Source organism: Bacillus rossius, chromosome 1 (assembly GCF_032445375.1).
Source record: "Bacillus rossius redtenbacheri isolate Brsri chromosome 1, Brsri_v3, whole genome shotgun sequence".
Taxonomy (NCBI): domain Eukaryota; kingdom Metazoa; phylum Arthropoda; class Insecta; order Phasmatodea; family Bacillidae; genus Bacillus; species Bacillus rossius.
Genome location: NC_086330.1, coordinates 323,314,361 through 323,528,355, shown reverse-complemented (window position 1 = coordinate 323,528,355; position 213,995 = coordinate 323,314,361). Strand labels below are relative to the sequence as shown.

Here is a 213,995-nt window from a genome sequence, read left to right as displayed (position 1 = left end):
AAACGTTAGAGAGTATACATAGTGCGGGCCAGAAGTCTTGCGAGCTGCCTGCGCGGGGGTAAAGAGCGTGAGAGATTGGGGTGATAGGGGAAGTAGGGGAAGGGAGGTGTATGGTTGGGGAACGGCAGTCTCCCTTCGCGTGTTATGCCCGTTCCACAGATTAGACCGTTAGTGCGTAAAGGCAATGGAGATGAGTCTAAGTGTAAGAAAAGCATTAGAATTATTCACAGTAAAGATTCCATGGCAATTGTAAATTACATAGGAGAATTCAAGTACATTATGGTTCAAAAAAGGCTTTATTTTAGGATGATTATTAGCACAAAGGTCTGGCATTACTTCAGAAGAGAAATTAATTCTACTAACTAACTAAATATCAGTAGTAAACTTTTTTGAACAAAAAAAAACGCTGTTCTCATATTGCTAAAATTGTAACACCTAATCAGTTTGAGAAAGTTAATCCTGGCGTATTTATCGTTTTAAAATTAAGATAAACTTTAATGTACTAAGCATGCAACACGGGATGCGGTTCCGAAAGTTTACATAGAAGCAACATGTAAAACCACGATGAAGAACCGTAAGTAAATGTGACACAAAGACGATGGCCAAAATCTGGGTGAAATAATGCATGCGATGAAATAATGCGCAGTTTTATGTAGTGAACTCATTGAAACTCGCGGATCAAAACAGAAAAGTTTTCAATATGGACAGATTTTTCTCTCTCTTCATTTTGCTGAAGCAGCAGCGTGACTGTGGGGAAGAATGTTTGTGGAAAAGTTGATGTGTGTGACCGGGCAGTATGTTCCTCCCGGGGGACTCGTGTTCGCGCGGCCGAGTGTGAGCACTGCACGGTGTGTGGGGAGTAGTTTAGGTAGGGGGGTGGGGGGTAGTGGAGGCTGGCCCCGTGTGCTCGGCCGACCAGCGCGCCGCCACGCTCCGGCGCCCGCTAGCGCCACAGCCCGCCGCCGACCTCGGGCCTCGCGGTGCCTCCAGGTCAGCCGCAGTCGAGCTTCCCTGCGCCATCAACAACCTCCTCGAGCACAGCCAGTCCAGGCGCTCAGAAGCTGTCGGTTTGAGCTGAACTGGAGCCTTCCCCACGAGTTGCTGCTGAGTTTGTTTAGTAGCATGTAAGGAACTCGCTTGAAAGTATTTTAAAAATTCCATCATGAAGTGAGTTGTTGAATAAGCATGATGATAACAGATCAGTCAGTAATTAGAATCTGAACGCTATTATATCCACAAATGTTTATTCTACCCGTGGGAAGAGTTTGGGGGGGGGGGGATGAGTTGTTGATATTGTGACATGGTAAAGATGGCACACATCCTCTTCCCAACTTCTTACCTCCAAGTGTAGGATTTAGAATCGTGAGGAGGTCTGTTGAATGAGAAGTCATTTGGGAGGCTTTGTAGTATAAATGTTTCTACCTGGATGCTGCCAACAACTAGGTATAAAGGCTTATATTTTCGAGGATTTTATCCTGTGAAGGTTTATCAGTTTGACGATCGTGTATGCTAAGAACTTATAAACTATAAAAAATACTTAAAATTTTATTTAAATAAATTTTCGAGCTATCGTGCTTTATTAATTAATTTTGTGTCTCAGACAATTTTCGTTTAAAATATCAAACTTAGAATGTGTTTATAAACAATTTAAAAACATAAAACGGAATCAGCTAAGGAAATAAGCAAACTAAAAAAAACTTTTTAAAATAACGATAATGTCTTTCAGACATTTTTGAGGTTATAATTATATCCGTCCGCCTGTCGAAAGTTAAAGCTTAGCAAGGTTTTGACGGACGGACGGACGGACGGACGGACGGACGGACGGACGGATGGAATTTTGCAGGACACCTGATTGTCTACAGATCACGTGATCATTGTGAGTCAGGCTTACGGATGCGGGCGGGTCTGCACATTCCAGCGATGTTTCTTGTACTGCGCAACTTGCAGTAACCATCCTCCACTGCATACATATAGCGTCGCCGGCAGGAGACCTGCTTTGTAGACGACACACGGCCCTTGAGTAGTGAATAGTGTTCCCTCTCGCTTCCTGTTCTGTCGTGACCAATGTGCAGTTTATAAAAACCAATTAATGTTGCCCACTTTAATGTGCATAATAATTTTGTTTACTAATAATTATATTACACTAGCTGCAGTACCCGGCTTTGCCCGGGCTGAACACCGGGTGATATATTGTCCGCGAGTTACAGCAAAATGGATAGAGATATGTCCAGTGTGTTGGACATTAAGAAATGATACATAATTACTGTTTGTGTATCTGTGACCTATGGTTTTCTGTTTACCCATGGCGATCGGTTGAAAGGTTTAGAAGTTGATGCGCTACAGCGCCATCTAGCGGCACGTTACAAAAAAAATGGATAGCATAAAAACCTTCTTCATGATAAAAACACTTCGATGTGCCAAATTTCATGGCGATCGGTCAAACGGTGTAAGAGTTTATCGACGTCATACATGCCAACATCCAATTATATATATTCTTATATTTCGAAATTTTAGGGATTTCACTTTTGCGGAAAGTGGATGTTCAGGACCTCGAATGGTTCGGAACACTCCATCTCGAAATAAATGATATTTAAATTCCTGAAATTTTCGATATTTTGGGGCTTTGTCCCCAGAGGGGGAGGGGTTATTTTGAGTACCCTGAATGGCAGGGAAACACTAAAAATCGAAAGAGAATGATTTTCTAAATTTTCTAAATTTTGGGGCTTTGACCCCTGTGAAGGGGAGGGGGGTGATTTTGAGGACCCCGAATGGCTCGCAAACACTCCAAATCGAAAGAGAATAGGTTTTCGAAATTTTGGGAAATATTTTTATAATTGGGTCTTTGACTCCTTGTGGGGGGAGGGTAGTTTGAGGACCCCGAATGGCTCGGAAACACTCCAAATAGTAAAAAAAGTATACTTAAATTTAAGAAATTTTTCGAAATTTTGGGGTTTTGCATTCTCCCCCCCCCTCCCACAGAATTGGGTGGGAAGTCGACTTTGGGTAAAAGTTCCACCATGCCCCGGACACTTTAGTTCGTAATGACTTAATTTTAATACAATTTCCTCCAATTATTCAAAATTTGTGGCTTTCACTTTTGTGGAAGGGGGGGGGGGGGGGGCGAAGGTTCAAGACCTCGAATGTTTCGAAGCACTCCATCTCGAAAGAATAGATATTTGAAATTCCTAAAATTATCGAAATTATGGGGCGTTTTCCTAGGGGGGGGGAGGGGTTCGAGGACCCTGAATGACTCGAAAACACTTAAAATCGAAAGAGAAAGATTTAAAAAAAAATTTAAACTTTCGAAATTTTGGGGCTTTAACCACCTTGGGGGGGGGGGGGGGAGGGGGTGATGTTGAGGACCACGAATGGCTCGGAAACACTCCAAATCGAAAGAGATATAAAGGAATATAAGAATGTAGGCATTTACTGTACTCCTATCTACCATAGTAACAATATTGACAAATAGAAAAACTTATTACCTACCTATGAATAATTTTCTAATTAAATTAATAAATAACTCTATGTTTAAGAACTTACGTACATACATAATATTAAACTTCAAACTATACAAATATAAAAAATTAGTAGGCCCTACCAACCTATGAATAAATTTCGAAGAAATTTATAAGTTTACGAATTTATATACCTAAATAATATTAAACTTCAAACTATCCACACAATAAAAACCTAAGAATGTTAGTGTAACTAATTTTTTTTATTTGTCATAATACCTAAAATACGTATGTTTACAAAATGAAACAAAGTATAAATAATGACCAATTTGACAAAAAAAAATTGTACAACTCGAATGACATTGAAAACATACACGTGAAATTTAAAAGAATTATGATTGCCCTAGGTGGGGAGAAAAAATATATATAGAAGAAATTAAATAACGCGCATGAGAAGTTATACTTCTTTGGCATCATTAAAAATTAGTTTTTAATTGCATGCAAAAATATTGTGTGGAGTCCCTCCGCGCGGAAGAAGTGAAACTTCGTAATGTGGAAATGAAAATAGGAAGGGGTAGAAATAGATTTTTAGTGAAATCATATTGTATCAAATCAAACTAAAAAAATTGGTTGTCTGTAAAGTCGGTTTACGGACGATAGTTTAACGTGACAACGTCATAACAAAACATTGATGAAATGATTGATACAGAAGAAAAGGAAATATCATATTCGGCCTGAGACTGAGCCGTAAAAGGTTTTTGCAACCAAACCATTTAGGCATTAAAAATATTATATTCTTTGAGGAAGAATTTTTTTTAAAATTTTTAATCTTTTGCATGATAAAATCTACCTCTGCATACTTTTATGAATAAAAGTGAATAATTTTTATTGAATTATCACTATTTTGTATGGATACAAATAAGTGAAATGAAATGTGCAATTGAATTAGTAAATTTACTTTTATTTTCATTCATTAATTCAAATATATTTATTACTTTTGAAATGTTGCGAGCGCCATATTTATTTTTACAAGTACAAAAAAAAAATTCGCAGCTACCGGTTATCATACCGACAACCGTATTTCGAGAGTTAGTTACGCTAACCACACGCCAACGAGGCCATACTAATGTAATGTAGTTTCAAATATTATATATATATTTATAAAAACTTTGTTCACGGTAGGGGTATAATATTAACACGATTTTATAACAAATGCGCATCCCAAATACACCTAACTTATTTATAATGTGTTACAATATTTTTTAAAACATTGTGCAAAAGATCCCGGGTGTAATTTGAATTATTATGTGTAACTGTAAAACACCATTGTTGGTTCAAAACGTATTTGAATTTTCAACATTACTTTTAAATAACCGTACCGATTGTGCTGAAAATCGGTGGACGATCGTTAAATTACATAATATTAATAATTCAAACGACGAAAATATGATTGAAAAGTCAAATCGATGTTTGTTCCAATCGAGTGGAAGAGAGATGCCACGCATGCGTACAATGAGCAAACAGAACACATCCTTAGTGGGACACTTTTTCGTGCGTGCAGCCGGCGTTCATAGATTTATTAGACGTTGTCACGTCAAAAATAAAGGAAATAAATTTGTAACGATTCATAGATTGATCTTCAGAGAGAGAGAGAGAGAGAGAGACCTATTGAATGTCTATAAAACTTACTTTTTATGAGAGCAGATTTTCATGAAATAAATCATGAAATCATTCAACGATAAAAGCTGTTTATTTAATTAAGCGGACGGGTTCGCCCGAAGGAGAAAATTGACGCGGCAAGACCTCGTGGACATAGAGAAATGACACACACTCACTATTTATGTGTTTATGAAACATGATTTTTTTTTTGCAATTTAAATTGTAATATACAAAAACGGTATTGAAAATTGAAACAAATATGGCGACACTACAAACTGTCAAGATCTTTATTTTTTCTTCCTCTCTACTTAGTTCCTTACAATAGCAAAACGTAACGTAATGGCTTGAAAGCTATTGCTCGGCAGACATAGAGGAATGACACTAACAGTTTATATATCTATGACACACATTACATAAAATTGAGGCACTAGCTGCAATAAGGGCCTTTGTGACTGAAGGCCCTTTTTTCGGAGAACGCATTTTCTGAATCTCCCTGTTGTTTTTAGTATACTCACCAAGTTCTGTTCATTTCCAACCTCTTTGGAAGATTTTACAGCTGTTTTAATAGTTCAATGTCAAAGGCCCTTCTTGCAGAGAACATCTGGCTACTCTTCACTTGTGACTTTTGTGAAGAGTGTGCAGTGAAATTAGAGAATAACCCAAATGATGAATGTCGAAGACCTTATGAAGCTCACCGAAAAAAGGCTGAGAGATTCTATGAGCTGAAAAAAGAGTACATTGAAAAGGCTAAATCAACAGATTCTTCATGCTTGGTAATTGAGTTTGATTACTCTCAGAATCTTCCACTACCCAAGTTAACAGTAACAAAGCAATTCTATAAAAGACTTGTGGCTGTATGTTTTTAATGCCCATGTACACAACAACAATTCCTCTTTTTTCTATACTATGTTGGAATCAACAGCAAAAAAGGGTCCAAACTCTGTTGCATCTTTCATTTTTGACTGCATCAGAAAGAAAGCCAATGAAATGACCAACTTGAAAGAGATCATTTTTCTTTCTGATGCAGCAGGCGGTCAGAACAAGAATAAAACAATGATGATGTTCTCTTCTTGGGCTGCCAAAACTTTTGGTGTTGACATCACTCATGTCTACCCAGTAAGAGGTCATTCTTTTGGTCAGTGCGACCGGAACTTTGGTGTGTTGAAGTCATCATTGAAGAAAAAAGAAGTAATAGAGGTGCCTGATGTGTATTATTCCAAAATAGTTGAATGCCGCAATGAACCATCACCATTTGAACTCAAAATCAATATCGATATTCTCGACTGGGAAGACGCTTTAAGATCTCATTTTCTTAAGAGCCCACAATCATTAAGAAACAAATTTACGCTACAAAAATTTTCTAAACTAAAATACAAAAGGGATGGAACCATGGTGGCATATCCAGCATACGGAAATCTTGTATGTACACCGTACAGATTTATGAAGACACACCCTGAAGAAATCCAGCTGACAACAGCCAAAAGAGTTCCACTGAAAGCAGCTAATGTGAAGGATTTGCAAGACTTATTCATTTATTTGAAGGAGGACAGTAAAGTTTTTTATGAAAAGTTTCTAGCAGATGCGGTATTACAAGATGATAGCAATGAAACAGATAGTTTGAACGGAGATGTAAATGAAGAACTTGATTTGGCTAATGAATAAGAATGTTGCAATGATTTTTATTGATTTTTTCGTTTTTTATTTTTGCCTAATAAACAAATATTGTATTGGTTTCTAAAATTATTTTTGTTCTATTCATAGGCCTACTTATCATGATATTTCAAGTTTCTGAAGTTTTATTGCATCAAATAACCGATGTAAAAATGAAAGCCTTTAATGCAGAGAACTGAAAATTGGTCTTTTTCTTGTTCTCTAACAAAAGGGCCTTTGACATGGTTCTCTTCTTTATTTGTTCTAGATCAGAGTAATTGACTGTCTGGCTTTCAAATGTCAGATCTCCATAGTAAAAGTTATAACTAATCAAACACATAGGGTTGAATAGTTTTAATCTTCACTACAGCTTTCCACTACATGTATGAAAACTTTGACAGCCGATATCTCAAAACACAATTTTTGAATGTAGGCCCTTATTGCAGCTACCGCCTCAATTAAGATATATATATTTTTTAACCCGTTTAAAATTTATTTTTTTAGACAAAATATAGACTATGTCCATCCCCAGGATATAATCTATCTCCTTGCCAAATTTCATTACGATCCGTTCAGCCGTTCAGTCGGGAAAAGGTAACAAACAAACAAACAGACAGACAGACAGAGTTACTTTCGCATTTATAATATTAGTAAGGATTTTACGCTCTTCATGACAGTCAAAATACTTTTTACGTTATTGATTAATATATGATTGTCAGATAGGTAAGTAACCATCTTCGAACCACATATTGAGACGTAATGCTACTGATTTCGATGGCCATGTTGCGATAATCGTGATAGGCGTCATCGAGTGATGAACTTTGAAAATGTCAGCTTCATGCTTGAATTGAGCCCATGTGGCGTGCATACTTAATGTCAGTGATTACTACGGGAAATAGGATGCGAGCCATGACGAACAAAATGGAAAATACAAACACGTTGGACTTAAAGCCCAGATGATGAGATTATTGACCAGAAGGTTTAACTATCATCCCCAGACTTCGCCGCGGGTCTAATGCTGCGACGTGATTGGGGCGTACGTGGCGTGGTGATTCTGCGGTGGATTTCCACTGCCTTCAATAAAGAAAATTCTCCACAAGTGAAAAATCCTCTGGTCACCAACAAGAACAGGATATCTACATTATGGAAAGTCAGGGTAATTCAGGGAAATGTCAGGGAAGCTGGGATTGGTCAGGTAATTTACTTGTAAACCTGGAAACGTAATGGAAATTCCTAAGTAGTAGAGGCGGAAATGCCATGCTCCAGTCTGCCATCACCCAGTCTGTGAAAGCATTTTTTTTAGAATTTTTTTTTTTAGTGCATAATTGTACACACTTTAAAATGGCGTGTGCAAGGTTTTGTTGAATATAAAAAGAAATAAAATCAGCAGAGAAAGAGAAATAGGCCAGCTCTGAGAATGATGGAGTCTGGATTTTTTTTTCTTTCGGAAAATTGCAAAATATATAAATTATTATTTTTAAAATGAGTCCGAGAAATATGAAATTTTAGTCAAGGAAAATCAGGCATAAGTCATGGAAATTTTAGTAAAGAGTTGTGTAGACACCCTGCAGAAGCTTTATCCACTTTTTAAAAGTGTTTTCTTGATGTGTAAACATCTTAGCTCTCGTTATACGGATTTGGTGGGAGTAATTTCGTGAATGGAACGGAAGTCGATTAACGGAAAAGTTTCACAAAAATGGCGTACCCTCATGAATCAACATAAACCATTATAAAGTCACTTTCGTAAAATTAAGGTACATACCAAAGATACTGGTTTTCCAAATGAAATTATGATAGCGAAACTTCTCCGGAATATATTTGGTAAATTAAAATAGTCGTAGTAAAAAGTAATCCCCAGTTCTAAAATACCTAAGAAATTTAGCATTTCATTGATTATAATACATGTTCTCTTGTTAGTATGTAAGTGGGCTTGGAGCACAGCGTCAGAGTGGGCGCTTGTTAACATCAAGGGACGTGGTTCGAATCACATCACTGAAATGTTTTTCTTTTTTAATAGCATTATAATTTTATATGATATAATAATGATTTAGCTCAATAAGGCTAAGGTTTGTTTGCAGTTATTATTTACATACTGATTTCAGTCGTTTAGGCAAAAGCAAACATACAAACATATACTTAGTGTTATAATGTATGTTTTGAAAAGATTCAGGTTAATATTTAAGTAATTTCGTATAAGTATAGCTTCTAAAGTGTGCGGAAACGCTAATGTAATTTAACAATATGGGCAGTATTTTAATAAAATTCCTTGTCGAAATGTTTATTTGTAAAATGAACAACATGAAAACACATGAATTTGCTCTTAACCGATGTTAGATGTTTACTGAGAGATTCGCTCACATTTATTTAATTACTAACCAACCAGCAAGTGTAATTTTCATTGTGACAATTTTAGTGATTGTGTCAAGGTTCCAGACTTATTTCGAAAAATACTAATTTCTACCCATGCCTTACCCGAGACTCGAACCAAGAAACTTCCGCAGCGAAAGCTGGCTTAAATCCAATTTGCGCTACAATGGTCGGCAGCCATTAGTTTGGACTTGTAATCAGACATGTTGTCTGCAGTTTTGTTGATAAAGTTTAGCGGAGACTTGAGGAGACGAACTCCGAATTATAATTGAATTATAACGCCAGAGATAAAAAAAAACGATTTAACTTTAATAAAAATAAAATAGTATCATCATTTTGGTTATAAATGTAGGCCTACAGTTAAATTTGTGCCAGTATACCGTTATTTTGTGACTTTGTACCATTAGTTTGTGTTAGTGTACAATGAAGTACCATAAATGTGTGCTAGCGTGCCACTAATGCGTGTCGCCGCAGCAGTATCTGAGTGTTGCGAACTCGACGACCTGGCGGCCGCCGCGCCGCGGTGTCGGGGCAGCTCGGGGCAGCTCGGGGCAGCTCGGGGCAGCTCGGCAGCGGGCAGGCCGCGCTCCGCCAGATCTAATTAGCGAGCTCCCACCGACTCGGCGCTGCCGCTGGGAACCGCGGCGCGGGAGGCCATTATCCCGGGGGCGGCCGGGCGAACGACCGCGCCCGGGGAGTAGCGCACTGCCGCTGCGCCTCTCCCTTAGCTTCCGAAACCCTGCTCTCGATGGCCTTGGGGTTCCGTGCGCGAATTATCGAGCACCTGGCTATTTTATATGCTTTGTCATAATTTGCATCAACAAACACAAAAGTTATCCATGTACCTCGTAGGCATAAGACACAATGTGACATAAACCATATTTTTAATAACAGCAATTTTAAATAGTACCTCACTATTGACTCAAATATATATTCTACTATATACATATCGTATCATAGTGTTGTTATGCCATTAGAAAGAACGTTAAACGGTGCTCAAGTTTATTTCGCCCACTAGTGGACATTGTATTTTATGCATCCGAGGTACAGATAGGCCCTATATATCAGTGGCCAGGGCGTTAGTTCATGGAAATACTTTTCTTCATTTACTGCCAACTTGACCCAGCTGTGCTCGCTTTGAATTTTTATGCAGTTATGGGCAGTGACTTGTTTTATATGTTGGTTTTTGAAGTGTTCAGATGAGCTCGAATGGACTACATATGCATAATTTTTTTTTTTTTTAAGTGAAACTTCTTTACAGCCGGTAGTGTAAGTACTAGAGGCAATGTCTCATCGTAGTGTAACGATAAGAAAAACGCTCAGTAGTGGGTGAACAAGATTGGGTAGAGGTGATGGAAATAATGAGCGCCCCACTCCTCACTTTTTAGCTAGCGTTACTGAAGCGACGCTGCACTACTGCATTTACTTTATTGTTTAAGTGAATTATTTTTTTAAATTTTTTAACGCTTAAAAGGCTTATTGTATTGTAAGGTTTCACTTATATTTTCCGCTGTGGTTACGCACACATTTTTTTCCTAATCAAAAAGGTGTTAAAATACAGGTTGTATCTCAAATACAGTCAAAACTCTGGATACAAATGCAGGAGATGTTAAAGATCACAACAGGTCCGGAAATGCTTCTGTTTATCGCCAGAGTCGTTTCAGTAGGTATTGAGATACAATGTATCCCTTTTATGGGTGATGTCATACCGACGAGGAACACAACCAAACATACTTAAAGGCGCATACACACATGCGCGCCGCGTCTGCAATGCAACACACCACGAACAGGACTCGCACTGCTTGGACGGAGCCTCGAACACGCGCAGAGCCGCGAGCTGTTGGTTTTCACGACGAGCACAAAAAGGTGTTGTGTGTTGTGTGTCGTGCACACGATCACCAGCATTTGCCTGCGGGCTGATACGAAACCACGCTGAGACATGCGGTATTTTCTCCACGCACTACCGCAACATGTACCGCATTTGGTGAGTTACGAGCCAACATGCGGAATGATTATTTATGATCCATGAGACTTGTGAGCCTCGGCACACATAAATTATGTCGAAAAGCCAGCAACCACCGAACAGTTAATGTCGTTGTTAAATAAGCTGTTTTGTTAGTAAAACATCAATATTTTGTTTCACCAATAACTTGATTTTTTTTTGTATTTTATTTTTTTGTTTCAAGGATTTTAATTTTCGCTTATTTGTTTTATAATCATTCGAACTAAAAACGCAGTGCAAAATGTTTTGCCATCAATGTTGCCAAACGTGTGAGTTGTCAGAGAAAACATAAAACAATATATTAACAAAATAAATACAACCTCCATGAATACACTAACAGTTACTAACCTCAATTATTATTTTTCTCGTTACACTTCAGTTTTAATAGGTTTGGCACGCTAACACATTCTACCATGTTAAAAGAAAAAGTGCCATAAAATTTCCATCCTATTTCATACTTATTACAGTTAAATAACATCGCTAACATTTAATTCGCCTCATACCACCAACTGATACAAACGTGAGATACATCTTAGCACCGGTGAAATATATGCCATCCTAAATGTGTGTTCATACTCGAAGTTTAACGTATATATCATCAGAATGTCACCCATAGTTGGAGTCCAACAAAATATATTGTGTTCGAAATCGCGTAGCTTCTGCGGTAATCTCTACAGCCTTCGTTTTTTTTTTCCGTGCCGTACAACGCAAATTGTGTGTTCATAATCAACCCGCTGGAGGCATTTCGGAATGGCTTAGAAAACTGAAACCATGATTTCTGGAACGGGTGGAACCACTACGCCAGTTCAGCTCCGTCAAGTCCATCGAGATCTGTACGTACATCGCATCTGAACAAGAAAAGTATTTATCAATTATTTATTAATCTGAACACAAAGTCGCTGAGCTCATTTCTTAAAGCAATCTTTTTTTTAAATTCTAATGTTTCAGAAGTTTATAGATATTTTTTCCACTAAGCTCATCTTTAACTCTTTACCACTTAAGTTTATTTTTTACGCGTTTCTCCATTTCCAGGTGGACACCCGGAACACCAGTTCTATTGGAACATCCTTGTGCGTATATTGATTGCAGCGCTGATTTCAGCCTGTACAATACGAGGACCTCTTGTGCCGATGGTGCCAATGAGCTCCCACTACTGGTGACCCTGGCACTTGCGTTAGGCCTTCATTGAGGCTAGCAGCGACGTTTTCAAGGAGTTGTTGCTCTTACTCCACTGCTGTCGTCGTTGTGGTGTCCAGAATATCTGTGTTGTCACATCGCTGGGTTCGTCTGTGCGTATCCGTGTTGTCGTGTTGTCCGCATTATCTGTTTACTATCATCGTTGCGATCGTCTAAATGTCGCTGTGTTAACAACGTCGTTATCTTTTTTCACTGTCCTTGTTGATACTGTCTCTTCGTTGTCAGCCAACTGCGTGTCCGTCTGTGCTGTAATATTTTCCGACTAATTCCTTGTACGGAATTTTATATGATATTTTTAACTTTTAACATCAGTGGATTTTGGCTTGTTTTCTGTGTGTTTGCATAGTCATCTTTTTTTGTCCGTCATATAAAGTATAACCAGAAATGGAGTATGTCAAAAAAAATCTTAAATCGATCTAGATCGAAACCGGATTTTTCCTAGTAGGAAAAGTAACTGACGTTGTCGAGAGCCGGTGGGTTTTCTCAGTGTACTCCCGTTTCTCCCATCAGTGCATTCCGTCAGTGCTCCATTCTCATCTTACCACCCCAATGTCTACAAGACAATAAACCATAATTCATTCATTACTTATCCCCTTCCCTGGAGCTTCGTTCGCAACGCCCAAGAGTCTGACTTTCCAAGAGTCGCTATTGTGGTTTATAGAAATTTAAAAAGTGTCAGTCTTTTCGAAGTAAAACTGTGATTTCCAATCGGATGTAATGCTACTTTCCCCACCACGACGTCCGCCCAACATGCCAGATATAACTATCCTGCAAGCTCAAGACTTGGAAAGTCTGTAATGCCGTTTTTGAGTACAGCCCCCTTAAGACAACGGGAAACAAGATTGTAGCGATCTGTGAATCACTTTGTTAATTTCTCATAAATCGGGTTATGTTAGAGGTTGGTTTCGAACCCGTGACCCTTGCTACACGAACGTGACGCTTCAGAGATCACTGCGTGTATAGCAGATGGTCGTATAGCAAAATTCGCAGAAACTGTAATTTGAGTTCTATCACGCGAGGACTCCACACCCACTTTTTTTGTGGTATACTAATGTCTTAAGAGCATAATGCATTTTAATCACAAAATCGTGTTGTGTTAGTAATCTGTATAATATTATTGCTAAAATTAATTAATATAAAGTGATAGAAATAACTGTGAATTAACTTGAAGCAGTTGAGTATCTACAGTCTTTTATTCGATTACAACGAATAATGTACCGTTTCAAAGTACCTATAGACCGTATAATAATAGAAATGATAACAGTCCAAAATTCATTTTGTTCAGGAATAAATTTTATAGTCATATATTAATGTTTTTTTAGTGTATTTTGGTAATAATTTGTATCATACTATTTAAGAACTAAGGTTACGCACGTAATTCGAACTCGTCCCAGGGAAATGAGAAGGGGTCGAAGTTCCCTCTTATTCTAAAGTGTCCATTGGCTAGATTGTATTGTAGCTCCATGGAAGCCCCCCTACAATTAGGGAGGAGGGTAAACTCCCAAAAAGTGAGAAATGGAATTTGAATAAATTGCACAGCCGTTATGGATTGTGGTCTGTGCTTCATTGTGGCGTGTGTCTTCTATGACATAGCAGATACTGCAGTGGTAACAGAAGTGGCTGATTGGTTTTCAAAAGAGTAACGGATCAGTTCCGTTGCGGGAGCGGTTACGACCAGGGCCGGCGTGACGGTTGGGCCCGTGACCCTGCAAGGGTGTGAAGTGAAGGGTTGGCCCCTCCCAGGTCGGGGGTAGGTCGTACCCACGTGTCGCGTCAGCCAAAAGTGTATGCAACACCGCCCCAAGCAGTACTCAACAGCTACACTTTTACAGTGGTTTTTTGTTTCAAACACAGAAAATACGCTGAATGAATTCAATTGCGATTTAACGTCTCCTCGACTTCGATGTCATTAGAGAAGACGACGACGATGATGATAGGTTGAACGGCCTGGAGCCTGCTCTGAACCCCCAGCCATAGTTATGTGGTGGCTGGCTCGTACTTGGTGTGATGATAGTGCAGAGGTTCGCCATTGCCTTCCGCAGCACGGGGATGAATGAAAGGAAAGCAGGAAGGAAATTTTTCCACAAGTTAAAAATCACCGTTTTGGTCAGGAGTCTAACCCAGAACTTTTGCCTTACCAGTAAGAATCTCTGACGACTTGTTTATCATAATGTGGCTTTGACTTGCCCATAATTTTCATTACCAACGAGCCAAACAAAAACCCTTTTAATGATTTCTTTTGAGCTATTAAATTGACTTAAGGGCGCCGTCTGCCCGGGCACACATACGGAGGAAAGAACCGAACTTCAGGAAAACAACGTGATTTCAAAACTGCATAAGGTATCCGAGTGGTGTCTGTTTACGAAAAGCATTAAAGAATTCGCTGAGGTTCGGAAAGTACTTTATATTTCGGATTAAGATTTAAACTGAATTTTGGGAAGAGTTAAAATGGCTAAAAGGCGAGTTTTTAGAAAAACATTTAGGCGTAAAACAACCGGTACAGAGTCTTGAAAACACTTCAGGGACTTACACTACACCTTTATCATAATTTCTGCGCCATATAATGTTACGGTCACCACTCGATTTCACAGTTTTCTATGGACGTCCAGAAGACTGCGCGCCAGTTCAAAGCCTTGCGCTTAGAGGCGATACCGCGCTAGAAATTCCAGTGAGCGTCGCTGTTATCATCCCGCCTCACTTACACACATACACCCCGACTAGACGGGCCCCTTCATGCTAGCGATGTTTTTTTTTGCCGTATTGTGTAAACGGCAGCCGAGGCACAGGGCGATAGCGCGGTGTTGCGCGCAGGCGGGCCCGCCGGCCCGGTCAGGTCGCGACTTGCCAGCGCCGCGCGCGGCCCGCGACACACATCTGCCGGCAGAGGGGGGCGTTCCCCCCCCCCCCCTCCAGCTCCCTCGCAGCCTCCGCCCGCCGCGGATCTGTGACGCGCCGCGGCAATCTGCGGGCCCCGTGGCGCAACTCGGCCGACACCTCGCCAGTTCCGGCACGTGACGTCAGCCCGTGACCAGCTCTCACACGCCGTGTTCGTCGCTTCATTGTTACTGAAGGCGTTTTACGGTATTTATCACGAGAGTTCATTTTTTTTTTCATTTTATGTTTCCTCTCCAATTTAACTACAGATAGTTTATATATACCGCTTCATCTAATCGCTGTAAGAAGTCACGCAAGTGTTCATGCGTGAATACAGCATAATAATTTTATTAAAAATCAGGTGTTAAAATTTACAGAAAAGTCCTGTAATTAATAGATGGCAATTATTGAAAATAAAATTAAATATATAACCAACTTGACGAGTAAGACCGCGCCGTAAGGCACTCGTTCCCAGCAAAACTACATAATGTGTATACCCATCAACGAATCAAAATGTGCGTGCTCTCAAAACTGCCCATTCGCTCGAACGATTTGGAACACCACACGAGTAACATCAGAAATACTTATGTGAAATACCATTTCAAGAATACTTCAAATTCAACGCAGAAGAATCACGTGTAAATTTACAAATTTTTATTTTTGATTATTCCTACATTGACTATAGTAGGAACTATAATTCCGTTGGCCCTGCTACCCATCTCCACTTCTTTTTTTTTTTTTATTTTAACACGTAAGATATTGCAGTGTGTATTCATTTGAGGTAAGCAAAATATTTTTTTGTAATTTGTTATTTTTTTATTAAATGCTATGTATAATCATTTACTCGCGTGGTTAAGTGTAAGAAAAGCCAGGTACTGTCACTTCGGCCCAAAGAAAACTTTCAAATTATTGACTAGTTATATAATCTTTATTTTTGATATTTTCACTTAAAATATAAAACAGTTAAAAACCACTGGAAATCTGCATAATTTCACTGGAGACTTGTTACAACATAGTCATACCGTATAAATTTTTTATCGTGGTTCGACTAACAAGCGTGATCCTAGTTCACGATGTGAATATATGTGTGCGCTTGCGTGTTACGGCATGTCACAAGTGACATGTGGCGAGAACATGTGTAGTGAATGCATTCCAGTTTTTTCTGCAATTATTTTGTTATTGAATTCTGACTGCCATTACTGTCAAAAACTGCAAGAAACTTACAGTTGGTCTTTCTTACACTGACAACGTATTACAAGTACCAGTTTCATATTTTAATGTCTTCTTGGAGGAAAGAAAACACTTGATAGAAACCGAAAACCGCCATTTTGGTTTCAACAATTTTTATGCCATAACAGTTTTTTTTATCATTTAATATACTATAAAAATTGATCTTCGCTAAAGCATAGATCAAAAATGAAAAATTTATAAAAACATAACATTGTATATAATTACTGACAATATTATTACAATTTTAGTTTCTCTCATTGACTTCCCAGAATAAGCTAATTATAGTAGTCAGTCGGTGTTAACTTCAGGCATTCCATTAAATTAATATTATGCTTCAATCACGCCAAACGTTTAATATAAAAACTATAAAAAAATGTCATGACTAAAAACGGTTGAATCCAAGATAGTGTAATTTGGTTCACTTCTCTCACTAAAGGGCCCGCCTAGTCAGGGGTGTATTGTGTTAGTGAGGCGGGATGATAAGTGCGACGCTCGCTGGTGCTTCTAGCACGGTAATGCATCTACGGGCAAGGCTCTGAGCGGCAACCACAACATATATGGTGGATAAATTAAGATAAAGGTATAATTCAAGTCGTTTAGAGCTTAAGAAAATTTGTACCGGATATTTCACGCTTAAAAATTATTTTTTTAAAAAAATTGGTTGTCTGTAAAGTCGGTTTACGGACGATAGTTTAACGTGACGTCATAGCAAAACATTGATTAAATGTTTGCATACTTTTATGAATAAAATTAACTTCTTCCAGTCTGTGTTATTATGTTAAGGATAAGACGATGATAGGAAAAGTAGAAAACGCATGGGAGTGTTTCAAGTTTAATGTGCCTCGAAAAAGTCAAATCGATGGTTGTTCCAATCGAGTGGAAGAGAGATAGATGCGGCGCAAGCTTACAATGAGCGTAACGGGACACAGCATAACGGGATAATGTGCGTAACGGGACACTTTTTCGTGCGTGCAGTCGGCGTTCATCGATTTATTAGACGTTGTCACGTCAAAAAACATTTCTAAAAATACAGTTGAAAATGAAATACGGAAACAGGACTTCTAATCCCGCTCTCAGCGTATTCTTGAATGTTTTTCGTAAACAGACTCCACTCGTATGTCTCGAGCACTTTATAAAGCACGTGGTTTCTTCTGAAGCTCTGCACACCGTCTAGTGTGCCCAGGTAGGCTGAGTCCTTTAAAGATTATCATCTATAACGCACAATAGAACCACCGTTGTCTCGCAAGCGAGTAGTTACGCAGTCGTTCCTGCCCCGTCAACTCCGTGGTACGTGAATTTATTCATCGAGACCCTTCCTTCACCTCTTCGCGCGCACACTATATCCCTGCTCTTTTCGGCAGACTGTCCTCTCTCTCTCTCTCTCTCTCTCTCTCTGTCTCTCTCTCTCTCTCTCTCTGAATGTCTGTGTCTTTCCCCCGCGGTTCCATTCACATCTGCTGCTCGCACACCCGGCCGTCGCGATCTTGCTCGTACTTGCTGGATGGGTTCCATCCCCCTTCTTCAACCAGTTTTCTTTATTTAAAGGAAGGAGTGTGTGTGCGTCACTGTTCCCCTCCTCAGCCTTCACTCGACTCCTCGGGCGCCGTGATCGCTGAGGCGTTAGGCTCACGTAGCGAGATTCGAGGCTCATATCTCAACACCCCGACATGAGCACCGAATCATCAGCAAATCTTGGATGTCCCGACGCTTTAAGGGCCCCGCCTACCTGTACACGCATTCGGTGTGTACAGCTTAAGAAAAAACAACGCGATTTTAAAACTGCTCAACATATACGAGTGGTGTCTGTTCACGAAAAGCTTTTACGCTGAGGGCGGATTAATAGTTACGTTGCCGTATTAGTTAGATTTCAAAGAAATACTACATATTGTAGCCGTTACCATGATGTGACTTTCAGAAAATTTTTATATAATTTTTCGTTTAATTGTCCATAGACCCCAAAACCACCGTAAACTTAAAGTTATATATAAGGTATATACACACACACATACATTTCTATGGACACGATAAATGCCGTAATTTTCCATAAATCACTTCCAAACTGATACATAAAATCTAGTAATGAAAAATCTCATCGAGGTGTTTAATGGGCAATATCCGACCAAAGGGGTAGAAATAGGGAAATTTTTTTTTTTTAACAGAATAATCGTTGTAACGTCCACAATATGACGAATATCATATCCGTTTGAACTCGTAGGAGTACCTATACTAAAAACTTTTGTCTCAACAAATTTTTTATACGACCAACCATTAATCAAGCGGTTGGAAAAACAAGGGTTGAGAACAGATTGTTTGTAAGTCTTATCATTTTTATCTAAAACTATTTTTGATAGAATCCACCATTGCTGGAAAGGTTAGAAAAAGAGAAATAGAATTAATGAATCATAACTCCCTTAATACACACACTACCAAATCCGTTCAACTTGTTTTTAAACCTTATAAATATTATCTAAAACTTTTGTCTGAAACAGTTTTTTGATAATATGAGCGATTGTTGCAGGGGGGTGAAAAAATAGTGGTAGAATTTTAAAAAATTCATAATTTCCGTATCCCGTAAGCTATTAAATCCGTTTTGGTTTATTGTAAGACCTTAAATTATGATCTACAACTTTCATCTGAAATAATTATTTTACGACCAATCATTACTGCAAGGGGTGGAATAAATGGGGGTTAAATGACAAAAATATTTTCAATACTCCCTAAGTAGGAACACCTTCGAATCCGTTTGTTTGTGAATATTATAATTTTTATCTAAAAATTTTGTCTGAAACAGTTTTTGATACAACCAACGACTGCTGCAAGGGGCTGGAAAAAAAGGGGTAAAATAAAAAAAAAATCATACTTCCCTTAGTAAGCACCCGTCGAATCCGTTCTGTTTGTAAATTGTATAATTTTTTTCTTTTTTAACTTTTATCTGAAACAATTTTGGATAAGCAGGGCCATTGTTGCAGGTGTTGAAAAAATGGGTAGAATTTAAAAAAATCATAATGTCTGTACTATGTTCACTATTAAATCCGTTCTTATTTATTGTAAAACCTTAAATATTATCACAACTTTCGTCTTAAATATTTTTTATGTGATCTAACATTTCTGCAAGGGGTGAAATAAACAAGGATTGAATGACAAAAAAGTCTTAACTCCCTTAGTAGGCACACTATAAAACTCCGTTCAAATGTTCTGTAAACCTTATAAATATTATTTAAAACTTTTTTCAGAAACGATATTTGACAATACAAATAATTATTGCAAGGGGTTGAAATAATAAAACAAATAATACTTCCCTACCAAGTACAATATCGAATCCATTCTTATTTTTGTTTAACTTTTTAAATTTTGATTAAAGTAAATTTTTATGTAACAAACCATTACTACAAGGGGTGAAATTAACAAGGGTTAAAACACATAATATTAGTACTTTTAATAGATATTCCATCAAATCCGTTACTATTTTCTTGTAAAAATTAGAAACTTTATCTTAATCCTTCGGCTGAAACAATTTTTGATTGAAAGAACTATTACTGTAAAAAGATGGGGCTGAAAATTAAATTAATTTTAAAACTTTCTCAGTATCAAATTCGTTCAAATTTATTTTAAACCAAACCTAGTATTATCTTAAACCTTGGTCCAAATAAAAATTTTGTACTACGGCAACGTATTAGTGCAAGGGATTAAAAATAGTGTTAAAGGTAAAAAAACTTGCGTAACTACCATAGAAGACATAATATAAAATTAATTATAAACTATTCAATGCTGAATGCTGTGATTTAATAACATTCGAAATATTTTCGCTACATTGGATATTGGAGAACATATTGGATATTAGATACATTAAGTTATTAAAATTTTACATGAGTTTACAGAAGTTTTTAAAACATTTCCAGAAAAAATAGGTTCTCGGAAATCTACCTACACCTGTAGGCTGTGCCGAAAGGAATTGTTTTCATTTTAAAACTGTATTTTTAGAATTGTGAAAATGGATAAAATGCCTATTTCCAGAATAGGCATGAAACACCTTGCCGAGATTCTTGGAAGCACTCAAGGGCCTTACATTACACCTTTATATACATTTCTCCACCATGTCATGTTATGGTTACCGCTCATTTCTCATATATGCCCTATGGACGACGAGAAGATTGCGCGCCAGTCCACAGCCTTGCGCTTAGAGGCGATACCGTTCTAGAAGCACCAGCGTGTGTAGCATTAATCTTCCCGCCTCACTAATACAAATACAACCCTGACTTGGGGGGTCTCTTCGGGTGGCCGCCAAACGGTGTGCAGAGCTCCTTTTGTTAACGCACTATTTACGACCTGCTCAAGATTTATTGAAACTGATTACGAATAGCATTTAAGATCCATTGCAGTTGTATTTACAAGTTTAGTTCCATGTTTTCGTTTATAACGTGTACTTTTAGGACATTGAAAAAGGTTAAAAACGGATGTTTTAACGGTTGTTTCAAGGTATGAACAATTATACAGCCAGTAGTTTAAATATTGGGTTGTGCAAAGAGCCTAATATTCCACCATAAAATTATAGGGGCGCCACTTAAAGTCCCATAGAGGCGCGTCACCGCCGCGAAGACTGCACGCCAGCTCGGTGCCTGGCGCGTAGAGTCGCAAGGGCCAGTGTCGTCGCCCTTAGTCACTGCGGCCTTAGAGCCATATCAAATCAAAAACCATTCCCGGCCGTGTCAGCGATGACGTCAGGCGCCATCGGTCCCGGCGGGTCTCGTTATCCCATCTGCCGCCGCGATCCGGGCTCGCTATTATCCACTTGCCGGGCCGCGGCTAGCCGCTACTGCCGCCCGACGTCACGGGAAACCTGATTTACCGCCGCTGTCGCCTCGCCAAATGGTTAATACGCCTCGCCCGCCCACCGCCGGGAGCTGGGTAGCCGTGAGTGACGGAGAACATGACACACGCTCTGACACGACCGTCCTTGTCGGGACCCTGTCACACACGTGACACCACCGTACATTATAGAACAAGTAACCCTCATAGCTATGTACTCATAAAAAATAGGTAGGTTTATAGCTCTAAGTGCAGTTCTTTCCTTTTTATAAGCAGTCAGAATGTTGTCCATATTCCTCTTAAGACTCGGTTTCGCACGCCATGAGGACTTTTCATTTTTATTTTATCGTCGGTGCTATTATTTAAATGCTATTTTGTAAATTTTAACTCAATACCGCTTTTGCATTTGTTGGTGGGAGTAATTTCGTGAATGCGACGAAGTCAAGGAAAGGAAATGTGTAACAACCACGGTGCTGACAACTCTAGCGGATGGCGTGAATCTAAGTTCACTAATACAAAAATAAACTTTATAGTATTAACTGTTTATTGAATTTTAACAAGATGATAGTATTTTAATAAAATTCCTTCTTGAAAATTAGGTCTAAATCCGGGGTTTAGTATTTTTTCATGTCTTTTTCGTTTTTGTCGGAGAAGTTTCATTATATAGTTTAAAATTTCGCTGTGAAAATATAATTATTTGATAGTCGACGTAGCTGCGATGTGAGACACGGTAAACATCGAAGGTCGAGGAGATCATCGCAGGAAGATGCTACGTGAGTACGAACACATTTTTAGTTACTCTCTGACTATATTGATGACGTTCCAACGGTATATATCATAACCTCTGAGTATGAACACACATTTTTAGATTGTATTAATCGCACAGGAGCTACGTTATATCCCACGTGTGTTTCAGTTGGTGGTATGAAGCGAATTAAAAGTTAGTGACGTTATTTATATTTAATAAGTATTAAACAGTGTGCAGTTTTTAGACACAATTTTTTTACATAGTTAAAACTGAAGGTAAACTTTAAAGATATTTGACGTTAGTAACTGTTACTGTGGAATTTTTTACACGCTTTATATTAGCTTCACCTGTATGTTTGTATGTTTGTTTGTATGTTTGTATGTTTGTAACCGACTCCTTTGGGTGCGATTTTGACCCACTTTAAACGGTCAGATTTCATTCAAACTTAGTAGATTTATCGAGGACCGATGACAATACACTAATTTGATAAGATTATTCCATTATTCAATTTGCAAAATAAGATTTTTGTCAATTTATATAATTTCACAATATTTAGTAGGCTTTGTTTATATCGCGCCAAAGACAAACTGAAAGCAAAGAGTTCGCACATTGTAAATAAAACCATTTCGCTCATGTGCGAACTCTTTTCTTTCAGTATGTCTTTGGCAGGATATAAACAAAACCTACTTAATATTGTGACATTTAATTAAATGAAAAGTGAGAGTGAGTTATGATTATTGTGAACAATATACTTTCTTGAAGAGAATATTATCTATATTTGTAAAAATATGAAGAAAAAAAACCTGAAATAAGGGCTTTAAATGTTGTTTCTTTCGTTAAATAGAGAAACACAATTACGTATTTGTTTCATTTTACCAATTAACCAAGAGTGAAACATTATTATAAAAAACATTTTCTGCAAATATTTCACGAAACATGGGAAAATTGAGGTTTGATTTTGCTGTGAAACCAACAGCAGATGGGAAATCAAACACCATAGCATAACCTCAACAGCTACGCCTGATGGGCAGATTTTTGAATTCCACTCGAACACCAACCTGCAAATCTACACCAAGCAGTTACAAATACTATTCCAAACTATGCCAAGGTCAGTAAATCATTCAATAAAAGACATCAAACACGGTAAATATGGATAAGTTTGACAGATGATGTATCAAAAACATATTTGGATAGAGAGCAAAACTTACAGTTTAAGGATTTTTACCTGGACGAAATTGAGGAAAAAACAAAAATTGCTGAATCTATACCTAGTGGATCAAATAAAAAATTGGAAAAACTGTTAGAAAAATTTCTTGAAGAAAAAAAACTATATCTGAAACTCAAAATTTAGGGAAAATTTGCATAAGATTTCATGATTGAGAAATTCACGGGCATAAACTCAAATGCTTACAGAGAATGTGAACGTTTCCTAATCAAAGAAGATAAAATGAAAATAGAAATTTTAAAATATTTCTTAGAATATTCCAGTGTAGTTTGGTATAACTGCATGCAAATGAAACTTACAGTGAAATCGGACTGGAACAAATGGGAGAAAATGTTTTGTGAGACATTTGCAAACAAAGGATGGTCACCCATCATATATGCTGAATTAGAATAAACATCAATGACTTCCCGAATATATTGATTTTCAAAGCAGGATATTGAAATTATTGAGTAGGTACTATAGTTCTTCAACACGCTATATTGGATATATATTTTAGAAGCAGCCAATATCTACTCAAATTCACTTTAATAGCAAAATCATGTAATAAACAAAAAATTTAGCCACATCTAGAGACACTTCTGAGATAAAACAATATTTATCGATTTTATTTTAACTGCAGTCAATATCTATTCAAAACCTACTTTAATAGTAAATTAATGTAATAACTATCAAGTTATTTTACATTGTTATAAAATTTCTTTCATACGTCGATAAAGAAGTATCACTTTAAATTATAAATAAACCAAACTAAAAAGTAGAAAATAAATAATAGTTTTAAAAAAACTAAAAAACATGCTTTTATAGAAAATTGAACTTAAAAAAATTTAATAAATTTGAATTAAAAATAATGTAAAATAAAAAAAGTATTTTATTTAAAGAAAGCGTGGGGTGTTTTTTAAGATATTATCAAAAATTTTCAAAATGATAATTCTTCTACCTACTCATAGGCCTATCTGTCAATAAAATAATTATTATTATTGTTACCATGCACCCCACGCTTTTTTTAAAATAAAATACATTTTTTTATTTTACACTTTTTAATTCAAATTTATTAAAATTTATTTTCAATTTTTTAGATCAATTTTCTATAAAAGCGTGTTTTTTAGTTTTTTAAACTATTATTTTTTATTTAATATATTGTTTCATAGTAGCTATGGCAAACCACTTATTAGCAACACTGAAAACTTAAAACTTTGTACTGCATCTTTAATTTAAATAAATATTAAACAAATCAGCGAAAACTTCAAATGCTTGAAACAATAAAAGTAAATATTAAAAATGCATTCTAACGTATCATTAAAAAAAATAGTAATGTTCTACCGAAAACTAGTTTATTCAACAACCACATTGAGTATTCAGATATTAGTATTTGATATCATTGATTTCTACCGTGGATCAGAAGTCTTTTACTAAATGGAACCAGTGTTGCGATTGTTGTACACAGACGGTTCTGTATGTACCAACATCAAAATGTCGTTCCCATTCGAAACCCATGTATAATTATTTTTTAATAATGTGACTTGAAACACTGTAATGTCACTTTCTAAATCTGAATAATTTGTCTCGTAAAACTTTATAGTGTTGAGAAACCAATTTTAATGTTTTTAAATAAATTTGAAAATCAATTAATATTACGCCGTCTATTTGGAGTTCTTGGTTATTCAAATTGCATTCGTCAAACTTCGTCGGGATTTGCACATGTCTGTCTGCTGCATTAAAAATTATAAATAGGATGCATAAATTCAAATGTGAAGTTATCGGGAGACCTTGGTAAATTTATGTTCAAATGCAAGCATTAATGTTGATTTTTGTTCGCCTATATATGTTTGAATGTTTGTAGTTAATCAGAAATTGTACATACATATTTGATGTATTGACAGTCACCACTTTAAGATAATCCAATTTGTGTGTATTAAATTTGATGGACATATGTGTAAATAATTATCACGTCTTTAGGTGCCAAAGATGGTTATCGTGAATCAACTAGGTTAACTTGATATTCTTAGTTTATCATCAACGAACACAAACTTTAGTTTCTAATCGAGCTTAATGAAAATCCTTACTATCAATACCCAAAAGTACAAATAACAATATTTTTTTTAACGTTTAAATTTACTACTCACCTAGATCTTAAGCCCAGAGGAACTAACGTAGACCATGATGTCGTTCGAGAAAAAAAACTTAATTCCTGTGCTTTTATGCTGTGTGGATGGTAGTGTCAGAATCGTTTGTAGCCGATTTCAGAGTAAAATAAGTTATTGTGTTTAACGTGGGAGTGAAATCTCGGGATAGTTACATGCTCCTTGTCGTGGCTCACAAGTGTCACGGATTATAACTAAACACACACGCCGTGTTGATTGGTAATCATCTGTAGCGGTACGTGTTTGGGCGGCGCGTGCAGTATACCGCGAGTGTTGGTATCAGTCCGCCGCTCTCCGAGCAGTGAAGCCCACCCCATCCACGGCACATTTTACTGTCGCCCGCCTATAAAACGGTATCCGGATATTTCTCCTTCCGGAAAAATTTGACATTTTAAGTGATAAAAAATACATATATGTATATATAACTATAGGCTATATTGCCAATAATGAAGGGAGTGATAGATTTCATGGGTTCATTGAATAGCAAGGTAGACTGCACCGTCATATGTATTCTCGAGGAGATGTCGGGGGACCATTGGCTGAAGATTCTGTGCTAGTCTTGACCGGGTCGCCCGTGATTCGCCACATCTTTGCTTGCGGACTTTTTATTGGTGTAGTATTCAGCGTGCACTGTGCGCCAATAGCAGATAGGTCCGAATTGAAGCGTGTTGCAAAACGAATCCGGGAATTATCCTGGTCTCTGCCAATGTCACTTCCATATTATTTACGATGAGTTTTGAGGCGAAAATTTCGCGAATTTATGTAGCGATAGCATAAACTTCACACACACACAGAGAGAGAATGCGAGAGAGAGAGAGAGAGCTGTACAATTTAATTACGTCTGCAATTGTAGTACGAGTTGTCTCTGCAAGATTGTAGCATGTTGCCGATGGCAACCAAGTTTAAAAATTAATATCAAATCACATGCAGCACTTGGGGCCCAACTAGTCATGGGTGTATTTGGTTAGTGAGGCGGGTTGATAAGTGCGATACTGACTGGTGTTTCTGGCGTGGTATCGCCTCTAAGCTCAAGTTTTCTCCCAGTGCATAGGACAACTATGAGATTTGAGAAGTAACCATGATATTTTATGACGGGAAAATATAGATAAAGGTGTAGTTTAAGTCTCTTGAGTGCTTTCAAGAATTTATACCGAGTGTTTAATGCTTGAAAATTAATCAGTGATAACATTTGTTATAGCTATTTTCATTCTTCTAAAAATACAGTTTAAAAACGAAGTACGTAATCAAAACTACTCGTCCGCCTTAGCCTATTCTTAAATGCTTTCTGTAAGCAGACCCCACTCGGATATCTTGAGCAGTTTTTAAATGGCGTGTGGTTTCGAAGCTTTCCACACCGTATGTGTGTCCGGTTAAGCGGGGGCCTTGCACACTCGTTACGATCAAACGAGAGTGCTATAGAGTTAAAAGTAATGTAAATGTTTTAGGCCTTGATAAGTAGGATAGGTATTAGCATGGCGATTCTTTTTTACTTTGATACATTATATAATTTTAAACATTTTTTAGTCATACGCCATTGATTTTTTTTCACTGTATGTCACAGAGAATCCCCAAGGACGAACAAAGAGATTAATACACAACCACGCAGAAAACAAGCCAAAATCAGGCGATATTGAAAGTTAAGTGCATAGGCTAGACAGTACAAATAATTACGTGGAATTTATTAGAAAAATATCACAGCATAAACGAGCACAGTGTTCTAACAACTACGAGATAGTTTCAACAAGAACTGTAAATGCAGACAAAAACTACCGTGTACAACACAGTGAAAAACAGACGAACCCAACGATGATACTAAACAGATAATCTGTCCAGATGTCCGAACCAGAATTTTTTGCAAGTGGAAAACGTGTAGGATGGTACCATGGACCATCGTGTTTTCTCTGGATTTTCCCATCCATTCCGTCAACGATGCTCTCCATCTCGTCAGCCCTCGTTGTCTCTAATGACCCAGATGCCGACCAGACGTTCAAACCTTATTCATTTTCATTCATTCGCTTACTAGACTTAACGTAACCATTCCGGAAGCAGGTCATCAAAATGGGCTGCTCCTCGCGCTCTTGGTCGACCTCCGGGCTGGCGCCACCCGCCTTCAGACGCCTTTCATTCGCGCGTTAGCATGTGCGAACGCTATTAGCGTTATTGTGTTAGTATTTCCAATGCAGTCAAGCCAGTCACTGCTGCTTCTAAATTACCTTCTTTTTTCATCTTAGCTCTCGGTATACGGCATTTGGTTGGAGTAATTTCGTGAATGGAACGGAAATGTGTAACCATGGTGCTGCCACCTGTGGCGGATAGCGTGAATTAAAATCTAGGGAAACTTTAAATAATTAACTTATTAATTTTAACAATATGGGCAGTATTATAATAAAATTCATCGTTGAAAATCAGGTCCAAAGCCGGTGTTTAGTATTTTTTCAAGACGTTTTCGCAAGTAACGGAGTCGTTTTATTATATAGCCTACATAGTTCAACCTTTCGCTCTGAAAATCGAATGATTCCATAGTCGACGTGGCTGCTCCGGCAGCGAATTTCAGCGGTGGATGCGGAAACTACTTGTGATTCGCGTCCTTAAATGTTGTTGAAAACACCATTTTCGTATATTTATCACGATCGGCATTATTTTAAAGTAAGTATTATACGTTAAATTTTGTGTCCGAGTTTTGTATAATAATTGTTTCTGCAACATGAGAACACATGATTTTCTCGTTACTGAGGTTAGATGTAACACATCTCTGACGAGAACTGAAAGACCCGCTCATATTTTTTTTTTTTTGTTTTTGATTTCATAGACGGTAATTTATATAGATTGCCACTATTTTACCTCCTAAATAAAACATTCAACTTCAAATGGACTTAGTTTGACGCGACTTACTTCTCATTACAAGTCCATAACAAAAAGCAGAATGATACTGTTACAGTGATCTTGGAGGTAGTGACATTGTTGGCAACCCTGCGTGTGTGCGTCGGGTCGCAGAGCTGTGACTAAAATTAACCATACACAATGAATGAATGGTACATATTAGGAAACTCTCAAACGCTGCGTATGTTTCGTTAACTACCAGTGTTCCAGTTTACAAAACGCAGCGTTTTCAGATATGCTCCGTGAATAAAAAGTCTCATTTGACCAGATGTATTTTGGAAACGCGAACGCGTGAATGAAAGGGTTCTTTGCTGTACCTTCCCCAAGTCACGGAGCGAGGTGACAGAGATCCTGCGCTCGGGTCGCTGATTTAGGTTGTTCCATGGCCTTCAGAAATCATTACAGACATACTCGGTCTGTGTCCTCGTGTGCTTGCGTCTAAAGCTGGAGTCACAATGTCACGACGAACACGACACGACAAACCCGACAAACCGTCGTACAGCGTTCCAGCACGGCAGCGTAGTGTCACCACGACAACATTAACCCGACGATTTCTGATTTGGTTGTCGGTCAATCGTTCCAAGCCAAATACTTCCATAAAATGCAGTCTAGATTGCACTAAAAACAGTGTCTAAGCGAAAAAGAAAATGCTGTCTCAGCCCATGCTTTTAATTTTTTGACCCAATGTCATACACAATACCATGAGCTTGAAATTTATTTATTAAAAGTTCTTCGCTGAACTCGTCCATTCTTGAATTCAATCTTCACCAATCTACAATTTGAACGTTGACCATAAACACGATATCCGTTTATATAAACAGATGAACACGCATAACACAAAATTTCATTTTTCAGCTTAACTATTTACCAAGTAGGTATATATTATTGAATTTTTATTCTGTAAGGTTTCCGTTTCCGATTTGCTTTCAGTCGGGCAGTACGACACGACTAAATTAGAAACATAATCTATTCCATACGGGCCGTCGGGGCGCATATTTTGTTGTGTTGACGTCATGGTGACCTTGTGTTTTATTGGCTGCTGAGCGTGTCGTGGTTTGTCGTGGCGTTGTTACTCCAGCTTAATGCCTCTCTATGCGTCATATAAAGTCACAATACAATTTTTTTTTTAAGTGTTCGTCATGCTACTGCTCAAGAAAAATATTATGTTCCTTTCTTAGGCGTGTTTTCTCGACAACACTTCCTCTTAAACTTGTTTTATCCGTTGAAGAATGTATTTAATAAATTGCGGGATTAACATAAAGCAGTAGTTAAGGAAAGGAAGTGTAAACGTTTTCCTCATTCAAACTTTATTTAAAGAACCGATCTTGTAGCTGTTTTAGCGACTTATCTAATAACAGTTTCGCTTCGCTGATTAAGTATAGCGGATCTCAGTGTCGGTATTTTCTCTGTAGTGCGTTTAAATTTCACAGCCAGCGATGAGGCATGGAGGTACTGAATGGCATGATCAACTCTCACTGAGAGCCACAGTGTGTGCCTTGTCTTCCACGCAGGCGATCCGGGCTCGATTTCTAGCGCCGTCGAACTCGGGGTTATCGTAAGTAGTAAACGTGGCGGACGTTGCCGTAATTCTTTTGGATTTCTCAGTGTATTCCCGTTTCCCCACCATGCTACATTCTCGTCTCATCACCGTTCATCGTCTCCAATGACCCCGATGTCTGCTAGCCATCAAGCCTTATTTAATCCATTGTTAATTCTATGTCGAGTAGACGTTAGACTAATTCACTCCTTCCTTTGATTGTGGCCAGCTGTCAAAGGCGACGTCAAAGAATCACTGGAACAAAATTAAAAATAGTGCAATAAACAGCTTTATGCTGTAGCATACACAGATAATCAGGCTTCTGATGTTACATTGTATTGTATTATATGAGTCAGTGGGTTGATTGGAATTTGATCAGTCATGGTAGACGATACAAAAGCTTTCTTTGTAAAAAACCTCTCTCAAAACCTCCAATCGTGAAATATGATGAAGTGCAATACACTCTAAAGTAAGAAACTTAAAACTAACGCGAATAAAATAAATGTTGAAGTTGCTCCATTCGAATCTTTTTGGAGAGTTTTATCATTTCTCCAGTAACATTCCACTTACTTGTTTTAGTTTATACAATTTCACATTATAGTGTACATTTGGCAATCACATATTTAACTGTACATTTTTATACGAAAAAACGTTTATATTTTGTTAAAGTGTATTGTCCAAAATAACCAGACGTCGTAATGAGAGACTGATTACCAACAATCAATTTCTCAGGTTGGAAACTTCTTTCCCTCAGCAGTATCTCTCAGTTAAGAAGTGAGCTGACTGTGTCTCACACTTATTACTCCTTGCCAATCCCTCCTTTATACATCGTGAAGTCTTTTTTTTTTTTTTACCGATAAATGTCACCCGTAACTTCTTCCATAATACTTAGTTAAGTGTTTTTATTACAAGCTTTTATTTAACTTGCCTTGTTTGTATGAGTCAAATATTGCAAGCTATATTAGAACCCGTTCCTCCTAACCGATTTTGCTGAAAATTTGCATACACTTTTATTTCTGGTGACAATGCAATATGCAATTCCCAATATTGAAATATTTTCAAAATGGCGACGCCACAAAATGGAAGCCTGCTTGTTAGGCAACCAGTGATGCAGTCCATTAAAGGCTTGTCAGGCTTTAACGTTACGTCAACGTAAGTTTGGTGCTATATGTTTTTGAGCTCAGATAAGTCCTCTGAACTCTATTCTTAAATTTCAGCTCGCTAGCACAATTTTCAACTTTGTGTTTATAATTGATTACATAAGACACTTAGACACTCTGTTATGGTGTTATCTTAGACAAGATATACCAGAACAACATATGTCTGATGAACATTTCTATAAAGCCAGAAGTGCAATGAATGTCGGACAGAACGAAGTATTTACATTTATAACGCGAAATATTTTAGAACAAATAAACGGCAGTGATGAACGTCTAAAAATTTTCATAACGGGGAACGCTGGGACAGGAAAAACATTTTTGTTTAACTTGTTAAATAATCAATTTAATCGGTGCTATAGCAAGCCGGCCGTCAAGGTTTTTGCCTTAACAGGAGAAGCAGCGCGTTTAGTAGGAGGATCAACTTTGCATTCGACACTCAAACTTCCTGTCCAAAAAGATGGAAGAATATTACAAATGCCCATTCTTACAGAAAATTACCTACGTGTTATGCGGCAACAATGGCGAGAGATCGAATTTTTATTCTTAGAGCGAAATATCTATGGTGCCGTACGAAAAGTTATGTATGGTTGACTCGCGCCTTAAAAAACTACAAAATAGAGATCAAATATTTGGTGGAATAAACGTCTGCGTCTTTGGGGACTTATTGCAATTGCCACCCGTGCGGGGAAGTCAAGTGTTTCACCAGCCGGAGCGGCTACTGCCAACAACACATCTTTGGTGTCTTTTGTTTTTCTTTAATAGAATTGCCAGAGAATATGTGCCAGCAGGGAAAAACATAATGTATAGACGTGCTAAATGCACTGAGAATTGGTGAGCTTCGATCTGAGAACTTTTCAATTCTTATCGGAAAAGCAAGTAAAGATTTTACCGGTGATTTTGCAATTGAAAATGCTTTAAGAATTTATACAATAAATGCTTAAGTGCAAGCGCATAATCAAACTGTTCGGGAATACTTCCGAGCACGTGGAAAAACCATATTCAAAATTACTGCCCAGGATAATTTGATAGATTCGACACGGAAATCAGATACCGCAAACATGGATAACATCATACCAACAGATATTAATAAAACAGGAGCACTTCCCAAACAACTCGAAATACGTGAAGGCGCCAGGGTCATGTTGCTGTCTAATATAGACATAATGAAGGGGTTAGTGAACGGTGCTATTGGATACGTAACCAAAATAATCTGGCATTGCTTTCGGCGAACACAGCATTACTATACAGACATACAATCAGTCCAGGTATACTTTGGTAACGACGGAATTCACATTATTAAACCAAAATCTGTTCAATTCCAGGCCAAATACAGTTACGGCACGGCCGAGCGAATAATGTTGCATATGGTACTTTGTCGGGCTTCCACTGTGCATAAGATGAAAAGAAGCCCAGTGGAACACGCCGTGGTATATTTAGGCCCTAAACTTTTCGCCGCTGATCAAGCTTATGTTGCCCTTAGCCGAGTTAAATCTTTAGAAGACCTCCTAATTTAAGAATTAGTGTGTCGAAATTAACAGGCAAAACACCTTGCAATATTGATGCATTATTAGAAATGCACAGATTAAGACAAAACTAAAAAGTTAAAAATAATTATATACTTAAAAATATGTTTAATATAAACTTTTATTTAAATGCTCTAAAAAGAAGAAAATAAACCCTGAAGTAAATCAAACCCATCATTTTATTACATTTTACAATTTTTATGATATAAAATAAAAGCTTTTCGCGAGAATATATCTTAGCGCAATACAATATCTTTATACAAAATTGGTATTCATGTTGTGGCATGAAGATATTGTACTAAGATATTTTATGAATATATTGTACGAAAATATTGTATGAATATCTATGAAGATGTTGTATTAAGATATTGAATAAAGATATGGTATAAATATATTGATATTGTATAAAGATAAAGCTATTATTTTTGTAACTTCTACTTTTGGTATAAAGATATTGTGAGTTTATCTACTTGTCAATAGAAGATAAGCAATTAATAAATTCTATATATTATAAGGGATTTATTTTGGGCAATCGCCTTTCTTTTCATTATTTGTGCCAATATGTATTCTCGCGACAAGCTTTTATTTTATATCATATATAATTGTAAAATTTTAAAAAAATGATGGGTTTTATTTATTTCAAAGTTTATTTTCTTCTTTTTAGAGCATTTAAATAAAAGCTTGTATTAAAAAAATTACTATTAATTTATTTGCATTACCATCCTTGGCATTATCTGGTACGACCTATAATCTAACAGTATTTACTTTGTATACAATTATGTTTGTTCGATACTATTGATGACATAGCATCGCTCAATGCCGTGTTCGCATTTTAGCACTCTTGCATACTTGTGCACTCGAATATTTGTGCACTCGCATACTTGGACACTCGCATACTTCCACACTCGCATACTTCCACACTCGCATACTTCCACACTCGAATACTTGCACATATTCTTATACACTTGCACATCTGTACACATGTACTGTGCATCTTCTCGAACGCTCGTATAAAACATATTTGTTTACCTTTCAAATTTAATATCCCTTCATCTGCGAAGTTTTACTTCTAACGCGTTTGGTGGTCATGCATCCATTTTCATTTTATGTAGGTTTGAATAAAATAACTCTGTATTCAGTCTATCGACGCAATTTATACGTCTAATGAATGCATAGCAGGTCGTTGATCTCAGAAGCTGAGTTTCGTGCTTTAGTAAGTCCTACACTTACCAGCAGCTAATCTTCATATCCTTTGCGCTCAGAAATAGCTCCGTTCCTTCTGCCTGTTGGTTCATATTTTTGTGTTTACTGGCTTTTCCTTTCATAAAGGTACAAGTTTTACCAGTCAAGTACTTTTTTTTTTTTGTTCTCTCCTGATAGTTAAGAGTATTCGTCACATCTCTTCCATATTTTCACTTTTCCTTCTTCCCTTTACCGAAGCGAGCTGGCGCTGCGTTGCAACGTTAGACTCTCGTTTGGGAGGGTCTGGGTTCTCATCCTGAGCCATTCAACCTGGTTTCTTGTTTCTGTGATTCTTTACTAATATCGCGTAATTATTTCTCGACAAAGTTTCTCAACAAAGAATGACCAAGTTAAGACCTTTTACATTTCGTCTCTTAGTATTTGTGTTCCACGGCCAAAAACCTGGTAGCCATTACATTACGGCTGTTTTGAAAAATTCGTTCATACTGACAGTATATCGGTAATATTCAAATTATTTTCATTTCATGTCTAATTTTACTTTGAGGTTAATGGATTATTTCGCTTAGTCCCCTCATTCACATAAGATCGTTTCGAAATTCACGCATAATGGAAGAGATTGTAATGCAGGGTGGTATTCCAAGAAGTTTGGGTAAGGTAGATAATAAGCACTGCCTTGTTGGGATACAACCGTATTCTAACTTGCGAGACGTATTCCAGAACGTGTCCAATTCCCAATAAGGAAACAGGTCGGCAACCGTTTTAATAAACGGTGCTTTCCGCGAGGCTAGAAACTGATTTTAAAGCATTCTAGCGGATGTTTCTCAACCATCGATACAATTGTTACGGAAATATACTAGAGATACAGCACCATCGCACAAAAATATAACCGCCTTTCTAATTTTTTAAAGTAATTTTTAAGTTGCGATTATTACTTGTTATGCTATTAAAGTATAAAAAAAGTATTCCAGGATAGTTTCCCTATCAAAAAGTGTCATTTTGCACACCAACACGCTTGGTACGTTCCCCGATGATCGATGATCACAGAAATGACTATAAGTATACGATAAGTATACGAGTTAAGTGCGCCATATGCTATTTGGATGAAATCAACAAAAAAGTAAACACTGCGCATGCGCGGAATTTGGGCAACATGTCGGCAACGAATAAGACACCAAAATCCGTTCCCTAAAAATAAGGAAATGGCCGTGTTCTATCTGCACTAGTAATACGGTTAGGGTACATGTGTAGCATATTCAAAACCTAAACCCTTTTTTTTTGTGTCTTGGGGTACTGGCCTCGTTGTGCAGTTTGTCTTAGTGCCCGTCTAGTCAGGGGTGTATTTGTGTTAGTGAGGCGGGATGGTAATTACAACGCTCACTGGTGCTTCTAACGCGGTATCTACTCTAAGCGCAGTCTTCTAGTCGTGAATAGGAAAACTATGAGATTTGAGTGATTGTCATACAGTTAGATGGCGGAGAAATGAAGATAAAGATGTGATGAAAGTCCCTTGAGTGATTTCAAGAGTATCTACTGGTGTTTACTGCCTAAAAATCACGATTTTTAGCTTTTTTCATTCTTATAAAAATACACTTTATAAATTCAATCCGGAAACAAAACGCCTTCAGCATATTCTTAAATGCTATCACTACTAAAATATTTCGGTAAGTTTTCAAATTACGTGGTTTTTCCTGAAGCTCTGCACATAGTATGTGGTGCAATTGGTTAAAATAATCCTCGTGGTCTGCCTGCGTGAACAAGGAGTGGCAAAGTAATGCAACTGCAGATTTCCGGCGCGATTACCTATTCGCATCCGCCATTTTGACGACTGCTTGAAAAATGTAAGAAATTGGATCTTTGGCCAGAAAAACTCAAATTTGTTGCCAAGAACCCTATACAGTTGACGACACACGTCTGTAGAAACTACTGGGATCATAGAATGCCGCATTCATCGTGTCCTGTGTATCTAGAAGTTGCAGCCGCCTTACAAATTTCAAAGAGAATAATCCAGACCGATGAATGAAGTTCTTTAAGTGTGCTGCGCCAGAAGCAAACCATTATGCATATTTTGTCAAAAAAAATTCCGTTGGCCAAACCATATTTTAACATATGGAGGAAATAAATAATTTCAAGAATTTTTGATTTAGGGTCTTCTGAGATCCAAGTTTGGTGTCTGGAAATTAAGAAATCGGGGAGTGAACATTTAATGGTGTATTTTGGCTTTTTTAATGTAAAATTTTTTGGACCTTTCTTCTTTTATGGAACTTTGACAGTTGCCAATGATGCTTTTCCAACTCTCGTTCAACGTAGTGCCCCAAGACATTTTGCTGTCGGTGTAGAGACATTATAGGTCCCAGAGTTCTGCGAGTGATTGATTGGTCGACATTATTCCAACATCCCATCGGTGAATTTTTACCTGTGGAGCCAAATGAAGACTCTCATTGGTGAAAATAATATAGTCTCTTCATTTGATGGTTTTAAGAATATTGTAAAAGTTTTCGTACGAATTTGACAGAATCTTAATCATCGGTGGTTTTGACATGCCATGGAAGACATCAATACAGTTGTAAGTATGTGTGTAGTTCTCGGGTGTGCGTATCTCGGGTTATATAATGTCAGGAGCAGAAGCTGTATCTAATAAACGGTTTATTATTTCTCGAGAATGTAGAGGACTATTGAGTCTAACCCTGTCGTTAAGTGTACCGAAGGTTTTTATTGTGTCTCGCCATAAGTATGGGCGGTTTAATTCTGCGAAAATATTTAATTCCAAATAATTTTTAAAAGAACCGTACTTTTCTCTCTTTCGCGTGTTTAACAGTTTAGATTGTTTTATGCGAATCGCTGGGATATGTACGTCAACCACATTATGATTGACCCAATCAAGTACGGAAAAATTTACTCTCGCCGATTTTACTCTGTTAAAAATTTTCACCTCAAATTTACGAAGATCACCGATTACAAAATATCCAAGCTCTTCTTGAATTTATTCACTTATTTATTTCTAATGTTTATTGTTGGCGAGGTTAGGTCGATACGCCTTTTCTTACAACTAACTGCATTAAAAGATTCTTTACATTAACTTTAAATATTGTAAAGAAAACAATAAATCATAACAAATACTTTTGATAAAGTGGGTAAGATAATAAAAAGCAAACTTGAATGCTAACTAAATGTTCAATGATAAAAATATAAACAGAAAACTAATTCATAAGTAATTATAAGCCAAGAACAAACATACAAACAAATGCAATTAATGGTTAAAAGTCAATTATTGCCATTATAAGATAAGATGAGAATGTATTTCACTAGTACCAGTCACTTACACATTCACAGATAGATTCATACAGCGAGATTATCATGATGAGTAGATGTTCCAGTGATGCTACTTTAGCCTGTGCTGAAAGATAGCTAGGTATTATTAGATTGCCTTGTCGCATGGTCTTTGTAAATATTATGGATACTCAGTTTTCATTATTTAAACAAGAACAGCTCAAATGAATTATCTTGGAGTGTAAATATATCTTTGAAAATTTGTATTATCTTAAAAACATCTATCTTTCTTCCACATGCATGTTTACCCTGTTGTCAACGGAACACAGAACTCGGAAGTCTAAGTCCAGCGTAGTTTATACTAAGATCCAGTTATCCGAAACTATTCGTTTATTTTAGGGGCATTCTGGTAGGAACCATTTCTCAGAGATCTTTGGAAGTTTATTTTCCAAAAAATTGGAGCTATTCTTCCTGAAGAAATAAAACTTAACAATAATTTTCAAGCAGAAAATATATATTTCTCAATTTTTGGCGGGATAATTTAACTGATGAAATCCCTCCAATATTTAATTAATACAATATTTTTTTAATAATTATTTTCAATTATATGTATTTTTGAATCAATGAAATACTTCTTGTAGCGTAAAACGTATTTGCTGTTATTATTTTTTGTCTTTTTCTTTTTTGCATTTTTATCATCTTTAATATATATATATTTCTTAATTTCCAATAATATGGATGATACTTAAAATACCGTACGTAGCATTAAGAGACAATTAGCACTCGCGCACAAGCTTGCTTTTGTGGAAAACTTAGTTTGATTGTGTAAATGTGTGAAAAAAAAAAAAAAGGAAAAAATAAATAACAGTAATAAAGTCCGTAAAGTTAGTGTGATTTCTATAAGTGTAGCAAATGAAACCGGGGTTAAAGTTTATTCGAGCTCGAGATCATTAAAGAGAAATGGCAGTTGCGCGATGAGATGTGTGTTGGAATGGGTCGGGAGGCGACTGGGAGCCGACTGTTCACCGAGAAGCGGCGAGGTGCCGTCGCCCTTATCTCCGCGCGCCGAGGGAGCCGGCATTGTCGTCGCGCACCTGCGTCCCGCCGCGTCAAAGGGTCGCCGTTGTGGGGCGCGGCACGTGGATGGCGGTGCTTATCGACCCCCCCACCGCCCCCCAAGCCGGCCGTGTTTGCTCGGGGACCCGCCGCGGGCGCCAGGCGTCCAGCTTCCGGTCTGCGACCACCCCCACTTCCGCCTCCCTGCCTACACCACCTCTACCTGCGAGGTTGATAAGGTCCACTTCCCGCAACCCTCCGAGCACACCTTCGCTTTATGGCCCCGAGTCGCAGACGTCCTGCAAATACGTGTTTCCTCCTCGCGTCAAGCCTTCACGCACTGTTTGGGTCAGTACAGACTTTACCAAATATACACAGAGTGGTTTATTAAAGACAGCAAAATTTTCAGGCATTAATAAAAGGTTTTAATGAAACCACAAAATAACTTTGTTGTGACCAGAAATATTTGTTTGATTTTATATTTTCAAACAAAAATATTTTTTAGCTATACAAAACATTTTTTTCTTCATTTCTAGAATATCGACTCTAATAATGCTTGTTTCAGATTTGGTTCTCCCAGACAGAAACCAGACGGCAGAGTAATATTTCCTGCTTGTTCCTGTTAAACGTTATTAATTAGGTATCGTTAATTTCATTTATTTAAATACCGTTGAAAACACCCGTCGTCCCTAAAAAAAAACAATTTAAATTTCAAGTGAGGATATATAAATCACTATGTGAACTTTAAGGTTGAGTGTTATTAGTAATGTGTTACCACTTTTTTGCAGTTAAATATTTTTCATCAAAGCCAAGTAGCTAGGTACATAATCTTTTAAGAAGTTTGATGTTATAAAATGTGTTTATATTTCTCGTGCTATGAACGCACCGCAATTTAGAGTTATATCTGGGAAGTTCCATGGTTACAAGCTTCATTACTGTTAAATGCGCGGCGCCCAGATTGTCGTATCAGACAGTCGCGCGCAGTTAGAGATGAAGGCGAAGTAACTTGGGGACTGTGGAGTACTAATGGGTGTAGGTGTGTTGGTGAGGCGGGGTGAAAAGAGCGACGCTCGCTTGTGCTTCTAGCGCGGTGTCGCCTCTATGCGCAACGCTCCGAACTAGCGCGCATTATTCTCGTCGTGCATAGAGAAACTAAGTATAATATTTAATATTTACATTATATGACGGAGAAATGAAAATAAAGGTATATGCAAATCCCTTGATTGCTTTCAAGAATATCTACCGTGTTTTTCATGCCTAAAAACTGCTCTGAAAACATGAATTTAGGCCCGTTTCACTCTTTTAAAAATACATTTTAAAAACAAAATACAGAAACAGAACTACTAATCAGCCTCAGCCTATTTTTTATGCTTTTCGCAAATAGACCCTAAACCGGTAGCGGGAGCTCTGCACACGATATGTGCCCAGGACGGCTAATGTGTACTTGCAGGGACCAGTGTTCAGTTCTTACTAGGGCTTCTCGACGTCGGCATCTGACACAGGCCGATGTAAGATCGACATTTCGGCGTCGACAGTATCGGTGACGGCTTATAATCAGTTCACTCGACCTCGACATTTCGGTCTCGACGTGTTTAAAGTTTTTGTACTTTTTTTGCAAGGAAAATTCTTGGAAACACTGTTGCCAACGATATAACTTGTAAAAAAATACAAGACTGAGCTTTGTAAAATTACGAATGGTACAAAACTCTGCCTTGTAGTTTTACAAATGAAATCCTATGCAACTGGGTTTCCAAGGGCACACCTTGTAAAAGTACCAAAAACATTTCTACTGTACAACGCATGAAACTGATACAAACTATGGCTAATAATGGTATGTATAAGGATCGTAAGTGTCGTGTATTTTCTCGCGAAAAGATTTCGAGACCAGGTGTGTTTTAAAACAATTTAGCATCGCCTGTGTTTCTCCCAGACACGTGTCCACTGCCGGCACACGAATGACAGTACATTTGTGCGGAAGCAAACGTGTCCTGAAAGTCGTGGCCAAATGTGGCTTTTCTTGAAAAAAGCCGCAAATCACAAGGAAGAAACTGCTGGCTTGGGCATACATTTTGCAGTATAATGATCGTCATATATATATATATATATATATATATATATATATATATATATCTTTTTCAGACAGCAACAAGGATGAGTGACCAAAATTTCTAAAAGGGTGCGCCACCGTTGGGTGACCAGAATTACTCTATGGAGTATATTTCCTAAAATGCCAAAATCTCTGATGTAAAATGTGTTCTAGTTGGGCGCCTATAAGACTCTATAAAGTACTAGTGTTGTGATTGTGTATGTAGCACAACTACTAAACTCTACAGAATATTAAATAAAATATGTCTTGTTACGTTGGTAGTGAAATATATATATATGAACGATCATTATACTGCAAAATGTATATATATATATATATATATATATATATATATATATATATAAAATATTCACGATAGATCTCGGCCCCAATGGATTGTTCTGCTGCTGATAATGAAGCTTGGTTATCACTGAGTTGTTAAACGATTACAAAACTGTTATTGTATTTCTCCCTGGTAATTATCCTCGAGAGAGAACGGTGCCACCGACAAACAAGGACATAGCGGGCGTATAGGAGGATTGTTGTGTTTGGTGAGCTGGAGAATTGCGTGCACTAAAAACAAAACAACAAAAAAAACTAAATAGCTGTTAGCAGGCGCCCGCGGTGTGGGTCGCGAAATACACGGTCAGCTGTTGCTCAACCTTGGGCGAGGAGTTGCTCAACCTTCGGCAAGGTGTTGCTCAACCTTGACCGAGGTGACGTCGCGCGTCATCGTCGCGTCGTCGTGAATAGCGCCTGGCGAGGCACCGTCTCTCGGCGCCGGGTTGTGGGAGTCGTAATAGGCGCGAGTGAAAGACGTTAGCTAGGGCCACGTATTCTTTGTGGAAAGATTTCAAGATTAGCTGTGGTTAAAACACTGTAGCATCGTCTCCGTTCCGTGACTGGCGGATTTCCTCTTCTCAGACACACAAGTCAACTGTGCCCCCCCCCCCCCCCCCCCAACCACGAATCACACCAAAAAAAAAATTGTGCGATAGTAAACGCGTCGTGAATGGCATGGTCGAATAAGGCAATGACTTCTCTTGCAAAAAGCCGCCAATTAAAACGAAGAAACTCACTGGCGCGAGCGTACATTTTTTGCAGTCTATTGACCTGCCCCAACCCTAAATAAAGGTACCTAGAGCCACGAATATTTCGTGGATACAGTTCAATCCAAGATAGACTCAACTGGAATGTATATATAGTCAAGTCTTTTTAAAGTGCTTATCGGTCGATAATCGATTATAGGGTCACGTCCTTTGGCGTGTTACAAGTGATTACCACTTCTTCACCTTGTTTATAACTGGTTCAGATCAAGGGCTTGTCAAGAGCACTGTGGGCCAATCATCTACGTTAAGCGTATTAATATGTTCTTCAAGTCTACTTTGCTACTCAATGAACCCACGAAATAATTGTGGCTCTGTGGCTGCCTATTCGCGCTAAGGAAGCCAGGCCCATGTCTTCGAAATGAAATGGATTAGGCTTAACGGCACGTGGACATCGGGGTCATTAGAGGCCACGAGAGGTGACTAGATGCGAATAGAGCATTGACGAATTGAATGGGTGGTACAAACGGCAGTGTCCCGAGAAAACCCACCTTCGTATTGCAACGTTCCGCCACGTTTCCAACTTGCGAAATATTCCGATTCGCCAGTAATCGAACCCGGATCGCCTTCTTTCAAGCGAGTAATCAGACTTTGTGTTGAGTGTCATTTATAGTTCTTACGCACGAAATATGACAAATAAACAATTTTTGACGACTTTTGAGGAAAGTAAAAAATAATCACCGATGTAAGTGTATTTTACCCCCGCATGTGTTGGTGTATTTTTACTCTTGTGCTCGAGTAAAATTACATAAAAAAAATCACACTACAACTGCTAGGGTTTGGTAATATATCATAGCTAGAGACCCGTGAATTTCGCGGATTCAATGACCTCCAGGATAGACTCCAATATCCTCTACACACTCGGGCAAATGCCAACTGTTCATTGGCTGTTGATTTGTGAGTCGTCTCGACTGGGTGGCCTGTGATTCGACATTTCTATGAGTGAGGGTCTCTAATTGGCCCTCAGTCCTCCAGATTAACAGAGAACCAATGACAGAAGCAGCACTAAGGTATCTATAATTATTTGAATTTTAGCATAACACGAAATGAATCCGCGAAATTCACGGCTCTCTAATCATAGCTGTTGGCAAGTTGTTACTCCGTGGAATGTACATTTAGATATATTTACACGTGTAAAATTATCACAGATGCCACTTAATATTACTGCATCATTAAGTGAATTTACACTACCAGTGAACATGTTTATTTGTACTACTTCTGATTTAATCTAGCTTATAACTTAATGAACAATGAATACTGTAGAGTGATATTTAATTTTATGTTGATCAACTAAACACTTCTTAGAGTCTGAGTAGGCTAGCAGAGTACCGAACCCACGACCTTATAGGATTACAGTCTAGCATCTTAACCTCTCGACAATCATAAACACTAATAGATCATGAAAAATCGGATTACCAATTCCTTAATTTAATGGATTTATTGTCATAATTAATTGTAAAATACTTTTTATTTCTGCAGTTTCTTAGTAATTTATTTATTCCGGCAAATATTATGGATTTTTTTACTTTTTGTGTATATTTAACTACAGTGTACTGAAATAAAAAGGAATATTAAATAATGTAACACTTTTAGTTTGATTATTTTCACATATACATCAAAATGTGCAATTTAACACGTTAGTTATTCAAATAAAACATTTGTATAAAATTACACAAACTGTACTTTTTTTTTAAAAAATTACTTGACAAAAATGCAAAATTAATAAACCTTTGTGTATGAAATTTTACGAGTATTTTTTTTTTTTTACTTTACAGTTTAACAGAGAGGTAATTTATTGATACATATTAATAACACTGTGTAACAAACAAGCAGTTTTATGTTGCAGCTGATATAATTTATGACAGTTTTCGTACATTTATGCTGTCAAAGGCTTAGATTCTTTTACCGTGGTGTTTAAGTATCAACTTAGCTCGTATTGGGACGTTTTTAAAATAAAATAAACTTAGAATGTCAAAGTCAGACATTTAATATTCACGATAAATATTTATTATGACCTGAAGACTTCTTAATCCAACTTAAAATCTGGATGTTCGTACCGCTTTAACTTAAACTCTAAACCTTGACCTTCGCCGACCCGCCATCTTGTGTTATTGCGATTTCATGTCTTTGTTTTTATGGAAAAATTACAGGACTATATTTATGGATGTACCATTATATAATAATTTGCGTTTTGTGTTCGGTAGCAAATGTGGTACTTTCAAAATCTCGGGAAAATATGTTAAAAATTAACATTTTTGCCGTACTTATTGCATCGTCATGTTACTCACTGAAAGTTTTCATTTCCTGGGTGTTCACATCTTGGTAACACATACAAAATATATGATTTAATCTCAATATTTTATGATTTTTTATAAATATTGAAAATTAAAAATAAACGAAAACTAAACATATTGATGAAGCGAGCCTTAACTTAACCGGCCTGAAAGCAAACTGCGCACTTCCGTAACATACCGCCGCCGAGACTATGTGTCATAAAAAAATTGTAACGACACAATAAAAAGTTTTTGGTGACCACATGCCAAAACATATATATATATATTTTTTTTTTTTGAAAATTACAAAAATAAAATGCTGTAAATTCTACAGAACGTCTGTGGGAAAAATACCCAGGTAATTCTGCATTCCTACAAAGGTGTTTATAAGTTCTGCGTGCAACTTTTATTAATGTTGCAATAAATGATTTATGTCACAAGAAATAGCGTACATCACATGAGGATCGCTACTTCCTACCCTCCCTCCTCCTCCGTAAGTCGTATGAGCTACTTATTACTTTCCAATTATTTATTTTAAAAAGTATTTTTTTAACTCAACAAATGTTCGTGCTTTTACCTCAGTTCCATATCCAATAATAATAATTATTATTATTACTTTGTGGGGAAAACTCCGTGTCTTCGAGTGGCTCGCGTGCTTGGCTCGATGGCATAGTGACAGATAATTCATCCCTCCCCCCTCCACTTGCCTCAATGCCAAAATTTTAATGGAGCTACGGTGGACAAAATATGAACTAACTTTGCATCACCTTTCTGTGTGAAGTAATACACATTCTGATTAAACAAAACTTCAGATTTTTATATAATTTCATGCTTTTGTTTTAATGATGCATTAAAGCATAACTTTGACACTGTTCGCCCACTGTGTTCATAACTCCACGTCATGTGGTACGTTACTGGACAGCGTATCGCGAGTGAAGAGTTTAGAGTCACCGTGTAGCACACGAGGTAACTGTGATCAAAGTAGCTATGCCAGACAATTTGCAATTCAAACAAACCCCAGCTGGGTTTTAAGAGTATTTCTACACTTTGGGTATTGTATCAATCGTTCCCGCGTGGTGCCGGAGAGCCTATTGCGGCACGGCATACGAACTATGCAATTTAGTCGTTTTGATGTAGGACATAAAGCCAAAACTTCAGGGCTATAACTGGGTACCCTGACAGCATCACATCATCGATCTCAACAGATTCCAGGGACTCAGGTTTGACTTCTGGTCCATTTAACCTCAGTTCGATTTTCCACGATTTCGTGAAGTCACTTCAGGCTAAAGCTAGGATAGTTACTCACAACATTATATAAAATATTAACCTTAAATTGTTGAAGAGCACGGGTTACAAATTATCCCGGTATATCCGTAAATTTACGGATAGCTTCATAAAATTATGAATCTTTGCTTAGTTTACTTAATATTTTAACACGTACTCACAAGAGTCGTGCGTTCTTTGAATGATTCTAGCAATGGGGAGGATTGATTTAAAACATTTTTGTGGACATACTCCATTGTTGGTTTTCCTGTATCTATGTCATACATAAACCACAATAATGGACAGTAAAATTGTTTTTACGTGTGTTTGTGTATTCATCTTTCTTGTCCATTATTGTTGTTTCTCAAACACTTGGAAAAACATATTTCTTGTCCATTCTTGTGGTTTCATAGGATCAATTTCGCTCAAGTAACTCATGCAATAAGAAGGTAAACCTTTTTTTTTTAAATTTTCAACATAAATATAAATCCTGAAACTTATTTTAGATTTTTAAATATAAAGTGGTTTGCTAACCTTTGTATTTTTTAAATGATATAAAGGATTAATTAACTGTTTGCTGTTTAGAATTAAGGTTAAAGCATTTTATAATATCTAGTATTGGGCATAAACTTTATACCGCGTTCGTTTTACGCATGTTTTGTTGCGTGCATATGGGTTATTACTGATGAATGTGCTGGACAACAAAACGCTATTATTACTTCTACGTGTATGTTTACCTTGTTTACAATGGAACAAAGAACTCGTAAGTCGGATCTCCAGCGTAGTTTCTTCGAAGATCTGATTTTCTGGAATTATGTTTATTTGAGTTGAATACCTCCTTAAAAAAAATCCGTAAATATACTGCTGTCATTGGTCAGGCCCTTGTATGTTTCCCTGATCTGTATTGTGCGTTTCTCGCTGCGGACGAGGTGTAAAACTAAGTACCCGCCTAGCTGTAAACACTGTGTTCACACGGCGTGGTAGCGTCGCGTGCTTTTCTGCTTATGCCTGGCGTGTGCATTTCATACCGCAGAAGGGTCTGCTGGGAAACCATAGTTTCATCACACGGCCGCTACGTGACGCTAACCTCCAAACAAGGAGTGTTATGGAAGCCGAGGCGGGGCTTGTGGCGCGGCGCGGGGCATACGTGCGCCCAACCCGTCATCGTCCTGGGCCCGTCTGTGCGTCCTTTCCCCGAGAGTCGCCTTAAGCCTGCGCACAGGCTGCTCTGCTGAAACCTTCCATACGGGCTGCGGCAGACGTTTCTATGGAAGAACTGTCACACACAACATATGACAGGTGTAGCCCTTGCTTATCATGTGCGAGGCGAGGTTGTATGTGTACCTATCCTACTCGTCGGAAATTACATTTAAGTGCTACAGAAATAATTATCACAGAAGAAGAGGTATATGACTGGAGGATTAAGAGCTTAACGAGTTTTGATTTAACCTCAAAACTGTGGTTTCCGGACACACACACACATATTTTGCTATGTCTGTCAAAACACAATTTCGATTGAATTTACCGTGGTAGTTTGACGGTTTTGTGTTAAATAAACACGGGTAATCTCCATATTTATCGCATAACGACGTAACAGCTTTAATTGAACAATTTGTTTAAAATATAACTATCACTTGCATCACTAGGAGCGCCCTACTGCTACCACCTGATTGGCTCAGAAACAAAAACCTTCGACAGAGAATTGCACCGCACCATTGTACGAAACCTTCCTTCAAAACGGTCGGCGGTCTGCTGAAACTTGCACGGCAGCTTGCACCGCGGTCCAAATATGTATTTGTACAGTTACTAACAAAGCAAATAGAAAAAGCCGCGTCATTTAAATCTTGTACGCTGTTTATTTTATTCTCCCCACAGCGGCATCCTCAATTACTTGACAAAAATTACAAATCTAATACCTAATCGCAGTAAAAACATAAAATTGTGGTGATTATTTTTTAGTGTTTCATATAATATCAGTAACAGTGGTTTATTATCCCTCTTATTCTATACGTCTACTGCCTACGGTTTGTAATGTGTCTGCAATGACATCTCTGTAAAACAGAAAGTGGTGAAATATATTGTTTTTAACTTGTGGACTTCTGCACTTTAACGTACTATTTATTTTTAAGAAAAAAAATTGCCATCCATGATTTCCAAAGTAAAAGGTAGTTTTATTAGTTGGATCCTATGCATACGTCACTTATGACACCTTTGTGTTAAAGAGTGTGTAATGAAAATGTGCAGACGTGGTGTGAAAAAAAAAACGGTGGCGTTCGGATTTAATTTCCGTTTCCTGTGAATTCGGAATAAAAAAAAGGTTTTTGAAAAAAGCATTCAATCATCGCGATGGAAAATAAAATGTATAAATATACTATGCGTATGAAAAGTGTATCAATATCAGTTATGTACGAAGCGCAATGTTGGACGCAGAAAAAGGGGGAGGGTGATAAGATGGGCCAGTATATCTCCCCTGAAGTTATAAAAAATTATGCGAGGTATCAGTGAAGGTAGTATGTAACGTTACGAGGATACTAGAGGAGAAGCAACGAAGCAGGCCAGTCGGCCCGGCGCGCCGGCTAGCGCAACGGGAGGTCTAGGAGAGGTCGTAACTTCCGGACAGGTAGCGCCCGTCCTTCTGCAGTTATTCCATTAGGAACCGCGCCTCTCCCCCTGTCTCTCGAGTGTTCGGCACGTTCCCAGAATCCCGTCTGTGTGAAGCGGCGTAACTAGGACGTCATTGTTCTCGGAGCTTAGAGTGTTAAGCAGGGGATTCTGATGACGCGACACTTTGGAGGGCTACGAGACCTATAAAAAGTCAGATTGGGAGGTATGTCTAAACGGAGAGGCCGGCCTTCGAGGCAGTGAAGTAAAGAGTGTGAGTGCCAGTGGCGACGAGCGACGGGCTTCGTGTGCGATGATTGGTGCATCGGGGACCGAAGCATCTGGGTGTTGTATGTGCGGCGGACGAGTGAGTAGTGCGAGGCAGTGTGTTGAGACAGCTTCGGGGTAAGAGACGAGCAGCAAAGAGAGCTACTGCCAAGCCGAGCTCCGAAAATGAAAGTAAACCGTGGACCTAGTGAAGGCGTGATTAATTTGTGGACAGACAGTTGAATTGTTATATCTTAATTAATATTGTTAATATTAGGTAATAAATAAGACTTTAGTTGATTAACTGATATATCCTTTCCGGACCTGTTTTATCACTCGTAACATTTATTTTGGGTGATGGCAAGGTGAGCTGTACAACACCTGAAATCACAACCACGAAGGCATTGATGCATGTTGAGAATGATAATGTAACTGTCCAAACCCCTGGTTGTTGCCTTAAAGGTTTTTGAATACGAAAATCTTGTTTGATGTTATTTTCCAACCCCCTCCCGAAATGAATTGCCGTATCCGCCTCTGATCGAGCGGGGTGGCGCGATGCTATGACTGTGGACTTGCATGCGGGGAACGGGGTTTGTTAGGCCAGTGGGGCCATCATGGTTTCAGTTCCCGTGGCTGCCAGAACTCGCCCAGGCAATGCTAGGGCGAGCTCGGTTCCGCGCCGATTGCTTTAGCTTGTGTTTGTCCGTCTCCGACGACCTGCATTTCGATAAGAAAATATACATAGGTATAATGTAGTGCGGCCATTGCTATTAAACTTTTGACACAAAAATTTATTTTTGTTTAAACAACCATGAGTGTGATTATGAACTATCGATGTCATACGCCAGGTTGGTTTTGATTATTTTTTTTTTATTCACGTGTAAACATCTTAGCTCTCTGTATATGGCATTTTGTAGAAGTAATTTCATGAATGGAACGGAAGTCGATTGAAACGGAAATGTGTAACCACGGTGCTGCGCACTTTGGAAGTTTCAATTATCTCGACAAGATGGCGGATCCGCGTGATTCATCCGTGAATATTGTGAATATCGTAGTATTTACACAGCATAGGTATATGTATTAAAAAATTAATCTTTATAATGCTATCCTTTAATACATTATGTTTTAATTTGTAGTCATAAAAGGAAATAATGACAAATTAAAAATACGTTAGAATCCTGGCATTACAAATTTGACAGTTCTTAGTTGACATTGAAATGTAGAGATAGCGCAGCGTTCATCATACTTTTGAGAGAAAACGAATTGTTCGCCTACATATATTCGACGCCATGTTGAATAAAATAATTTCTTGATTAAATTTTTACTGTTAAAGCTTAACTGTTGAATCGGCTCAATAAAGTTAAGGTTTGTTTGTAGGAAGTTCTTATAGACTGGTTTCAGACGTTTAAGCAAAAACAAGTACATATACAAAGAACACATGAATTTTCTCACTACCGAGGTTAAATGACGAGTACTGAAAGACTTTCTAACGTGTTTTTTTTTAAATATATATATTTTAATTTTGTCAACATTAGTATTAATATCCTGTAAATGTATTGCGGTCGCTCTCTTGCGTTTGTTTTTGAATCATTAATTCCGCCCTCAGATGTTTACCAAACGTTATTTCGGAGCAGTAAAAGGTCACGCAAGTGAGCGTAATGAATACTAGCGTGTTTTTTTTTTACTGTTATTAGAACATATTTACTAAGTTATTTATTGAGAAAATTTGAAACGAGACATGATGTGTAAAAGCGCTATCGTGATGAGTGAAATGAAAATGGAACAACCGTAATGATTCTTCATCCGCCGTGTCCGCTGGGCGTATGTCCTCCGCCAGTCCCGTGGTGAGACCCAGAAGGCGAGGCGTGACGTATTGGCCCGTTGAAGCACGCTTCCTCTCTCCTGGCAACCAGTCGGGCCACATCCTGCGACTGCTGTGTGTTTTGTGCTCTTATTTACTCAATTGCGCATCGAATGTTACTTTTTTTTAAAATTCGTTTTCGGCTATGTACAGGTCATGAATGGGCTAAGCCATCAGATAATGCTTTTTTTTAATATAAGTTTTATAAAGTTTCATATTCCTTTACTTTAAAAAATACTTAGTTGGATTTGATTTATTTGTGGTAGTTTGATGAAACTGTTTTACTTCCTTTACTAATAAAGGTATAAACTACACTCGAAAAATTCGTAAGGTTACAATTATTGCAAATTATTATTTATTTTACATTTTTCGTTGTGTAAGTAAAAAAAGTAATTTTTATTTCAGTTTACAAGTAAATTGTGTATTTAACCACAGAAATGGATTAAATTCACAAATTTGAAGTCTTATTAAAAAGGATGATACATTTTAACTTTTTACAAGTATTAAGCATCAGTTAATTAATGTTTTAGGTATTTAACATAAAGTATTCCAAATATTATTGTAACCAATTATTATATTTCAATAAATTAACTAGAAATTTAAATGATGATATTTTAAAATAAATATGTGGTTTAAATATGCTTTTTTTGGAACAATAATTAATATGTTAGCCATTTTAAAATAGAAACTTAGGTTTTTACATCAAACAAAAATTGAGAATATATCAAACAATTTACAAATATCAGATAATCTCAAATACAATATTTGGGCGAAAAAAGTTAAAATAAAATTTGAAGTAATATCATGCCAATGTTTTGATTACTCATTAAATTCTCGAAGCAGCTTTTACTTATGATTAATAGCAGTAAAGTTTCTTGTAAAATATATAGTTTTTGATATTTAGTCAATAATACCGTTCATACCAAATTAAGTATAATTATTGAAATCAACTTTCAAAAAAAATAATTTTTTGTAGAAAATATTGAAGAGGGCTTAATGTAAAATATGTTTTATCAGTTAAATTGTAATTTTGAATGCCATACCAAAAACAACTAGAATAGTATCAATCGTATTGTGAAAATATTTTAGTATCACGTATTACCAAGTTAACTACATATCAGAAAAAAAACATACATTTATTTTATACTATTGTTTGTAAAAATATAATAAATTGTTAAAATCTTGTATAAATGTTTAAGGTTATTTTTATTTTGAGTATACAGTATAATAGTTTTTGTGTTATTCAAGATTTTTATTTTATTTTTTTGCTGATGAGAAAATTCATGTCAGAAGTAATTTCCCTATACTGTGAGAGAATTCCACAAAAAAATAATAAAAAATAATATTTTTAAAACATTCTTAAATTTCTCTAAACACTATATTTAAAAGAAATATTAATATACAATCTTGTTTCAGATATAGGTACATAGTTCAATATTAAATGCGTAATTTATGTTATTTAAATAGAGGTCCTAGAATCTAAAGTTTTGATCGTATACTTTTTAGCGTGTTAAATAATGTTGTATAAATATTGAATGTTATGTAAATTATGACCATAAATAAAGTGTCAGTTTTTGTTTTAATTGTAAACACATTTAAAAATAATAGTTTAATTTTTTTTCGTTTTTCCGAAGTTTCTTCAAAATGATTGACTTAAGCGATATTCTTTTTGTGTAGTGTTTAAAGGAATTTTAAATTTCCTACAGTTATTATTCTTAAAATTTTTCTGTGGTACGAATAATAGTGCACAGTAGTTTCTTCATCGGTGACATTTTTTCCTCACCTTTGTAAAAATACAAAAAAAAAAAGCGCTAACTCCTTCTTAGTGAATAATAGACACTTAACATTATTAAAGTTTCACTAGAACCTTTATTCTCGCAAGGTTTCCTAACTTTCCAAATTCCCTCTACTCCATTCCCGACTTATAACCACACTCCCTTCTCTCCTCGCTCTGAAACACAGTACTCACAATTCCCACTTGCCGATAGTAGCTGTGGATAACTCAGACCCCAATAACCGCTCATGTAATATATAATAAACTTACTTCACAATACATATTGTTTTGATTATTTTACCCAAAAAGAAGTGATTTGTAAAATAAATAATTAAGATGATTCATGTACATGTTGTAGGCCTAATTCAAAAAATCTAGGTAATAAATACATTTAAATAATAATTACTGATATAATGATAATACTGTACTATCTTAATTTTAATAAAACAACAAAAACCAAACTTGTAATCGCCTTAAAAAAATTGTATAAATTTATATTTATATTCAAATTGCAAAGCATACAGTATTTTATTACCAAAGACTTTTTAAAGGCGCAAACTTTTTTTTTTTGGATTCAGTAACCATCCAAGGTGAAAGGATGCTGTCATCCTCAAGTTGTTCATCACCGTGTTGCGAAGGTTCCAAAAGCTGATGAAACATGTCATCATATCCTTATAGCATCAGTGTCTGAAAACGGACGGTGTTGTAAAAGGCAATCCTGTATTTTATTTGAGTCATTTTTGCCTCTATCGACATGAACTTAGCATGTATACATGCTGCTGCTTTGATGTTTCATAGATTTATGTATATCATGTATGCATATATATATATATATCATCGAGACACGCATATGAGGAAAAAAAATGTTTCTCAAAAGACGTATCCATGAAACTCAGGCTCTCAGTTCAGAACAGTGAGTGTAACCGCACGGCCATCACGCCAACCTTGAACAGGCGGCTGTTTATTATGTATACAAATGGTAAAAATTATTTCGTATGTAGTGTAAAATATAATTTATCTGGGCCAGGGTACTAGAGTGGGGCATAATACGATCAGCAGGATACATTTGACTGGATACGATAGAATACGATTGTCAGGATACAGTAGGATATATAGGATATGATTAGCAGGGTCCTGTGGACAAAGTTGTTTGAAGACTATTGTCTGAAATGCTTGTAACAGGTCTTTAGTAAGCATAAAGCATGTTGAGTAACATTGTACAGCTGGCCTTCTGCTTCGGAGACTATCGAGCTATAGGCAGCCAGCATCGAAGATGTAGTTCCTTCGTCTGAATGTGCACCACCCTGTTCAGGACAAGACTTTTTCCAACCATTCGCGTCCTGCGATGTATCTACGTAGTCGTCCAAACGTCAGATGACGCGTGCACCTCGTCTTTGCTCTAACACTGTTCTGCGCCTGAGTCCAGCATCGTAAATGCTGTCCCAACATGCACCTAGTCAAATCCTTGTCACAACTATGGTTACAGACATCTTCGCCCAGTCTGTTCGAAGTAGTTATCACCTAGAGTAATGCCGAAGATGGCTAGTCGGATACCTGCGTTCATGAGCCTGAGGCCAGAGAACCAGCGACCCAAGTCGATGAAGCAGTAACTGGAATCGACGAGGCATTAGCTAGAGTCGACGAGGCAGTTCGTGTATCATTAAAGAATGTGCTTACGAAAATAATAAATGTATTCACCTCATATTTATGTTAAAGATGTGTACTTTTTCTTTCAAAATGTGCAGCCTTTTCGTTGAATGAGCGTCCTTTTTTTGATGAATGTACGACCAAAATTTGGTCCTTTTTGTTGAATTTTAAGTCCAAATGTTTGTCTTTTTTTGATGAATTTGCGTCCAAATATGTGTCCCCTATGTTTACTGTACCCACATATTATGCTTTCGTATTGACTGATTTCTTACTGTAAAAACTTTCTTCTTTTGAGTGGGTCGATATATTCTCCCACTCCACTATTTGCTGACAGTTGGCGCCCTGCGGTCGTAGAGGGGAGGGCCGAGAGGATTGTGATACAATTATCAAAGTTATTCAAGGTACACATGTTTGTAGTGTACCTTGCGACAAAAATAATTTTCGTAATTTCCATGTCTCTATTGATGCACATGTACCTAATATCAACATTTATTTCCAAGTTTGCTTGAAAGTTTAGGTTTAAAGAATTTATATTTCTAATAGTCCAGGGAGGGCCCCGGTAACCTCTTTCATGCTATTCCCTTCCGCACACCCCCTCCCCCCCATTTCAAACCAGTAAACCCCTCTCCAAAATATTAGAACCCCGCAAGTTTTAATGGCCCAGGGGTCTGGAGCCACCACTGTATTGGGTGTGAGGCATGCGATCTGACCAGTCAGCCGCCGTAGCCCACGGTGTTTTTTTATGGATGAATGTTATGTTTTTACGGCAATGGAGTATACATATATTTTTTATTTGTGTATTGTAGACGATATCGAGTTGTCGTTGGACGTTGATGTTCCTGCAGAATGTCTTCATTTGGAATTGCGGGTGGTGACGTACGTAAGTAGCGTTTTTCTGTTATCACATTTGGTTTAGTGACCTACAGTTTCTCGCTTCTGTTTTTAGTGGAAGTAGGCGGAGATTTGGCGCTTATGGATAAACCCTGCCTGTTTTCTCATTACTTGTGATCAGACAACTGAAATGTCCTCCTTGCTTGCACGGGATTCTCTCTACTCCAATTACCCTAAACCCTAACATGCTTTGTGTGAAATTAGCATTTGTAAGTCGTGCATTTTGTAAGAGGCTCGTATTTGAAGTTAACACTCAAGTTGATCGGAAGAAATAACCTAAGTCGACGGATATAATTTTAAGAGGAAGAGGTAGGAAACCAAATAGACAGATTTGTTTGAACAGTTTTTGTGCCTTAACAGAATTCAAACTTGTCCTTCGTTAAAGTACAGAACACACATTAAATAGATCGGTAAAGACATTATTATCAATGTTGGTAATCATTTCCGAAATTGAATTAAATACTGAGATCCAATGACTCCACTTGGTAAATTATTTGTCACAAATAGTCATTTTACTTCAGGCATTCCATTAAATGATAAAATCTGCTTAAACGAAGCCTTACGAGAATATTTTATGAAATAAAATATTCACATGAATAATTTTTTTTAATCCAACATCCGAACCACCTTCCTTAAAACATAGCATGTGTGTGTATTTGGGTCGAATTTAAACTAACCCCTTCAGAGCACTAAAAAAAAAAAAAAAATACTTTAATTTCCATAGCCACGTGTCTAAACAACGTAACCATCACTCTAGTGATTTGTTTGTGTACCTTATTGTTAATTATTGTGGTTAAAGTGTGGAGTTTGACATGTAACGCGCGTGGCGCCGCGGCCCGGAAGCGCGGATGAGGAACACCTCGCGCCTCGGGCAAGTGGGTCCGCCGACGGTGGTCAGCTGGGCGGAGCTGCCCCTCGCGCCGCCCCCGCCGCCCCCGCCCCCTCCGCCGCCGGGGCGACAGAGCGCGCGGCTCAATGGACGAGCCCCCCGGCCGGCTATTTTTACACCGCGGCTCACACACTTCCTGCGCATACGCCACGCCGGCCTGTTTCCTCTTTCTGCTGTCTGCCGTCTGCCGCTGCTGTCGTCACTTCATTATGTCGTCCCCCCATCCTCCCCGGTCCATTGTTCCGCCTCGTCGCCGGCGATGCGGCCCCGCGGTCAGTCCTCGACTCCCGAGTCGCGTGTGGGGTCCATGTCACACTTCTGTCGATCAGCGTGTCGAGACTCCACCTCTGCGACTTTTGTCAGGCCACGTGCAGGGTCTGTGTCGAGGCACCAAGTCAGTGACTGGTCTGTCGAGCCACGCGCATGGTCCATGTCGAGGCACCAAGTCAGTGACTGGTCTGTCGAGCCACGCGCAGGGTCTATGTCGAGGCACCAAGTCAGTGACTTGTCTGTCGAGGCACGCGCAGGGTCTATGTCGAGGCACCAAGTCAGTGACTGGTCTGTCGAGCCACGCGCAGGGTCTATGTCGAGGCACCAAGTCAGTGACTGGTCTGTCGAGCCACGCGCAGGGTCTATGTCGAGGCACCAAGTCAGTGACTGGTCTGTCGAGCCACGCGCAGGGTCTATGTCGAGGCACCAAGTCAGTGACTTGTCTGTCGAGCCACGCGCAGGGTCTATGTCGAGGCTTTAAGTCAGTGACTGGTCTGTCGAGCCACGCGCAGGGTCCATGTCGAAGCACCAAGTCAGTGACTTGTCTTTTAAACATGTCGTAGGGACTGTATCGGGGCTTGAAGTCGCAGACGTGTCTATCAAGTTACGTGCTAGGTTTATGTATATATAAAATCATGCGCAGGATCTATGTGGAGGCTCAAAGTAACTTATTGTTCTGTTTTAATATCCTATATGAGGATTGCTTTCTATATAATTGATTTTTCTATCGATGGATGTACATGGTGTCTGTCGAATTTTGAAATCATGCATGTGCCTTAGATATTGAAACAATGGTACAGTAATATACCTACATGATAATTGTTCTTATTGATTCTTGAAGTCACGTGTTCAACCCTTGATACGTGCATGTCATTAAATGATAAGTGTGGTTATCGTTGAAGCTCGAATTTTGAATTAAATTCTCGAATATCTTTACACATTTAAGTCTTTGTTTTAGATACGATGTCCATTTATGATGATATGGAAATAATATTTTAATCTATCAGATTTAATATATAAAGTGTTTGTTAATCATGCGTGTGTCTCTCTCGGCTCACAGACAGGAAAGCTAAATTTCTGCAATTACTGTCACTGTATGGGTGTTACTAGCTGATAATTCAACCATATCTCGAGTATCTTCGTGTGTGTATGTATATATACCGAATAACATTATTTTCATGCTGTCCTGAGTCCATATATTACGAAATTTCTATAAGTATTAATGTCTTTTATGCTATTATGTAATTATTTAAAGTTAAATATTTGTATTTTATACAGGTAATTTTCAATTTTGCTTCTTTAGGCACATTAAATTGACAACGATAGTTGTCTCATAATTTTATTTTAATTCTTTTTGGAATATCAGCCACGCAAACACTAACTGTGTGTATATACATATATATATATATATATATATATATATATATATATATATATATATATATTGACGTTTATCATTCATACAAAATCATTTTGTGATGCATGAAATAAGCTAAACCCGAAATATTAAATTTTATGCTCGGGCAATCTCTAGCAATTTTAACATCGATATGTAAGTTCTACAACTGGCTACCCTCAGCTGACTGATATTCGTGAACTGAGTTATATTCAGATTACAGTTTACACTTGTAATTACAAAAGTAGCAACACATTCATTACGTGCCTCACGACTTTTATAGATTGTGTTGAGCATCAAGCGGTCCTTTGTTTTTATTTATATAATTTTGTCGAACTACTGATGTTAACCAAAATATCATTTCAGAAATTTTGACAAAACTGTCGAATTACTGTCACAGGTGAACAATCCAATCAACTGTCAACCCATTTATGCAGTGTCTATAGCTTTAGATTTCTGCTGTTATAACGATTGTCTCATTCTTTTTCTATCTGGTTGTACACACTAACTACAAAAAAAAATATCATCGAGAAAATAGATTTTTTTTTTTTTTTTTTTTTTTTGCAAAATGTTACCATCTGAGTGTATAAGATAAGGAATAGCTGTATAATCTTAATATAATGTAAATCCGGTGTCCTGATGTTTGTTTCCAGTGAACTCTTCACCAAGTCAACCGATTTCGATGAAAATTGGCATTTATGTGTAATTTTTTCCAACTTGAGAGATAGGATAGTTTCTATTTCGATTAATGGTCTTAATAATTTATAATTAATAATAAACTGATTATCAATGTTGATTGGTGTTTAAACCCGGGAAACAGTGGGTACTTCGTCTCCATGACAACGTTGCGTGCTCGAGAGTCGGGAAACCATCGGTGCTATTCGTTTTTTCTTCGGTACATTAGAAAGCATTGTATTAAGTTTCATTAATTTTAATTTTATTTCATTGATTATAACTGTAAATAAGAGATTTGGTCTCATTTCCCCCCCCCCCCCCCCCCTCCCTCCCAATTAATACAACCGTGCGAAGCCGGGTCGGGCAGCTAGTGATGTTATATAATGTTAATTTCATTGTTTTTTTTTGTTTCAATATGTATTTCATTATTTTTAACGGTTCAAATTGTCGTGACGTTTTTTTGAAGATTTTTGATACGTAAATAACATTGTATGCGCAGCATACTTGTTCCGCAGCTTCTTTATAATGGTTGCCGAAGTAAAATGCAGCAAATTGTATTATTATTATTATGATTATTTGGTGCTACCTGTGTTGCGCCAAGCGTGCGGCTGACAGACACCCACGCCAATGGCGCGCTCTCGAACCTGTTCCCGCGGTCTGGGAGCGCTGAACGTGTTCTGCTTCGGCGGCCTTGCCTGCCTTCTTTTACTGAGGTCGCGTCTTCGGGCTTGGACCGGCGACACTGAGCGCGAAATTATCCTGCGGTGGTCGTGCGTCTCCCACACTCCGCGTGGATGCACATCCAGATGACAGCAGTTTCTCTCTCACTGTTTGCGAGAAGTAACGGTGCGTCCTTTTCTGATGCAGCCGTGACCAAATGATACTTTAATAAACAACACTTCATTCAGTGAGAAACTAGTCATGAAGACGGTGGTCACCCTTGGACATGCCAAGCACTTAAGGGGTCGAGAGTGGTGCTCCCACCGGTCTCAGACGTGAATCACTCGAGGCACTTGCCGCAAGTTTGTAAACAATAAGTAAAAACTTCACAGTTCTGTGAAAATATCCCGTTAACGAGTGTTTCACAAGAGCGCTCACGTAAATTTGTAATAAGTTTACTTTTCACAAACTTACTAGTGATTTACTTGGAAGCTACTAAAACAACATAGGTTGTTTCAATTGTTGCTTACAAAATTGTATGTGGCACTTGTTAAGTGACTCAGTTTAACAAATTATTCTCCTTGATAGATGTTGTGGTCTTTTTCCTCCCTTGCTGGGTTAAAATGAAGTATAGTGAGGAATTACATTCATAAACTAATAAATACTGCCACTAAACGGTTATAACTGTTAACTTGCATTAATTAAATACAGTTGTATTTCCAAAAATTGTTAGTTACAAGTGTACCATCTACTACACTTGTCACACACAACCAAAACTTTTACTGGATAGTGACAATTTTAGACAATCTATGTGAAACGTCGGTTCGTGAGAACTTGTGATTACAAGTGCTTACTTCTTACAGTTGTTACCTATACGTTGATCAGAACCCAGGGGGAGTACCGCCGGGAGGGAGGGGGAGTGTGGAATGTACGGAATGCGACGTCTCCAGGCGCGGGCGCACTTCTGGGGACTGCCCGACGTCTGCGTGCGTCACCTCTCGCCGTGTCCGCGTCGCACAAGTGCCGTGTGCGAAAATTACGACGTGTTACAATACTTATCTTGTATCTTGTAGCGAACGAACCTCAGAAAACGTATGAATGGGTCTTTTTTTGTATTTAAACGTTTCAACAAAAACGTCGCTCTACACTTGGCCTCATGTATTGGGTGGTAGAGCTGTCAGATCCTTACCACCGAGACGAATCCGAGTTCGTTTCCCGATGGAGTCAAAAACCCAGATTTTTCATCAAGTTTGAAAAGTGGTGGACATTGCCGTGAGTCGGTGGGTTTTCTGTGTGTTCTCCCGTTTCCCCTCGCCCATGTGTTCCGGCAATGTTCCGGCAGTGTTCTATTGTCCTCTCATCACACCTCTCCGTCTTTAATGACCTGGATGCCAAGAGCTTGAGCAGAATTTCATTTCGGGGGAGGTGGGTGTATCCTCCTTCCTACTTACGCCCTTGCTGTGTCTATGAGTTATGTATGATATTTGTAGAGGTCTTTGTGAAATAAATTGTTTTTCTTTCGTTTATTTAAACAAGACTGAAAAAGAAAATTAGATAGCCATTATTTACCAAAACCCAGTCACGTCAAACATTTGGCTGAATAGTACAAAACAAGAATGATAAGTATTATATAGAAATCATCTTTAATAACTGTCAAATCAGAAATAATAGTTTTGAGACCATGTTAAAAATTACACAGCTTAATTTTTTTATGTTTATATATTGCCGACAATGTGGTAATTAGAAACTGGAATAAGCATGTGTAAGTTATCTTTTGAATGTTTACCTTTCTGCTTTGTTTCGTGTTTCTCAAGAATGGTACAACGTAATCACAATCTTACAGTAGGAATTAAAATGAGAAATTCGCTGTGAAAATTAAATCATCTCGTACAGAAATACGAATTTAAATTAAATTTAAATTAGTATCCAAACTAAGCGCAGGATTTTCGTAGCCAAAAAACAAACCTAAGTTGTAACTAAAAAGCTGTGACTTGCAAAGTAATAAGGATGGTTTTGTTGCAGTCGTTAATTGATATGTTTTCTAGTGATCTTCTTTTTTGAATACCTTGTCTCATCAAGTTTTTGTACATGTTTGATGTCTGTTAGCTCTCGCGTAACCTAAGGTGGACGCTACCTCGCAAATCAAATGCCTCGTCGACTCTACGAACAAGCCACGGAACTAGCGTGCCTTTTCGCCTGCAATTCGCCTTTGCGGTTGTTCAAAGCGGCGAATTTTTTACAACTTACTCAAATATTTATATTTATACTTATATTTCTTACGTATTTCTGTACCCTTTATTTGCGTAAATAAATGGCATAAATAACATCTATTTTTCCAGGGTTTAATTTTACATAACACGTGACAAAATGACGCAAAAAAAACTTGCATACAGATCTTTAACTAGCAAAAATCTATCAAATACTAAATAAATTAGGAAAGAGCAATCACATAAAACTTTTTTTTTTGTTATTTAATCAACCGGTAGTTTTAAGTTTATGTTGATTTAGTGTAGGTATTCCTATAATACATGTATTAATTAGTCTTTTCTGCGGCCCAACTTTAAATGTTAAGTTGTAATAATCAATTTCGTATTTATATAGAACTAAAGTTTACGCTTATATATTTGTTCATTGTGAGCATAAAATAACATTTACAATCTATCCCCAACGGTTACAAAGTTTCAAAAACTAAAGTTTTATTTTATTTTATATAATTTGTTTTACCTACAGTAAACCACTGACTGCCACTAATGTTTTATAGTCTGTCCCTCAAAAACTTTGAGACATATACCACGCTGGTTTTTCGTTTTTATCATAATGGTAATCTATTGTGTGGCGGAGTCTTCCCTTCACTTTCAACCACAGTGTGAAATGAAGCGCAGTATGCAGAAATGGGTGACGTTGGCAACAGTGCGGCGGCATGACTGCGGCTGGCTCCCGGCAGGTAGCGGTCAGGAATCACTGGAAGTGCAGTTGCAGGGAGAGTCTCGTTCTTCCGGCCAGTCACCGCGGCTACAGCCAGGAATTCCAAACCTTTCCCCCCACCCCGAAGCTCACTTCCGCTTTGCGCTCGTTCTTTACGAATGAGAACATTTTTTTAATGCTGCTTTCCGTCTGTGTACGCGTCCGTCTGTCACGGAAGTGGGCGGCATGAGGGGCTGGGATGGCCGGAGGAGGGGTTGACAGGGAGGGGGGAGGCCGTGACGTGTTCGGCGCGGCTCGGCCGTCTCCGCCGGCGCTCGGGCGCGCCCGCCGACTCGGGAGTTAGGTGAGGCGGCCGTGTGTGAAGGAGCGACAGATGCCGTGTTAACGTGCTTGGACGAGGTGGGCTGGCGGGCTGGCGGGCCATCGATCTAGTGTTGTTTCCCTCGGGCGCCGGATGGGAGCGGTGTTGTGTCGCCATGCGCTAGCCATGCGGGGGAGCGCGGACCGTGTCCGAGTGCCGGGCTCATGATCGACGAAGAGGGCTGCAGGGTCGCGTGCCGCGTCGCGGTGATGCTGGTGTGGAGGACAGTGCGATGCTTGTGCGTGTCGCTGGCGTCCAGGTTTTACAGGTTCCTAGCGAGGTTCTCAGGTGAGTACTCCGTCGCGCGCCCGTCTGTGGCCACGATCCTTGTCCGCGATAGAGCACGCTCGTTTTGCGGATATTAACAAAGGTCTCGCGCCAGTTCAATGGCTTGTTTACATTCATACGGGCTTCCTTTTATTATGTTAACTGAGAATGTTTCGCCTCGACATTTTCAACAATTTTTTTAACTGTTTCCTGGATCCGTCTGCTTTTGCTGTCAGGGTGGGCATTCGTTTCACTAAGCGTTTGTACACACAAAACAGTCTGATGACAGTGACAGTCATTATGCTGACAGCAGAAGCTTCATGTACCTGCGGCTATTAACTTGCGATGTCACTAGAAACTTCACGTGGTTACGTAAGGCTATGTAATAGCTGTAAACGTGTTATCTTTTAAGTTAACTTCTGCTTATTGAACACTTGCTTTACACGAACGTGGCATACGTCAATTTGTTTAGGTGTTTTAAACATGCTTTTGGATTGTTTCATTAGTCAATACGATTTTCCACGTGTGTACAGGTACTGACATGCTCGTTTGTTGGTTACCGTTACCAAATTCGTACAGTGCTAACTACATAGCTGCGAAATGTGTACCTAACAATGTGCTTAGCAAGGCATTTAGTGTTTTTTTGTTTGTTTGTTTTTTAGATCTTTGACATTTCGTGTCTAATTAAATTAACGTTATTTTAGAATCGGAAGATACATTTCACATAATGGCTAAGTGACATTATTTTTAAATTACTGATTTCGTTGGCGAAATTTGTTTTCTAACTACACGTGAGCACAACTGAGGCCTGTATTGTATTATAGAAGAACGTTTAGCGGCAATGTAGTTGAAGAGGTTGTCAAGTAATCACAATTTTTGTAGTCAAAATTGTTTGAATTTTTTGTGTTCCGTGGGTGTTATTTCCTATTAATGCGTCGCTATTTTCAGTGCCCCATACGTTAGGCAGGTAGGTTAACGAACCTTGCTCGCAGGCTTGTTCTCGTGTATAGAGAGTGTAGTGGTATGCTGGTGGAAAGGACTGAAGTAAACTGTCGACTACGTCACTTCTCGGCCAGTCGAGTTCTCTGGTTTTAGCCCAGAGTGTACGTGGGAGTCTCGAGGCGCGGCCCCGTTTTTCCTCCTCGCTCCGCAGCCTCGCAAAGCTTCGACGGACTGGGGCTCGTCGTGTGTTGGCCGCTGTGCCGAATCTGCTCTCGTAGTGAATGCTGCAGTGCTTGCATTCGGGCGTCTCTATTCCGGTTGGCGCGTGATCCGGCCATTCGCCTGCGAATTCACTCTTGCGAACAAACTCGCTCTGCGTAATGCGGTGGTTGGCTAACTCGCTAGCCGTCGCTGGTTTTTCCAGTGGTTTTGGAAGTCTCAAAAACCAGTTTCAAAACTATAAATTTGTAGAATATATATATATTTAAAGTTTACGTAATGTAATGGACTAATTATTAGTTAAAAACAATGCAATTTAAAGGATGCATGCAACGCCTTGTGTGGTAGTTTTACCCGCCCCTTATAACACACTCGTTGAGTCGGCTACGCTGATGAGTGTAGGCAGTTAACTCGTCCTTTGGCGTAACAAATTTTTGCATTTAGCCATTACGTGATTTGTCGTTGTTACGAAGTCGCTTGGGAAAGATTCATTAAGTAGTTCTCGAGCGTAACATTTTGAATGTCTTCGTGGTCTCTTAAAACCGAATGCTTGCCGTTTTTAGTTCAGTGCGTTCATCTGGATGTTTTGTGTATACATGCTTGCACAAATATAATGGACGAAGTCATTTTACACAACCAATTTATTCAAAGTACACAATATCTTAATATTTCTTCTAATCTTCTATTATTTGAAACATCCACTGGTTATGTGGCAAGTTTAGCCTGTCAGCAACCTACATATGTAAAAAAAAAACCTCACAGAACACAATGTACAATTACCAGGGTGTCTACTTGAAATTCTTGTAGTCATGTAAACTCCCTAGGATAGTAATTTGACGGGGAAAGTCATGCTTCAGTCTGGCATCACACGACTGCAAAAAACATTTTTTTTTTTCGAATGTTTTTGTGCATTGTCATGCACACCATAAAATGGCGTATGCAAGGTTTTGTTTTGAGTTTATATTTTAATTTTATGATCCTAGGCCAGCTATGGTTGTTGGTGGAAGGTAGATTTTCTTTATTTCTTTCGGAAGATGTAAATTGTTTAAATGGATTAGTCGTGGAAATTTGAAATTTGAAAGTTCGGAAAATTTTATTATAGATTTCTTTGGACACCCTGATTGCATACTTGTTGATTTTTTTTATTTATTGATTACAAAACAAGATATTCTCAGAATGGAAAGAATGGCCAGATAAGAATGCTTGCATATCTATCCGCGGAGCACTCTGCTTGCTGGGTAATGCAGGGTTGCGAGACGGCGGACCTGAGTAATTAGTGGATGTATTGGCGTGCCGGCGGGGAGCCGGGACCGGAGGCGGCGTGTGCCGTCCGAAATTCCTCTATTCCTCCCCTGCGGAGGAGCGCATGCGAGCATGTGCTGGCGAGCGGCGATGCATAATGCATGAGCCGCGCGGCGGGCTGTTCCGAGCCGTCTGCTCGCTGCTCGCGCTCCTCTGGGTCCCACAGACGTCGACCCTGCTGTACGTCAGTATTTCAACACCTTGTGTTGTAATCGACAAAAAAAAAAAATAATCAAAAAGTATGTAATCTGGGTGTCCAAACAAATCCGTGATATAATTTTCCTGTTTTTTCCCCGAGTAAAATTTCAAATCTCCACAACTAATCTATTTTTAAAAAATTTGTATCTTCCGAAAGAATTAAAGAAAAATTCACCTTCCACCAACCCCGTAGAAATTAGAAATTAAAAAATTAAAATTTAAAACAAATCTTTACATACGCCATTTCATAGTGTGTATGACAATGAACTGAAACAAAGATTATAAAATATAATGCGTTTACAGTCTTGGGTGATGCCAGGCTGAAGCATGATTTTCCCCCTGAAATTACTATCCTGGGAATTTACGTGATTACGAGGATTTCGAGTAGACACCCTGGTAATTGTAGATTGTGATTGGTTGCATTATTTTTTTACATGTGCAAAGTGCGGACTGGCTACAGTCGTTACATAACTAGAGGCTTTAGTAAAATTGCAGGAAACAAATTATGTACTCGTATGTATAAATTACTGCAGATGGGATTACTTTTCTTAATCTACTGATGACTACTAGATGTTTATGAGGAAGTGATTAGGTTTGAATGTGTGGCGTGACGAAGATTGATAGATTATTTTTCCAACTGTTCATTTTAATAAACGTTTAAATCGGCAAAATCACTACGTTATATCATTAGACTATATAACTGGTGTTTCTTTAACTCTTTTTACAATCAACACAGTACACACAAAGGTCATTAATATATATTTATACTTAATTTCCAACAACTTCTATATTTTTTTAAGACGCAAAAATGAAACAAAAGGCAAAAAACTTGCATTTCTTAACAAGGAATACCGGTAATTGACGTTAGCTGATGCAGTTTTTTGTGGAACTACAGACAGTAGTAATAGATAAAATTTTGTCAACACGTCATATTTATATAATAGACCGAAGTGGCACAGTGATAGGACACTGGATTCTCATTCCAGAGAATCTGGCTTCGAATCTCAGTCCGTCCATTCTGATTTCGTTTTTCCATGTCAAATGAAATTAGACTTGTTTGTAAAAATGTACAAAAAATAACACGCGAAAAATGCGATTGAAGACTAAGAAGCAAAATTAACGTTTGCACCTCATATATTTTATTTAAATGCCTGACTTAAATTGGAAAGGGCATAAGCGTATGTCGACTAACTGTAGCTTTGCTTTCTTGCGTCTTATAAACGTGTACTCCGAATTATGTAGGTCTACTTATTTAATTTTCATCTAGCGTTTCTTATTTGGTTTTCGGGCAATGTTAAGCTTCTGTGTATAACATCAGGTCATGACATGTCTACTTTTTTCGTCTCTTCCCTCACGCTATAGAAGACCAGACGTCATTTTTTACTATCATCCATCAGTGCAAGATACTCTGACTAAAAGTTAGCAATGTTCAGTAACTTCTTATCTGTCAATATTATGGTTTCATTCTCGCACTGTCACGCTTATATGGCCAGCTAGGCGGTGGGGATATTGACGGCATTATTATAACCGGTTTGGTTTGTGGTTTCTGCTCGTTACGGCGAGTCATTAGCGCCTGTGCAAAGAATTAACCATCGTCGGCTTTGTAAGTTCTTGGGCAATAGACCTTAACCAAACTTATTTTTATGTTGATTGATTTTCTGAGTGGATGATTGGCGTGCCCCATACTCAAGAGTGCGCTAGCAGGATGTCCACAGTCTAGAAAGTCAGTAAAGTTTAAATTCGTCAGGTTAGTTACTAGATAGTAATTTGAGGGGGGGGGGGGGGGGATGTTATGATTCGGTCTGCTATCACCCAGACTGTGAAAGCATTTTTTTTAGATAGTGTTTTAGTGCATAGTCACAACATAACATGTATGCAATGTTCTTTTTTAACTAGGCGAGCTAAGAGGATTTTGGGTGCTGGATTTGATTGATTTATTTATTTATTTCTGAAAAATGAAAAATATGTGAATAATTAAAAAAAAATGCGTATAATTTGAAGTTTTGGTCACTTAAAGTCGGGGAAATTGTATTACAGATTTGTTTGGACATCCTGGTTAAGATTATCTCACTCGGTTTTGGATGTGTAACATCTTAGCTGTTGATACAAGGCATTTAATGGGAGTAATTTCGTGAATGCGACGGTATTCGAGGAACGGAAATGTGCAACATGTACGGTGCTGCCATCTGTGGCGGATAGCGCGAACCGACGTTCACAAATACAAAGGGAAACCTTGTAGTGTTAACTGCTTAGAGGATAGAGGATTTTAACAAGATGGGCAGTATTTTAATAATATAGGGTCAAAAGCCGGAGTTCAGTATTTTTTCAATTATTTTTCTCTTTTATCGGAGCCGTTTAATTATATAGTTTAAAATATCGGTATGCTAATCAAATGATTCGATAGTCGACGTAGCTGCACCGGCGACGAATTCTAGCGGCGACTGCGTAAACTACGTGTGATTCGCGCCCAGAAATGTAGTAGAAAACTCAATTTGCGTATCTTCATCACGCTTGGTATTATTTTAAAGAACTCTACGTTAAATTCCTTGTCCGAGTTTTAGTATTATAACCATGTTTGCAACGTGAGAACAGATGCATTTTCTCGTTAGCTAGGTTTGATATTGCGATCTCTGGCGACTACTGCAAGACTCGCTCACATGTTTGCTATATTTTGACCTTCGACAGCAGGTCTGTGGAGGCGGCCCTGGAACCTACCAGGACCTATGCTGCAGCAAGGAACTGCCCAGCGTGGTTTCTGGAAAGCCTCAAACACGATGGCCGGGTATTCGAACCCGGCTCTTTTAGTTTGCCAATGCGTTACCTAGCTCCATTCCTACTCCCTGAAGATAGTTTTTTCAACTTCGTGTTTTCTTTACTCGCTTCCTGATGCAAAATGTTCAAGAAAAACACAGTGTAAACTTCGATACCGTAACTGTTAAAACTGTGGAAATATGAGCACTAAACTTGAAAGTACTTAATGTTTGTCATTCGAGACTGCCTTTGTCGTTCCACATGAAACTGCATCCGTTTCATGTAATGAAGTTGTTTGCCTTTTGTTTCAGGATACCTAGTGTACTTTTGCCAATTTAAACCTTTTTTTAAATAAACCGTTAGAAAAATGATTATCAATCTCCGTTACGTCACACTGTCTCATAAACATTTAGTTTAGCCAGTTGATTAAGAAAAGTATTCCCATCTGCAGTACTTTATACTGGGGACATAATTTCTAGCTAGTAACAGCTGAATTTTTTTTTTTATTTTTTTTTTGTTGTGTAGGTACATTATAGTAGAACGTGGCGTGTGATTATCTTTTGTGTTTTCTGAATGTCTAGAGTTCTTGCGAAATAATCGTTTGATTACAAGTCACTGGGCTAATGAAAATTTTAATTTGGTTATTTATTACGAAGAGACAAAGCTGGATGAAAGGTGGAACGAAACAGGGCTTAACTATTTAATTATATTTCTCCTCGCAAGATTGTTCAAAGAGAGGCTGCATGAAAGTAAGATAATTTCCTGCGTGTATATTAGTAGGTTAATCCGTGTTTAACGTTAAGACATGTGCGCCTACTTTCGCTGCGGTTGAAGCACGAACGTCCAGCGCACAAAAAACTCGTTAAATGCCGTTGTGTTATCGCCTAGTGCGGCGCAATGCATTTAGCGAGGAGATAACTGGCGCGCGCTCGCTTGAAGTGCTCAGAATAGTTGCTTAATGAAGCAGTCTCAGGCAGCCATTGCTGGCTATCAACACCGCCATGTCGGACCCAAGGGTCGGAAACCTGAACTTTGGCATCGAACCCCGGAGCCCGGTTTTAGGTGTGCTTTAAGTTTGAGACTTTTGGTAGTCCCTTTAAAAGCGTGGGAATTTACGACATTTTATCTGGACAGTTGGCCGCTGCTTATTTAGTTATTTAGTTACTTAATTTAGGTACAACGAACATTATCGCTGGCTCTGACAGCAGGCACACTCGACCACAGCTGAATTCTAGTGAAAACAGGGGGGAAATGACTTGGTAGTATCGACACGCGTGAAAGATGACGAAAGTGTGTCGAGCCCTGGCGCATGTATTTCCCAGCAAACGCACACGCCATCAGTTTAACTGTAACTTGGAACGAGCAATCCGTTGTCTCGACTACTGGGACAGCGAAGAAACCTTAGTTTTTTATTTTTTAGATTACTTTTAAAATAGTGGGTCAGCATGGCTGATACTGACATTTTACAGAAATTCAAGCACACATATTCTACAAAAAAAAATTTATATTCGATTATAAACTGATTTTCCCCCCTGAAGTTTAAGGGTGTTTGTTCCACTCCAGCTCATTTTTTATGTTAATGTTAAATAGTGTTATGTTAGTGTTTCCATTTATAATCTGAACCGTCGTCTCATAATTATGGGAAGCATCAGTCATTTGGAGGAGCGTACGCGGAATTTCATTTGGGGGGGAGGGGGGTGGGTAGAACTTCTTACCCCGCTGTTTGATTTCACATTCTTTCCTTTTAATAGCAGGAATGGAATGGTATATATTTTTAGGATTGGGTGGGGGATGACGACCTCGTGCACCGGTGTCCAGACCTCTACTTATGAGCCCGATGAATTGAGATGAAGGCCGGTATTCCAAGACACAAAAATAAGGGTTTAATTGTAAACATTTGCTACAGCTGTACCCTAACAGTTTTACTAGTGCACGATAGGATACGGCCAGTACCTTATTTTTAGGAAACTGATTTTGGTGTCCTATCCGCTGCCGATCTAATAAACAATTTCCGTGCATGCGCGAAGCTCACTTTTTTGTCGAATTCGTCCAGATGAAGGACCCGCGTCTGGCGTCATTAACTCTTATTACTATTTTTGTGATCATCGGGGGACGTACCAAGCGTTTAAGTGTGCCAAATGAAACTTTATGATAGCGAAACTATCTTAGAACTCATTTTGTACACTTTAATGGTCATAACAAGAAAAATCGTAACGTAAAAAGTACTTGAGAAAATTAGAAAGCTGGTTATATTTTTGTGCGAGGGTGCTGCTATCTCTAGTCCGCTAGAATGCACCGAAACCAGTTTATAGCTTCGCGCAGGGTACCGTGTATTAAAATGGTTCCCGTGTTGTTACCTTATTGGGAATCGGTTTGGACACGTTCTGGAATACAGCGCGCGAGTTAGGTTACTGTTGTATCCCAACAAGGCAGTGCTTACTCAAGGTTTAAGGGGCTCGCCTAGTCAGGGGTGTATTATGTGTTAGTGATGCGAAATAAGTGCGACCCCCGCCGGTGCTTCTAGCGCAATGTCGCCTCTAAGCGCAAGGCTCTGAACTGGTGTGCAGTCTTCTCGTGCATCGGACAACTGTAAAATTCGAGTGGTAACCTGGTAACCACGGTATAAGGCGCAGAATTAAAGAGAATTGTGTGATTCAAGGAAACAGATTTGCCCATCCGGCCTCAGAGCATTCTAAAATCCTTTTCGTAGATCCCTTTGTTTTCATATCACGGAGTTTCTTTCGAAGCTCTGCACACCGTATGTGTCCAGGTAGACGGGCTCCTAAACGACAAATGCTGCTGGCTATTTCTTTATACCTCTAGTTTTAATTTCAATAGTTTAAGAGATGTGGTTACAGACATTCCCACGGCGCGACCAAAAGATAGCACGCAGTTCAGAGCTTTGCGCTACAAGCGATATCGCAGTCGGTGAACAATGGGATAGACTGGATTCTGGTGCCAGAAGACCCGGGTACGAACTATGGGTTGGTTGCATTCTGTGGCCCACGGCCGATTGCTTCTCCGATTTCCCACGTGTGCGGTGTGTCGTATCGTATTATCGTCTGTAATTACCTCGCTATCTGCCAGCTGCTCTGTCGGCCCTTAGTGTAGTCTAACTTGCTAATTATTATAAGTTTATCACTTTTAATTATATAATTTATTAATATCTACAAATATCTTGGGAAAATCTCATGCGTATAATGTAATCGTGTAGTATCTAGTCCCTTAATCATATTTTAGTAAGAGTTTTCATTTAATTTTTATTTATTTTAACTTTGTTCATTTTATTTTTTGTTTTGGCTGATAGCTTGGATATCCGCTTATGCTTTTCAAATTTGTTTTCTTCCTAATTTTCCTTCTATGTTTGTGTTTTTTGTCTCTGTATTTGTTTTATATTTGCATAGTGCCAGCCTATTTCGGACTGCCTGTTGGCTGGCATTTCATAAATAGACAAATAAGCAAAATTCGGTAGTTGAGGCGAACCCACGGACCCACCCAAAATAAGAAACGCGGACAGTTGTGCATGTCGCATGACACTGCTTGTGTCACCCTCGCTGGCACAGGAGCGCTGAGTCGCCCTAGCTGGCATGGCGAGCCGCCAGTATGCAGTTCCGCGGCCAGCAGCCATCCGCCATTTACATTTAACTCGTGAGCGAGACCGGCTTTCATTTACAAACTGTAACACGACACCACTTTCCAGCGACACCTTCATTTTCAGTCATTACAGTCAAGCTTTGTTGAGATTTTTTATCTTTTACTTTGATACTTTTTGTACCGCAACCAACATGACACAAGGAGGGTAAGGAGGGATGAGCAGGGTTATTGGATGGTATATTTTCGAATTTCAATCCTACAGACTAAAGAATTCTGAAATGTATAAAAATTAATTAGTTTTTTGTAATACTAATTTGTTTATTTTTTCTTTTGGGTGTACCACGTGTTAAATTTACTGGTAAATTGTGTGTATAAAAAAAACTTAAATATTTACCTTTACACTGGTCTTAATTCGAACAACATATTTTGGATGAAAAAAATTCTAAATTGGTTTTTGTCAAAGTCTAAGAACCAATATGTTTATGCATTTTTTTACATCTGTAAAGAGCATATAAAGCATATAAAACATATGGAAAATATTATAAAAATACCCATGTTCTTCCCCTCCCCTTCACATATACTATTAAGTATGTCAGTAGTATCAAATTTACCAACACCTTGCGTAAAAATGATCCAATGCCAATATTTCCGTTAAACTGATCAGTCTTCTGGCAGTTTTAATGCAACTTTGTATTATGCCTTTCAATCACAAACTATTTAATTAAAGATTGAAAACGTAAGTCAGCTTAGATAGGCCATTCGAAAAGTATTTTTTGCTCTCTTTAAATATAAATTATTTAGGCCTACAGTGATTTTTTCCCCCGTCTACCTTCATGCGTTTTAAATGTATCTAATTTTATTTGTATTATTAAGGCTGTGTCTCACGCCATTTTGATTTTTTTCATTTTTTTCATTACTTTTATTTAAGGGCTATTTCTAAAATTAAATTCCATGCTTCCCTTGAATTTCTTGTTCTGTCACATATACTGTACAGATATTCTTAGTGTAATATAAAGGCTGTAAAAAGGTCCCGCAAGTCATCGTAATTATCACTTAAGAAACTTTTTACACCCTTTATATTACACCAAGGGAATATCTTTTGAAAATGTGAAACAGAAAAAAAAGCAAAATTTTTGTAAATAGTCCTTAAGTAAAAGTAATTACGAAGAATTTTTTTAAAAATAGTATTGCGTGTAAGACCGAGCTTGAAGTGAATGAACGCAGTTCAGCCTATATTCAAACAAACCCCGGTGAACAGCGTGCCCGTGTGGCCTGTACTGAACGAGAGGACTGACGGCAGGACGGACCTCTCGCCCGTGCAGCTCGGGGGGAAAATGGTGCTCGTCGTCGCGAACAGCTCGGTCAAATTGCGGACGGGAACCGGTCGGCTGAGAAGCGGGACGCCTGGGTCCTTCCTTCGCGCAGTCAACACCCCTTGTCATGGGCGTAGCCGGGAGGGGGGGGGGGGGTTAAGGGTTCAACCCCCCCCCCCCTAGCACCAAAACCTTAAATTAAATTTTAAATTTCTTATTCATCAAACAAATTTCATATTAAAAATTAGTAAAATTTTTACCGTTACAATATTTAAATTTAAGTACCGAAAACTGCTAAAATAGCACTATTTTACACCTTAAAATACAAATTTTCCCGGGGAAGGACCCCCGGACCCCCCGCTTTAATACGTGGGGGGGGGGGGGCCATGCTTCTTAACACCCCCCATACGCAAATCCTGGCTTACGCCACTGCCCCTTGTGACGACCGCTCTGCAGCAGCTCCATAGCTCCGGAGCAATCGCGAACACACGTTCCGCGACGTAAGACACGGCAAACAAACGGCGGTCGTGGAGATTACCGCAGGAAGAAGCTGCGTCATTACGAACAACACTCTTTCCTTAAACTCTTGACTGTTGACGTGACGGCATGTACCGTGATCTTAGAGTATGAAAACACTATTCGGACGGTATTTACCACGTGTGTAGCAGCAGTTGGTGATGCGAAACTAATAAGAGGCCAATGATGTAATTTAACTAAAAAATATATATTCAACAATGTGAAATTTTAGTAGCACGATTTTATTTTGACATGGGTGTGTTTGGAGCCAGACCTATTTACAGTGAAGTTTAACGTAAACAATATTTGAGTTTGGGAACTGTTACCGCTGTACTTTATCTATTTTATGTGTGCCAAGGCAAAACACAGGTATCGCAACGTTGACGACACAAATGTTTTTGTTTTGCTACATGCTCAAATTAAATAATTATTTAACAAATCAGGTTTAGATGCTTTAACAAAAAATAAAATATAAAAATATTTATTTCATTGAAACAAAATGTTCATATTTTATTGAGAGAAAAAAGTTTATTAAACGCACACATAAAATATTCAGTGGTTGCTTGCTTTTGACGTCACTGAATTTTACCGTGGTTCACAAGTCTCGCGGATTACAACGAATCACACACTTGCATGTTGATTCATAATCACAAAATACGGTACGTGTTTCGGTAGAGAGTACAGAATACCGAATGTCTCCTTGGGTGTTCGTAATCAACCCGGTGGGCAATGGAAACTACATTCCGCTACATCTGTACACACGCGGATGCCATTTGGTTTCGTGACCGGCCACGCTTAGTGCTTTGCCTTGGGTGGAGGGACATGATTCCCTCTGCCGTAGGTTTCCTTGCTTCCGATCACCTGTTATCCTATCCTGCTACTGCGATACAGTTCTCCATTTTTCTTCTCTTGCGTGTTGTCATTCCATTGTCTCCGTCCATTTCCCTTCCTTTACTTTTGTACTTCATGGTTTGCTTTTAATTAAGAAGTTAGTAAAAATAAACACGCATTAAGGCCCTCGCCAATCAGAGAATTGTATGTCTACGAAAATAATTTAGATTACTCTTGAGGGCGGATGAGTAGTTCTGTTTCCCTATTTCGTTTTCGGGATTTCATACGAGTAAAAAAAAAAGGCTAAAATGTGTGTTTTTAGAATAATTGTTAGCCATGCAATACTCAGTACAGATTCTTAAAAGCACTTAAGGGACTTGAATTACACATTCATCATAATTTCTCCGCCATATAGTGTTATAGACACTGCCGAAATTTCAGTTGTAAAAACGAGAATATTTTGAGTTAGTCTACAGCCGTGCGCCTAGAGGCGACACAGCACTAGAAGCACCAACGAGCGTCGCACTTATCCCATCTCATTTACACAGGCGGTCGCCTTTAAGGAAGCTGCCCAGTAATGAAATGCATACCCGCCCAGCTTCCGGACGAATTGGCGTCCGTATCTGGGTTCGCGCTTGGCGCATGTCGTGTGTGATACGTTACGTGAATTACGGCTCATCGTAAACGGCGTAGCAAAGGGAAGGGAGGGCGGCGGTTGGTTGTAAGAATCGTGGAGAAATCGATGTGGCGGGTCATTCGTAACTCGGTCGGCGACGTCTGGGAGGCCCGCGTGGTTAGGAGGGGGGGGGGGGGGGCGCATGCGCCGGGGGAAGGTCGCGGCCCTTGGCTCATGCGCGGCGGCGGCGGCGGCGGCGGCGGCGAGAGGCGGGCGTCTCCGCCGCCAGGGCCAGTCCGCGCTGCGCAGCGCGACAGCTAGCCGGCGCAGGTGAGTCCCGCCCGACCGAGCATCGTGTGTCGCGTGCCTGCCAGCCAAGCGATGGTCTGCATTTCAACAACTGCCTGCTGGAAGTTTTGATCTCGTTTATTGCTCTACGAAGAATTAAGTTTTTTTTTTTAGAAACCGTCATTTCGTCTTGAAGATAAATGTGACTTCGATTCAAGTTGGTACCTTGCCAGGTCTAGTATACCTATATAGGCTACGGTATTGGTGCCACCGTCGTTTAAGGTGAAATCCCGCTGACGACGGCACAATTAAAATAAACATTTGACTGTAATTACCTTACATTTTGGTTGTTTTTTTTATTCATTTCTTAATTTAAAAATTATTTTAATAACTGTTTTGACTAGGACATAAAGTAAATTTACGACTCATTCAAAATTTATCATGCGTAGTTAAATTTAATTACGTTATAAACAACTTTAATCGGAAGTTATTTTTTTTCAGATCAAGCGGAAATAGTTGGAAGGTCTCGTGTTAGAAGGAAACAAGTCAATATTTGACTTTTCAGAGGAACCAGTAACTGATAAATTTATTTACTTAGGTAATATTCAGAGGTTTATTATTAGTAGAATACAAAAGTTTGCTCAGTTCATTAATACAAATTAAGAATTCTTACTATCGATTTTATTTGATTATTTCCCTGCTAAATAGGATAAAATTAAAATTGTCAATGTGACTTGTTACCTTTTACTTCGAGAATTTTCAATTGGTCATTCAGTCGAGCCAGTACCATAAAACCCGTGGTAAGAATTTAAATTGCAAACTTCATCTGTAAAATTATGTACTAAAGGATACAAAAAGTACAAATAAGTTTTAATCTCTCCACCATTGGTGTGTTAAATATAATTAGGTTTAAGGTTTCAAAATACAGGTAGCTAGACGTTTATGCGACAAACTATGCAGTACTAATCGTACTGTAGTTCGTCTGCAAGTGCTGGGAATGGCACCGAAATTATTCTAATATTTGCCGATATTAGTTAGCAAGGAGTAAGGGTTTTTATTAATATTTTGGAAAATACGCCGAGGTGAAAGAAAATCGAGTCAAATTTTTTTTGATGAGTACATATTCTTACGTGATCCACGCCTAAATCAACTAGGTCCAAGAGAGAGTGAAGGATATCTCCATTGAGCTTGGAAGTAGGTCTGTATAACAGGGCAGGACCATCTATGAAGTTATACCCACTGCTCGGTGTTAACAAATTAATGCTAATATAATCATACTAATTTTATTCTGAATAAGTGTGTGAGGGGGAAGTGAAAAAAATAAAATAAGATGAAATTCTTAAGACCAACCCTTTTTTTTTTGTTTAGTTTTTTGTTGACGCCTCTTTCGCCCGCCTCTTCTCTTTCTTCACATTCAGAAACTGGCCCGGCGTGACACAACCATTTGGATGGTGTCCGTGGCTCCACAGCGCCCGGCATGACTCACTAGTTCACGAGCACAGTCGGCGACCAGCTCCCACGGGGGTCGCCTGGCCCGGAGTGCGACAGCGGCGGTCGTCTGAGAGCGATCCCGATCAAATACCTCCAACTTTCTAAACGCTTCTTTTGAAGCTGACATATCAACCCAACCTTGAAAGTATAATTTATCATTATTTAGTGTTAGTCAGGTCTTTCCAGAAATGTCTTTTTTTTTAACAGAAAAGTCCAATTAATGCGTGCAATAAGCGTGTCTCTTTCTGCACAAAAGAAAGGAATTTGTATTTCTATCTTTGATGGGAGCGTAAAAACACCGTCCTGTTAACAATTTTGTTCTATGCTTATTATTAGGAGACACTGTCGACATCCGTTTTGACATTTTTATCTTTGAATTTTTAATTTTGTAGCCTAATTGACCGTGTTTTCACGAAGGAGATTCTAAATTAAAACAAGATAACATTACGTAAGGAGTTTAGTATGATGATGATTTTTTTTAAATTTAACAAAACAAGCTTGTACGCGAGTCTCGTATGCTACTTGCAGTTTATTCAGTATATTATCCATGTAATAAAAGAGAATAAAAAATACTTAAAAAACCAAAACAAATATCAAACAATACAACAAAAAAAATAACTTTATTATTGTTAATGTTTATTTGTTAATGGTTGTTTGACAAGCACGAATGTACCCACTTAGATCCGGCAGTGCCATGTGAATGCTCGAAGCGCGCTGGTGAATTGAAGTGGCCGGCGCGTCCCAACACGGTGGTTCTACTGAAACACGGTGATCGGGGCCCGAATTCAAAACACCATTGTCGCCGCCTGAATTGAAGGCCCCGGGGCTAACCGAGCGTTCAGGCTGTTCGCGGCCCATTGTCCGGCCGCCGGTGGGCGCATAGCTTCGCACGGGACGCTGCGTGCGCTGCATTTCGGAACGTGGTTCACGCGCCTCGTGCCGGCACTTTCACGACGGCGTCTTTTCCTGTGTCTGAGCGCGCTCCGGACGGGATGACGACATTCTTTTCAGTCTTTTATCTTCACGCTGACGTGAAGTCGCGCAAGTCGCGTGTAATGTTCCGGAGAAATCTTGCCAAACTGAACATCTGTATGAATACAACCCGTAACTCGTTTTTCATTGACGTCTTTATCCGCTCTGTGCAAGCATTAAAAAAGCTTTTGAGTTCCATACTTTTGGATTGTTTTGCGGAAAGTCAGGTTTGGAGAGGACATGCAACCAATAGATTACTCCCTCTTTTGTGAAAAGTATGTATGTCACTGCGTAAAGGCTGTGGCCAAAATATAGCGGCATCAGGGTTTTTGAGCGACGGACCGTATTGACTGCGGTCAAGCTCATATTTCCGACTGACGTCTTCGGAGCAACTGTTGTTTCAAGATGAAAAACTTAAGTCATAGGACGTGTACGTTATAAAATGAAACTTAAGTTCTCTGAACTGTTATGTTTATGTCCATAGCGTAGGTTACTTTCGTGAAAAAAGTTCGTCTGTGCAAAATGACGAGATTGTTTTATGACAACCATAAGCCAGTAGGAAGTCACTGGAAAGAAATTTATTTGATTATATTTTTGAAGACGTGCCATGTGAAATGCAGTTTTAGCGAGAGTAATGTGAGTAGAACAGTTTAATGCTGAAATCAGTAACAAATGTTTTGACGTGAATATGAAATAGCGTTTGTTCGAACCCATCAGTGTTGTGTGGGGATTGTTGATCAATATTATTATGAACATTTATTTTATTAGAGCAGAATTACAAAACATTTCTTTGAATATTGAGAAAATACTACCTATTTGCAAGTTTAAAAGGTTATTTATCTTTTATATAGTTTATATTTAGCTGTGAATATGTATTTTTTCCTTATTTACGTGTGGGCCTTAACTACTTTTTTAAATGAAAAAGAATACAATTTGGCAAAATTTTGAAATATAATGTATATTAGGTGGGAGGGGATGAAAGGTTAGATTACCCAATGATCAAACAAAATTAGTCGGTGAAACATTAAATCCCTAAAATAAATCGTGATTTCTAAAACATCGGGCGATGTTTCATACATACATTTTGATGTCCCGAAAGAAAAAATTCCCTGTGTTTTAAATTAGTTTCAATAAAAGCGATTGCATCAGCCGCTGTGGTAGTGTAGTGGCAGAGCTGGGGGGTAGAGCACGCCGGTCCGGACATGTCCAGTGGTCCAGTGTTGCAGTGCGCGGCACAGGCCGGTGAACGTCCTCTCGGGCCGGGACAGCCTGGCTCTCTGCGCCCACCCGGCGGCGTCTAGGGGACCGCCAAGGCCGTCCGCTTCTGACGGCTCTCAGGCCGGGGACTCTGCTTTATATCAAAATACTGGGTGGGGTAAAAGGTGTGTAAGGTTTTAAACGGCAAGATTTAAAAAAAAAAAAACTTGCAAAAATGAGTTTATTTTATTGGAATCTGTTTACAGCCCCATTTTGAAAATAAAGTTCTGAATTTCACATCAGGGATATGGTGGCCGCCAGCAGTGATGAAGGCGATTTTGGTACGGTTCGGCCGTTTTTCGGCACATTTCGAGGGGTGTAACGGATTCGCATTTTCAGTACTTCCAAGGTGTGAGTTGAGGACGGATGTTTGAAAACATTTTCGTTGAGGTAAGAAACGTTCAAATCCGGTGCCCGCACTGACCGGAATGAAAATAAATTCATAAAACAAGCCTAAATCAGCTGAAGTCAAACTTTCAATTTCAAACAGCACAGAGTATTCCGTGGAATTGTCTGTGCCAGGAGAGTGGTCGAACACACATACAGTGTCCGATATCAGTCTGTTGGAAACAGATGCCAGTTCCCGAAACCTCGCTACCTCCCGTATTTTGGCCCACATGCATTCAATAAGCAGAAAACTGTAAAATATACCGAGAGTTTTCCATACATCATACTTAGTTTTGACATCTAACACATTTTCAGTGTCACGTGTTTTTAAGCGCAAGCGGGTCCCTTCAGAGAGGTGTTTTTTAGTTCCAAGGGGAGCCGGGAACCCCTGTTCCCCCCCCCCCCCCCACCACCGCCATCTACGTCCACAGGCCAGGCTATTAAGTTGCAGAAAACGAAATGTTTGCTCGTGCAGTTTGTCGAGTGCTCGACAGGGCGGACTTCTCGATACGGGAGGTAAAGTACCCTTTTGTATTGGAACAGGCTTCAGATTCTCTGCCACTGTACCAGCCCAGTTCAGACAGGAACTAATCTGAAACACGCAGCACACTCAAGAGTTGGTCCAGGGCACTATTGTCCACAATTGAGTTCACTTCTGGCAAGTGCTCATCTCAAAAGGCTTACTTCTGAAGTCTCGGCGCTGCTGGAACTCTTTGTCTTAGGCAGAGTTTAAGCAAAACGATAACAGTGTAAAGATGCTACTGCTTACCGACGATATCAAACAAGGAAGCAAGACGGAAATTATATAATTATATATAAGCTAAGACAGAAATTATATGAGCTGCTGGACATTTTTTAGGGACAAAAAAAACTTATCATCCTACAACATGTAAAAATTTTACGTAGTACTTGTTGAGTTGGTCAACAGTTTTGCGTTTCATTTGAACAAATTTCCGTGTTCGGCATATTGCAGGCCTTCAAGTTTACTATGTCCACATCAAGGACCTGTAAAAGGACGGGGGGGGGGGGGGGGGGGGGGGGGAGAGAGAGAGAGAGAGAATAAATTGTAGGTGTATTCCAATTCGCCATAAATGTCAAGTGTGATCAAAACTGTCCACTACTCGGTTTACTGAGATGATATGCTTGTGGACGACTGCTGTTTGGCCCTACGTATGTTTTACAGTCTACGGCATAAAAGAGGTGTTTAATATGTTGATAGTTATGTTTTTATGTAGAGTATGACAAAGAAGCGCTGATATAAGCAGGCATCAGCTCACGACTTCGTGACATTACCGCTGTAGCGCTACGGTTGCATTCACACGCCCTGAAATGCATAATTGGAGATGTTAAAAGGCTAGAAGTGTTGTTGGACGAAGCGCCAACTGTATCGCTGCTATGTAAGGCAGCACGGCGACACGTCGCGCGGGAATGGCATTGCTGGGCGGGCGAGGCGGGGAACTAACTGCTCGTCAGCGGTTTTCTGTGCACGACGAAGCTGTCCGCGGCCGCGGCGGGCGCTATTGGTGCGTCCTTATCGGGCAGTGCCTCCACTCGTGTTTGCGTTGCCTTCGTCTCACCTGGCGGCGCTGGGAGCGCGACGCCAGGGTTTGCCGTGTCATCATTGCAACACGTGTGAAGTTGTGGTTGCGCGTCACCTGTGGCCCGCGGTTGTCGCCTCCCTCACAAAGACGGTACGGCTTCCTCGGATCTTCCGTAAGTGGGGAACGTGGCGGACGTTGCTGATTGCTCCATCATCACATCGCCCCTCGTTGCCTCTGATGACCCCGATGTAAACTGGACATGAGGCCTAATTCGTGGAATTCTTACTTCGAATTTCAACTAAGGATTGCCTTAAGTCGTTCGTTTTTTTCCTTGATTCCAGATTTTTATGGAGAAATAATTTTGTAATTAGAACCATAAATTTCTAGGCTCTCCTAGTATGTAAGCTCAGAAAATACTTTTAGTTACTGACCAGGAAGCAATTAGTCAAGCAAAAACTTGAACTATGGGTATTTGCCTGACATTTTACCAAATTGCATACAACCTGTAACATAAAACTTTCTGACGACAAAGTTTGTTTCAACAACAAAATGGCAGTGCTTATGTAGTGCAACATTCTTATCTATTGTCATAGATGAAAAATACTGGCATGACTATTCAATAACATAAACCTTTTGATGGGGTGAAGATAAACGTTTGCCTGTAGAATTCTATCATGCCTGATAAATTATTATACGAGTGTTTAAAGGGATATAACTTCTAATTTCGGACGAAATTATTATACGTGGAACTATTATGGCTGTAAATGGAACAAACGCGTGTAAGGTATTTTTCGCGTGGTGAAATGCAACACGTGCCATTGCCAACCTTTCGCCGGCTTGTTACTGGGCCTCAATAAATTGCGCTAAATAGTTCCAGGTAAGCGTATGAAGTACCTCGAGGTTCCTAACTACTAGGTGTTAGCAAATTTGAATAATATCTGGTGCCAGGGTCGAACCCATGATCTTCGCCACTTGAGCCTGACCTACTGGGCGTAGTCGTCGATAGACAATGACCAGAAAAGCATGTATTCTCCTATACAAGTGAATATTCTATAAAGATCGCACAGATGCGATTTACTACTATTGTGTCATTTAGATTTAATAAGTCGGTACTTATAATTAGTATCAAGCTCTCGTAAGTGTCCGGTGTTTTCAAAAATGATATACTAACGCGTACTGCTCATAAATAATTTAATTGAATAAGTATTTATGTCCGGTAAAATAGCTTCGCAAACAACTCATTATTGAACCCATTTTTAAAGATAAAAATTATTACTTTGGGTCATCCTTAGAAGGTAGACATATTATCGCATACTTATCTTTAGGCCTTTTTAAAACCTAACATTCTGTAGAATATTAATTTGATGTATCATTCATGTATAAGTCGGCGTAAGCCATGTAAGCACTCTAAAATTGTCATTATACGTCTTCATTAAAAAAAACATCGAGATTTCGTTTTTTTTTTTTAAATTTAATATGAATGTCTATCGAGAATAAATTATCTAAATGACGGTAAAAACCGCATGAAAATCTATTGTGTAGTGTAGAAGTAGTAAGCTAACAGACGCGGGTAGCATCTAGAGACACGCCAGGAAGTGTGTGCGAATCACCAGAATAGCTAGAATTCCCACTGCAGTGACTATACAGTTGTTGCAACATACGTACTGCGTCAGGTACCCCCTGCCATTGTTCTGAAAGGACGGTGAATTCGCGCGGCAGTTGCGGTAGGCCTGCTCCTCCGCTTCCCGTGACAGCATTTCCGTTCACAAGGGCGCGTTCGTCACACTCCGGGCTCCCTCCCGTTCAGCGTTGCCTTCAGTAGGACATCCACGTGTTCACGAACTGAGTTTATGGATCATTGGCAAACTATGGTGGAAATTGATTTTATTATGTAGACTTAACTATCCACTAAATCACTTTCGGCACTACATCGCTATTGCTAATCGTCGTCCATTTGGTCTTTCATCAAGCTTTTTTATGTTTTTGGTCGCATTACTTTCGAAGATGTATTAGCAAGCCTTCATTTTTTTTTAGCAATCTTAAGTTTAGTTGAAAGGAAGTTTGATTAAATGTTTTTCCACATTGTCTCTTTTAAATCATTAATACGTTTTTCCCTTTTTATTGTGGTTTACGTAAATAATTACCAGTTATGTACGCTTAATTGCACTTAAGCCTAATTCCACTGTTCTGAGGCGCTCTCCTGTTGATCGTGCTGGTCCGCGTCATGATTGAGTATAAATAGACTAGTGGTTCGGATCCCTTATAATATAATATTGGGAGGTCTCGTCGGCTTGAAGGAGCCCACATAGTCATGTGTGTATCTTTGTGACGATCGCTGGTGCTTCTAGCTTGATACGCTTCTTCTGAGCAAGATCCTGAACTGGCACGCAGTCTGTGAAATTTGAGCGGTGACCATAACATTAAATGGCGTAAAAATGAAGATAAAGGTGTATTGCAAGTATCTTGAGTGCTTTCAGGAATCTATACCGGGTGTTTCATGCCTTAAAAGTTATTCCGAAGAAAAAAATGCATTTTATTAGCCTTTTTCACTCTCCTAAAAATACCGTTTGAAAAATAAATACGCAAACAGAACTACTCATACGCTCTAAATCTGTTATTGAATACTACTTGTAAACAGTCACCACTCTGATGTGTTGAGCAGTTTTCAAATGGCGAGGTTTGTTCTAAAGCTCTGCACGGCGTGTGTGTCCTGGTAGGCGGGGGCCTTAAGCCTGTGTGCGTGACGGTGACGCGAAGCACTGCCAACAAACATGTACGTCGCTGCTCCAAGCAGAAGGTGCTAAGCCACCCCAAGGAAAGTCGCCGGAGGCGCCAATGTGGTCGACAGCGGGTGAAAAGAATTCGGAGCGTGCGAAGAAAAGAAGTTGCTGCGGCTGGAAACGCGAACGCTTGCGTGCCGCTACCTTTTTTTTTTAAATATGCATCACACGCCAATTTGAACATTCCCATCTGGTTCCAGGTCGCGCATGGAAGCAACTCCTCGCCACAGCCTGGCGGCAGCAACAGTTGTTCATCGGTGTATGCGCTGGCAAATCTTCATGTCCTGGGTCGCGTGGTTACCACTTTTTTTCTCTATATAAATCGGTATATTTGAGTTCTTAATTTTAATGACAAGAGTTTTTTTCAGACTGAAAGGACGGTCATAGTTGAACGCCACATGGTTTATAGCAAAACAGCCGATTATATAGGCCTACGAAATTTAAATGTGCTTGATGAATCGGTGATTTCCTTGACATCACACTCACGATTGGGAAGATTTAATTTATTTTTCGTTTAAAATTATAGGCTAGTTCGTAAAAATAAGCTATAGCTTGCCTTGATTTAAGTTACGAACAAAAACCGTATTTTCGGACCTATACGTGAACCAATCGTAAAGATTTATTTGGTACATAAGGTTGTCTTACAGTTTTAGCCAGAAGTCTTATATCTCCATAATATAACAAAGCGAGCGTAAATCGCAATTGGGTGAGAGTAAAAAGCACCAATTTTTTAAGATATTGTGTTTTTCCTTTAACTCCATATGCAATGGCTGGAATGTTATGAGTAATTATTCAATTTAAAGAACGTTCTCAACAGAAACTAGTGCATAACATTCTAGACCTAACTGGACTTAATTTTATCCGGCTAAACTAAAGCTTTCTCCCGTTATATGCTTTAAATTTTTTTCCAAGTGGGTCACTATGTTATGCTTTCTTAGAAAACGAACATTTAACACACAATCTGCAATAAAAACAAAATTCGCCGAATTTGGACTTGGGCTAGTTGGCTCTGAGGTCCAGATATGAGCACTTAATATGACATTAAGTTGTCCACATTGCGTAGTTTCAGCGATAAGGAGGCGTGCTTATAATGTAAAGCGAAAAATGATTAAAAATATATTTTGTTTCTGCGAAGCAGGAAAACCACGGTGTTGACGAAGACATGGCACGGTTGCGCGTCGGCTGTACAAACACTTGTATGGAATACATGTTTGCTTGCGGAAACATGAAAAACCTAAAATACCAGTTGTTTTTTAATGAGAATATATGTAATCTTTGTATATGCCATGTGCGTTACATCCGACGAACGACTGCACTTGTCTGATACGTAACTTTATAAACGTTTTTTTTTTAGTTTTGACAACCGAATATTCGGATGTCATTTGTGATGTAAATACTGGGTAATTATTGACTAGCCTAGTTCTTTTAACAAAATGGCTGCAATTTATTTGGTTTTATGAAATAATTTGTTAGGAATGAAATGTTAATGCCTCACATCAACTTTGTTCGCTCTGTTCCACTTAAACACTGTCACATTTTTGACAGTTGAGCTAGGAGAAGTGATCTACAGCATAAATGTGCTCATCTGTTGATATACCTCATGAGCATAGTCGAGGATCCTGTTGATCAAAGTTCTTATCCAGCAGATCCATCGTGTTTGGTTATCCGACGGAGGTTTAAGATGTTCGGAAGCTGGGAATGAGTGTTCGGAACTGTGGAACTGCAGTCTGGAACTCTGCAGAAGAGCCGTTAGCTCTGGTACTCGGTCGGCTCGCGGTAGCTTTATGGGCGCCCGCGCCGCTGTTACGGTCTCCTTAATGTCGCTCTGGCGTCCGGGAGTCCGGCCGTACGAACCCCCTCGTCGATCGATCATCCGTGCCGCTGTTGGCAGAGTTCTATCATTTCAACAATCGATTATCAAATCGGTTCACGGAAGATAGGGCATCGGAATCAGAGTTTTTAACTTCCCTAACAAATGTCTATACACAAAATATATTTTTTAAAAAAGTTTTTTAATGATTTGGTTTTCATAATGTTCACGTCACTTTTGTCTAGGAAAGTATTTTAGTTTTTATGTTATTATAGCTACGACTAAACAAAGTATAGCCTATTGCTGTCTTTTCTTGAATGCTTAACTTGTAGTAACAAAGATTATTAGATTTTAAGAAAAAGTAAAGAATATGGATCAGTAAAGACTAACAACATTGTGCTTGGGTGGTGGAAAGATAATATATTTTTCAAGGGTAGAGGCATAGATTTTTTATATTCGAATATCCCAGTCACTAGCCACAGTGTGCAAGATTCAGCGCGAGTTGCGGGGGGCTTTAGATAAGAACGACTCGCATCTTAATCCAGCGCCGTATCACCCCCAAGCGCTAGGCTCTAATCTTCGCAGCCTAGCTCCGGGCAATAGTGCAATTGCTCAGACAGCTTATTGAAATTGTTTTAAATGTATGATCACTGACAACGGGTTCACTTAAGTTTTCCACCTGATTTTTCGTCCTACCTATAAGCGGCGAACAATGTCTACATGCATTAGTAATCTTAACCGCGTGTTAATGTATGTATACCGAAATTAACATTAATCTGCGTTACTTGTCTCAAATTGGACAGTTGCCAAATTATAACCGATGCTCCCAAATGTCACTTGCAAAGAATCACATGCGTGTTTGCAAGCACTGACAATCACATGAAGTTGTTTACAAACACTGTTGACGTAACAACGGTGGCCGAATGATACGTGGACCATTGTTACCACTACCTCCGAAAGTGGAGAAGAGTTGACAAGCAGCTAGTGCAGGGTACCTCCACCGGGGGATTTGTTCGCCAAGACAAGAAGCAACGTGCCGCTCAAGGAAAGTCTTGGAGGTTTAAAAATGAAGTGGGGGGGGGGGGGAGGAAGGGAGAGGAGGAAGAATCTGCAGAACTTTCACGCGTGCGTGTGAGGCCGCCGCAGTGTGCCGTAACGGCGCGCCGCATTGTCCGCGGGTCGCTCAAAGAGCTTCCCCTCACCGCCGCGGAGCGCATGGTGTCGCCTCTGTTCTCCGCGCGACGGGAATACCTGCGTCACCATTACAAAGCGCGTTTATGAACAGCTGCGGCCACACACACAGGGAAACCACCCTGTAGCCCCGCATTATCTTGTCATTGGTGCCCAAGCGATGTGTCCAAACAAACCAACTTTTAGAAGTTTGGAAGTAGATTTTCACAAATTCCCGTTTTCGAATTATGAGAGGGCGCTCGCACTTCTTACACCGTCATTCTATGATTTACTGTTGCTCGTACTGTATGATGGTCTGCGTATTGGACTTGGTGACTTCACTAAGTCTAACTTCAAAGTAAAAAGGACAAGTGCATCCATGCTGGTGAAAGACAACCTGAAAGGCGTACTTGGAGTATGTGCTCCTTTTGTTGCCTTAGAAACCATAGTTGATGTGCGATAAACACTTCAAGAAGCGTGCGTCATTCTCTGGCGTAATCTACGTGAATTTCCAACATTGGTTTGGATAGAGTAGCTGGTGTTCATGCTGCCTTGTGCAATCCCTTTAACTGTCTGTCTATTATAATAGTATTTAACATATTGGTAATTTATTGCATTTTTGTCCGCTCACTTGGTCTAGTGGCTAGTTTGCCTGGCTGGTGGGCCAAAGGACCCGGGTTCGTTTCCCGGCCGGGAGGGGATTTTTCACACCCACTCTTTTAGGTTCATGTGAAGTCCCTTTCACCTCCATCCCGCGGAAGGTAACGGCTTAACCATGGCGGAATCATCCTGCCTTGGCAAGCATTGGGACGCCACTGCTGTCATGACCGTTGCGTTTCCTGTGCTTACGACACACTGCAAAGGGGAAAACGACTTATCGTCGTTGGTAGTATGTGTTGGCAAAAGGTGGGGGTCAGTTATGTTGTATTTTCGTAGCTACCCATAATGAGTGAAGTATACATTAAATTAATAGTTAATTTCGACGCTTCACGCGGGATAATCAGTTTATAGAAAGGGAAAAAAACATGTATGGCTCTGGTCACACTGACCTGGCCTCTGGAACACCAGGTTTCTAATCCCAGCCTGTCCATCCTATTTCAGTTTTGCATCGTTTCCTGAAGTCTTCAAGACAGAAGCATTCATAGGAATTAAATTTTTCGGGGGGTGGGGGGGGGGGGGGGGGTTATGTAACTAATTTCCCCGCTGTTTGTTTTCAAATTGTTTGCATTTGTTGGTGGGAATGATATATTTTTAGGTAAACCTGGAATAGTTTCTTACTATTTGCCATGGTGTATTCCTCAATTAGTTTCTCTGCGTTGTCAGTGTTATTCGTCCGTCTGTAGTGACCTCTCGCGACGAGACACACAGCTTGACTTCATCCCTCCTCTTTAATGACCTCTGTATTGACGCGTAATCCTTAATTTAACGTGGTGATTCGTGGCGAATTGAAATAAAGTAGCTGAACAGTGACATTGATTGGAGGGAAAATGTATTAAATTATAATTACTATATTCATGTAGTTAATGATACGCAAAAAAACGCACCAATGTGAAGCGCGCGCGCGCTCGTAGCATTGACCTGCGGTAATCGCCTCACAGCTTACGCGTATAGTTCACATGCGCGCGATGCGATGCCGCCAAAGGCGGTGTGTTTGGTAACATCTACCTTGAAGGCAGGTAACCAATAAAATAAGACAGGTTTTCAGCTCATTCATTTATTTGACTGCGTCAACATTCACGTATATGAATAAATAAATGTTGATCAAAACTAAGTAATCTGTGATGATCCGCCACTGACGCGCCAGAGACAGGATGTTTCGGCGCCCGTCACTTGCGGCGCCCGTCACTTGCGGCGCCCGTCACTTGCGGCGCCCGTCACTTGCGGCGCCCGTCACTTGCGGCGCCCGTCACTTGCGGCGCCCGTCACTTGCGGCGCCCGTCACTTGCGGCGCCCGTCACTTGCGGCGCCCGTCACTTGCGGCGCCCGTCACTTGCGGCGCCCGTCACTTGCGGCGCCCGTCACTTGCGGCGCCCGTCACTTGCGGCCGGAGGCGCGATGAAAGTGTCCTTCCCACGAGCGCAAGAGGCGCCGACGCGCTTTCCAGCGCCATTAGCATGGAAGAGGTCGCTCGCTATCTGCGGCGGGTAAGTGGAACGGTATTGTTCGTTATCACCGCAGCCGTGTTAACGAGGCGTGAGCGGGCGGGTACAGGGTGTCCTTGACACTTGTGCGACAACCACAGGCCGACACCTGTCCTCGAGCCTCCGGTGTTTCCCGGCTGAGCGACGTACAGCTCTCCAAGGGCGACGCTTAGCTATTACATCAGGTACCTCGTCGCCCTTACGAGCAAGCCGCTTAACTGGCATTGTCTTTAGTAATAATAGCAGGCTGTCATTGTCTGGAGTAGCTTGACTTAAGGGTTGTAGCAACTGCTAACCTGATGGCGACTGCAAAGTCGACCGAAACGTCGGTGAAATCTTTGCCTTTGTCGTGGCTATAACCCAAGATATAATCTACTACTGACATTTTGTCCTCTTGGCCGCACCATTCCTACGAAACTATTTGAGTACTGTAGTTGTATTGCAATTTTACGGTGTTTGCATGCCTTATTTTTATATTTTGACTTTTATTTGTGTAAAAAACTGGGGGGGGGGGGGGGGTTGTCTGTGAAGTCGGTTTACGGACGATAATTTGGCGTGATAACGTCATAAGAAAACATTGATGAAAAATTGCATACTTTTTAATTTTCAAATATTATTTACAGTTTTTGCAAATTTAATTTAAATAATTTGTTTAAATATAATCACGAACAATTAGTTAAATAGCCCGCCTTAACCTGTTTGATATTATAGAAGCTTTTCTCGCACGGTGGTTGGCCGATTCTTGCACGTCCCGCTCAGGCGGAACGTGGCCCTTTTTCGTGCGTGCAGCAGGCGTTCATCGATTTATAAGACGTTTCACGTCAAAAAAATGCTTTAAATGGCTGTGTAAAAGAACGTCAAAGTCTGCTTGAATATTACTTATTTTGGATAGTTTCAATCTTACACTAACCATGACCACAACTAAATATTTTTTGTAGACTCATCTTAGGGTTCCGTGATTTGTGTGAAAAAGCGACGGGGAAGTTCATGCACAAACCAGGTGTCATTCTTGACGTTCCCCGTCGATGATTGTAGCGGCTTTTGATCATCGCCCCCGAGGATCGTCGTTAGCGTAATCATGTTGTATGATGCGCAACATTATTCGTTAAACTCTCTAGGAACATCGACATGCGATACATTGCGTGATATTTGGTCGTGGTTATTCTTGGACTCTTGTGTCTATATTGGTCATTTTCGACGAAAACGTGTGCCAGGATATCTGTTATCTTTATTTGAGGCACCACACGCCTTTTTCTAAAACACAGCGACTCATTGTTTAGTGACTAATGTCTCGTATTCGCATCTTTTGAGCGTTGTGCGGTGAGCTTGGTCACTGGATTTTGATTTGAAAATTGGGAGGAAGTAAACCTTTGTGAAAGGCCTGCCAAAAGTATAATCGTTCTACCTCTGAACAAATACCTCTATACAAGATAAATATCTGCCATGTCGGTTTTTTGGTGTATTAAGCTATAATTATCAGTGCGTAGTTTGCCTAGCATTTTACGGCTCTACAGGGCATGAGTAAGTCTACAGTCTAGGTCCATATAGATGGGCCCCTTAAGCCGTATATTTGTGAATGCGTACAGCTGCCATTGTCAGATTGTTCGGTACAAGGTTATTTTTTATGTGTTTGAAAGTTTATTATCAATCAAAGATAAATAATTCCGCCAATAACTATAATATCCAGAAAAAAATGCATGCCTCGGGCTGACTATTTATTTTCAATTTAAATTATTTTTCAAACTCAATAGTAAACGAAAATTTGTCGTTCGTAAAATATATAGGATTTATTTAACAAGGAAAAAATCAAGCTTTATTATTTCAACGTTTGCTGCATAAAATATAAATTTTGATTATTAATTTTACCTTGCACGCCAGGGAATTGAAGAATTTTTTACTTCAAAAAGTAAGTCAAATGGTTAGTCAGACAAATCCTGGATCGCGCGTAACGATTCACAATGTCGAACATATTAATTTTGGGTTCAGTCTTTGTTGCAATGCTGGTGTGCCGAGTATTTTTGTCGGAGTGTTATGTAAGAAGAATCACTGTAGCAGTGCTAGAAACCAGCGTCAAAATCTATATTGCTTTGTTTTGGTCAGTGGAAATGTTAGTTGAAAAAGCCATATGACAGGGACGTATTCAAAGGAGGAAAAAGGGGGGGGGGGGGGGGGGGGTTGACACATCTCCCCGCCCCCCTCAAATCCCAAGAAATCCTGTAATAAAAAGTGAAAGTCTTTCAGTACTTGCCAGAGATGTGTAAACATCTAACCTCGTTCATATTTTCTCATGTTGCAAATAAACTTAATACGAATCTCTGACTCAAAATTTACGTAGAATTCTTAAAAATCATGCCAAACAGGAGTGGCGAACACGTCACATGTAAATAACTCAACGATGAACCTACAGTATTTCCTCCTAAACAGGAATTATCATTATGCTTCTTTAGGCTCGATGAGGGTGAAATTTTAGTATGCGTCAGAAATTCAATGAAATAAGTGTGCATAACACTTAACAGGTTGTAAAGATGGCGGATCCACGTGTGGCAACATACACCCGTATATATTAACTTTCGCGACCATCGGTAATTTACTTACTTTTGTGCCAAAGGATACTTTTATGGTAATGAAACTATTCTGGAACACATTTTGTAAACTTTAATAGTCATAAGATATAATCGCAACTTTTAAAATACCTATAATTTATTAGCCAGGAAACTTATGTTGGAACGAACATGGCGTCAAAGATATTTAGCATTTTGTTTGTGTCTTAAGAATTACGAACGGGGCCCATTCTTTAAGTATTCTTCAAATTAAAAGTTGCAGTACAATAGATACTTTTTAACAAAATTAACCTGAAACAATTTCAAACACATATTATAATAAAAAGTATGTTTGTATATTTGTATTTTGCCCAAACGACAGTAATCGGTCTGTAAATACCTTTTACAAATTTAATCACGAAATTATTTTATTTGTATATGGCGTTGAGTAAAATATATATAAGGTTAATTTTGTTAAAAAGTATCTATTGTACTGCAACTTTTAATTTGAAGAATACTTAAAGAATGCGCCCCGTTCGAAATTCTTAAGACACAAACAAAATGCTAAATATCTTTGACGCCATGTTCGTTCGTTCCAACATAAGTTTCCTGGCTAATAAATTATAGGTATTTTAAAAGTTGCGATTATATCTTATGACTATTAAAGTTTACAAAATGTGTTAGAGAATAGTTTTATTACCATAAAAGTATCCTTTGGCACAAAAGTAAGTAAATTCCCGATGGTCGCGAAAGTTAATATATACTTTTATATATATATATATATATATATATATATATATATATATATGCTAACCATTTGTTTTGTGTGTACAGTATGGCGAACGCTGCGCTATCTCTACATTTCAATGTTAACTAAGGATTTGTCAAAATTTTAATATGTATTTTTTTTCTTTTAATGACTATAAATTATAACAAAGTACTAAAGTATAGTTGTAAATAATTATAAAGTTTACTTTGGCACACAATACGCTTAGAAAATCACCCGATGTTCGCGAAAGTTAATATAAACGGATGAATAACGCAGGTCCGTCATCTTTCCGAAACTTTGAGATTTCCACAGATGGCAGCACTGTGTTGACACATTTCCGTCGCAATTGAATTCCGTTACAATTACGAAATTACTACTACCAAATGGCATATACCAAGGGCTAAGATGTTTACACATCAGCAAAAGGAAATAATTTTAATGCGAATGGCAGGGAAATATGTTATAACCCCCCCCCCCCCCCCCCCACAATCCACCAAATGAAATTCTGCCTACATTCCTGTCGGAGGATTCATGTGTGTGGGTATTTGTGGACATCCTGTAAGACTGAACAAGCAGCAGCTCTGCGCAGTGAAAGTGTCAGCCTGGTCGGGTTTACCCGCGGGTGTTGCCGCGTGCTTTGCGCGGAGAGGGGGCAGGTCCGGCAGCTGCGGGGCGCGGCCCCCGGAGGTCCGGGGGAAACTGGGGCAGGTACTCCGCGCGCGCTCGCGCCCGGACCACGTGGCGCTTGCGAAACACACGTGTCTCGCACCTGCCGCGCGCCGCGCGCGCCCTCGCTGTCGGTCGGCCTGCCCGAGTGTGATCGCCTTTGATCACCTCGTTGTTGACAGTGTATCAGGGGGCCCGCCTAGTCAGGGGTGTGTTAGTCAACCTTAACATTAAATATAATACAAATGAAGATATATGTGTGATGCAAGTCCATGAGTGCTTTTAATGATCTTTCCCGGGCGTTTCATGCCTAAACATTATTGCGAAAACACGCTTTTTAAGCCATTTTCACCATAACAAAAATAGTTAAAAATCGAAAAATGATAACAGAACTTCTTATCCAACCTCAACGTTTCCTTAAATGTTTTTTCGTAAACATACTTTACTCTGATTTCTTGGCGCTGTTTTTAAATATCATGTTTTTTTTCTGAAGCTCGGCACACCTTTGTGTGCCCGTGTAGGTTGGGGCCTAAACACGTTGGCAGTTTTTTTCCCTGCTCTCGGCTATTATGGCTTAAGACTGAAAGTAAATATTGCCTCAAATCGTGCCGCTGCGGAGTGTTTTGATTTTTTTGATACAATTTTTGAATTGGGTGTAGGAGAGGGTAGGTATTTTACTGCTGCTGGAACATAGACGACGAAGATGACTAAGACTCAAGCTTGTCCGTTTGGAATAGTCGTCAGAGTTGAATCAGTCGAAGGTTATTGACGGGTGAGTCTGCGGCTTGTGATACATTTTGTAGTTCGTTTTTTTTTTTTTCCTCTTTTTCCCGCGCGCGGTACTGAGCGTTTGTTGGCCTATATACGAACTGAGTTTTCTAGGATTTTGATAGCGATGTGCCCTGCTGCCTCCTCCCTGATTGGTGGTGGCCATGCGCTCTACACACTGTCCTCGTTCTATTCTGTCTTGAACGGGCATGACAAGCTCAAGTGGTCGCAGGTCCAGAGACGAACGACCGGTCACTGTCGATTGATCGCTCGTCGAGAGGTCAGCGAGACGAGGCGACCTCCCAACCCGCTATGAGAAAGGTAAACTTTCCACATACGCGACCGGGCTGCGCAAACATTCACACAGCCGAGCTTCACTTACACTACAAACCGTTTGGCATTGACGCCTGGCCTTTTGACTCTGCCCTGGCGTGTTGTTACTATGATGCATTCCAGCTTGTCTCAACACTTGAATAACCTTGTTAAGTTTATCAATTGTTACAAATTAATAATTGCCATAATTTGTTGTCATTCGAAGTGTGTGAAAGCAAGCTGTAGTTTTTCAAAGTAAAGATTTATGCCGATTTGGACATGGGTGGGAAACAGAAGTGGAATCCAAGTGTTCATGACGTAAAACCATCAGGTCAAATAGTATTTCCGCGTACACTGCTGAGTATACGTTCTACCATATTTCTTGTAATTCAAAAGTTGTCAACATTTTATGGTTTGAGACGTTTAACCTGAAATTATGAAGAACACTGAATACAAACTATCATGGATCTTCATAAATTTACAGGTATCTTCGTAAATATACAGGTAGACCTACAAAGGTTATTTCCTTTTTGAAAATGAACCCTCAAAAATTATCTGGTGAATATTAAAAAATTCTTCGAAAAAGTGTTAAGTCTTGAGCAAAAAAACTTCATCCTCCCACATGTTTAAAACGGAACAATGTACTCTGAAGCTAGAAGCAGGTATAGTTCCTACGAACATCCAGTCGTCTCGAACCACGCAGATCCTTTTCTTTTCTTTATTAAAAGTCCGTGAATTCGCATGTCATTTCTGACAGTGTACTGCCTCACGTAACAAGGAACGAATTTTTGCATGTGTTAAACCCAGGGAAGTCACTGCAAGTAAGTTCTGCCTCTGCCTAATGTAGCGCCAGCTAGACACTACTTGACTGAAATGTCTGGAACGTTGAGCACTAAATGGGTTGATTTCTGGCTTCCGTAAGATATACAGCCACAAAACACATGAATAAAGTATTTAGTAATATCTCAACTTGTTAGAGTTATGCTTAAAGGCCAGTCTACAGTTGCAATGTCCCAAATTGTGTCTGAAGGACACTTATTATTTATTGGTCCACGTGACCTTTTGACGTCATGGATGGAGTGGACAGTGGTCCGAATCTCCCTGTTCCGAATACATTGGTCACCTTGAACCTATTGTCTCAGTCTGTCCTTGTGTAGCATAGAACACGCGTGATGTTTGCTGTCTCGGGTTCCTGTTTCAAAACTACTCTTAAACAAAAATATTCTTGCGTATCTTTTCATTCTGAGAAATAAATAAATACTGCGAAAAAAACTTTAGACCGTATACACAAATTCAGTTTTGGTAGTGTGATTAGAATATTAGCGTTCACTAATGCCTTGCCGAGTAACTGGTATTGAATTCCCAAAACTTCTAAATTTATCCCTGCGTACTCATTTACAATGCATGGCAACCTAAACACACAATCAAAAACCCTTATTTTGGCGCTCTTTATTTACTGCGCTCTGGTGACTACTTTAGAAATCAATAGATTAGGACGTCTGGATTGTAGACAGGACAGTTTCCTGAGTGACAACGTGTCGTCATTCTCATTATGAAAAGGTCACGGACCACCTACATGCAACGGACTGTTGCAGACGGGCCTGTAATACTAATCAGGCACGAATCGAGGCCATCGGCCGGCGCGCGATGACGCGTGTGGCGACGCTCAAGGTCACGGTCATGCGTTCTGTCATGGACTTGCTTGCGGGAAACCGGTAAGGTTGGGCAATGCGTCGCAAGGTTATGCTCCGTAAACCTTTGATCGCTGGGAACACTCGATAGCTATATTTATTCGTAACAAATTGAGTCGTGAATTTATTTCGCTACTCTCATTTCCTTTCCCTTTATTTCTTTCTCTCTGCCTCTTTCTTGTCTCTCTTTCTCTCACTGCCCACCAATATTATAGTTGACGCGTCATGACACAAGAATGTACAGTTAGTCGCATAATTATTCGCCCACTGGCATTTACAGTGAAAGGAACAATGAATAAAGTGAATGTTACAAGGTAGTGCCTTTTGATTCACACTATCTGGTTCAATTGACAAAGTAGATAACGTAACATGAAATAAAATCTCTCAATTCAATAGCCATGTAAATAAACTAACAAAAAATGTTAGTATTCGTCCTATATACATAGCATTAACCATTGTCACTCACAGCAATTCAGTAATAATAGGTGGCATTTCCTTTTTATTGTGTGCTTAGACTTATTTTTCTACATTCTTTAACGAAACCCTCTTTTAATATTTTCTTTATTTGTAATTTTTTTTCTCGGTTTGATTTTATTAGAACTTGTAAGATGTTTAAATGGGGTTTAAGTCTGACAACTGAAGTGGTGTTTGCAGGATGCGAGATGTATTGTACAACGTCCATTCCTTGACTCCGCCGGTATGCTTCGGATCATGGGCGCTATCAGGCTTCTCTGCACTAGGCTGCAGTTTCTGTTTGTAATATATTCAGATACACCATCTTATTCATAGTTGCAGGTATTACGTGATAGATCTCCCAGCTGCCAACATTCATCCCCATAAATTTATGCTTCTGCGGCAGGTTATTACACGGGAGCTCTTAGTTCTTTCTCCATACACGTTGCTTGTCCGATGAATCGAACAGAATTTGCATTCATTAGTAAAAAAAAAATAACCCGCCTCAAACTCCGGTGGTTTATTAGTGTACTGTTTTGCAAATTCAAGCCTCTGTTTCTTGATTTCTTTGCATCTAAAGGGTTTCTTCCGGTGTGTGCGTCCCATTAGTCCAGCTGTGTATAACATCCGTCTTGTGTGTCGTCGATGCTGTTGTTTTCCCCGTAGCATATTCTGCTTCAGATCTAAGAGTAGGACCGTAAATATTAGTATTTTGCTGCAGTGATCGCACAATGCTTCTCTCTTCTCGTCGTGTTAGCTCTCTAGGTCGTCCGCTTTTTGGTTTATCCATCACATACGAACTATTTTTATATATCTGGATATTTCTATTCGTGGTATTCCTGTAGTAGCATACCTTTAGTTGTGACTTTCCGTCCGCATGAAGTTCGATGATTACCTTTGAACATAATTTAATTCTCTTATCTTGCTCATTCTACTCTGTAGGTGGTTGCTTACTCTCATTGCACCCAATATATTTGTCTCGATTCTACACAGATCATTAACACAGTCAACGAAACGGACAAATACTGTTGCGTTACTGTTTTCAGCCAACTATTACGAACACTTGTTCTATTTAGTTTTTTTCCGAGACAATAAAACATATTTGGCGTTAATTGTCAGCCAGACTGTTTGACTAATTACTTGTATGAAACGGAGTAGAAGTGATGGTACAATTTATTTTTTTATTCCCATCTCAACCTTGCTCATGGAGGAATACTTTTGCATTTAACCGTAAGTACTATCCGAGCTAAACGTCTTGGTGGCTAGTACCATTGTTAACCTGATAACCGGAACGGCACGTTCATCGCAGCTGGTATTTGCAACATCTAGGTTGTATACAGACTGTGATAAGTATTTTTTGATGGTTGCATCTCGCCCGTCAATACCGATATATGTTCGTGCTGCAGTTCCACTAACGAATGTCTTGGTGCACTAAAATAAAAGTAGTTTTCAATGTATTTTCGATAAAGTTTTACCTTTTATTCAGGTTCATAAGGGCACCATTTTGTTGGCATCACGTTTCAAATGAGTGCTTTACACAATTTTTTTTCCTCTCTCGCAAAAAATCTTTGAATTTATACGCACACCAATGGTCTTCTGTCTTTTCTGTTACTAACCTGCTATCGTAATTTCGGGTAACCTTTTAGGATCCGTCACACTATAGTTAGAAAAGTGTGGCGGTATTGAGGCTGTGAAATTTTTTTAAGTTTTGTATAAAACGGTAAGAACATACTTTGTTACTTACACGGAATAAGCATAATGAAAACAGAAGGGCAGCCATCAAACCATCGAACATTGTCGCCGATAAGTTAGCCCTTATTTATTCTTCTTGGTTGTCTTATGTAGTTTTAAAAATCTGAAAAGTTCTTTTCAAATAAATAAGCGGGTGTATATCATTTGTTTTAAAATACCGCAATGCTTTTTGAAATATAGTTGATTAAGCTGCCCCATATTTTGTTTGTAATAGGCAGGTTGGTATTGAATAGTTAAGTTTCAGAGATAATGGTCAGATCGATAACCGAAGAGATTTTCAAGAAGTCCCATTTATTATTGAGCTAGGCTATTTGCTGTGACCCGAATATATTTTTAATGCCAGCTCTTTAAACTAAATCACTGGGTCTCTGGAATTCGTTATGATTGGCGGCAATTTATTTTGACGTCAGTAACCAGGTCTAAATAAAGCGAAGACAGACCTAGTACCATCGTAGCCGCAACTTAAATATTATTAATGTGAAAAATATAATTTTACCTCAAGTACATCCATTTTGTTTACGTACGTTGTTAACTGTTCACGGATGAGTCTCAGGCCGTTGTAATGCCTTAAAAAGCTTTGGTTGTAGTTCACATGGTGAGGTTAAAGCGGCCACTTGTCCTGCCCAACTTGCTGCTTGATCCATCATTCACTAGTCCGGTCGGAAACCATTTACTTTACAGCACAGTCTTTTAAAGTTCCTTTACGTGACTACGTGCCTGTATGATTATCTTACCACACATATTACCAGAACTTCTGTATATTAGTGGATTTTCACGAAATGTGTTAAAACGGCTCTTAAACATATTATAAATTGAGTTATTTCGTATTCGTCAAATCTCGCTGATTTTTGGTAGAGATTTTTTTTTAGTTTTATGAAGTAATTAAACATATGGGTTTAGGCTCAGCCATCTTGGACTTCTCCATCATAAAAAAATAGCACGGAAGCTTTATTGTAAGCAGTATCAAAATATTTGAAATTGCAAAATGGCTAGACCTAATCCCCCTTAAGCTGTTCATCACGTGTTACTGTAACTCTAATATACGGAGGAGTGTTCATCAGGAAAAATGCGTAACAGGTTGAATACTGCCTTCGAAACCACTACCACCATGTCCATGATCATGGGTCACGCTGGCTGACTCGGAAGTGTGGACGGCGCGAGAAGTGTGCACGTTGGTTGCCACTCGTGATCCGGACCGCTCCAGAAGGCGGGAGCATTCCGCGGCGCGCTTCCGGCCGCAGGTACTCTCACGTAGAGGACTTCTGGCGAAGGACGAGAGGACGCGGCAGTGTGCCTCGCGCGCGGAATATCTGCAGGACGCGGGCGGCTTTGAGGCCCTGCCAGTTCGTCATATACGTCCGTGCGTGACCAGAATGTCCGTAACGACGGTAGCCAAGCCGCTTCCGCCACTTTTTAAATGCAAATGAGGCAATACTTGGAAAACAAATTCTCGAAAAACCGTTCTTCAAAAAAAAAATAAAAATAACGCGTGTTGGGAATGAAACTTAACTCTTAAATTATACATTTGAACGATAAAACTAAAAGTCCTCATTGAAGGTTCACAATATTACTGTAACAAACATGGTGAAGATGAATCTGCACAGTCTTGCACCGCTTCAGTGTTACACTTTTCGTTACTCTTAAGAGAGTCATAGTTTTGATTCACTCTACAAGCATTAAAGAAATTTAATTTATTTACTGCAGCAATCTGCTGTGGAACAGACAAAATACAACATTTATTAATGCCACATCTCAGTAAAATCATAAACTTTCTTATTTAGGTACATTAGCCCTAGATAACCAACTGTATGTTGTAAACTTTGCATTCTTTCACTTTCGATGTTACAAAAAAAATTAAACATTGGTTTAAATAAATGGCAGAAATTTTAGTATTTGCGCCCATGTGTTTAATTGTAGCTCACACTTTATTTAAAGTAAGTTGAAATTAAAAAAAAAGATACATTCAGATACATCTTTGACGAGTAAAACGTTTATTTTAACCAAAAGATGTTATGCTAGCATTAATTTTCCATACAAAATCGCATAATCACGATCAATACTGTAAATTTCAAAGTTTGATAAAAAAAAATTATGTACTTGTAGTATTAATTAGTTATGTGGTGTTGATGGGAATGATAACACTGCACAATGTACATTGTGCATGAATACATTATTTCGTAGTCAATTTGACATCTTATGCATTTTTTAAATGTGTTTTGATAGTTATTTGTGTTGTAGTACATCTGTTATCTTACCGGATAGACCGATCAGACAGGGAAAAACGGGGAAATTGGCTGATGTGTGGGAATCATGCTTGTGTATTGCTACTGTGATAACGCCACATAGATGTGGATGTGTAGTTGCAAGAACACGGACAGTGGCGCAAGCAGAGGCCCGCTAGCAGGCCTCAATTAGCGCGCCGGCCGACGTGCTGTAATGAGCGCGGGTGCGCCGCGTGTTGTTGACGGAGCGCCGTCGTCCGGAACCGCGGGTTCAACGTCTCCGGCTCCCGTCGCCTCTCCCAGGCCTTCCTCATTCCCGCTGCCCGCGCTCGTACCTGCTGCCTGGGAGCGTCTCGAGTCGTTCCTTATTGCCCGGCCCCTCTCCCCTCTCCCCTCCGAACACCCCCGCCAAGTTGTTACATGTTAGTGTCGCTGGTAATGCCAGTTCAAATCAAACACTGACCTCAAGCACGCGTATCCAGAAATAGTCTCCAACACACCACATTCTTGTCCCCACCAAGGCTCGTTATCAGGTCTACGGATACTTTCGCTTTAAAAAAAAGGTATTGAAGGTTCGGTAGTGCATGGGACACAGACACGGGTCCACGTGGACAGCTTGGGACAAGAGACATTGTGACGGTGTCACGCGCACCAATCAAGAAGCACGGCCGCCTAGCGTCTTGGCGCGTGGGGACGTGCCAGAGGGCGACCTCCCGGCAAGACGTCGTGACTAGCGGGCAACCAGCAGGGCTCGGCGGCAGGCGTTCCCCCATTGATCTCAACGTTCACTGGGAAAGTCTAGGAAGGACCAGGGTTGTAGGACTTGCCATTCTCGTGCATTGCACTCCGTTACTGAGCCTTTTGTTTACCATACGCCATGATCAAGTCATTTTAAGGTACGCAATTTTTCCATTACGTAGCTTTAATTTAAAAAGAACAGTGACACTTAATTAAAAACCATGTCGAGATGGTATACACGACTTTAGTTCAGTACCATGAAATGATTCCTGAGGCCGCGGTGTTACAAGAAATGCCAAATGAACTTAAATACATACCAAATTAATATTTTAATGAACTTGGCATTATTTTGTGACCGGTATACCATAATTGTGTAAGACTCGTACCTTGTAAGTGCACTGAAGAATTAGCAGTAGGAAGTTCATCTTGTGAATTCCAGCTTCAGGATGCGCCCCTGCTCGCCAAATGCTCAGCCACAGCTACGTGTATGACTATGTGTTACATTGTTGTTTTACCATAGCACTCCGAGATTACTTTTGGCATCGAAAATATGGCGTCATGCGCTCCCCCTCCCCCAATCACCCATACCTCCCTGTTACAACTGCACTGTCCGGTGACCGCCTGTGAAAAATGAATTATAGCACAAACATCTCTTCTATACAGCAGTCATTATCGACGATGAGGGGCGATGAGATGGGAAAAGAGCATTGACGGAATGAGCGTGTGGGGCAAACAGCAGAACTCGGAGAAAACCCACCGGCCGTGCGGGCGTCCCCTCGCCAACGAACGGGAATCGCTCGCGCCTTCATTTGCACGTTTAGTTGCCTACGCGTCATAACCTGTTTCGAGAAGGTCTTATGAGGATGGGTTGGCGCGCAAGAATATCTGAGATAAGGTTAATCGTCGCAATGTTTGCAGACGAACAATGTTTGCAGATGAAACACGATCTATGGTTCAGTTTTTTTTTTTGCTCCGAGATATTTCCACACTTCTAAATGCTTACTTTTCTTTCTTTTAAGTTTCATTAGTGATTTCTACTCTGCCGACACTGTCAGACACTGTTCAGTGGTCGTATGCAGGTGGTTACTGTACTTATATTTTGCGCCCTGTATAGATTTCTTTGCGTTTACCCCGAGTCTTAATATTGTTGGGCATCTACATAAAGTTAGTGTAAGTTTTTTATTTAACGTTCCGTGAGTTATTTACTGTTACTGGCAGGTATTTATTTTGTGTTATTTTAAGCGTGAATGCATTGTAGCGGGTAGTTTTATCGCCAAAATCGCTACGCGGGATCACTCAACTGTTCATAGGATTTATGCTCATGTTGAGAGGATTGCTGGTTAGAAAGTCGCTATAGGCATGATCGTAGTGTGTACTAAACTGTGTTGCTAAAACCTACCTTAAGGGACCGCGGAGTCCATCAGGCTCTTAAGTCCTGTCAGTGAACCTTTTTTTTTTCGAAGCATTAACTGCAAAATTCAGCCCTCCTATTGCCGGTGGTGAAGTGGTGTTATTACCTGTCCCTCTCCAAGACCATAAAGTTGAGGCCACCCAGATAGCTAGGCTATGTCCGCGATATTCGCTAAGTACGCTATATTCGCTGCGCCAGGTGCCAGAAAGATCAGTCTAGTTCGCGAAGACATAGACGCCGTGGGTTTCGAATGATGATTCCGACGCTACAGGCGCTCACAGTATGTAAACGTAAAAATAAATCGTTTCATGAATATAATCTAAAAATAAAAGAATTCAAAGGATTTCATCATTTGTTGAAGCAGTTGCCTTTCAGGATGAAGCCAAAATTATGAATTTTTTTCGGATGAATACCTACAACTCGGTTGATAGCATCCCTTGAAATAAAATCCCAGGCATTGTCCCGCATATCCTGCCATTTTTGTTCTTGCATTGATTTATTCCATAAACATTGATAGTTTTGTACATTTTCGAACTTTTCCTTAGACATGACTTATTTGAAGCATAATACTGAGAGAAACAAAACTTCATAAAAAGAAAACGCAGATTCGTGCGAAAACAGATTTTTATTTTAAATTATCGCATGCGCGAAGTCAGCGGTGTAAAAAAAACGAAAAGAAAACACCCGGTGACATCGCCAGGATCCCTAACATTGCGAACACAACTTGGTGAGGCCAGTCACACCCGAGATGCAGATGGCTATATTGTACTTGCGTATCGAGCATGGCGCTCTGTGTGGCTCAACTCCCAGCGGGGTCAACACACAGGACGGATAGCGAGCGAACTGTATTGTCTCGAAGTGCTCCTGTTTTCTCACCTGTGCATCGTTCGCCGCACCATCTTCGCCATTATCTTATGACTTGGATGTTAAATTGTTCACGGAGTTTGGCGTCACATGACCTCCAAGATTGCAGTGGGTTGCCGACTCGTGCTCGTCCACTCAAGTTACGCGAGAATTCTGAGGTCGAAGGCCTGGTCAGTGGTGCATTTGTGTTTTCTCTCTGGTACCGCCTCTGATTTGGCGCGCAGTCTTTTCGTCAAGCATAGGGCAACTGCTAGTTTTTGGGTCTTAACCGTAATATACGGTGGAGAAATGAAAATAAAAAAAGGGTGTACTTTCAAGAATCTGTACCGGACGTTTCATGCCCAAACATAATTCTGGAAACACGCTTGTTTTAGCTCTGCACTCTTCTAAAAATACAGTTGAAAAACGAAATACGGAAATATAACTACTAATCCGCCCTCAGCGTGTTCTTGCGTGTTTTCTGTGAACAGACCACTCGGATATCTCGCAGTTTTCAAATGGCTTGAGTATTTTTCTGAAGCGCAGTACACCGGTCAGGCGGGGGTTCGTGTGGTAGTGGCATGTTGGTGTGTTGCGGGTTGTTGTGGGTTGTTGCGAGGACCGTGTTTCTTTTCGGGGGCGGCGTCGCGCGGCTGGGGCGGAGGCCTGTGCGGGAAGAGCGCCGATGTAGGCCGCGGTCTTCACACGCCGGCGGTCGGCTGTGGGCGGCACGCGATATACAGTCGCCGCAAATAGCGACGAGCCGCCCTGCTGCGCCTCACCTGCGCGGCTGTACCTGGTCGCCAGACACGTCGCTCGCCGTAGCGCATTTTCATCCCCGTATTGCAGCGTGCATTCACTCTTCTTTCCAGTGCTGCCGGCGCTGTGTTGCTAGTGCACGCCAGAGAGCGCCAAAGTACGACACAACATTACAGTGTAATGACAATATTTAAGATAAATCAGAAAATTTTATTTTGTTAAGTAAAATTTGGTACGATAAATGTGTAAATACGTTTTACTGTTTTATTTCATCAACAGCATCGTCTGATGTTATTTTTGATCTAAAGAAACTAAATTGAATGATACCTTCTTGGTTTCAACAATTATTGTTAACTGTAGACACTATTTTGTGGTCTTAGAAAAATTCAAAAATTGTATAATTGTAACAATTATTAAATTTTATTATGATTAACTATGGTATACAAAATAAGTCTTCAAATGTTAACAAGCCTGGGTAGTATCAATCTGGCAACAGTGAGCGCAGTTTACTCTGCACTGCAAACTAATCGTGAGGCAGACTATAGCTTTCCACACCCGTAAAAAATGTCCACTTTAAATTTACGACGAACTCCGTTTACAAATCTTGCATCCACTAAAATAGTGCCGTTACTCAAATTACTTTTTTTTTTCTATTAACACGAAATAAAGTAAAAGGTCCTTCCACAGTAAAATGTTTTGGATGCCGGTTTGGTGTAAAAAATTGTAATGCAAATACTGAACTTTTTTTACTGTAGAAATTAGTATCTCAAACCCAGTAAAATAATACCGTAGGTAAGTGCAGTTTGTCAAAAATTAATTATTGTAATAATGTAAGGAAAAGTATGTAATAAATTACAAATATCCTTACGAAAAACAAACAAACGCAACAAAATTAGAGATCTTTATACAATTCCCTTCACTAAAAAAAACTTTTAGAGTAGAAATTTTGCAAGTTGTAATATACGATACTTTATATTTTTTATGAGATTGTATTAAAGGTTGCAGATTTATAATTGGCAAATTAAGATTAAGAGTATAGAAACCGGAGAGAATATTTACGTTAAACGATGACTAGGATTGGACAGGTACCTGAATTAAAACAATTATTCAGTTGAGTATGCTCTTTTTTTAAATACTAATAATCTAGAAATGCGTGTTAACTAGTTGCGAAGAGTAAAGATGAACTGAGAGGAACATTCGGTCCGATAGGTAAGTATAAAACGTTTAGATGTACAGTTTCCTTCGGAGAGAAATGGCGGTAGGGCAACACTTCGGAATCGCATCGGAGAGACCGGTTGGAACTCCGGTACAGTCATCCTGGTTGCAATTTTCCACAGGTTCTGAGATTGCTTTACGCAAATATTCCTGTCTTGTTTGGTGTAGTAGTCCTATCCTTGACTTATTTGGGGTAGTAGTATGCCTGACGTTTTTGGTGATGGTGGTAGCATTATACCTGAAGTTTGGGTGTTAGTAGCAGTATACCTGACCTTTTGGTGTTGGTAGCAGTATACCTGACCTTTCGGTGTTGGTGGTTGCAGTATACCTGACCGTTTGGTGTTGGTGGTTGCAGTATACCTGACCGTTTGGTGTTGGTGGTTGCAGTATACCTGACTTGTTTGGTGTTGGTGGTGGCAGTATACCTGACCGTTTGGTGTTGGTGGTGGCAGTATACCTGACCGTTTGGTGTTGGTGATGGCAGTATACCTGACTTGTTTGGTGTTGGTGGTGGCAGTGTACCTGACCGTTTGGTGTTGGTGGTGGCAGTATACCTGACTTGTTTGGTGTTGGTGGTGGCAGTATACCTGACTTGTTTGGTGTTGGTGGTGGCAGTATACCTGACTTGTATAGTGTTGGTGGTGGCAGTATACCTGACTTGTTTGGTGTTGGTGGTGGCAGTATACCTGACTTGTTTGGTGTTGGTGGTGGCAGTATACCTGACTTGTTTGGTGTTGGTGGTGGCAGTATACCTGACTTGTTTGGTGTTGGTGGTGGCAGTATACCTGACTTGTTTGGTGTTAGTGCGTCTGTTAACCTTGTAGACTAAGCTATCTGGAGAACTCGTGAAAGACAATAAGTTTTACACATCCAATGAACATTTCCCTCTGTATTCATGTTTTTTTGTACTTAAGTCTTAAAGTTCAACTTCAATATTTTACCTTCATAATTAAGGAAAGTTTATCTTGATCAATTAGCTATGTACATTGTCTCCATTCCAAGTTCATTACATTTTCATTCCGGATCGAAATTTTATTTCAAACGAAGTACAGTTTACCGCATACACACCATGTCACTCCGTTCTGGCAGGGCTTGGAGAAGATGGGTAGGCAGAATTATTATTGATGAAATATTTAGAAAATGGGGCTACGGAATTACAGTACGCATTGCCGAGCTGCGAGAACGCAGAGTATTAACTTTAAGCAAAGTGCGTGTCTACAACGCATTAAGTGAAGTAAATGTCTTAATATTAATATTTTCCTTATTTTTTTTAAAACCGTGGATAACATATAAAATATATATTGTGGGAAAATCATCGTTGAAATATAATGTACAGTGCTTAAGCAGTGAACAATCCATACGGATTTCAATAAAATTTAAATGATCACGTGAAACTGCGCAGTAACTAGGGGCAGGCTCATTAAGTTCATTAGACTAAAAAAAAAAACGTACGCTCGCGCCAGCGGTGTCTTCCTCGTAATTGCGGCTTTTGCTATAGAAGCATCTAACCTTATTCGGCCAGGCCTTCCAGAACGCTTTTCCATCCGCGCAAAATTTCTGTGATTGGAGGGCCGACAGTAGACATGTCTGTAACTCGGCCACGAATCACCGACGGTGCTGAAGTGTTGAAATCTTCTCGCGATATTACGCGGTTGCGTCGTGCCTGTACCCACTGCGCGCAGGACATATAGTGACAGCATGCGCCACAGCTCCGCCCCTGCCCCGGCACGGAACACCGGCTGCTGTCGTTACCACGACCACGATTGCACGCTGTTAACATGCTAATTGCTTCCTGTAATCACGGACCGGTTTCCCTCGCGTCACTCGGACACGACAAGCAAGCCCGCCCGCGCTCCCGCTGTCCCGGCTGCCCTCGGCGGTCAGGTTCCGTGATGTGCAAGTACATCGTTGTGTGACGATTTAGAGCCTTCATGGGCCGTGAATAACATTGTTTACAATATCCCTAATTACCCACATTTCTGACGTGAATACGTCTTAAAAATTTGCTGCCATAGTGGGAGGCAATTCAAAAATCGGGGGATGCAGTTTGATGTTGCAGCTACATATCATCTCCATACAATATTTAATTACACCACTGGATAGCTAAAGGATGAGAGAATTCGTTACGCTAAGTGACGACTGTGGCACATCGCGCGCGGTGGAGGGGGGAAGCGCCGCCATTTTGAGGTCATTTTGCTGCGTTTCGAGATTTCCATGCAGTATATCATTTGACTCGGAGAAGCTACGGCGTTCGTTTTGAGTTTCAATCGTCAGCTCTCGTCAAAATCTATCGATTGCGTATATAAAACATAGTGTAAAATACTTACAGTGAATATATATGGTGTTAAATAAAAAATATCGTATTTTATATTTTGTATAGAAAATATTACCTGTTACGTACACGTATTCACGTACAACACACGTCCGTGTCCATCACACAGCCACACCCTTTTTTTTTTCAAATCACCGCTAAGAATATTTTTCTAAAAATATATTTATTGTTAACAGAGTAAAATCGATGTTTCTAAGTGACGATTTAAGAATTTGGATCAATTTAGCACACATTATCGTTCCTGCCTTTGTGCTAGAGTCCCAAGAGGCGAGAGTAGAGGCGAAGCGACTGAGAAGCTTACTATGCACTAAGCATTTTCAACACTCCCGAGTACCCGTCTTCGCGTAACATAGTTTTTTTTTATTTGAATGTGTAAAAAGACGTAAAAGTAATTAAGCCATTTAAAACGAGAAAAAAAAATAGAAAATTGCAGCAGCAAGTATCTTTGTTACGTCACTTCATTACCTGACGCTTCGCGATGTTTGATTTTAAGTTCCCTGTCATTTTTGCAAGCACAGCAGAGACTCGCGCAAAGGCAAACGTTGAAACAGTTAAGGGCCCGCGTAATTGTGTTATTAAGGCGGAAAGATAAGTACCACATTCGCTGGCATAGCGCACGGTTGTAAACTGGCGAGCAGTCTTCTCGTCGCGCATACTATGAGATTCGAGCGGTAACAACATTATATAGCGGGGAAATGAATATTTGAGGTGTAGTGCGGGTACCTTGAGTGCTTTCAATAATCTGTGCTTTCAGTGATCTGTACTGGGTGTTTATTCTTATACGTGATTATAAAAAAACACTCTTTTAGCCATTTTCACTCTCCGAAAAAATAGTTTTATAAAAACACCAGTCTTAATTTTCAAATCGCATGGTTTTCCCTGAAGTTCTGCACACATAGGCGCCCCTGCGCTTGTAGACCGCGCGCTCTCTACAGTGACGGTGTTGTGGGATGTGGGAGGGGCGATATCGCCTCCCCCCCCCCCCTCTCTTCAACTCCACCGGACTTGGAAGTACGGTTTTTTTTTAGTGCTACTGTATCTACCTACTGTTGGAATATTTATACTTTTCAAGGCTATATTAATGCGTTAAAATAGCATTTTAAGGGGAAATTTTTTTAATGAGGAAATTCCAGTTTAAAGCCAAAGTCTCCCAAGACTCGAGGCTGGGACCGGACGGCGACTCGCACAAGCTGGTGATTGCAGGAAGCGGTTAGCGTATTCGGCCGCGCGCGCTCGCGGTCGTGTCGGCCTTACGCTCGCCTGCACATCCCCCCTCCATATTCATGCGCGCGGGAGAGAGTTACCGCTCGTTCGACGCACGCCACGTCTGCTTCCTCCGACCGCGAGGCCTCACGTTGCTTCCAGCAGATCACTCTCGACGTTCAGTAGCGTCGACCTTAACAGTCGTGGTCATTCCCGATAACTAAAACTATTTGCGGCAACCAGTCAATATTAACTTCAGGCATTGCATTTAATTATGTACTATGCTTTAACGAAGCCTAATTTTGTTAATCAAACGTTAGGAAATCGTTATGACCTTAATACCGTTGACCAGGAAGGCGTCTTTCGGTACCTTTGTTTCAAAAAAGCCTGTGACGATGTATAACTAACAAAATAATCATGAAGCAACCTTGTGCGACATTCAGAGAAAGTTAAAACGTACAGATCACGTGTGTTAGAACATAAAAAAAACTCTTACTGAATGTGTGAGCGATAACGTATTTATATGTTTTTTAATATGTTTCAAACGTGTTATGTTCTATATAAAAGATATTTTCTGTAATTATGATATCGATTTTATCCCGAATTGTCGCTATCCCGGATTGCTCCGGCCACAGCTGATGACTTCACGAGTTCAAATCGGCGTAAATTTTGCTCATGTATCAATCATTTTTCACTCAACTTTCGAGAATATAATGGTACTTAGTGTGTACCATGCGAAAATGTGAATTACTCGTTTGAAACATCATGAAATTTTTAGCCATTTCGAAAAACTCTACATGTAAAAACTTCATTCATTCTGAATAACACACTTTATTGTTAGCAAGCAACTGTGTCGCGCGCGTGTAATTATAGCTGCATGCAGAGTTTATATACTTTTTTCCTCGCGAGAAACTTTCTTCTCAGTTTTGAAGTTTTCATTTTAGAAAAATTGGCGTTCAAACAGTCTTTTTCATGCCACTTTTTAATACTTTAAAAAACTTTGCTTTTAAATTATGTATATTTCCGTCTTGTGCTAATGTTTACGTTGGCTTGGAACAAGGTTCGACCTATTAAAATTAAAGAATGAATGGAAGATTTCCAGTATAAATAAAGATAACCCTCAAAGTAATAAAATTACTGTTTCAATAATACCTCTAATTTAAGAGCGCCGTCTGCCCGGACACGCATGCAGTGCGCAGAGCTTCAGTAAAAACGCGATTTCGAATCTACTCAAGTGATCAGAATAGGGTCTGTTTATGAAAATAATTGAAGAATGCGCTGAGGTTCGGAAAGTATTTATATTTCGGATTAAGTTTCTTAATTGTATTTTTGTAATAGTTAAAATGGCTTAAAGGCGTGTTTTTAGAGTAATTTTTAGGCGTAATTCAACCGGTACAGATTCTTGAAAGCACTTAAGGGACTTTCATTACATCTTTATCTTTATTTCTCCGCCATATGTTACCGTCACCGCTCAAATTTCACAGTTGTGCTATGGACGACAGGGGCGACACCGCGCTATAAATACCTACCAGTGCGTCAGGGTGTGTGTGCGAGGCGGCGGCACAGCTAGCGAGGCGCCGCGGCGCCGGAGGGTCGCCGCCTTATCTGCCGCTTGTCTTATCTGCGAGCGCGCCCCTGGCCGCCGCCTCCGGAGGTCCGCGTGACGTGGCCGCCTTGTTGGCCCTGGAACACACACCAGTCACCGGTCACCGGTGTATCGGAATAGGCACTTCCTCCAAGTAGAAATTCATCGTTCACAATTTCCAAAGAAGCATGTTTCTGTGTGGACATGCACGCATTACTACATGCCTACTCCGCAAAGCCACTTTTAGTCCAGCTGATCATAGACGTAACTTAATAGTTTCCACCCAGGGCAAGAACTCAACTTTGTGCCCTTTTTTTTTAAAAACCAACTAATTCAAAAACCTTTTTCGACAACACCTCATCGCCACCACATATTAATGCCACTATTCCAAAAAAAAATTTTTATTCAACTTTGATGGTAAATAAAGATTTATTTGTAGTTATTTCATTTTTAATACATCGCAATACAAATAATTCAGTTCATCTGCTGTCTAACTATTTTTTACGGTATTCAAGTAAATATCTACAGCTAAACTTGCCAGTGCAACGCCCCCATGCGGGCTCGGGGCACTAGCTCCGTCTGCCCCCTACAGCTGATGGTCTTCTCTAAGTTTGCAGGACAACCAGAACAAAAGTGTAGTGTTTGAATTGTGGAATTTTTAACATGAATGTTAACCATCATGGGGCGTTGATCATCATATTCTCCATGATTTGGGCGTTGATATGGTGATCACGACGTAAAAATTAGACCAGCTACGTCCCAGCATACAGTCTCATGACAATTCTTAACTCTGCTGTTTAATTAAGCTGATTTCTGACAGTTCTGGGTACTCATCATAAAACAATGTCGTAGGCTCTGCCTGAAAATAAACATGAAATATATGTGTCGATTATAGTCTACAACCGGGAAAATTGGGGTGGGGTGCTACGTAAAAAGATGGGGTTAGACGTTTCGCGGTTGTACGAACAGTTCAGACCCCTCCCAACTCAATAAATTTAGAATAAGTCACGTTAATGAAAACAAATCGGCCTGCCTATCTGGACTCCCACATTTGAGCTGAAATAGGGTTTCTCATGTTTAATAAATTCACCATATCGCTTCAAAACATTAGTTGAACTGCGGCATTGCGTAGAGTAATATCACTGTTATATACGAGAAAGGCCAAACTATATTTTAAGTCTGTATTTCGAATTTATGAACATTTAAACTCACACGCACCTGGATGATTGATTTTCATTTAAAATGATTCCATTTTTTTCGTCAGCTGTTTTCTACCTCACTAAGCAATAAGCAATAAATGCCGCGCCATCTTGAAATACTCATCGTATTAAAACACGGTAATTATAAACTATTTATAAGTCATATGAGGGAGGGTTTGTGAAACATAAGGTATGCAGTCTCTAAAAAATTGTGGGAATTCAATTTGCCCAATTTTTTTGTCGTGGTAAAAGTGTTTTTGTAAACTAAAAACGGCTATTCAAACAATATTGTTTTGTGAGTCTCTACGATATTGTACATTGTTATAATATTACTGCATATTTGGCTAGATATTTTAGGTGAATTTTTGTTTCGTGATGTCATGCAAAACCGATGCAATAATTTAGATAACATAAAAATAAAATTAGACAGTGGTGAAACTTCAAGCTCACGTCGCGAATAACGTTGTTGGTATTTGTTTATAGTATATTCGGGTGTGTGTTTAATTCGTGTTGGACAACCCATGCCTGTTGCGTCAACGCTTTGCGTATAGAATTAGCGGGCGCCACTCGTAAGTGGGTCTTGGCCAGCTCGGGTCGTTCTTACGCACTTGAGCCGCGTCAGCGTGGAGCTGTAAGGCAGGTGTGGTCCAGGCGGCCTGATCTGAGCACAACTTACATGCTCTCAAGCACCGCCAGTCATGCGCCGTCCACTCTAGTGGAGGACTGCAGGTGGCTTAGTCTGTGAGGCTAGTTTTCACACAGGTATTATTAGTTTTGTGCAGAATTTCTACTAGTATAAATAAAAAAATAGTGAATGTTACGCATCACGTCACAGATAAATCTTATGTGCAGTTAAACTTCTCCAAATGTGTAGGCATTCGTAAACTTAAGCTGCTTTGGGAAAAATCACTTCGCAGCTAAGACACATTTACGCGATACCATATGATATGGCATTTGCTTTGCAGCTATTGGTTAAACGTAACGTGATGTAGAGGTGTTTAAAATATAATCTAAAGATATCATTTTATTTTATAAACCTCAAAACAGAATATCATATGACAGACAAAACTCAACATAATTTTAGTAAATTTAACTTTACTAACAATTAGATTATGCACTAATGACGACACGAATGGCAGTTATTTTCCACGTGGATTCGCTGTTCGACACCAAATTACATGACGTGACGACGAAGAACACGGCTCTAATAAACGAGGCTTGTTAGCTGGATCGTTCTAGACCACTGCGCTTAGTTCTAAGCGCTGTGATATGATGTATGTAGATAAGGCAAACAGGCCGAAGAAATGATTAGTGAGTTTTTCTGCGGACTTTTAGAAGGTTTTGTTAGCACACCGACAAGTTTCTGGCGATTTATTGCTCACAGTAAGTGATAATCGTGCATCTACGAAGATCTCTGGAATATTTATAATCGGCACTTCGTTTAAATTAAAGTTAAAAATATCGTAACAGTGGTTATTAACTGGATGTGTTCTCTCTACGGCAGAAAGTTAACGCTCAATTCTCACACGCATATTCTGTCTGCACTCAGCTGTATTTATCACGTTTCCAGATAAGGAATATTGATTCCTTCCCCCCCCCCCTCCAAACTGTTTCCACTCCGCCACCATGATAGCTGCGTTCCCTGATCACAGCATTTCTGCGAGAACTTACGGCCGCTAGCAGAGTGAGGCAAGTAAAATCCAAACAGAAACTTTGCAGGTTAACCAAATGGCGAAATATATGCCTCAAGTAACGACTATGCAAGCCGGGGCGGCCTTCATGTCTTCTACACAACAGCAGGACATCATTGTTTTAACGTAGAACTGTGGCGAATGTAATCTGCTGTGGCTCTGGTTGTTGTAAAACACGTGCGCGCATGTGTGCGCGAGACGCATGCGCGTGAAGGAGCGAGCGCGGAGAAACTGGGAGAAAGCTGGGTCCGGAATCGTACCGTGTCCGAGGTCTGTTGCAACGAGCGCGTCTAAGGTGGGGTCTCGCTCGTCATGATATATATTTTTTTTAATTTTCACGTCATTAGTAATAGTTTAGGGCCATTTGTGGAAATTCAACACTAACCGCATTTGTTGTCCTGACACACATATTTTCACCAGATATTTACTAAATGTGCTAATGAGTGTAAAATGTCGCGCAAGTGTTGGTAATTATCACTTGCGCGACGTTTTACAGCAATTATCACACTTAGTTCACTATCTCTCAAAAACATTTGTGTCAGAATAACAAATACAAGAGAGGTACAATGTTTAAAATGACATAAATAGCCCGTAAAAATATTATTAAATAGACCATAAAAAATAAACATGACGTGTGAGACCCTAGGCAACTTAAGATGGGTTTACGGTTGAAAATTAAAAATTAAGAACTATTCGAATACTTAAGATATGTTGCCAAACAAAGCAGCTACATATGTGAGTAGAAATAAACGTATTGCTGTAATTTAACCAAATACTGAAGGGACACGAACATTTCAGCAGTGGGACCTAAAATTATGTAACATGGGGAATGAATTTTAGTTTTAGGTTCTATACTTGCAAAAGATGCAACAAAGTTGTCTTAATGTGTGTGTGTGAGTAGGCTTATATATAAACATTCTGTGCAATTTTTGACTTATAAAATTGATTATTCCTTTTAGGCTAGTTTAAAAATCTTATGTAGTAAAGTAAAAATCATTTTAGGTAATTGGTATCTGATATAATATAGTTTTTTTAAATACAACCATAATTATTACAAGTACGTAATTAGTAACTTCGATATAATTAACTACAGTAAGGTGCTCATTTAACATTAAGCATTGAAAAAAGCAACCTAATTAAATTTATTTTAAAATATTGATTAATCATTAGACTAGAGCCAGACTGAGAGGTGCATATAAACAGCGATAGTGGGCGACGAGTGACGGGCTTCGTGTGTGAAGATTGGTGCATCGGGGACCGAAGCATCCGGGTGTTGTATGTGCGGCGGACGAGTGAGTAGTGTGAGCCAGTGCGCGGTAATAGACGAGCAGTAGAGAGCCAGTGTCTATCTGAGCTCCAGCGTGGATAGTAAACTATAGACATAATGAAAGTGTGATTAGTTCGTAGACAAACAATTAAATTGTTATGACTCAATAGTATAAATATTATAGAGAAAAAACTGTATTTTATTATTTGGGCAATCTTTTCGGACCTGTTTACCTACTCGTAACAATGTTTAAAATTTACAATATCAAATTTAAGACGGTGAGATAAAAAAATTTTTTCTCACAAATTTGTGGTATAACTTCCACTGCTTTAAGAATCCTAAAACAATTAAAAAAAGGTTTAGCCGGCAGATAATTGAAATGTTAATCAAATGTTGTAGAAACACGTCTTGCCGGTGTTATTTTCCGCACTCTCGCCTGATTTGATAGCATAGAGCTGCCCGGCATTAGTCTCTGGCGCATTTGACCGTTCCTCACGTGAGCAAGACGGTCGACGAGGCCCTCTGGTTCCGTGTCCAGGTTTATCTTCGGGGTCGAGGGCCCAGGAGCTGTAGCCGAGCCGTGTCGCCCGCGCGAGTCACGAAACCCGACGATCAATTTGTCTGGTTAGATGGGCCTTCCAGATACCTCGCGCCCCGATGTGGCGCTTGCGTGACGAATTGTAACGTGGCTGCGCCTTTACATAGATATGTGTACTTCGATGCAGCGGGGAAAAAAAGCTTTTAGTTCACGTGTCGTTATATTCGTGGACTGTTCGCTGATTCGTGGGGGGCTCTGCGAGTTAGCATCTCTTACTGGAGACCAAAGGGAGATATTTATTTTCAAGTATTAATAGTGTCAAATAGTGAATTTACAACTGAGGAGTAACCTAGAAGTTTGCAGTGCAAAGTGAGCTTTGTTAAGGATCACTGTGATCAATTTACTTCCCGGAAACAAGATGGCAGCAGCAGCGCCGTTAGCGAGCTGACGTAGAACTCGAACCAGTCTGTGAAGTTTCACTTCCGACGCGCGTGGAGGCCATGCACTCATAAGTGTTTTGAACACAGGACGGAAGAACAACACACTTCGATCAATTTCGCAATCTTGACGTGAGAATATACACCGTATTAAATTAATTCAGAAGTCCAGAATTGCTATAAACTTATACTCTTTCAGAAGTTATGTTGTTTTTTTTTATATATAAATGTTTGTATCAGTGTCGCGAGTATTTTTCTTTTAACATATGAGTGTCAGCTTGTGCCCAATTTGTATGTAACGCTGTTCATCGTACACAGGTTGTTCTGAAAATACTGGGCTTAAACCCACTGGGTAGCAGGGAATGCTGAAGGAGGAATTTCTGTCACGTATGTCTGGAACACCAGCGCGCAAATCCGTATTTCGCGCGCATCCAGGCAGTTCTCCACTGGCTAGTGTGACGTGCGAACGCTCCGCGGGAAGCAGGGCTCAAGCGTTTAGAATTAGCCATGGAAACTACTTTAGTTTATTTTGGACTCAGTTCGTTATTTCATTTTCTTACTATTTATGATTTTGCTGTCACGCAAATGCTCATAGTTATGAATACTCGCGTGAATTTGTACCGCTATTAGGTACATCATATCTAGGCAATACCTGTCGGGGAATATGTATCAGAAATAATATGTGTAAGCTCTATAGTAATAATTTTGCAGGAAAAGCCCGTAATTAAAAGCGATGATAAGAAACGTAAATAAACAATATGGCGCGTAAGCGAGTGTTGGCCGATTTTGATTGAGCTTGCTCTGTATAGCGTCTCACTTTTTTTTTTGCACTGCAGATTAGTTGGCGCGCTCTGTTGCCAGAATGATTCTACTCGGCGACATAAGTTGAGTTCCACTTATTAATAATATAGCTTATTGACGTGAACTTTTGTTTTATACACCATCGTAAATTATATATATTTTTTTAATTTTTAATATTTTTTATATTCTTTATACTATAAAAATGTATATTGACATTATTACAGTTGCAGTTATTCTGGAGACACTAATTCGATACTAATAGCCAATTATTTCACACGAGAAACTATTTGTAGCAGCAATCACTATTAATTTCAGGCATTCCATTAAATAATGTGGTACGCTCGAACAAAGCCAACATGTTAATATTAAATTGTAAAAAAAAAATTGTTTGACAAAGACATTCAAAACCAAGATGGCGACTTTCGGTTTTGGCTCCTTAGAAGTAAAAATGTTACTATGTTTTTGACGACATACAACATGAAGAGGCATTTTTTTTCGCAGATTCTCTTTAAAATCTCCCTTTGCAGCATGCATTATTGTTAGTTTTTTCCCCCAAAATGTTTTGTGAATTGACAGAAATGTAATTTTTCTGAAACATAATAAAGTTGTGTCTAGAAGGTTTGTGCCCTATAGCTTATGTCTGGCAACAGTGCGCGCCGAAACAAGGAAAGTGCTAGTGACTATTGGAAAAAGATAGCCGCTCTCCGTGGCGCAGTGGGCTACACGCCGGCCTTCGGTGCAAGGGGTTCTGTGTTAGAGTCCCGGGTAAGGCATGGGTGGGAAATTTGTATTGCTTTAACTTTTCTTTGGTTTAATATGATAATGGAACAAATAATCGAATTGTCAGTTAGCGAAAGCTGTAGACCATTAGATAAAAAAAATAACTAATAAAATATTGGAAGAGTCAGTTCATGATATCATGTTAATTTGTTTTATTTTAACTACACAATTTGTTTATATTACATAGTAATAATAAGCTCTAATTCTAATATATAAAATTATTGTATTAAAAAATACAACAAATTACAATATTTTCCATTGCCATAAAGAAAGTACAGTGACTCACACATTCAAAGTATCATAAAAATGGTGAACTTCAGCGGACGAATACACAGAGAGCTAGTTAAGGATCGAGCACACGGGCTAGCAACTAACGCAGGCGTGTGTGTGTGTTGTCTGCAGGCAGGAGACGCGGCACGGGCTCGGCGGCTGTAGGCGGTGGTGCCGCCTCCCGCCCGGCCCGCCCCCTCGGCGCCGCCCCCTGCGCCATGCCGCCGCCCCTGGCCACCGCGCTACTAGTCGTCTCCACCGTCCTCTCCATAGCCGGTGAGTCGCCAGAGCCACGTGTCTCGGAAATAAACCACTTCACAGCGTAACAACAAAAAAAACTTTTTAAAAATATTTATGTAATAATTTATGTTCATTTAAGAGATTATCTACCTCATATTGCCACTATATTGGTATAATTGTTTTTTTCAGACGAGGCTTTCATTTTTGCCTTGGAAAATGTTTAAAGGTTCTTATCACGTACATAAAATCAAAGCAAAAGTACGAGTAGACTGAAATTCCCAGGATTGTATATGATGTATTTCCTCTGTATTAAGTTTTTTTTACCACTATGTTATGTGAACATTATATTGAGACTCGTGTGTTGAACGCCTGTTGCTGATTCGAACTGAAAATGAGACATGTTATATCAACTCACATCAACACGATAAAACTTGGCCCTTGAAAGGATACGTTTGGAGTCCTGGGTAGTGGTTGGAAAGCCTTGAGAAAACACCAGCAGCGCTTGTTAGAAGCCAGGGTCTAACCGTGGTGGGCCCCGCTGCTCGGAGCGACCCTCCTTCCATCGCAGGCGAGGACTCGTGCTTCGCCTGTTCGCATGTTCGCATGTTCGCATGTTCGCATGTTCGCATGTTCGCATGTTCCACCACTCGTTCATTCCGTCGCTCCTCGTCTTCTCCTACTTAGAGTTCCACTTACTTTATCCACAGCTGTTTATATCAGCCTAGGGCGTATGCAGCCAGGGAATATCTACCCCCCCCCCCCTTTTCCAAACATAATCTATAATTCCCACCAATAAAAGGGAAGAATTCGAAAACAAACTGCAGGAAAAGAGGTTCTTAATACATGTATATCTCTCTCTCTTCCCCCCTTGTCCCAAATAAAATTATCCGTAACGCCTGGTAGAAGGTGAGTCTGATAGTACACCTCGAATGGAAAGTATATGAGCAAAATAATCATTCTAAGGGAAATATGTTAAGTACCGCCTGGTATGTAATTGTTTTAATGTACGTATTTCGAGCTGGAACCACCGCCCCATAAACACCCCCCCCCCCCCTCCCCAAACACACACACTAGTAGGTAGTATCGTGGTCGTGCTGAAATTTGGGAGCAATCTAACCAGTCAGAAAGGTTGGTTGAAAGTCTGTATGGTGTTTATGATGGGGGGAGTGGCCTCTACTTCGTGGAGTGGTAATTGGTGGCCATGCCTCCAGATATGTTCTTCTCAAGAGGAGGGGGAGGGGGGGAAAAGAAGCTTGGGATAACTCTAGTCGGCCTGGCATTGTCTTGTTGCGTGGCTGGTAGCTGGTAGCGGATGTTGCGAACATAGCATCTGCGGCCGTCAGTCGTGTCGTCGCTAGGTTCGGGGGGGGGGGGGGGGGGGGGGGAGATGAGGGAACTGCGCTGTTTTCTTTGTAGCGAACGAATCATCGCAAGGTTGCCAAGTGTACCCCGCACAGGATGTCTTGACAGTTGTAATATTTCCCGCATAATGGCCAATGAACTGGGCATTTTAAAATTAGTTTATCCATAGCAAAACCTAGTATGATGCTCTTTGTGCAAGAGAAACAGTCACAGCTGGGTGGACGCATGGTATCGACCCGAGAAACTCCAGTGTGGTCTCAGAGGTCGGACTCGTCCACCATGGTTTTAGTAATGTAAACTTCTGGCGAATAAATATTTCAAACAAATTGGCTGTAGAAGGTAAATGACACACACATGACAGCATCAGAAACACAGATGATGACTTCTTTTCAGTAAAAATGACCTTACAATAGCAGGTGTTGCGTGTAGCATATTTCTGGTGATTATAAATTTGAAAGAAAACATATCGCTGTGCTTATGCAGAGAAAAATTAGTAGAAATAATCGTGAATGAAACTAATGACATGAAGATGGAACTACCGAACGTTAGGGGAGTGGTTGACCATAAAGGCTTTGCTGCATTTTATGTTTTGTTGCCATATAATGTGCCAGTATTTATGATTGACATTATTTGTTAGACTAGTAGCGACGTGGTCACTTACTAGGGAGTTCGGTAGTCGCTCGCCACTGCTGGGAGAATGTAAATAGACATGTCATTTCCCGCCTGAGGCAGGTTCTACATGGATGGAACGGGGCTGACACTCAGAAGAGTCGGATGCCCTATCCTAGGGAGAGACCTATCGCTCCGACCAGCCTGAAGAATGCGCGAGGTGAGATGAGGTGTGAAGCAGCGACGGAATGAAAACCCACAGGCCACGGCAACGTCCGCCACATATTCCACTTGCTGAAAATAAGAGTTCGGACCCGCCGGGAATCGAACCCCGAGCGCAGCAATTCCACGGTAGGGTAAAGCGTATGATTAACTTTTGTAGTTGAATTTTTTTTCACATATTTCCGGAAGAAATATGGAATGAGAGAAAATAAGTACGGCCGGGGAAGCCCGTGTGTACGAAGGGACGTCGAAGCGTCGTGGTCGGACATGTTCATAGTGACAGCATCCGTACAGTGCTGCCATATATTACGGAGTTTCCGTAGTTATTACTGATTAAGAAGTTCAGTTACGAAGTTAACGAAGTGGTGATTATTTTTAACGGAAACAGATACTTAGTGGCATGTGTCAAATAGTGTGTATCAGCGTTTTGTGCGATATATCTAACTTATGTAGATAATTTAATATAAAATTTTGTAAAGTACGAACATGAATCAATTCTGAAACTTATTTTAGCCTATTTTTGCAAACGTATCAAATTCAATTAATTAATGGATTGATTTGCTCGTTACAGTATAGGAGTGTTAATTGTTTTGTAGAGGCTTGTATTTGGCGTCAAATTTATCAACTTTGCTTCTTTTGTGCGGTGTGTGCATAAATGTAATTGCCGATGGGTGCGCTTGTAAGTCGGCGGCACTGCTCGTGGCGCGCGAGAGCCGACATACTCGCCTCAGCGGTATCTGGCGAGTCGCCCCGTGCGCTGGCTTGTTCCCCACGTCGTAGTGCTCCGCGCTCCCGCCCGAACTTCCTCACTGCAGGTCGGGGCGAGTGCAGGCGATGGCTCAGCAGAGCGTCTCCGGTGGGCGGGGAGGGGGAGAGCGGCCCACTCCAGCTTTAGCGAACCAACGCTACAGTGCTGCTGCCACACTCAACGCCGTCACGGTGTGTCCATGTGTACGACATGGTCCAGTTTTATCGTTCAAGTTATATATTTAATGTTTTGTTACTAAGTAATTTTTTTGGAAATTTGAAGTTCCACTTCTAACGTGCATGGCAACACGTAGCCATTTTCTCTTAACTTTCAATCTGACATTTTTGTAATTAGAAAAAAAAATACAAGCATAGGCGAGAACAATAGTTACCTATCCTGCCTGACATATCGGAGATACGAGCAACTACCACTGCCAAATTTTGAATAGTGTTTCATCATTTAGCTCAATGTATCAATGTATTATTATATTTTTTTTGCAAAAAAAATTGATCAATTTTTTTGAAATCGTAAGCGAACCCCTCGATGTAAATTTTACGGAAGTTAATTAAAATGTTTTTTTGTTCTTGGTGCCTCGTGTACTGGGAATACTGGGACCTAGCCGGAGCCTTTGAAAACGGACTACCAGCGTCGCAATTCTTAAAAGCATTTCGACGGAATGTGCAATGTGTGGTAATTAGTTATTTTTGTATGCAGCAGTCGTCAGTGCGAGTTGTTCTCGACTCTCTATCAGCCGAACTTGAGTGTGCCGCTGGTCGCGGCATGGATCTCGATGTGCCGTGGCAAACGACGCGACATTGGCTTGTGGCGGGGCACTCCCGAATATTTATAGCTGTCTGGTTACTTTCGAGTGTGGCACGGGAGAGGCGTCGAAAAGGCGGTCCTTTAGCTGGCTCTTCAGCTCGCAACACCATTTGTGCTCTCAACTTGTGCTGCTTAATTAGTAACTTAATATGCAATGTGCTGGTTATTGTGATAACAAAATATATCGAGAAGTTACCACCGTTTCCAATTTAAATATACAATTGACGAATTTAATTCTGATACTTCAATGTACCACTATGTGGATATCAATATTAAATTTTTAAATGTCCTCCTACCTTTACAAAGTTATGGTCTTTCAGAAGACTTCAAACATTAAGAGCCAGTGACGTATTGCATACAATGACGTTTGTTTTGCAAGTAGGTACGTTTATGTGAAGAATAAGTAAGAGAAAAAAGCATGACTTTCGTTACGTGACAGCTACTAATGTATAAAAAGAAAATTTTGTTCAATGAAAATAAAATAATTGACTGATTATTGCTGTGTAATTATTTAGTTAACCTTTTAAAGTAGTGTATGAAAGGTATGCCCAAAAGCAAATTAGAATGTTAAAACTATATGCAGGGGAAAATGGGCAATGCTAATCATCGTTATACCTGCTGGCCCGCGGTGCGTGCGAGCTCACACACTGGAGACCAACCACCCGACAGCACTATACCAACATAACAGGCGAGCGAATGTCGGATAACCTGGTTACATGGTTACATGGTGTGGCACTGCAGTAATTTTATTATTTAATAGCTGAACGATGCATTATTCACTATTAGGAGATTTGAAACACTGGGGTTTATTCCCGCATTAAAATTGAACGATGAACAGAGGCTATTGCTAAAAAAAAATTGTAAGTTCTTTACTGTCATGTTGGTTTTGTAAATTTTAAAGAAATTCTATGTTAACATCTCCGGCCGGCTACTGAATGGCGTGACAACGCCAGGTTTGTCGTCCTCGCATCTTGGATCGGCTCTGTAAAAGTTTCTAGTGTATTTGCGAGGTTATGTCCCGAATATAAAACTCCTAAGTGAATTTTACTGGCTACTATGTGATATGGTTTAATTTCTTTCAGAAAAATTAAATTAATTTAATTTTAGCTAGCCTTTTAAAAATCAATTTTTTATTTATTTTAATAACACCCCGATTAGACGGGTCCATTAAGGTAATATTATTGGCTGCTACAAATGATTACCCTGGGAAATTATTTACGATTAGTACTAAATATCTTAAATTTGTGTTCTCTGCCTTAATTTGTCATTATTAAACGATAAAACATTGGTATGGCATAAAAACTATTGTAATCAATTTCGGTACCTACTTATTACCAGGAAAGGTTTTTTTTTTTTTTTCGTGAAAACGTGCGCATGCTTAAAAAAAAACTTGCAGAATTGGTGGCTTTTTGCAAGAGAAGCCCGTGTTCAGGACGAGTTTGCTTCCGCACAAAATGTCTGATTCGTGGACCATAGAACACGTGTGTCCGAGAGAAACTCGCATAATCACGAAACACGGGTGATGCTACACACTAATCTGGAAATGTTTAGGTCCGACCTCTCTCGCCCCGTTGGGCAATCGCAACCGTGGGAATAGGGGGCGGAGACCGGGGAGCAGCGGCAGTAATTGATTGGTCGACGGGCGGGAGAGGGGGCACCCAGGAGCCGTGGAAACACGGCTTCGACAAGCAAACACGGCGCGGGAGACGCCACAAAGACGCCGCCCCAACACACGCGCGCGCTCGCGGCAGACAGACATTCCCGGCGCGGTTTATTTCCAGAACTTCCGACACACGTTCGCCGGGACGCGACTGGGCAGGTGCGCGCGCACCTATCTGCCCGCGGCCCGGAGTGTTCGCGACGCTGCACCGGCCTGCGCGGCCCTGCACTCGCCACTGGGTGGCGGGGTGGCCACCGTGGGGCCAGACTGAGACCTGAAGTAGTTCCGGGCACACCCGCCAGATAGTAGCTTTCGTATTATATTGTTAACATAGCTATATTGTGAGAAGTAATGCATCAGTTATTTTCAGGCAAACAAATCAGTGAGAACTAATTCATTTTATTTTGGATGCCACATATTTGGTGGTGTTTAATACCAGTAATATTGCATCTCTTACTATTTTATATAGAACATACTCTTTTTTTTTATCACAAATTATTATTATTAAGAGTTTTTTCGCACAGTCTTGGTTACCAAGCAGTTAGTCGTCAAGTAGTTAAATTAACATAATTCTTTGGATCTTAAGCTCACTTCCGATATTTTTTTTTTGCTAGGAGCTTTAGGCCCACCAAACAGCGTCACATGTCGCCTAAAACATGGTTTCTTATTCCGGTTGTAAGAGTTGCACTTCTGTATCTCCCACCTTTCTCTGTGGTGGTAGCATGGAAAACTGATGTGCCTTAGTTTTATCAGCTAATGGCCTGTGCCACGTTGGTTAAACGCCCAAAACATTGGCTGAAGTTTAGTGCTTGCCTTGTGGACTGTGTTTTATGAAAGTGACATGAATTCATACTTGCTAACCATCAGACGTGGTCAAACACCATTTTGGCAATGTTTTGGGCGTGACAATATGGCGATGTCGAGGTAAAAAAAAGTGACATCAACTAAGTCACAGCATGTCTTATCCTGGCAGTTTATAAATTTATACCAGCCATGCCCAATTCGACATCCACATGCCTTATTGGGTCATTTCGCTGGTGAGAAACTCTGCTCTTGTAGACGGTAAGTTTAATTAGCAAAAGGTATGCGGAAGTGTATGAACGCACGTCAGTATAATTAGAAATTATTCTCCTGGTGTAGCGCTTGGAATCGAACACCTGTCTAGAGAGACACATTTGTTTCCGGGTTACACAATTTTGAAGCATGCTTAAATAAACTTCGAAATTTTGTTGATGCTGTAATTTACATGAAGTTGGCTCTCTCGAGGTATATCGGTCGATAACTGCTGGTAGACGCATTTTCCCGCTCCTGTTTTGTACGAAAAATTCTAGGAAATTAACTGGAGTATTTCGAATTGAAACAATGTTCTGTTTTGTGATAAGTCAACATATAATCTTATGAATACAAATTAATTTCACTGTAAGTTATGCCTGTCTTGGGAGAACAGTTTTCGATTATTCTATGTATATAAAACCGTATGTTGGTATGTATGTATGACGTTGATACTCACACCGTTGACCGAACGCCATCGAAGTTGGCACATCGAAGTGTTATTTCATAGAGAATGTTGTTATGCAATCCATTTTTTGTAACTCACCGCTAGATGGCGCTGCAGCGCCATCAACTTTTATTCCGTTCAAACAATCGCAATGAAAATTGGTATAGTGTAATTTTTTTCTGTCCTTATTCCCCAATAACAAATAGTGATTGTGACTGTGATTAGTATTTGTTGATTCAGTTTAAAATTGAATACCAATTCAAACGCTTTATAGACTCTATAGATTACATAGAAACCATTCATTTGATATATATATAGATAAATAAATAAACACTGGTAGGACAACGTATGCTGGGTTCTGCTAGTATTATACAAATATTTTGTATTTTGTATTAGTATATTGTACCATATCTGACTTAAATTAAACTTAAGTGTTATTCTTTCATGCAGGGAAAGAAGTGGACCATTTAATTTTAAGTTAATATTGCTCATTCCGTTGAAATTTTCCTATTGTAATTTTTTTTAAGATATGAAAGTCCACTCTATATATGAATCTTTATTTTGAACACACAACAAATAAAATTAAAATTTAACCTATGTGAAGTACATATTACTATGTATAATCCAAAACCTATTTCTATTCGTTAAAAAATATGGGGTAAATTGGTGTTTAAAAATTAACAGTAACTTAATTTAAAAACTTGCACTGAAAAATAATTTTAAAGCAACATAGTATTTCGCGCTAAAGAAACCTATTGAAGAAACATATAGTTCTACAGGAAATATTAGAAATTCTTTGTTGATATATTTTTATGTTAAATGTGTGTGTTTATTTTTAAAAACTTAATTTGAGCAAATATCAATGCATGAAAATAAAATTAGAATTTGATCTCCAATTCACCCCACCACTGAAGTACCCCAGGTTAGCCTTGGTTGCAGATAGTGGGTCATCGGCGTCGAAATGGCCACCTCTGCGGGCAGCCTTGCGGCATGCGAGCTCCGCCGTGCCCTGGCTGTGTTGGTGTTGGGGGTTGGTGGGGGGAGGGTCGAGGGTCGTGCGCGGCTCCCGTTAAGGCGCCGGCCGCGTGTCCATCATCCTCGCCACGTGTCGGCCGTCCCGCCCTCTGGCCGCGTGGCCGCGTGGGCGGCGCGGCGGGGCTTATCGCCGCGCGCCGCCCAATAAGGCCCCGCCGCGGTGTAGGACCGTCGTCGGCTATCGGCGCCGTCGAGTCCACAAACATCTGCGGCTCGGCATTACTTCGCTCTAAGAGCCATGGCGTAGATCCTTCACGTAGGGGAGGAAGTGGCAGGGCCACGGAAGACTTCTTGCGCTTGCAAAAAGCAACTGTGAAACGGAAATGCGCGCAGATTTTCGCTCCTGCTATAAGAGCTATTTCTAGCACTATAGACTACTTCTCATGCTTTGTTACACCATGATATTTCACTTAATAAATATTCGTTAAAAATTATTATTTGTGACAAAACAAATTTTGTTGTGCGAGAGACCGAACCTTATAAGGAAAATTCAAACTCCGTTATTTACTCAAATTCTTTTCCGCAACATCTTGTCCTCATAGTAGGCTAGTTCTGCAGTTCGAGGGTGCTCAGAATTCTAACTCCCAGGACCTAATTTTAAAAATTGCATTTGCCAATTGTTAATAATAAGTAAGGAGAGAATGACAATACCCGGAAAGGACGATGTTGTAGAATAAAAATAAAATCATTTCAGGGTTCCTTGGTCGTACTAGAGGCATGCATAACGTCACAAAAATGTAATGAGTGTAAGGAATTTTGTAGTTGCATTATCCAGACGCTCAGATTCGTTATTTGCAATGAAACGGCTGTCCCGTTCCAACTTCAGACACGTTTACCAACCAGCCTTGGGAAACACTTCAAACCACAAGTCTTAAACATGTTTCAACTATTTTTTTTTTCCTTCTGTGATGAACCTGCAGCCGAAGTTTGTCGGTCAAATTCATATTCAGTAGCCTATGATTTGCAACTGAATTCTTGAAATACAATCCTGACCATTTCGACCTGTCATCGGACAGTAATTATGTAGTAAACGTGTATGTGTAGGCTTATTTAGTTAAGTATTGGTATTTTTAAGGCCATAAGTGAGCCTCATACGGGTTCAGAATGTGGACGCAGCGCCACTTCGCTCGTATCGTGAGTCCCGTCGACCTGGTCGACGGCCGCCACGCGCGTTTCAAGTGAAACTTTACACTTTCATATTCCACTTGAACGATAAAACTAAAAAACAAATGAAGTTGACAATGGAGGTTCACAGTTGTAACGAGCTTGGCGACGAAAATTCTGCCAAAAAAGCACTTGTCCCTTGAATTGTTGTGCCCAGTACGAAAATTCCGCGGTTTTGCTGATTGGTGCCTTTTGGTGCAGTATGGAAATATGTTCTGCTTTTGTGACATTTCTAAAAATCGCTTATTTAGTCAAAAAAAAAAAACTTGGCCTTACATCTTTTCCATTCGAAAAATGTAAGTTTTTACTGGTATAGGTTCTTTGGGGCAGTCCCGTAAGTCTCTTAGTTTGGCCGCAAAGGGAGTTTTTGTGTCGGTTACCCCTCTCCCCTCGGCGGTGTTATCGTTAGGCCCGCTCCAGCGAGTGCCGGCTGCCAGGCTGTGACGTGAGTGAGGAGAGGTTTGATAGCTTCCTGCGGGCCGCCCACGGGGCGCACTCACCCCTGGGGGCGGCGCGGGAGGCGGGGCGCTAATCGGCGCCTTGCCCCTACAAGGCGCCCGCCGCCGGGCACCGCGCGCGGCCTTGGCGCGGCAGCACGTGGGCCCGACACGTGGACAGGATGGCGCTCGTGGGCGGGCGGCCGCCTGCCCCGTCGCGGGCTCGAACCCGGCGTGCTCCGCGTCGCTCCAGTGGCCGGTGCCTCCCATATCATCGCAAGGCTCTAACCATGGGCGTCGCAACCGGGGGGGACGGGGGGGACATTTCCCACCCCCCCCCCCCCCCAATAATGTCTTCAATGTCGTCCCCTCCAATAATATATTTAGTTTCGTAGTTATATTAAAAATATGATTTCTGTGATATACCTAACCCATATGTTGCGCATGGTGCATTTAGTCCAATCGTGGTAATGTGAGCACTGTGTTTTTACAAATTTGTTATCTGAAAAAAAATTTTTTTTCATCAAAAATAAACTATATATTGCAACCAACTATAATTAGAATATTTAGGAAAGAAAAATGCCTAAAAACCACTTGTTTGCACCTTCAAACCCCAAATTTTCCCGGGGGAGGGCCCCAAAAAAATATATCCTTGCGACGCCCATGCTCTAACCAGGAATGAGAGTCCAGTGTTAACCATTGCATTAAGTGCCGTCTGCCCGGGCACGCACGCGGTGCGCAGAGCTTCGGAAAGAAATAAACGCGATTTCAAAACTACTCGAGATATCCAAGCGGGGTCAGTTTACGAAAAGCATTTAATAATTCTCTATGAGGGCCGAAAAGTACTTACGATTTCTAATTGTTTTTAAACTGTATTTTTAGAAGAGTTAAAATGACCAAAGGCGTTTTTTTTAGCGTAATTTTTAGGCTTAAAACAACTGGTGCAGAGTCTTGAAAGCACTTACGGGCCTTGCAATACGTCTTTAACTTCATCTCTCCCGTCATATAATGTTAACCATCGCCGCTAATATTTCACAGTTGTCCTATGGACGACGAGAAGACTGCGCGCCAGTTCAGAGCATTGCACTTAAGGCGATCCCGCGCTAGAAATACCAGCGAGCGTCGCACTTATCATCCCGCCTCACTAACATACATACATCCCGACTTTGTGAGTGGATATATAAATTTCTTCAAATATTACGCAATCGCTCAATGCTCCATCTTAAAGGCCCCAGCTATCAGAACACACCGTGTGAAAAGAAAAAAAAATTAAAAACTGCAAGATATCCGAGTTGTTTCTCATTACAAAAATCAAGAATACGCTGAGAGCGAATAAGTAATTCAGTTTCCGTATGTCTTTAAAACTGTAAAAATGTTACAATTTTACAGAACAGTTTTTACCCATGAAACACCCGGTGCAAATACTTGGAAGCACCCAAGGGACTTGCATTACACCATTATCTTAATTTCTCCGTCATTCAAATATCATAGGTGCCCTGTGCACGACGAGAAACTTGTGTCCGTTGAGAGCCTTGCGAGGTAGAAGCCCCATCCCGCCTCGCTAAACGGTTGAGAGGAACGGGAACGCACAGACGAGACGCCGTGGCCTTCACCCGGACACCAGCGCCGGTGTCGCGCGGCGCTGGGCAACATGTGGCCGCGGCGAGCTATGAATAAACAAAACGGCATCGGCGCCTACAAGTGCAGTTGGCGCACTCGGGGAGGGGTTAGGGGAGCATTGACCCAGTTCCGACCTTTTCTGTCTGGCGGGTGCTATCTCTGGTCGCGGGGCGGGGCTTGGCACTCTTCATTGTCCGAGGCGTCTGGAGCCGGCTACAAGGTGCCTGCGAAGAGAGACGCCGTCGCGCCGCCCGGCGAGGGTTCGTCGAGCTACCCGGTGGCTCCCGGACTGCACGAACTGTACCCTGAACATTGTCACGCAATTGTCACTTTTAAGGAGAGCTGGTTTTCCTTTTTTCCAGCTTTATTTCCAGGTATTTTCGCTAGTATTAGGAATTGCTTCATAAAATTGATACACCATTCTTGGAATTTTTTTACTAAACATAAATAATATTTTCAAAGTAATAGTTAATGTTAAAATTTCTTGGGAGGGGATAGTAGCGTTGTAGGACTTAGCATATGAAAAATGCAATTCTAACTGTGTGAGTGCACTGTACGAAGACATCATGGACGGTTACAAAAACAACCGTTTAAATATATTTGACTATAAATAATTTTTATACGAAAAATGAGGAAGTAAAAGCCATTAGTGGCTATAATTTGGCTGGATTTTTAATAGTGTATTTTTGGAAGCCCTGCTTTAATCTACCCGCACATGACCGCAAAGACATTCACCTTACGTCGGTATCATCATGCGCCGGCCTAGGCAATTGCATTTATATAATATGTGTTAATAACTTCCGACTGAAAGTTTTTACATATGATAACGTTGCACCAGGTTATGCGCAAGTTTATCACTTAAGTCTTTTGTGTTTGACGTTGACTTCATTATGATTCACATAATAGTGCAGAGCCTGTACGCTGCGGTCCTTGACGAGAACAGCGCTGGTAGGACGCCTGTGCGCCGGCCTCCGGGGCAGGCTGTGGCGCGGCGGCTGCTGGCAGGTGCTCAAGTCGTCGCGACGCCCGCGTGCCGGCGTCCCTCGCGCCCCCTCAGCCCGTGAGTCACCCGCCCCTCCTTAAGGGTGTTCGCCACCCTAGCAGCTCGTGTTTGCCTATTAGAGTAGTTGGTACGTGAAACTTCACACTTACGAGCTCTGAGGAATCCCTATGGTACATAGATATTTGAAAAACGTGTACAAGTAGGTCTGTAAAATCTTACAGGCGAGTGTAGAAGTATGCAAGGTAATGAAGCGTGCAAGACAGTATGAGTGTGTGCTATAATGTAAACATGCCATCGGTGTTTTTCGGCAAATAATTTGATTGATAAAATACGATGCATAAATTCGCGTTGCACGTTCCGTTACTCTCAAATGGCGCCATCGTCTCGATACCCTACCGGCTGTAAAGAAGTTTTACTTCAGAAAAATTAAATTCGACGTATTTATTTTGTTTTTATCGCTGTTAACATGTTTTAACATTCAGAGTTCCTGCCTCGATATGAAAAATTGAGTAGGCGAATATTTCGCTTTATAATATGGCTTCATGAAGTTATAGACTAGGTAGTGTCAGAGTTAACGTTTCCCTTAACATCTTCCTAGCTTTATCCCCTTGCTCTCCCGACAAATGATCTGGGCTGTGCGCGGAGCAAGGCGGTGCTTTTCTGAGTAGCTACATTTTCTTATGTTTTCTTTAATATTGAATCAAGGTTTGTTATTTTGCTTGTACCTTATGACATGTTATAAAGGTTAATTAAAGAAAGACATGTACGTTTTAGTCATTTTATATGATGAACAAGAATTACTGGTTTTACATCGGTCATGTTACGTTACATTAAACAATTAACTTTACTTGATTGACATGATTAGAAGGGGAGAGCGGACCTACCACTTATAAAGAACTATAGAACCTCGTTGAGTTCATGTCCCACCCGTGCCGTCGTAAACACCCGCCGGCGGAGCTGAGATCAGGGATGGAAGACCCTGTCTTGCCCTCGCTCCTGTTTCAAACCTCGTCGGCGGTGTCTTGCAGCTTTTGTGGCTCGCTGCCCTGGCTCGGTCCGCTGCGGCACTTCCTGAAGTTGTTCTGCACTGTGGCGTAAGGCCCTCATGTCGGGGTCCGGTCATTGCCGTGGTATTCGCGGGACATCTGGAGGCAAACGCTGGGCTGGTTGCTCGCCATCACGGGTGCAGGGTCCTCTTGCTGCGCGGGGGGCGGGCTCCCTCGAGCGAGTCATTCCTGCGGGGTCGCCGCGCCCCTCGCAGGTTCGGGTTGCCTGCGGTCGCGGCCGGTGAGGCTTCTCGCCTCTCCACTGCGCGCATGCGCTCTGGGGCTGCGCCTCCTCCGTCCTCCCATTACTTCCTTGCATTTGTATAGATATTCGCTTAGTGACTTGATGTAAGTTTTTGGACATACGCCATTACTAAGAACTTTTTCTGTTGAAGAAAAACTAATAAATAAAATAAATAAATAAAAATACCCAAAAAAGACAAACACACAAAATTAAGCAAACAATTTCTGTTAACAATGATATGAACACCACAAAATATTCCGATACAGGAATATGGTCAACAAACAAAGAAGAAAAAAGAAAAAGAAAAATGTACTAAGAGAACGAAAAAAAAAAAAAAACCTACAAATGATGACAACACAAAAATATTGAACCCAAAATAATTCAGCACAACAGTTGAAACGAGACAAAAACACGACAAAACGAAAAGACAAACAAACAGAATAGTTTTACCAAAACAGAAACAAGCGACGTTTCGGGAACTGCTATCTGCTCCCGTTCTCAGGCATTATTTTGGGTTCAATATTTTTGTCTTGTCACTCGTAGGTTTTTTTTTTTTCGTTCTCTTAGTACATTTTGCTTTGTTTTTCTTTGTTTGTTGACCATATTCCTGTATCGGAATATTTTGTGGTGTTCATATAATTGTTGACAACAGCAATTGTTTGCTTAATTTTGTGTGTTTTTTGTCTTTTTTGGGTATTTTTATTTATTTATTTTATTTATTAGTTTTTCTTCAACAGAAAAAGTTCTTAGCAATGGCGTATGTCCAAAAACTTACATCAAGTCATGCACTCCCATTGCACAAATATCTTAAAGATAACATTCACTTAGTGTAATATCATTGGTGTAAAAAGGTCGCGCAAGCGATGATAATTTACTAACAGATTCCGGGTTTGGGAAGACTCTTAAGAGGCCACTCCAGTATTTCAGGGGCTCTACGCAACCCGCGTTAACCTCATAAGATTCAATGCTATTTTCATTTTGCTTATAACTAACTAATATAGATTTCGAAATGATGCTTGCTTGATATGTAAAACAACGATGCTCTTATCAAAGCCCCTTTCTTCAAAAACGTTCATAAATTATGGTTTTATTCTAATCTTTACTAATATGCATAAGTGTGTTGTCTAGGTTTGAACCATAATTTATGCACGTTTTTGAATAAAGGGGCTTTAATAAGAGCATCGTTGTCTTACATATCAAGCATCATTTCGAAATCTATATTAGTTAATAAGTTATAAGAAAAATGAAAATAGCATTGAATCTTATGAGGTTAACGCGGGTTGCGTAGTGCCCCTGAAACACTGGAGTGGCCTCTTAAGTGCGTCCGAGGCCTAAGCCGTAATCATGCTGGGTTTCAGCCATGCATCGTGTGCTTTAATTGGGGATTTTCCAGCCGTGGCAGCGATTTATGTGATGAATAACTCCCCTATCGTAACTTTATTGACTATAACTAGTTACGGTGGGCCCAGGTAAAACGTACATGGATACAGGGACAGGGCCATAGATACACATCGCGCAAGTGATGATAATTACGAAGACTTGCACGCCTTTTTACACCCGTGATATAACACTGAGTGAATATCTGTTCAAAATATTCGCGACAGCACAACAAATGCAAGGGAGGCATAGAGTTAAAATTTTATCAATAGCCCTTAAATAAATGATGACGAAAACAGGGGAAAAAATCAACACGGCGCGGCTAAATTTGCGCAGCTTGTAGCATAACCCTAACCTGCTTCGGCGCTCTGCGATTGTAACTCGTCCCCGCCTGCGAGGCTTGTTTGGTTTACTTATCAGCCGGCGTGTGGGCTCCGCGTTATCGCAGCGCGTGTCGTGCTGGCTCACGCGTTTATTTGCGCTTACGTAAGTTACGTGGCTATCCGAGAAATTCCGCTGTTGGAGTAGACTGTTACTTAACGAATAAGTTCCTTGAGTAGAGCTTAGATTTTACTGAAATCATTTCATCCTAGCCTTGACACAGTACGTTTTTACACAGTGAAAAAAATTTGAAAACCAGTTACAAAGATTTTTTTTGTTACGTGGCTATCCGAGAAATGCCGCTGTTGGAGTAGACTGTTACTTAACGAATAAGTTCCTTAAGTAGAGCTTAAATTTTACTGAAATCATTTCATCCTAGCCTTGACACAGTACTTTTTACATAGTGAAAAAAATTTTGAAAACCAGTTACAAAGATTTTTTTTAAGTACAAGAAACCTGCTTTAAATTTTACGGCATTATTATGAGGGAAATACAAAAGTTTGTTGTATGGTTTCAGCGACCTGTTATCAGTCGATAACTGGATCATGTTATTCGAAATTAACTGGTTAGCCCGCCCCTAAATTGTAAGGTCTGCATGCAATGATTTGTAATGTTGCAGAAGATTGCTAGTAATGACACAAGATTAAGCTTACATCTTCACATTAGGTGCTTTGTAATGTCAAAAATATAGTTTAAAAAACTAAAGAAACATGCTTTTAAAGATTATCAAACTAAAAAGTTAAAAATAATTTTAAAATTTAATTTATGACAATAGTATATAAGCAATACTAGTATAAATGAGAAAAAAGCTTGAGGCGCTTTGTGCCATATTTTTTGTATATTAAGCGCCCCATGCTTTTTTCTCGTTTATACTAGTATTGCTTATATACTATTGTCATAAATTAAATTTTAAAATTATTTTTAACTTTTTAGTTTAATCTTTAAAAGCATGTTTCTTTAGTTTTTTAAACTATATTTATTTTTAACTTTTTAGTTTGATATTCTTTAAAAGCATGTTTTTTTTAATTTTTTAAACTATATTTATGTATAATTATCATAGGGAAATGAGTTACCGACACTACCTATTACCATCTGAGATAACTATTTGGAGTTGCAACGTCACAAAGAAATTGTAAAGTCTCTCCGAATCATTTACAGTTAATGTATAGATATAATCTTAGAATTTACCGGAAAAAAAAAATCATTTTTTTTTCGGCGTGGCCGGGAGTAGAACCCACGCTCGCTGAATCCGAAAGCTGACATCACAGAAGTTGCGCACCTTAGACCGCTCGGCTAACGAACGTAATGAAATAGGTGGGACATTTTACAGTGATGAGACACTCACTCTTAGTCGAAAGAGTTACAGACGGACAGACAAACATACAGGTGAAGCTAATATAAAGCATGTAAAAAGAGGGTCACTCCCAAGAGATGGCTACTTGTTATTCTCAAGTATTTTATCTCCCTGGTGTTAATACAAAAAAAAATATGTTTGCCATGGAAACATATGCCACAACACTTGGCTTTTTTTTCTGTACATACACATTAAGGAAATTGTAATTACATGATCAGGGAAATACTACATCACTTGTTAATTACGCCTACTAATTCCACGGAGTTACGGCGCCGTCTACCCGGACACACATACGGTGCGCAGAGCTTTAGGAAAAACGGTATTTCTAAACTACTCAAGATATCCGAGTGGGGTCTGTTTATGAAAATCATTTAAGAATTCGCTGGAGGCCGTAATGTACTTTTGATTAATTTTTTAACTGTATTTTTAGAAGAGTTAAAATGGCTAAAATGCGTGTTTTAGAGTATTTTTTAGGCGTAAAACATGTATATATTCTTAAAAGCACCTAAACGACTTGCATTTCATATTTATTTTAATTTCTCAACCATATAATGCTACCGTCATTGCTCAATCGTCCTATGGACGACGAGAAGACTGCGCATAGTTCAGAGCCTTGCGCCTAGAGGCGATACCGCGTTAGAAATACCAGCGACCGTCGCGCCTTATCATTCCGCCTCACTAACACGTAAACTCACCGACTAGACGGCCCCCTTAACTTACAGTTACAGCTGAGTTTGTCCCGTAACATTCACAGCAATTTACAATACAATTGCCTAGATGATGATCAACATGAAGTGCCACTTTCGGCGTGTTCGCAACTTCCAGAGTCCATTGACCATGGTATGAGAACTTAAAATAAGTTCTATATTAATATAAAAAAATGTTCTTGCAATACTATTACTTATACTAGTAGTACTTGCACAGAAGACAGGGTTACAAAAATATTTTTGTAACTTAAAAAAACATTTGTACTTAAATAAATTTCAGTACAATTTTTTTGATTGTTTAGTACTCTGGGACGGCATCCCCCCCCCCCTTCCCGACGGTCTGACCCTAGCACCTGGCATGTCAAATGTTTATTTTGTCTTATTTTAAGAGATGAAGTTACACTTGCACATTTTACTAAGTAGGTACATATAATATGAGCTTAATAATAACTATAGCCAAGAAAAACGAAATATATTTACAAATACATTAAAAACAAACATTAAATTAACAAATCACTATCATATAAAAATACCAACAAAAATTTTGCATATAAGATAAACATGACTTACGAAACGTATAATATATTAAAAGTAGATTTTTAAAATCTATATAATGCTATAGTTTTAACGGCTTTAAAATATGTTATGACATTAAACATTTAAATAACATCTAACCAAGACATAAACAGTCAAACAAATTCTAATACGTTTTCTTATAAATCATACATATTCACATACAATCTCGGATATTAAATCACGCATATCTGATGTTATATTTGTAATTCAATTGTAGACCACTTTATATTATATAATAGCCTTCAAACGTATTTTATTCGAATTTTAATAATTCTAAAATCATTATTGTTCTTATTATTCATTTGTTATACTTTGAAGAAATAAATTAATAACCAAACAATTGTAGGACTTTAAATTTCTGGTTAACTATAAAGTTTCAGAGAGTTTATTTTTCAAATTGTTGCTGGGGTGGGCTATTCCATATCCCCTACCCCTCACATTTTCTATGTTGCGTAGGAGAAAGAGTGATTGTAAAACGATGTATGAAATTCGGGTGTTTCTCAATCCACCGTACCAAAAGGCAAATGATTTAAAGAATTAATTGGAGTGGATGACTCAAAGGTGACATACAGACTTTCAACAAACGCATTTTTTTAAATGTTTCCAATACACGTTTTTGAAAAATATGTATTCATACAGCCTCGGTGACTTTATTTTGTGCGCTTTTCTGAGAACAGGAATAGGGTATCTCAGACTTCGTATTGGTTTTGAAAATGCGTAAGGACTGCACCCAGGGGATTCATGTTGCTAAATTTTAAGGTAGCAGACTGGCTATATCGTCAAACGTTGTGTTGAGCTCCGGTTGTAACCGCACCTTTCACAAACCTCTCAAGATTGATTGAAAGTGTCTCTTACGTATAGCATTTAAGTGCCATTGCAATGGTCTATACAAGTTTCATGTTTTCGTCTATAACGTGTACTTTTTGTACATCGAAAATAGGCTAAATTGGGTGTGCTCATGGTATTTTTAGGTATGAAAAATTATACACACAGTATTGTTGACGGTATAGGGAACCGAAAGGAGCATTTATATTTAATATTCCATCATAACATTTCTGGGTCACAGCTTTTAAATCCCATAGAGGCGCGTTACACGCCATTTCATCGCCTGGCGAGTAGAGGCTGTAAGGCGTTGATACGCAAGCCTGTCTCGCCCTTAATGCCCACGCGCTTTTAGAGCTCTTGCGTCCGGCCAGGCAGTCAGCTTCTTGCGATGCTTGAGGATGTTGCCCTTTGACAGGGCCTATTGCTGCTCCCGTTCCCCAAATCACCAGGGGGCTTGTATTGGTTGTCTAGGAAGGAGGGCGAGGGGCAGAGGTCAGCGACTGACCCCTGACCCTCGCTGTCACCTGGGCCGGCGGGCCAGACGGTGGGCGGCGCGGCGCTAGGAATAAACAGACCGGCGGCGGCGGCGGCGGTTGGGGCGGCGCGCGCCCGGCTATTTGCGGCGCCCGCTGCCACAAGGTCGTCTCTAGGACACTTCCGCCGAGGTGTTCAACCCTCTCTTACCTCTCTTGGTTCGAGACCAGAGGCGGCCAGGATCGGTTTGCCTTAGTTCTCCTCATGTTTAATGTTCCAGCCTACCCGGGCGCACATACGGTGTGCGGAGCTTCAGAAAAAAACCGCGCGATCTATCTTGAGTGGCGTCTATTTACGGAAAGATTTTAATTAGGCACTGAGGGCGTGTTTTCAGATTTGATTTTGTTTTTAAACTGTTTTTTTTAGAAAATAGTAAAATAGTGAAAATTTGTTTTTTCAGGAAAAAAATGTAGGCATGAAACACCCGGTGCTGATTCTTGACAAGCACTATGGGACTTGCATTACATTACGCCTTTATAAATTTCTCTGCCATATGCACGACGAGAAAACTGCGTGCCAGTTCAGAGCATTGCGCGTGGAGGCGATACCGTGCTAAAAGCACCAGCGAACGTAGCGAACGTAGCACTTATACCGTCTCGCTAACACAAACTTCTGACCAGGCGGGCCCATTGGGTCGTGGTCGTTTGATGGAAGGGGGGAATATTAGGAATTCAGCTCAGGTGCATTGGATACGCACCTACCGAGCAAGTCAGCGCGACGCTGAAAACATTGGACTTGCTTTCTGATTGTTCCCCTTATCATTGTTCGCTGCAGGCAAATTTTGCGGGATCGTTGGTTACTGTGGACGATGGCGGATTCGTCCCGCGATCTGCTTGACTTGCACAGTGATCTCGCTGTAGACACGCGTCACTGGAGGCGACCCTCACGCAGTCGGGCCAGTGCTCCCCTGGCGACTCTGCTCGCTGTGCGAGCGCCCCGGCGAAACGAATCCAAGGAATCATTTTTGGGAAGCTCGCTGTCGTGGTTCAGGATATCTAACGAGCACATCTGCAGCGATGACGAAAATGCACCTGCGGTCTTTCAATCGGTTCGCAGTATCGACACGACATCCGTGAAAGGAAAATGCCAGTACTACCAACACTTTTTTTTTAATATCTCATATCGAGTACTTCTTTGCTTCCGTTTAAATTGCTTTCTCGACGTTTCGGCATGCCTTAGTGCAGCCAACTTCAGTTAATCGCCTTTTAAAGACTGCTGCAACAAGGCACGCCGCATCATCTCTGGGCACACCGCCCATTTCCGCGGACATGCGGCCTGGACCCAGAAGCCAAGAAGTGGTCGGCGATCCTGGCCACGAGTGCCTGCGATCCATACTCGACCCCAGTTCGCACGTGGCGCAGGCAAGTGGCTCGGCCGTGTCCGACCAGCGCAAGCGCAAACGTCGCGGCAAGGTTCGGCGATGACCGAGTCGGTCGTGCGTGTTTGGCTGGCTCTCGTGCTGGTTGGATCGAGATGCAGGCAGAAACCGTGCGAGATTGGCATCTCGCTCGGAAAACTTTTCGTGATTTTCACCTGCGACACGCGGTCTTACGATAGCACTTGCTCGTGCCGTACATTTTCGTGTAAGGCCGTGCGAGTTTTATTGGTTCTTTGACATCAGGCAGGTTTTACAACTAAATACACTGTAAATAAAAGTGTAATTTTACACTAAATGTATGTGGCAGCACACTGACGATAGTGTTATTTAAACCTCCATGTGTTTATGTATTTTAATCCTTGTGTTCAAATAAAAATACTATCAGAAGTGTAAAACTGCTATAGATTGGTGTATTTTTACTTCATCGTTGAGTAAATTTACATTGACAATAAACATGTTAATTTGTAGGCCTACTAAAACTTCCAATTTTTTTTTGTATCTTATTGCTGTTAATTAACAATGTGTACTTTCGACCTATTTTTAATTTTTATCACCTTTAAGTGCTAAAGTAAATACTTCTAACAATATTGCTGAATTAGAGGAGTTTCTAACTCACGACCTTTTAGTTCCTAGTTAGTACTCTTAACTACTTGACCATAGTGCTCATTAATACATTTATAAGTAATGGGAATATCACTTTTCAAACCTAAAGTAATAAAGTAGGGTTTTATTAGTATAAAATGCAAAATAATTTTATTTCGCAGTTCCTTGGTTGTTGTAAATTCACCCTAACAAATATTTTGTACTTTCACAATGATGTAGGTGTGTACCTACAAGTATAGTGTACTAAAAAAAACAGGACAATGATTAATTTAACACTTTATGTAAGTGTAATTTAATCTAAACATGCACATGTGTAATTTAACATGTTAGTTATTGTAATAAAATATGAAAATAACTAAGAAAAGTGTATTCTACCGAAGCGTGTAGCACAGTTTGGTTTTCTAGAAATATTAGTTTAAAATTATACCAACTTTATTAGTTTTTAAAATAATAGACAAACCAGTAAAATGACTAAACATTTGTGTATTTTAAGATTTTTATACAGTGTACCATCATCGGTAGAAATAATAATTTAAGCTGTGATAAATCTGATAAGACAGCTCTTACATTAAAACAGCAGTATAAATTATTATAATGTAGTGAATTACTATTGGATAGCTTAACATTTTTCTACGGTGAAAAGGTTACCTGTAATTCGGACCCGGCCAGCCGAGCGCAAATGCACATAGCATATATAATATAAAACCAACTGGTGCCTTCACATTTATACATTTGGCGTTCATTATACTTGCATGGCTTATTTATAACAGACACTTTCAAAACATACATAAATTTGTCATAAATAAGCATTTTATACACGGTGTTACGTCCACTTTTTTTAATTCCAGGAGAATAAACGTCAGATATCGGCCCTCTCAAATTAAGAAATTGGTTTTAGTAATTCTTAGAGAATCGTAGTTTTTGGGCGTTAGCATCGCTTTGCTATAAGGCTGAAAGTGCACGTAGCACACTAAGTGATATGGATCTTATCACTTTGCTTCTAAGAATAGTTTGGACAATATTGATTTGTTATCTATATTGTTCTGTTACAAGAAACTTTTGTTACTTCTACCCCGTTTGTCAGAAAGAAAAATTGGCGTGCTATTCCTGGCCCTAGGAGGGGGGGGGGGGGGAGGACAGAGTTCTTCTCACCAATCATGAATGCACTAATATCACTTGGTCTCGTCGACATCGACTTCATTACAGGCGGACGAGGGGCGAAACGGTGAGATGAATGAGCAAAGGGGCGGACTTGCACCCCGGGGAAACGTCCGCCACGTTTCCCGCTCGCGAGAGCTCCGGCGGTGCTTCAAGGACCTGTCTTTGCTTCGCCTCCCAGCGCCAAGTAGGTCACTGGTCGCTTCTCGCGCTTCTTGCGCACGCAGCGATGCTATGTGCGACCACTGCATGCCAGGGCAGCGCGCAGTTTCGCAGTTGTGTTCATATCTCGACGATTTTTTAGACTTTTTTCTTTGTGTGTTGGCGAAGGGGGTCAACAAAATGTCAATACTTGTATAAAGATTTCTGTCTCTGAAACCTTATCTCTGCAGTTGTGATGCCATTATTTACATTCCAATATTTTAATAAAGTCTAGCTCCTTTGAAGTTCAACCCAACATGTCGTAAGGGGTTCCTAACTTCTGATCCTCAACTCCCAGGCGATTGTACAACAAAGTTGGCTTGTGATCCCCTACCTAGCGGCGAGTGAAGAAGTAAAAGTGATAAGATCTGTGTTACTTAAAAGTTTTACTTACACATTCAGCCTTATGGCTCAACGACGCTGACGACGCATACAAACTAAGATTCTCCGAGTTTGAGAAAGGCTGCTTCCTGACGTTCATCGCGCGGGTCGGCGGCCACATCTCTTCTGGGCCGGGTGATGTAGGTGCGGGAGAGGGGGGGGGGGGGGAGGCGCTGCCTCACGGCGCACGAGGTCGCCGGCCCTGCACTTGACCTTTGTCGTGCGTCGCGGCCGTTCCCGCGGCACGTAGCGGCCCCGGGGCTCGTGCTGGCGACCGGTCGACTTGTTCGCGGGTGTCGATGGGTCGATAGCGCCAAGCACGTCTGCAGAGCCGAGGTCAACGTATCGAGACCGACATGTCGTCATCTAATCGTAATTCCTCTGGCAGTAACATCTAAAAGTTATATCAGGGATGTTATCAATTTCTAGTATCATGAAAAAAATTTAAATTGTTTCTAACTCATAAGGATCGCAGGCTTCCGCGGCCATTGCTTGGCTTTCGTGTTCTAGCCGCGTCGAAGGCGAAGATATCGCCCACGTTTGGGTCGACCTTGCAGTTCGTCAGCGATATCGTGGCTTTCGATGCAGCTAGAACCCAGAAGCCAAGCAATTTAAGTGCAAACTCAAGTTTCTAATTTAATTTAAAAACGCGTTGTCGAGAAATACTTGTTTTTATAAAGGTATCCGTGTATTAGTCGAGACCGACATGTGGAACCTTTTTCCAACGCGTGACATATTTCTTCGGAACTTCTTTCGTCTAAACTCTTCTGAAGTTTCATCTCCTGTTCTGAGGAGTTACTGGTATGTATCCCGGCTGGGACGTGGTTGTGTGCGGCGTTTTAAATTGTAATACTAGATTACCGTAGGTTACACGGTGGCATTAATAAATATAGTAAATGCAATTATTGAAACAAGAATAAAACACCCTTGCATTTGTTAAATTAATGAACATCGAGATGATATCCTAGTTCGAAGTCCGCACAATGATCGATTTATGTGCCGTCTCCTTAAGCCTTGGTGCAAATCCGTGCGCCGTGAAAACCATCACACCTGCATTTTTTTTTTTATGTTCAACGCTGCACAACACTGGAAAACGTTTTGCGAGCGTACGTTAGCATTGTCGACTGTTGGATCAAGAATATTTTGTTATGTAAGAATTTTCGCTGTCGTTAGATCAGAAAAACCAAGGATCCGTGTTTACCTGTCTTGACGTTTGCTTGTACGGTCGTGAATTGAAATTTTAAGACCAGAGTGACAGGCCAAAAGTTCCTGTCTTCGTTTTCTGGTTTTTAGGTTGAGTAGGTAATTTCCTTCCCGGATTACAAGACAATATCTCGTGATTATTTTCACCTCCTTGCTCGAATATGCTTTGCTTGATTTCAAGACTGTTGTTTACATTTATAAAGTAAGCAAAATACCTTTAAAAAATTGTGTTATATAGTGTATTACATTTTCGTCGGTCACGTTTTGTAATGCAATACAGTAAAATCATTCATCGTACACTGATACATACACATACTTTAACTTAACGTTAACTTATCATGAAAATGATTTACTTACCGGAACGAGTTCTTGCAAAAAATATATATATATCACATTCATATTAAATATTTTAGTACAAAAATGTTTCAGTTAACATTCTAAAATAAAAGTATGTGTTAACACATCTTTGTTAACGAAGAGAATAATATCAGTGAATTCTATATCGCTGGTTTAATGTTGTTTATTAAAATATATTTATAAATATTCTAAAATTGTCGCTTTTATCCATTTTCTATTGAAAACTATTTTCTGCGCTGATTTTTACAGCGATTTAGCGTCTTGACCTGTTAATCAAGTGAAGTTATAATTTAGAAGGAAGTCTTTAATGGAGAAGAAACAAATTACATTCGTGCTTGTCGTATTAATTCGTATAAAAATAACACACGGTGAGCGCACTCGTTGAGAGGTGACAATAAATGGGGTCGTCATCTTTCTGTCTCTCGGAACGCAGTTTCGCAGAGCTACAATCTACTAATAAAACACTGGTGATTTATTTAGAAGTGTTCACAACATGAAACTTTCCGAACTAATTACCCTACTGCGACGCTCGCCACTCTGCTGTAGACAGTCGGGCGGCCCGGGGCGGACAGCCATAAACAGCTCTCGCAAAGGCCCTGAGAGCGTGTTGGCAGCTAGAAGTAGTGTTATTTAACCGTTTGGCTGTAGCTCCCTAAAGTGCCGTCGTAGTATAATCGAGAGGCGATTTTTTTTTAAAAAGTCGGCGTTCTTTAGTAGCTGCAGACAAGTCGCCGTCGACGCGTTCCGAAGTCGCTACTCTGCTTGTCACTCTGTAGCCGCTGGTCTAGGCGGTGACGACTGACACGCATAAACCTGCTGAATCATTCCCGACACTTTATAAAGTAGTGTTTTGCATCATATACTTATAGCTTTTTATTTTTTCTCATAAAACTGTCTTACAGACAGTTACAGTAGTATTCGTAATTCTTTCCATATAAAAGCTTATCAAAGACGTACTCAAATTGAGTAACAAAAAGTTTTAACGTAATCTATTCTTAAAGGTTATTTCATGATTTTCAGAAATTATAGAGTTGAAGTAAATTTATTGAGTTTTATTTGGGTACGATAATTCTCAGATGTAGAATCTCATGAACACTCATACCCGAACTAGGAATCTAACTTACGACCTGAGAGCTGGAAATCGGGAACTACAGCACGGGTTGTCCCGAGAAAACTGGCGCTGCGACATTCGGGACTCGCTAATGGCGTGGACACAATTAATTATAGTAATGAGTGGACTCATTTTACGTACCTAGATATATATCCCTACAATCGAACTGGTAATGTAACTTGTAGGACATTGGAGCTTATCTTGACGTAGTACCATCAAACCGAGGCAAACGAGATATCCATTTAACTCATTTAGAGATGTTAACTTCGCAAGGCTACGGACGACCTTAATGATTTTAGTGAGGGTCAGAACCTCTTTGTAGGACTTAGGTTCATTGAGTAGTGTCGGGGATTGGGATATAAGCACCAACCCTCTCCACATGAGCTCTAGTGCCCTGACTGACGCTGGACATACTCCCCCCCCCCCCCCCCCCCCCCCCCGTTCACGTTCCTTTAGCGAGGGTCGCGGGTTAGATTCCAGTCCGCAACACGACACTAGTTCAGTGTTCACTTCATTGTTTAAGGCCAACGCCTACAGTGGAGGCTAGTCAGGGGTGTAGGTATATGTTATGAGACTAGATGATAAATGCAACGCTCGCTGGTGCTTCTATCGCGGTATCGCCTCTAGGAGCTCGTTCCTGAACTGGCGCGCAATCTTATCGACGTGCATACTCCAACTACGAGAGTTGAGTGGTGATCATGATATTGTATGGCGGAGAAATGAAGGTAAAGTGCAATGCAAGTTCCTTCAGTGCTTTCAAGAATCTGTACCGTGTGTTTCATGCTTACAAATTGTTCTGAAATCACGCGTTTCAGCCATTTTCACTCTTTTAAACATACAGTTAAAAAACGAATAACGAAAACAGAACTATTCTTAAATTCTCCTTCGTAAACAGACTTAATTCAGATCTGTTGAGCAGTTTTCAAATCGCGTGTTTTTTTTCTATAGCTCTGCACACCATTATGTGTGTCTGGGTAGGCGGGGGCCTTAACACATTGTTTTAATTCCAGGCCAGACTCCTTGTGTAGCACTCACTCGAGCAGCTACAGTGTGCTGGCCACTCATTGAACGCTTTCTCATTCTTTAAACTGGGTTGCATATGTTTCGGCCACTGGTTCTGGAGTAGTCGTTCAGTGTGCGTCAAGGCTACTGCCGGGAAACCATCAGAGTTAATCATCTATAAGTGTGCAACAATTCTGGACTAGACTGGGGACGCCACGAGTGGGCAAAAGTAAATAGCAGAGTAATCAAAATTTAAGGCTGCACGATTAGTAGTGATATATGAAAAATAATTCAAAGCCCACAAATTGTTTAAATTCGTAAAATTTATTTTATCAGACGCTAACGCGCGAACAAATACACTAACATGACAGTGTACAAGGCGCATGAATAATCAAAAAGAAGTCACAACTAAAATATGACTTTTTTTTACCAATACAAAAGTGCAAATGATGACGCACGTGATCCCTCTAACAAAAAGAAAGGCCCCCCCCCCCCCCCCCAATATTGAATCAATTAACATAGATTAATAACTACGCGACATTAACCACATTACAATTAATAAAGTCTTTTAGATAGGTAATAAGAGTCCTGGGGCGCAAACACGCAAAATAACAGTTTCAATTCTACAAAGTTAAAACGAGACATTAAGCTGGCCAGCAAAAGAAATTCAAAAACAGTTTCTCGCAACAAATATATATACTTATATATATATAATATAGTAAGATTCGTACACAGTCCTGTACTTTGCTGACAGTTCTAAGATTCACGTTGAAAACGTTCAGACACAAGTGACGTCACTGACGGAGCATTAAAAAAAGTCTAAAGGGCAAACGCATGGGTAAGTTGCGACGCAAAGGGTGGAGCAAGGTTTTTAAACGGCGATCCATTTATCTGTAGTCCAGGGCTGTCAGCGTGGCTTGAGCGTACTTACGAACCGCAGCATGATCCGCCTTTTTTACGCCCTCACACTCCGCGATCCTTGATTAGTATGCCTGCGAGTGGAACCATGGCGAAGTCAACTTGGTCCTCCCTCTACTGCATCACCAGTACACAGGCGAAAAATACGCGTGCCACCTCGTGAAAAGCCGATGCGCTGGCATCATAAAACTCTTGTCCTAAACCATCGTGCAGCTCCAAAACCGTTTTAACACATTTCATTTGGGCGACAACAAGAGGCACGCCCAGTAAAACGTTTCTACTCGCGCCGAGCGAAGTTCAGCGCGCGGGGACCGATGTGTACAGTCCGGCCGGCGCGACTCGACTCCCAGTTCCATTCTCTCTCTCTCTCTTCTTTCTCTCTCTCTTCTTTCTCTCTCTCTCTCTTCTTTCTCTCTCTTATTTCTCTCTCTCTTCTTTCTCTCTCTCTTCTTTCTCTCTCTCTTCTTTCTCTCTCTCTCTTCTTTCTCTCTCTCTCTTCTTTCTCTCTCTCTCTTCTTTCTCTCTCTCTCTTCTTTCTCTCTCTCTCTTCTTTCTCTCTCTCTCTTCTTTCTCTCTCTCTCTTCTTTCTCTCTCTCTCTTCTTTCTCTCTCTCTCTTCTTTCTCTCTCTCTCTTCTTTCTCTCTCTCTCTTCTTTCTCTCTCTCTCTTCTTTCTCTCTCTCTCTTCTTTCTCTCTCTCTCTTCTTTCTCTCTCTCTCTTCTTTCTCTCTCTCTCTTCTTTCTCTCTCTCTCTTCTTTCTCTCTCTCTCTTCTTTCTCTCTCTCTCTTCTTTCTCTCTCTCTCTTCTTTCTCTCTCTCTCTTCTTTCTCTCTCTGTCATCGCTACGCGCGGACGCTAGAGTCGCACGTCACGATGAAGACTCGAGTCAAAGTAAAAAATAAAACCGTGATCTGCACGTCACACAGATAATTATAAAAAATAAAAATATTACCAAATACTCATATAAAAAAGTTACAAGCGTACACAGTAGTTAAATTACAAAATATAAATCTTTTAGCGCTTACCGGTGCTATCCCCAACCTTAGGTGAACAAAAGCGCAAGGAAAGTGGTAAAATAAGGTAAATTCGCTAACCAGAGATTTTTTTAATATAAAAATGTAGGTAAATTAAAATCCGTTGAAATGGACACAACAGCAAGAAGAGCGGGTTGAGCGGAGGACGGCGCTGGTAGCAGCCGTGCACTGAGAACCGAGGATGAGAGAGGCCCGGCCGGCCGCGCCGTGGGCAGCGCTGTCTGGCCCCGGGTGTCGGCTGAAGGTTGCGCCGAAATTGGCCGGCGCGAGTGGGCCCGGCGCGGTGTGGGGCCGGCCAGGGGAGGGCAGCCGCCGCTGAAACCGACACCGTCGTGTGGGCGGCTTCAATACTTACATTCAGCTTATCACGGAAGTCAAGTTACCTATAACGTTGCTACACCCTCAACAATTAATCTTAAATAATAAAATTCGAGCGCGGGATGGGCTATAGCCCTTTCAACCCCCCCCCCCCCCCCTTTTCTCTATCTGGAGCTGCGCTTGAAACCAAAAGCGTAGCCTACTACAATTTTACGATTCTATCAGTGTTCCGATTCTGTACCTGTAGTACTTGCGTACTCCTAGCTTTTATTATTATAGTTTTGTGTTTTTAATCACAAGAGTATCAGCTCAAAGGATATGTCCACACATATGAGGGGGCTCTAAAACATTGTGACGTAAGTCAGAGTTTTTTGCAGCTTTGATTGAGCCACACATTTCACCTCTGAAACTTTGAAATTATTATTTCGTATGCCAAAGTCTGCAAAATTTGTTAACTCACACCACTAAGTTCCCGAGCCCCTCGTGTGTAATTGTATTTTGTTGCTGTTCCTGCGCGTGGGTTATGAACGTTTGGATGTCTGGTCGTAAAAATTACAAGACGAGAATTGAATTTCAGTCGAGTGCCTCACCGCTTAAAATATGCTTGGCCGAACGGATGAATAAGAAGTTACTCTCGTTTGTGGCATGTCGGTGCACACTGTGGAAAGGGGAGAGGGGCGGTTTTGTGATTTGTCATTGAATATGTTGTCACTGTTTGCCCTGCTTGTTTGTTACAAAGTTGTAGCAAAAATTTGTCACCTCTAGCAATTAGGTTTGTCTACACGGAAGAATTATTTTGTCGCCTCAAGATATTTTACTGGACTGGTATCTATAAACTTTTTGTGACCGTCGCAAATTTCTTTTTAATATTTCAACTTTCCAAATCGCACTACCCTACGCGGGCGTGAGACTGCAATATGCTCACGCCACATGGCGTATCATCACTCTGTTGACAGTTTTATTTTCCCAAGTGTTCCGTCGTGATTTTCAGTCTGTGTTTTAACTGAAGTACACGAGCTCTGGGCTATTCTTATTGGAAGATTGTATAGTTTGTTTGGTTTCAGTGTAAGCTTTTAATTCTTCGGATGAAATATTTTAATTTTTTTTAGTTAAATTTTGTGTAGTTGAGAAAGCAAACTTAACGTGTGGGACACGTAGGTATTTGCGTCACAACATGTAATACTCTGCTGTGTATAGCATCTTACGTCAGCATGCCGGAATTCCGAATTCATGATCTTTTCTCTCAGACATGTTTTTAGTTTTTTTTACTCATACTGCAACTGCTTGCCGATAATTGCACTAAATGTAATTTCTGAAGATGGGTTACAGACTTGATGGGAAAAAATCAACTAGCAAATTCGAATTTTGTTTTCTTTTACGCCAGGTACACATCTAGGCCAACTTGTCTAAAACAAGTTATAACTCCTTAAACACGACTTTAAAAGTGTGGGAGGAGTTATCTTTTTCGAAAACAAGATATTTGTTACAATATAACATCAGGCATAAGAAACGCAGTTTTCCCATCTGCACTGAAAGTCGAAATTCCCTGTTTATCTGAGAGAGACTCTAAATAGTTTTTCTCGGCCACAGACTTAGATGTGCTAAACTTTCGAGTTTCGCATTGGCGTGTGGTGAGGGAGTAGAGCTGCCAAGCGGCGGACTAAGAAGGTTATACTATCCACTACGTGCTGAAAGCTTCGTGCCAGCTGGATCACGACCTTCGACCTCAGCCAAAGAGGTCTGCAGTGAAGGCAGCCTTTTGTCCACCATGTTGCTTGTAAAATGATCAGGCATTAATTAATGACAAAAAAAATTCCTACTAATTACGTCGCGGTCAACCACTGGCGGTGTTACCGCAGCGGGCGGGTATGCGTGCTTTGCTTTAGATCCTAGATCCTCAGCTGTACTCGGTTCAGGTGGGGTTGCGGGGATCTAGGTGCCGCTGCCTACGTTCAGCCGGCAAGACGCAAGACAATTGCGTGCGAGAGCGGCCGCTCTTGAGAATGACGAAACCAAACCCGCGGGTCGCTGACGTCACCGCGGGTGATTTAACCGTGCGCTGACGTCGCGGGAGCGCGCGTTGTCCACTCGCTAATTAATAACTTGTCAATACCGCGACTTTGTCGAAGGCTGATTCGTGATTCAACACGGGCAGTTGAACCGCAGCAAATGTGCTGTGCATCAGTTGTCTCTGAACTGCAGTGCCTAGCCATGTCAATGATACAGAGGGAGAAGTATTTTTTGCGCAAATTTTCACTCTCATTAGACTGCAAAAAAGTATGCTCGCGCCAGTGGTTTGTTCCTTTTGACGGCCTTTTTGCTACAGTAACTATTGCCTTATTTGGCCAGGCCTTTCATGACGCGTTTGCTTCTGCATAAATTGTCTGATTCGTGGGCCGACCACAGAAAGCGTGTATTAGAGAAACTCAACCAGTGTGAAATTCAACCAATGACGAAACACAGGCGGTGCTGAAGTATTTTGGCACACAGCTAGTATCAACATCTCTTAGCGAAAAACACATGGCCCTACCAACACATGGCATAGCTATGTATCAACGAGTTTCTGAGTCTACATGCTCGGTGCAGTGCTAGTCTCGTTACAATATGACGCATTGTGTGGCTAGCGTTTGGGGTCATATCGGGAAATACCTTCTACCGGAATTCTGCTGAATAGTACTATTTTTGCAGCCGCAATTGAAAACCCACTTAACCAATTCTTTGTCCTGTAAGATATCACTTTTTGAAACACACAAATATAAATATACTTAGCCAAGATTTTAGTTATTTTTTTTAGAGAACATATTGTCTACGTCCTTGCTAAAAATTTATAAATAGGGTAAGTCTAATACTAGAAATAATGAGCCTTATGCATCTTTTTGAAGGTGTTTATAGCTTAAGTAGGGTTAGTCAAGTGCAACCGAATCAATGGAACCTATTTTCTAACAGCATTGCTGCATTGAATCATAGTTAAATGTACTTTTAAGAAGAATTTAATAGTAGTAGATGACATCGATTATAACTTCACCTTTGTGAGGTCAAATCGCGATTAAACAGTACAGTAGTTTGTGTGCAGGTGACGAGGCGGTAGACGGACCAATCACGGCTCGCCGGCAAGCTTCGAAGACGGCAGAGGGGGCGGTGCCCTAGGAAATGGCTGTCCCGTACTGTCTTGACAGCAGCGCCTAGGCTGCCTACCACCCCGACGAGGTCATTTAGATCCGTGCATTTCTAGTTCCTACGTCTTTGGCAATGACATTTGTAAATATTTCTACGGGTCACAAAAATAATGCAAAAAAGTCCTGAAATGAACAAATGTGCTGGAAGATCTCAAAATTTTAATTTCCAACAGCCTATTGTTAACTAGCGTTTTTTTTTCACGTCTCCCTTCAGTTTGTATTCACACAATTAATATAAATATGTAATTGGAGACTGTGTTCACTTAAAACAACGGGGAAATTATCTGTGAAAGGTTTTAGGCTTTCCAACATAAAAAGCGCCATGATCGTGTTCCTGCGAATAGTAACTATATTTATCTGTACTATGTTACATTTACTTATTTATATATGTATAACCCTTGTGACATATATAAGAATTGTAATGGAAGTGTGTACTTGTAAACACATGCGGCGCGCCTAATTATCAGAAAAGACCGGCAATGGAAGTTGGTGTGGAGGTGGCTGTGGCAAGACTTGCGAGATGATTCTGTCGTGGTTCGCGGTATGGCAGCGGACTCTGTCCTGAACAGGATAATTCCCGGTTTGGTCTGGAATGAAACTCTGCACCTTGGGCTGACCAGCCGGAAGCTGTGACCGTTCAGCCAACGGATGGTCCGGGTAGCGATTACCTGTAAGGAAATACATGTTACATTTCCATTTATTTACGTATTCGGTACTCCTGCGGCGAAAATGTTGAGGCATTTTGTTATGGTTCCTTCTCTTAAACTCTTCTCGTGGAAGTGTTTAGAAAAGCACACGGAAACCACAGCAAACGTATGATGTAGTTCAGCTACTTAATAATAAATAAGTTTGTTTAACATTATTTTGGACCAAGCTCATGTCTAAAATGATGTTTTTAAAATCAATCTTCCTCATTGCAAGAATCGTTCGAAAAACATAGTAAATAATGATGTACATGAGCCGCACAGTTGAGTAACGGCGTGAAGAAGTGTGGGTGGGCCGGGCCGTGGAACAGTTTCCAGTTCGGGCGATGACCGACGCTCGCCCGGGACCTTGGGCCGTCCGTCCCCGCGACTCTGCGTCGGTGTGGGCCGGCGGACGGTGCTCACTGCCTGACTGTACGACTGGTAGCGAAGTTCCCCCGAATTAAGCGGGATTAGGTCTCGCCACCTTGGATGTCTCCGCATTTCTGCCGTATTTATAATTTGGAACCTTTTACCCCAGTATGTGGCACGTCAAGGCATAGATCATTATCTCCCAGACATTTTATATCCTGTAGCAACCATATATTTCATAACACTAGTGTTAGCGCCGCGAGAAAATAACTTATTATTTCTCGCGGGCGATTACAACTATCATGAAAATCACACCAATTCTAAAGTGTTGACTTTAACATGTAGCCATATCTAAGTCATATGCCGTGTCAAACCAGAAAAATTTAGCACGTAAGCTTAAGTGCAAGAGGTATCAAAATATTTGAAATTTGCAAGATGGCGAGGCCCTTAACAGCAACGGAGCTAGAAGTAACGAAATTTTATTATCCGGTAGGATTTTTTCTAATTTTCAATCTGCGAGTCATCGTTTATTTCGGTGACTGAAGTTTACTAAATTATCAATGATTTCCATAGTTATCGCAGTGAAGTTCACTCACTACCTTAGGATTAGAGACCCAATAATTCCACTGATTATCAGTTGACAACAGTGCGTTAGCAGGATTTTCAGTTTATATATTTTTAAACGTAAAAAAATGTTCAGTGTGGGTCTGCTATAGTCAGCCTTACTTGGGCATTTGTAATAAATATTTCATAATCGGAAGGTTTTAAACGTTGTAGAGACTCACCAACGAAAGTGAGAAGTAGCTGCGTAAGTAAATGTTGATGTCGTTAGTGATTGAAAGTAGTAGTTACGTTGTCGGAAATTGAGCGCCATTGCAGACTCTTGAAAATATTTAATGTTAAGAAAATTAATTGTTCAGAAAACAACTTTTTTATGGTTTTCTATCTCAATCTGCACATTACTTGACAATATTGTACGCAAAAGAAAATTCAGTTATAAATTACTTATTTAAAATATGGGATTATGTACTTAAAAATATAGCTAACATTCAAATGCGCTACTACTGTAGTAGTGCTATTGATGAGACAGTTATCAATACAAGAGTGTTGAAATCTTTTCGTTGAAATAGAGGATTTTGTAGACTAACGGGTATTTAAACACTTAAATATCAAAATCGATAAAGACGTTATTCAATAATAACGTTACAAGAATGGTTATATCTTGTATCCTCTGAATATAAGGGGCTCGGGGTGGAATGTTGAATCAAAGCACTTAAATAGGCTGTAAAACAATATAAGTTAAAATGACACTTCATTTGAATATTAACTAATGAACTATCAATACTCAAATTACACACAAACCATTATAACCCTACACAAATTTACCTTATTTACAGTCCATATTTACAATCGGGGTTCATCGTATTTCCTACATTAGGAAATTAATAGTTTTCGTCTAGCGTTGATGACTGTGATATGGGTACTTCTCCACACCCGCCACGGTGATAGTACTGGAATCCGCCGAAGTTTCTTTACAGAGCACGATGACTCTCGGAGTAACAAAATCCTTCTACAGCAGCGGTTCTGAGGTTGTCGACGATTCACCGAAGTAACACAATCCTCCAATTCACCAGTTGAAGTCGGTTCTTAAAAATTATACAAACCAGTAACAGCTGGGTTTCGACATGCTCGGTATTGATCATGATAATTCAAATATTACACGAAACTAGTAAAGTCAAATGTTTGTTAAAATGTAGTTCATGTTACTGGTTTCTACTTCCAATGCAGTTAATGGTTCAACATTTTCAGCGGTTCTGATCGACGTCAGTTAAAATAGTTCACTTATTGTGACTCGAGGTTTATTTCCCCGCATATTCTTGCACATACACAAAATAAATATATCTTCCGGCAAAACACAGTGCTTAATTATAATTTCTGTCGTTTCATAGACAGCTTCTTCGTAGTTCGATTCAATAAATTACAGTAGTGAAGCTCATTCAAGACAAAACGCTCCCGCTTATGTCAAATGCTAAAGCAAGATCCTCTGTTCAAAACGGAAATCTTTATGTTCACAGTATTTTTTTCTGCTAATAAATTCCTAATATAACAAAGCTTATAAGCAATACATTACTCTACCAAAAATTATCATTTTGCAAAGACCAAATGCCTTACGAGTTAAGTATTTACATCCTTTGGTTGTAATTAAATAGGAAATCAAAATTTATAATTTTACTGTGTAGATATTTACCCATAACGTGGAGTAGTAAATTAAACTTGATTTTAAAATTCATGTGTTAGCTCTTGGAATCTATTTAAAAAACTCGTATAAATAGTTATAACTGGTTAAACATACCAGTCACTCAATTTACGGCAAACATAATAAAAACTCTCTTCCTTTTACTTTAGTAAAACTTAAATATAATGTTGACGAGTATGGTGAGCTTTTATTATCAGCATTTCTAGAAGTACAACTTTTCCTTGCGCTGTCGTCAAGATAGTGTGGCACCTCAGTGACGTGAAGCCAAACGGAAACATTTGTCCAAGCGACGGATTGGTGGTCGATACGTTATCTTGCCACCACTCAACCGCGCATGTTCGTGTACGCAGGTGAACTGCCATTGGGAGTAAGTGGGCTGCCTGTGAATAGTCCGGGCACACCACCGCGACTTTAGGGACCTCTGAGCCTTTGGGGACCGCGGCGATCGAGTGGTCAGACCACTCGCCTCCTGCCCGATAACATGCGGGGGTCGGTGTCTGACGTTGCTACCATTACATATAGCGAGTCGTTATATATAATGATGACATAGTACATTATGTGGGAGCAAGATCAGCAGTCTCTGTGTTACAATGTGTCTCACTGTTTAATGTATTCTTTAGGCTCTGTTGGGTAACATGCTGTAGAACATTGTCACACACTTTTTGATAATTATTACTAAAAAAAATTGTGTTCAGATAACGTTTGCAAACTTAAATTTGGATAAATATTTGCGAACTTCATAACGAAATCAACACTATATTGCATTCCTAAACAGGAAGTATAAAACTTATTGCCATCACATTGAGAAAGAAGCTATTTAGAATATCAGAAAAATCTCTTTGTTTGGCAAAATTTTTCATTAAAGCTGTGTACTAGTATGTACCTACATATTTATGCGGGAAATTTATCTAAATAAGGCCGGATTTTTTTTTCAAATTGAAATAGTCTTCGAGAGAGCGCGCTTCAGAAATTGTAAAATATTTATTTACATTTGAACGTCGATTTTGGCTTTTTTTGTTTTCGCGTGATTTTAGCTGTAGTTAAAATTAGTAAAGCAATTCCAACGACCTTACAACCCGTTGTAATACTGAAATACCGCCAATATAGTTCGATCAGCACCTCGTTGTATTTCCTCGCGCGAAGGACTGGCTGTGCATCATCCCGCCAGTGGTGTTGCTGTAATGAACCCTCGGAGTTCAAAGGTTGACCTTTCCGCAGCTCTGTGGACGTGGCTCGGAGTGCAAATGTCAAGGTCGCGCTGTGCTGCTGGTCGAAACTGATAGCTGGCGCGAATTGTGTTCGCGAGATGAATTACTTATTTTCCTTGTCATCTGTCTGTGGTATACAGATACGTACATGTATACACACACACACGAATTTGTTCATAGCATGCCAGCGCGTTCCATTGGCGTGGAAAGGTTTGGCATTTTCAACTTCTTCATTCATGTTCTAGCCACCAGGTACCCAGTGTTATCCTTGTGAACCTAATAGTGTTTTCCCAAGAAGCCCAGTCACTGTTGATGCCATGACCGATGTGATTTATAATATATTAACTGTCTTTTTTTTTGTTCGTGATGCATGTCGCGTAATTGCATCTTTAGGCCGCCTTTATTTGATTCACTCATTTTCTTCACTTTTTTGTGATATTTATTATGTACTTAGGTACTCCTTGATCTCATGATCTCAAGTTGGTAATACTTATGTATTGTACATTATTTCCAGTTATTCATCGGTCTAAAGATGTTGAAATATGAACAGTTTCTGGTATAAAAATGTTTTTTTTTTCAATCGTGACTTAATTCGAAAGAAAATATTGAGTTAATCCGTACAACCAGAAATGAAATTATCATAAGCTTCGTTTAAAAATATCCGTGATAGAATTTATCGAAATAACCTTGGGCAAGTTTTATCACTGTCGAGGCAGATAGAGATAAGCTTTGTTAAGTTTAGGAATCTTAACTGGGTTTTCAATTTTTTTTTTTTTTACTATTGACCAGCATGGTTTGATATTTTTACATAGTCTCGGAATATTATGTACAGTTTGTTAATGGGTGAACTTGGAACATTGGCACGTTTGTTCTCCAAACTGTGACACGATTTTCATGATACGAGACCAAACCTGATAACATCGACGGCACATTGGAATATGGTTTCACGATTATCCTTGTACTTTTGTCCCTGGCAAATTTTATTAGCTAGCTCTTCAATGCTTTTGCAGGTTTGCCTAGTGTGCGAACACGTGGCCCAACATAGCTGCTGACAGCAAATAGAAATGCTCTTCGCAAAATCCGCTCGTGGGCATGGCGGGAAAAAAAATTACACGAAATGTTGGCGCGCGCGGTTTTCGCTTATTGTAAGGAGTACTGTGGTTTTTTTTTATGTATATAGCTCTGAATGCTGCAGCGCCTGTACGCGTGAATCATTTAAACAAGATTCGTCATTTGAAGAACTCTATAACACTCGTAATAGTGACATTCCAGTTTCAAGTGTTGAAAGTGAAAGTTTCCATTTTCTCAAGTTAAGTTTAGGGTATAAATGTTCTAGGAGAAATACAAAAAACAAAGCTCCATAAAACATTTGTTCTAATTTATTTGCTAAACATTAACCTCATTGCGGCCACAATTCACAAGATAGTTGGTTATCGCTATCTACACCCGTGGTCTTCAGTTGTGAACAATACTAGCGTTCCAAAATTGATTTTTTTTTTCGAAAACAGACGCCACTCGTACACCTCCAGCAGTAACGACCAGCGGCCCAAGCTTGCGTAGACGAGGCCTCGGGTATTATATTGGGTTCCGAACCACTTGGGACTGCCCTGTGCTCTGAGTGTGTGTCGGCAAGAGTGGCCCTGCGCTACTGTTTGGCGGGAGGGGGAGGGGGGACGGAAGCGTCTCGACGCGACGCAGCGTCCCGGCTGAATGGAGGCGATGCGCGGGCATGAATGAGCGTGTGAATGGTCCAGGCCGCAGCCACCAGACACCGCCCACCTCCCCTCCTCCGCTGCGCCCCTCCCCTCCTCTGACACACTTGCCCCCCTCCTCGCTCCAAGGCTGTCTGCGGCCCACTGCCACGGCCGTGCTGGGGTCACGTGCCGTTGTCGTGGCACTCGTCCCGTTTATAGCCATGCGTACCATAATGGTGTACCATTATTCGGGGTGGCTGGCAACAAGGAGACCTGGACAAGTCAGTCTGTATGATTGCTCATTGTTGTGCCGTATTGGTTAGACGCCCAAAACATTGGCTGAAGTGTGGTGTTTGCATGTGGAAAAAGTTTACCATTTTTTTGTATGAAAGCGACTGTTTTTAACGACGCAGATTCTAATTCATACTTTTAAAACCACCATCAGACGTTATCAAGCATCATTTCAGCAATTTTTTGGGCGGAACAACATGGAGATCGAACATTCCTAACTCCGTAGAAAACGTGGTCAAGGGGATTTTTAGCAACAGGGAAAATTCAGGGAATTGCTTAGACAGTCTTTGATTTTTTATTTTATTTAATGAGGTTATTTTTATATTTATTTATATATTTATATATAAATATATATTTATTTATAGTAAACTTTGTACCAGTTTCACGTACACATTCTTCCACCTTTCACAACTTGTATCTCAGTATTAGAAAATTATTTGTTCCCATTCAGTATTGCTCGTAATTATATTAGCACTTCGACCATGAGCATTGATTTTCAATGCTATCGATAGTGTAGTGCAATAAAATAATTGATAGTTTCCTGTTGCAATAGTAATATGTGTTATGCCATATAGTCGCGATTATGATTTTTTTTTAGTTATTGTGGTTAGGGAAAAATATTTTTACGAGTCTGAAAAAGTTGGAATTTTTCCTCGCAGGTGTACTAGCCATCCTGTTGTTGGAACTCAATGTAAGTAACTAGTAAAACTTATGTCTATTAATTTAGTCTTCTAAATAGTATCGTCGCTCTAATTTAATTTAGCCCAGCTAATGAATCTTAAAAATGTTTTAAAAAAAATCATATAGCTTATACTACGTAATCGTTCTATTTTTTTCTAATTTAAATGCCTTTCACATTGAAGATTATTTAAGAAATAATATAGATCAAAGAACACCTTGAGCTTTGTAAGTAATACACGGTTATTGTTAATCTCCTGTACCACGATTGGCCACTGACGACCTGACAACCCTGCTCTGCGCAGACGCTTAGCGTCAAGTCGTCACAGCGCGGTCCTGTCATTCCAGGTTTTATAGTTGCTGCTAGCTTCTCTCACCCGAGCTCGATGCTTTTACACTTCTGAGTGGTAATCCCATGCTCGGAGACTAATAAATATGACTGTCTCGTGCACCCTGCTACTCCATCTACAGGGCACCACATGTTTCGTACGACGAACCCTCGAAAACATCCGTCGTAGCTATTTATATAAAAATCACAATACTATCAATAAATAAGAGAATGAAAACAATGACATTTTTATAAGCTAGTGTGAAGGTCCTGAGATGCGATTCGAAATCTATCTCGAACACCATGTTGATCTTATTTGTCATTACTTTAATTTAAGGTTTATTTATAAAACCTTCACTCGATACCTCCCTTGTTCTGATACAAATATTTTCAATAGATATTCACTGAGTTTAATATCATGGTTGTAAATAAATATGCTTCAATATTCGTAATTAATATTTCTTGCGCAACATATAAAGATGGTACAATATTAAACTTATAAGACAATATTTCCACTGATATTTTCATCAAAACAGAGTAATTTTGACTGTGTTAAAAACCGCATTTAAAAAATAAAATATTTGATTTATATATAAATGCGTAAGGCAAAATTACTTAAAAGAAATAATGAATTGGTAATCAATGATTGCCAATCTTACGAACACGCCAGAATCTGTAATATAATAAGGTATTTATGAATTGTTTAATCACTCGGGTAACATTATTAATTTTAAAAAGTTACTTATTATTTCATTCTGATACGTATGTTACGTATGTTGATAATACAATTTAAGTAATTTGAGTAAAGTTTTGTTTTAATTCAGTTTTATTTCATGTTTAACGTGCATTTAAATGTTAAAATATGTTAACTGGTATTCTGGTGTTATATGGTTGTTGTTTCATATTTCGGTGTTAATTCAATTTCATCGCATGTTGCCAAAAAATAGTGTTCCTATTTATACTTCTACATATGTGTGTATGTGTATAATATATACGTTTATTCATACACACGTGTGTTGATTTTTAGAGCAAACGCTTTATCTTGGCAGCTAAGGCAAAATGAAGCCCAGCTTTTTACCCATAAACACGTGAATTTATGCTCCTTTGGTGAGGAAAATACGGTTTTATCTAAAGTTGCTGACCTTTATAAACAAGCTAGTTTTTGTAAATTATAATTTAAAGTGAATTTTTCAAAAATAATTATCTTCACTGGCTGCATCTCTGCCAGAGTACTAATGTATGCATGCGGTTAAAGAAAGCGCGCACGTACGCATGTATCTCGGTGAGCTGAAACTGTTAGTCGACAAAACTGTCTCCGTAGCTCGTGGAACGTGGCCAAGAGAAGCAAGTGTATACGTACACTCTGTAGCTACAGTGTGTGTGATCTTGGCACACCGCACTTGAAGCCATCAGTTACACAGGCTGGAGCTAGCCTAGCTGCTAGTGTGCTACAGTGCAGCCGTGTGCTGTAGTGCAGCCAAATTGCCTTAACATTTGGACTGCAAATTACTGTGAGTTCACTTGTTTTGGACGATTGCGTGTGCAGAAACTTGCTTGTTATAAAATTAGGAAATATTGACTAACGGGGTGCACCAACTTAAAATTTCCTATGTCACTCATTGCATTTGAAGATCTTATTTTTAAATACGAAAAAAAAGTGAGCATTTTGAAGATTTTTTTCAAGTTAGCCCCAAAAGACCGCCTACTTAAAAACACGCTCACACCATATTACTTGGCAACATCGCCATCCCCTGGAGTTAAAATATTTTACTGGCAAATAATCTGTCACGCCTATGCCCTTGTATCTTAAAAAGTTCTGTCAAAAAATAAATATAACATACATTTATCTTAAATTCATATCTTTAATATTACAATTATTTAATTATTTTTCTCATCTACAAACAAATCTGGGCGTCATTTAAAAATTACTTGACATTTGGCGACGGGGTCTCGTTTCGAATAGCATTTAAGATTAGTTGCACCTTGTGTCGATTTCGTACTGCTTCCGAAGGTGTGTTTTTATTATTTTTAGAGTGACTTAAAACGGAGGGTTCAAAGCTTTTTTTAATTACGAAAATCGATATCTATTTGAATAAATCACACAGTAAGTTATTGGGAGAATATGGAAGTCAAAGCGTTGCTAAAGGTAGCTGGCAATATGTTTATAGGGTGACTGTTGAAGGACCCGAACAAGCACTCTGTGAAAATACTCCCGCCGGTTCATCGTCCTGCACATAGAGGCGATGTGTTGTTGAGGTGCGCGCTAAGTTTCGCCCTTATCGCCATCTCCCTCCTGGACAGGGAAAGTGACCTTGCGTACCATGTTTGATGTTCGGATTATTTACCTCCAGATTTATATGACTATACATTTAGAACAGACTACACTATAAATTATTATTTTTTGCATTACGCAACTGCGGAGACAAAATAAAGTCTAATGTAGTGTTTGCCAACATTGCAATTTGGTCTTATACACAAAACATCCATTTCCTTTCTGATTTTATGTCGATTTGGCTCGCGATGTAATATAAGGGTAAGTTATACAGGCAGCGTTCCAAGTTAACTGTTGACTCTTTGAAGGCCTACTGTGGTGGCGCATAGACAAATGAATTGATTCTTTTGGACTGAGTCATTACCGATTCGTTTTTACTTAATTAGTTATGTGTCCAAGTGCAAGGAAACAACTGCCAATGTGATTGTTGTGATTGTTTATAATTGAAACTTGTAAAGTTTATCGGTCGAGTAGTGACTTCCTGTTAGTATGGTGGGTCACTGTCCATTGTTTTAAACTAGATGGGGGTCACAAACTGGTATAGTGAGTAACCATGACATAGTTAGTCAAATAAAAAAGTTGTAGTAGTGAATACAAATATCAGTTTATGTGAAGGCAACAGAAGTAATAACAAAACATTATAGCAATAGTTAGGCGTATACAGTGAAATATCCGTTGGAATTCTAAAACAAAAACTATTTACGTGAAAGCAGCACAATATGCACCTGTCATAAGAGTTGTAATTGGTGTAGTAATGGTGTAAGAAAATAGCGCGCGCGGTTTAATTTTGTAAGTCCCTATCGGTTATTTAAGGATACATTAATATGTATGGGTGGTTTGACCGTGCGTGCCGCAATAACTCCGCAACTCACCCCCGAAGCCACATGGGGGTTAAATGGTATGGTAGCTGCCGGGGTTGAGTTCGAAGATGTGTGTCAAAAGAGGACATCGCTCCAGTGGTCTTCTTATGGGAAGTCGTTGAAGCTGGGAATGGAGTGTCGAAGTGACCGAGACTGGCCAGAAAGTTCCTGAATGTTATTTTAATGGTTGGTATTTGTAATAAGGTGAAGTTATTTAATTACTCTAAGCATACTTTGTCATAATAAATGAAAGTGCAAGTACAAACGATGGCATAAACTTAATTAAAATAAAATGGGTGCGTGTTAAAGAATTGTTTAAATTGTCTATACCTCATGAAATAAATTGGTGTGATTATGTATAAAAACTTTGAAAAATATCATTCTTAAACGGTTATGCTATAATTGAATCTTTCATACACCTGACGAACTATTGTGTATTTGTTTAGTAAAAATGTTTGTAATTAATCACATACAGTTTTTCAATGGTAGGCTACTAAATCAAAAATACCCTGAAATTTCGCTAGCGAAGCTGCGGGGTATTATCTAATGTGGAATAAAGCGAACGCGAAAATTGGAAAATTACAATTTTTTTTTTTCAGTTATGAAAATTGGAATGTCCTTTGCATAGCTCTGTTACTTTTTCCTTTGTTTCTGAAGATGGCGTGTGCTTCACCTACAGGGGAGGTGGTGATACACGTTGCGAGCGCGCTTGTGTGCTTGTGAATGGAGGAGGCCCGGGCGAGGCAGGTAAGCGCGTGCCCGGCCGGAAGGCAGCGGTCCGCCGTGTCCGGCGCGCGCTCCCCCGCCACCTGTTGTCCCCTCGCGTTTCTGCCCGGCCAAGATGCGGCGTGACGTCACTTCCTCTTCCTGTGTCTGGCGGCGCGCGCGGGGCGCTGGATGCTGCCCGCCTCGCAGCTGATCCGCTCGCCCCGTGACTCACCTCCCTCGGGGGTGGTCCATTGTTCTTCCCTCGTCCTCATCCTCCACGCGCCACGCCCCGGACTAAGATTTGCCCGTTCCAGATTGTCCCCTCTCACTCCAAAAATTTCTGAATTCATTTTCTGACTGTCAACCAAATTCGACTGAAAGTAGCCTGGCTCACACGTCGTACACACGAGATCGGGAAGGTAGTTTTATACAGGTGCCCCCCCCCCCCAAACACTCACCCCCCCTTCCTAACCTAATGATGGACCCCCCCCCCCCCCCGAAATTTTTTTATGCCATTTTCTCAATGATTTACTCAATTATTTTATAATATTATACTTTTTTAGTATTATATTTTATCACATTATGCATTAATTAAAACTGATTTTCTAATAATAATTTTGGTCATATCAGGTAATATTTTCCATCCTGAACCGACAGATGCCAAACTGCTTTTGTTGAGGAAAGTGCGGGGTTGCCAATTTGATTTACAAGATCCCTTTCAATTATCAAAGCACCAGAAACGTATTTTCACATTAGAAGCTATAATTATGTAAATAATATATACATTTTTCTCGTCTTTTAACCACCACCCCCCCCCCCCCCTGAAATTTTAATGACTCAGTCTGCGTCGTTACCCCCCTTGTGGGCACCCCTGTTTTATACATTGTAACTCCTCCTTGACCGAAAGACTTGACACTAAATATTGTAATAGGAACAATATGGGAAACTCGTGAGAAACACGCGGGACAAGTGATGTCAGCGGACCTGGCGGCGTGGAGTGAAGATAGCTTGAAAGCAATGCAGTAAATTGTCTCGCGCTTCGCCAATGATAATTGGCCGGAGTTTCCCATATTGTCGTGTTACGATATTTTCTAACACCAAGCAAGCACCCGGAGGTGCTCAGATCGGCTGAACTGCGCTATACGTGGCTGCGCGACCCATCAGAGACGGACTCGTGCACTAAGGCTAAACGACGCTAAGAACGCATCAACGCAACAGTGCTACACGCAACCAACTTGCAGTCGTTTATATAGCACGCAAGTCGCAAAACGTCACCAGCACTATAACGTAAAATTGTAAAATAGTAGGAAACAACAGTATATCTTTGACTGTTTTTGATCATTCATATTTATCATCACAACTCATGAAATCGGCACTCATTTAATATAAAAATATTAGCTTTCACTGTGTGAAAGTTTAAAAAGTTTAATATGTTTTATATAATAAAAATAACCTATTACGCACGAAACGTCTGGGTCGTAACACTTATTTTCAAATATAGCCGTCGTAAATGCAAGAAAAGAGGAAGTTGAACAATACTCGCCTTGCGTAGTTTATAAACCGGCACTCTAGAATGTGGTTGTGAAAAATTTGCCCGTTGCGTTATTGTGTTGTTGCGTGGTTAAAAACCAAGCCCAAGCGTGAAGGATGTTGGCCAAGAAATCCGCTGAGGTCTGTAGTTAAGAAACATTCCAGAGTTCACGTGAGTTGATCTGGGGGAACCAAGGGAAAACAAAGAGATCACAGTGGAGGGACCGGGAATGTTACGTCTGATTTTTCCGAATGGGAGTCCGCGTGGGTTTCTTGTACTGTCCCTTTAGGGGGATTAGGCCCCACTATCTTGGATTTTCCCATATTTTTGCTATATTTCTAATCCAATTTTTAGCATGTCGAGACATATAATATCTTCCAGACTTTCTACACCTTGTTGCAACCACGTGTTATATTAGTCTTTAGTCTGTAAACGCCGCGGGGAAATAACTTACTTCAAGCGAAATCACTTCAGTTTACAAGTGTTAAATTAAACAAGTATAGCCAAAGCTAAGTGTTATGCCTTGTCGACCCAAAACATTTAGCATGGAAGCTTTATTGGAAGCTGTATCAAAACATTTGAAATAATACAAGATGACGAAGCCTAATCCCCCTTTTAAGTCGGTGACTTGCAACTTGTCTCAAATTTTGACAATTCACAAATTGGCACCGGTGCGGTGGTACTCATTCCCCAAATTTCGCTTGGAAAATAATAAGCATGTACTACATTGTTTGTGGACACTGGCAACCACTTGAAGTTGTTAGTATTGACATGTCAGCATTGGCATAAGGGTACGTAGACCGTTGGAACTACTTTTGAAACAAGTTTACACGACACAAAGACTATATTTGCATCACAGAACCAGGTGCTCGGCGCCAGAGACCGCTGGTCCCAGTCGAGCTGTTTGCCCGCAGATGTGCGACGTGCGACCTATCCGCGCCACAAACAGCGCTACAAGCATGTCCGTGTTCAATTCAGCAACTACACTTGCCTAGGTAGAGTTCTGCGATGGCATATTGAGTTTTTTTCCACTGTCGAGTTTCTGAGGCCGTATCGGCCCTTTCTGCAAACAAAAATTGCTTTACGAAAACGAGTTTGAGATGGTATACGTAAAAATTGCATCGAAACAATCATGCATCTGAATATGTTGGGTCTCGGCCCGCGTGCCATCTGACTTCACTTTATTTTGACTTGTCACATCGCTTTTTCAACTACGGTAGTTATTGAGTTTCAAACGGCACCACCGTAACATCATCCAGGTAGTGCCTGCCTACTTCTCTGTTCTTGCAACATGGCCACACACAAAGTTGCTATATATATATATATATATATATATATATATATATATATATACATACATTTATATACATACACACATTTATATATATACATTTACATATTTATACACACACATATATATAAGCTTAGGTGTAAATTTTCCTTGCTAAATTTTTTGTAAGAAAATGTGCCATCCTGCTGGAGATATATATATATATATATATATATATATATATATATACATATACATATACATATGTATATGTATATGTATAAATATGTAAATGTATATATATAAATGTGTGTATGTATATAAATGTATATATATAGCAACTTTGTGTGTGGCCATGTTGCAAGAACAGGAAAGTAGGCACTACCTTGATGATGTTACAGTGGTGCCGTTTGAAACTCAATAACTACCGTAGTTGAAAAAGCTGTGTGACAAGTCAAAATAAAGTGAAGTCAGCTGGCACGCGGGCCGCGTCCCAACATGTTTCTATAAACGCGGTGCACTTGTCGCCGCGAACGGGCCAGACGAAAAGTTCAAGGGCCGCGTATTTATTACTTCCTGCCGGTCGTTGATGCCGCTTCCTGCCGTTTGTCTCGCTGCACTCGGTGGCGGCCAGTCCTCCTCCCGCGCGCCGCGCCGCCTCGAACACAGCGTGGGGCAGTCGTCAGTTCCGTGTGGTGTGTGTCGCCTGCATCTAGCACGTCTGCGTCTGCCTTGGCATAGCGTGTCAGCTGCCTGTCCAGAGCTGCGGACGACATTCAGTCGCCGTCTTCTGGATATATGATTCCACTAGTCATTACAGGAAGTGGTCGATTCTTTACATTTACAGGGTAGCGCTTATGGATCACAATCTCGAATGTCGTATTTCCGAGTAATTACAAGGTAACTCTGAGTATTACTTTGTCTATTCAAACAAACTTTTTCTTTTTTAAATAGCTAGCTCACATTTTCTGTAAGATCTTAAGTCGTCTTACGGATAAAATGTAATTTAATGTGTGCGTTTTTCAAGTGATGGTAACTTTTCTGCAATTTCATTACGTATTTATTTTGTGCAAAAAAAAAACTCTGATAGTGGAATTAAAAGTTAATTGTAAATTTTTCTGAAGATGAAAATGTAAACGTAAATGTTTCAACAAACTACAATTGGTTTCCTTTCTATATAAATGAGAGATTTATAATCATTGAAGCATTATGTTTGTAATAATTATTTTGGGTATATTATTTTCCATAGTTAAAACTCATTAAATGTGGCTTGGAGCAGGAGGCCAATTTGGTAGGAAACAAATTTAACTCGTCATGAGAGTAGTAGAGTAAAAGGTTAGTGCAATAAATAATTAACCACTAGAGGCTACGTAGGGAGAGAAGACTGACTTTCTACACCATAAAATTTATTTACAACATATTACAAATCATATCATCGTCAGTTCAGTGTTGTTTCATCTGGACAGGTGGTATTCTCATTCCCTAGTGCCTCTGTACGACCTAAGAAGATGACTGCACTTAGACCAATCAGGCCCCCTCACGGTAAACACTACACACACCATAAATATGGCGACTGCCGTGTCCATCGAAACGTTCGCGTTTGGCGCAACTGATGGCTTCAGAAATATGAATTAGAGATTCTATACATTTACCTCTATTATATTTCTGTGGCTTTAATGTTTTCTTGAAAGAGACTTGATGGTAGTCAATTTGAACTTCCGTATTTCTGATGCGTGTTTGAAATGCAGCTCCATTTTAAATGTATGTACACACATTAACATGAATGGATTCTTTCAACGATATGAAGAAAATTACATGTTAAAATGAATTGCATTCTGCCTTAAGTAACAGTGTTTAGGATCCGTTACACAGCAATCAGACGTTTTGGAGCACAAATCATATACGAGGCTACATACATTTACCTTTCATGTCTCTTAACTGCCTTCAATTGTCTTCCCTTTGCCTGCTGTGGTCGATATTTCTCTCTCACTTCTCTCCCCTCTCCCCCCTCTTCTGACCCTTTCCTCTGTTTCTCTTTTTCTGATCCACATTCATTTTTTCTACTGCTAGAGGCCCTACAATTTACTAAAGTTATTTCATCGTCGACTTGAATTGCTTCATCCGAGAACATATTTATAGAAAACTATGCACCATTTAGATGCGCAGAAGAAAAATTATTAGGAATTAGCTAAACACGCTAGTCCTAATTTAAAGCTGTTGTCAAATGGTACTCCTGAAGATTAAACATTTATTGTAGACAGCCACTTATTTGTTTTTCTGACATTGAAATTGTCGCAGAAATGTTGCTCTGATAACAAACAACATTAGTATGTGTTGGTAGAGTTTATCGACTGAATCTCTGTGATGGTTATGTTAAGTGGTGAAAATGAACAATTTCAGAAAGAACATCGTTTAGTTTTACATTTCTGCCTGTTTAGCTTCCCTTCACATGTTTCTATCAGCTAAGTGATAATGAGAGACTACTGCAGTTATTCTTGTTATAGTGTAGGTATATAAAGCACTCTTATAAACTATAAACGGTTAATAACTCTTTTAAAAGGTTTTTCGTGGTTTGCCAATTTACAGAAGGCGAGTACAAACTAATCTTAAATTTACGTTAATTGTGTTTACTGTTATGTATTGTTTATTATAAAAGATAATTAAAAAAGCCAACGTATGAGCTACGAGCGTGAATGCCCTAAGTCACAGGGTGTATGAATGCTACCATCATAGACTGTCAGGAACTGTAGCCGGCATTACCAATGTAGATCAGTCTGCTCGTGTCATTCAACCGCCCCACAGTGGAGTATTTGTACCAAAATCCTGGCCAAAAAAGAAAAAAAAATATTTCGTTTAGTCACAGCAGAAATGGTATTTTCTTGTTGCCTAATCACATGCGCGTCGAGCAGGGTCTATTTTGGTACCATGAGTCATATCCGGTGACTGCTACGCTTAGTTGAAGAGTTGATGTCTATGTGTGCGGACGTGCTTGTGCTAGAGAGTTCACCGTTCGTGTTCTTCAACATACGTGTTTCTACTAGCTGTTAGGATTGACATATTGTCATGAAATTTCGTACAGCTGTTAAATAAGGTAACTGTTTCATTTCAATGTATATTTTATTGTGAAAAATTATTTAAGTGCCGTAATAAAAAATAACAATGTTAGGACAAAATGTGTGTTCGAAAGGTTAGAAAAAATTTATGATTTCAAGAGACTTTTTGAATGTGTGTCGGGCCTTGTCGGGCTGTCGTTTTAACATATTCTTAATACGTTGCCCACTAAGTTTCAATACCAGAAGATAAATTTCCCGCATGTAGTTGCCATTTTTATTTAACACTAATTTTAAACATTGGTGTGGATTTTTACAATAGTTTTCAGATTAACAAATTTGACTGTTGCCTATCAAAGGATACCGGAAAAACTAATTTTACTTTGGTTTATTATAGCTCTTGTATTTGTAATACATTGCCAGCATTATTAAATAAGAAATAATAACATTACAGTCCCTACCAAACGTTTTCCACCGCTAGTAAATTCTAATAAAACTATTACAGAACTAGGTACAAGTTGCTATTCAATATTTGTGCTTAAATTAATATTATGAGCCAGTTGATTCATCAGTGCTGAGATATGCACGTGTTGGAGACTGGGAATTAGAAAATAAATTGAGGAAAATACCCTATGTGATGCTCCTCTCTTAATTTCGGAGTGGACATATTCCCATCAACATTCACTTTCAAAGTTCTGTGCGTTTACTATTTTCTTTGTCCCAATCATGCTTCTTATCCAGATATTAATGTGATAGGAAATGTGGTTTTGTTAACACAGATTTATTAAAAATCTTATACATTTATATTTATCGTGATATAGATAAGATTTAAGATATCGGTTTTTAAGTGATTGCCTACGTTATACTAATATAAACCGTAAATAAGATTTAGATAATTTTTTTAAATAATATGTAAGTATAAACTTTATTTCATAATTAATTACAGTCATAAATATTAGTTTATTTTGTTTTAGGTTCAGAACATGGAAAAGGAATTTACAAGAATGTCATTATATGAACTACTCCGGGAATCTCCAAACAGGTCCATTGTTGAAAAGCTTCATTTTATGGAACACAGAGTAGCTGACATAACAAAGTGCCCAGAAGATGAGAGAAAGTCATTAAGTCGCTTACTCAGGTATTTTAAAGCTGATTTTAAGAAGAGGTGGTCTTTAGCTAATAACAAAGAGGAACGGTTTCTCCAGAACAATGGTAAATGGTTATCGCATACCATTAAGGTGCCCAACTTTTCATCAACTACCTCAGGTCGCGGTCGTCCTACGAAGGACTTCATTGAGTCAAGTGAGAGGACAAAACGCAGGAAAACAGAAGAACTCAGACAACAGTTCACCCCTGAAGAACTAACATATGCTGCATCAATGAATCACAGAGTTTCAGGAAATTCTGATGCTGCTGATTTAATGAAAAAAATCACTGAGACTCCAACAAGGGCTAGTAAATTTAAAACAAATCTATTGTCAAACAGAAATTCAGTAAAAAAACACAACCCTTCAGAAGCATTGTCTATTTTTGTTCAAGCGGAATTAACAAAACAGCAATATCAAGTAATTTATAGTGCAAACAAAAATGTTTACCCTTGCTATTCACTGCTCACAAAAGCAAAAAAAGAATGTTACCCAAGCGAAGACTCCATTGTCGTTTCTGAAACAAAAGCAGAAGTTAAGTTACAGTCTTTATTGGATCACACCTCTTCAAGGTTATGCAAATACTTAGAAGAAGTGTTACAGGTACTGTCGTCAGAAGAAAAACAAAATTTGGAATTAATCTCAAAATGGGGGTGCGATGGTTCTCAGCAAACACAGTTCAAACAAAAATTTGAAAACATAGCTGATAGTGATGCCAATATTTTTCAAAGTTCATGTGTGCCCATAAAATTAATTGCTAATAACCATACAGAGAAAAAAATTATATGGCAGAACCCAACACCTTCCTCCACAAGATTCTGTAGGCCAATTCGCATCCGTTTTGTACATGAAACTGCAGATGTTACTCTTGATGAAATTAAGTACATTCAGGAACAAATAAAAACATTGAAAGAAACAGAAGTGCCAAGTTTTCATGGAGCTGTGAAGATTCGACACACTTTACTGTTAACAATGGTTGACGGAAAAGTCTGCAATGCTGCAACTGGCACGACATCGACAATGAGGTGTTACATCTGTGGATCTACATCAAAAGATTTTAATAAATTATGTAAGGATTTCACAGAAAACCCCAATACTTTAACGTTTGGACTGTCCCCTCTGCACACACGGATCAGGTTTTTGGAATCAATTTTGCGTTTGTCATACAGAATACCAATTAGCATTTGGCAAGCAAGAAGTAAAGAACAGAAGAGAATTGTTGCGGATACTAAAAAGAACATTCAAAAAATGCTTAAAGACGAACTTGGATTATTGGTTGATGTTCCAAAGCAAGGATTTGGAACTACGAATGATGGGAACACATCAAGACGCTTCTTTGCAGAACCAGACACTGCATCACGAATTACTGGCGTGAATGTTGAACTTATTAAAAGATTAAAAGTAATATTGGAAGCTATTTCAAGTGGGCACCATATTGATGAGACGAAATTTCATAAGTATGCTTATGAAACAGCCAAGATATATGTGAGCCTCTATAGTTGGCATCCCATGAGTCCAACAATGCACAAAGTATTGATTCACGGAGCTGCAGTTATTAAAGAAGCTATTCTGCCTATAGGCCAGCTATCAGAAGAAGCTGCTGAGGCTAGGAACAAACATTTCCGGATGTACAGGACGAAGTATTCCCGAAAATTTAGCAGAGAAGTGTGCAACAGAGATGTCCTCAATAGGCTGCTGTTAACCAGTGATCCTTTTTTGAGCTGCTCTACACAGAGGCGAAGGAAAACAACTAAGCCATATAGCAGCGAGACTCTGGAGCTTCTTCTGCCAGAGATGGCTGAAATTCGTTCTACCAAAAGAAGCGAAAATGGGTGCGATGAAGAAGCTGAATGTAATTACGAGGAAGCAGAGGAGAACCGTAGCTGTAGCTCCGAAGACTCGGATTAACACAGCGCGCGTTCATCGTACAGACACAAGAAATTACAATGAAGGCTGAGAATAAACTGAACTCATTTTTGTAAATAACTTATCATCTATAAAGACTGGTATGAATACAGAAGTAAATGTAAAATGAATCAGCAATGTGAATAGCTTTCCACTTAATAGGCTTTGCTTTTATTTTATTGCTGAATCCAGTTGTTCTTTGGTGCACAAGAGCTTCATTTAAGTGTTTTATTGCAAAAATAGTTCACAAAAAGTCGTCTAAACTGTTTGACTTCAAATAATCAAAAAATATATTTTTGGCCAGGATTTCGGTACAAATACTCCACTGTGCGCCCGTCGTTTGCCGTGGATGAACTAATGTTGCCATCGCGGGCTGTCGGGATGGTTGTAGGCTGTCATCGAGGTTTGTCAGGAGGTGTAGCGTGTTGAACCAGTGTCGCAGGCGTGTTTCGAGTGATGACGTGTTGTCTGGAGCGCTGCAGTGTCGGTGTTGTCGCACGGCACGGCGCGTGAAAGCTGCCATCGCGGGTTGTCCCGGGGCGTAGTCCCGCCGGACCAGTGTCGCCGGCCGGCGTCAGGCGGAGGGCGGGCCCGCGTTCCCACGGTGCGGTCTGGCGCGACCTCGGACCAGCTCGTCTCCTCACTTCACACCCGCGGCAGTAAAACACGCGCTAAACAGCTCGGCGTGGCCCTCGACCTGGATCACCTCTGGCTTCTTCCCAACTTTCATGTTCAATTTCAGGCTGTTCCCGTCTTTTTTACACGCCCACAATCTGTATTTTCGAGGGCGCTCACCTTTCTTGACATTCATGTTTCGCAACTGATACCAGGTTTTCCTGCCTTATTTTGCATAGTGACCATCTTTTAATAACCACTTGGCGTTTTCACACGCGGTGAAGACTTTCCGTGTGCGTGGGTTAGATAATGTCGATGGAAATGACAGTGCGGGAAATCAATTTATGATCAGCTTTGGATGTCGTGCGTGATTGTTGAGATGTGTTTTGATAATGAAGAATGCGAATTGGCTAGAGCAAGAGAGTGGGGACAACCACAAAGGCGTGTACGAACCTTGGGAAGCAGTTGAGACCAGGGGCGCATCAACAGGGGTTGGGGGGGGCAAGGGTATTTTGCCCCCCCATCCTTCTGAAACCTTGAAGTGGGGGCAAACGGGGGCAAAGAAAGTGCTGTATAATCAATTTTTAGATAATAAAACCGCTTAAATAGCACCATTTTCCACCTTGATGTACAAATTTTCCCGGGGGAGGACCCCCCCACCGCTTCAATAGGGGGGATCGATGATTCTATATAAAAAGGTATATTGCCCCCCCCCCCCCTTTTGCAAATTTAGTTGCGCCCCTGGTTGAGACCATGGGTCATCTTTTGGTGACGAACCTAGTCAAGAGTAGATGAGCGACCCTAGGACCCCGAGCTCCTCCAGGGAGGGGCAGCGACGGTAACAGACCAGGTAGGCGGCGCTCATCTTCGCGCCCGCGCCACCCGGGTGTCTGCCCCGCCGCGATGCCTATCTCCGCGGCCGGGGAGGGCTCGTGTCGCGTCCCGACAGTACCTCATTTGTCTTTTATTGCCCGCCCGGGAAACGACTTTATTTATTCTAGCGCCGCGCCCCGCCCCTCTCCCCCACTCACTTCTTACCTTCTCTAATTATCGGCACCGGCAGATTCCCTCTGTTGTCTGTGTCTCTCCCTCTCCCTCTCCCAATACCTCTCCCCTGGGCGAGCCATCGTCCCTGCAACACCGGACCATGTCACCCCCCCCCCCCCCTTTTACCCTCTGCTGCTGCAGCTCCAACAACATGGACCAGTTGTCACGACAGTCCGATAGATGGCAGACGGCATGCCAACTATAAACAATGTATTTCAGTACACATGGTACCAACGGTATGACAACCAATTTATTTATTTTTTTCCATTGCTTCGGAATTCTTCAAAAAAAAGTTAATTATATTTGACGCCAGATAAAATTATATAAATAACAATTTTCTATGAAATAATAATTTTGCATAGACGTGTTGTCGCTATGTTATTCTCACTCTCGCCTGTGTTGGTAGAGAGCTGTCCGGTATTAGTCTCGGTGTGTTTGGTTCTCGGGTCCCTGCCAGTACCAGCAGCAGGGCGTAGCACTCGGAGTAGGGCGATCATTGGCTAGCGTCAGGAGAGTAATATAACAAATAGTGTGTGACAGCTGTGCAAGACTCTTTGCAATGATTTCGTCGCCATCATCGTTAGTTTTGAACCTCCATTGTGTAATGTATTGTTTTATCTTCACTGTGAATTAATAAAACTTTTTTATCGTTAAAGTTAATTATTAAAGTGTGAGGTTAATATGTTTTGATAATGACTTCAAACTGGGAAACAATTTTAGTATTAAAAAAAGCGTGCGGCCACCACGCGCGTTAGAAGTGTAACATAGCAGATAGTGAGATGAAGTTTGTAGGGTACTCAGATATTCGTAACACTTGTAAAGTGTGCAGTATAGAAGCGTATAGGTAAGTGTGTGTAAGGATATGTGCAAGGATACGAGTGCTCGTGTGCTATATCCTATATGCAAATATGTCATCGAGCGTTGCTGCTGCCATCTGTGTTAAAACGAAGTTAATTTTACAGCTGATTTATTTTGCACAAATTTCACATTGAAATTTTTGTTACTCAGAGCGTTAATCTTCGTTACGCACTGATGAAGTCGTCGCCTATACTTACCCTACCAGCTTTAAGTTTCATTTCAAAAACACGCGGATTCTGAAGTGAAACATTTGTAGAAATTTCCCTGGACATAACGCAGTGTCTCACAAGGCAGCGATCTGACTTGTGGTTTTCTAAGACATCCAGTTGGAAGGGCAGTTAGTGTGAGGATGAATACGTAAATGGTCCCGCCTACGCGGGCTCACATAGGATGTGCAGAGCTTCAGAATTTATTTTCAAAACTGCTCAACATATCTGAATGGTGTGTCTTTTACGAAAATCATTTAAGAACACTCAATAGGGTGTGTTCTGTTGACGTATTTAGTTTTTAAACGCTGTTTATAGAAGAGTGGACATTGATGAAACGCGTGTTTTCCGAATAATTTTTGTAGGATGAAACGCTCGGTACAGGTTCTTGAAAGCACTCAAGAAACTTAAAATTACACATTTATCTTAGTTTTTCTTTCATATGTTATGGTTACCGCTCCAATATCGTTGCCGTACGCGCGACGAGAAGGCTGCGCGCCAGTTCAGAGCCTTGCGCGTATGTGCTATACCGAACTAGAATCACCAGCAAGCGTCGCACTTAACATCCCGCCTAGCTAGCTCAGATACACCCCTGATTAGGCGGGCCCCTTAAAGAACAAGTATTGACGTCTTATTGGCATCGATGCCACAAGAGTCCAGTGTGACTATATGAACGAATGTGGAACTGCATGGCAGTAGCAACATAATTTCCCATCAATGGTAAAGAAGCGAACCTCTGCCGCCCAGTATTAAAAACGGCGCCTGTGTTGTGAACCACTGGTCAAGCGTGGCCTGCATCTTACTCGCGTACGACAAAAGCCATGAATTAAGGAGTGGCCGTGTGTACCACATTCCTGCTAATAAAGTTGTACGTTTTGGAATCAAAGAGTTTTGGGTGTCATTTTCATCATTCTTCGTTAATATATTTTGTCTTACACATTTTTCAACTGATAACATTAGACACGTGCTTTCTGTACCTCATATCAGACAAGCCTAAGGTGGTGGTCAAATTCGCCTGAAGTATATACCTACTTATTCGTACTTGACCCCGGAAGTGACATCACACGGATTGTCCGAACCGGAAGAAAGGATGCAAGTAAACGAATCTGTTTTCTTCTCACGTGCTTCGAGTAAAGTAAACGTTGCTATTTTGTGATGTTTTTTAGGTTATATTTAATATCAAATTTAAGTATTAGAAGGCTTTTAAAATCATTTTCACTTTATATTTGACTGTTATGAATGAATTGAATGAAAACTAAATATTTAAATATATTTTTAAGGAAGTTACAACGAATACATGGAAAAATATTCGATCTTAACTACGAAACAAAGGTAGAATCGTAAAGTGAATCGCCGTGAATGCGTGTGACACTAATGAAGTGTTAAATTCAGTTGAGTATGGTTTTTATAACACAATTTGTACGTTGGAAAAAAATTAATGTAAACTATCGGTCAGTGGCTATTAGCCAAACCTTAAACCCGTCCGGATTCGTCAATTTCGCCACAAGGGCAAGTGAAGTATGCAAACACGCCAGAACATATGCGAACTTGAATCATGACTCGGCATGTCGCATTTAGGCAGTTATACAGAAGATTAAAAAAAAATCTTTAAATGATCTTGTATTTTCCATCAACCTCCATAATTATGTGTGTGACCGGCAAGAATAAACTCATGATTTTCTTCAAAATTGGTTATTTTTTACAACAGTTAGTTACATAACATTGTACCTGAACTGAAGAATGGCTGGTTCAAGCAAATGTTCAGAATTAGGTTCTTATAACTCTCGCTAAATGCTTTAGGAGAATTTGAGGGTGTTAACATTGTTCGATAGCAAACTAAGTTTTTTCAGACGTAATCTGCAATAAAAAAGAACTCCTTAAATCTGGACTTTGGCTTGTTTTGCTCTGAGGTGCAGTTTAACATTTTAATTCTTTGTAACGAAAGCACTTTTCTCAAGAGTTCAGACCTCCTGGAATTCACTGTGGCGCGTGTGCGTGGTCCGTAGTCGGTTCTTCTGCTCGCAACGAAAGCATGCGATGCGCGTGCCAAAATTTAATTTCTGGGATTTGGGGGTTCCGTGTCCTCTGAGCGGGACCTCACGCTGGGAACTGGGCTGAGCGGGCCTCTTTTGGGGTCGTTCATCAGCTCGGCGACAGCTCATTGTGTAGCATCGCATTTAAGGCCTTTCACGTCTTTCTGCTTGTCTCCAAGACGTTTTACGTTGCCATGTAATGGTATCAAATATACTGGAGCGGATACCAATATAACGGGAATTTTTTTTCTCAGCAAATTTCGAAAATGATAATCGTTTATGAATATTTGGTTCCAGTTACAGCGTATGCAGGATGGAATGTTGTTCCAGATTTACAATGGACGTCAAATTCAAATCATTGAAAAACACAAGTTTTTTTCCGATACATATTTGTCACATTGTTGGAACTTGATACCAGTAATTCCATTAAATATGGATAATTTATTTTGTAAATTATTTGTTAGATTCGTATTCACAAAAATTTGAACAGAAATCGTTAATTATTTTCATTAGGTTATTCGACACCCCGCCCAATGAACTGTTATTGGCGAAGGACTCGGCGGAGGCCTGTGCTGCCGGTATTTGAGAGTGGAGATCTCTGTAAACATGAGGATCGTTATCAGCCGTGATTCTCTCCTAGTGCGAACGGCCTGTGGGATAATGCAAGCATGACAGTCGCCAGTTTACACGGCTTCATGCAACCACACTAGAGACTAATACCGGACAGCTCTACTATACTAACAACACAGGAGAGAGTGTGAACAATAACCTAGTGGCAAGGTGTAACTACAAAATATTTTATAGAAAAATTGTATATTATATATTAATCTTGTCAGACAAACTTCTTTGTAAGTAATTTGAAGCACTGGAGGTTAATTTCCCCCCATAAATCTGTACAATTTACCAATAATCATAAATAATAAGATTGGCTGGAATGCATTTAATGTATAATTTTGGTTATTTCGTTTGATAATGCCAATTATTATATATCCATCATAACGCGTGTAGCATAAGAATTTGAATTTTTAACTTGCAGAAAATCCTGTGTGCGCGCGCGTGTGACTGTGATCTAGAAGAAAACAATTGGGGAGGGGGGGAAAGAGAAAATATGAGGGACTGGTGGTTGAGTGGTCATACAGATCACTCGCATCCCACCGAGGCGATCAGAGTTCGAATCCCGGCGGGATCGAACCAGGATTTTTCGCAAGTGGTAAACGTTGCCGTTCGCCATTGGGTTTCCTCAGTGCTCCTGTTTCCCCCACACATCTGGTGAATGCTCTGTTCTCATATCATCACACCACATCGTCTGTAATGAAATAACTTCCCCCTCCTTTTCCTTTTTCCCCATGTGGACGAGATATTCTAGCGTCCAACCAGTGTCGCGGCGTGCAGTATCTGAAGTAGTGCCGCAAGATTTCAGTAAATAAAAAATATATATAAGTAAAAGCCTTACGCAAGTGTTTTTTATTAAGTTATTTTAACGTGAACCTTATTTAATATAACAGTCAACTAATTTAGGATATTTTTTAAAATTAAAAATCAAAAATAATAATGCTAGGTGAGAAAAATGAATAAAGTACGGATATCCAATGTGGCGCCGATTTCTTAAATGTGTGGTTACAGGTGACGTTATACTAAAATAAAGTTTGGAAACGCTGCGTTAAGGTGGAGTCTCGCACACCATGTTAGTTTTTTATAATTTTCTTGTCATTACTATTAGTTAATGGTTCTTTCTGTAAATCTAACATAATACCTCTCTTACGTATGTCACAAATATTTTCAAGAGATTTTTCTAAGTGTGATGTAATTGGTGTCAAACTTAGTATAGATATTAGTATAGTGAGGGAACAGCAAATGCATTAGTTCTAGTGTTAAATTGCGAGAACATGGCGTGAGAACATGCCGTGCGCACGGTCGGAAGTCTGGCAGTGCGCCACTGTTCCGCCGAGGCGGGGGTGATTGCAGTGGAGGGGGGGGGGGGGGGGTCGCGAAACTAGGGTTCGCCGCGCCGCGGACTGCGGCTTGTTGGAGCGGCTGCGGTCTGCGGTCCCCAGCGTCGAGCTCGTTACTGCGGAGTCGCCGCCGTGTGTGGCCTCAACACCCTTTCCCCTTGCCTCTTCCTCTTGCCCCTCACACTACCCTCCCCGCCTCCAGGCATCACAGGCCTGCTTCTCGACACACACATTTGAAGAGAAGTGTTCCGAAAACTTCTACAGACGCACATGTTAATGTGCATTTAAGCCCGCATCATGTTTACGATTCTTCATCTTTCACCCTGTGATAGAAATTAAACTTTTAAATCAAATTATATTTTTTTTTTTGTTTTCATGTTAAAAACGAATTATCAAAAGATTCCAGGGATGGAATTTTGTTTTCTACTGTGTTACAATTTTGAGTTATAGGGCTGGTGACGTCTTGCGACGTGCGTGCTTTATAAACTACTTTGACTTAAATGCGTTGGTTGCGTATTGCGGTCCTTGCGTGGTTTGTTTATAAACCCAGCCTTCGTGTTAGCGCTATTGGTCATGGCATAGCTGACAAAAATGGTTTCGGTTCTCGGCTGTCTGCTTGGTAACCATCCTTGGAGGCTGTTTGTTTTTTTGATTGATTTTTTTTGTAAGTGTGATTTTTAAGTCGGTTTATCCAAGCTGTTTAAAGCTTACTATATGATGATGAGCGTAGGATTTCGCGTCCAGTTCCCGGATTTGCGTGGTTTCTGGGCTGTAGCAGCGTCGAAGGCCAAGATTTCACCTACTCCCTGCGAGTAGGTAACTGCTACCCTGATCACGACGACTGTAAGGTCGACCGAAACGTCGGTGACGTCTTGGCCTTCGCGGCTACAACGCAGAAGTCAAGCAACTTCACACTGTGTTGTTTTTGAGATCCAGTTATGCCTCTGCGCTTATCCGTGCGGCGAGAACATCCACCTCTCATCTCTTCAGCATTGTCATGTATTGTCTTTAAATCGACCTTATGTTTCCCCCGGAAAGGTACTTCAACCCGCATTGCTAGTGGGTGGGAAAAGTTATCTCTCTGGCATGTTGTCTGTCATCTGTTATTGATGCTCACTCGCCTTTTATGGCTACAGAAAACCCGACGAACTTACAACTCTCTATTTACACAACACACAAAGCATGTAGACTTTCCCTTACTGGCCTTGCAAGAATAACTTATCGAAACTTTCTCCGATACGATGTTGGGCATTTTGGCCCCATTAGTGTATGCACTAACCGTATAACATTGTGAACTTTCAGTAAAACTCCCCCGGCAATACATCCGGGAAATGAAGTTTGTCAGGGAAAGACGTTGAAATATTTTGACACATGTGTTTCAGTGCGAATTATAGTTATCATCGAAGCATTATGCTAAGACGTATTAGTGTATACTACTGTAAAATCGACAGATCATAAATAATGGAATTCACACTATATCAACGTAGAATTATCATGGGGACTAATACATATTCGTGTTTATAATGAATGTGGCGGCAAAACTAGTAATGTTTAATGCTGTAGGAAAATCGGCAGATAAGTATACTGTTTATTTTTGTGCCATGCATTCAGGCTGTCGCGCCGCCGCCGACAGGTGAGCTTCGACTCTGACAATCGATACTCGATCCGTGCACGGCCGCTTGCTGGCGGGCGCTTGGTTTTCACGAACTGTGAACCATGTGCTTCATGGCTGGAAAGCAATGTATTGTGGTTTTATGGAGTCACTCTTCTATGTCCAGCATTTGTAAGGCTGGTGCCTTCTTACCTGTGACTCTTGACATTTCCGTAGCATAGCAGTTTTGCCTCTTGAGCATGCTCTAGAAAGAAAGAAACATTTCACAAGTTCTAAGAGTTTCCTAAATCTCAGTTGCATAATGCGATCCATGTTAGGCAGGATATAGTTTTGAAGTACAGTTTTTTTTTTTATGAAGAATCTTTAAGAGAATGTTCCAAACTGTGTTAATAAAGGAAAATTTCATCGTACTTTGTTCACGGTAGTTATTAAAAATTTGTTGGGGAATGCGTAAATGAAGCCACTGCTTTAATACATAGTATAGTTGGGAATATCGCTCGGCAGGTTGCCTATCTGTGAGCCAGCAGAGGGTGAGGGCACCTGAGACCTCGAGGCGAGTGCGGGGCAGTCGGACCACACTCGCGGCGTTAATTGGCTTGTTCTTGCCCCGTGCTCCCCGGGCGGTGATGGATCGTCGTCGCCCGTGTCGCGGACGCCGGACCCCCCGGGGCGACGGCCCGAGTGAGAAACGCTGTCTCCCGAGGAGGGAAGTAGCCCCGCCTCGACGTCGGGCTGTTGTGTGCGCGCGAGTGCGGTCATTGTCGGAGCTGCTCAAAGATACCGTCTTGCAGGTAGAGGCACACCCCCCCCCCCCCTCAGTCTCTCCGCCACGCACTTGACATTCCGATAATTTCTCGCGGGGCCTACCTGCGCGGGTGGCCCCCTCGTGTGGGCAGGTGGGCAGAGGGGGGGGGGGGGGGCAGGGGTCAGAGGGAAGCGCGAAAGACGCGGCACCGCCTGCTTGTTGGTTTTCCCGCCCTCTAATAACCCCGAGGCGATTACCGGCAAAGTGGATTACCCCGGGGTCCCGTCGCGGGCTTGTTATTTGGTCCCGGGCCCGCGCCGGCTCAATTAGGCACGGCGGAATGATGCGGTTAGCGTGTTGGCTCGGAACTCGTCCTTTGTCCGCCCCTGGACTCGCGCTCGTCTCCGGAGGTCGACGGCGTGATGGCTCCCCGTCCCGTCCGCCTTCAGCATCTTGGACACGTTCTCAAGTGTAACTGTCGGTCGAGTAATCAGTACAGCCTTCAAGGGTCAATGTTGTACCAACTAATTGTCAAGCAGTTTGCAGATCCTTAGGAGATTACGCGCCATTTAAATAAATACTTTTCGCAACAAAAAAAAAGTGTACCAATACGAAATTTTAGAAAAGCATTTAAGAATCTTTTCATGTCTGTGTGGTTGATTTTTTTTTCTGTCCGATACTTTAAAATTTTATTTTAAAATTTTATTAGAATAACCCTTTAGCTTATATAGACAATGATTCCACATAAAAGTTCCAAAAAAAATTGTTATGCTTCACAAAACAATCAGGCGCCAAAGTGAGATTACAATATATTTACCTGTGATTCTAATATTTATCCGAGATGGAGATTGAAAATAAGTGGCTATTACCTCGAGAATTATGATAAAACCCAGTATTTTGTTAAAGGGACTTGTATGGATATAACACCGACAATTGCAATGATCATCCAAAAAATAGATTTTTCATTATTATCTCAATGACGAATGAAGATTTTAGACATTAGCATTACCATTTCAATCTTAACTCTGTATTTAAACATTTCCAACCAGGTAAACTATAGTCGCATACAAAAGAAAAAATCATGTAAATAGTATTTACTTTTAATTGAAAAATTATTAAATGCGAATGAAAAATAGCTAAGCTTAGTGTAGTATAGCAGCGTAAGAAACTCTTACCTATAACTAGGTACTCTTATAGGTGTGTATATTAATTCAGATTAAAATATAGAACAAATTAATCATTCAGAATCCTATAGAACAAATGATGTTAGGAAATATGTAATATCTGCAGTATTATTGAAAATAGGTAGGATCAGTTATAAATGGAATGCTAATACGAATTGAGAAATTATAACAACACTTTTACACAATTCCTTTACCATAATTTTACATACAGTTTGAAGCTGGGAACATGGTTTCATCAAGCACATAAAATAATAATATTGTAGCGTTTTCAATTCTACACCATTCAATTCTCGGGTAGAAGTAATACCTGCAGAGCAGTAACAACGTAGAGATTGCTGCTGCAGAAACTATTTTTAGGGCAGCAATACAACGTAGAGATGGTAACTGCAGAAATTCTTTGTAGTACAGTTGCACAACTTAGAGATTGTAGCTGTAGAAAGTTTTTATATAGAACCATTATCCTCGACAGTAATTTAAACCCATTATTCACCATCAGTTCGTAGAAGTATAAGTATAAAGTCTTTTACATTAATAATTATGGAAGTTATATCACTTCTTCTTAACATATTGATTATAAAATTATCAATCAGTAACGTCTTTATACAACTTTATAAATTTAAATTATCTTCTGTGATATCACTTCCAAATCGAATATGAACTTCCTTTCCACAAGATTTATCAGAACATTCTAGTTATAAAATTTTCTAGCACCTTTTTTTTCATATAGAAAAAATTGAATTTTCAAAGACATGGCACAAAATCTTTTTCCCTTTGTCCCCACCCTCCCCCAATATTGCAAGGAGTAGGATGGTTTAAAATAGTGATTAAAACTTTACTCTATGAACTGGCCTAAACACTAAATATATTCCAATTTTGTGGAATTTAACTCCACATAGTATTTCACTATCCCTTTCCAAATATGTTGATTAGCCTACAGAAAGTTTAACGTTCCGCTGAAAATTCTAGCTTTCTCGTGGTATAAAGTAATTGGCAGTGCGCTTAAAAAAAGGTATTGGTGTCTTGACACACTTTTAAATAGTAATTGTATATGTTGTGACTGAGGTGACTGAGGTGTTCTTCATTAATTATAATACCACTTGACGTAATAATTTATCAGCTCACGGACACACAATTCATCTCGCCCCATGCAGCGTATTGACACGCGAGTTTTAAAGTATATCTCAGTAACGTTCATTAAAACGCGAACCAAGTATAATGCATGACAGTTAATCTAGCAATATGAAGTCATTTCGAATTGTTTAATATGAAGTCATTTCGAATTTATTGTTTTATCACATTCAATGAGACATCAGCGTAATCAGAAACTACTTATGATTTAAAACATTTTTATAGACATAAGCTATTGCTGGTTTCCACTCGGTCATAGAGTAGCCACAAGAATGAACAAGAAAGATGAATGCACGAAAACAAAGAAAAATAAGCCAAAATCTGCAGATGTTGCACGAATAGACAGAACAGAATATTCCTGGCCTGAAGTGGTCTATATTCCATTCATGTGGTTTCTCTATGACATAGTAAGACATACAGTGAAAACCAGCAATGGCTTTTTGTCCATAAGAATGTTTTAAATCAATCTTTACCATTGCAAGAATCACTCCAAAGAAAGCTTACATGTTGAGAGTTGTCATTAAGTAAGCCAGGCTATTGGTGAAGAGGGAAGACTGAAGTGACTCCGGTGTGGATTTTTTTTTTTTCCTTAACTAAAACTAAATGTCTCTGGGAGGAGTTTGGGTAGGGAAGGCTCTAGTGCGGTTCAGGCCGAAGCCTATACGCCTAATTATATAGGGTTTTTAACCACATGGTGGAGATTGGCCAGCCACGGCAGTGATTCATGCCATGACTGACTTTAACTCTAGACTATAAGTTTGGGGTCTAGGTGAAACCTGCAAAGACACAAGGAAAACCCTGGTCTCATTCATGTAGGGTGCAATAGGTCGTGCATTTAGCAAGCAGGTTGAGTAAGCACAGGAAAAAAGGATGGTTCAGGAAGAAGGGTTTGTCCGGGTAGAAAGACTGCCATTCAAGAGGCAGGAACATGAACATTGCAGTCCGCATTGGACTTGGGCGTTGCTGGATTTTAGGGGGTGGGGGGTAGACTTTCGTGGTTTTCCACCCGGCTACCAGCCAGCCTTTAGAAGAGGAAAAGTATTTGGCGTCTGTTAACGAAACTGACGCTGCCGTGTGGGCAAGCATCTCGGCACTGGTCAGCAACAGCATGCCACTCGACGGTGTGTGGCTGTGTGGCTGTGTGGCTGTGTGGGCACATGGGCGCAGGTGCGCGGGGCAGGCCGCCATGTGCGAGGCTGGCAGCCCCGGGGGTGACATGCCCCGGTGGCGCTGCTAACTACGGCCTTCCCCGTGCCCTATTGTCCGCCGCGCGTCTCGGGAGCTGGCAGATATCCGGCGCGCTCTCCCCCGCCGTTCCATTACCTCGCTCGTGCGCACCGTGCGCACTGTCCTCGCTTCAGAACCGTTACACGTAATGTAAGGCCGACTAAAGCTTGTCGGAAGTAGCGTGCAGTAAAATTATTGAAGCCGCTGCTAGGGCATGTATTTTTTCCAAAAAAAAAACAATTCTGATCCACCCTCATTAGACTGCAATAAGGCCCTGCGTTAGCGATTGTTCCCTTGTAATTGTCGGCCGTCTGCAAGAGAAGACATTGCCATATTTGGAAGGGCCATTCCATTCTGGATGGCTACATGATTGGTGTGCCGACCATAAGTGTACGCAGAATTTTTATATTATATTCGGACCATAGAAAAGAGGAAACGTCATGAAATATGTTCCGTGTTTTATTGCATAATAGTCGCACTCGCATATTCGCCCCATTCTTATTTTGAGGGTAAAATCGTGGTTGTTGCCCATAAACTTCTTTTTCTGTATAAAACGACGTAGGCTATTTTAAAGTTGAAAACCATTATTTGTTAGGATATTACCGGTTACTTTGTTAAGTTTCTTCCAAAGACGTTTTCAATCTTAGTCTTTATCTGCAGCGTATCATATTTGGTTAACTTGATTACTGTATAAAGTGCTCTCTCATAGTCCAATATCGATAGTCCAATATCGATAGCTCGCCGATTACATGCAACGCGCACGCTCTGTCTCGTGCCTAGTGAACTACATTTAATAGCCCGCATTCTTTCGTGGTTAGTCTGTGCTACGACGATGGAATGGCGAAATTTTACGAGGAATAATTAAATTCTGCTTGAAGGTTTTGTTTTATCGAAATCGCATATTGACAGTGACCTTCCCCTTGTGTCGAGGATCAAGTGTGCAAATTTTCAACTCAGTCGGATGAAAGATGCGTGAGTGCATAGAAGACGAACACATAAAACATTCATTTTCATATATAAGAAGAATATTACAATTCCTACGAACGTGTGTGTATATTTACAAGCTTCGCGTTGAAGTGTTAATATTGAACAGGTGTCAGGTATTTTCTACTCATCTCTGCTGCTTGTTAAAAGTCGGGCAAATATTCATAATTAATTTTTTACGTGACGTCATGTCACTAGAAGTTAATATCGCGAGTTTTCACTGCTGGGTGATTCATACAACTAATGTAGTCCCATTTTCAAAATATTTGTGTTCGCCTTGGACGCTGCTAGAACCCACGAGCCAAGCATCCTCGGACCAAAGCCGCGAAAGCCTGCGATCCTTATTCGCGTATATAATGTGTAGTACATGGTCATAGACATGGGCGTAAATAGTGTGGTGGGGGGGGTCAGCCCCCCCCCTCTCCCCGGAACCTGAAAACCCCTCTGAGCGAGCTCACTTGCACTTGCAAAATAGTAACTGTGAAATGTAAATGGTAAACGTAACCCCCTTCACCAGCTTGGAATCGTACAGATTTTCACCCCTGGTATTTGCAGTAGGCTTACCTGTGTTGTACCGTGCCAAAGTGACCATGTTCCGTGTGGGCTGGCAGTAGTGTGGGACGAGGCGCTACAGGAGGCCCGTGTGGCTGTTAAAAGGACCGCCAATAGAAACCAATGCCCCCTCCCCCGTCATTTCTTAAGTAAAACATTTTCAAACCCCACAGTTAAAAAAAAATCTAAAGACTGTAGACGTTACCTTGGGAGCAGTGGTGGATGCAGGGGATAGTCATATCCCCCTTCCCCGAAGTTTTGAACACAATTGCAAAATATCAGTGAAGACAATATGTTAATGTGCGAGTAGCTACGTTGCCTACGGTTACTATTATAGCCCCGTATGTCAGTGTGAATAATGTAAGTTTTTTTTTCGAATACACTTGTTCAATTTTTAATTTTTTTTAAGTATCACTCCATCCTCTACGAAAAAAAATTCTGTATCCTTCTTTATCCTCCACTGATGGGCATAACTGTAAACATAATGTGCACGTAACACGCAACTTGTTAAGGTTTCCAACAAATCATATTAGAGGGAAGAAAATCACAAGTTCATTGCTGTCGGAAATCTCTCAACTCAACCGCCCCCTCCCCCTCGTGGTGTCTGAGCCCCGGGGATTTGACCCCCCGCCCCTCTCCCGGACTGACCTGGTTGTCGGCATTGTCTGCACTGGCGACCGACCATTCGCTGGCCGCTGCTAAACGCCCGGATTACAAGCTTTAGCCGAGCCGAATGGACAGCTGGCTCTTCAGGCCGCTCGCCCTGGGTTAGGGGAGAGACTCTAGGTGCGTCCCAGGCCGAAGCCTTTACAGCTGGTAATACTGGGTTTCAGCCCTGCAGAAAGGGTAGCATGCATCGCCGTGACTAGCTCCGGTATCTTAGATCTAGACTGTAACTAGTTAATCTGGGCCCAGATAAAACCTGCAGACACAGGGAAAATCCTGGACTCATTCACGCGGGGTTAAATATTGCAAGCATTAAGCAGGCAGGTTCAGTACAGGACAAGGATGGTCCGGAAGAAGTCCGCATTCCCTGTCATCAGGTGATGACTCACGGATGGCTATCTCCCGTTCAGAAGCCTAGTGCGGCTCTCCAGGTTACCTGAATCTACAATGCGTGGCCTCGAATTACTTTAACTCTGCAGCTGACCTAGTGTCCCTTTTTGTTTACCATACCGTGGCGAAGTATGAGAATCTTCGCCTGAGATACTGTTTCCAAAGAATCAGTGCTGTCGGTGTTTTGTCATTGACCTGTATTAGGTAATTCGCGATAAGCAACGTTGATAAATATCTTATTAAATTAATAATTAAGATTTTTTTAAAAATAATTTGGTGGTTTCTTTTGCATTTTTACACTTTATAAGAAAATTTATTTTTAACCACAGATTTCTAATTGCAATCATGTCGAGGGTTGTAGCGTATACTAACAACAGTTTAGACTGATAAAATTACAAAACAAAAGTGTTTCTGATTTAGCTGCAGTTGACATCAAATTAGAATTGTGATAGTAAACTGTCTTGTATTCATATATGAAACTAATATTTTACTCATTTGTTATAGCAGATGCGTCAAATTTTTTGCCAACATTAATTTTTATTTTGTATACTTTTTTTTTTGATTATTGAAATGGGAAAGATTTATTTGAGCCAACTGTGCTAGTCTGAGCTGTGATATTGTTTTGACTAATTCCTTCCCAGGAATGCTCTGTGATGTCTTCGCATTTAACATTGGCTGATTTTGGCTTGTTTTCTGTGTGTTTGTGTGTTCATCTTTTCTTTGTACATTCTTCAGGTTCTCTCTGACATACAGTGTACACGTGCACTGATGTGTACGTCCAACAATTTTTAAATTTTAATTTTGTTTATACGGCTCTGGTCTAGGCCACGTTTTATCTGCGCAAAATCGAATTGCAATGCGCTGTGTCGTTTGATCGAGGTTCATGGTCAGATTGGCGCGGGGTTGGTTTATGGCAGGGATGTTTGGACGCTGAAAAGGAGGCTTGTGGGGGTGAGGGGAGGTGTAATCCTGTACGGACGGATAGCTGGCGACGGAGACAGCACGTGCCGCTAACAGGAGTAGGGGAGGGGGGGTTGTTCGGCACGCGTGGTGTATCTCCGCGGTCCATCGTGCCGGAAGCGACAGAGTGCTCGCGCTGCAGCCCCCTCCTCCAGTCCTCGCCATTCACCTCGTCATGACCGGCTCTTGTGCGCCGTAATGCGATCAGGTTCTGGGTGGCGGGCGCGCTTCGCGTTCCGTTATGGCGTGTCATTGGACACACGTGGACTCTCTTCTCTTCACTAGTCTGCCATCACTGGCCTTTCACACGGTCTTATCGCACATTTCACTATCGGGATTGGGCCTAGCCATCTTGGATTTTTCCGTCTTGATTACAATTTTAAACGGTTTATCCCAATTTCTGGCATGTCAAGGCATATCGCCCAGACATTCTTTACCTTGTCGCAACCACATATTTACCAACAGGCTCTAGTCTAAGCGCCGTGGGGAAATTACTTGCTTCACGCGGGCGACAACTACCATGGTAATCACACCAGTTCACGAGTGTTGACTTCAATAAGTAGCCAGAGCTAAGTCCTATGCCACGTTAAAAAAAACATGGCAAGGTAGACAAAACTTTAAGGTACTGCCTACCCGGGCACACACAGGGCTTTAAAAAAAACGTGATTTAAAACTGATCAAGATATCCGAGTGGCGTCTGTTTACGAAAATCATTATGAATACGGATGTTTCCGTATTTCGATTGTACTTTTAGAAGAGTGAAAATGACAAACTCTTATTTTCCAAGTAGTTTTTAGACATGAAACGCCCGGTATACTTTCTTGAAAACACTCTAGGGACTTGCGATACACAACTATCGTAATTTCTCCACCATATAAGGGTATTTCAGCTCGGATCTCACAGATTCCCTATGCACGAGAAGACTGCGCGCTAGAAGCACCGGCGAGCGTCGCTCTAACGCACATGCACCCCTGAGCACACATACGGTGTGCAGAGCTCCATAAGAAACCACGTGCTTTTATAAACTGCTCGATATATCCCAGTGGGGTCTGTTTACGAAAAGCATTTAAGAATTCGTCGAGGGCAGACAAGTAATTTTGTTTCGGGATCAAGTTTCGAAACTATATTTTTAGAAGAGTTAAAATGGCTAAAAGGCATGTTTTCAGAGTAATTTTTAGCCACTAAACAACCGGTAGAGATTCTTAAAGGCCCTTAAGAGATTTGCATGACACCTTTATCTAAATTTCTCCGTCATGTGTGACGGTCACCGCTCGGATGTCATAGCTGCGCTGTGCACGACGAGAAGCCTTGCGAATAGAGGCGATGGCGCACTACAAATGCCAGCGAGCGTCGCCTCACCGACACCCGCGGGCTGGGCCGACAGCCGGCCTCCCAGGCGCGCAGCTGCCCGTGTCGGGCCTCTCTGCCTCCCCGCGCGCGCCTGTCCGGGGGCCTGGGTAGTAACTGTAAACACCTGGGAAAGTCGCGGAAATCCCCAAATATACCTGGAATATTTACTCGTGAAATCAAAATCAAACGGAAAATACAGCTTCCGTCGACATTTAGGCATTTAAAAATTGTTTAAATGTTCAATATCACGAAATTAGTTTTTTTTTTTTTTCCTTTTCTAGAAATCCCGGGCTAGTGTTGTAAATAATTCAGGTAAACTTCAAATAACGAATTTATGTAGCCTTTATTAATTTGGCCATAATAAGGCAGATTATTTCATTTTTTTGATTTAACTGAAGATATGAACTCAAGTGGAAAATGTATTTTCAACGCATAATTACACGTTTTGCAAGTTATTGTGTACATACCTATTCATCACCTATCCCTCAATCTTTGAAGTTCCACTCGTGGTAAGTTTGGTATAGTGAGAGGTTAGAGCTGAAGGTCCAGCTCCGCCGTGATCCATCTACTGGCGGGGTTGTTGGAGATGTTACCTGGTGAGCAGGGAGGAGGGTTGGTAGCTGCCTTGTCTCCGCGCCTCTCCCCTGCCTACCCCTAGTGATTCATGCCTGCCAGCTGTTGGTTCTTCCTTCCGGGGCGTGTGATCCCGTAACGCGACACCGGCGCGTGCTGACCCCTCCCGCGCCGCCGCCGTCAGACACCGCGTCTGTGCGCTAGAGCGGGGTTCACAGGGGCGCGCTGCGACGAGAGCCAGGCCTCGCGCCCACGGGCCCGTTTCACACAAGTGCAAGTCAAATAAGCTCGTGTATTCACAACAGACTTGTTGTCGCCAACAGTTACAACTTTCAGTATTGTGTGCCTGGTGTAACTAACAAGGTTTGGTTGCATAACCACGCTTGTACACCGTATGTGTGCTCGCGTAGGCGGGGACCTTAACTAACAGTTATAACAAGAAGATGAAAAAAAAAATTGGCGTGAGACCCCACCTTAAGGTCCTAAAATGCACTTACAACAGTTGCCCACTGTATGAAATCACTAAATCAATATAATTTTTAGAATTTGCAATAATTTGAGTGACACGAAAATGTTGTCACAACAAGAGTTACAGTTGCTACGAAGTTATTTTCTTGTAATAGTAACGATATTTTCAACTATACCGCGGGGTTATTGGGAAAAGTACAGACGCAGGTACAATGAGACAACATTGTACTATCAAAAAAATTTTAAATGTCGGAAACATGCACTAAAAATAGGGTTTGCACGTCGTGACTTCTTTTGAACACACACAGTCCTCTTCGTCGTGGTTGTAAATAAAACACACACACACACGCACACAATTGTATCAGAAACTGAGCTCGCTAACTTCTCTCATTAACCAAACATTGATTTTTATTAGTTAGTAATAAAATAATGTCAAATCATTTGGTCTAGTAGTTAGGACTCTGGTTATTGGTCAGATTGGTTGTGGGAAAGTTCCTTTCAGGGTGGAGTACTAGATGTTGTCCGCCTCGGTGCAGCGGAAGCCAGTGGTGGCCTAGTGTGACAGTGACTGTGACGAGGGAGGTGCAGGAGGTGACGCGGACTGCTCGTGTTGCAGAGGCATGTTCGAGCAGGTCGACTCCGAAGCCGCGGCCGCCGCCGCCCACGGCGCGCCCCAACGTCACATTCCACACGTACGCGTGTCCGCCAAAGTACGCCGAGTGGTACTGCCTCAACGGCGCCACCTGCTTCACCGTCAAGATCGGCGAGTCGCTCCTCTACAACTGCGAGTGAGTACCTTTCTACACTAGTATCGCCACCACTACCACCACTACCACCGCTACCACCGCTAATACCACCATCACCACTACCACCGCTAATACCACCATCACCACTACCACCGCTAATACCACCATCACCACTACCACCGCTAATACCACCATCACCACCACTACCACCACTAATACCACCATCACCACTACCACCGCTAATACCACCATCACCACTACCACCGCTAATACCACCATCACCACTACCACCGCTAATACCACCATCACCACTACCACCGCTAATACCACCATCACCACTACCACCGCTAATACCACCATCACCACTACCACCGCTAATACCACCATCACCACCACTACCACCACTAATACCACCATCGCCACCACTACCACTGGTTATCGACCATCGCCACCACTACCACTGGTTATCGACCATCGCCACCACTACCACTGGTTATCGACCATCGCCACCACTACCACTGGTTATCGACCATCGCCACCACTACCACTGGTTATCGACCATCGCCACCACTACCACTGGTTATCGACCATCGCCACCACTACCACCACTACCACCGCTAATACCACCATCACCACTACCACCGCTAATACCACCATCACCACTACCACCGCTAATACCACCATCACCACCACTACCACCACTAATACCACCATCGCCACCACTACTACCACTAATACCACCATCGCCACCACTACCACTGGTTATCGACCATCGCCACCACTACCACCACTACCACCGCTAATACCACCATCACCACCACTACCACCGCTAATACCACCATCACCACCACTAATACCACCATCGCCACCACTACCACTGGTTATCGACCATCGCCACCACTACCACTGGTTATCGACCATCGCCACCACTACCACTGGTTATCGACCATCGCCACCACTACCACTGGTTATCGACCATCGCCACCACTACCACTGGTTATCGACCATCGCCACCACTACCACTGGTTATCGACCATCGCCACCACTACCACTGGTTATCGACCATCGCCACCACTACCACCACTACCACCGCTAATACCACCATCACCACCACTACCACCGCTAATACCACCATCACCACTACCACCGCTAATACCACCATCACCACTACCACCGCTAATACCACCATCACCACCACTACCACCACTAATACCACCATCACCACCACTACCACCACTAATACCACCATCGCCACCACTACCACCACTAATACCACCATCGCCACCACTACCACTGGTTATCGACCATCGCCACCACTACCACCACTACCACCACTACCACCACTACCACCGCTAATACCACCATCACCACTACCACCGCTAATACCACCATCACCACTACCACCGCTAATACCACCATCACCACTACCACCGCTAATACCACCATCACCACCACTACCACCACTAATACCACCATCACCACTACCACCGCTAATACCACCATCACCACCACTACCACCGCTAATACCACCATCGCCACCACTACCACTGGTTATCGACCATCGCCACCACTACCACTGGTTATCGACCATCGCCACCACTACCACTGGTTATCGACCATCGCCACCACTACCACTGGTTATCGACCATCGCCACCACTACCACTGGTTATCGACCATCGCCACCACTACCACCACTACCACCGCTAATACCACCATCACCACTACCACCGCTAATACCACCATCACCACTACCACCGCTAATACCACCATCACCACCACTACCGCTAATACCACCATCACCACCACTACCACCACTAATACCACCATCGCCACCACTACCACTGGTTATCGACCATCGCCACCACTACCACCACTACCACCGCTAATACCACCATCACCACTACCACCACTAATACCACCATCACCACTACCACCGCTAATACCACCATCACCACTACCACCGCTAATACCACCATCACCACCACTACCGCTAATACCACCATCACCACCACTACCACCACTAATACCACCATCGCCACCACTACCACTGGTTATCGACCATCGCCACCACTACCACCACTACCACCGCTAATACCACCATCACCACTACCACCGCTAATACCACCATCACCACTACCACCGCTAATACCACCATCACCACCACTACCGCTAATACCACCATCACCACCACTACCACCACTAATACCACCATCGCCACCACTACCACTGGTTATCGACCATCGCCACCACTACCACCACTACCACCGCTAATACCACCATCACCACCACTACCACCGCTAATACCACCATCACCACCACTACCACCACTAATACCACCATCACCACCACTACCACCACTAATACCACCATCGCCACCACTACCACTGGTTATCGACCATCGCCACCACTACCACCACTACCACCGCTAATACCACCATCACCACCACTACCACCGCTAATACCACCATCACCACCACTACCACCACTAATACCACCATCGCCACCACTACCACTGGTTATCGACCATCGCCACCACTACCACTGGTTATCGACCATCGCCACCACTACCACTGGTTATCGACCATCGCCACCACTTCCACTGGTTATCGACCATCGCCACCATTACCACTGGTTATCGACCATCTTCATAATCGTCTCAACAGTTATAAGATAGAAAATATATCCGTTTCAAATGTGCATATAGTTTTATGGTTTGTAGACACAACTGCAATTGTGAATTTAATTGGAAGATTATATACCTATAATTTATTACATATTCACAATTTAAGAAAATATTACTTTTTAAACGCTATTTTTTTTAATTTCCTAACGTGTGTAATTATTGAATGTTTGCTAGGTGTGGTAGATGCACCTAATAACGCCTGGTAGACAGCCTGTGGGGGTATAGCTCTTGGCCGGTGCGTGGACGCGGCGGAGCCCTGGTCGGTCCCACGGTGCGAGGGGCCCGGGGCCCGGGGCTGGGGCGTGCCGCGGCGGACGGCCGCCGGATTAGCGCCGCGCCGCACCTGCGCCTTATGAACCCCGGCCCTCGGCGCCACAATGCCCTCCGGATTCCTGGCGTTCCTGGCCTCCCTGGCCTCCCAACGCGGCGCGGCTTGCCCCAGATCAGTTACACCGCCCCGCTTGCGTCACATGCGGAGCTTCACGATCATTGCCATGCCAATAAACACCGAGACCCTTCCCCACTTTTGATCTTGGTCCGAGGCATTTTACTCTGCAGGTTGTAAAACATAGTTTCACTTCAATAAATTATAAATTTCTTGTTAAACTGAAACAAACGATGGTAGTTATTACCGCCACCATTAAGGACCCTGTTCACACGCCGAGTATTACTAAGTATCGTATATCGCCAGGAAAAATGATCGTCAGAGTAATAAGTCTAGTAAAAGCAGGCATCAATAAGTTTTACATCAAATGTGTAGTTTTTTAAGTAGTGGATTTTTTTTAATTTAAGAAGTGCTTGCCGTTAAACATCATAAGTGTGACTATCACATATTTAGTTATATTAAATGAGCTGTGTTTCACATTAAAATTAAAGGGGAAAACGACTGATATCACTTCCCGCCTGTCAATAATCAGTGTTTACATAAAATGTATGTTCATGTGGACAATCAACAATTTAAACAATTTGTTTTTTTGAATGTCTCCAATAAATTGAGTAGCATTGCGACGTGCGTAAAGAATTGGCGATGTCGAGGAGGAGAGTAGCAAGAAGGATTTGTTGTCGGCGCGCAACCTCTTGTGCTCCGGAGAGTCCGCGCTGAAAGGCATTCTCCCGTGACGCCTCGCGTTCAGAAATGCTGGGGACTTGTCACCTCCCCCCCCCCCCCCCCTGACCGCGCGGGTGAAGTGTTTGCGTCGCCGTCGGGGAGGGGACCCCTTATTCCCGTCGGCCCCGGCATTTCGACTGTAATCTGGCCTCAGAAATCGGCGTCTTTGGCTGTGAACGCGCGGGCGAGGGTCGGCCAGCCCGCGGAGGGTCTCGCACCCCCCCCCCCCTCCCTCCCTCAAAACCACACCAGTCTGGCGCGCGTTGCCTCCAGTCCGCTCCAGAGGAACACAGCTCGCGAGGGGCTGTCGTACAAACAACATTACAATAAATAAGTCACGCATTAACCTCGAAATATTTATTCATTCACGGTCTCAAACCGTAATGGTTTCATACAACTTTTGATTAAAGAAATTTTTTATCACATTCAAGTATTTAACTTAACATAAATATACCCTCCAAAATGGATTAAAATTAAAAATTCGGAATTGGAAGGGCTATCGCTCCCACCGCACTCCTGGAGCCGCGTGTGGGTCCAGCGAGTCAACTGGAACACCCACCAGTGGCTACCTTACGGGATCACCCACAGAGAGAAAAAAAGTTTTAACAAAAACATTATCTAGTTGAGACAGCACTTGGCCTTTTTATCGGTTCAATTTTTTTTTTGTAAAAATATTTCACATATTTTTGTTGCTACTGGTTAATTTAACTTACGTTGATATAACGACAGAAATATTTTAAAAAAACATGCATATTAAAAATATCTGCCTCATTATTTTAACGTAACACTAAAACACTCAATTTTCGTTCCTCCCCCCCCCCCCCCGGCCCATCTTCCTGCTGTAACGATTTTTGGAACAAGAGATCCGAATCGAGGACCCAACCTGATTTTAGAATTGATTTTTAAACAATGGCAATCATGTGTAATTTCTTTTGCAATGGATTACCTTACTTATATTGATTTCAATACAGCAGTACTGTATATGCTGATTTTTCTTTTGTGTTCCCGGTAAAACTGTACTGGCGTTCTACGATCCGGCGCGGGCAGTCACGAACTGCCGGATTGAAGAGCTTTCACTGTAATTTGAACCTGGGACATAACAGAAGTGCTGTGAGATTCTGTAGCCTCAACGACACCTCAGCTATGGCATAGAAGTAGCTGAGCTCTCGTGGACTGTCTCGCCACATGGGGTCGCCACGCCATGTTGATTTTTTTTTTTTTCATTTTTTCGTCATTGCTACTAGTTAAGGAATATTTGTATAAATTAAAAACCATTCCTAGTTTGCATATTTTGTTCTGTTATAAATATTTTCCATCGTGTATTTTATAATGAGTTTAAAAATGCAAGCAATTGACAGCAATTACCTTGTGCACCCTTTTACACCCATTATACAACAATCAGGAAATATCTGTGGAAAATATTTGTAACAGAGCAAGTGCAAACTAGGTATTGTATTAAATTTACAGAAATAGCCCTTAACTAGTAGCAATGGAGAGAGAGTAAAAAAATATCAACATGGCGTGTGAGGTCCAGCCTACCCAGCACATACACGGTGTGCAGATTTAAGAAAAAATTACGTGATTTAAAAATTGTTCAATATATCTGGGCATTAGTAAGGCATGAAACACCTGGCAGAGATTTTTGAAATCACTCGAGGAGACTTGTTTTAAACCTTTATTTTCATTTCTCCGCCAAACTCATAGTTGCCCTATGCACGAAGAGAAGTATTGCACCTCGCTAGAAGCACCAGCGAGCGTCGACCTTATAATCCCGCCTCACTGACACATGCACACCCATGACTAGGCGGGCCCCTAACTCCGAGCTTTTCTGGTCCGCACATACGTGCCTCCCCGCCACCGACTCGCGGTCTTGCCGCCTCTGGATCTTCAAACGGTGACCTTGTCGGGCTTACCGTATACTGAAAATTAAATTTATTCACTCCTGCCTGTAAAGCTCAACAATATTGTGTGCAAAATATATATTGCATGATGCTCATGACGCCATTTTACCTGTCAAAACACGTGAGCTAGTTTTTCAGTACTCGCCGGTGAATGGTATAGACAACGAACCTCTGTAACTATCAAAATGATGGTTCCTTATGTTGTAAATAAACACGAAATTCGGACACGAAGTTTAACGTAGATTCTTTAAAATAATGCTGAGAGTGGTTATAATATATTCGAAAAGTCTTCATTTTAGGGCAAAACGAAAAACATTTTCCCCTTTTTAAAACGTAACTACAGTTCTGTTTAACAAGATGGTACTATTGATTTTCAGGGCTAGCCGAACAACAGGAGTACCGAACGCGTTGTATGTAAATGCCCCAAAGCTGAACCTCTGATATTTCCTCCTAGACCGGAATTATTATCGTGTGCGTTTTTGAAGTTATATTTCTTTAGGTATGGTGAGGGTGAAATTATAGTATGCATCAGAAACGCAATGAAATAAGCGCGCATTACACAACGGAAATTTAACAGGTTGAAAGTCCAATGTGCATGAATGCAGAAACTGCTGTAGCCACGAGCCGAAGTCGAAGATGGCGGACCCACGTGTGGCAACATGCACCGTATATATTAACTTTCGCGAACATAGAGATTTACAAAGCGTATTGTTGTGCCAAAGTAAACTTTAGTGTAGTGAAACTATTCTGGAATACATTTTGTAAACTTAACTAGTTAACGAGATATAATTGCAACTTAAAAAAAATACTATAGTAATTATTAGCAGAAAAATTGTGTTGGAACAAACATGGCGTTAAGATATTTAATATTTTGTGGTTCTCTAAAGCATTAAGAATGCGGCAACCTCAAACTAAAAGTTGCAGTCCAATAGATACATTAAAACAAAATTAACCTGATACATTTTAAAACACACATTGTAACAATAAGTATATGTATTTATATTTGTTTTTGCCCAAATCACAGAAATTCGTCTGTAAACACTTCATTCAAACGAAACTGAAATTTTGAATCAGATCAATAATCTTAAGATTTAACAGTAAAAATTTCATTAAAAATATTTTATTCAACATGGTGTCAAATATATATATGCTAACAGTTTATTGTGTGTCTTACAGTAAGATGAACGCGGCACTCTCTAAATTTCCATGTTAACTAAGGATTGTAAAAATTGTAATGCATATTTTTTTTAATTGTCATTATTTTTAATACTATATGTTATAATTTATAAAGGATAGTTGTACCCAGAGATGTACAAAATACTTTTAAACAGTATTTAAATACAAAATACAAAATACTTTTGCTTTTTGTATTTAAATACTAAATGCAAAATAGGTATTTTCAAAATACTTTATTCAAATAAAATACTTTCAGATAAAATTACTAGTGTTGTTTATTTATTAAAGATTTTAACATTACAAGCTCTTCAAAAAGAGCATCAGACATGTTGCATCTGTGTGGACGCATTATCATACCACCATATGAAAATAATCGGTCCACTGGTGCCGAACTAGGGAGGCAGGTGTTGTATTTTAAAAACACTTTTTTTACTGTTGAGTAAGTGTTGAGAATGGTCAGACTTGTGTCTTCTCTTAAATATTGGAGGGTCTCCAAATAAATGCAGGTGCTGCTGTTGTCATCAGTTGAGGTTGCTGAGGAGTCTGAATCGTTGAACATTTGTAAGACTCACTGTTTTACTTCTTTTTCCCTGTTGATGTTTGAGGGTGTGCACTTTTTAAATCTTTTTGTTTGATTCTTCGCACTTCCGCAAAAAACAACTCCTTCACATACTCTTTTTCAGTCTTTGGCACCCACTTTAACTTGAAGGGATATGACACAGCTGCTAAAATGCTGTCTTTGGCACGAGTATCATGTAAGTTATATTTTTCAAACCGGTTTTGTATGCTTTCTTTTATTGTATCAATTAAACCACCACAATATACTGGGTTGTCTTGCTTTAGTAAGTCCAACATTTTTTGCATTTGATACAATTCTGGCTGCAGGCACCCATAGAAAGTCTCATTGTCCCCTACTAAGCTCCGGATGGCTTCAGCTATGGGTTAGACGTGCTAATATATTCAATCAAAAACTGGACTTCTATCTCCTTTAAGACAGCCAATCCTAGTTTTCTCAGAGCTTCATTGATGGTTTCTTGGACTTTTAAGATATCTATTATGCAATCGTAATATGAATTCCACCTAGTTGGACAGGGGTTGTTGGAGATTTACCAGTGGTTTCCAGGTAAATTTCACAAGCTTTTGGAGACCTAGCACACAAATTCCAAACAGCCTGACATTTAGCCATAGCCGCATCATGTAATTTTCGGTATGAGTTATTGTTACATCTGGTTTTGTCTATGTCCCGAGTAGGAATTAAATGCAAGGTGTGGGTGGCACATCGATCATGGTTGGGCAGTTGGTATGTATCACTATCTTCGGATTCGGGAAACTCTTTTAGGAATAACATTTCATCCGTATCATCATTACTTTTCTCATTATTGTTAGGGAAGTCATCATTTACATTCAAGTTTCCATCACATCTAAGTCTGGTAAATCTGGCTTTCCAAATATTTTGAAAGCTTTTATCATGTTTGAACCATTATCGGTTACAGTTTTTGTTATTTTAGGCAGCCTTAAATCATATTCAGAATAAATATCAATAAATAGTTCTGCTACCTTGTCGAAGGTATGTGATCCTTTAAATCTTCTGCATGCGAGTGGTGAACTATTTCTTGCAAATGTGGTAGAATCAATCCAATGTACAGTCATACCTAAATAGCTTCGTTTAGATGATGACCAAATATCTGCGGTGGTACAAATATAATCAACAATTTTCAGTGTATGTTTCAAATTTTCTTTATATTCTATGTATGAGTTACTAATTTTGTAATGGCATGTCCGGCAGCACATCATTTTTGGTGGAGTTGACAGACCTTCAATAAGTGCCCGGAATGACTTATTTTCAACAATTTAGACAGGTGACATGGTATCAGCAATAAAGTTCACAATTAATGTATCCAAATTGACTTTGGTAAAGTGTCTGTAAGAGTTGTTTGTTTCAGTTTTATTTTCTTTGGATTTGTACTTGCTCCATTGTCATCAGATTCAGTAATGTCACATTTTCTTTTCTTATTATGTTGGGATTTAAATTCCTCATACTCATTCAGTAGATCCTCACGGCCTTTTCTCTATAAAAAAAAAAAAAATAATGACATTAGAAATTAGAACAACCATATTAACTGAAAAAGGAAAGAAGTACAAATCACGTTTTGATACGATAGTAGGCCTACAATATAACATAACATAAACAATAAATACAAGTCCATTATGTTTAAGTACTTACTTTTATATGCTTTAAGAAGTTTGTAGTCTCATTCAAACTTCCCTTTAATGTTTTTGAGCATTTTTTTACAAACAGCAGAAATATTTACTTCGTGTCCAACATCTTTCTTAACGTCTTTTAAACAATGTCTCAATATAAATGGATAACTGAGGTTATGGTCATCCCTGAAATAAAGAATAAAATAATAATTGAACACCTTTAACAGGTCCTGGGGATAGCTAACATTAATTAATTTAAATAAACAAAAGAAATAAGCCGTTTCAAATAACAAAATGTCGGCTAATCAACCTAGGTATTTTAAAAACAAAACAACTAACATTAATTAATGTTAGTTACCTACTGTTGGCACACCAAACACAAATAGGTTAGGTAATATGTATATATTACTGTCGTTACTGATTGAGAAATATTTAGAAACTGTAGAAACCTTTATCTTTAACCTCAGATTTCGTATGAACTTTTTGAGTTAGTGTTTAAGTACTTACATTTTGCATTCAATTCACAACACCATTGATATTGACCAAGTAATCACTGATTAATATAACAGTAGAACACCAAATCCAACTCTATATTTTTGATAACAAACACTATTAACGCCGTAAAATAAAAAAGTAATCGAAGCAAAATCGAAGTCAATCTCCTTAAAAAGCGAAGCGTAGCGTCATGTTTCACAGACAATATCGTTCATATTGTTTTAACTGTCATTTTGCACATAGACTTTCAAAGTTGCAGTGCCTCTAGTGACCATTTGCCGAATAGTTGACCCATTCACTTGAAAATTTGAGTGGTAATACTTTTGAAACTGAGCAGTAAAAACGTATTATAACCTCCTCAGACCTGAAACTATTTCCTCAAAGGAAACCTAGTTTTTCTTTTATTTTTGTGTTACAAGGGACCTCAATAATACAGAAAAAATTTTGGTTCCAATATTTTTTTATTTTAAATTACCAAAATCATATGTCCAGCCATCTGGACATTGGGACATAGTTACACTAGCAGCAATAATCCTTAAAAGCACTCGTGCAAGCAAAAATTATCAAACAATATTTTAAACGCAACTATATAAGACACAGACATCAGAGCATTTTTAACACAAATAAAAAATTCACAGAAAGACACATGTGATTATAAAGAATTTTAAAAAAATTCCTAGAATTACTACTCGCTATGTAACACAACATGTAATACTACATACAACTCTGCCATATTTTAGTTGTTAGAAATAACTTGAACTCAAGAATAACCATGATTATTATTAGGAATGAAATTCAAGAAAACACTGTCGTGAAGGTGAAATGCACAGAAAAACATCACATGCCAAACATTTGAAACGGGTTTTTCCAGAACAGTTCTGGTTTCTGCACCTCATGAACTTGTTGCTGTCATTTACACTGCAAATCGGTAAATGTTTGTTTCCTGTCAACCGCACATCCTTTGTTGGGATCGCTACACATCTTTCTTTGCAGGCTCCAAATCAGATTCTGGTTGCTCTTCAGCATTTGTGTTCACTTGAGATCCTTTAGCTCCCATGCCCAGTGATTCACCAACATACAACCTAAAATCCAGGAGATCCATAACTGCAGACTTCTTCTCACCCAGCGATACTCTATCTCGCACATATTCTTTCCAAGCGTTTGTAACAGCCAGGTCGATCATATGAAAAAAGAACCTGACAGTCCACTTCTTTGTACACATGCAGATTCTGTAAAAAGAAATAAGTCTTATCACATAGGTCTACTCCTCCCATTGACTGGTTGTACTGAAACACTGTATTAGGACAATCTACAAGGATGTACTTTTTCTCTCTCTTGTCCCACCGACGTACTTGTGTCACAGGTTGGGCACCAACAGCAGTTTATGCTAACAGTACAGATTTATTATCTCTCCACTTGATTAGAGAGATCTTAGAATATTCACGAACTAACTGTTGGAAACTGCCCCTGCCCTTTGTTTCAAGCTCCTTGTCGGACAACAGTTTCTTCGTTAGATTTTTATTTATTCTGTTGGCAGAAATGGTACCTGTGCCTCCAATATTTTTCTTTAGCAAAAAATTCAATAATGGCAAAGAAGTGAAATATCTATCAAAAAACAGTGAATACCCTTCTGGAATATCAGTAGCTAACCTCTTCACAACAGACCCACCTATTCCCAAGTGATTATCAGGCTTGCCTTCGGGCCATGTGTTTTTACCTTGATACACAAAGAAATCGTGAACCACACCATCACGAGATGCCAAAACGAATGATTTGAGACCAACAGGGTTAGGCTTACCTTTTACAAACTGCTTCATCTTTGTTTTACCTGTAAAAGGTATCATTTGTTCATCTATAGATAACTCTGAGCTCAGGGGGATCTGTTTACACCTATTCCTCACCACATCGTAAATGGGTTGAACTTTCCAAAGACGATTATTGGTCTTTTCCTCTTCTGTAACAGACATATTATCCACCAAGTGCAAGTAGTTTCTGAGTGTGAACATTCTATCATGTGGCAATTGTGTGATCGAAGGAACTTTCAACCCATATCTGTAATACATTTTTAGCCTTGGGAGACGTAAACAACCCATGACAATGTGAGCACCAACAACCTGCTTGTACTCTACTGGTGTCGATTTTAGTTGTTTAGTTGGATTGTCTTGCATGTGACGTCTGTTACTTTGATCCGAGATTCTGTTGTAAAAGTCGTCTGGAACATACTGCTCAAAATAATTGAGGGGTGTTAAAAACTCCCTGTTGCCAACTTCCCATTCTTGGTCCCCTAGCAAAGAGATGTCTGCATCAAAATACTCGCAGTTTTTCCAAAGCATGTCGCTTGTTACTTGGCCAATATTCTGTTCTTGGTTGACCTAAAAATAAAATAAAACTTTTGGTAAAATCTTACAATTGCAGAAAAAATGCTCACATTTGCCAAAATTTGGAAAACTATTTTTACTCCACTACTGACCTAACATTAACATAACAAACTGGATAATTATATATCAAGAAATACATTTACTTACAGGTAGTTCATCAGATTCACTTTCTGATTCTGTTCCAGAGTCAGTGTCGCAAAATGAACTCAATGTTCGTCTGTCAGGCACATCGGGTACATAATTTGGATCAGCAGCATCATCATCATCATCATCATCATCATCATCATCATCATCATCATCATCATCATCATCATTCATATCAATATCACTATCATCTAGTGCCTGAAGGATATCATCATTCACAAAATCTTCATTCACTACAACAAACACACACAAATAATTTTTTTAGTTGAAAATGTATTTTGAGGTTACCGTATATTTTTTATAAACCAAAGCAGACCCCAGTGTCCAGGCTGCTGGACATAAACTTAACACGCAATGATTACAAACATAAACACAAAGAAATGGACATATTTCATATTCAGGATGTAGAGAAAATATTCAAGATTAGAGGCCAATAATCACATTTTTTTACAGCGGTTAAATAATTTATTTTTACCTTTTTTCCTGCGGTTGCGTGAAGTTCGTGTGCCACTAGTAGACACCATATTTGAAATGTCAGTGTAGCCAACTAAAACTCTACACAACACGATGCGAAAAATTCCCAGCAGAAACAAAGTGTTCAGTAAGCTGGACAACTGGTCATTGCTTCTTTATCTTGCACGGAAATACTAGCAAACGTAAGTAAAAATTGTCCAGCCGGCTGTACACGTGGGCTGAGGAGGTTATATTTGACAAATATAGAATACATTTCGAAAAGTATTTCAAATAAAATACAAAATACTTCAAAAAAAAGTGTTTAAGTACAAAATATAAAATACATATTTTGTATTTGCATTTTAAATACAAGTATTTCAAATAAGTCACAACTCTGGTTGTACCATTATAAAGTTTATTTTGGCACACAAATAGCTTAGTACATTCTCCGAATTTCGCGAAAATTAATATATGCAGTTTAATCTTGCATTGTCAGTTATCTTTTGGAGATTTCTGATGGCAGCACAGATTGCAGCACTGAGTTTACACATTTCCATTCCAATCGACTTCTGTTTCATCCACAAAATTGCTTCTACCAAATGCTACATACCAAGAGCTTAATTGTTTACACATAAAAATTTTATGTCTATTACCTTGTAAAGCAAAGCTTGCTGTGCGAATTAGTACGTGTGTGTGTGTACGTGTAAGCGCGCGCGTGTGTAGAATGATAGCAGGCTAGCGGATGGCTTACCCCACTACCAATGAGCTAAGGTCTGCCACATCTCGATACGTTGTAGCAGGCTGTACTTGCTTGCCTATTACACATTCTAGCACTGTGTTCACCCCTGGCGTTGCCCGGTGCCATATGTGCAGATACAGCTGCAGGACGAGTGTGTGCTAATGTTAGCTTGGCTGCATTACTTGGGTGTGGTTTCAGTAACACTACAGGTTCCATGTGTTCACACTCTGTCTTGCTACTTGTGGTGAAGTGTTCTTCACTAGCCAGCTGCAAGTACTTTCTCATCACTTGCACTTGCTGTGCTGTGCACTGCTAGACCTCTCCCATCGAACTCACTAATGTAATGACGGTTTTTCATGCTACGATCACATATTGCATTGCATTTGGGTGCAGTCTCCATGTATTGTGTGGCTATCGTAAAGCAGATTTGATTCACTTGGTATCTTCTTATGGATAGTCATGCCTTAATTAAACTTCTCGCTTTTGCTTGCATACTTAGCTCCATAGCGGCCTGAAGCTATAAAACACATCACTATCAGTTTGCTAAAGAGTAGTGCTGATTGAGAGCTGTGATGAGGGGAGACTTCGGCAAACCCGAAGCAGGATATTATGTGAAAATTACAATTATTCATGTGAATTTAAAAGCCTGATACTACTGCCTTTTTATTCCTGACAACACACATCAGAATAAGGAGTATTCTTTTGTACTGATAATTTTTAAATTTTTTTATAAATATGTATACATTAATCATAAATAGTTATTTGTCAACTAAAATGGACCCTACGCAGACTACAGAGAACATATTTGTTTAAGCTGTGGTATTTTGCATGAATTTTTTATAGTGATATTAATTCTGAATTATTTGGTTATGTAAATATAAAATATGTATGTTTTGTTTCCAGGTGCGTGGATGGCTACATGGGGCAGAGGTGCGAGTTCAAAGACTTGGAAGGCTCTTACGTGCGTAAGTGATTTTATTGAATTGTCAGTGTTGACATCAAACCATAATGAGTAGGTACTAGCTTCAGCCTGAGCTGAACACTGGGTGATATATTGTCCGCGAGTTAAAGAAAAAAGATAGCGTTATATGACAGACATAGACCTATGACCATTGATTTTCTGTTTACCCATGGCAATCGGTTGAAAGGTTTCGAAGTTGATGCTCTGCAGTGGCGTAGCCAGGATTTGTGTATGGGGTGTGTTAAGAAGCATGGGTCCCCCGTATTAAAGCGAGGGGGGTCCGGGGGTCAGGGAAAATTTGGATTTTAAGGTGTAAAATAGTGCTATTTTAGCAGTTTTCGGTACTTAAATTTAAATATTGTAATGGTAAAATTTTTATTAATTTTAATATGAAATTTGTTTGAGTGATGAATAAGAAATTAATTAAAAATTTGGGGCTAAGGGGGGGGGGGGGGTTGAACCCCTAACCCACCCCCCCCCCTGGCTACACCCCTGTCTGCATGGCCATCTAGTGGCGAGTTATAGCAAAATGAATATTGCGAAAATATTCTCAGTGTTCAAATATCTATGTCATACCAATTTTTATGGCGATTGGTTGAACGGTTTAGAAGTTAATGCGCTGCAGCAACACGGAGAGTTACAAAAAATGGATGGAATAAAAACATTCTCCATGAAAAAAACACTTTGACGTGCCAACTTTCATGGCGATCGGTCAAACTGTGTCTGTGTTTATCAACGTCATACATACCAACATCCCTTTATATATATGTAATATCTTTATATATAATATATATATACACACACACACATAATACGTTCCAGATATGAGCTGTTCATTTGTTGTAATGATTTATATTTACAGCACAGCTAATAAATATTACAATGGCCTTTGCATGCAAGTTCCTAGTTTGCTATTTCAGACTTAGTATGCATTTGTGTTTCACAAACTTGAAACAATTCCTTGGTTAAATGTCTGTTTAAAGTGGAATATGTTTTCAGTGTAGTGTATTTTGTACTTAGAACAATTGCCTGAAGGTGTTCTGACAAATTTGTTTCTGGAGGGAGGGAACAAGGGAGATTGCCTCTATTTAGAGCTTGTTTCATCATCAGATCAAGAAATAGGTTTACCAAATTATCTATATAATGTCACATACTTTTTATCACTAACCTTAAGTAGACATTTCTCATTTATCGTGTTAAACCTCATATTTTGTCCGATTAAGTGTTATCAGGATAAAGATGTATCAAACAATTTAAAAGCAAATGGCTCTAATTATGTACACTGGGAGTCTTTTAACCTTTTCAATCTAGTCAATTACTGAAGTGGATAATTTATAATGATAACATGGATTAATTAAACTCTGAATGTGTGGGTTATGATGTAGCCTACATTCTAGTCATCATTCTTAAGGGCTATGAAAAAAAAAATGTTATATTAAGTTGTATTTTATAATATAAAAATAATATATTGAAATGTATTATAATTAGAGCTTAAGATTATTTCTACGTAAAATTAAAAAAAAATTGTTTAGTTAAAATAAAAAATAAATAAAATGGTATCTTAGGAAATGACAGTGTGATTGAAAGGGTTAAGTGGTAAGTGTTTTTGAGAAATATAAATTAGCATTTATGAATAGTATGTTACATCATGGTAAAATTATTTTGAGGTTCATCGCAAAATGTGTGTTCAAATATCTCTAACAAAATTATAACATATAAGAATAAAAATTTTAAAGTAAATTTTTTATCCAGATAGACTTACGTTGACTGTCTGATTATTTTTGTCACAGTGGAAATGGGCACCTAGCTAGAAACAAACTTTAATATAGTATATAATGAATGTATATAGCTGCACACAGGGTTGTGAAGCGATTGTGAGACGGTGTATGCTGTTGTTGCAGCGTCACGGCAACGAGTGATGCTAGAGACTGCGAGCATTGCTGGTGGAGCCACCATAGCAGTGGTCCTGGTGGTTATCGTCTTCATCGCCATCTACATTCACTTTCAGCGCAAACAGAAAGAGGCTCGGACAAGGTACGTACATACATGATACTTCGTTGCTGTCACTTTACTTTCATCAAAGTGTGTATGCAGGGCTGTAGCCATGATATTGTGGAGTAGGAGTCCACTATAACCATTTTAATTTTATTATGAGTAAGTTTTCTTAATTGAACTTAAAAAGATAATTGTGACACTAAAATCTCAGGGAGAACTCCAACTTTTACACATACATTACTATAGAAATTTAAATATTGATTTTGCTTGAGAAAAGAAAAATGAATATTTAGTATTTTGATTTGTATTCAATTTTATTTAATACCTTGTTCTCAAGTAAATTGTTTAATTTTGTTAAAACAAGTCATAAATACACATAACATAAACACATAAAACATATTAATGTTATTAAATACATCAAACACATGTAAAGTTTGTGTGAAAGACATGATTTGGTAACATGTGTGCAAATCTGCATTAAATAGACTCTTGGAGACATAATTCCTGCCGCTTGTGTGCATGAGTAAAATTCATTATTGTAGCCCACTAAGTATTTTAATAATCCTTCCAAAATAATCTCTCTCTTACTTTGTGTAGCTATGTTATAATTTTACTATGTCTTCATTTTTTTTTTTTTTTTTTTTTTTTTTTTTTTTTTTTTTTTTTTTTGCTTTCTGAATGCTGGAAGGGATGAGTCTAGACTCATGGACCTCCCCTGGCTGCATACCTGATGAACAAAGCCATCTTCTCAAAGCTTTCATTTTACTGAAACAATAGTCTATATTATTTTTATTGAAAAATTATCTAAAATATATTCACTTGATAAAGAATTTATTTGAGAGGCATAATTTTCAAGGATGTTTAGTACCTATTTATCATTGTCAAATCCAGAAATAAGATTACACTGCTCAGTCGTGTGCAGTCTTTAAAGGCTTCAATACCGCCAAGATTGAAGTGTACACAAAACCACTATGGTAACGATTTGGTGCTCATATAAAATATGTGTAAGAATTAAAATAACTAAATAAGCTAAGCTAAATATAAACTGAAAATTGCCCAGTAAAGAAGTCTGCAGTAGTTTATTTTTTAGGGGATAAAACCTAATATGAATGCAGTTTTGTGCCAGTGGTTAGTAAAAAAAAAAACACCTTTTCACTGATAATTTGTCCTAAGTATAATAAATAAATACAAGCACCAATGCAGGAAGTAATATTCTTTTTTCGTTAAAAAGCTTGTCTTAATTTTTTTTACTGTAGAAACTACTTGTGGCATGTAAAATATTGGTCATAACATATTTTCATGCCCAATCACAAACAGGTAAATATTTAAAGCTTCCCCCAAAACATTTTCTGGTATATACGAATGTAGCTATAAATTGATGAATATATAGGGTCTTGATGTCTTGTTGAAATTGGAGTCGCTACAGACCATGTGTAGATCCGGGTGTGGCCAGGGGGGCCCAAACAACCCCTGGAATCAAAAAGCCCCTCACTTACGCTTGCAAATTGTCACTGTGAAACGGGAATGATAAACATTATCCAGCGGGTCGTCCCTTGGGGTCGCTCATGCTATAGAGTGAGATGATAAGGGATAATGGGAGAGAAAGGAGCATTGACAGAAGAAATGGGTGGCGAAACAGGAGTACTTGGATAAAATCAACATACCTACTACGATGTCCCACTTACGAAATATGAAGGTATTGTAAAGACTTTAAAGTTAATTTGCTTGATACATGTGCCTAAGGAAATATAAATAAATTAAGCAGTAGTATCATAATACTGGGATCATGATTCCATCTAACTAGTAACTTTGGTCAAGAGTGAAATAAATTCACTAAAATAGCAGAGGAGTTTGTTAAGTAAAAATGCTAAAAAAAAATATTTTTATTACTACTTAATTGTTGCATATGATGATTGTGAGTTATTTAAATACAGAAGATAAGGAGGGATTCGTGAATTAATGAAAAATTACAAATGTGTTGTATTATTCTTTCATTTGCTTTTTGAAAGCTAGACATGTTTTTTAGTGTAGTCAAAAGTTTTGCAGTCTTTATAAAGAAATATCCACGAATGAAAACAAGAAAACATTCCTGTAGTAGGCATTTTCGAAAGTAGGTACCAAATTTACGAATTTAGGTTTTGGTTATTTTCAATTTAAGGTCTAAAATGGCACTTTCGAACACACACCTCAAACTTTGAATGAATATTTAAATTGGGAGGCAGAATCAACTAGAATAATCTTAAATATAAACATACTACACAGCTAGAAGTTACTTTTTCCATTTAAAATTGGTACATGACACATGGTTTATGGAAATGTAAGATATGAAAGTTTCATATTTATGAGTTTTCCTTCAAGTAATATTAAGTTTTACATTTCTTGAGATGAACGTAATAGGTCTCGTTTTAAGTGTGCATACCAAACTTGTACATCGTGAGCACATCTTACTTTTTATGTTCGACTTGTTAAGTGAAGTGATAGTGATTTTGCCCTAAGGGTGCTTAGGAGTCAAACAATAGATAAATTGTCATATTTATATGGTTGGATTATCCGAATTAGAGTTTATGACATGACAGTGCATGGATTTATGCACCATCAGACTACAATTACTTGCTCATTATTATTATTTTACTGTAAGTATGCATCTGGTATTGTAAGGGCTTGAGTAGTAGTGTAAAAATTGAGTGCTAGATAGTCTGCTGTTAAGTTGGAAACATTCAAGGCCTTTAACCATCTTATTGGGTAGGTGTATACATGTGCATGGATTAGTTTTAATATTTAACAAAATTTCAAACATAACACACTTCTGATAACCCATGAATCCAGAATGCAAATGTTACTCTGTGCAACAAGTTAAGGTAACCACTAAACTCGCAACTTTCAGTTGAGCAATATCTTAAGTTTCTCGGAAGGAGAAGAGCAGAGTAGTTCTGCGCAGATCTTGTGGTCTCGTATCAGCACGCCACAGTGGATCCCAGAGGGACCACTTGGCTGTCTGGTCAGGCGCTCGGAGGACTCTCCTCCCTCGCCAAGGCGACCTGGAGTTGGATTCCTAGATTCCGGTCGGGTCAAACCCGGGATTTCCACAATTGAAAAACTTGATGGTCTACAGGACACAAAAGTCTCGAAAGTCACAAAAAGTCAGGAAACTGTGGGACTGATCACAAAAGTCACAAAAAGTTCCTAATGGTGGATACAGGCTAAAGAATTACTGTAAGTGGTAATTGTGCTGGACTTACTCAGAGGCCCCTGGAGGCTCCTGTATCTTTCACTATCATGTTGTTTGCTGCTCCACTCAGCCATGTAGACCCTGCCTTGGGCTCGAGGAACACAAGAGGGGGTAGTGTTGTTCACCAGCTGCTGCTGTTACTGATCTCTGCTTCCTTTCCTCCACAGCGCGGTGGACGGTAACATTCACGATCTGGAGGAGATTCGCCCGTTCAGCCGCTCGCTGGCGATTTCCATGACACATCAACGGACTCAACCACTGACTGTAAGACCTTCTCTCATATTTGCTTCTACTATAGGATGTTTTTAATGTCTAATTTCAGCGTACTCATCAGACGGGCTTAGAATTTGTTGGTTCTTTCTCTGCTGTGTGTTGTTTTTTTTTTTGTAACAAAATTATTTTTTTAGCATATGTTGTGGTTATTGCCAAATATTTATAAAATGCAAATGCCTGCCAAACTGTACAGTAATGAACAAAATTAATAAAATTATTACCTAGTCAGACATTTAAAAATTTTTTACCAACCCTACTTATATCACAAGTTTTATGTTGTTAATATGTACAACAAAGAGTGCCTTTGCTTCACACTTAAGGCTCAGTCTCGCATGCCAATGTAATTTTTTTTGTCGTTACTTTTATTCAAGGGCTATTTATAAAAATATTAACTTTTTAAAAATCAATACCTCCCTTGAATTTCTTGTTCTTTCTCAAATTTTTTTAACAGATATTCACTTAGTCTAATATCATGGGTGTAAAAAGGCGTGCAAGTCTTTGTAATTATCATAACTTGTGTAACCGAAAATTGGTTCATTTGACTCAAGTGGGGACGTGAGCAAAAAAGTACAAGCGTCAGTTGCGCGACACGTTATTAATGGTTTTCTCGCCAAAGTAGGTATGAAATAAAGTGAAATTTTGAATGACTTAAAGCACAGTTCGGGATGCTTTTCTTAAGCAAAACTCAAGTCGATTGGTCCCAGAAGTTTCAAAATGGTTGTGATAGTGTGGAAAATCAAAGCCGTAAACTGCATATGGCAACAAGTATTAAAGAAGACAATATTCATTCTGTGCGTAAGCTTGTGGAAGGTTCACTGAAGGAGGCATTAGAGGGGAAAGATTTGAAGATGACGCTGCAGTCGTACAGTATGTGTGCAATTGGCTATTGGGGCAACCATCTTATTTTTTTCATGAATGGATAAAAGAGATTCCTATCCAATGGAGAAACTATATTTCTGTTACAAGAAATTAGGCATTTCATTTGTATTTTCACATCCCCAGTAAATCTTTATGAAAAAATTCCTGTTTATATTTGAATAACCCTCGTATTACACTAAGTTTACATCTGTTGAAAATATTTGTGGCTGAACAACAAATACAAGAGGAGGTATTGAGTTACAAATTTTTAGAAAGGGTCCTTAAATAAAAGTAAAAAAATAATACATTCATATGTCGTGTGATACAGAGCCTTGGTGCTGTTAAATCTGTGCTGTTCTCTACAGTTTAATTACAGTCACAACCCATTATGCCACTGTGCATAAACTTGAATCTTAAAGCACATAGACGTGTCTGGCAGAAAGTGTCGGGCACTGTGACACAACCCTGGCTAATGATAGTTGTTAAATCTTGAGTTAATTCTGGTTGGTTAAACACTAACTTTTTAAAGTTTATTGTTATTAACATATAGAATATTGAATTGTTGACTCAAAAATTTTGTACAAAAATTTATTAAATTAATCTTTCAACTGGAGATTTCTTGTCTATCCAAACACAGAATTGTTTCTCTATTTCCACTCGGTCCTTAAGAGGAAGAAATGCATCATCTTTCTACAAGTCTTATATGCTTTTACCGGGTCATATGGGCACCTTTGTTTATCTGCCCTCATGATTGTACTGAGTAGTGACTTTATAACTAGTCAGTTACAATATTATGGCCGAATTATTAAAAAGAAATAGCTAAAAAAATACAAAGTTCAAAAATGACCGGGTTTTACTTAAAATGTATTGTGAAATGTAAAATTATATGGTGGGGGTATATAAGAATAATGTTTGTTAGTTTTCGAAGTGTAGTGAGAAAATTTAAGTTTATTGTAAATGAAAACTTTATTTGTGTTTTTTTTATTATTAAATAAAAGCTTAACTGGACTAGCTAGTAATTTTTATGAATCTTTGTTGTAGTAAATGCTGGGTATGTGTTTAGTAAGTGGATTGTGTTTGTTTTTTCAGGAGCCAACATTGTCATCAGATTCTGGAAGAACGGATATCCCAGGGCCTTCGACGAAGTTATAATGGAGGCTTGCATTATTTTTGTTGCTGGACAGCAGAACGGACGATGCTAGAATCGCAACTGTTTCCGCAACTTTGCAACTATTACAATTGTCCATTTAATACGTTATTTATTTATACCCCTCTTGGTGAAGACGTGAATAGAATTCTTTTCGTTTGTGTTTCCTTCCACTCCCGAGAGTGGTCTGTGACTGGACAAAGGCCGGCCGATGTTCGGCATTTATTTACACGTGCATTGTATAAATGTGCCTCGCAGTATGTTAGACTAGGTTCGCACTTTGCCACTCGTGAAGTTTTTGGTCACTTACTCCAGTGTGGGAAATGCTACTCACATTCCGGTTCCAATGCAACAACATTCTAGTTTTTCGTAATTTATTTTCATCTCGACTATTTAAAGAGTGAAGATAACTGTGAATGACCTCAAGAAATATCCAGCCACAACAGCACCAAATATCCTCAGGTTATAGTGATCAATTTTTCAGCTTTAATTAAACAAAACTTACGAGAACAACTGACACTTGTTCATAATGTGCTTTAGTCATTGTGACTGCCCTTCATGCTTCTAGTGCTATTAATGTCAGTTTTAATCAAAAATTTGTGAAGAAGAATATGTAGGTATTTGAAAGAAAAGTTTTGTTTCATAAAATAATGGAACGTGAGTACTTAACTAAAAAGTTAATATTGATTGCAATGTGAAAAGTGCTTGCGACAAGTTTGTGGTGGACAGAACTGTGCTAGCTCTGAGAAGGATTTTTCTGTACATTATGTAGATACACGAGATGCCTGTTGTATGTAAAATATTCATTCTGTCTACAGTTTTTCCATTCTTTTTAATAATTATTATTATTATTACTTGGTTCCTAATTTATTATAGGTTTTTCTAGGTGATAATGCTCTTAAAAAGAATTTTTATTGTGGATATGATATATATGTGTGGTGACCTCTGAGGCAGCTAAAGTAGTGTTTTCTACCAAACTGGTTGTGATTTGCTGTTTTCATTCCAGCTTCTATTTACTTGGCTAATTTCACTTGTTGCTCACATTTTGTATTTTTTTTTTTTTGCTACAAGTTGTAAAGTTGTAGTGACTGACTGTATTTAATTGTTAAATGTTTCTTTATTACAAACTATAAATGTGCAAGTACCAAAGAAAACTTCAAAGGGGTCACCAATTACCAAAGCTTCAGTCATACAGAGATGCTTCATATGATATTTTTTGTGCTAATTTGAAAATTTCTGGAATGTAATAAAGGACGTACTATAGTAAAGAATTATATGTGCAAATAAAAGCAAATGTTAATTGGAGCATCTACAATGTAGATTTTATAAGACTTAATTAATTATTATGATCAGGATCACTTTTTTTGCGATATAGGAAAAAGTAACCGATACTATTTAAATTTAATTTGTGGTTGTAAATCTAATAAATACTCTGTGCCCTGTAATCAATGTAACTGCTGTATTCTGTAGTACTCATCACAAGCATACGTACAGTAGTCATGTACTCGCACATGCTCAACAAGAGTTATTGAAACATCCAGTATTAGCATCTGTCATGACTCACATCAACATTACCATGGCTGTCTGAAGGATAATGATAATACCTGCCTTAACGTAGCGTGTTGTGCATAACTTTGTGTGCGAGTGTGTGTTGGTTGCATTACAGTTGTAAACATTCTTAAAAGATTTTTTTTTATTTAATTTGGTATAATTTTACTATACCCTAAAATTTTGTGCTTGATTGCACTGTAATTGAAAAATATATGTTGTGTATATTTTCAACAGGTTGTTTACTATCTTTAGTAAATGTATTTTCATTTAGAGTTTTGGTCCAGATATTTATTTTCGAAGTCCCGTGTTCCAGTCTTTGATTGCGTGCGTGAGAGATCTATGTCGAGTTGTGTCTCACAGCAGCCTGTGACAGTGTCTAGTCACATAAAATGAAAAGTATTTTCTGAATGAGACTGTTAGCCTTAAGAACAAAATACATTTTTTCTTTCATCACTAAATGATGCTTTAATATTTATTGAATGTACAGTATTGTTATAGCTAAATAAAGATCTGCATAGCTGTTGTATATTATTACTCATATCTGATATGTAACTTTTTTGCAAATCTGTTGAAAAAATTATGTAAGTTTTGAATTTCTTGTTTTCCAAGTTATCATTGCCCTTATATGTTTCACTCTCTGCTAATTTTTTAATGATAAAATTTGTTTTTATATAAAAAATTTAAAGTAAATTATTATTAAGCTTTTTTTCAAACCAGAAGTGTACTGCATTAAATGTAATTAGAAGTTGGTTATACTGTGTATCTGCATTTTATAAATTCAATGCTTCATAAAACATGCAAATACTCTTTGTCTAATATTTAAGTAGCCATAGTAACAGTTTGGTATTTTATTGCCTTTGCCTGTAACATTTCATGGTATAATATTTGTGAAATGCCTGGAATGTTAACAGTATGGTGGGTGGAAAAAAAATTTTTTTTGTGATTTCTTCCAGGTCTTTTTTATGGTCTAAATCTTTCAAAAATTTCAAATCAAATGTTGGCATTATTTATTGTACAATCATTTTAATCTCAACTGTGGCGCCAGTATGGTCACCAAATTGGTAAATGTAGTAAGGTTATTTGTTGGGACGGCTTTAAAAATTTGTAAACCAATTGTTGACCTAAGGCTGTCAGGTAGTTTGCATACCTAAAGTAATGTAAATTATATTGCACAAAAAGGCTTGGAGACTCTGGCAGATTTCCAGACTATTATTCTATGCATAATTAATAAACTGTTTAAAATGTTAGTACATGCCTTAAAATGACAATATTGAAAAATTCTGCTCATTATGACATAAAAGCTATTATTTGTAGCAGGTTGTACATGTGTAATCAAATATTACTTGATCTACAACTTAACGCAGGTTATGGCTTCTATGTTAGAGCTACCGAGAAAACTTCATATAGTGTTTGCAATTTATATTTTTGTAGTAGAATAGAAAAAGTGATGTCACTGATGTTAGTAGTGTAAGAACATAAAGTTTGACTCTGCTAGGAAGAAGTTGCTATAAAAATGCAGTGCATCCAATTGTTAGCAAAGAATAAAAGTGAATTTTTATTTGTGAACAATGTCAACCGACGATACTATTGTTACATTATGCAAATAATTTTTTTTTGCGGTAGATTTGTGGTTTGAACTTTTGCTTGGTATTAACTACAGCCATGGTAATTTCCAAAAAAAAAAAAAAAATATATAGGTACAATTGTTAGTAAAATATCTGCAAATGAAATAGTTATTTTTATTTCACAGTACATATTTACCTAAAAGTTTAATGTCTTTTTTTTTGTAATTAATTTTTCATGAAATACACAACGTACAGTACCTACCTCCCATTTGGTACAATATTATATTGGAGATAAGTGACACAAGATGTGTATGCAGAATGCTGCTCTCCTGGTTGACCATTTTCAATGATGGCTAATTTCTTGGAAAAAATATAACTTCTTTCTTATAGTAATAAAATTAAATGGTTATTTTTACTGTGGTTTTTTCTGACACTGATAATCCCTAAGTATATACATATTTACCAAATTCATCCTATAATTGTTTTCCCATCATATTTTTGGGTTCACGGAAGCAAGCTAGTGGCAGATAAGTGGTGGAGTTTGAAGGGCATATCACAATTGAAATTATATGAAGTAAATTTTTATGGGTTGGGGGCAAAATTATTTTTGTGAACTTGAACACTTTAGGCACCCCCCCCCCCCCCTCCCCATTGCTTTAATGAGTTACTGGACCCTGCTCCTGATGTTTACAGTCCATTGTGGCTTATCTTACACTTTTGAAATAAACTAAAGAAAAAAAACAATCACTGCCCTTTGATTGGACATGATGGAACATGTTCACTTTCTGGTACACACACAGGTTGACAGCATTTCAAGAAAAATGCTTTCTGGATATAACGTGTTATAAAATGTATTCTGTTTGAAAACATTGGTTTTTAAAACTGGTTTATTTTCTTTATTTAAGTTAGAATATTATTTTAACATGATGGCAACTTTTTTTTTTTACGTAAGCCACAGCTGGTAATACTGTACAAGAAACATAAATAATGAACAAAAAAAGATGAACGTACAAACACACAGAAAACCGGCTAAAACTAAAGCCCTAGGAAGCCTACTGTGTTTGTCTGTGCTGTTGTGGTGTCCAGAATATCTGTTAGTCACATCATTGAGTTCGCCTGTGCATCTCTCTGTTGTTCACATTACATATCTGTTTGGTATCTTCATTGGGTTTGTCTGCGTGACGTTGCTGTTTTGTCAAAGGTTGTTTTTTGTCTTCACTCATTGTTCTTGTTGCTACCATCTCATCAACCGTGTTCCATGGAATTCTCTATACTGTCTATGCACTATGCATTTAACTTTTGACAACTGCTAATTTTGGCTTGTTTTCTGTGGGATTGCATACCTTAAAACGGGGAGAATAGAAACAGTCCATTCAGAGAATCATAAAAAAATGCAACTCTTCAATATAAATCTTATTTAATAATATTGGCTAATTACTTGCAAAGTAGAAAAATTTTAAATGATTTTATTCATAAATATTTTTTGATTCTACTGTTTCTATTCACCTTGTTTTATTGTATTCATCTTATTTGTCCACTATTGAAATTTTTTAAGAGACACAGTGCAGCCACCAATAGTGTAAGTCCAAAATAAACTTTCAAAATAAATCTTGCCCATTGCAAGAACCAAAGTATTAAGCAACAGTTTTACAGTTCTGAAAATGTAACAGTTTCACCTCGCCCAATACAAGCGACAATGCCATTATATGTATGGCAGGATCTTGAAAGATCTG

At 39.8% G+C, this 213,995-nt stretch overlaps 1 protein-coding gene across 1 annotated transcript; it reads left to right on the top strand.

Moving 5' to 3' along the window:
• Positions 1-60,936: 60,936 nt before the first annotated feature.
• Positions 60,937-212,675, top strand: LOC134527985 (uncharacterized). The gene is made up of 7 exons (XM_063361125.1): positions 60,937-61,213; positions 115,686-115,829; positions 187,274-187,445; positions 201,587-201,648; positions 203,546-203,678; positions 207,036-207,132; positions 209,089-212,675. Exons 1-7 carry the CDS (start codon positions 61,090-61,092, stop codon positions 209,149-209,151), a joined length of 795 nt encoding a protein of 264 aa, XP_063217195.1. The 5' UTR covers positions 60,937-61,089; the 3' UTR covers positions 209,152-212,675.
• The last annotated feature ends 1,320 nt before the right edge of the window (positions 212,676-213,995 follow it).

Coding starts and splice junctions, on each gene's coding strand:
- LOC134527985 (XM_063361125.1), top strand. CDS start 61,090: ATGATCGACGAAGAGGGCTGCAGGGTCGCGTGCCGCGTCGCGGTGATG. Junction 61,214..115,685: donor GTTCCTAGCGAGGTTCTCAG/GTGAGTACTCCG, acceptor TGTTGTCTGCAG/GCAGGAGACGCGGCACGGGC. Junction 115,830..187,273: donor CACCGTCCTCTCCATAGCCG/GTGAGTCGCCAG, acceptor CTCGTGTTGCAG/AGGCATGTTCGAGCAGGTCG.